The 288,358-nt window shown below is 40.7% G+C and overlaps 1 protein-coding gene and 1 non-coding gene across 3 annotated transcripts; one reads left to right on the top strand and one right to left on the bottom strand.

Moving 5' to 3' along the window:
- Positions 1-16,925: 16,925 nt before the first annotated feature.
- PIP4K2A (phosphatidylinositol-5-phosphate 4-kinase type 2 alpha) lies at positions 16,926-207,085 on the bottom strand. Of its 2 annotated transcripts, XM_036880919.2 has the most exons (10): positions 206,684-207,084; positions 81,418-81,515; positions 80,071-80,167; positions 58,478-58,630; positions 47,578-47,724; positions 42,317-42,355; positions 32,373-32,486; positions 23,105-23,348; positions 21,685-21,788; positions 16,926-19,189 (listed from the first exon to the last, which is right to left on the bottom strand). In XM_036880919.2, exons 1-10 carry the CDS (start codon positions 206,825-206,827, stop codon positions 19,109-19,111), a joined length of 1,221 nt encoding a protein of 406 aa, XP_036736814.1. In that variant the 5' UTR covers positions 206,828-207,084; the 3' UTR covers positions 16,926-19,108. The 2 variants fall into 2 exon arrangements, with proteins under 2 accessions (XP_036736814.1, XP_057354265.1); XM_057498282.1 differs by lacking the exon at positions 47,578-47,724 and having other exon boundaries at positions 206,684-207,085.
- Positions 207,086-265,347: 58,262 nt separating this feature from the next.
- Positions 265,348-265,450, top strand: LOC118910119 (U6 spliceosomal RNA). The gene has a single exon (XR_005023841.1). It is a non-coding gene; the product is annotated as a U6 spliceosomal RNA (small nuclear RNA).
- Positions 265,451-288,358: the final 22,908 nt, after the last annotated feature.

Raw genomic sequence — 288,358 nt, forward strand, 5'->3', positions numbered from 1 at the left:
CTCTGATGACTAGTGAGGTGGAGCATCTTTTCATATGTCTGTTGACCATCTGAATTTCTTATTTGGAGAACTGTCTGTTCAGCTTCTCTGACCATTTTTTAATTGAATTATTTCCTTTTTGTTTTTTGAAATGTGTGAGCTCTTTATATATTTTGGATGTCAACCCTTTATCCGATCTGTCATTTATGAATATATTCTCCCATACTGTAGGATGCCTTTTTTGTTCTATTGGTGGTGTCCTTTGCTGTACAGAAACTTTTCAGTTTGATGTAGTCACACTTGTTCATTTTTGCTTTTGTTTTCCTTGCCCAGGGAGATATGTTCATGAAGAAGTCGCTCGTGTTTATGTCCAAGAGATTTTTGCCTATGTTTTTTTCTAAGAGTTTTATGGTTTCATGACTTACATTCAGGTCTTTGATCCATTTTGAATTTACTTTTGTGTATGGGGTTACAGAATAATCCAGTTTCATTCTCTTACATTTAGCTGTCCAGTTTTGCCAGCACCATCTGTTGAAGAGACTGTCATTTCCCCATTGTATGTCCATGGCTCCTTTATCATATATTAATTGACCATATATGTTTGGGTTAATACCTGGACTCTCTATTCTATTCTGGTCTGTGGGTCTGTTCTTGTGCCAGTACCAAATTGTCTGGATTACTGTGGCTTTGTAGTAGAGCTTAAAGTTGGGAAGCGAGATTCCCCCCTGTTTTATTCTTCCTTCTCAGGATTGCTTTGGCTATTCAGGGTCTTTTGTGGTTCCATATGAATTTTAAAACTATTTGTTCCAGTTCATTGAAGAATGCTATTGGTATTTTGATAGGCACTGCATTGAATCTGTAGATTGCTTTAGACAGGATGGCCATTTTGACAATATTAATTCTTATTAGACAAGAGCATGGGATGAGTTTCCATTTGTTAGTGTTCTCTTTAATTTCTCTTAAGAGGGTCTTGTAGTTTTGAGGGTATAGGTCTTTCACTTCCTTGGTTAGGTTTATTCCTAGGTATTTTATTCTTTTTGATGCAATTGTGAATGGAATTGTTTTCCTGATTTCTCTATTAGTTCATCGTTGGTGTATAGGAAAGCAACAGATTTCTGTGTACTAATTTTGTATCCTGCAACTTTGCTGAATTCAGATATTAGATCTAGTAGTTTTGGAGTGGAGTCTTTAGGGTTTTTTATGTATAATATCATATCATCTGCAAATAGTGACAGTTTGACTTCTTCTTTACCAATCTGGATGCCTTGTATTTCTTTGTTTTGTCTGATTGCCGTGGCTAGGACCTCCAGTACTATGTTGAATAACAGTGGGGAGAGTGGGCATCCCTGTCTTGTTCCCAATCTTAGAGGAAAAGCTTTCAGCTTCTCGCTGTTAAGTATGATGTTGGTTGTGGGTTTGTCATATATGGCCTTTATTATGTTGAGTTACTTGCCCTGTATACCCATTTTGTTAAGAGTTTTTATTATGAATGGATGTTGAATTTTGTTGAATGCTTTTTCAGCACCTATGGAGATGATTATGTGGTTTTTGTCCTTCTTTTTGTTAATGTGGTGGATGATGTTGATGGATTTTTGGATGTTGTACCATCCTTGCATCCCTGGGATGAATCCTACTTGATCATGATGGATGATCTTTTTGATGTTGAGTGTTTTTGCATCTATATTTATCAGGGATACTGGTCTATAATTTTCTTTTTTTGTGGTTTCTTAGCTTGACTTTGGTATTAGAGTGATGCGAGCCTCATTGAATGAGTTTGGAAGTATTCCCTCCTCTTCTATTTTTTCAAAAACTTTAAGGAGAATGGGTATTATGTCTTCTCTATATGTCTGATAAAATTCAGCGGTGAATCTGTCTTGCCCAGGGGTTTTGTTTTTGGGTAGTTTTTTGATTACCAATTCAATTTTGTTGCTGGTAATTGGTCTGTTTAGATTTTCTGTTTCTTCCTTGGTCAGTCTTGGAAGGTTGTATGTTTTCTAGGAAGTTGTCAATTTCTTCTAGGTTTTCCAGCTTGTTAGCATATAGATTTTCATAGTATTCTCTAATAATTCTTTGTATTTCTGTGGGTCCATCGTGATTTTTCCTTTCTCATTTCTGATCCTGTTGATGTGTGTAGATTCTCTTTTTCTCTTAATAAGTCTGGCTAGGGGCTTATCTATTTTGTTTATTTTTCAAGGAACTAGTTCTTGGTTTCATTGATTTTTTTTCTATTCTTTTATTCTTCTGAATTTTATTTATTTCTTCTCTGATCTTTATTATGTCCCTCCTTCTGCTGACTTTGGGCCTCATTTGTTCTTCTTTTTCCAGTTTCAATAATTGTGACTTTAGGCTATTCATTTGGGATTGTTCTTCCTTCTTTAAATAGGCCTGGATTGCTATATACTTTCCTCTTAGAACTGCCTTTGCTGCATCCCACAGAAGTTGGGGCTTTGTGCTGTTGTTGTCATTTGTCTCCATATATTGCTTGATCTCTGTTTTAATTTGGTCATTGATCCATTGATTATTTAGGAGCATGTTGTTAAGCCTCCATGTGTTTGTGAGCCTATTTGTTTCCTTTGTACAATGTATTTCTAGTTTTATGGCTTCGTGGTCTGAGAAGTTGGTTGAAGGAATTTCAATCTTTTTGAATTTACTGAGGCTCTTTTTGTGGCCTCCGGATTAATCCCCTAAGCTGCCTGGGCAGGGTTGCCGTCAGGGTAGCCCAGAGCCCTGCAGGGAGTGGCAGTGCACCGGGTGTGCCCTCTTACAAGAGAGGTGCCCGTTTGCGCCTTGCCCCAGTTTCCTCTGCCTGTGCTGGGCAGCTGCACGTTGGTGTCTGCCTCTGGGTCTGGCCTGGGCGGCTGTGTGCCGGGAGGAGATTCTGGGCAGTTGCTGTGGGCGCGGCTGCTCCCCAGCTGCTCCGCTGCTGTGGTGGGCCTGCGCCGGAGGGGGAATGACTGGCAGGCTATTTATCGCCGTGAGGGGCTTCGGTGCTGCACTGCCTCCCAAGGATCTGGGACACCTGAAGTTTCCCGGGTTTCCCAGCTGCTGGGCCGAGTGTGCCGGGACGCTTCTGTCCAGTTGTGAGACCCCTGTCCCTTTAAGACTTTCAAAAAACACTTGCTTTTCTTTTGTCCCAGGGAAGCTGGCTGCAGGGACCCACTTGTAGATTTTACTTTTCCATTTCTCTAATATCCAGCACACCATGCAATATGTGTCTGCACTCCCAGTGCAGATTACTAGAGCTGGTTATTCAGCAGTCCTGGGCTCCCTCTCCCTCCCCGCTCTGACTCCTTTCCTCCAGCTGGGGAGCTGGGGTTGGGGGGGCTCAGGTCCTGCCAGGCCATGGCTTGTATCTTACCCCCTTTGTGAGATACTGGGTTCTCGCAGATGTAGATGTAGCCTGGCTGTTGTACTGTATCCTCTGGTTTCTCTTTTAGGAATAGCTATATTTGTTGTATTTTCAAAAATATATATGGTTTTGGGAAATTTGCACTGCCCTACTCACACCGTCATCTTGGCTCCTCTCGTGTTTGCCTTTTTAAAAGAATTTCATATAAAAAGAATCAAGGAAGATGTGGTATTTTGTATCTGTCTTCTTTTCTTTTGTCATAATGCTCTTTGTATTTGTCCAGGATGTTGTGTGTGTCAGCTGTTTTTTCTCGTTCATGGTTAACTAGTATTCCATTGCATGGGCATATCACAGTTAGTTCACCATTCAACAGGTAATGGGCTTTTGGCTAATTTCCAGTTTTCCGCTATTCTGAATCACTCGGATGGAACACTGTGTCCATGCCTTTGTGTGATCTTCCAGAGGGGATGCACTTCTCTGTGCCCTTGCCCCAACACCAATTGATGAAAGGCATTGTGTAACAAGTCTAGTTTTATTCTACTATACTAATAATTCATTAGATAAGAATTAACATTGGCACAGTGCTTTAAAGTTTCCTGGACACCAGGAGTTCCTCGGTATCTGGGAAACACAACTCTCAGTGGGCATCTTGTGAAATCATGAGCATGATCTCCCAGCACTCTTTCCTCTGTAGGCTGGTCACCAGACCCTTGAGGGGAGGACTTGTGCCAAGTTCTGCTCAGCTCTCACAGACACCTTCCAAAATTGGGGCGAGCCCCCTGGGGCTAGGCATGGGACTAGGGCAAGCATCATTTCAACTGAGAAGCCAAACAGTGTCCTCAGCACCACTGCATTTTTAATCTGTCCCTGAGGGCACAGGCTTCCTCTCCAAACCTATCATATTTGCAGGAAATAGCCATCTTCACATATCACTATAGGAAGTCCCCACTGGATGGTCCCTATATTGTGCAGAATATTCTGTGAAGACCCCCCCTTAAGACCATGTGAACTTTACTGCTGGTTCAGACAGCTGGACACAGCCTGCCACTGGGGTGAGTGGGGGACGCCAAGGAGGCACCATGCTTCTCTTATTCTGAAGGTCAGCGTCATTGTCTTTTATTTACAAACTGGAAGCTAACAAAGCACCGTAAATTCAAACACTTGGAGAGGATGCCAGTCCATGCAGGGGTTCAGAGTCCCTGTACAGACCCCTGCGGCTGGAGGGGCTTCAGCTCGTCCTTCTGATGGGGCCTGGTTAGTCTCCTGGGAGATGCTGCCGCTTCAGGCCTGGGCCTGTGTTTCCTGGCATGTCTGTCTCCTCTCTCTACCTCACCTCAGCTTATTTCTTTCTCTTCTGGCCTCATGCGGAATGGAAAACAGCTGGGCCACCGCCTTCCTCCTCGGAGGTGATTATTGAGCTCCGTCCTTTTGCATTTTCCCTCTGTAGCTTGTAGCCCATTGTCACTCCCTGGGCATCCTAGGGGCCGCATCAGCATGAAAACTCATTACTTGCCTGCCTGGTTCTGCTGCCTCAGCTCCTTCCTGGAAGCAGGTGGCCTCTCCATGATTAATACATTAAAAAAAGAAAGAAACAAACAAACATTCTTGGTTTGTTGTTAGACCAGCTTATAAGAGACACAGTCCTCATTCTAGTTAAGTGTATTCTAAACCACACGAAGAAGCTTCATGTGTGGAAAGTAATTTTTCCTCAGTAGTTGTCAAAGGCAGTGACTGAAAAAGCATAAGATGCCAGGTAAAGGAATTAGCTGATGAAGGGAAATATAAATATTGCTTAGTTAGGCATATGCAAATGTGTTTCCTCTCCCCAGAGGGGAAGATGCCCTGATGGTGGAGGTAGGGGTGCAAAGAGCTGCATTTAAGAGACCTGACCCTCCCACTGGGGCAGAGGTGAGCTGACCCGGGCAGGGCCGGTGGTGGGATCATGGCAACCACTGAACTCAGGAAGAAAGCAGCAGCACTAGTGGTACTGATGGACAGCACTGGGCCCGGCAGAGGCGTCTGAGGGCTTGACAGCCAAGTAAGAGCATTTCTGAGTCTGGTCTCCAAATTACACATTACTTGCACTGACTTTGGTTTAATTACTATCACTTCCTTTGGGTCCCTGCCAAGTTTGGACCGAAAGAATATAGAAGCAGAGTGACAGGAGAGAGGAAAAGTGAGCAGACGTGAGGAGAGGGACAAAAGGACTCAGACATTTGTAAAGTCAATGAAAAATTACTTGTTGAAATTAGACCAGGCCTGCAAGGGGCCTTAGGCCTCTGGGAAATGCCGATTTGTACCAGGTCATTTAGGTTGTTAAACCAACTGTCATTGGATAGTAAAGAAAGAACTGTTTAAATTGTGGCAGCTTGATAGAATTTTTAAAAACCTCTTTTGCAAGATTGATTTTAACATAAATCTTGAGCAAGCATAACATGTAAAACACCACTCAGGGCCATTACAGTTATGTTACGGTTATATTTTCTCTCGCCAGAGGGATTGCTCTCTTTGCTGGTGTTACATGTGCCTGCCAAAACCATATAAAAAGAGGTCATGGAGGAAAGTTTCCAGTGCCAGCAGCCAATCCAGTTCTTTCTCCAATCTGAAGGCTGACACGGGGCCCAGAGAACAGTAGGAAACCCACATCAGAGGACGCTGAGGACGCTTGCAGGGAAATGAATTCATTCAGCACCAGCAGCCCCAGGCTTGTGGGAAGGGCGCGGAGACACCAATTCATCACAGCCAAAGCTGAATTTGTAGTGTTTTTTTCAGTGATGTTTACCTTCTCATCTGTCAGGAGTTGTCTTTTGTCCACAGGAAAAAAAGCTGCTAAGAAACCAAACTGAAGCAAACCATGCAGTTCACGATAATCAATAAGTACATGTGCGCTTTTCACACACATTGGTTCCAACACATCATCCTGTTTTCCTTTTAAAATGAGGAATTATAAAAAGGTCCATAGGAAAAACGATTGTCTTTAGTAACAGCTTTGATGAAACCACATACAGTCGCACACACACTCATGCACAGACCCTTCCTGTGGCATTTATAGTAACACAAACCTGTCTGGAGCTGACAGTCATATTTTTATACTGTGACATGGGCCATATATTCAGGACAATCGAGATAGATAAGGATTCTGAAGTTCCCCGTGATTATAGCACATAAGGAAGGTTTTGTTTAGCTTGTGGCAGTGTTCACAGGACAATGGACTACGAGTGATATATGCAAATGTGTCCTTTTCCCATTACTGAAAGTGACCTTTATGATTAGATTGGAATAGCAACATCAATTCCTGGGTTAATATGACTTATTGGCCTAAAGGGAGGGAGCATGTTCTCCATGCAAGATTTAAAAACTAGGAATTAGACACATTGGATTCTAACCCCCACCATAGCCACCCAATTTTGTGTGATGCTGAGAAATCTTCCGCCTTCACTGGCTTTGCCTGCTCTCTCTGGAAGTCAGTGGAAACCACCTTCTCAGGGAGGTTATGAGCTTTATTAAGGGTTCACACATAAAAGAAGACATGGTTTAAATATTATCACGACATACCAGGTGCCCATGTCAGACCCTTTTGGATTATTCTAAGCCCCAGTACTTTGGGTGGATTCAGATTCAGCGACATGCATGACAACAACAATATTTCTTAAATAGAGTTAAGGGTTATTTATTTATTTATTTAGCAATTTTCTTTTTTATTTTATTAAAGTGTCATTGATATACAATCTTATGATGGTTTCACATACATAACCCATATTATCAAGTCCTCACCCCCTCCATTGCAGTCACTGTCTATCAATGTAGTAAGATGCTATAGAGTCATTACTTGTCTTCTCCATGCTATATTACCTTCCCTGTGACCCACCTATATTATGATTGTAAATTATGGTGCCTCTTAACCCCCTTCTCCCTCCTCACCCACTTCCCTTTGGTAATCAATAGTCCCTTCTTGGTGTCTGTGAGTCTACTGCTATTCTATTCCTTCTGTTTTGCTTTGTTGTTATACTCCACAAATGAGTGAAATAATTTGGTACTTGTCTTTTTCCACCTGGCTTATTTCACTGAGCATAGTACCCTCTAACTCCATCCATGTTGTTGCAAATGGCAGGATTTCTTTTCTTTTTCTGGCTGAATAATATTCCATTGTGTATATGTACCACATCTTCTTTATTCATTCATCTACTGATGGGCAGTTAGGTTGTTTCCATATCTTGGCTATTGTAAATAGTGCTGCAATAAACATAGGGGTGCATCTGTTTTTTTGAATCAGGGATTCTGTTTTCTTCAGGTAAATTCCTAGGAGTGGAATTCCTGGGTCAAATTGTATCTCCATTTTTAGTTTTTTGAGGAACCCCCATATTGCTTTTCACAATGGTTGAACCAATTTACATTCCCACTAACAGTGTAGGAGGGTTCCCCTTTCCCCACATGCATCCTCATCAGCATTTGTTGTTGTTTGTCTTTTGGATGTTGTCCCTCTTAACTGGTGTGAGGTGATATCTCATTGTGGTTTTAATTTGCATTTCTAAGGGTTATTTATTGGCAAAACAGTCCTGTTGCCGCTAAAGACAGAAAACACACTGAGAGGGTGGTTTTTCTGCAGGGGTGGTATGGTCTTGCCAAGCAAACGGCTCCCTCCTACCACCCCCTCCCCACCCCACCCTGGCATGTGAGGTCAAGCTCTTCCTCTTATCCTTGGGGCAGAATTGTAGCTCTAATTTAATTGCTCTTCCATACTCATCATGGTTATTTATTTGCCCTGTGATAACACTGTTCATCTTTTAAATGCCTTAACATAACATGACCAGCTTCTCCAAGTCACCATGTATTAAGAACCAGGGGAGAAAGACAGACTAACTGTAAGACAGATCTCCAAGCGAGCATGTGCTGACAAGCGCCTGGGAGTCACTGACAGAGCAAGCGGAGATGAATGTGGATACGTTTTTTTAGTGCAGCTAGGGTTTCAAAGGAAAAAAGAAGTAGTGGTATCGTATAAAGGAAAGAAGCCTGGCTGCTTGTAGAAAGAAGAGACTCCAGACACTTTTCCTTAATTCAAAAAAAAATTGTAAAGACAGGGCATGCTATGGCATGAACATTTATACAGGTTACAATTCCTCTTTGCAAATTAAGAGCCACTTTAAAGCTCTACTCAAGTGTAGCCACCACAGAAGTTGACATTCATCTTGTTAAAATATTGCTTTATGTGGAAGAGGCATTTGGCTAGGTTTCCTACCCATAAAGTTCAAATAGTTAAGTATTTAATTGCTTAGAAAGTAATTCTGTTATTTCAGATTTCATGCATAATGCATTCTTTTTCTTAATTTAAGGAATTATGGAGGGAAAGTGAGATCTGCTGGTAAGTTTATGTTTGCAAAAACCTTGACAAATTTAACATCTGAGTTGCTGTGGTCAGAAAGAGGTTCTTAGCAGCAGATTGAGGCAAGTACCAGAGGGTGAAAATGTGAACCCCATGTGACAAATGAGGCGATGTCTGCCTTTGGTTCTGGGCATGAAATCACCAATAAAAACATGGCTTTTTAGAAGTAGGGCATAAATGAATACTCTGTTTCATTGACTCCTCTAATATTTCTCATAGAAAGTTGTACATTTGAGGAAATGTGTCGGTTCTAAGTATTTAGTAATAAATTTGCACACCTGTGAGAAGTCTGGGGGAGACAGGGCATGCCTTTATTTCAGAATTTCTGTCACAGGTGACTAGCCAAGAAGGTGAGGGAGAAAAGGACAGTTGGATCAGAGGAGGCATTGGGTAAGAGACAAATTACAGGCACCACAGAGCTTCCAGAATGTAATGCAGGTGTCAATAAAGATTTGTTTGGATGGATGACGGGGATAGACCAAGTGAAGGGTTTTGTGGCCACAGGGAAAGGTCAGTCACTGCTTTTTCTTGCAGAATCCCCCTGCCTCGGTGTGAAATGGGGACTTCTGATAAGATTGATTAATATGCCTTCAATGAGCCACTTAATTTCAAAAAAGTGTTCAAAGGCCTTAATAACATTCACACCACATAGACTAATCCAAGCATGATTTATGTTATTCTTGGGTGAGTCCTAACACCCTTTAGCATATTGCAGTGCCTGGGCCTCATTTATCATTTCATAGTTCAGCAAAAGCATTCTGTGATTTTTTTGATTTTCAGATTATTTTGATTCTTGATAAATAGGAATTTATTTTACTTACACTTTTATTCATGCTTCTAGATCATGAGACATGCTATTATCTCATCGAGGCTTGAAATTTTGACAAGAGGATTTTGCAGTAGGGGCCATCAGCACTGACCTTTGTTGATGGGTTGACCTTTGCTATGAGGGATTCTCCTCGTGAGCTGCTGGCAGCTCTGAGAAAGGGACCCTCAGGAAGTGAGAAGAATCCATTGATTTAAGCTGCAAGCAAAAAAAACAGAGGTTTTGAAATTTGTGTGGTTGAGTTTTTTTGTGACCTTGACTATATTTACAGTTTAATGGGATTGACATCTTTTTATCTTATGCTTTTTAAACTTCTTCACTGCTCTTAAAAATATTTTTAGGAATTTTTCATTTTCCCATTTTAAAAAAATTTAGTAAAAGATCTAAGGATCACCTATTCACAACATCCAAGAAGTTGGGAATTGCTCCATAGGTCTCCCAAAGACACAGAGCACAGCAATCCACGTGCTTTTCCTGAACGCCCATTCCAATAAAGCCGATTTTTCTGAGTTGCACAATAGATCCTCTAAAAAATACTTCAATAGGTGGTCTGCATGTATTTTGCCTGTAGAGAAAAATCAGGATGGAAGTCATCTGACAGAGAGAAAGCTTTCAGTAAGATGGTGAGTAAGTAGCATGATGAGGCGGCAAGGTGAAGGTGAAGACCCTCAGATACAATTCTGGTTCCAACATAAAACTGAGCAGAGCTGTGTGTACGACAGGTACTGCAAAGCTGTTCCCTGTCACTGGAGGTGAGAGTCAGCAGTATCATCTGTCTGGGAGAACATTCTCACGGAAGGTTGGTGTGTGGGGTGAGCACTCAGCTAAAGCTCCTTACTCACTGTTTCCTTGGCCTTTCCCCCAGAGCCTGGGCTCCTGAAGAGAAGGAGGTCCAGTTCTATCAAGTTTTAAGCTTCTCCTCACTGCATTGATTTCTGTGACTGCCTGAAAAGACACCACTTTACAGGGCACGGTCTGATCCTGGTCGGTGGCCCATTTGTCCCCGTCACCTTGGAGCCTGCCTTGTTGTCCCTACAAAACAAACATGGTCCCTGACCAAGGTTAAGATGCTGACCCAGCAGATGGGGCCGACGTTCTCTGAGACATGGTATGAACATATAAGAAGGCAAGTTTGAAGGGAAGAATGAACAAGAGGAAAGGACATTTTCTGATAATTTGGTGCACAAATAGGAAGGGATGGAAACTGTGGACGAAGATAGGACTTTGCTGTATCTCTTAACACCTCTACAGCCTCTGTGATATGGTATTCATCTCTCATGTTAGATGATTATATGGAAATAGATTCAGTTATTCCTTCTAATTAATAAATTAGGAATATCTGATGAATGCCCACAATCTTGAGTGATTTGGGGACATAAGTACCTACCATATGCGAGTCCTAAACTAGTGCAGAACATATGTTATCTCAGTTCACCACTGAAACAACTCTGTGAACTGCATATTTTATCTCCTTCCTATGGGGGGGGGAAGCGGAAACTCAGAAGCCTGCCCAGGGGTCATGCTGCAGGGCTGGGATTCAGCCTCAGATCCGAATGATTTTAAAGTCTGTGCTCTTCTGATGGGATAGGAAAGAATGTCCTGGTTTACCACTTAGAAGTGTAGCATGTGAGGAAGACACACATCTACCCACAGGCAGCAAGCAGAGACCAGGCGCCCAGACCCTTCGTGTGGTGGCCCCCAGGGGATGGTGACGCCTTCTCGGTACCCTTTGTCCTGCAGCTGTGGCATGCTGCTACATCTCTCTCTCAGGCCAGCCCATAAGATCCTATAGTTCATTTATGTGCACATCATCCATAGCTCACACAAAGCTTAGCACGTGGTAGGAGCCCAATACAATTTGTTAAATAAGAGATTATGAGGTAAATTCTGTGAACTGAAATCCTAGAGGTCTGCCTTTTCCATTCATCTGGAGACCTTGCTTCCTGGCAGGCTTTTCTCTGTCTCAGAGCTGGTTTACAGACGTCTGGGATGCCTGCTCTAACTGCCAGGCCCAGCCCGCCCACCAGCCTCTGTCTTCCTTGGCAGACTGTTGAGGCTGCTCCTACAAAAACATCAGGGCTTTTTTATGCTGGCTTGTGGCTGCTGCTGATTCACACACTTCAATTGTTTTTATCCCTATGAGAATTCCAGGGAATAACAAATAAATGACAATAAGTGAGAAAATACACATGAGAAAGGAGGTGGAAAAACATTCTGTATTTTAAAAGTAAATTTATACATGCTGAATGGGCATTCAAAGAATGAGGAAGTGATACCACATCTGGTCCCATCACTGACCCTTGAGATTCAATTCAGCCTCCAGAAGCCCAGCCCATCAGCACATAGATGTTACCAGACTCACACAATCTGCTCAGGGGTGTTGAGAAGGTAGAGGTGAGGATTTAACTCAAGGTGAACCGAAAACTTTCCCTGTCAACACAAGGGCTTTGAAGCTACTATGCATTACCCGATCTGCTTAACACTCAGGCAGCAGTATCTGGCCACACAGCCCCCATGAGGAAGCACAATGAACCGGGCCTGGGCAGCCCCATGGACTTCTCCATCCCACTGTTTTCTGTGAGCGCCCTTTGAAGCTGAAACCCCCAGCCCCTCCACTGCTCCAGAGGCGGCTCAGAGGCATCAAACCTCTGACCAGTCTGAGAATTTGAGTGCCTGTCTCTGCTTGGAGGAGGTTGCAGTGGGTGCAGGTAGAAATGGCCAATTCAGGTAGCTTCCCAGCTCCCCTGCCTGGAGCCTCACTCTGGCTTCTTTATTTTAATGGCAAGGAATTCCCAGACCAAGAGTGATATTGGGTGTCCCAGATGATGACAAAAAAAAGACAGAAGCCTTTCCGGATCTTGATACCATCACTCTGACCATGAGTTATGGTTTAATTTTTTCTTTCTTTTTTTTGTATTTGCAAAAGGTACAAAAATGTAAAGGAAGTCTCTTTCCCATCTCTGTCTCCAAGTCATATACTTCCCTACCCAGGGGCAACCACTGCGCTGGTTTGTGTTTTTCCCAGAGATAGTCTATCTATAATCTAAGTGTGTGTGTGTATAATATATGTAGTAAAAAATATATATCTATATATCTATAATCTACAAGTGTGTGTGTGTGTGTGTGTCTATATATATATAATTTAAGACATAAATAGAATTATACTCTATAAACTTTTGGGGACCATATTTTGTTTTTTGGTTTTCATTTGTTAGTTTATCTTGGACAGATCATTTCAGAATCAGCACATTGAAGGCTTCCTCATTCTTTCTAAGTATCCTGTTCTTTGGCTAAACTCTCATTTATTTAGTGGTCCCCTTCTACCAGACATTTAAGCTGCTTTTCATTTTTGCCAGTGCAAACAGTGCTTCTACAAATGTGCAGACATTATTTCCCAGGTCTGAGTATTTATGCAGGATAAATTCCTGTCTGAGGGGCTGGTGGGTCAAAGTTCTCTACCACCACTCACAAACGTATAGGAACAGTGTGTGCTACCTTTCTCTTGCCCCTCCTGTCTACTCTGGGCCCTAACTGTAACCCAGCCACATGAAAACACTCGGAAGGGCTGTGCTACCTCAGTCCCCTCTATCTACTGTGACTGAACAGCATGGCTGTGTTTCAATAAACTTCATTTATAAAATTCACGTGGTGCTGGATTCTGTGTTTGCTGACCCCTGCCCTAATCAACAAGAAGCAACCTTGTTCTTATATTACAAGCACAGAAAATGGGCAGGGAGCAGGGAGAAAGAAAAGTGTATTATAAAAAGTATTTTAAAAGGACACCATCAGAAGAACAAAAAGGCATCCTACAGTATGGGAGAATATATTCATAAATTATATATTCGATAAGGGGTTGACATCCAAAATATATAAAGGGCTCACATGCCTCAACAACCAAAAAGCAAATAATCCAATTAAAAAATGGGCAGAGGATATGAACAGACACTTCTCCAAAGAAGAAATTCAGATGGCTAATAGGCACACGAAAAGATGCTCCACATCACTAATCATCAGGGAAATGCAAATTAAAACCACAATGAGATATCACTTCATACCAGTGAGGATTGTCAACATCCAAAAGACAAGGAACAGCAAATGTTGACCAGGATGTGGAGAAAGGGGAACCCTCCTACACTGCTGGTGGGAGTGTAAATTCATTCAACCATTGTGGAAAGCAGTATGGAGGTTCCTCAAAAACTAAAAATAGAAATACCATTTGACCCAGGAATTCCACTGCTAGGAATTTGCCCTAAAAATGCAGGAGCCCAGATTCAAAAAGACATATGCACCCCTATGTTTATTGCAGCACTATTTACAATAGCCAAGAAATGGAAGCAACCTAAGTGTCCATCAGGTGAATGGATAAAGATGTGGTACATATACACAATGGAATATTATTTAGCCCTTAGAAGAAAACAAATCTTACCATTTGCAACAACATGGATGGAGCTAGAGGGTATTATGCTCAGTGAAATAAGCCAGTCGGAGAAAGACAAGTACCAAATGATTTCACTCATCTGTGGAGTATAACAACAAAGCAAAAACTGAAGGAACAAAACAGCAGCAGACTCATAGAACCCAAGAATGGACTAACAGTTACCAAAGGGAAAAAGACTGGGGAGGGTGGGATAAGGGAAATAGGGGCATTATGATTAGCACACCTAAAGTATGTGGGGGGCACGGGGAAGGCAGTATAGCACAAAGACAAATAGTGACTCTATAGCATATTACTACACTGATGGACAGTGACTGTAATGGGGTATGTGGGGGGGACTTGATAATGGGGCGAATCTAGTAACTACAATGTTGCTCATGTGATTGTATATTAATGATACCATAATAAAAAACAAATATATAAATAAAAAATAAAAAGTATTTAAAATTAGTTATCAGTGTAGTGGGGGGGGGATGGTGGTTAACCACTTAAGACAGTGTTTTCAACCTGGCCCTTCATTAGAAGCACCTGGGAAACATTAAAATATAGATTTCCTTTCCAAGTTCCTCCTCGAGAGACTGCTACTCAGTAGGTCCAGGAATATTTTACATTCCCCAGTGGGGCTCCTTTATTTAAAAAGTCAAGTGACCACAATAAAAAGCTGATGGAATAGGAGAAAATGATAGGAAAACAGAATAACACAGACTCCCATTAAGTGAACAGTGAGTAGAGCACCTGTTATAAATCCAGGGTGCTGCATGCCAGGCAGAGGGTTGCACAGCTGAAGGGAGCTGAGAGAGAGATTTGACAAAGGAAGTGGGTGGTGAGGTCTTGGAGTTGCCGGAGTGTACTATCCATTGCTCATGCGTTCAACTTTCAACCAGGCGCTGCTGCAGAGAGCGGGGGTCCAGCCCTGGCCTTGCCGCGAACTATCACGTGGCCTCAGACAAGCTGCTCACCTCCGCTGGGCCAAGGCTTCCTCCTCAGTGGCCTCTTCCAGCTACGAGCATGGGAGTAAACACAGATGTATCGTAGTGGATTCTGAGAAATCCTAATCTTTTGTCCCTTCTCGTAAGATTAAACTGAACACAGGCATTGAAGAGTGAAAGAAAATTATGACAGTGGTATTTAACAGCCCTTTGGCAGGATTTTCAGAGAATCGCAAAAACAGGACAAAAACGAACTTCTGAAAGGCATCCAGTTTAGATGAAGAAGAGTCCACTCTACTCTTCAGGTCTTCTTTTATGAAGGAACTTCAGACAATCTTTTTTGGTAACTTCCAGACACTTCCCAGGTCCTCCGGGCCACTTCAGCACACTCGCCTCTTCAAAAATGCCAACCATTCAAAGATCCTGTCCCGGCAGCGCGAGAAGGGGCTGCGCGAGGCTGGCCGGGGGCCGAACAAGGCCGGGAGCTCCTGGGCCGAGGACGTCCCCTCCGGCCCTTCCCTTCACGGTCTCCACATAATGTGACTGGAGCTGAGCAAAATGCTACTTAAGAAGATGGGAAGAGAGGAAGAGACAGGGTGTTATTTTTGGAACTGGAAGAAAGCTTTTTATGTGCAGACACTAGGAACACCGATTTCATGCTAATTAAATATTTCAAGAAAAGCCGTGTGGGGGGGTACCTGGGCCTTTCAGAGTCCACGGATGTTAAAAACTCGAGTTTAATTCCTGTTCAACCTCCTGGCCTGGCCTTCTCTTCACCATCCCCCTTCGTTACATGCATTTACACATTGTGTACATCGCCATGTCATTATACACAGCTCCTGATCTCTTGCATTTGACTTTCACCACTATTTCCAAAAGGGCTGCCTTAAAGATTGATGCTTCATACCAACTTTGTCCTATGAATTAGCAATAACCAGCTTTCTGGGACCAATGTGAGTTCAATCCAGGAAATTAAATAACCAAAATGAAAAACAGCTGTCCACAAAGTAAACTGTATTAATGCTCTCTGTTGACCAGTCAGTTCTTCTGTAATGTGACATACATGTTCCTAAAAAATCACTGCTCTGTGCAAAATTGCACAATAAAACCCAGTTTATGGGAATTTTGAGACTAGGGGAACAACCTCCCCACAAAACTTCATCAGTGATACATTAAAAAAACAATAGTAATCTAACAAAAACAGTAGCACAGTTTTAAACATGTTAAATGGTCAGGAAATACATAAATACCACAATAAATGTGGCAGGTCTTAAGATCTGATGGGTGCCTGTGGTAGTGGGCATCAGAAGGGCTGCCTCCTCAGATTATTGTAAGTGGAGGAAGGAGAGGGATTTGAAGTCAGATGGAGGGTTGTTAACTCCAGGTATGGACCAGTGTGACGCCTAACACATGCTGATCTGAGGAATGAGGTAGCTTGTAGATGCTTAAGGGGAGTGCATCTTGTGAATTCCTAGGTAGCATGGCTCAGCTGGGTGCAGTTTTCTGTGTGTATCTAATGTTCTTTGCAGACTGAAGTGCACACAGTAAATGGGAAAAGTGCAGTATGATAAAATCATTCCCTTGTATATTGATTGCATTAGAATATGCATTTTTTCAAAACAAGTGATATGGCTGAACTGACTGTGTTTGTCAACCTGGCATCTACAGCAAGGGATTGCTATAAAAAAAGTCTACCCATCAACAGTATCCCAATAAATTTCCAAAAACGCTTACACAGAACTGTGGTTGGTGAAAATTAAAAACTAAATGATACACTTTATAGGGTGTTGCTTGAAGAGATTCACTTCCTCTGCCTGTCCATCTTGCAGTAAGCCAGTTTTGTTGTGGAAGTTTCTATTATTTACTAATAAAATAATTCACAGATTGAAGGTAAAGATGTACTTACTGAAAAGATTCAATTTCACTTTTACCTCAAGTATCAGCTAAAGGTACTCTTGGTACCGGTATTTAAAATTCATTTGCAACAGAGAGAAACACATTCCAGAGAAAGAGAGGAAACACGGATCCACCTTGTGAGTCATCAAAGTGCTTTATTTTGTAAAGCCTGGTTCATGGCTGGAGTGTGCTGTTAGCACTAGGACAAGGAGGCAAACTTCCTCACTCTGTCCAAATAGTTTTTCGACAGAAATGAACAACAGAGACTGTTTAAAGACAAAAATAAAGCATTTTGTAAACGTCTAAAAGCATACACAGATTGGCCACAAAGGGAATAGTTACTCAAATAATCTATATGTACCTTCTCTTTAGTACACGTCTCACTTTTGTAGTTGTGGGTCAAAGCAACCCAAGTATAACTTCAGAACACTGAAAACGGGACTCAATGCCAGAATGAAGAGGGTGGAGGAAACCCAGTTATAGTCTCGATTGATTTAAATGCATCAAATGCAGATTTGGACAACCATGTCACAGTGGTGGTAGATTACCTGCTTGGGATTACAATCTATGTGAAGTCAGTGGATGGTAGCAGAAAGGCATTGCTGCTGGCTTCCAAAGATCCTGATTTGCTATCACCCGTGTTTCTGAAGTAAGCCCATGTACACTGGGCACAGTGTCAGTCTTGGTAAGCCCTGAAGTTACCAGAAGAGGCAGTATTCAGGGGGTATTTGTTGCATTATGAGTAATTATTGAAGGGTGGATTTTTTCTTTCCTGAAATTGCCTACAAAAATCATCCCATTTTTGACAAAGAATTTCAAAGGCACAGCTTTAGCACAGTGTGTAAATTGTTAACATACTCTAAGCAAGTCTAATATTTTAGCATGACGCCTCTCAGAAAATGCTGGGAAGTTGGTAAATACATGATCAATGTTGGAAATTTACAACGTGATTAAACACAATCAGCACAGTTTAGGGCAATGACCTTACATAAGCCAAATTTCAGTGAAGTATTTAAAAAACTGACCATTAGGTTGATAAATGTGCATCTGGAGGAAAAAAAACAATCCTTTTCCTTTTATTGTATAAGACTGCCTACACTGTACTTTGAATAAAACATTCACCCAAAAAACATGACTGCAGGATACACTTCAAAACAGGACAGACATTATTTCACCTACACTGTAAAATGACTTTACATGTAAACTTCAAAAATCACATGCTGTACATTAAATTTTTAGATTCAAAAATGTCCCTGTTTTCCTAATAATGTAAACAGTGAAATAGAGGGTTTCAGTTAAAGGGATAATTCATAACAAAATACCACTGTTTAAACAGCAGTCAAACAGAAACACCTTCTAATTCAGATTTGCCCTCTGTAACGGGAGAATTGAGTTCTAATGCCGGCTCACCTGCCCACGGCGGGAGGTGCAGCTACCATTGCCCCAAACTATGCACTTTTCAGGTAGGCTTTATTTTTGTTTTGTAGCATTAAGTCCTACATTGCAACATAAGAGCGTAACAGTGAAGAAACTTCAGGCAAGAAAAGAGAAGTAAGCGGCTTTCCTGGACATATTTACTGAGGTGAAGGTAAGAGTCACCAGGGGCATCAGCTTTTTGCTGGAGGGGGGCCCTTTGTCCCTGGACACCAGAGTACTGACACCGTGTGGGGGCAGGATCCTGGACCAGGACCCCAGGGAAATGCCAGCACTCCTCCGACCAGGGCCAGGGCTCGCGGTACAACTATTCAGGAGTGTCAGCGTGCATGGCAGATGTGTAGCGTTCGCAGTTTTCTTTTAATCACCATCATTATTATTATTATCATCATTATTATTATCTTCATTATTATTATGAATACTGTCACATCTTTCAACTCCAAAAAATAAACTGATCCACAGTTTATTGTGTGATGCCAACATGGTTGGTCTGACATGCATTTCCTTCTCCCCTCCCCCCTGCATGGGCTCATTCATCCATCTATCCGCCCATAGCAGGAATGAGGGCTGATGCCCAAACACACTCTGACCGAAGCTGGTCGGTTTTCATTGTTTAATTAATTAATAATTTGTTAAGATGCACACACATGTGCCCTCTTTCTCTCTCTGACACAAACACACACATATACATGTCAGAAATAGCTAGAATGATGCTGGGAAATATCAGGTAGCTGTTAAAGCAAGTAGCTCCAAATCAGTCGTCTTGGCCTGAAGGTGTAAATGGGGAGGTGTGCTCCACTGAGTTTCGTTTTTGTTTTTCCTACATGGAAGCCACCTCTGTCCTTCCCATGCTCATGTCCATCCAAGGCTGCGTGGGAGGTTACGTCAAGATGTGGCCAATAAAGTCCAAAAAGCGCTTTGAATACTGTTCTGGGTTCACTGTTGAGATCTCCGCACCGGCCTGGGCAGATTTAAAGGAGAGGAACAATGATTTAATTGTTACCTAACAATTTTCAAATCTGTGCAGCCTCTGCTCCTGAAACATAACTAAACATATCTTGGATATTGCATCTGAATAACTGGGAACCTGTGAAAATGAAGCAGGGTATAGGAAAACAGATGCTGTTACCACATACGGTGATGGCTGCACCTTAAAAACAAGAAAAATCAAACTAGGCATGTTTGCCCCAAATCTGTGTGGCCTACATTTGGAAGCCATGGGGACAATGCTGCTGTGTTTCAGGGGAGCAGACTGGAGGAGCCACCTTGAGATCGATTCAAATAGCAGCACTGGCTAAACGGACCTCCCACAACAATGACGTCAGGATGGTGCTTGTTCCAGGACTGACGTAAGCAGCTGATGCTCCAAGATGAGGGGGACAGCAGCAGCAAGGTCCCCAACAGCTGGCCCAGCCTCTCTCCTGGCACTGCAAGCAGGTGGGACATCACGCGGCTGACCGCATCCCCCCAGAGAGGCAGGGCTGGCTTTCCTCAGCACTGTGCACAGGGGTGCCTTTATTCCCCTCACAGAGACCTGCTTGGAGCAAGGAAGCCAGGCCCCTCGCAGTGGCTCAACGGGGGAGTTCCTAGTATGAGAGGCACAGTGCAGGCAAGCAGGCATGGGGTAGTTCCTGGCCAGCCTCCCGAGCTGCAGAGGGAAGACCAGAACTGTACCAAGTCACTGGTGCTATTTTTAGACACCCTTGCTCACTGGGGAACCATACATGCCCTGTCTGGCTGGGCCACTGGGATCTCCAGAGGAACCCAGCCCTTGATATCAGAGGTGGTTCCCGGCAGTGGCTCGACACAACTTTGCTTTGCTAAGGGTTATGGCTTGTTCCTGCAAAGGACTCTTGGGCTTGTGGTGTATTACAGAGCTGAGCTGGTGACTTACAGGGAGAGCAAGGCAGAGCAGAGCTGCTGAGGCAATCCCCCATTTCACCTGGTATATGATGTCACAGCAGGTTACGGAGGACGGGAGAGGCCAGAGCTTCTCTCCAGTATTCAGCCTGTTCACCTCATGTGTCCCCCAGAAGTCCCCACCAGCAAGCCCTCAGCTGGGGATACAGATGCTCCTGTGTTTTCTCAAGGCCACCCAACTGAGAAGGTGAGACACGGATTCCCTCCTGCTCTGTCTTTGCAACACGCCCATGGCTCTCACCCAGGGGTGAGCATCAGAGCTGCCCAGGGGCCCTTTGGAGACCCCTTCCCCAACCCCCCGAACAGAATGAGAATCAGGGAAGGGTATGTGCATCCCATAAGCCCTTTACAAAAGGTCCTCAGAAGGTGGCGGTCCCAGCCGCTGGGTGAGGGCTATTGGGTGCCCTTATACTCATTTGGGATTCCTAACGCCAGCAGTGGGCTGGGTGAGGTTTTGCTCAGTGCTCTGAACACAGCAGGAATCCCACAAACAGTTGCTGATGATGTAACTGAAATATTTCTATGGCAAATGGAGTATGGTTTAGGCTGGTTCCATTGCTAGGACGACAGCCTGTTTGATTTTTAAATAGAGAAAAAGAACCTTTATTAATAGAGGTTGATGTTCTGGTGTCTTGGTTTGCTCTACACACTCTGCAGGGAAGGCATCTCTTCTTCCAGTATGAATAAGCCACAGGTTCTTCTCTGTGGGATGGGTTCTGTAGCTTTTTTAGCACACCCAGAAAGCCAGAATGGATCCCTATGACACAAGCACAGTGGACACTCCCAACTTGTGAAGTTCACCCAAGCAGGTGAAGTCACTGGGAGGGCAGGGGATGGTTTGGCACAAAGCAGGGGGCCGGGCTAGGTCCTGGGGAGCAATCCCATCTCCACCACTTCCCAGTGATGTGACCTGGCAAGTCACCGTGTAAGCCCTTTTCCTCAGTTTCTTCAACTGATAAACAGGGCTATGCTAGTATCCCTCACAGGCGTGTCACAAGGATCCAACATGTTGACCTTATGTCTAGAATAGTGATAATTCAGAGTAAGCACAATAAAGGTGAGGAATTTATATCATTACACTTTGATTTTGTACTCAACAGAGCTCTGGAATAGAAAATACAAGTCACTGTGCAAAATGAAATATAACTATATTGGGAGAGTCTGAAGCAGAGAATCATGCTTCAGTTCAGAACATTTTGTATTAAAACTGTCTCCACTACTTTTATTTCGAAACATTTTTCAAACAAAAAAGAATTTGTATACTATTCTACTGACGCGTACATCTATTAATATCCCCGGGTGTGAAGAGAAGGGCTGAGGCTGAGCGTAAGCAATCTGCCCAGAGTCCTGAGATTCTCAGTCAGAGCAGGCCCAAGAGGCCGGCATCTGCGGGTTCTGCGTCTTGAATCGGAATGTGCACAGACAAGAACTGGAGTGTGCAAAGAGCTCAGTGGGAAGGAGCAGACCTGAGCTGGGCCTGGCCCTGTGAACAGCATCAACCCAGGAGGAGAGACAGAAACAAAGGGAGATACTCACGCCATGTTTAACGGTTTTTGCGGCGTGGGCAGCTTTCTTTTTTGCATCGTAATGAGTCAGGATGTCAATGATCGCCATGAAGTACACCTCCTTCCTAGGAGAGTCTGCAAAGGCATGAGAGCAGTGACTGTGACACCAATGACAGTACCTGTAACAGCACAGGCCCAATGGAGGAAGACGCGCTAGGAGGTGAGAGATTCATCAGGACGTGGATTCCAGGAGAATGAAAAGGCACTGAAGTTACCCCTGAACTCCTGCACATCTCTGTCAAACAGCTGAACTCTCTGTCCCCAATTCTCTCAATTTACAAAGTAAAAAAAGAAAAAAAAAAAGAATACAACCCCAGGATACTACCAGTGGATATCCAAGGGCGAGATTGAGTGTTTTTATTTTTTGTTAATCTGCATTTTCTTTCATGACTCTGAACTGCTTTGATGTAAAGAAAAATGCCATTTTAAAAATACTCTATAAAACAAGTAGAAGCAATTATGCTCTTTAATTCTTTTCTACCATTACATACAACTGCTCATAATTCTTATTGGATCTAGTGTCAGAACTGGATGAAGGTATGTATCATCTGCAATATCTATCTTCTACATATTTGTACAAATATGATGCTGTTTCAGTTATGAACAATGAGAAAGTACTTTTGATGATCTAATTTTCTGTGTTAAACAATTCTGGTGAACGAAATAAAAAACACAATTCAAACTCTCTTGGCTAATATCCACAGGTTGTTTTTAAGAAGAATAATGATGAACTATAATTTTATTACTCAAAAAATAAGAGGCCTGCTTTTACTATATCTCTATTTTTTTTAAATGTATAAGTAGCTAAATTAGAATGTACTATTCCTTCAAATATCCCATCACCCAGATTTTGAGGATTCAGATTGATATCACTTCAGAGAATAGGGTCACAGACCCCTTAACAGGGGGAGCAGCAAATCAGAGAACTCACCCCACACCTTGGGCCAGCTTCAGCGCTCGTGAGAAGGTGGGCGCTGGGGGTGATGAGATGCCTGCCTGATAGAATATTCACATGAGGTCCAGAGTGGACTACGGATGTACCTAGCTCAAGATAGATTTGTGACGCTTTAGATCCACATAAAAGAGAGATAGCTGAGAAAAAATTTTTTTACGAAACATTTCTTATATATGTTACCTGTATTTATATATGTGTACTGTATGTATAAAATAAAATAGCATGTCGTTTCATGCTTTTCTCCCAACATTATAAACTCTTGTCCCCACATCAGTTTATTGGAACTCTGGAGAATGAGTCTTGTGGGGCAGCCTACTTTTCACTGGGATTTTGGGGTTAACAGTGCAAAAAACCAAACCACTCTGAAAGAAAAAGAAAAAAATTAAACCATCTCGGAAAAAAAAAATAGGTAAGAAGAGATAGTAACTCAGCTTACTTTCATGGCATTTAATTCCATAGACATCAATGTTTGGATCAAACTCCCCGGGAGCCAGGGGCGGCGAGCTGTTCAGCGTGTCTCCGGGACTGTCTGGGGGTGTCCCCACAGGGTGTGTGCCGTCACTCTCGCCTTCCTCTTCCCCATCATTTGCCTCCCACTCCACCTCTTCCTGTTCGGCTCTCTCCACGTCATGGATCCCCACCAGCAGGCTGTAGTCCATGAGCTTCAGCTGGGCAAGGAACTGGAGCATGGAGGCAACAGGGTTAGTTATGCCTTAAACAAAACCCCAAAGAAAACAAGCTTGAAAAATGCACACAGGAGGCTCAACTGACACTGCAGTGGTGGCAGAAGTGCGAAGAGGCTCTCCCTAAAAGGCGGCCACCAGCCTCCTTTATGACGTACCCACAGTCCCAGGAAGTTTTTCTGGCCATACTGCATTATTTTCAGTGGCTCAGGGTCAGCATTATTTTCCCTCAAATGTGGAGCTGCATGATGAGAGGCAGGAATTTATCACCCCGAGGCGGGACTTCACCAAAGAGCAAAGAGCACGCCTGGCAAGGAGGCACTGAAGGAGGGGAGAGAAGGTTTCTACCAACAATTAAGTCTGGCTGATGGGAAACACAGGGACCTCCCAAGTAGCTTCTGGCACAGCCTCTCAGAATGGTTGAAGGAAGCACTTTGAAATTCAGCACACTGGGCTGAGGAGATCATTATGCTGTCTATTACAAAGAAGCAAAGGCCCAAACGGCCCAACCACCCGGCAAGTGCCTGCGCCAACACTCTGGCGAGTAACGTAGTCCCTCTGTCCCACGCAGATGGCCTCCTGAAGGAAATGCGGAGACCCCGGATGCGGAAGTGGCTCAATCCCCACAAGGCAGGGCAGCCCAGGCTCCCTGCTCTCCCTGTCTCTCCTGTTCCTGCCACAGCGGTCGCGTGGGGTAGGACCTGCCTAGGGCTTTGCCTACTCCTGCCTGCCAAGTTCTTGGACTTTTCATGCTGCGATTTTTCTTTTCTTCTTTTTCAGTAGGTACACCCAAGACACATGATCTTCAACACAATATTCTAATTGTCTATCAGACCAAGGACGGCATTACTGAAAGTAAATGAGGCAGCCCATCTGCTGGCTGGAACTAACCGGCTCCCTAAGCCCCCGCTGCCGCCTACACACAGGCTCCGAACCTGCTCTGACCTGAGCCGCGGTCTGAGACGGCACGGGACCCTGACTCTTGGAGGACTGGGTGCCACCCTTAGTGATGCACAGCAGCTGGCAGGCCTCAGGGCCACTCTTATGGGATTTAGGAAATGCCCTTACACAAAGGGCAGTCTTGAAGTTCTGGCTGAAAATGGAATGAAATCACTCCATGGGGCCACTGAGCCATTTCTCCTCCAGAGCCCGTCAGGAAGTGGCCTGGTCTCCGAGCCAGAGAGAAGCCATGCTCCCTTCTGGACACGGAGGGGAGGACCTCACCGGCTGTTCCCAAGGGCCTTCGGCCCCTCACCAACCAGGCCCCCTCCTGCCTGTTTCCCCCTTCCTTCAGGCCCATTTCCAGGTGGGCCCACCATGAGTCCCCAGAGGCCAGGCTTAATCTTCCCCATTTGTTGTGTGCTCAGAAAAAAGAAATCACACAAATCTTTATTCTTAGATACTTACGCAAGGTAGGAGAAAGCTCATACTTAAAAACTGAGAGATGCAAACCCTTTAACAAAAAAGAGTACTGCATTGTCAACAGGTACACTAAAAAGTACTTACTATTACCAATCATCTGGGAAATGCAAATCAAAACCACAATGAGGTCCCACCTCTGACCTCTAGAATGGCTAGTATCACAAAAACAGGAGATAACGGTGGGAGAGGATGTGGAGAAAAGGGAACCCTCCTCACACGGTTGGTGGGAATGTAAACTGGTGCAACCACTATGGAAAACTGGAATTTCCTCAAGAAATCAAAAATAGAACTTCCATATGATCCAGCCATCTCACTTCTGGGAATTTAGCTAAGGGAAACAAAAATCTTTTATCTTGAAGAGTTATCTGCACCTCCCATATTCACGGAAGAATTAATCACAAGAGCCAAGGTGTGAACTCACTGAAACAGAAAGTAGAGAAAAGGTTGCCAGGGACTGGGGGCGGGGGTGAAGGAAACAGGGAGAAGCTGGCCAAAGGATACAAACTTCCAGTTATAAGGTAAATAAGGTCTGAGGATCTTGTAACATGGTGACTATCCTGACAACACCGTGTTGTCTAAAGCGAATTTACTAAGTGTAGAACTTAAACGTTCTCACACACAGAAAGGGCAAGTATGTGAGGGGACGGCTGTGTTAACTCACTCAAGGGGGCATCCTTTCACGATGGATATGCATATCAGATCATCACGATGTACATTTAAAAATCTTATAATTTTGTCAATTGTGCCTCAATAAAGTTGGGGGAAAAAATAAAGGTGTTTTCTACTTTTTTAAGAAACCAACCAGAGTGCTGATTCTTGTGCCTTGACAGTTCTCTGAGCCCCAGGGAGGGGCGGAGGCTGCCCCCAGTGCCTTTCTCAGACTCCCCCTGTAAAGGGAACCACAGAACCAGCTTTCCACTTTCAGACTTTCTCTCTGGTGGCCAAAGACCGCTCATCCTGGCAGCTGCGGGCTCAGGGTGCCTCTGGCCAGCAACATGTTTGCGGGGTGTCTTCAGAGAGTAACACCCTAAAACCTCACACCCTGTATCGACGCAGAGCCAGTCACCGGCCTGGTCACCAGATCTCAGATACCTGCTCTGCTCCACACAGGCCCAGGGACAGCTGAGCGCACCGAGGGACAGAGACAGCAGGCCTGGCACGAGGCAGGCATTTGGATTCCCGAGCGAGACAGTAGAAAAGCTCTGAAAGACGGAAAGAACTTGCTCCAGGATTCAAGGCTAAAATGTCATGAATTCAGGATCCCGTGTTCTTTATACTGTATCATGCTGCCCCTGGAAGCTGCCTTAAGGCGTCTTTCCCCAAATCTTGTTCTTTACACACTAGTAAGGAAATGACTTAAACAAAATGGTTTCTGAGGAGGACTTCCCCAAGTTACTAAGTACTGTGAGTCTCACAGAGAGGTATCGCTGGCAGTATGCCGGGCACCCATCTGATCCCAAAGACCCATCACGTCCTCCTACCCTCAGGGGGTCTGAGCAGGATGCCCACTAGTGGCCCCACTGTGTCTCACCTGTGGTTCAAGGCTGCCTGAGGCCACCTCAGCCTCACTCCCAGAGAACAGGCTCAGTGCCTACCTCCTTCTTGCCCCCTCCAACACCCAGTACAAGGCCTGCCCCCATCCTTTATCTGCGGTCTCTCTCTGGCTGCTTCCTCCACACCCAGTGCCCATCCTGGTCACCCTCCAGAGGTCTGGGCACAGCTGGGGACACTGGACTGGCAGGTGCAACATCTCCTGCCAGAGTCCACATACATGTGGTGAAGGGTGGGTGTGCTCAGCCAGGCTGGGTCCCACTCAGCTTGTATGGTGGCAGGGCCACGGCCCCGTTCTCCCCATCTCTGCTCCCTCTGGGCCCTTGGAAGTCCCTGGGTACAGGCAAAGGTTGGACACCACCAAAACTTCCCACTCTGTTCCTCTGGGAAGGGAAGGTCTTTTCAAAACACAAATCTGACCTTGTCACTTCCCTGCTTAAGACTTTTTCAGTGGTGTCCCATTTCTTGCAGGGCCAAAACACATTGCTAACGTGGCCCAGGGGACCTGGACAGCCTGGCCTGCCACCTCTCAGGCACCTGGACAATGTTCCTGCCTGCCTCTCACCTGCACCCAGTTACCCCCCACTTGGCCATCAGAGCTCAGCTGCAGGGCCCTTGCTCACAGAAGCCTTTTCTGACTCCTGGCCAGGCCACATCCCCAGAGGATGGGCATACATGGCAATCACGCTTTTCCCTAATGACACCTGACTTAGTTGCACATTCATCTTGTCAGACTGTCTGAGTCCCTTCTGTGTTCCCCACACACAGCAGCCCCTGAGGACAGGCTCCAGCTGTTTCTGCCTCCTCCCAGGGTGCTTTCCCGACTACGAGGAAGTATGGAGGTGCCAGGTATCCACTGAACAAGTGAGTGGGGTGCCGGCTTCTTCCTCAGTCCCCCTTACCTAACTTCCCCTAACCCCCTCCTCCAAGAAATAACCACCCAAACCAAATAAAAACAAAGAACAGAGCAACAATAAAAACCTTTGAGACTTCAAGAGACATACCTTTCAGAAGCAAGAGGCGTTTACAATAATCAATGGCTCTGCCGAACACAATCTCTTCAATGTGTAGGTCTACTGTTTGACCTTCAGATGGCTGACTTTCAAGTACACTTTCAAGTGTACTTTATGTAGAGGTAAGGGGCTGCTTGTAATTAATGTGCAAGGTCAGAGGGCAAAGGGTGCCAAGTGAGCGCTGCTGCTCAGGAGGTGGAGCCTCCCTTCTACCTGCGCTGCTCACAGTGCCCGGCCTGCAGCACCTCTCGTAGGCCTGGGCCTCTGCTCTGTGGTCAGATCACTGCTCAAGCTTCTGTTCCACTAAGAAAACATTTGTTACCAGTAAACAAACATCAAGTTAGCTCCTGGCACTGCCCACTAAACCATCTGTGAAATGAAAACTCCATCTCTAGGTCCGAAGCTATCCTGACATAACCTAGTAAGATCAAGGAAACCAACAGCGGTCCCCAGTGGGTATCTTATAGACACTGGGTCTATGAGACTAAGGCAGGAATGGAAAAGAACAAGGACAGCACAGTGGTTCAGAGTATAGGCTTTGCTGAGAAGGGTGACCCTTTTTCTTCCTTAAAGTATCAAATAATCTTATTTAACTGAAGTATCATTGATATACAATTATCTTACATTGGTTTCAAGTACACAACACAGTGGTTCAACAGTTAACTGTATTATTAAATCCTCACCCCCTCTAGTGTGGTTACTACCGTCGAAAGATGCTACAGAACCACTGACTATACTCTCCATGCTGTACTACCATCCCTGTGACCAACTTATATTGTGATTGAGAATTTTTGTGCCCCTTTATACCACTCACCCTCCCCACCCTGACCCAACCCCTCCCTGATGGTAACCACCAATCACTTCTCATTGTCTATGAGTCTACTGCTATTTTGTTCATTTTGTTTTTATATTCCACAAATAAGTGAAATCATATAGTATTTGTCTTTGACTGGCTTATTTCACTTAGCATAATATCCTTTAGGTCCATCCATGTCATTACAAGTGGCAGGATTTCTTTTTTTTAATGGTTGAATAATATTCCACTGTGTGTATGTACCACATCTTTATCTATTCTATTGATGGACACTTAGGTTGCTCCCATATCTTGGCTATTGTAAATATTACAGCAGTAGACATAGGAGTGCATATATCTTTTTGAATCAGGATTTTTTTTTCTTCGGGTAAATTCCAGAAGTGGAATTACTAGGTCATATGGTAGTTCTATTTTTAGTTTTTGGAGGACCCTCCATACTGCTTTCCACAGAGGCTGCACCAATTTACATTCCTACCAACAGTGCAGGAGAGTTCCTATTTCTCCACATCCTTGCCAACACTTGTTATTTCTTGTCTTTTGGATAGTGGTCATTCTGACTGGTGTGAGGTGGTGTCTCATTGTTGTTTTGATTTTTCCTGATGATTAATATCAGATAATATTAAACAAAAAAAAGAGTATAGATTTTGGAGTCAGATGGGAGATCGAGTCTTACTTTTCTTGCTTACTAGCCCTGTAACAAGTAAGTCCACCTCTCCAAGCCTTGACAAGGAGTTCACCTCTCCAAGCCTCAGTTGTTCCAACTACAAAATGGAACAATACCACTCAACTCACAGGGGTGTGGGAAAGGATCGCGAAGATAACGTAGCTGAGGCAAGGAAAACAGCATCTTGCATGTAACCCTGGAAGTTGTTCTTCAGACTGCCCATGCTGTTATCATTATGGCAGAACTTTTTTCATCAAGTGTGCAACTGAAACACAGGAGCTGGGTTTAGGTCAGGTGGGCCAAGGGAGAACCCTGTGGAGAAGCCATTGATTCACTAGCTCTTATCTCCACAAATCCTATTATAAATCTCTTCTGAAGTAGAGTGAAATGACATGTGGCAATAAGTTGGAGATTCCTGTTAGAATTCCTGTGGGTGTCCCAGAACTCCTGTGGGCTGGACACGCACGGGGCAGAGGCAAGAAAAGGGTCCCGGGAAATGCTGGGGAGTCTGTGCATATCTGCTCTGTTTTCTGCCCATCCTATTAAACTTTCAACTTGAATTATTGAATTCTTTTTAAAGTACTAAGATTTCAAAGCATAAGGATTTAAAAATCTTTATAATTTTTAGGTACCCTGCTTTTCCTTCTTTCCAACTTCCTACTAATTACCTGCCAGACTTCTGATCAGACTGTTTTTCCCTCAGGATGCCCCACTGAACCTTATTCTTTCATCATTAACTCCTCATTATGCCAAATCTTTGAGCTAGTATCTTCCTTAATATCTTTATTGGACCTGTCACCAACCCTTCCAGAAAATTCTATAAAACTCTGTGGTGAAACAGATTTGAATTTGCTTTGTAAACTTTCTTAACACATTTTTTCTACTGAATCACCTCCTCCTAACATGTCTGTGACATAGAATTAAAATTCCAACCAGCCCTATTTAACAGTTTATCACTCGTTGGAAGTTGTAACAACCCGCCTTTGGAGCATTTATCAGAAAATAAAGTCTCAACTGTGCTCTCCCAGACATTTTCCATTTGCTCTTTGTTTCAGGGCAGTTTAGGAGTATGGCCACTGATAGCCTCAAATCCCAGTCTGAATTTAATAGCTGGTCTTGAGCAAATGACATAGTGTCTGTGGACTCAGTTTTCTCATCCATAAACTGGGATAATAACAGCACTCATTTTCAAGTAGTTGTAATAATGGGAAGATGTGACAGCATGGCCTCTCTCTGCTCTGGAAATGCTGGATGCCAACCATCCTCACACCTCCTGCCACCTTCTTCCTTCCCACCCATTTTCAAGGTTGTGGGGCCATAAATGTGAGAACTGGGATGCTCTGTGATAGGGTGGCTCCCAGACACCAGAGGGACTGAGCAGGCTCCCATTACGTGTCCTTCAGATCCCAGTGTGAGTCCGTGACAGGGAGCTTAGCGCCTGGCCTCCAGTCAGGACCAGAGTTGTTAAGAAGGTCAGGGGGCAAAAGTGTGTTTCACTCTCCACAGAGGGCCTTCTTTTGGAGAAAAAGGTGCACACATATTTAGTTATGTGCAAAGCTACCCTAACTAAAGTACTTTTTGTGGCATATAAATGGAACATGATTTCAACTGTAGAAAAAAAAAAAGCAGCTAGATTCTCAAATGACAATTCTTTTATTTACAAAAATAGATTTACTGAGCTGTAATAAGCTCATCTTTTACTTTAAGCATTAAGTAAAAAACACTCCCTGCCCCCTCTGCCATTAAAAAACCCTGGACTCAAACAGGCCAACTTAGAAAGCACGGAGCTAATGAAGAAACTAAACTAGTTTGGATTATAGCCTCATTATCAAGATCAGATATCAAGCTACTTCACCATAATTACCTGCTTAAAAATTTAATGATGTTTCTACATGAATTTCAAAACTAAAGACACTTTTGTCAGTCACTAAGAAATTTTTTTAAGAACACTTTATGCCCTGCCTCCATTTCAACAAAACAGCTACTTGCAAGAGCTGTGCATGGGATTAAACCATCCACTCTAATCAATGACATTATTAGAGACAACAAAAGGGCTATGGGGATCCTTATGTAATTCAACTGTAAATTTGAACTGCTTCAGCTACATTACTTCTGGAGTCTAAATATGGCAGTGATATACAGCCAACAGAAGAAAAGATGAACACAAATTTTTTTTTGGCAGATCACAGATAACCCCAAGGGCTGTTTAACATAATTGCTCAAACAACATTATTCTCAGGATCAAATATCTGTTGATTAATGAATAAAAATCCAAAGAGAGTTTGTGTACCTATGGTACTTAGTTATGTTACATCAAGTTGACCCCAAAGTATGGGGGAAATGCTTAACTAATACGCGTTTGAATAATAGCCAGTGGCAACTGAAAAAAAATAAATTCTTGCTAATGAAAGACTGCTTTCATCATGTACCATATTTTCTCCAAACACCTACCTACTTTTTTATAAAAGCAGACATTTGTATCCTTCACAAATAACCAATATTTAGGTTAAATTGAAGCATGTACACTACGTGGATTAAAATAATGTAAAACATATTCTATTAAAATAATTTATGACCTAAAAATGATTATGAACTAACTTGGTCAGTCTAAGTGTCTTGCAATGAAAGAGATGTTAGAAGATTAAAAAGGGAATTGCAACACTGCTTCTGCCCTCATGGGGATATGGTCTAATACATGACATTCATCCTGAGGCTCAAGCCATTTAAGTTGTTTTTCACGACATTCCCACAAAGCCTCTCTCTAAGTGGCAGATGTGTACTGGTGTGTGGGGAACTTTCTTTCAAAGTTAAAAAAAATGTACACATGCATACATTTGAATGAAAGTAATGCTCTGAAAAACTTAATTTAGTGCCAGTCTAAATTGGAATTCTCTTTGCACTATTTTCTAACCTAAGGAATTTCAAGAAATAGCTTTTTCCCCGAATTTATTTCTGACAGGATTATACAAGAAAGTCCAATAGGAGAGTTGCAATGCCTTTACAATAAACGAAAGGATAGAAAAAGGTCTATTTTTAATTTTAAACAATATTTAACAAGAAAGCTCTTTCACTGTAGACTAAAACCCCCTTTCCACACAGTATTTTGTTTCTCACAACCATCCCCATGACCCTGGAGTCCCAACCCGCCTTCGTGCTGTCCCCATGACATGTAAGGCCCGCCCCACAGGTCTAACGACACTAGTTCTAGAGAGGCCGTTAGGAATTTATTTCCCTTCACCCCAACTCTGGCTGCTGTAGGCAGTCATTCCGAATGGGCTTTAGTTATACAGTCTATCCACACCTAGGACACGGGAACCGGAGGGCTGGGGACCCCGCAGAAGACAGCAGGCACTTTCTTTGGTTTGTCATCTGAAGTGGCACACTTCCTTTTTAAAACTATATCATACGAGATTCACCTGTTCTTACCTGAGTCTGATAATGTACAAGATCTATTTTGCCTTGGGTGTGGATTTAAATAGATGGTTTCAAAGGCTCCTAAAAACCAACTGAGCTGCCACTTGTACAGTGGGGCTGTCCTCTATATTGGTTTTTCTTACCTCAACATCCTTTTTCAGTTTTTCCAGGAACACCTTTTTGTTGTTGTCATCAATATAAATCTTTTGGCCCTCATTAATGAAATCGTTATCTTTCAAGGTTGGCAGTTCTTTGGCCTAAAACAAATGAGAGGAATGAGAAAGAAGCTTGAAAGAAGTCTAAAAAACACATATGCCCCCCAGTCCTGCAGAGAGGTTAAGCTCCCACTCCTGGAACCTGAGTTTGCCAGTTCCCTGCAGAGATCTTACCCGGGGCAATGGAATGTGAGGTGCCTTAACTACCGCGAGGGGGCACCAGGGAGCCATGGCCGCTGGAAGCAGTCCCACCAGGAATGGAGGGTCAGACAGACTCCACATGAGGAGGCTTTTCCAACAGACCTGATGGTTTTCATAAGAAGGAACTGGACTGCATTCTCAGAATCACTTCCTTACAATAAGTCTTCTAAGTATAGAATTCGTACTCTTGGACTTCTCTGTCAGAAACCCTCAATTTTCTTACTGGTACAACCCAACTCCACACCCCGCACACTTTTTGGGTAGACTTTGCTGGGTTCAGGTTACAAATAACATGTTATCTTGTCTCAGAAAAGCGCCATCCATAATCATACCTAGTTTCTGAGTCAGGGAGAATATGTAGCCAGAGGTGAGCCACCTGCCTGCCCTTCCAAGCCTTCCTGCTCACCACCGCACCAGAAAGGAAACTGTTCTCATTTCAGCAATGTCAAAGGAAAATGTCTTCTTTCAACATAAAACATATTAACACAAGGAGTTCTGTCCTTTACAAGTGAACAAGAGTGTGGTGAGCCGGCACCTAAACTGTACTCTGGTGACTACCAAAACATGGACCTCAAGAAGGAAAAAAGCCTATGCAACCTGATAATATAGGTAAAAAATTTTAAGTAGTGTGGAGTCCTCTACTTAGCCTCATGCAACCTGCACTCTGGGAGAGTTCAAGGCAATTAAACACCCCCAGGCCACCCCTTCAGGTAACCATAGCTTATTTCTTCCAGTTGAAAGGAATCCAAAATAATTTATTGCCTTTCTTAGTATACTAGTGAATGCTTGAATGGTTCCCTTTTCCCCAAATGTGAGCTAAGTGAAAAAAAAAATCCAAGGGAAGAACATATTCTCCTTCCTGATCCCCACATTGCCTCCTCTCTTATTCAAAGTGATTGAAACAACTCAGTGGGTGTATCTACTAAACCATCTTTTAAATTCCTAAGCTGCCCTTTTTCTTATTTTATGATACACATGCGTAAACTACGCACATCTCTCTGTACATACACATACATGCACATGTATTAAGGATTCCAAGTGAGTAGTGCCTTGCCACTCATTTGAACTTTGAGAAAATGAACAATTTTGCAATTCTGAATTGATATAACTACTGCCAAAATAATTACCCTTACAAAGCAAGTCATAGCATAGCTCAGAAACCCAAAGGTTTAATTCAGTAAGCAGGTACAGGATGACTGTCACGTGTAGAAATGCAAAAGGCAGTCAGTTAATATTTCTATTCTGAAGGAGTTTATAATTTAGTATCAGAGAAAGACTTGAAAACAACTAGGCAGAAACAGGCAGCAGGAATATGTAAGTGTACAGATGAACAATCTGATTCTTTGGGGGAAACTGATCCACTTTTGAACATTTTTATGTTCAGCCATAGTCTTGAGGAAATAAAGACACAATGCCATTCTTCACAAAAACTAAGGAGGGGGCTGGTAGAATAATCTCCTAAATTTGTCACTAATAATTGAAATAATGAAATAAATGTAAAAGAAAATGCTGAATGTGAAGATAGCACATTAATGTGCAATGTTTGCATCGATGACACTAGACTCTTAGTTCTTCTTCTATTAAACTATACACAAGTTTCACAGTAAATGAAGTGCAAGGATCTGAAGCTTTACAGACTCATACCGAAGGTGCTAAGCAGCGCTGCCCACACTCCCAACTGGAAGCACCTTAGAACAAAGGATTGAAGCCAGATGTACCCACAGAAACAAAGATGGCGAGGGATGGTGATTCCCGAGTAGGCGTGCTGGGCGTTTCTGTCCAAGTATGTTTTGGGGATGGTGGTGTGTGCGGGTGGGAGTGACAGGATTAAAATACATCTCTCAACTCCACAACTCATTTTATATGTGTTAAGAAAAGGACAGAGGGACTTTTTGCTTTTGTGTGAGTGAGAGAAATCTGATGGCAGGGATGACAGACCACAGACAAGGCCGTAAACGACACATGAAACGTGTAATACGAGTCACATTAGTGAAGATGATGCCATTTCAGGTCACCCAGCAGAACGACCTCATGTGACAGCAAAGCATAGTCCTACCTCATACATCCCAGGCCTCCTGGGACTATGCTACTAAGCTTACTTGTGAATTTCATAGGCACTAGGGATGTATTTAGATTGGGTCAAGTTTAAAAGGGGGCAACCAGATTGGTTAAAAGACTCAAGGGCTTAGTCAAAGTTTCAAGAGGCGAGGCGGCTCCTCCGCAGGGAGGCTGCTGGGGCCCAACCCTGGAGCACAGACCCCTGCCAAGCCTGTGGTACGGCGGGTTGCTGACAGCACCAGGCTTTGGGGGATGTGGATCCTGAGGTTCCCTCCTGGCTCCACCCCTGGCCCAGAGCCCAGTTTCTGGACGCCTCCAGGCTGTTACCTCATGTGCTGACCGGCATGGCAGCAGCTGTAGCCACTGTGTTAGTGAGCACTTTCTGGGCCTGAATTTATGTAATGCATCACTTCACTTACTCTTTGTAACAACCTTAAGCATTACTCTCATTTGACAGACAAGGAAACTGAGTTGAGAGAGATTTTGCAACCTGCCAGCATGGTAAGCAAGGCTGGTAAGTGGAACTGGCAAGCCAGGCCTCACGCTGAGATGGGAACTCAGGCTGCCTGCCTCTTAGTCATTCAATCAAGGTAGAGTTTTTCTGAGAATTTGACCATAATCCGTGTGACACATTTAAACAGTGATGGGCACCTGTTGTCTGGTCATCATCACTGCGAGCATTCAGTAAATTGTATGGATTTAAAATTGGCACCACAGGTTCAGAGACTGTATACAAAATATTTTCTTAAAACAAAAAAAGGAACTCGAATTGTTCTTTTCTACTAAGACCTAAACAACAAAGATGAAGTCACCTCACAATGATGACAATGATTCACTCAACAAAACCCTGCTGCTCAGTTTTTTACACAATTTCAATATATCTCTCTGATAATGAGCAACATTACAAACACACCATTTCTTCTTAAGAGAGAAAAACTATTATGCTATGAATTAATGAACTTAATAAACTCTGGGCATAACACTGCCCACAAAGGGGAGGTCTGCACAGCAGCATGGAAGTGACTGTGGGCAGCGATGCATTCCACCCTTCGCTTTGCTACCCTGGAGTACTGCGCTTGGAGAGGTTTGAGAGCCTCAAAGTTGCTGGGTCTGATTCTTTGACGGAGGTCTTTCATACTCTTTCTAGTTCAATGCAGGACCAGCCAGAGGGTGTAGGAAACCACCAGAGCCAAAGACAGCCGTTCAGAAATGCTTCTTAACCGTGGACTCTCTGAGGCTGGCTTCCAGCCAGCGGTCAGCCACCTTTCTGAAGTGGTAGTAGGTTAAGTCTTTATTTATTCGCTCTGAATTAAGTGCTCCTGGCCAGCGTTGTGTGGATTGGGAGCCTCCAAGTGTGATGGGGGAACTGACAGTCCTTGCTGGGAGGCGAAGCCAGAAGGATGAGGCGGCAACCACAGAGCACTGAGCTCAGCCCCGCCCAAGGTTACCGAGGCCCGGGAACATTCCCTCCCGCATGAGTGATTCTACTGGGGTGGGTTGAACCCCCAAATGGCATTCATCTCTACTAATGTGTGAATGCATAAACACAGCTAAAGGCATAAGCAGAGGGACACTATTCCCCCTGCAGGCCAGCTATCCAGCTTCTACTGTTTGGATAATATTAGCAGGATAAATATCCCTCACACTTTCCAGCTGGAAGATGCCAGACCGACCCCAGGTAGATTCAGGATGGCTCACCTTTCTACTTAGGAAACAGACTGAAACATGAGGTTATGAGCAGAGATGGGATCCTGGCTGTCTGGGTTAAATCTCAGCACTTCCAATTATTAGCTGTGTGACTTTGAGCAAGTTACTTAACCTCTCTGTGACCTGGTTTATCATCTTTAAATGGGGATTAGCAAACAGCATTGGTGTGAGGATTACAGAGTTCATACATGTAAAAAGCTTAGGGCAGTGCCTGCCACATGGAGGGTTACATACAAACATTGCTATTCTTATTTGCTGGTCATGTTCTCAAGTACGGCTTGTGTTACCTAGAGACAAGCTCATCAGGGATCAATCCAGAGCAAGAGCTAAAAAAATATGTTGGCATATTTAACATTTTTATGCTAGCTGTGATGTTCTGAACTAGCTGCTTAATCTGTCCCTGAGTAAGTCTGTATTTTTCAATCGTAAGAAGCTCACTATGTAATAATATTGGTCATGGTAAAAATGGTTTATGTGTAACTAAGACACCAATGAACATGGACATGAGCATCAACATAGACATGAAACTGCAGCAGAGTCTGAAAGTAACCAAAAATGTGGATAGTATTTTGAATTTATAAATGTTTCTGAATATAGATAATTACTTATTATTCCCTAGGGATCAATAAAAGATGTAAGTTATCTCTAAGGTCAGATATGGCTGGGGATTTGAGACAAAAAAGGGAAAAAATGCAGAACTAACAGCTACAAAGCTTAGAGATCTCATTTTTCGAAATAAACATGTGGGCAGCTTAACAGACAAAGACCTGGGAGCAAAAGCAGCGGTGAGAGAAAAATTACGGATCCCAGGAGGGCAGAGGAGGCCCAGGGTTCTGCTTCTTACCACGAAAATGGTTGAAAGATAAAAAACACAGGCAGCAGAATTTCCCTTCTAATATAAGAATATTTAGCACTTTCTATAGACTCTAAAATTCCAAATTACTAAATATTCTGCAGATTCTGTGAAAACAAAACCAAAAAATAAATCTTTGCCAAAGGGATTTAAGTTTTCTATTAGTTTCAAATGGAAGTTAACCTATTTGTAATATATACATATATAGTTACTCATTTCACTGGACTTTGTGATTTGATGTATGACTGCTGTCATTTGCATGGAGTTAAGTAATAATGGGCATTTTAAAGGTTAGGAAAGCCAGAAATTATATGGAAATCTTATTTAAGTGAAATTTTAAAAATCGAATTATCTTTTAGATGACTCAAAAAACACTGACCATGACTATTTTAAATCTGTATGCATAGTCAAAAACATAAATTCAGATACACAGACTCCAAACTAAAATGATACTGGATTTTATCACTATTCTACAATTAAATTATACAGTCTGTTGTATTTTAATTTTCCACTAATAAAAGGGAAATAGAAAATACATAAACTTCAAATGCACAGAGACAAAATTTATATAATACAGAGTCACATTTTTTTATTTCGGCCTGGATGGAAACCTTAAAAGGAAGATGAGATGTACTCCGGTTACACTTGAATTGTACAATGCAAAAAGGATTTTGGCACCAAAAAGGTTCGATGCAGAGGATAATACATAGCATAGTGCTCTGTAATTACAGGACTTGTATTTCAGAAAGAAATGAATTTTTGTATGATGTGCTCACTTGGCAACCCATTTTTAAAAAGTCTAACTGTAAGCCTTGATGTCAAAGATGGCTGCCTGGTGTCCCTTTGATGGGCCCCATCATGACACATGGAGCTGAATACACAACATAAGAAATATGTACTAATTGTTATTGCATGTTAGGGGCTGCTTATGATCCTGATTTACTTTTAATTCCAAGCTCACCTAAATGAAAATAAATTTGCCAGAAAAGAATAAGCCCCTTTTCACCAGACTTCATAAAAATCAGGAGCCTGTGGAGCTGAAAATATACTCCAGAAATATTTTTGTAAAGGAGAGAATTTTAGGTAAACCACCTATTGGAGCTAGGATACAGATAATTCGATGGAGTAACATCCTATATGTGGTATCAATTTTGGTGTAATAAGAGATGCTAGAGATTTACAATAAAATCAGTTCTGCTTCTCAAAACATCCAAGCCACAAATCTGATACATGAGAAGGCGAATTAATGAATATGGGTGAAGTTCACACAGAAGTAGCAAAGATAACAGGTGTTTTCTCGCAAAAAGGACATTTAACAACATAAGTGGACTGTCTATACAAGTTCAGGACATGAGAAACGATCCAACAGGTCGTCAGTAACTTGTATGTATACATCCTCATTGGGAAAAGTACATTTGTGACCTGCATCTGGATGTGGAAGCTTCCTAATTTTTATTTTGAACCTGTTTGTCTAAGTGTAAATGCAGAAAAACAAAACACCTCAACATGTTTGTAAATCAGGGTTGCAATTAAGAAGTACAAAACTGGATAAGCCCTGTCATAATTTTGCTATTCAGAACTGTAAAAGCTGGTAGAACCTAGCTGGTGGTGGTTTATTTTCCCTAAAATTTTGAAGCTAATATTGAAAAAGTGAAATTTATTCCTTTTCTATTTTTCCCTGAATTTTTCACAATGTTAAGCTCCAAGTGACAACGTCTGTGGTGACAGTTTGGTTTTCCTCCATTGGCTGTGAAAGAGAGTGAAGCTGCATGCTTTGTTCTGACTGGAAGATGCTGTTGTATGGATAAGCTAAGAAATGCCAAAGTCTGAACGCTCAAGCAGGTTGCCAAGCCCTTTGGTTTCTGGTTTAATAGCGACCTAGTGAACATCATAATTTGATCATTTTAGTAATTACACATCTGTAGCAGCTTGGCTTAAATTCAGGCCACATGATAAATCTGAAGTCTTCTCTCCATCCCAACTCTTTCTGGAGCTAAGAGTTGTCAGCTTCAGCAAAAATTCCCACATTCCCACACTGCTCCTGTGTGCTTGGAGCACCCCAAGCTGAGTTTGCTGCAGTGAAATAACACTTAATCTAAGGCAACTGAGAGTTTACACACCACCATAGCCAGGCTGGCTTGAGGATCTAATGCTGTCACCTGGGAGAGGCTCCCAAGAGTCATTGCATGTTACCTTTTCTCTTTTTCACATGCCACTCCTACCAAATTCCAAATGAATCTTAAAAACTCACTTCCCAGGATAACCCCAATGGTTTACATTATAGGGTCTTTAAGGCTTGCTTAGACATCTGCTGATATACTGTGATTATTCAGAACATTTTTTCCATTAATAATAGTAATCCCCTTAACCCAGATCTGGAACAGACAGGATTTTAGTGATTGTCAAGTCCAAGTTAAGTCTGCTGCTGAATTGCACCTCTGCAGGAAGAGAAGACTTCATTTGAAACCAGAGAGTCTCATAAACACTAAAGTGTGAGAACCAATGATACAATCAAATATTTTAATTTTGCAAATAAGAACAAAGTGAAATGATTTATCTATAAACCCCGAACTTCTATTAATGCCAGGGCAGGAGTTGGGTATCAGATTCCCTAATGCCCTCCCTGCAAGGCCCTTACATAAAACATCTCTGGGCCACGAGGCACATGTTCCTGGTGCTGCCTTTAATTTAAGCCTGATGAGAAACTATTTCCTGCACTTGGGGGCTGGGATAGGTGTTTCTAACACTGGCTGGCAAAGGGAAATGCTTTACTTCCATTTGGGGAGAAAAATTATCTTACAGAAGAAGGTTAAAGCATTAGCTGAGTATAGGGCCTAAAAACCTTGGCAATCTCCCTTTAACTGATCATCAGCTGACAGTGGAAAATGAAGTGCTTTTTAAACTAATCCTAAGAAAGATTCCCAAGACATGCCCCTGTGCTTCTGTGCCTTATGTGCTGAGCCTGCCATCTTGGTTACCTTGCCTTTAGCCACACCCCCAAGAACCTGATAGAGGTAGTAATCAATTGTAATTTGTTACAGTTTAAAGACCACAAAAGAAAAGCTGAAAACTGGTTCAGGAAAGCAATTTTTGATGTGAGGGTATTAATGATTAATTCTCCTGAACCTTCAGTAATAGGTAAAATGTCAGAGTTGGTGACAGTCACTTAATTGCTAGTGCAATTCACAATGCCTAAGAATCGACAAGGTGGCTTTTTGTAGCCCATTATCAAAGTGTCAACAATGATTACTGCCAATAGAGTTACACAAATGCCAATTGTGGGGCAGCTGTTTTCTTTCAAATAGGTTCCAGGGAGGAGGTTATATGTTAAAAGGAATTTTCTTATTGTGACCCTATAACTCCATTACACAGGCTTTCCTTTACCTAATAAAATCAGACATGAATTTCGAGAAGGACTGTGCAGAACGATGAACAAAATGCATATTTGTGTAAATCCCCAGGACTCTCTCTCTCAAGAACATGGGCTTTTTAGAGTCAGGTCAAATCTCCCAGAAATCAAGTGAGTCCAGTTGTTTTCTTTTACTTCCTTGGCTTCCCTGCTGAGTAGCTTGCTTGCTGGCAGCATGCTAAGACTGTCATTTGTAAAAAGCAGGCTGCTCAGCTATAATTACTAATTTGATGTCACACTGGAATTGCAGCGCAGCTGTGAAAAGATCGACCACCAGGGAGATTCGCATTTCTCTGTCTCATTTAGAGGCGGCTAAACTGCTGGAGCCATGAATGGAAGATGCCCTTCCATTAAAAAGGAAAGAATTAAAGAATAAAACAAGTCATAGCAGCTGTCAGAATCTGACAACGGTTTAAAAAAAAAATCCACTGTTCTGCTCTTTTTTAAAAATATAAGACATCTGTAGCTGCGTGTTCTGATACTTGTTGCCATGAAAGTGATTCCATTATTGTTGCAATATAACTTTATTTCCTTCAGTTCTATCTGCATTATTATGCTAATACGAATCACATTAATTATGTGCCAAGCTGAAATGGAAGGGATGGAACTTGTCTGTACCCATGTCACTAAATATTTGACAATTTTAAAACTTGTCATCAACAAGTTAGAAGTATAGGAAATTAAAACAATTATGACTCAAATGAAAGGAGAACCAACAATTTCGATTACTAATTAAGCCAGGTCAATGGAGATTCTCTATGAAAACTGTACTCTGCACCATGACAATTATGTTGCAGAGAATATGGTCACACAATGACAGCAAGGAAAATAATATTCCTGCAAATCATTGATTTCACTTGTAAAAAGCTACAATGTAGAATATAAGTATTTTTAGCCTTTCTCAAATACTTCTTAGCTGAGGTTCATTTTAGCAGTGGTTGTTTTGACAATATTTACGGTTTTATTTGTGAAGACAGAGAATAGAGACTGCCTTTTGGAATAAGGTAAAAACTAAGGAACCAAAGTGGAGTAGTGGGTGTCATCATGGCCACAATTCTTACTCAGGGGTTGGCTTCTCATTATGATCCTAAAAAGTTAACATGGATCTTTAAACAGTCCAGGTATTTCTCCTAGAAACAATCCCAATAAAACTAAACCTCAGAGTTTCTCATGGACTAACACTTAAATACCTATTTGAGTCTTGGGTACCTGGAATTGAAGCTCAACACCCTCATGTTATGGTGAGAAAACTGGGGCTCAGAGAGGCAAAGAAACTACACGAGGTCATACCTGGCTAGGCAGTGGTAGAGTGGGGTTAGGACGCTGCTGTGCAGCTGCCCCTTCCAGCCTGCACTGTATGTTACCGCACAGAGGGCTGTGTGCCAAGACTGTGATGCACCTGAAACATTTCTTTCAACCACACTTAGAACTAGAAACTGCTTTATTATTCAGTGAGACATAGGGATCACTGACCTGAGTTAGAGAACTGCAGCTGAACACTGCTCAGTTCCATGTGCTTCCCACTGGTGCACAGGGGGAAGGGGAAGAACCAGTGGTGGGGAACAAGAAAGAAGGTGTGACAATAAGAGGTACTCTTGCAGCCTGCTTGCAGCACTGTGGGCAGGCGTGTATCAGGGTACTCACCTTTTCTTTGTCACTAGCTTCTCTGGCCACTGTGGAGCCCTGCAACACAGATGTAATGAAATCATGCACATGAGCAGCATCTGGTTTCACATGTTTAAAATATGCAAACGTTCCAGGGAACACGCAGAACTAAACAAGCACCAACTTCACTGCGCAGCCTCACCCCAACCAAGCTCTGTCCCCGCCCTGATCACTCTTTGCCAGCCGTGAGCTGCTCCCTCTGCAGCCCCTCCTGTTGACCCATCCCCAATCCTTTCCCTGCTGTGTCACCTCTGCTGTCTTTTCCCTGGTTCTTGTCCCGCCACCGGGAATTTGAAAAACTACCATCCCTTGAATGATGACTTACTAAAACTCAGGATCAAAACCATGCTCTCCTTCCTGCCTCAACTGCCAGGAATGGTTGGTCACATGATCTTCAAAGGTGAAGTGGGTCTTCAGCTGGCCACTGGGACACTAAATGCCTCTTTTCCCACATTATGTCTTCCAGATGTGGACATGTCCTAGCTCGGACTGCCTTCTTCACATCTGAGAGTATGGGGAATACTGTTTCCCTCACTGATTGACTAAGACCCTGTAGGTGCTTTGACCCTTCACTTTGGAGAGCTTGTAGGCAAGCACACATATATTTGCATCCCTTTCCCCAGGCCCTAGGCTGAGAACAGGGGTGTAAAGTGGAAGAAAACACAGTTCTTGATCTCAGCCATTTCTACTCTACTGCACTGGATTTCAAAATTCAGAGCCCTGGGGTTGTCTGAGATGACCCAAGTCCCCCTCGAATGCCAACAGGGGGGCCTTGGGGTAGAGTTCAAGAAAAGAAACCTTCCTTTGTTTGTAGAAGATTTTAATGCAAAAGAAAAGTTGAGAAACAAATGGTTAGTGATTCTGAACTATGTCAATACAATGACTATTTATTCTTTGTGCTCCTCAGTGACCACCAGTGTCTCACACAGCACTGCTCAGCACTGGCTGAATAAATGGCTGGACAAAGGCCACAACCAATCCACTGCTCTCCCGTCCTCTCTCGCAATGGACAGCCAGACCACGACTGGGTCAGTGGCGCCATGTGTTTACCTGACCACCTCTTAATAGATATTTATTGCCCTGGAATACTAGCATTAGCCAATCATTAAGAGCGCTTATATGTGACTCAGGAAAAGTTAAAGGAGCTTTTAGATAGTCTCTTCTTAAATAAATCAAAATTCTTACTCTATGACCATCTTTCATTTAAGCAGCTCAGGCATTGATCAGGATGTGTGTAGCCTGTAACTCACAGAGGAGACTAAGACGAGGAGATGCCTCACCTCCTTAGGGAAGGAGCCACATCAGGCTAGAGTTTCCTCCACTCAAATCTCATCTGCCTGGTGCTCAGCATTCCCAGGTCTAGATTCAAGAGGCCCTGCTGCCAGCCCAGGGAAAATGCTCAACCTTTCTTGAGGATGTGTCAGAGAGCACGCAGGTGATCCACTAAATGAAGATGGGACTGTTCACAAAGGAAAACCTGTGGTCGTGGGTCCAGCACCACAGCGCGTACCCTCTGCACACTGAACCCAGCAGCTATCACTTGCAATGGTCTATTTTCCTTCCTTTAGGGATTCTTGACTATGGACCACAAATACCTGTCTTTGGACACTGATCTCTAACAAAAAAATGCTCCTAAATTAAAAAAAAAAAAAAAGGTGGGGGGTGGTATTTGTAACATGTCAGCATTGCCCATGATGCTGGGCAGAGTAAGAAACTATTTATTCTGCTTTGCATCTTTAACCAAGTTTTGGGTCTGTGGGTTTTCCCTCCTATAATAAATATCATTTGCCCTGCTTCTGATTCTCCCTAGGAGAGAAGCTTCATCTATATGTAAATGAAGGTCATTAGCTAGAAAAATCTCATCCAAGCTTAAATTAATTCAGAATAAAACAAAAATAGAAAAGTAAGGTTTATAAGTCAAGGCCAAGACTTTGACTCATGACATGATGCCAGATGTCCTGGTTTCGTCATGACACAAAGTATTGTCACGAAATGAATTTATTTATTCTATGAGCTAAAAAAGGGAGATGAAATTATGAAGCCCAAGGCAAATTAAAATCATAATATCCAGTCTATAATTTCCATCAAGGTTGGTCTACTAGGTGCCCACCTGAATGAAGCACTACATTAGGCATGTCAGGGGGATAAAAAATAGGGAGGGCGAGACACTTGCCTTTCAGATTCTTACTTACTCACTGATGGAATGGGTGAGACAACCAAACTTCATTGGTTTATTCCCTTACTCTGTGCATTATGCTAGACACAACGTATGTTATCTCATTCAATCCTCACAACAATCCAGCAATTGTAGGTAAAATAACCCTGTTTCACAGGTGAAGAAACTGGGTCTCATAAAGGTTCAGCAACTTGCACACAGCTAACAAGTGATACACCAGGACATGCAGCTTCAGAGGTCACTCTGGCTTCTGACATGGGACAGTCAGACCAGGGAAGAGCCCTGCGTTACTCCATAGGGTACGCTAAGTAGCACTGGAAAGGCTTCTTGGCAGAGATGGAGCCCAAGAGCCCTGTAAAGGGGCTGGATTTCCAGCAGGGGCAACTGCAGGGAAAAAAATGGCTATGAGTTGGAGGCAGGATAGGGCAAGGCTGTACTGCCGACTCTTCAACAACATGGGTTTGAACTGCGGTGGTCTACCTATTTTTTTTTTCAGTAAATGTATTGGAAAAGTTTCTAGAGATCTGATAATTTGAATAAAACATTTTCTTTTCTCTAGCTTACTTTATTGTAAGAATACAGTATATAATACATATATAAAATATGTGTGAATTGATTGTATTATCAGTAAGGCTTCCAGTCAACAGTAAGTTATCAGTAAAGTTTTTAGGGAGTCAAAAGTTAAAGATTTTTTTTGTGTGTGTGGGATCTGGACTATATGTGTGTGGGGGGGATCTGGCACCTTTAACCCTTATGTTTTTCGGGGGGCAGCTGTATTTGGGAAGTTTAATAGTTCATCTAAACTCCAGAGGACAGGAGCTAAGCCTAGACCATTCTTCCTCCCTTAGACAAGCAGTTCTCGAAGCATGGTTGGTACCCTGGGGTCCCAAGGTCCCTTCAGAGGTCTGCAAGATCAAAACTATCTTTACAATAGTACTGAGCTATTATTTATTTGCTTTTTACACTGTCTTGATATTTGCATGGATATGGCAAAAACGATGGTGGGTAAAAAATGTTGGCAGCTTACCATAATCCCAGGAGCAACACCAAATGGTACTAGTAGAGTTTGTCATAAAACAGGAAAAAAATATATAAATGTCCTTGATGAAGCAATGAAATTACTTTTATTGAATCTTGGTCATGGCACACACTTTTCAATATTTTATGTGGAACTATGCATACAACACTTCTGTTTATAGAGAAGGGATGGTTTAAGAACAGTCATTTTTGTAATGGTTTGAGTTATGAGCTAAACTAGTCCCTTTTTTTTTCCTTTTTGAAAGAACTGGCAATCTATGTGAATTCAGATCTGGGCATTTGGCAGGTGTCTGTTAGAAGATGAACGTGGTGGCTGCTGTCAGTGTGTGTGCTGGATGCGCTGTGGGCTGTCACTTCAGGGAAAAAAACTGACAGGACTTGTTGCCAATGGTAAAATTTGAGCTTCCAAGTAGAAATTAGAATTTTTGAAAACTTGTATCCACCACATTGAGCTTGGCAGCTTCTCAATACTTGACGGCTTTTCTGATGAGACTGGTGGTAATATTAATGTAACTTTTTAATGTTATGTAATGAAATGTGTCAATATTTATAAGAGCAGCAACTCAGTGAACACTCCTCCCAAACGGCCAAAACATGATGTGTTCAGATCAGTGCATGGGGACAGAACAATGGATTTTAATAAAAGAACACAAAAAGTTCACTGATATGATTTCAGATTCCACATTCTAGCTAAGCTTTGAGAAATTACCACCTATCGGGTTTTGGTGTAGTATCAAAGAAGAATATCCACACATTTCTGAAAAGTTATTAAAACACCCTCCCCCTTTCCCAACTACATATTTGTGTGAAGTCCGATTTTCTTCATACACTTTAGTCAAATAACATCTCAACAGACAAACAGCAGAATCAGATAGGACATCCCAATGGTCTCACATTAATTCAGACATTAAGCAGATTTGCAAAATTATAAAAAAATGCCACCTAGTTCACAACTTTTTTTGATTTGGTAGACAGTTATTTTTTATAAACATATACCAACATGTGATGGTTTTATTATTTTAAATGAATTAAATAAACATTAAAAATTTTCTCATTTTAATGTCTAACATTGTAAATTCAGTAATCATAACCTACATAAGCAAAAGCTTTTGGTCCTCTTTGAGAGTGTGAATGAGTCTAAGATCAAAAAATCTGAGATCCACTGATGAAGAACAAAGGAACATTTTTCAGATCCTTTTCCTGAAAAGGGTCAGTTGGTAAATTTTTAGGCTTTGTGGTCCAAACAGTCTATGTGGTTTACTCGACTGACATTATAGTGCAAAAGCAACTGCACGTGGTACAGAAACAACAGGAACAGTGGTATGCCAATAAAACTTTATTTACAAAAAGGACAAAATTGGATTTGCCATGGAGGCAGGTCCCAGTCTGCCACTTCCTAACATGGACATTCTCCCTCTAAATCAGTGATCATAGAAGTAGGATCACCTCACTCCACTCTCGATTTCCAGTGGCCGCCTCTCACCCACTGTCTTTCAAGTGATCTCTCAGGGTCTGTTCCCTCTGCCAGGAATGTCAGCTCATTTCCCGACCTCCTTCAGGTCTTCATCAATGTCATCTCCTCAGTGAAACTTTCCCTGATATCCTATGTAAAGCTGTAAAATTGTATTCCTTCCCATTCTTTCCCATCTTTATTTCTATCCATAGCACTTATACTTCCCAATATACTATATGATTTATTTACTACTTTAACTATCTGTCTTTACCCACCAAAATATCAGCTCCTGAAAGTAAGTTTGTTCTGTCAGTTCATCACATTACTCCCAGTGTCTAAAAACTTTCTCTGGTACATAGCTGACATTAATAAATACCTGTTGAATAAAATTAGCCATGACACCTCTAATATGTAAAAGGTAAAGCCAGCAAGAGAGCCTTACTTAAAATAAGTAAGTGCACTGCTAATGGCTTGGTGGCTTTATGCTCTGAACACCTCCCAAGCATTTAGCATGATCAACTATAACATTCATAATGTGGATGAGGAAGCTTAAGTATTTAAAATTAATCTCACCTTTAAGTCGTATTTCCTATATACAGATAAGCGGTGGCTGAACACATTTCTTGTAACAATCACATATATTTCAACTCCATCAACATTAAGCCGGTACATGCCCAAGAATTGGGGAAGAAGGGTGATCCCATGACATTCCACTATATACTGCGTAGGAGAAAAAAAAGTAAAAAATATTCAATGAGAAGATCTTCACATCTGATCTAATGAAATAAAAAGGGTTGCTCTGCCTTGCCTCTGAAGGATGGTTGGATGGTCTTAGGCATATGAAGACTATAGGGATCCACACTGCATGAGCACAGAACAAAGAACATAATAGCACTGTGAGCCAGAAAGATGTGTGCATATACATCCTGGCACCTCTGCTAACCAGCTGTGGGATCTTGGGCAACTTACTGAACCATTCTCATTTTAGTTTCATTTTCTGGAAAATGAGCACCAAATTCCTACCATAAAGGAAGGTTATTATGAGAATTACAGATAATAGTATTTCAAAATACTTCAGTTGATGCCCATGTATAGGCACACCTTAGAGATACTGTGTGAGTTTGGTTTCAGACCACCACAATAAAGCAAATATCACAATAGAGTGAGATAGTTTTTTGGTTTCCAAGTGTATATAAAAGTTATGCTTAGATTAAACAAGATGGTGGCATGAGAAGTGAGGCAGAAACCTCTTCCCCAAACTACATATAACATGAAAATACAGCAAATACAACTAATCCTGAAAGAGCGACCAGAAAGAAGATTGCAACAGTCGGCCTACACCTGGGGAAGAGAGAAGACCTCATGAAAAAGGGTAAAATAGCAAAGCCATGATCTGGCAGGACCCAAGCCCTCCCCGCACCCCAGCTCACTGGTGGGAGGAAGAGAAATGGAGTGGGGAGGGAGTAGAAGCCCCAGGACTGCTAAATACCCACCCCTGGAGATCTACTCTGGGAACATGAACCCATATTACATGGTGCTACAGAGATTAGAAGGGTTGGAAGGCAAAGACAGGTGGAATACTCAGAGAGACTGCGATTCCAGCCGCTTGTGGAGAACAGGTACCACAACCAGCTGCTTTGGGACAAAAGAAAGGCAGGCACATTGAAAGACTTCCCAACAGCAAGAAGTGTCCTAAAGAGGCAGGGATTACACAGAGCTTGCTGCTGAGGAGAAAGGACAGGTAGACAGAATTGTCCTGGCACACTCAGCCCAGCAGGTTGGGAGCTTTCAGGAGCTTTATGTGCTCCATCCCCCTGGCTGGCAACTCAGCGCTGAGGCCCCCCACTGCAATACGCAGCCTGCTGTCCCTTCCTCCTGGCCAGAACCAGTTTGCAAACCTGCTGCCACAGCCATTGTGCCAGGACAGCAAGAGGATGGCCCCGCCTAAGGCGGCTACAAGTACAAAGCACAGAGGCTCCTCCTGGTGCGCTTGGCCCACTGGCTGTGGCAGTGGAGGCAGGCACTACAGCCGGGAAGCAGGAAAGAGTGCCCTTTCCTTCTGGCAGGCACTGGAGCTGCACACGTGCAACCCCCGCCATCACTCCAGGGGATGGGGGGCTCCAGAGAGTAGAGCTTCTGGGCACTAGAGGTGCTGCTGACACAAAGTTATTATTCAATAGTAATCATTCAGAATATGAATGGTAAAAGAACCTGGTACAACCCAAAATCCCTGAAGCACCAGTTGTCATTTCATTATAATCTTCACAGCAACTTCACCAGGAGTAGATTCGATGTCAAGGAACCACATTTTGCTCATACAACTCCTTATCCATAAAGTCTTCTCAGGAGACTGCAGCAATTCAGTCACATCTTCAGGCTCCATTTCTAATTCCAGTTCTCTTGCTGTTTCCACCACATCTGCAGTTACTTCCTCCACTCAAGTCTTGAACCTCTCAGAGTCCATGAGGTCTGGAACCCCCTTCTTTCAAACTCCTGTTAATGTTGATATTTTGACCTCTTCCCATGTTCGAATGTTCTTAATGGCACCTGAAATGTTGAATTCTTTCTGGGCGTTTTCAATATACTCTGCTGAGATCTATCTGAGGAATCACTATCTATGGCAGCTATAGATTCAGCATAACTCTAAGTAAGGATCCTAGGCTTTTCAAAATGGTGAATGAGCACTAGCTTCAGCTTAAAGTCACCAGCTATATTAGCCTCTAACAAAAGAGTCAGTATGCTTTGAAGCCAGGTATTGACTTCTCTTCTCTAGCTATCAAAGATGCCTACATGGCATCTTCTTCTAATGGAAGGCTGGTTCATTTGCACTGAAATGTGCTGGTGCAGCCACTTTCATGAATTCTCTGAGCTGGACCTTCTGGATAACGTGCTGTAGCTTCTATGTCAGCACTTGCTGTTTCATTTTGCACTTTTATGCTACGGAGGTGGCTTCCTTCCTTAAACCTCATGAACCAACCTCTGCTAGCTTCCAACTTTTCTTCTGTAGCCTCCCTACCTCTCTCAGCCTTCACAGAATTGAAGAGAGTTAGGGCCTTGCTCTGGATTAGGTTTTGGCTTAAGGGAATGTTGTGGCTGGTTTAGTGTTCTATCCAGATGACTAAAATTTTTGTCCATATCAGCAATAAGGCTGTTTTACTTTCTTGTCATTCACATACTCATTGGAGTAACATAATAAATTTCCTTCAAACAGTTTTCCTTTGTATTTCCAGCCTAGTTGTTTGGTGTACGAGGCCTAGCTCTCTGCCCACCTATGCTTTCAGTGTGCTGTCCTCACTGAGCTTAGTCATCTCTAGCTTTTGACTCAAGTGAGAGGTGTGATTCTTCTTTCCCTTTGAACACTCAGAAGCCACTGTAGGGTTATTAATTGGCCTAATTTCAACATTTCTGTATCTCAGGGAATAGGGAGGCCCAGGAAAGGGAGAGAGATGGGGAGCAGCCAGTCAGCAGCACACTAGAAACACACACTGCCTTTACTGATAAAGTTCACCATCATATAGGTGGTGTTCATAGTGCCCCAAAACAATTGCAATAGTAACATCAAAGATTATTGCTTGCAGATCACCCTAACAAATATAATAATAATAATGGAAAAGTTTGAAATGCCGCAAAATTACCAAATTATGACACAGAGACAGGAACTGAGCAAATGCTGTTGGAAAAATGGCACCAATAAAGCCTTGCTTGACCCAGGTGGCCACAAACCTTCAATTTCTAAAACATGCAATTGTCTGTGCAGGGCAATAAAGCAAAGCACAATAAAGCAAAGTATGCCTGTACTGTGCTATACTCTTCACCCTTTCGCAAGGGACAGTAATAGCAACAGCAATTATTTTCACTCAAAACTCTGATAAGAAACTTTACTGTTTTGTGCTCCAAAAGCATACTGTTGTGTGCTTTGTGCTCCAAAGGGACTCAAAGACATGCCCTGGCATCTACTCTGAGGCAGGCTCTGCAGAGGTATTTTAGAGGCCCACAGGACATGTACCCTGTCCTGAGGGGCAAACACCAGTTTCAGTTTGGCTGCTCAACCCCACTTTGTCCTGTTCTGCTCAGATTATTCTCATTATGCTCCGTCTTTTAAAACTTTTGCCAGTAGAAGTCTCTTTGATCAACATCTCCATACGGAGCCACAGAGCGCCACAGAACAGAGCAGATGCTAACCATTATTCATGTTGATGAATGTGTTAAAGAAACCTTTCGAATACTATACAGGAAATCATTGACAAGCTTTTCTTTTACCTCCAGGGAAAAACACCCATACAGATTACATTCTACAGCAACTCTACCTTTCTTTAAGATTAATACATTACTATATATTAAAAAATACATCAAATTTGATCTACTTCATCAGCAAGTTTCTACATGCACTTGTTCTCAAAGGCATGGCCCACCTGTGAGGCTCTTTTGACGAAGACCTTGAAAAATATAGATTTAATAAACTTAAAACTCCTGAGTGCATAAATACACACAAACCCACAAACCATAGTGAAGTCTATCATTTTAGATTCCAGTTTTGACAAGCAGCAGTTGGTGCCAAAGGTTTAGAAAGCATTCATGGGTTAAAACTGCAGAACAGAAAATCCTACCCATTAACTGAATTTCTGGGTAAGGGCACCTGGAAAAAAGCACATGGTTTCACGTCTCTCCAGAAACATCTCACTGGGTCTCTGAACTCCAGGGTTGTGGGGGACCCGTACTCTAGCATGATGTGTCACTTCAGGTGGGAGTTACCCAGAAAGGCCTGAATGCTAATCCTCTCAGATTCTTCACCACCTGACCCAGGAATTGCTGTGCCTGAACTCTAACACTGTGGGCACATCTATGAGGATTCCCTGTACCCCCACTGCTGGAGGTAATCCCACATTCAGGACTCTGGGGATTCACAGCCACAGCTTTAGCTGGCCTCTTAGCAGGACTCAGCCACAGCATGCTGTCTGCAGTTCTCCTGGTCCAGCCCTACACTCACTAGCTGCATGACTTTGGGCGAATTATTCACCGTCTCTGCATTTGGGGAAAGGAGGTAATGATAGTACTTAGCACACAGGGTTTTTGTTTAGAATGTAAAGACCAGGAAACTGGGACTGGAGGGCCTGCTGATGACTCAACCAGCAGTAAGACAAAACCCAGACAGTGGGGCATAGGTGGGAAAGGAAGGAAGAAAGAGGCAGAGGAGGGGGACTTCCAAGAGTACCCAGTTATTCCTAAAGCGCTCTCTGAGAAATGAGTTCTGTTCTCAGTGCATGATGGGAACTTCCAATTTCAAAGAATCTCCATAGAACACTGACTTTCCAAAAAGAAGTAACACTGCATTTGGGTGTATCTGTGTGTGTGTGGCCACAAGGCAGTCCTGCCCCACTGGAAGAGGACATACTGGACAAGGGGGCTCCCTCCCTGCCATATTAGTATTTCCACGGCTCAGCAGGTATAGTGCCCTGTGCAGCCTGGTAGACACGCCTTTTGAGAAGCCAGGTGAGTCGGTAGACTTCTGTCCTCTGCCACACTGAGGTCCCAAGGGAGAAAGGCCACAACGGACCAAACACTTGGTGATGCTGGCCATCTGTGCGTGGATCAGAGATTCAGAGCACACACCACACAAGAGAGATGATTTATGAAAGCATGGGCCATGTATGCACTGTCCTGAAGAGCATTCCTTTGGGTCACCCCTCAGTGCCCTTTCCCAGAGGCACTCCTGCCTGCACCACAGTGCCAGCGGCTGAGCCTGCAATGCCCACCGGCCGGACTCTCTTGGTCACCTGAGCCAGCCCTTTCTCTCCCATCAGAGAAGCTTGGTCTGACACCAGGAGTGGCCACTTTCAATGTCTTCAGTTCCAAAATGACACTGAGCTCTCATTTGAGTAGGCACTGAATATTAACTCCCAAATTTTTAAGAAGTGAACTTGATCATCTTCAATTCTTACTGTGCTTACTACACAGAGCTAAAATAATCACAATTATTCTTTGGGTTGGTGTCCATATACTCAGTGTTAAACTCTATGCATTATCTCTGCACTTAAGAACATTGTTTTTATTAAGTATTTTTCACTTTTGTGTTTTTTCACCTTGTACTGTTGTTTATCATGCAGTGGTGTCTGGTTTTTTCTAGAGCATCATCAGAAACTTGTATTTGCTGGCAATGTTTTGTCTTTAACCTGCATTTCCAACACAAACAGTTTCTTTTAAAAAATCAACTTGTAAATGATTTCATGGTATCATCAATAAAACCAAATTTGACCTTTTCATCATCTCCCTTAGAAATCTCCCTTTTTCCTGTATAACCATGGGCTTATTAGAACCACAATAACATGAGATTGATATGGTGCAATCAAAATTTTAAAAACAAAATAAAACAGCCACAAGATCTGTTTCCTTTGCTCTTAGGTGCTCGAAAAGAATAACAAGTATTATGAATCCTCAATTTGTTGCTCCGCTCATGCAAAATAAAATGCCACTAAAAGAGTCACAGCTGACTGAAGGTTTAAGCAGAGAGGATTCTCAGTGATGCACTACATTGGATAAATATTTATATCTCCGCATGGTAGTTTGAACCTGGACTCTGGCTTTTGGAAATTGCTGTTATTATCATGTTTCACTCATTTTTTTTAGAAGCTTGAAGTGACAATTTAATACAGAATCAGATTAATACTTCAATGTAAAGTCTTGTTTCATTTAATATTTTTGAAGGTTAAATGATCTGTAATCATTGTTGTGCCTCTGGCTATATTTATAGATCATTCCAGTAATATACTTTACATGGAAGAAAAGAAAGGAGAAAGCCTTAAATTGAGGGTTGCTTTGTTTTAAAGTGATTAATAAACAAAATATCTAAACTTGAATTGATGTTTTTGGAAAATAGTCTACATGTTAGTTAATATAATTTATTTTGGTTTTAAATAGTTTTGAAGCCAAAAAAGAATGTATGGATGACATCATTTAAGCGAATATATGTGTGTGTGTGCGTATATCACACACACACAAACTTCACTGCTTTTCTTAAACTTAATAAAATCAGGCTTAAAAGGAACAGACATTTCTTTATAGTGTTTACAAACATCCCTAGTATTAATATTGAGATAATGTAGAAATACTGGAATGAAAATTCTGTTTGCTGATCTGTAATAAAGATCCATATGTAACATCATCATTAAAGATGAAATGGCCTTGTATACTTTTATAAGTACAGATGGCATTTATTCACTGACTACAATTAAAAAGCAGAATGGCTACTCCAACGTGGCCCTGAGGAGCTCTGGGAGGTCCGGGGCCTGTGTGAGAAAAACACCCCACACCTCCAGGCAGCGTAGCTGGTATCCTAAAGGTGGGTTCCACACCACTCCCCTGTCCTCCAAACAATCAGGAGCTGGGCCCTGAGTGGCCCATGACGGGAGCTGGGAGGCCAAATGTTGAAGCAGGTGTGCTGGGAGCCAGGCCAGGAGCAGGTGAGGGGCCAGTGGAGCTGGGCAGGGGAGCAGAGAAGCCGGGAGGTGCCTGAGTCCAACAGAAACATGCTGTGCTCCCTGTTAGTCTTCTTTGGCAGAGACAAAACTCTCTGGAAAACATCTTCCCTAAGCTGGGCTCTTAGGCCTTCCAGAGACTAGGAGTAAGCAGTGACTCACCAGACTATCGGACATGAGGGAAGGCAGCTGGGGCTGTGTGGAGACAGGCTGCTCAGATTCCCTTCTGGGACGGCCTTGCTGCCCAGCTGTGGAGCAGGGTTAACAGCATTCAGTCAGCAGCTCCTTCCGGCTCCTCCTTCCCGTCACTTTGACCCAACAAGGGAGCTTCTGAGAGGAGGACAGCAGAGTGCCCCCCACTGGCTGGGCTGGGTGGGCCTGCCTGGCAGTTTGACTTCTCCCTCTATCCAACCCTAGTTTTGAATGCTCTACTGACATTGTTTAGCTAATTAGTTAATACTCATCATTTGTAAGACCCGAGTTTGTTGTAGCCTGACAGAAATTTGAAGGAAATGGTATTTACACCAGAACACTAAGTTATTTCCCAACTATAAGAAAGAGAAAACCAAATAAAGGAAAAGAGAGACTTATAAAAGCTTGCCCTGGTTAATATAAATTTTCCATTGGTCCAGGAGCTGATGTGTCCTTTCTTAGCACAGAGTGGAAATCTGGGTAGAATCTGGGCAGCAAATAAAGATTAAGGCAAGATGTTGGAGCTTGGGGGAAAACACTCACTCCTTATGGTTTCAGTCTTCTTAACTCTGCAAGAGTGCCATGCTCTACCAGAAACCAGGCCCTTACTGGAGTGAAAGAGTTAAAGATTTCAACACTGGGATGTAGGAAATGGAGCATAAGAATGATACTGAAGTGTCTTATTCAAGTATTATTTACATAATACTTATTATGTACTTAGGCACTGTTCTGAGCAGGTTATAAATATCAGTTTCCCTAATCAGCACATCATCAAATGAATGGCTTAGGATTATCCCAATTCTATGGATGGAGAAGCAGGTGTAGAGAGTCTAGCAGCTGGTCAAGGACAGAGCTGAGATCTGAAGGCAACAGCCAGCTCTGGAGTCCAAGCTCTAAACCACCTACCACACTGCACTGCTGCTCAGGTCAGCTCATCAGAAGTCAATTCCAGGAAGAATTTATTCAAATATTCAGCAGTACTTCACTTCTCCAGAGCCTGGCTTTGTGGTGACCAACCTGCCAGACTATAGCTGCAACTCTGGATATACTTCATTAAAACAACAACAAATGATGAAAGAAAAGAGAGGAAAACTGAGAAGTCAAAGGGCCCCTGAGTAGCCAAAGCTGTCAAGAAGCCCATCCACCTCACTCCACAGGAGATGCCCTCTGTGAAAGCCAGTCATAGATGATGTGACCATGCCTCATGCCTTGTCCAAACTGGGCAGTTCAGAAGCACAGGCAATGAGGAGGTAAAAGCAACAAAGAGCAAGAAAGAAAAGTTGACAGTCACACTGAAGCAGGAGACAGAAATGTGCAAGACTAGACATAAATCCTAAAAGCAGTCTAGGCCTCCTTAAAGTAGACAGCAAAGGTCTGACATCCATCTCAAGCACTTGTGAGGGCCATCACTGAGTAGAGAAGAGAGGAAAGCTTGGGAGGACCTCTTCTGGATTACGGATGGTGAGGTGTCCACATCTGATCATGTGGAATAGCTACAGCTGAGGATGTACAAGGCTGAGCTCCACATCATGTAATATTCATCAATGCCTTTATTGAAAGTGACCTATAAGAAGAGCAGCTTGAAGAACATTCAAATCCTGCCTGGAGGAAGCCAGCAGGCACAGCACTGGGGAGCCTGTGTGCACTGCACCCTCCCTCTGCACATTCGTGTGGACTACATGTCAATTACATGTTAGAAAGGCTTCAGCAGCTTATACTGACGATTTTCTTTTCAAGTTCTATGAAATTGTTTGTGTTGGCTGCAAGGGTGATGTTTATCATTTCATGTGTGCTCTCCTTAGAGACAACCCTGTCTTATCTGAGCACTGTGAACTCTTATATTCCTCCTGAACAACTGGTTCATTTGTTATCTTCAGGTACAGTGGCTGTGTAAGTGACTAACTCCTATTTCCCTTTTCATTTTGGCTGCTAGAAAGCTAGGATCAAATTAGTGGCACTCAATGTAGCAAGCATGAAGTTTTAGGCTCACTCCAGATTCCATCTTGTGTCTTCACCGTTTCCTTCCCTTTTCTATCTTCCCTTTATTTTCCACTTGGTCTGTCTTATATTTCAAGCTTTCTTGGAGGCCAGTTTTTCTTTGAATTAGGTGAAGAATAAATAAATGAACAAATGAATGAATGAATGAATGAAATGTAGATAAGAAAACTGAGGTTCAGAGATTGCCTACTAACCAGTTCATAACAGCTAAGCTCTGTCTCCTGTATTTCAACTCGGTGTCCTTTAAATAAATTGTATTAATAATGCCAATTCTCAATTATTAAGACCCTTTAAATTATATTTAAAATACTATTTCTAAGAAGAAAAAGAAATATAGATCTTGGATAAATGAGACTTCTCTGGATAAAGAACAAATAAAATAACTATTTTGTACGAGTGGAATGAAAGGAAATCTTTAGCACCATGAAAGCCCATGCAGCATGTCAATATACTTATTTTGATCCCCAATGTATTTTATGTAATATTGATGATATGTCAACTCTGCAGGCTAGGTTACAGTAACTACCCCAGAGAAAAGTTTAAACTGTGATACCTATTAAGTTAAAAAATTCTGAACTCAAAATTGTCATCAAGAAGTTGATATCTGAAATGGGTGTCACATTTTATTAGAATGGTATCATAGCCATGTATCAAAATATAACATGTTTTCATCAGCCACTGAGGTATTACTTTCCTCTGAATGTTCTGAGACCATTTAAAGAAAGAATAAAAAGAATGATTAAGTATAGCAATAAGTTCCAGAGGGGAAAAAAAAACAACAGTAGACAGTTTAAAAGGTACACAGTTAAAAGCTGCATCCTGTAATTTAGTTCATCAGAAGCCATGCCTTAATGGGTTTTCACTATCAGGGACCTATTCTGGCACTTTAAAATGTCCTTTGTAATAGGGCAATAGCACAAGCACTGAAGAACAAATTTTAAGAAGAATAGATGGTATAAAAGATTTATTAGATGTTGAATGAATTTAAAGGCTAACGTTTTTAGAAAACAAATCAGGAGCAGTCCCAAGTTTCCAGAAACAGAATATAGCTCCAAGATTTTTTATATACTTCACTGCAAGCAAAATGCAACTAATCACATTTACAAAGATTGAAAGAATAAGTAACTGCCAAGAAATAATCCATGATGTTAAGAGCATAAAGCGTGACCAAAAAGTAGGGAAGCTGACTTTTCAACAGACATCTCAGAGCTCACAAATCTAAAGGAGAGCTGCCTTCAAATTAGTCACTTTTGAGAGGCTGATATTTAATAATACAATTGTTTCAACCATTTGAGAATCCTTTTTAAAGGGCCCAGGCATAAAGTAGAGAGTACACAAATATCCATTCCCTAAAAACAGAGAATTTTCTCAGCAGTGGAATGTCAGTAGGGGGTGGGCCAGGACAGGAGAAGACCAGAGAAAGCAGGATAGGAGCTGGAGGTATAAACAGATAAATACTCAGAGGTCAATACCAAACTTGTGGCATGGGCAAAAACCTGAAATGTTGTCAAATCTTAAATTGAGTGATTTAAATTCAGAAAGGTAATCATTGAAATTATCATACAGAAGAGTATTTAGATGAAAGGTGTTATATAAATAAATAATGATCTTCACAGTATAAGCATTCCTAAATGTTAACTGTTGGTAACCTTGCTGCAGTAACTTTAGAAAAACCCAGCTAGAGGGGTTCTCTTTTTTTTTGGTCAAATGTGTTCTTATCATTTCCTAACTACATATTTATCTTTGGCCTTGATGATTTGTCACAAATGTTAACCTTCTCAGAGTTTCAAGTGGAGATAGAGAGAAATTACCTGGTGGTATTTCTTCAGGATGTTGTGCATTTCAGCTACATCTTCACTTGTGATCGTCTTGATGATGTATCTTTTGTCGTAGGAAGTGTGGAAGCGCGCTCCGCTGCGAGCCTGGGAGTCATTGGGGACGGGTGCGCTCCTTGTCAGGGAATTCTTCCGGTTGGGATAAGGCAGTTGGAGGAAAGAGAACCAGTTAAAGATGTGGCTTGGTGATTTCTGGATAATTTGTCGTCATCACAGGTTTTCAAAACCATTTGTGTTTGTAAGAGATTGGTCAATCAGATGAGAACATTTTATATTCACTGTAACTCAAATCATTAATCTTTCAAATGAAATTAAAACAGCTTGGGTATACACTGTGATTCTAATGTCCTTAAAGCCTATGTTGGACAAGAACGCAAATCTTCTGAATGAAGTGTGGTTCCAGTCATCAAAGAAAATTTTACACTTACTGAGTGTTTCCTTACACTCTGCCAAGAGTGAGGCACACAGTATTTCTTCCAGTTCTGATAATAGCCCCAGAAGTTACTATTATTAATACCATCATCATTTGACAGATGTGGAGATGAGGAGCAGAAAGGTTTAATAATTGCGCAAAGGTCACACAGCTAGGAATGGCAAGAGCTACAATTCCATGAACAGTGTTGCTGGCTCAGAACCCAAGTTCCCAACTGCAAACTACTCAAGTAGTAAATGATGCCGTCTGCGGTGTGCCTTGGGATCTGTGTGGGCAGGTGTATTCTAAAACAGCTCCTCGGAAGATTCTGATTTAGTTCATCCTCTACCCCGCTTCAGCCGTGTTTGGGAACGACCACTCTCCTGGAGGGCAGACAGGCAGTGCTGAGCAGGGGCTTTTCTAGCACCATTTCATTCCAACACCCGGCCCATGCCACTAACACCCTAGCTAGGTCAGTATACTGTTTCCCACATGTGGCTCTTCTGTTTGAATGCCCTATTTTCTTAGTGCCTGGAGGAAGCCCTCCCTCCTCACCAACCATCTTATGCTGGTCATGCAGACACTGAGATGAGCCAGCCCTGAGCTCTGGGAAGTCTGGTCTTCACTCTGCTAACTGACGTCTTCCCTGCCTGGCCCCACTGGGTTGTGTCTGAGGGTTTCAAAGGCAAAGAGGACACTTTCCCTTGCAACTTTCTCTACAAGTAGGCATTTAAAGGCTCCAGTGAACCCAACACTGTCTAGTAAGGGGACACAGATGTCTTTAGGGAGGCAGGTGATATCCCTGCCTCGTGGATTTTCAATAAGAGAGTTCCCTTTCTGTCTAGTATATTCAAGTCTCTTGATCTTTTCATTCCTTTCTAGATGAACTCCAACAGGACTCAGCCATGTGAAGTGTAACCACACTGTAGGCACAGTAGCTGTGCAGGTCCTCTGTGTGGTGAGGGGAGTGGCCCGTGAACGCATTCTCACCACAGAGGATGGGCCCTGGCACCACCGCATGGTGCAGACAGCACATCTTGATCTGAATGCAAGCAGGCACACCTGTCAAGTGCAGAGCCAATACTGCCAATTAACTGAATTCGCTTTCCTTAGCTTATTAAAAACTGGAGAGAAGGGGAAAAAAATCAGTGTAACTCCCACTGACTGTGGATTTGGCACTGTTACATTCTTCTTTTTTTTTTTCTGCCAATCATTTTATTTATTTATTTTTTTTAGATAATTATTTTTTATTGAAGGGTAGTTGACGCACAGTATTACATTACATTAGTTGCAAGTGTACAACACAGTGATAAAACATTTATATACATAATTCTAGGTTCCAGCTATCACCCTACCAAGCTGTTGCAATATCTTGACTATATTCCTTATGCTATACATTACATCCCGGTTACTTATTTATTTTACCATTGGAAGTCTGTCCTTTTTTTTTTTTTTTTTTTTTTTTGTGAGGGCATCTCTCATATTTATTGATCAAATGGTTGTTAACGACAATAAAATTCTGTATAGGGGAGTCAATGCTCAATGCACAATCATTAATCCACCCCAAGCCTAATTTTCGTCAGTCTCCAATCTTCTGAGGCATAACAAACTAGTTCTTACATGGAGAACAAATTCTTACATAATGAATAAGTTACATAGTGAACAGTACAAGGGCTGTCATCACAGAAACTTTCGGTTTTGCTCATGCATTATGAACTATAAACAGTCAGTTCAAATATGAATACTCATTTGGTTTTTATACTTGATTTATATGTGGATACCACATTTCTCTCTTTATTATTATTATTTTAATAAAATGCTGAAGTGGTAGGTAGATACGAGATAAAGGTAGAAAACATAGTTTAGTGTTGTAAGAGAGCAAATGTAGATGATCAGGTGTGTGCCTGTAGACTATGTGTTAATCCAAGCTAGACCAGGGCAATAAAACATCCACGTATGCAGAAGATTTCTCTCAGAACGGGGGGGTGAGGTTCTAAGCCTCACCTCTGTTGATCCCCAATTTCTCACCTGATGACCCCCCTGCGACTGTGCCTGTCTTAGGTTGTTCCTCCCTTGAGGAATCTTACCCGTCTCTGGCTAACTAGTCATCTTCCGGGGCCATACAGGGAAATGTAAAGTTGGTAAGTGAGAGAGAAGCCTTATTGTTTGAAAAGGTTAGCTTTTTACTTCTTTGCATATTTATGCCCTGTGGCTTCTATGCCCAGCATTTGTCTTGAGGTATCTTTATCACTTGGAAGAATTATGATACTCGGTAAATTTGATATGAGGCACGAATTCTATTTAAGGGTTGTAATTAGGTAGGAAGAAGAAAAGCTACAGAAGTAGCAGGCGGAAGACAACATGGGAAGATTGATTATTTCTTTGACATATCTTCTTGTAGAGTAACTTCAGCATGTATAGGTTTTAAGCTACTACTTAAATTGCGCACACACATTAACATAATAGGAGTATAGTTACATAACCAAAGCATACCTGTAATTACCAGCCATCTCCAGTGAAACCAAGAAAACCAGTTAGGCACCTTAGGCATTTGTGAAAACTTATCTATGATATGGTGGATATTGTCCAACTGAACTTGAACAGTCTGAGAGAAATCAGACAAATTAAAACAACCCATTCCTGGGGACTGTTCACATGCCATATGTTCTTTTAACAGTAAATAGTCTGTAGTTGTAAGACTTTGGAGTGCTACAATTTGTACTTCTCCTAATTCTTGGTTGAGTTCCAACAGTATAGATCCAGTCAACTTTGTTGTTTTACTGTATGCACAGGCCAGCTTAGATATCTCCTTCATTCCCATGGCAAGTCCAGGAACCGGTGGGATGAGTGCATCTACAGCTGTAGCAGTGCGTGGATCTTTGTTGGGGTTTTTGATGATCATCTTCTGGCATGAGTCTTCCAGAGAGTGCTGCTGTTGGAAGTTCTCTTTCATATCGTATCTTAGTTCATTTTTGGGGTAGCCCAATTAGGCTTTGATCCTCTGTATAAACACAAACAGACCCTTTGCCTACACTTTTATATGCCCTTTATACCCTTGTGTAGAACTCATTGGAGGTTACCACACAGGAACTGCCCTTTTTTGTTTGTTTGTTTTGTTTTGTTTTGTTTTTGGTATCACTAATCTACACTTACATGACGAATATTATGTTTACTAGGCTCTCCCCTATACCAGGTCTCCCCTATAAACCCCTTTACAGTCACTGTCCATCAGCATAGCAAAGTGTTGTAGAATCACTACTTGCCTTCTCTGTGTTGTACAGCCCTCCCTTTTCTCCTACCCCCCCATGCATGTTAATACATTCTTCTTAAGACAACTGAAATTCATTAGATAGACTGAGAATGATAAAAATGATTTTCAGGATGAAAATGGCTATATTAGCAAGAGTTCAATTCTCAATTACATTTCTTTTTTCTTCTCAAAAACAAACAAACAAACAAACGAACGAACAAGCAAACTCCTTTTCACTACCTCCAACCAAGAATAAAAAGAAAACCAAAGCAAATGCCCCTGGTTTTAGAGTTTTAAACACTAGCAAAAAAAAGCAATCCTTGCTATTGGCTAATAGTCTCACCTTTTCCTCCCAAACATTAATCTGAAACAAGTTACTGCAAATGAAAAATCTTTCTTTTCTTGGGGGGAGGGTGGGTATAATTAAAGACACCTGTATTCAGCAAAGGCCAGAATTACAACATCATATTCACAGATCACTTTCTTAGGCATATTGGGTATAAAAGTGTAATGTTCCATCCTGGACCAATGGGATAAAATAAAATTGAAAACTACAAAGCCAGCGCTTCTCAAACTTTAATGAGCAACTGAATCACCTGAGGATCATGTCAAAATGCAGATTATGATCCTGCAGGTGTGGGTGGGCCACTTGAAGAGGCAGGTGCTGCCTATACAGTGGGTCTGCGGACCGCATGTGAGGATCTGAGCCTACTGAACTGAGGCTCCGATGTGCTCTGTCTGGCGCAGTGTGTGGGGCCTCGTCCATTTAGTGTGTCATGATTCCTCACTTGTCTACATGGACACCTTTTCATTATCCTACGTCCAACTCTGGTTTGGTTAAAATGGGAAACTTTATAGTAAACAACAAGAATTAACTGCATTCACTGTATTAGTTCATTAAAGAAATGTTTAGTAATACTATGCATAAAGCAACGAATAGGTTTATAAAGGGCTAGAAATGCATAGTCAAATAATGCAGTTTAACTCCATAGCTCGGACACTACCTCCTGTCAAATTCTTTGCCTTTCCCTTTACTTTCAAAGAAATTGATAATAATTTCCTACAGATTTTGCTTTAGGATATTGGTCATGTCTTAATCCTGGGATAAACCACCTTATAAATTCTAATCTTGATTGTTTCTCAACTCAATTGTTCAATGATGACACGAGCAGTCCTGACAATATCTATTTCCAGTGTGTGTAGGGACATTTTTTTTAAGGTTCTTAGTTTGCACTTAGTGAAGTTAGGGACAGACACTGCCAAAATTTAGAATGTACCTTTTATGGTTATTATAACATTAAAATAATATGAATCAAATTTATTGAAAGCCTTAGATCAGCAGGAAATCAGAAGAGTAAACACAATTTTACATGTAAAACACGATCCTTTGGGACAATCTTGAGGCCTGGAAAAATCCAACTCATTATTTCATATTTATTTTCACAGCAATCCTGAGAGGCAGGAAAAGCCAGGTGCATTTTCCCACTTGAAAATAATGAAACAGTACAATGGAGTTGAGTAATATGCCTAAGGCTCCTACCTGAAGCTTCCTCTGAAGTAACCAAAAAGAGCAATTTACAAAGATAAGACTAAACTTTTGCCCTTACTGAACTTCATAATCAAAGACTTTTTTGTAGCCTGTGAAACAAGGTGAAAGTGTGTGTGCATGTGTGTGTGTGTGTGTGTAAAGGCAGCACCATGTGATAGCAGCGTGCTGGTCTGGGATCTAGAACATGCTCTGCCACTCATCAACCCTTGCATATGTCATTTAGCCTCTCTGGGCCTCAAGTTTCTGGGTCTGTAAAGTGATGGAGAATAAGGAGAGAGAGTAAACAGAGTTAGATCTCTTCCTGAAACCTTTTATAACTCTAAATGTGTATTTGCTCTAAGAGGCGGCACACCCCGCTAGGATGTGCTGGGGTCAGGCCTTGGAGGGTGCGTCGGTGTGCCCCGCTCCAGCAGTGCAGTCAGAGGAGGGGACAGCCATTACTGCAGCAGGGGCCAAATGATCTCGGACACCTGGGCCAAGATTAAAGAGAAGATGATAGTAATTCCTAGCACAGCATGAAAATAACACTTTGCAGACTCCAGATGTATGCAGGACAACTTAGGCAAGAACCAGAAAACATGCTAAGGGAAGCAGGTCATGGCTCGGTACTGAAAGTAGTCACTGAGCAGCCTAAAAACAGCCTGCCGTCTAGCCCAACAGAGTACTGACACTCCTCAGTGTGCCATGCTGTCACAGAGAAAAATGAACCAGAGTACCATACAGGTTCTCAGACAGATCAGGGAGGCCAAGAGAAGGGCCTGAGAGAAACACATCTTGGGACTGACCTTCAGGAGCCTCCAAAGGGTCCCTCTATGAATAAATAAATCTCATAATCAACCATCAAATCTTCCAACCATCTAATTTTCCAACTACTCAATTTTACAGAGAAGAAAGCAGAGACCCACAGAGCAGAAATGACTTGTGTGTTTCAGTTCTTTAACATCTGGAGGGACTCACAGGGGCCTTGCCCACAGCGGTCAGCCTCCATCCCTCCCACCATTGCTGCCTCCCTTGGTTCAAGGGTCTGGTGGGCATTGCAAGGGGATCACTGCTACAGATTTTTCCATGGTGACAGATACCTTCTCAGCCCAATTTAAAGCGTGCATGAGCTGGCACAAACCCAAACCCATCTTTATAGCTTCAGTTTGCCATGCAAAATTAAATCACCAGTTAACAGCCTCAGTGCTAATGCAGCCCAGAGTCCTTAATTTATGCTTTTATTCATATGTGTACAAATCTATCTTGACTCATTTGAGGACTGTCCATTACTGCACTTTAACTGAGGGGGTAAGAGTAGGAGCCATCCTCTCAAGAGGCTGGAGCTGAGACGGATGTGAGTTTGAGGCGCTAGGCTGTAGGAGAGGAAAACTGTGTGGTAGAACCCTGGGCTGAGAGTCAGACCATTTGCGTGATACAAAGACAGGGCAGAAAGATGCCTAGCACTTAGGGTTCCCCACTGGACCGTGTTGACAATGTCAATCCTAAGACTTCATCACATTCTGAACACACGGCACAGTTAAGCACGTCTGTTTTAATTAATTCATGTGTTCTGAGAATTGCAGGGGGTTTTCATTCTCTTTTGATGATGGGTTTTCTTGAGAAGACTGTCCCATCCTCTGCCTTTCCCAGCTTAAAACTGAATGGGCTTTTGTGGCAAAGAATGACAAGGCTGAAAGGCATAGTCTTTTACACTGAGAATGCTGAGTTTGTGGTTACTCTCCACAATACTAAACTGGAAAGAAAAAAACAAAAAGAAAATGGAGTTAAGACAGAATTTATAAGTTAGGACAAGATATGCATGGAAAAAAGGTCTAGCTGAAGGCATATTTTTAAAAAATTATTTCTTATCTTAATCACCAAAATTAAAAGACCCAGTCTGAGATGAAGATCTGATTCACAGAAAGGCCCCAAAAACCACACCTTCAGAGTTGGTTTAGTTATCACTGTCAAGATAATTCCCATTTTCAAAGTAAAATTTTCACTCAGGAACCTTTACCTATTTGTCCTTTTGAGAAAGCTACCAGATAAAATCACCCAATAAATCTACCCAGAGTTTTGGAGAGATCTACTCTCATTGGAGAACAAATTCTTTGTCATGGACAAAGCTTAGACTTATGTGTTATGTGTTCCATAACAAAGGGACATTTTTTTAAATTGAAAATCTGGGATTCTGAACCTCTCAGTTCAACTGTGCAAATGTGCAAAACCAAGTGTTCTGTGGATACTTGGGGTCAAAGTCACAAAACAATAGAAAAGCAATCCAGGGCATTCAGTGCAACAAATCTTCCACTGATCTTTTGAAAGGTCCTAGTTAGACCACCCAAGTCCAGAAACCATGAGAGGAGAATACATCCATAAACCCACTAAGTACATACCTACCAGAAGGCTCTGGACATCAAAACATCTGTTTAGTTCATTCACATTTTATTTAGTTCATTCATATTTTCTCAGGCTCACTTTGCCATAAGCAGAGGCCTGATGGTCTTTCATTCCAAATAATACTAAGGTGAAGCCAGAAGACACACAGTGAAACATGGTATCCGACATGGAGCTTTAGAAGACACTGGGACTTTGGGCAAGTTATTTAAGTTTTTTGTATCTCATTCTACGTTTGCAGACAGTTAATGATGATGATGCTTGCTTGGGAGTTGGATACTAGGAAATTTTTATAATAGTGCCTGGAATATAGCAGCATTCAATAAATGGTACCGATTATTATAAACAGCAAATTTCACCTTAGAAGATATTTAGAGATGCAGATCAGTATTAACAAATTATTCTGTAAGTTGATAAGTTAAAAAGTTCTTCCCATTTGTACTTGATTCCCTTTTTTCCAACCTTGGCCAAGCCTCTGGTTTGTACCCAGTGAAAATTGAGAGCCACATACTTGCCATACACTTTCACAGGTTATTTTTGACAGCACTCAGTAATGAAGGGCCCCCACCCATAAGATGGCGAACTTCCTGCTTCTCTTCTGGGTCCTCAGTTCCCGCCGGTGCCACCTGAAGCCCAATCACCCCTCGTCCCCCTAATCCCAGCACCTAGCCAATAGCCACCAGCCCCGTAGAAGTGACACCACAATCACCCCATGCCCCTTCCTATATAACCCAGCACCTTTCCCTAATAAAGCGGAATTCTCCGGTGAATTGCTGCTGTGTGTCGCTCCTTTCCTTTCATTGGTGCCGAAACCCGGGAGACGGGACACCCCAACTGGGCCCCGTCTTCCCCCCGACACCAGCAGCAGCTTGCCCTCATCCTCTTTTTCTGGCGCTGGCTCCTCACACTCACCACTCCTCTTTGGCCTTTGGGTAAGTTTTCCCCTGGAGCGGGCCGCTCTTCCCCGAGCTATCGCAGCGCCATTGACCGTGATCGTCCGGCAAGGCCCTGATGCTCGGGGACGAGGAGAGAACTCTCCCCGCCTCAGGCCTTCACGGCTGCGGTGGACCCTCAGGCCCCTCCTCCAACAGCCATAAACGAGGTGACTCCTTTGCCGATGAGAACGCTCCCTTCCCCCACCCCCCCTTCTGTTCCTTCCGCCGAAAATTCCTAGTACTAGGTACCTCGGACTCTGGCACTCTGCCTTCTTAGAGAAGTCTGGGTGACGACCCACACTTCCTAAGAAATTCCGACTCGTATACGAGTTTCCGCAGACCACCAAGGATCATCGGGGACGCCCTTTGTCTCCTTGCGGTCTGCTCCCAGTCCGAGGGTCTCCGTTCATCTTCCCGTTTGTCTCCTTCTCTGTCCTTTAGCCATGGGAGCCTCCTCATCCCTCCCTGAAAGCTCACCTCTTGAATGCCTGCTCAAGTATCTAGCCACCCTCTCCCTGACGCCTGATATAAAACCAAAACTTCTCCGTAAATACTGCCCCCAAGATTGGCCGACATACACCCTAGACAATGACAACCAATGGCCCGCAGGGGGAGCTCTTGATCCTAACATCACTCGCGATCTCTTTAACTACTGCCAGCGCCTGAAAAAAATGGAAGATTTCCTATACCGAAGCTTTCCGCCTCCTCCTCCTGCCCCCCTCGCCGCCGCCGCCTCCTCCCCCCCTGCCTCCCCCCAAGTTCTCCTAGCCTGCAAGCCGTCTCTCCCCCGCAGAAGCCTCCCGCCCACTCCCTTCCCCCTCCTCTCCTACAACCCCTCCCCCTTCCTCCACCACCATCTCCTCCCCCACCTCACCCCCTGCAGATCAAGCCTGAGCCTTTCAGCCCCCCTCTAACTAAGTCTCAGGAGCCTCCTCCGCCTTTGCCCCCATCACCTGTTTCTCCCCCACAGACTGAGCCAGAACCCTTCAGTCCCCCAACCGCCGTGGGTCTCCACTCTCAAGTTATCTTCGCCTGCTGCTTAATAGCAGGTCTGAAAAACGCAGCTCGTAAAGTAGTCAATTTTCAAAAGCTCCCTCCGAGTTCTTAGACAGACTCACTCAAGCCCTATTACAGTACACCAGCCTGGACCCAGAAACGCCTGACGGGAGACATGTCCTTATGACATACTTCCTAGCTCAAAGCTACCCCGACATTAAAGCTAAACTCAAAAAGTTAGAACAGGGCCCCGCTACCCCACAGACTGAGATCCTAACAGTGGCCTTTAAAGTCTTCCATAACCGGGAGGAGGAGAAAGAACGCCGTAAACAAAAGGCTGATCAGGCCAATTTCCAAATGTTGGCCCAGCTGATAAAACCACAACCTGGGCACTCTTCTACAAACAAGCCCCCCCCAGGAGCTTGTTTCAAGTGTGGACAAGAAGGACATAGGTCAAGGGCGTGCCCCTCCCCCAGATCTCCTACCACCCCATGCCCCAGATGCCACAAAAAGGGCCACTGGGGGTCTGATTGCCCAACCACCCGAAGGGGAGGCTGGACGAACAACCCCCATCCTAAGCCTGCCACAGTGGGGCTGACAGAAGAAGATTGACGGGGCCCAGGGGCTTCTCGCCCGACCATTTCCATCACCAAACAGGAGCCCAGGGTTACTTTAATAGTAGACGGTCGCCCCATCTCCTTCCTCCTAGATACAGGAGCCACCTTCTCAGTCTTGCAGGAATACCGGGGCCCTACCACGCCTGCCATTACTCCTATAGTCAGGGTAGGAGGTAGACAGATTTTCCCATTAACCGCCCCCCCCCTTTTATGCACAATCCAAGACAATCCCATACCTTTCTCCCACTCCTTCCTGGTTATGCCCCAGTGTCCCCTCCCTTTACTAGGACGGGACATCCTTTCTCTCCTCCATGTTTCCATGACTATATCCACTCCCACAGCCCCCAGTACTCCCTTTCTAATGGCCCTCATAGCTGACGACGCCCCTCTACCCAATGAAAGCTCCAGTTCCGCCCTCATACACCCTGTAAATCCCAGAGTTTGGGACATTACAAGCCCCTCCGTGGCTCTATGTCCTCCTGCCTCTATCAAATTACGTGACCCCTCTCAGTATATCTGCCAGGCCCAATACCCCCTAACCACTTCAGCCCTCATAAACCTTCAACCCATCATTCAAGATCTTTTAAACAAAAATTACCTCAGACCCACTCACTCCCCATTTAATACCCCCATATTAGCTGTTAAAAAAACCAACGGATCTTTCCGCCTTGTCCAAGACCTTCGCCTCATCAACATGGCCATCATCCCTATCCATTCCTTAGTTCCAAATCCATACACCCTTTTCTCACAGATCCCTGCCTCAGCCTCCCACTTCTCAGTCCTAGATCTCAAGGACGCTTTTTTTTTTTTCTATCACTCTGGACCCCTCCTCCCAAGATTTTTTACAGAAAACGGCTCCTATCTGACCTGCCAGTTATCAAAACCAAGACAGAAATCCTTTCCTTTCTGGGCCTGGCTGGGTATTTTAGAGCGTGGATCCCTAACTTCTCCCTGTTGGCAAGACCCCTATACGACCTCAGCAAGGGCCCCCCTGAAGAACCATTATCCTCCTCACCCCGACACTCCTTCATTAAGCTCCGTCAAGCCCTTGTGGAAGCCCCAGCTCTCCATCTTCCTGATTTGTTGAAGCCCTTCTCATTATACATTCATGAGAGGTCCAGTCAAGCTCTAGGAGTCCTAGGCCAACATTATGGCCCATCCTTTGCCCCAGTAGCTTATCTTTCCAAGCAATTAGACCCCACAGTTCGGGGATGGGCAACCTGCCTACGGGCATTAGCCACTGGACAGCTCTTGCAGAAAGAAGCTCATAAACTGACATTCGGGGCGCCCCTTACCATTCTGTCCCCACATCACCTAAAGGATCTCTTAACCTACAAAAGTTTACAGACTCTCCCTCCCTCCAGACTCCTGACCTTACTGTCCTCTTTCCTCCAAAATCCCGTTCACCCCCTTTGCCATCCACACCCGAATCATGACTTTTTCCTCCTTTACTGCTCCCTCGCTCTCTCTCGCTTTTTTTCCTCATTCCTATTGTCTTCCCCGCCACCCCAGCCTCCTTTGTATGGCGATTCAAAGTCAGACAGACTTACACACAGCATCAAACAAAAATTACTGCCCTCATTGCCACATCAGACTGCCCTCTGAAAGGCTGCTCCGAGCCTTTATACCTCCACTTCCTCCCTCCACCGAAGTGTTCACTAGCAGCTACCTTTATTCTCCCTACCTCTGCTTCCTCTATGACCAAAAACAAGCCTGTTGCAGGCGATGGCCAGACACCTACGGGGATGTCCCTACTGGTCTTGCACCATTCACTACATGGGTAACTCCCGGTACCCACAGTATTACTCCTCCAACACATTCTCTTCAATACTAACAAACCCCTTCCTTACCTGGCTTTGGCCCATTGCAGGCCCTATAATAATCATTCTCCTCGCCTGTCTCTTCTTGCCTTGTAAAGTTTATCAAATCCCAAGTTGGTAAAATCTCTAATCAAACTTTCAACCAGCTTTTACTCAGGAACTACCAGCTTTTAGCCACAGAAGATCCCTCACCCTCACGTAACCTCCTCACCACACGCTGAGATGGACCCCTCTCTCCGCTGGAAACTGTTCCTGGAAACAATGGCCGCAGACGCCTGGCTTCTGGCACCCGTATCCTCCTGGCACCATTAGAATCAACAAGTCCTCAACCTATAGTTACAGGGAACCTTCATTGATTTCCAACCTGAAGAAGTCCACATCTACTCGTCCTTACTGTGGGGAGTCCTATCAACCCTTTCCTCCCAGTCCTCAAGCCCTCACTCCCTTCTCCACCCCCGTTCAGCAGGAAGCTGTCAGAGAGAAAGCAACGTCCACAACCCCATAGAGGAGAAAGGGGGGAATGAAGGGCCCCCACCCATAAGATGGTGAAATTCCTGCTTCTCTTCCGGGTCCTTGGTTCCCGCCGGCACCACCTGAAGCCCAATCACCCCTCACCCCCCTAATCCCAGCACCTAGCCAATAGCCACCAGCCCCGTAGAAGTGACACCTCAATCAGCTCATGCCCCTTCCTATATAACCCAGCACCTTTCCCTAATAAAGCGGAATTCTCTGGTGAATTGCTGCTGTGTGTCGCTCCTTTCCTTTCAAGTAATAACCACCTATATTTTAATAAGAGAATTTCAAAAATTTCACAAAAAAGTTTCAAGTTGAAAATTCCTAACCCATGAGGGTCTGGGTCTCCCTTTTATACTTGGCCCCTGCTCACCATCCTCCAGCCAAAAGGGAAAGGGATGATAGAGGGCGGCGCAATTCTCTAAAGGAAGCAGAAAGCACAGGGGAGGTGGTCCAGAGAGGCGAGTGATCCTTCCGGGGAAGGAGCAGGGAAGTAGGCTGACTGCAGATGCCAACAAATTTGAAGGCATAGGACAGGGACCGTCAGGGGAGCCTGAGAGGCAGGCCTCTGTTACCTTAAGGGTGAGCAGGTGTGGGCTGGAAACAAGGCCTTGTGGAGAGAGATGGAGGTCTAGAAACCGTGGCACTGGGCCTGGGAATTCATCTGTGTAACCCAGTGGGCTACCACAAAACCCATAATCCCATTCAACGCAGAACCTTAGAAAACTGAATTCAACATTTACAACATACACTGTGTCTTGTTACCCCACTGCTCACGACACTCACTCACACGGCCTTTCTTTACCACTTTCCTTTTCATGGCTTTGGGTCTCAGCATGTATGGCAGAAACAGAACAAGGCAGAAGAAGTCAAGTGCAATGAGACCCCAAATAAACACCCCCCCGACCTCTTACTCTTGTTATCTGAGTATCTGCAAAGTAAGGTCAACTTAACCATCTCTGGGTTTCTTTCTTGCTCTACTAATCAGTGTTCAGTAATGAGTAGTTGTTGCTGTCCTTAGTTTGCAGAGACTTAGGAAATGGACAATGATTTGCTATTAGTTTAGGGGGGTTTCTAATGTGAACAAACTGAAAATACACGCTGTATCATTGGCTACCCTTTCTTCTACACATTTGATGGTATTACAAGTACTTAAATTCACGTGCTCTAAATGGAAATACTGTTATTGTAATTTCTTACCGTACAGAAACAGGCAACCACAAATCAATGGTGGAGGAGGGAAAAAAGGCTCATACTGAATATAAACTAATCTTTAACTCCAAACTTTCTTCCTTTAACGGCTTTACTGACATGGTAATTCACATGCCATACAATTTACCTGTTTAAAGAGCACAGTTAACAGGTTTTTAGTACACTTACAGTGTTAAAGTAACCATTACTGCAATGACTTCCACCACCACAGAAAGAAACCCGTGCCCACAGCAGTATCCCCACTGAGGGACCACAAATTGACTTTTGTCTTATAGATCTGCCTACTGTGGGCATTTCATAGAAATACAATCACACACAAATGGGCATCTGTGACTGGCCCAAACATCCTTCCTGCAAGTCTCCTGAGCACATGCGTCACCCTGGGGTGACTCCCTGTGCTGGCTGTGGACCCTGGGCTGTCTCTGGGCAAGTGAGGTGACACTGTGGGTGGGGTCTACTCAGCCCAGTGCTGTGCACGTTCCAGCCAGCAAACATCGCTTCTCAGGATCATCCTAGGCTTGCTGGGGAGTTGGAGATAAAATGAACTGCTTGACAAAAATTGAAGTTCCAAGGCAAAACTATTAGATAAGAGTGCAGGTAAAACAATGACAATTTAGTCCATTTTTGCTTGGCAAACGATCTTTCACCACTTCCACTTTCCATAGCCAAACCATAATAATCTCACAATACCCTGTATCTCAAACTTCAAGAGCTGTGTTTGAAGCTCTGGTGCCAGTCAGGCCTCAACAGGAAATGAAGGAAGATAAGGAGAGATGAAGCTTACCCCTCAATGGCTTTCTTACATTTATAATTGGAAATTTATTGTCATTTCCCTTAAAGGGATTAATCATACTATCCTTCCTTCCCACGCCCCTGAATGTCTTCGCTGAAGATGTTTACTTCCGCAGCGGGAAGTCTAGGATTAGCAGGGCCTCCAGAAGGGTAGAGAAAATGTAAAGGTCAATTTAATTAGCTCAGTCTTACCACCAATCTTCTACACCTCTCATAAGAAGGTCATGATTTAGTAACCATTATGGTCCCCTGAATTTCTTAACTACCCAAGCATTTTGAACATTTAATTCTCTGGAACTACCCATGTAGTCTTAAATACATTTTCAGGTTTTCTTCCCTGAGTTTGTATTTCTGCTAAAAATCACATATTGAAGTTTTTGTCTTTAGTCAACAGAAAGGTCACTTAAAATCAATCCTGCCATGCTCAGATGTGTTAAAGCCACTACCTTTCAAAGGGAACGTGTCAATAGTGTATACAAAAATCTCAGTGACAGTCATCTACTCATGTTGACATAGTAATAGATTCAGAGATCAGATGGGTAGAAGAGCCTCAGAGAATGTTTTTGTCCTTCTTTCTAATTTCATAGATGAGAAAATCTGAGACCCTCCAGGGGTAAGGGACGGATGAAATTACAGCACCAGTCACTGAAGACCCAAGACTCAAACCAGCCTCAACCCAGGAAAACGTTCTTTTCCCTAACCCAGACTACCTGTTCCATGGACGTGAAACCTGGAAGCCAACCCCTGCCCTGCTGACAGCTCAGGATCATGATTACATGCCTCAAATCACACAGCCCGGGAGCCTGGAGCGACTGTGTATAAGAGGCCGCTTTCCGGTTTGCGTTTGACACATCTGAGAGAGCACAGATGGTTCTCTGACCTCGTCAGAGGTAAAGACCAACATGCTAACTCTAACATCATCATCAAGGGTTTACTAAATGCCCACTGTGTTCAAAGCCCTGTGTTAGCTCTTGGGGAATTTCAAAGAAAGTCTGAGCTGTGATCCCAGATGTAGAATCGCTTCCATTAAGCACAGGCACAAGCCACAGTGCAATTTAACACTTATCAATAATGAAAGAACTTTTCAGAAAAGAAGAACACAAAAATGGTAATGACCAGCAGGGAAAGCAGCAGAGTTGCAGCAACTTCACAGAGCTCCAGGAGATTGCCTTTAAAAATCTCAGGTTGGTACTTGAGGGCAATTAAAATGCACAGACCTGTGCCTGAGGCTCATAATAAACAAGCAAATATCCAGGAAGGGAGCTCCTGGGGCCGGGACTTCTAACTGTGAGCTCTTGGTTAAAATCACAAGTCAAAACCCAAAGTGGGTTCAGGTGCAGGAAACGCAGGCAAATAGGGAGTTGCATTCTCAGGTGGGGACAGTGTGGTAGGGGCAGTAGTTGGTTCAGCTCAGAGAAAGAAACAGAGAAAGCACAAGAGATCTCTGATGATGCCAGTGGGTGGTGAGGGAGCTTTCCAAAGTCAATCAAAAGACTTGTCCAATCTGGTAGGTGCTCCTTTGGTTTTCAGCCCAGGTGGAGTTTCTGACCCATGTTCATTGTGAGGCTGACCAGTGAGGCCAAGGACGGTGAGGAGAGACTGACTGGGTGAGCTGAGCAAATCTAGGGAGCAGCAACCAGTTACAAAAGAACACAAGAGCTCAGAAGGCTCAAGGCATATGCTAATTCAGGACAGGGACACTGCCGGAGGGCTGTCAAGAGACAAGCTCCTGAACACCATGCAGGACCCCCAGCTGCACGACCACTGGCATATCAAGGTCACCTCCACATTCTGTAAGCTAAAAGCTCACCTCTGTCTTCCTCTCTCTGCTCCCCTGGGACAGGCTCCCCCCACCTCCCCTGTCTCAGGCCCCAGCCCCTCTGCCCCTGCCCTCTGCTCCTGCGGGCCATCAGCCGCTGATCCTGTCAGTTTTCTCTTTCTCTGTCTTGTGAAGCTGTTCTCTGCTTGACCCCATTGGTACCAAGCACCCTGCTTCATCCTCTTCTTCCCTTGTTGGGATATTTCAGAGCCTCCTAATTTCTTTACCTCCCATGTAAGCATTCTATGCACAACCACCTCAATTACCTTTAGAAAATCCAGATGGCACCACATCAGTCCCTGGGACAACACCCACAGGGCTGCTGTCAGGCTGAAGAATCCAGTATCCTCAGGCCAGTTTCCAGCTTCCCCCCTTTCCCATCTTTGTCTCCACAAGCCCACTGCAGCCCAGTGGCTTCATGTTTGCTGAGCTCTCAGGCCCCGAAGGCTCCTCCCTCTTGGTGTGCCCCCAGCCCAACCTCTCTTCCACAAATATTTCTTAAGTTCCTGCCCAGAGCCAGGCTGGGGCTGAACTCTGAGCCTGCAGCCCAATAAACAAGCCGAACTCAGTCCCGGCCCTCGGACAGTTTAAATTATATTTGAGAAATCTACGTTTGAAAACATGGTGACAGACTTTATATTCTAGAGTCAAGACTAGAATTTTTTCCCTAAGTTTGGTATACTCTGAAGGTCTTAACACTTCAGAATTTTATTTTTAAACTTCAAGCAAGAACATTAAAAGTTTAAAACATTAGCTTTTAAAATTATTTTAAAATTAGAATTCTCTGTTTCAAACACAAAGAAGAAAATACATCAAATGTGAATAATGAGGGATTCTAATTCAGGAGACGCGATAGGGGAAAAGTAAACCTGGTATTATCTTCCACAAAGAACAAGAAGGCTCCACTTCAATTACGTGCTGTGTTTAGGCTTAATTGCTTCATCTCCATCCTGCACAACCTTTCAGTGTCTGGTGGGCAGGCCTCTCCCACAGCTCATAAACTTTAACTGAAGCCTCCGGCTGACTTCCCAGGCCTGTCATAAGAGATCCTGGTACTCTGAGGAATCAAACTGTCAATGTTTCTGTAAATCTCAATAGCATCTAATACCTAACCTGGCATGCAACAATTTAAAAAAAAGGAACTCATTCACCCTTTCTTCTTTTCTGCATTCCCTCCAATGTCTACAGAGCCTGGCATGCAGTAGGTATAGGAAGCACACACTAGATTGATAATTGCATGAAATCAGTGACCTGAGGGGGATCAGGGCTCAAGGTGGCAGTGGCAAAGGCAGAAACAGAATTGCAGCAATAGTAATGGGGCGCCTCACAGAACCATTCATCTTAAAAGACATCTTATCTTAGAAGTATGGTAATGGGGAGTTCCACTGGCCAACACTGATCAGAAGAACACGATTCAATTCTGAGCATATTACAAACCAATGAAGTAACTTTAAGAAGCACTAATAAATTGGACAAAGTTCTGAATCTAGAAGCCCTGGCCATATACACACATGGAGATTTATATATGTATGTTAGGTGATACTGTTATTAATGATGAATATTCTAGAACTGTTGCTTGAGTGTCTTTAACAGTAAGAAAAAGAAACTTTATTTTCAAAAGATATTCAAGAAGTCAAATATTTAGAGCAGGAATGCTTTTCAGTTCCTTCCAAGAAGTTTAGTTTGCTGATAGAGGTTAACTATGCTGGCTAATTACTATGTGTTACTTTTATCAGATTGATCAATATTGACTCTTGGGTGCAGCAAAAAGGCAGGTTGAGCCCATTTGTCCATTTGATCTAACGTGAATATTTGAACAGCAAATGACCCAGACAGTGGCGCTCCTCCTCCACCTTGATTCAAGGCTGCTCACTGGCTGATGGAGGCCTTGGGAAGAACACACCTGGCTAAGGCAAAGCAGAGCGGCCTCCATGAGGCCTGGTCCCCGGGAGCGAACCAGTGTCTCCAGGTGAGACCCCAGGACATGGATCCTACTTTTCAAACCCAGATTGAAAAAGAGTATTCAGTTTGCTTCTGCATGTGTCAACGAACCCTTGTGATTTGGTCTGGCTGTGACCGAGTGAAATGTCTGGGCAGTGGCGAGCCAATGTGCCCCCCAGCCGCCATCACGGCCCCTTGGGCCTGGCCTGCTCCCACTACCGGCTGTCACGGGGGCCCAGAGCCGCTGCACCATGCAGGAGGCCTCAAGGCAAGACCCTACAGCCAGAGTTGGCACAACTTCCTTTTTTCCAAACCAAATAGCCAACAAAGCAGGTTGAGCCCCAAATTTACAATCTTGTCTTCAGTTGAAACTCAGGGGCTCTACCCCTGCTGACAGTTTTTTAAGAGGTACAGACACTGGGAAAGGAACATAGGATTGGTGAAGGAAACAGTGGATCTCTGGTTTGCTAAAGATACTTTGAACACCCACTTTTTTTTTTAATAGAAATTCAGTTGCCAAAGAGAAAGCAGCAATTTAAATGCCAAAAGCACCAGGCATAGCTAAGAAAAGAGTGGTGTTCAAATGATTAATTATACTCATACTGGCTCTCCTCTATCTTGATCTCATGCTCAGAGCTTAACAGACTTGCCAATTAGGTGTGAATCATCCCCCACTTGCCTAATCTGCCTTCAAAGTTGGTACTCGGCAATTTGCACCTACTTAAGTATCAACTTACATGGTTTGGTTTTTAGGGGGGAAAAGGCTCATGTCTTAGTATTTTAGTGAGTAAACTGGTCATTTTGGGACATTTAAAAACCTCTTATCTGCTACAGCACAGAATTCAGGAGGTAACAGGTCCATTTTAGATGTCATTTAACCAGGCCAATTAGGAGAACTACAAGGACTTCATTTTGGTAATGAATTGAAGAATCTAACAAGATCCTGTAGCACAGGCCCTCAAAAGTCAGTCTCTGTGAAGAACAATATACCTGTTTAAAAAAAAGGGGAAGGGGGACAACTAGAGGACACTTGAGTTCATCATGAGAGAGGCAGGCAGAGGAGATTTTCTTACGACATCCAAGTTTTCAGTTGTTCATTCCTTTAAAGTACTGAGTTTATTTTCACATGGCCTCTTTCAATGTAATACACAGTTCTTAAATGATGGAGAATGCTTCCTTTTTACACAAACTATTTTTACTATTTCAAAATTTACACTTTAAAAGTGACTTTCCCCTCAAGACAAATGTTGGGCATAAAACCCACAGGGCATAAATCCACAAAGAAGTAAAAAGCCAACCTTTTCAAACAATATTGCTTCTCTCTCACTTACCAACTTTACATTCCCTGTATGGCCCTGGAAGATGACTGGTTAGCCAGAGACGGGTAAGATTCCTCAAGGGAGGAACAACCTAAGACAGGCACAGTCGCAGGGGGGTCATCAGGTGAGAAATTGGGGATCAACAGAGGTGAGGCTTAGAACCTCACCCCCCTGTTTTGAGAGAAATCATCTGCATCCGTGGATGTTTTGTTGCCCTTGTCTAGCTTGGATTAATACTTAGCCTATAGGCACACACCTGATCATCTACATTTGCTTTCTTACAGCACTAAACTATGTTTTCTACCTTTATCTTGCATCTACCTACCACCTCAGCATTTTAATAATAATGATAATAATAATAATAATAATAATAATAAGGGAGAAATGTGGGATTTACATATAAATCAAGTATAAAAATCAAACGAATATTCATATTTGACCTGATTGTTTATAGTTCATAATGCGTGATCAAAACCAAAAGTTTCTGTGATGACTGCCCTTGTACTGTTCACCATGTAAGAACTTATTCACTATGTAAGAATTTGTTCACCATGTAAGAACTTGTTCGTTGTGCTTCAGAAGATCGGAGACTGATGAGAATTAGGCTTGGGGTGGATTAATGATTGTGCATCGAGTCCCCTGTACAGAATTTTATTGTTGTTAACTGTTAACAACCATCTGATCAATAAATATGAGATGCCGTCTCAAAAAAAAAAAAAAGTGACTTTCCAGCGGTCAATTCCAAGTTTAACTTTGATCTCATGAAGCCCAAGTCTGAGCACTGCCCCCACTGCAGTTTTTAAAAGCAAACTGGGTGTCTCCCCACCCTGTACTACTGCTCCCCAGCCCTCTGTGGAAACCCCGGCCCCAGTCCACAGTGGAGGGAATGTCCAGCAGTGTCACTAACATTGCTTTTTCAAAACATGGTAGTTTAGAGGCTTCCCAGGCCTGAGTGAGCATGTGAGAAATTCCTGGAAACTTTCAACAATGGGGCAGAGCAGGGTGGGAAGGCCCACAAAACTTTAGGACAGTACTAAGTAAGCTCCCAGGGTGGCAATATGGCACTTAAGGTAGGGCAAATTAAGATTTCTGATTTGGGGCAAATGAGAAAGAATGTTTCCTAAATTTGAAAAGATTTAAAATAAGTCAGTGAGCTCACAGTAAAATGAACAGACCGTTGTCCATGGCCTTAAAGAGGCCCTTGCATCTCCTATCTTAGATCTCTGCCCTTAAAAAAATCCTTGGCTTTTATGAATCGGCCTGTGTATGTGAAAATCAGATGGCCCATGTCAAGTCCTTTCTTAGGAGACATGGCTGTGGGTCAGCAGCTATGACAGCACCATAACATCAACTTTAAGTCAAAATGGAGAAGCAGGGGAGAAAAGCACGGGAGCACACCACCACACAGTGAGTACCAACAGCAGAGGAAGGCGCGCCAGGGCTGGCTACTGGTGGCAACACAGGGTCGCTGTACCCATGCTGTGCCATGGTGCACAAGGTGGCCATTGACAAAAATGCAGTGGGCCACAGTCCGGTTGGCTGATTTGAAAAGCAGCAAATCAGCAAAAACAAAAATAAATTTGAGACTCTTAAATACCCTCTGCAAACATAGGAAATGCAAATTTAACACACACAAACACTCTTGCACAGGCTGGTGACACAGTCAGTGGCAGACTTCAAAAGGAGGCTCTGCCAGCAGACTCTTTACCTCGAGATGAGAGTATTACCTAAAACCCTCACCTGCTTGCTGTCTTCCCAAAGAATAATGTCTCTTCCTACCGACCACTGAAATCCTATTGTGTAGAGGTCCCTAACTGAAAGAATTCTTTATTTCAGTAAGAACACTGAAAAATTCTTACATAAAATGAAAATTACTATTATATAATTACTTATAATGACAAAAATGTAAATCCCACTTTACAGAGAAAAAAACTATCTTAAAATAGGACCGTGTAAATCCTCTTTTACACAAACAGTGCTGAAACGCATCTGAAGCAAATGTTACGAGAGCAACTCACCTGGAAATCTTGATCGTCAATCCCAAACCTCTCCCGCAGGTTCCGGAAGACCATCGGGCAGTATTCCTTAAACTTGAAATGGCTCGGCATGTTTTCTCTGAAATAGTCATATTGCAGAATAAAGCTCAGATGCACGAAGAGGAATCCAGCCTTGTGTCTGCCACCACCTAGTTCTACATGTAGCCAGAGAAGCGCTCAGAAGGAGCTCCCAAACCCCCATGGCACAGACCTACTTCCCAGAACTGCCTGCAGCCCACAGAAGGCCTGGGACAGACTGAGGTCCTCGGTCTCCTCTCACCACCTCGAGGCACTGGGGCTATGCCATCTGTCGGATCCTGAACGCTCATTACAGCCGCTTCCCCGGGGAAGAAGAGGTGAAAAGGGAAGGGGCCACACAGAGGGAAGGGGTGACAGGAGAGCAAAGGATGTGCAGGGTCAGGAGGGCAGCAGAGGCTCCCACACTTGTCCTCAATTACTTGCTGATTAAAGTCACAAAATGACTGTCTCTCATTCCTTGAACAGACCTATTTTATGTTTTATATAAATACCACATTCTAAATTCACATAGAAAAGGGCCCCTCAAAAGGTCAACCTCTAAACAGTATTATGAGAAGAATCAACACACCAGTTTCACATTAGAACAACAGCCCCCCCATTAAGAAATTTTGTAATTGATCCTTATGTGGGAGAGTTTTCTTTGAGGCTCATTCTACTCATTCAGAATGGCTTTCTCCTTTGTGTATGTGTACACACGCACACACACACACACAATGTCTACTCCGGTACTCCGTGTATGTATCAGTTTTCAGTCACCTGCCTATGAGCCGCCTGAGAGCAGGGCCATTAGGAAGGACTGCCTAATACCTAAGGTGCTTCATGATGATGTCTAAAATGACACTCAAATGAAGGAGAAATATTTTCAATGCCCAACATGGCATTCAATTACATGTCATAAAAAAGCACCTTAATTCTTTATTATTCTATGAAGCAGTCATTTCTGTTCATAAAGTAATCAAGATCAGAATTACATGTGAGATAGCTGAGCTCCATAGCTGCTAAAAAATCCAAACAATTTACAGCTTCAAATATTTAAATTGTAATGAGAATATCACTCTTAACATGTAAGATATTCGTACAGAACAATATACCATATGGCAGAAGGATATCAACCAAGAGGGCCTGCTGCTGCTTTTCTGAAAATGACAGATGGTTATGTTTATCACAGGATTAACTTCATCAGCAAAACTTTACTCCCACCCATTGGAAAATAATATGACTATAGAAATTCACAAAAATTATACTCCTGGCAGCCACATCAGTTCTATAAAAGGTTGTACTTGGACTTACTTGTTAAAAAGGTGATTGTCCACCTTTATCTTTGAATAGGCTTTGAAGTCATCTGGCATCAACATAACAGGGATTTGAACATGGCTCAATTCATTGATCTAGAAAAATATGAAATAAACAGCACAGGTTATTACTATAGAGGTGTGAAGTGCTTGATCTGAACATGTGTCTCATGCAGAAAACCCAGTGGACACGAGAACGTCCGGCTCACCTTCCTCCCCACTCCTATCCTGAATCATCTCCCTTGTCAGACGTCACCGCTGCCTCCCAGCTCGCATCCAGCTCCAACTCCAGCCACTTATCTCTGCTGCAAGGCCTGGGGGGCCCCGCGACTGTGGTGGCACAGGAGGATTCTGGGCGGTGACCCCTCATGGCCAACCCCCCCATCTATCTTCCCACTCCTGTCCTCAACCCTCGGATGACATATCTAGGACAACCTCCCTCTGTAAAGAAAATATTGTCTGAGAAAGAAGGCTTTTTAATTTTTGATATACATATTTGTTGAATTAATGGATATGACTATTTCTTTACAGTTTTGGCAACACTGCCACTCACGTAGTCTTTACCTTTCTTATAAGAACTAAATTCAAAACTAAATATTGGGGTAGGGCATGAGTTTGCCGAAAGAGGAACCTTCACGAAGTAAAAGGGGGAGGTACAGGGTCCTGGGACTAAATGAGAGGGAGATGAGTTGGGAAGGTGTCCAGAACTAAAGCAGATATGGTTACAGAGAAGGATGGGGCTGAATCAAGTTCTGTTTACATTCCAGCGAATGGTAGGGACAGCTTTCAGCACATGACTTTGAACTTTCTCTTGGTTAATTATTTTTGTATCTCAGTTCCCAGACCATACCTCTCTTGTTACTAATAACAAAAACTACTTTAAAGATTTATACTTCCTGCAAATGCAAGATACTTGGAAGGGTTCTCAGTTACAAAAACAAAACAGAAAACCAAAACATTAGGTCCTTAATAATGCAAGAGTTGTTAACACTTGGCTGGTTAGAGGTGAAGGTAGAGGAAATCTTCAAGATGCCTTCCTTGCCCTGTAGGGCACAAAGTGACCATCAAGCAAGCATCAGTGGAAGAGTGGCTTTGAAGATGGATACCAATTTCAACACTTTGTTGGGTCAGAGGAAGGCTGGGGAGCTCAACTACAGATTCAGCATTAAACTAGAACCCTTGAGTGAAGCAAAACTGGTCTCACTACCTGGTGGAAGTAATGCAAATGGTATCTGCAGGAAAGCATCCCCATCCCAGCCCTCTAGGATTCCCACAGATCAGGTTCAACCAGGTATGAGCTCACAAAGATAGCCAGGGTGGGAGTCAGCAGGAACAAGAATCTATTATTTCAAAACTTCAGCTGTTAAAACGATCAGCTACAGAACAGAAAACAAAAATGATATGTAAAATGTACGAAGTAAAAGATGAACCAGAAAAATGAGTAAACTATGAGACTTACGAAAATGACCGTCAGATTTTTAAGAGTCGAACAGAATTTTCAAAAAAGGAACTAAAAACAAAAAAGGAGCTAAAAACAAAAAAGATTCCATGGGGACAGAATCTCCACACTCAGGACCCTTCTGGGCCGTGCCCTATGTACCTCTTCACCTGGCTGTTCAGCTCTAACCTTTACAAAATTCTTTATAAAGACTCTTGATTTTTACTCTGAGTGATGCGGGAGCTGTTGCAGGGTTCTGGATGGTGGAGTGATGATATCACTTAAATTAGGGTTTAAAAAGATTATTGGGTTTAGGGGTGGGCACAAGTACACAAGTAGGGAGCCAAGTTGTGAGGATTTGCAGGGACAGCTGTTCTGATGGGGAGGACAGCAGCGTCGCTAGGGAAAAGGTGTCAGATTCTGGGTGTATCTTGAAAGTAGAGTCAATGTGATTTCCTCAAGTCTGCAGGTTGGGTATGAAACAAAAGCCCAGATGGACTCTGAGGCCTTGGCCTGAGCAATTAGGAGGACAGAGATGCCATCAACGACAGTGCAGGAGACTCCTCACTGGGTCCCTGTCTATGATTTTTGGTTCTGAATCGTGTCAAAGAATTGCCTGTCACAAAAATTAAGTGCTTTAATAATTTTTTTTAAACTATGGCGAAATGAAAATCGTATGTGCAAACTATCATATTTATTTATAAATTGTGGGCATGTATGTTGGGCACTGCACAAATTCTCAAGCCTTACAATCAGATTGGATACCACCACCTTTATTTCCTGATCTACTTTGACTTTCACTTAGTACTGCTCTTTTTTTTCACAGTTGCTGAGAACCTAGCTTCCCAAAGATATGTCATTGAAAGGAATGCAGTAGTATAGTCTAAGTTGAAATTGTGAACTCCCTCAAGCTACTGGTTTGCGTGGTGTCTTACAAATGTTGAGTATTGCCATGTTTCCCTTGAAAATTTAAAATACCCTGTGGCACTCCTAGTTAACTACTGCAATGTCTTGGGGCACCCTGGCACAGTTTGGGAAGTACAGATAAGAACAGCAGCAGATGTTTAAGATAGCAAATGATATAATCTAATTATAGAATAGGATAATCAGAATAATCCCTTCAAATGCATTGTTATGGATTATAACCTACAAAAGCACTTTGCATTCATCCCTAACAGTCTTAATCAGAGCCACTAGTTAACCCTTAACCTGTAAAAACTGATGCTCTCTATCACCTTTCCATGCAAATAGTTTTTTGGGGATTACTTGATATCAACTGCATTTGTATGAGGCCAAATAAAAATTCTGTTCCTTATCAAAGTACTGCAGTAAGATAGTCAGACATCACTTTTAGCCTGTTCTGTATCAGTAACTCTCCATCATGTTATGGCCCATAAAAAAATGTATGAAAATTGCCATTTAATAAAAACACTCGACTGATTTAAAATCATATGGTCTGCCATTCAGTTTACCCAGGTACCTTACAATATTAAATAATTTGTACAGTATGTTTGTGAAAAAAATCAGTGCAGAAACCGAGGGGGTCCATGATGGGATGGGGCTGCACACAGGTCGAGGAGGACTGGACTAGGCTACTGTGGATTCCGTGACAGGATGGAAGCCTGGCAAAGGGAGGAGGGAGCAGAGATGAAGGGTGGAGATTCCGGTGATACTAAGGTGGCAAAGACACGGGCTTGCACGGCAGGCCAGACCATGATGCCATTCACTGAGACAGCATATTTTAAGAGAAGAGTTCAGTTTTGAACTTGTCAGATTTGACATGCTCTTGAGACATCTGAAGTGTTATGTCAGCTAGGCAGGTGGGCACTGGATCTGGAGTTCTCGGAGGAGGCAGAAGCAGCAGACAGAAACACATGTGTCTGCGTGTAAGGCACTGACTCTTCCTTGGGAGTGAATGGGATGCCCTCAAGATGGGACAGGAAGAGAAGGCGGGACAGCCTAGAAGCAGTCTAAAATATCAGCAGCCGAGGGCCTGCAGAGGAGAAGAAAACTTCAAGGTAGGAAATGACACACAAATTTACTTCATGGACATGAAGGGGGGTGAGTCCAGGACAAAATGGGACATACAGTGCCGAACACTTTGGAGTAGTCAAGTGGGGTGACAACTGGGAAGTATCACTGGATCGAGCAACACGGAGGCCTCTGATGACAGTAGCAGGAGGGGCTTTGATGGAATGCAGTGATGGAAACCAGACTGGAGCAAGCTGAGGACAGAGGGCGAGGTGAGGGAACGCAGGTACCGAGTTTGGCGAGTTTCTAGTAAGTGTGAAAGTGAGGGAGGAGAGTGATAGAGGAGGAGGAGGGATGGAGGAAGGGACATTCTTTCCATAGCAGGAGAAGGTGGGAAGGGATGGTTGTGGAAATGGTACTGGGGGGGGCAGCTCCTCTAACAACAGGAGGCAAAAGGGACAGGAGCTATGCAGAAGTGGCAGCATCTGCCTCAGGGAAGACAGCGGTTTCTGTCCTCTGTCCCCTGGCTCCTGTTTTCTCTGGGAGGGAGGAATGGTGGCCATATGCTGGGAGTTGAGAGGCAGGCTGAGGGGTGCAGAGGCTTAGAACACAGAGAACTTGAAAAAAATGGCTGTAGAATGTAGGAAAACAAGTTTGAGGGGAGAAATATGCCTAGGAGTCCATTTCCTGTCCATTGTGATTAACTTGCAGAGAACCAAGCAAGGTCCAGGAGGGACACGCACCAGAGCTCAACCCTGGGTGCAGATGCAGAGACAGAGGATGGCTTGGGTCCTTCAGGTTTGAAGTGCTTGCTAGTCAAGTGTGACATAAAACACCATGTGTGATATAAAGAGCAGTGGAGTTCCAGGATAATCACTTGGAAATAGAAAGTAGGAACAAAACATTCTCCCTGACCACAAAGAGTTTTGCTGTGTCTTTGTAGGGGCAGCACACACACATACAGTCAGCACAGGGTGCCCACTGTAACAGGTCTTCCGGGAGGGAGTGAAGCCTACATGGCTCTTGACAGAGAGACGTGACTAGTGTTTCATTTAAATGTCTGGAAAATGCATACATTTAGTTATTTCGACAAGTCCCAAATTTACAAATTAGCATGCCCCAGTAAGTAGGGAGTGTTTGGTTCTTGTTATTATAGAAGAAAAGAGATGAGAAATCAGAGATGATTGCACTTACACCTCACTTTACACAGACACATCAAATGATGAAATCAAAAGAGAACCTTAGAGATCCTACCACCTAATCTCTCATTTTGCAGATTACGATATATTCCGGTATAACTACACCTCTATAGTCCAGCAGTAGTTTGATACAAAGTCATCAGACAGGTACTTCACAGCATTCTCTCTCTCTTCTGGACGGCCTTTCATTTACGATGGCTTCACAATTCCTCTTCCCAAAAAACTCCCTCCCCACAAACGTCTTGGTCAGGTGAGTAGCTAGATGTAAAGGCCTGTGAACAAACACTTCATGACCCAAAGGATCTACCATTTAACAACAGCTTTCAGTCAGTAAACAATCTTTTCAGTGGTGTGCCCATGAGCCCCTTTTAGTTTTTTCTCTAAGCACGTTTTATTCTGTTGTATATGGGGGCTCACCCACATGCAACATTCATCACTCATTCATCAGTTTTACAAAATGTATTCATTCGAAGGCTGCCTGAGAACCAAAAGACTGTTTATTGTCCTGGATAACTCTCTCTTTTAGCCTATTACCCTAACATCACACAAACCAAAATAAATCCTTGTCTCTAGTTATCTTATTGAGTTAATGCAGGTACTGACAATGAGCCATCATCTTCAATAGGTTGTATTAATCCTATTTTTTAATTTCTGTATTCCATGTATGGCTATTGGTTGTGAACTTTCAGATTTCAGGATAAAATTCTTGGGTTTCAAAGTCTTCAGTCTGAGGAAACTTGAATTTACTCATTTGTCATTCTCCCTGGACCAACCACTATATATGTCCCACCCTGAAACTGGTAGCAAAACCATTAGTGGTTATCACCATTGGTTTACATCTGCTATTACCAGTATTTTAACAAAGAATTTATACTTTTTTTTTCTTTCTTTATAGATACTTACATAGGAAATATATATGTTATAGTTATATATGCTATATATGTCTTACATGTATTTTAAATAGTATATGTATTAAATATACATATATGTACATATGTATCATGTATATATATGTAATATATATGTATATTTGTACATATATATGCTACCTACATTATATATGCTACATAATATCCACAAAAGGAAATAAAACAATTTGTGTTAATTATTACTATTTTGAAGGAAAGAGTAACACACACATTACAGGAATAAGCACACATTATGAAATCAAAAAGTTTTTAATTTATGGAGATTAAAAGGTTTTGAAGTTTACTAAAATTAGGTTAGCTAAACAATTCACTGAAGGCACTAGTTATATCACTAAGGCTATGTTTAAGGTTCCTTCAGGTTGCAAATACTTAAACTCTAACAACAAAAGTGCAATACCCCATTATACTTGTTGAGTACTCACTAGTTGTCAAACCACTTTGGGAAACATGTTTTCATTGTCTATTTGCGTTGACAGTCCTATTCATGCTCCTATAAAGCTCATGAGCATCAAAGCTTATTATAAACAGCCCTGTGCAGAGGCTGTAGATTGGGTCTCCCGGTGTCTTGGGAAGGGCCTCTCATTTCTGCTTATGCTGTCCCAGTCACCCCCAAAACAGACAGGTGTGGACCAGCTCTGCATTTCTGCTTTGACATTGGGCCAGTGTGGACAACACAGGGCCTAACATAACACATGAAATAAAGAAGCCTTGCTGTCAGCATCAACAGAAGCTAGGGCAAAAGGGGCTCAAGAGGATTAGGATGAAGCGCCCAAATGTTCTTGCTTGTGTTGTAATTCAAGAGTCTGGGAGGGTATTAGCTGACAGGGTTGGGGCGCAGAGATGGGGGCGGGGAGTGCTGCAAGGTCTAGGCTCTCCTTTGCCTTAACTCACTTCAATACTAGACATTAACCTTGCTCCTAATACTTGGTGGACACCTGGCTTCATCACAAACAACACTGGGCACAGTATCTGACTTTCAAGTCAGACACGGTATGTCTGACTTTACAACAGAATGAAGTAGGTACTATTATTATCCCCATTTTCCAGAGAAGGAAATTGAGGCTTAGTGAGATTAGATAAACTAACTCACATTAAGTCTTCCTTAAACAGACAACTCACTTGAGTTATTTCAAATTTAATATTCAGGGAGAGGGGCCTGGCTGACCCTAAGATCCTCTAGAGCCCCTGACGGCCTATCAAGTAAGATTCACAGCAGTTTCTTAAGACTCACCTGAAATTTAAGTCTTCATGTTAAAAACTTCTAAAGGATTCCCCCCACCGTTTTTTTAAGGGAGCAATTAAACAGATATTTAGGATAAAAGACTGAATACATGTTTAATTGAATATGCACCGTGATCTACTACAATTACATTTGCTCTGACTTCAGTAAGTATAATCTAAATTTGGGAAGATCTATCTCACTGAAAAGTTATTGTTTCTCTGGCACGCTTTGTCATTTGAAAAAACAGAAAATAAATAGTCCTCAAAGCACCATTAAATCTTAGTGAATCATAAACAATAACCTTGAAGGATACAAAATAGATTTCCAAAGCAATTATTTATTAAAGCAAATTGTTGAGTTTTCCTTTATGACAAAGATTAACACACAGTACAGTAAAACTGATGTGAACTTCTCCTTTTAAAATAGTGTACGATCCAACTTAATAAAGGTATTTTGATTCCTATCAGCAAAACATTCAAATTTCTATCCCATTCAAGTTAACACCAACAACCTAAGAACAGGTTTGTTTTTTGTGGGTTAGATCTGATTACAAAGAGTGTAGCACTGAATTCACACTGGCAAGAAAACAAGAGTTTGCAATTAAGCTGCAAAAATAAATAGCTACTGGCCAAGGAATAAAGAAGTAAGACCCAGCTGGTAATGGTTCTGAAATTAAGGCATACAGAGGCGTCCCCACAAAGCCATTTCACACTGCAACATTTACAAAATAAATTTCACTCACTTATATAATTTTTGAGCCAAGCAAAGAATATGTTCATAAATTGTGGGGCATTATTAATGACACTTAATTCAGATGTATTCATCCTAAATACTATGTTCCCAGGCTAGTATATAATTAGTAATTGGTTTTCATTCCATCAGAATACACAAAAAGGAACAAAAAAAGACAACCTCTCACATGTAGACACTAGGGCATTTAATCTGATTATAATAGACAATTCCTACAAATGATGCCATGCTGCGATGAGATTGGAGGCCTCCCCAGGTGACACTGCAGGGTTTAAGGCCTGCCGCTGGGAGCTGGCAGGGACTTTTCACGGCAGCAGGTCCATCTGACACTGGGGCAAAACCAGAGATGGCAAGAGTCGGAATTACCATATAAAAGGCGTTGTCCGGAGGGGGGGCGGAAGATGGCGGCGTGAGTAGAGCAGCGGAAATCTCCTCCCAAAACAACATATATCTATGAAAATATAACAAAGACAACCCTTCCTAGAATAAAGACCAGAGGACACAGGACAATATCCAGACCACATCCGCACCTGAGAGAACCCAGCGCCTCGCGAAGGGGGTAAGATACAAGCCCCGGCCCCGCGGGAGCCGAGCGCCCCTCCCCCCAGCTCCCGGCGGGAGAAGAGCAGGCAGAGCGGGAGGGAGACGGAGCCCAGGGCTTCCGAACACCCAGCCCCAGCCATCCGGGCCAGAGTGCAGGGCCCTCAATACTGGGAAAACAGGGCAGCAAGAACAGTGAGCAGGCACTGGAGGCTGGGCGACAGAGGACATAAGAAAAGCGCGCGACCATTTTTTTTTTTTGCTTTTTTGCTGCTTTGTTTTGGCGAGCGCTGTTTGGAAGTCTTAAAGGGACAGGGACCCCAATATTAGGGAAACAAGGCAGAAAGACCGGTGAGCAGAGGCCTGAGGCTGGCACCGGAGAATAAAGAAAAACGAACGACCACCTTTTTTTTAAAAAAAAAAAAATTTTTTTTTTTAATTAAAAAAATTTTTTTTCTTGTTTTTTTTTGTGGTCGTTGTTTTGTTTTGGCGGGTGCTTTTTGGAAGTCTTAAAGGGGCAGGGCGGGACACTTAATCCAGAGGTAGGGAATCCGGGACCTCTGGGCACCCTAACCCCTGGGCTGCAGGGAGCAGGGAGGCCCCTTACGGAGATAAATAGCCTCCCAGCAGCTCCTGCTCCAACGCGACTCCACCATTTTGGAGTAGCTGCCCGAGCCAGGCCACGCCCACAGCAACAGCGGAGATTAACTCCATAGCAGCCGGGCAGGAAGCAGAAACCCTGTCTGCGCGCAGCTGCGCAGCACAAGCCACTAGAGGCCGCTGTTCTCCCAGGAGAGGAGGGCCACAAACCAACAAGAAAGGAAGTCCTTCCAGCCGTCACTCGTCCCAGTTCTGCAGACTATTCCTATCACCATGAAAAGGCAAAGCTACAGGCAGACAAAGATCACAGAGACAACACCAGAGAAGGAGACAGACCTAACCAGTCTTCCTGACAAAGAATTCAAAGTAAGAATCATAAACATGCTGACAGAGATGCAGAGAAATACGCAAGAAAAATGGGATGAAGTCCGGAAAGAGATCACAGATGCCAGAAAGGAGATCGCAGAAATGAAACAAACTCTGGAAGGGTTTATAAGCAGAATGGATAGAATGCAAGAGGCCATTGATGGAATTGAAATCAGAGAACAGGAACGCATGGAAGCTGACATAGAGAGAGACAAAAGGATCTCCAGGAATGAAACAATATTAAGAGAACTGTGTGACCAATCTAAAAGGAGCAATATCCGTATTATAGGGGTCCCAGAAGAAGAAGAGAGAGGCAAAGAGATGGAAAGTATCTTAGAAGAAATAATTGCTGAAAACTTCCCCACACTGGGGGAGGAAGTAATCAAACAGACCACGGAAATACACAGAACCCCCAACAGAAAGGATCCAAGAAGGGCAACACCAAGACACATAATAATTAAAATGGCAAAGATCAAGGACAAGGAAAGAGTGTTAAAGGCAGCTAGAGAGAAAAAGGTCACCTATAAAGGGAAACCCATCAGGCTAACGTCAGATTTCTCAACAGAAACCCTACAGGCCAGAAGAGAATGGCATGATATATTTAATACAATGAAACAGAAGGGCCTTGAACCAAGGATACTGTATCCAGCACGACTATCATTCAAATATGACGGTGGGATTAAACAATTCCCAGACAAACAAAAGCTGAGGGAATTTGCTTTCCACAAACCACCTCTACAGAACATCTTACAGGGACTGCTCTAGATGGGAGCACTCCTAGAAAGAGCACAGCACAAAACACCCAACATATGAAGAATCGAGGAGGAGGAACAAGAAGGGAGAGAAGAAAAGAATCTCCAGACAGTGTATATAACAGCTCAATAAGCGAGCTAAGTTAGGCAGTAAGATACTAAAGAGGCTAACCTTGAACCTTTGGTAACCACGAATTTAAAGCCTGCAATGGCAATAAGTACATATCTTTCAATAGTCACCCTAAATGTTAATGGGTTGAATGCACCAATCAAAAGACACAGAGTAACAGAATGGATAAAAAAGCAAGACCCATCTATATGCTGCTTACAAGAAACTCACCTCAAACCCAAAGACATGTACAGACTAAAAGTCAAGGGATGGAAAAACATATTTCAAGCAAACAACAGTGAGAAGAAAGCAGGGGTTGCAGTACTAATATCAGACAAAATAGACTTCAAAACAAAGAAAGTAACAAGAGATAAAGAAGGACACTACATAATGATAAAGGGCTCAGTCAAACAAGAGGATATAACCATTCTAAATATATATGCACCCAACACAGGAGCACCAGCATATGTGAAACAAATACTAACAGAACTAAAGGGGGATATAGACTGCAATGCATTCATTCTAGGAGACTTCAACACACCACTCACCCCAAAGGATAGATCCACTGGGCAGAAAATAAGTAAGGACACGGAAGCACTGAACAACACAGTAGAGCAGATGGACCTAATAGACATCTATAGAACTCTACATCCAAAAGCAGCGGGATATACATTCTTCTCAAGTGCACATGGAACATTCTCCAGAATAGACCACATACTAGGCCACAAAAAGAGCCTCAGAAAATTCCAAAAGATTGAAATCCTACCAACCAACTTTTCAGACCACAAAGGCATAAAACTAGAAATAAACTGTACAAAGAAAGCAAAGAGGCTCACGAACACATGGAGGCTTAACAACACGCTCCTAAATAATCAATGGATCAATGACCAAATCAAAATGGAGATCCAGCAATATATGGAAACAAATGACAACAACAACACTAAGCCCCAACTTCTGTGGGACACAGCAAAAGCAGTCTTAAGAGGAAAGTATATAGCAATCCAAGCATATTTAAAAAAGGAAGAGCAATCCCAAATGAATGGTCTAATGTCACAATTATCGAAATTCGAAAAAGAAGAACAGATGAGGCCTAAGGTCAGCAGAAGGAGGGACATAATAAAGATCAGAGAAGAAATAAATAAAATTGAGAAGAATAAAACAATAGCAAAAATCAATGAAACCAAGAGCTGGTTCTTCGAGAAAATAAACAAAATAGATAAGCCTCTAGCCAGACTTATTAAGAAGAAAAGAGAGTCAACACAAATCAACAGTATCAGAAACGAGAAAGGAAAAATCACGACGGACCCCACGGAAATGCAAAGAATTATTGGAGAATACTATGAAAACCTATATGCTAACAAGCTGGGAAACCTAGGAGAAATGGACAACTTCCTAGAAAAATATAACCTTCCAAGATTGACCCAGGAAGAAACAGAAAATCTAAACAGACCAATTACCAGCAATGAAATTGAAGAGGTAATCAAAAAACTACCAAAGAACAAAACCCCCGGGCCAGATGGATTTTCCTCGGAATTTTATCAGACATACAGGGAAGACATAATACCCATTCTCCTTAAAGTCTTCCAAAAAATAGAGGAGGAGGGGATACTCCCAAACTCATTCTATGAAGCTAACATCACCCTAATACCAAAACCAGGCAAAGACCCCACCAAAAAAGAAAACTACAGACCAATATCCCTGATGAACGTAGATGCAAAAATACTCAACAAAATATTAGCAAACCGAATTCAAAAATACATCAAAAGGATCATACACCATGACCAAGTGGGATTCATTCCAGGGATGCAAGGATGGTACAACATTCGAAAGTCCATCAACATCATCCACCACATCAACAAAAAGAAAGACAAAAACCACATGATCATCTCCATAGATGCTGAAAAAGCATTTGACAAAGTTCAACATCCATTCATGTTAAAAACTCTCAGCAAAATGGGAATAGAGGGCAAGTACCTCAACATAATAAAGGCCATCTATGATAAACCCACAGCCAACATTATATTGAACAGCGAGAAGCTGAAAGCATTTCCTCTGAGATCGGGAACTAGACAGGGATGCCCACTCTCTCCACTGTTATTTAACATAGTACTGGAGGTCCTAGCCACGGCAATCAGACAAAATAAAGAAATACAAGGAATCCAGATTGGTAAAGAAGAAGTTAAACTGTCACTATTTGCAGATGACATGATACTGTACATAAAAAACCCTAAAGACTCCACCCCAAAACTACTAGAACTGATATCGGAATACAGCAAAGTTGCAGGATACAAAATCAACACACAGAAATCTGTGGCTTTCCTATATACTAACAATGAACCAACAGAGAGAGAAATCAGGAAAACAACTCCATTCACAATTGCATCAAAAAAAATAAAATACCTAGGAATAAACCTAACCAAAGAAGTGAAAGACTTATACTCTGAAAACTACAAGTCACTCTTAAGAGAAATTAAAGGGGACACTAACAGATGGAAACTCATCCCATGCTCGTGGCTAGGAAGAATTAATATCGTTAAAATGGCCATCCTGCCCAAAGCAATATACAGATTTGATGCAATCCCTATGAAACTACCAGCAACATTCTTCAATGAACTGGAACAAATAATTCAAAAATTCATATGGAAACACCAAAGACCCCGAATAGCCAAAGCAATCCTGAGAAAGAAGAATAAAGTAGGGGGGATCTCACTCCCCAACTTCAAGCTCTACTATAAAGCCATAGTAATCAAGACAATTTGGTACTGGCACAAGAGCAGAGCCACAGACCAATGGAACAGACTAGAGAATCCAGACATTAACCCAGACATATATGGTCAATTAATATTTGATAAAGGAGCCATGGATATACAATGGCGAAATGACAGTCTCTTCAACAGGTGGTGCTGGCAAAACTGGACAGCTACATGTAGGAGAATGAAACTGGACCATTGTCTAACCCCATATACAAAAGTAAACTCAAAATGGATCAAAGACCTGAATGTAAGCCATGAAACCATTAAACTCCTGGAAGAAAACATAGGCGAAAACCTCTTAGACATAAACATGAGTGACCTCTTCTTGAACATATCTCCCCGGGCAAGGAAAACAACAGCAAAAATGAGTAAGTGGGACTATATTAAGCTGAAAAGCTTCTGTACAGCAAAAGACACCATCAATAGAACAAGAAGGATCCCTACAGTATGGGAGAATATATTTGAAAATGACACATCCGATAAAGGCTTGACGTCCAGAATATATAAGGAGCTCTCACGCCTCAACAAACAAAAAACAAATAACCCAATTAAAAAATGGGCAGAGGAACTGAACAGACAGTTCTCCAAAACAGAAATACAGATGGCCAACAGACACATGAAAAGATGCTCCACATCGCTAATTATCAGAGAAATGCAAATTAAAACTACAATGAGGTATCACCTCACACCAGTAAGGATGGCTGCCATCCAAAAGACAAACAACAACAAATGTTGGCGAGGCTGTGGAGAAAGGGGAACCCTCCTACACTGCTGGTGGGAATGTAAGTTAGTTCAACCATTGTGGAAAGCAGTATGGAGGTACATCAAAATGCTCAAAACAGACTTACCATTTGACCCAGGAATTCCACTCCTAGGAATTTACCCTAAGAATGCAGCAATCAAGTTTGAGAAAGACAGATGCACCCCTATGTTTATTGCAGCACTATTTACAATAGCCAAGAATTGGAAGCAACCTAAATGTCCATCAATAGATGAATGGATAAAGAAGATGTGGTACATATACACAATGGAATACTACTCAGCTATAAGAAAAGGGCAAATCCAATCATTTGCAGCAACATGGATGGAGCTGGAGGGTATTATGCTCAGTGAAACAAGCCAAGCGGAGAAAGAGAAATACCAAATGATTTCACTTATCTGTGGAATATAAGAACAAAGGAAAAACTGAAGGAACAAAACAGCAGCAGAATCACAGAACTCAAGAATGGACTAACAGGTACCAAAGGGAAAGGGACTGGGGAGGATGGGTGGGTAGGGAGGGATAAGGGGGGGAGAAGTAGGGGGGTATTAAGATTAACATGCATGGGGGGGTAGGAGAAAAGGGAGGGCTGTACAACACAGAGAAGGCAAGTAGTGATTCTACAACATTTTGTTATGCTGATGGACAGTGACTGTAAAGGGGTTTATAGGGGAGACCTGGTATAGGGGAGAGCCTAGTAAACATAATATTCGTCATGTAAGTGTAGATTAGTGATAGCAAAAAAAAAAAAAAAAAAAAAAAAGGGCAGTTCCTGTGTGGTAACCTCCAACGAGTTCTACACAAGGGTATAAAGGGCATATAAAAGTGTAGGCAAAGGGTCTGTTTGTGTTTATACAGAGGATCAAAGCCTAATTGGGCTACCCCGAAAATGAACTAAGATACGATATGAAAAAGAACTTCCAACATCTGCACCCTCTGGAAGACTCATGCCAGAAGATGATCATCAAAAAACCCCAACAAAGATCCACGCACTGCTACAGCTGTAGATGCACTCATCCCACCAGTTCCTGGACTTGCCATGGGAATGAGGAAGGAGATATCTAAGCTGGCCTGTGCATACAGTAAAACAACAAAATTGGACTGGATCTATACTGTTGGAACTCAACCAAGAATTTGGAGAAGTGCAAATTGTAGCGCTCCAAAGTTTTACAACTACAAACTATTTATTGTTAAAAGAACATATGGCATGTGAACAGTCCCCAGGAATGGGTTGTTTTAATTTGTCTGATTTCTCTCAGACTGTTCAAGTTCATTTGGACAATATCCACCATATCATAGATAAGTTTTCACAAATGCCTAAGGTGCCTAACTGGTTTTCTTGGTTTCACTGCAGATGGCTGGTAATTACAGATATGCTTTGGTTATGTAACTATACTCCTATTATGTTAATGTGTGTGTGCAATTTAAGTAGTAGCTTAAAACCTATACATGCTGAAGTTACTCTACAAGAAGATATATCAAAGAAATAATCAATCTTCCCATGTTTTCTTCCGCCTGCTACCTTTATAGCTTTTCTTCTTCCTTCCTAATTACAACCCTTAAATAGAATTCGTGCCTCATATCAAATTTACCGAGTATCATAATTCCTCCAAGTGCTAAAGATACCTCAAGACAAATGCTGGGCATAGAAACCACAGGGCATAAATCTGCAAAGAAGTAGAAAGCTAACCTTTTCAAACAATATGGCTTTTCTCTCACTTACCAACTTTACATCTCCCTGTATGGCCCCGGAAGATGACTGGTTAGCCAGAGACGGGTAAGATTCCTCAAGGGAGGAACAACCTAAGACAGGCACAGTCGCAGGGGGGCCATCAGGTGAGAAATTGGGGATCAACAGAGGTGAGGCTTAGAACCTCACCCCCCCGTTCTGAGAGAAATCTTCTGCATACGTGGATGTTTTATTGCCCTGGTCTAGCTTGGATTAACACATAGTCTACAGGCACACACCTGATCATCTACATGTGCTCTCTTACAACACTAAACTATGTTTTCTACCTTTATCTTGTATCTACCTACCACTTCAGCATTTTATTAAAAATAATAATAATAAAGAGAGAAATGTGGTATCCACATATAAATCAAGTATAAAAACCAAATGAGTATTCATATTTGAACTGACTGTTTAGAGTTCATAATGCATGAGCAAAACCGAAAGTTTCTGTGATGACTGCCCTTGTACTGTTCACTATGTAACTTATTCATTATGTAAGAATTTGTTCTACATGTAAAAACTTGTTTGTTATGCCTCAGAAGATTGGAGACTGACAAAAATTAGGCTTGGGGTGGAATAATGATTGTGCATTGAGCATTGACTCCCCTATACAGAATTTTATTGTCGTTAACAACCATTTGATCAATAAATATGAGAGATGCCCTCACAAAAAAAAAAAAAAAAAAAAAAGGACAGACTTCCAATGGTAAAATAAATTAGTAACCGGGATGTAATGTATAGCATAAGGAATATAGTCAAGATATTGTAACAGCCTGGTAGGGTGATAGCTGGAACCTAGAATTATGTATATAAATGTTCTACCACTGTGTTGTACACTTGAAACTCATGTAATGTAATACTGTGTGTCAACTACCCTTCAATAAAAAATAATTATTATAAAAAAAAAAAAAAATGGGCAGAGGAACTGAACAGACAGTTCTCCAAAAAAGAAATACAGATGGCCAACAGACACATGAAAAGATGCTCCACATCGCTAATTATCAGAGAAATGCAAATTAAAACTACAATGAGGTATCACCTCACACCAGTAAGGATGGCTGCCATCCAAAAGACAAACAACAACAAATGTTGGCGAGGCTGTGGAGAAAGGGGAACCCTCCTACACTGCTGGTGGGAATGTAAGTTAGTTCAACCATTGTGGAAAGCAGTATGGAGGTACATCAAAATGCTCAAAACAGACTTACCATTTGACCCAGGAATTCCACTCCTAGGAATTTACCCTAAGAATGCAGCAATCAAGTTTGAGAAAGACAGATGCACCCCTATGTTTATTGCAGCACTATTTACAATAGCCAAGAATTGGAAGCAACCTAAATGTCCATCAATAGATGAATGGATAAAGAAGATGTGGTACATATACACAATGGAATACTACTCAGCTATAAGAAAAGGGCAAATCCAATCATTTGCAGCAACATGGATGGAGCTGGAGGGTATTATGCTCAGTGAAACAAGCCAAGCGGAGAAAGAGAAATACCAAATGATTTCACTTATCTGTGGAATATAAGAACAAAGGAAAAACTGAAGGAACAAAACAGCAGCAGAATCACAGAACTCAAGAATGGACTAACAGGTACCAAAGGGAAAGGGACTGGGGAGGATGGGTGGGTAGGGAGGGAGAAGGGGGGAGAAGTAGGGGGGTATTAAGATTAGCATGCATGGGGGGGTAGGAGAAAAGGGAGGGCTGTACAACACAGAGAAGGCAAGTAGTGATTCTACAACATTTTGCTATGCTGATGGACAGTGACTGTAAAGGGGTTTATAGGGGAGACCTGATATAGGGGAGAGCCTAGTAAACATACTATTCGTCAGGTAAGTGTAGATTAGTGATAGCAAAAAAAAAAAAAAGGGCAGTTCCTGTGTGGTAACCTCCAACGAGTTCTACACAAGGGTATAAAGGGCATATAAAAGTGTAGGCAAAGGGTCTGTTTGTGTTTATACAGAGGATCAAAGCCTAATTGGGCTACCCCGAAAATGAACTAAGATACGATATGAAAAAGAACTTCCAACATCTGCACCCTCTGGAAGACTCATGCCAGAAGATGATCATCAAAAAACCCCAACAAAGATCCACGCACTGCTACAGCTGTAGATGCACTCATCCCACCAGTTCCTGGACTTGCCATGGGAATGAGGAAGGAGATATCTAAGCTGGCCTGTGCATACAGTAAAACAACAAATTTGACTGGATCTATACTGTTGGAACTCAACCAAGAATTTGGAGAAGTGCAAATTGTAGCGCTCCAAAGTCTTACAACTACAAACTATTTATTGTTAAAAGAACATATGGCATGTGAACAGTCCCCAGGAATGGGTTGTTTTAATTTGTCTGATTTCTCTCAGACTGTTCAAGTTCATTTGGACAATATCCACCATATCATAGATAAGTTTTCACAAATGCCTAAGGTGCCTAACTGGTTTTCTTGGTTTCACTGCAGATGGCTGGTAATTACAGATATGCTTTGGTTATGTAACTATACTCCTATTATGTTAATGTGTGTGTGCAATTTAAGTAGTAGCTTAAAACCTATACATGCTGAAGTTACTCTACAAGAAGATATATCAAAGAAATAATCAATCTTCCCATGTTTTCTTCCGCCTGCTACTTCTATAGCTTTTCTTCTTCCTTCCTAATTACAACCCTTAAATAGAATTCGTGCCTCATATCAAATTTACCGAGTATCATAATTCTTCCAAGTGGTAAAGATACCTCAAGACAAATGCTGGGCATAGAAGCCACAGGGCATAAATATGCAAAGAAGTAAAAAGCTAACTTTTTCAAACAATAAGGCTTCTCTCTCACTTACCAACTTCACATTTCCCTGTATGGCCCCGGAAGATGACTGGTTAGCCAGAGACGGGTAAGATTCCTCAAGGGAGGAACAACCTAAGACAGGCACAGTCGCAGGGGGGCCATCAGGTGAGAAATTGGGGATCAACAGAGGTGAGGCTTAGAACCTCACCCCCCCGTTCTGAGAGAAATCTTCTGCATACGTGGATGTTTTATTGCCCTGGTCTAGCTTGGATTAACACATAGTCTACAGGCACACACCTGATCATCTACATGTGCTCTCTTACAACACTAAACTATGTTTTCTACCTTTATCTTGTATCTACCTACCACTTCAGCATTTTATTAAAAATAATAATAATAAAGAGAGAAATGTGGTATCCACATATAAATCAAGTATAAAAACCAAATGAGTATTCATATTTGAACTGACTGTTTAGAGTTCATAATGCATGAGCAAAACCGAAAGTTTCTGTGATGACTGCCCTTGTACTGTTCACTATGTAACTTATTCATTATGTAAGAATTTGTTCTACATGTAAAAACTTGTTTGTTATGCCTCAGAAGATTGGAGACTGACAAAAATTAGGCTTGGGGTGGAATAATGATTGTGCATTGAGCATTGACTCCCCTATACAGAATTTTATTGTCATTAACAACCATTTGATCAATAAATATGAGAGATGCCCTCACAAAAAAAAAAAAAAAAAAAAAAGGACAGACTTCCAATGGTAAAATAAATTAGTAACCGGGATGTAATGTATAGCATAAGGAATATAGTCAAGATATTGTAACAGCCTGGTAGGGTGATAGCTGGAACCTAGAATTATGTATATAAATGTTCTACCACTGTGTTGTACACTTGAAACTCATGTAATGTAATACTGTGTGTCAACTACCCTTCAATAAAAAATAATTATTTAAAAAAAAAAAAAAAAGGCGTTGTCCCTCCTCAAAATCTCAAGACACAGACTGAAAAGGACTTACTTTATCTCCTGAACAACATCCTGGCCACTTATATAAAATATGAGTGCACATTTTAAAACATAATTCGATAATACAAATAAAGTGGGTAGGCTGCAAGGTGATAAACCTGAGCAAGACATGCACAAAGGATTCCAGACTATTAAGGACCCAGCAGGAAAAAGAACTGTATGTGCACCTTGATGGGACTATTGTTTGGGATACTATCTGAACTTGGATTAATTTCTTAGGGAAATCAAACAACAAATGTCAAACCAGATTCCCAGGCTTTACAAGTTTGTCAACAGCTTCTGGCTTCCACAATGAAAAAAAGTGAAACAAACTCACGATTAACATTGACAATCTCCTTTCCCCCTCCTCTGTATCCCTTCATATCAATGTCTGAAAATAGAGACTTTCCACTTACTGGACTCATTCCTAAAAGAGCAAAATTCTTTTGTGGCTCTATGGGTGATAAGCAGAGGATCCTTCTACCAAATAATTTACTTTGAACATTTCCGCCGTTGGGTTCACTGGCCTTAGGAAGTGAATGGGCAGAAAACTAAAATTACAGCTCCCAGGATGTCAGAGTTGAGGGTACTCCCAGAGCTACCGCAGCTGAAAGCTCTGTCACCTTCTGTCCCTGTTTTCACCAACAGCACAGTCATTTAAGTGTGAATTAGAACTTTCTGGTCCTCCCCCCAAAGGTACACAATATGACTTCAGGCATATTTCTACAAAAATATTTTCCTGAAAGGTCACCAAGCTTGTACATGTCCCTCCCCTTGCTCCACTCCAGAACCATCTGGGCTCACTCTTTCCAGAGGGTGGGCAGCAGGAGCTTGAGGAGGAGCAGGGAAGCTAAGAGACTAAGAACTTTGAGGGTTATGATAATAAACATTAACAGATTCGATAGACTGACTACTTTACATAGAACTGTCCAAATTAGGTGGGTATAGTACCTCTGACCACCCCTTCCAAATACCTGGGGGTAGACGTTCTAAAAAAATTCTGTTACATTTATTTATTTGTAAAATGTAAATACCACCATCGATTTATATACTACAGTTCATACTTTAAGATTACAGTAGCAATCATAACATTCTTAGAATGAAGAATATCATAAAGGCACCATTTTCCCTTACTTTCCTTTATTAACTTATCTTAGTAAGTTTGAGTAGGGTCGGCGGGGTGAGGTGGGGATTACTTAAAATTTTTAAACCTGATTTTTACTACCTACTTGTAATTTCTTATTCCATATTTTTAAAAACCCATTGTCTAGAGCATCAGTTCTCATTTGGAAATAATTTTAATGAATATACATTGACATAATTAAGAATTTTAAAAATCAAAGTCCCAATATGACTCAAGCACACAGCCCACACTTGGAGTGGTATACGGCAGAGCTCTCATTAAATTTACACTGCAAACTGAATAGCAATTACAAAGTTCTGAAGTTTCCAAGGGGCAGGCAGAACAAATTATAGTCAATTGTAGAGGCAGGAAAAAATGGGCAGCTGAAAATATTGGTTAAATGTATTTTTATTTATCTTGAGGCAAGAGGTCAATTTTCTATAGCTGCTCCATCACTGTTCATGAAAACAATTTTGAAAAATTAATGTATTTGTATTTGCAGAAAACAAAATAAAATCCAAGTATATTTTAATTAAAGCCTTCTTTTGAAATGTGATCTCCTTCAAATGCCTAGAAAATAAATGCTTTATTTTGACGAGCCAAATAAAACTGTCCTGACAGCAAAGCTGAGTAGAGATGTGAATCGAAACACAAAGGTCTGCCATTCCAGCATCTATAAGCTCAAAAGCCCAAATTAATACACTTAAGGGGATTTTTCTGTTGAACAAGGATCATTAAGTCAATCTTTTGATTAATGGATACTTGACTAAAATTAAAATGTCATCAGAGATATTTAAACTCTTGCTTAGAATCTTACTTTAATTTATAACACAGATACACACTCTACTGTACACCATCTGTCAACTTGCTATCACAAGCTCAGTCAGACTTCTGATGAGTGTTGCTCACTGGCTGGCCCACTGCCAACTTATCCAAAAGGATAAAGTCATGTTAAAAGTTTACCTCTCATGAACCAAAGAATCTGATAAAAAAAACAACTGAAAATTAAGGCCAAACACTTACAGGCCTTCACAGAGGTAGCACTGGCATTTAAAATGTCAGGAAAATTTTTGCCAATGAAACCAAGATCTTACAACGTAAATGTGGTCCATTCAAAAAGGACCCAGAAGTGAGCAAATTGCTTCAGCTCTCTCGACCTCGCTTTATACTTTTAAAAATACATTTGAGAAGATAAGAGACTGCAAATGATATGTCGGTTGGCCTAGATAGTAATTTAGAAAATGCTGGAATTAATTACCAATTATTTTCAGACTCAAGGTAATTTACATACAGATTTGGATTTCTGGCTTCTTTGAAAGCGGGGAGCTCTGGCATGCTGCCCCGCATCACTCATCTAGCGCTGAGTACCAATGGGCATGCAAACTCTAGCTGGGCACTGGTCCCACAACTCCCCATAGGCTTCAGTCTAGATGACTTTGCTCATTCCAGGGGTTCAGCCACCACCAATGGGCTCCAGTACGTGCTAGAGGGAAACAGTCCCCAAAAATAAAAATGAATCACAACTTTCCACCGAGCTTCTCTTAATTCATACAAGAAACAGATGACCTCATGAAGTGTTTGTTTATTTGTGTGTAGGGGGCAGGGACAAAGGCAGAAGAGAGGACACAGCTCCAATATTATAATCAAGGACACTGCATGATCTTGGTCCTTCACTGAAATTGACATCCAGACATGACTGGGATGCTACACTGAGCCGATATGCCTGCAGCTGCCACTCAACCTGTCTCCAGAAGGGCATCAAGGCTGACACACAGGAAAGTGGGATGAGAGACACAAGAACCATATGGAGATGACATTATCTGAATCCCTGGACCCAGTGGATCTGAAGGCCAGCCCATCCCAGACTCACAAATCAGTCAACTCTTTAAGTTGGTGGAAATTAGGTCTCTGCCACTTGAGGTTGAAGACATCGAAACACAATGTTCAAATACTTAGCGGCGGTGACACCAATCAGAACTTCACTTATCCAGGAGCATGAATACTAGCAATGACACAGCAATCCAAGAAACTGACCTTGAAAGTTTCCAATGAACGTTTTTATTTTTTATAGTCAGGTATCTCACATGCCAAAATAATTTACTATTTCCTGGTATCTTTCTAAATATTCATCCTGCACTGAGGGCACCCTAAAAGCATGTCCCCTAAGTGGACTGGGAAAGAGAAGTTCCCACAAGGCATTGGAAGATGCAATGCTGATGCAATTTCGGCATAAGGCCCTAGCTCTCACCCGCCTCGGGGAGAGATGAGTTTGCTCTGTGAGATGGGTCCCGCAGCACACCCAGAGAGGACCACATCAGCTGATAAAGTAAGCAATGAGAGAGACAGCCAGGCATTTCCAAAACCAGTCATACACACATGATCAATGAACCCAACAGAACGACAGAGAAGGGGATGGGCATGTATAGTTCAGCATTTTTTTTAAATAGATGGGATTTCTACAGCAGACTTCATAGTTGGAACCTATAATAAGATTCCAAAAGGGAAGCACTCAATTCCTGATTCTGTCAGGGTTGGACTTTTGTTTTTCTTTCCGTGAACAGAAAAGAGGGCAGCTTGTTTTACTGCAGCAGGAAGAACAATATGAGGAAGGTTACCATTACACAGTTTATATAGCTTTCCCGGATTCCCGTCTTAGGTGATGAATTGCCCGTGCATTTTTATCTCCTTCCCTTCCAGAAACCCTGCTAAAATGATAATAAAGGAAGTTAGAGATGGAAAAAACAACTGTGACAAAGAAAACTGGAGAGCAGACAACAGAAGAGAAGAAATTTCAAAGAATTTTTAAAAGACAACAGAGGGTGGCTAATAAAAAAGGAGAGAAAGCTGCTGCCTAAAACGCCTGTGGCCACTTTGTCCTCCCAGACAGAGAGGCCAGGCGCCAGAGGTCAGGCAGCAGAAAGTGTGGTGTCTGTTGCCAACCACTGCACCCCACGGCAGGCAGGGGATTGACTCCTTGGAGAAGGGCACCCATGAGGCCTCAGAACTGAGAACACCAGGCACAGAGCAGTGCAGGCTGGGCAGAGGATGAGTGGAAATCTCCATGCTCACCCCTGGGGCCCAGCCGCCACACTTGGCTCAGCAGCTATCACACTTGCAGCCGTGGCCACTCCTGAGGGAACTGTACGACTCCTCTTGGCAGAAGAAACTCCACCAGTGGATAGAAAGGCTGGTCTGTTCCCAACCACCTTCCCCTGAAAAGCCCCCCAAACAGCAAGCATTGTCACTCGTGTACCCAGAACTTGGGATCTGTTTTCTAGTGTTTCAATTTGAAATTTGAATGGAGAGCAATGAACCACCAGATGTGCGATGAAAGCCTCTAACATGAGAAGAAAGGCTGAAATAAATCTGTAATTTTTTCAGTGACATTTAACATCACACTACTGAATAACACACTATTGAGTACTATTTACAAAGTACGCAAAATAACTGAGACATCATGAGGTAAATACTATTATTTCAACCAAAAGTTGTGTATATTTTTAACCAATGAGGATGAGAGGAGAAAATAAAAGGCATGGGAGAGCTATGAGCATCATCTACCATGGCCAAAGGTCAACAGGTAAGATCTACAACTGAGAAACTCATAAACAAAATATAAGTGTATTACCTAGAGACACAGAGATTAAAATACCAGGGTTATTGTTATGTATATCTGAATGCTAACATGGAAAGTAAGAAATTGTATGAAGAGAAAAAAGCAAGATATTTTTACTATGCGCCCATTTGTGTTTTTGAAAAGGGTTACATATTCATATATTTGAATATTAAACTTACAGAAAGCACATAAAAGCTGGAGGAGCAGATCTGGGGTGGGGGGGTAAAGTCTTTACACATTATTTTCATAATAACAATGGAGAGAAAAACACAGCATTCATGAACCATCTCACTCAGCTGCACAGCATACAACCCTAACTCAATGGACCCCAACCAGAGGGTGTGTGCTACCCAGCAAGGAGGTAGAATTTCTATTTATTTTATATTTAAGAAAAGGAACCCTTGCAAAATGTATTCTACATATGGCCTCATCATTCATGAGCTGTCTGCTGTAAGGAAGACAACCTGAAGAAAAAGTGGGAACCCCACAACAGGAGGGGCTGACAGTGGGATATGCCCTGGAACCCACGATGATGGATTGCAGTTTGCGCGGGCCCGGCAGCGGGGACTTATACAGCCTACCGCCTAGTTTTAACAAAGTTAATTACCCCTCACAAAACAAACACGTGCTTAAAAGGACGCCTGAAAAGAAACGAACTAAAGCTAATACAGAAAACACAAGCACCAGTTAACAAGAATACGGCAGAGCTAACAAAGGGCTGAGCATCTCTCCAACGCTTTATGAGATCAAAGCGTTGAAGATTTAATTGGATATGACAAGAATAGCCCTAAACAATTGGGATTATTGAGAAAACTACTGAAGATGTGCACTCCCATCCACTTTGGTTAAGTGATAGATGTGTACTTCCCTAAGCATACATCGTGCCTTTGCGATATTAGCTGAAGACAGTGTAGGGCAATCAGAAAGGGCAAGTCACTCAGAAGCTAAGCACTCAAACTGAACACAAACATCTATAGTTTTTCCAGTCATGTCGAACTCATGTAACACAAAACTACCAAATTAAGTACTCCAAAAAAGTTTACTAATTTAATGATTAATATACAGAAGCTTTTTTCTAGGTTCCTTTAATAGCAAGACACTAAAAGCCACATTCCACTCTTTGTTCCTACCAAGGTGGGGGAAAAAAAGGCCAAAAGTACATGAAAACCACTATGGTGCCAAATTCAAATACATTCCTTGTCAGCAAACACTGTTAGCAAATACAAAGAAAATAATGGCCAATACTTGAAGACTGAAGGATTAGAATAAATTGCACAGCCTAGGAGATATGCTCCAGTTGGATCAAAGTGAGGATATTTCTAAGAAATTTTCTGCTTCTGGTATTTGCTAAGTTATTCCATATAGTCAAAGAACTCCTGTGTGTGGTTGAGAGGGAAGTGGAGCCCAAGTACTTTAAGAAGACGTGGAATTTCAGGATGAATCTCAAACTGTTCCTTTACAAAAAGAAGAGTGCCCCCCAATTTGTGGACCTTTGCGGGTGTCAGAGGTGCCTGTCAGGAGTGTGCTTCCTAGCAGCAAAGAAATAAACATACTTTAAGCTTCCTTTCAAAGTAAAAGTGAGACTCAACATGGAGTAAGAAAATAACTGCTTTTCAAGAGAAACTGATGCTTTGAAAAGAGAGGATTCTAAAAACAGATGTTTGGGAATGTTTTCACCGTTTTGTGATCTTGTTGCCAAAAACAATGTAACTGTGTCACCTATGAAAACCATTAGATCAGCACACTCAAAAACTTGGAAATTGACTATTCTTGCCTATTCGAAATCCTGCCAGAGAGTTTCAGCCCATTTGTTAAAACTTTAAGAACATAATACCTCTAATATGTTTTGAAGTTTTTAAGAAAAAGGAAATTTAACATCTGGAAGTCAATTAAAACCTTTGTCAACTAAAACTGGTAGGACGGGCTGAAACAAGGAGTCCAGCAATTTACTAAAACTGGCCAGTGATACACTCCTTCCATTTGTATTTATAAATCCTTGCGAGTACATTTTTCAGCAATGAAAGCTATTAAAACCAAGAATCAAAATACACAGAACCTCAGATTTAGATGCAGGCTTTAAAAAATCAATTATCAAAACAAAATGTTAAAAAAGTACACAAATTAATTGTACTGCTCTCACTAAAAAATTATTTTTAATGAGGGCAAAGATTTTTCACACTATTAAAATTACTTAAGTTTAGTCCTACCCTCTTTAGTTTTTAGATAAGCTGTAAAATGTATGATACATTAATATTTGCACATGAATCTAAGGTATAAATAAGTACATGTGTTAACATCCTTAAGATTTCACACACATGATGCATGAACAAGAGTATCTGCGGTCTATTGTTCTATGGGAGATTTTTCAAAACAACATCTTTACCCATCCTGTGGGTAACAGGATTATTTGGCTGTGTTTTTTTGGAGAATAAAAAGTTCCCCGATATTTCTGGCACAATCCTCTCCTCCTTTTGTCCACCTTTCACCACACACACCCAGACCAGCAGGCTCAGCCTGCCCTGAGCATTTACTAAAAGCACTACTGAGAAAGAAATGTGATCCCATTACATTCTTGCTGGCCAGAGGCAGCATACACATGACATCCACACTTAGCCAAAGCAACGTCACATTTTTAAAACTGTCAGAAAAATGTTCACATACACCTGATTTTTCCTTCATAATAATGAGGTAGGATTATTCTCACTGAAAGTCAGAAATAAAGTCTCATAATTCAGCAGAGGGGATAAACAGCCTGCCCTAGATCTTGGAGGACAAGGTAGAGTTAGATTCTGTACTGCTAAGCTCTCTGCTTGTGCCCTTATCATACACATTTCTGACACTGGACCCTTGGGCCCTGAAGGGGATGCCCCATGGAAGGGGATGGCACTGCAGCCACTGCTCAGGCCCAGCAGTTTAGAAGGAAGCAGAGGTCCGGCTGAGTGGCCGTCCAGGCTTGTGAGAGGCTGCACTCTGTAACCACAAGCAGGAGAGGTAGCATGCAAGGAATCTGCGAAAACCTTGAAAGTTTGATGAAAATTTGCATCACATGACTGAAAAGGATTAACAGTACTTTTGGTATCTAAATCTCAGTCTTCTAGGTTAATTTCTCCTCCCCTCATTTCTAAAATACATTCTGTTCAAAAACTTGAGAATAAGGTGCTTCTGAGCTCACAGCTTTTCTATCTGATATGCTGAATTAGTCATGTTTTTCTCCCAAGTTACATTCTTTAGCCTAAAAGACTATTTCAAGCATGTGTGATGCATTTTTCTAAAAAATGAAAGCCAATAGGCAGCTCAAGTTTTGTCTAAAAAAGAAATAACTGTTTAGCAAACAATAGTCCAAAGTTATTTTATTCAGAACAAGATGATATTTTTTCTAAGGCATACTGGACTGCATTTCTTACATAATTTTCTTTTGTCACTGAAAATGTTTCTGAAAGTTGAGAATAAGCTCAACTTAGGTTTCAGTTTAGGTTTTATCGTACTTACACTTCCATCACACTGAACTGCAGAAAATCACTTTTTCATACAGATAATAATTTACATTTTGATGTAAAGCACAGGGGTGTGGCTTAAAAATAATCATTAGTTCAGTTAATTTCTTTTTCAGGGCTGAAAAATAGGATACTTTTAACCCTTTACTTAGATGCATATATACTCACAAGTAAATGTCCTAAAGTGTTTTGAAAATAATAAAATTAACAAGCACTTTTTAAAATCTGGTTTAAAAAAAGTCACCATTTCATAATTCATTAATTTTCAAAAACATGTCATGCTAATTAATATCTATCTCCTATCCCCAAATACTCCTAATTCACAAACTGTCAAAAGAATAAAAATGCTACTGTTTTCATTATTTTAGGAAAAAGAGCACTTGCCATCACATGAGTTCTGCAAAAATAATTCTATTCTCTCCTTTCTTTACCTCCTCCCACTACATTCTGTATATTCTACCAACTATAAAAATAGATAACCAAAAAAAAAAAAACATGCAGGGAATTAGATGACAGAGAATCTTAATTTCTAATTAGATAAACTGACATTAACTTCTTAGTCTCCATATGCCATGAACATGAATTAAGGATGCAATACACCAGCTTCAATCCAGGCAGTTCTCACTGGACTTTAAACCTGGAAACTTCTAGAAGGTTAGAAAGAGGACTGTTTTTTTAGCTGTTACAAAAGATCCAATTTCAGTCATCTTTTTTCTGAATCATTTGAGGCTGACAGTTTCATTAAGAAAAAATAGACTGCAGTTGGACACTTAAACTAGTCCCTGCCCGAGCACTACAAATACATTCCTCAGAATAACACAGGACTGTGGTCTCTCCGAGGTAAGGCATGAGGTATTAGGGTGCACATCTTATTATGAGGTGAGTGATACTGATCTTAACTAGTGCATTAGTTTCTTTAATATTTTCTCATTAGTGTCTTTCTTACATTAACTCCAAAAGTCAACTTCTGCCTTCAGATGTATTTGCCTCTTTGATCCTGAAAGCTAACGGGTCATATGCTTGCCTTTGGAAGACATGATTTATGAATCAACTCTCAGATGCATACTTGTGAAGGAGAAATATGATTTAGATGACTCCAAATTCATGCTTGTCAATTGAATAAGTCAATTACTGGTAATTAAATTTTCTCTCTCTAAACCTATTCAAGTTAAAATCAAGGGAATGTACCATGAAGTTCTACGGAAATCATGAATTTTTTAAACTCTAGCAGAGGAAAATAAAAACTGTCTCATTAATAATGATCTTTTTCCCATGCTCTCTTTATTCCCCCCCTTTTGTTATATGTTATCACATGTACCTTAGGAGACGCCAAAGGACTGGAATGTATCTATGTCCCTCAGGGGTGGGAAGCACACTTTTGGCCATGGTTAAGCCATTGCTGCCTGACTGAAATGTTCAATGACAAGAAGCAGGGACCAGTTATACCTTGGAAAGTGAAAGACAGCTTTATGGATGCTCACTGGTACCAATTGAAAATAAAATCAAAAGTAAAAACAAAAACAAAACTCTCCATGGTAGGACTTTAATATGAAGGCAATCGAAAGCTATTGCAATACTTCTTCCTACTCATCAAGGATGTGAAATCGAAGAAATATTTGAAATATTTCTGCATTTGTTAAACCAAAATCTAATGTTAAGAAAGATAAGGGAAGCCACTGAAAACCTTGCTATGATAATGTGGCAAAGTTTGCTTTTTGTTGATGTCATCTAATGATTCAAGAGCTTTGCCTAAGTGTAAGGCCTTTTGTACTTGAATTTAAGAAACCCTGTGATATTAAGTGATAGCAATTACTTGAGAAGCCTACTGATTCCTTATCTAAAAACAATCAAGTAGAAATGAGAATTTAAGCATTTGCTGTAACAACAGGATCAAACAAAATTTCTCATGAGAAAAACTGCCCTATACTCATCTTCTTCCCCTACTAGATTATAAGCTCTTTAAGGGTGAGAAATAGATTTTACTCAACTTTGTGTACCCCTGTACATCTCAATGACTAACTACAAGAAACAGCTGTTGAACAAATTTTAAACTGAATCCTCACTTACAAACTTAAAACTAACTTTACCATTGAGATAGAGACTAAAGATGACAGCGCGAGAGGTGAGACAGCGAACTCCTCCCAAAACCACATATAACATGAAAATATAGTTAATACAACTAATCCTAAAAGAGCAACAGGAAAGAAGACTGCATGAGACTGAATGCACCTAGGGAAAAGAGCAGACCTCACGAACAGGGGAACAAACCAAAGCCGTGATCTGGCAGGACCCAAGCCCTTCGTCCACCCCAGCTCATCGGCGGGAGGAAGAGAAACAGAGCAGGCAGTGGGTGGAACCCTGGACTGCTGAACACCCAGCCCTGGAGATCTGCTTTGGGAGCCCTAACATACATTGCATGGTGCTCTGGAGATTAGTGGGGCTGAAAAGCTAAGACAGGCAGAACACTTGGAGAGACTGAGAATCCAGACGTCTGTGGAGGACAGGGTCACATCCAGCTACTGTGGGACAAAGGAAAGGCAGATGGTCTGAGAGGCTTCCTAACAGTGAGAGGGCTGCTGAAGGGGTGGGGTTTGCATGGAGCTTAGTCAGCAGGAGAAGGGATAAGTGGACAAGGCTGTCTGAGAGCACTCTGCCCAGCAGGTTAGGAACTTTCAGGAGCTGAAGGTGCTCCATCCCCCTGGCTGACTACTCAGCTCCGAGGCCCCCCACTGTGATACACAGCCTGCTGCGCTTTCTTCCTGGTCTGCCAGCACTGGCTCGCAAACCAGCAGTCCCTGCCCTGGTGTCAGGCCAGCCAGAGGGAGGCCCACCTACGGCAGCTACAAACACAGATCAGAGGGGCTTACACCTGTGTGCTCGACCCACTAGTTCTCACAGTGGAGAAAGGCACTGCAACTGGGAAGCAGGAAGAGCTCTTTCCTCACCCCAGGCACCAGCACCGCTACCCTGTGACCCCCAAACTCACTCCAGCGGCTGAGCAGCTCCAGAGACTAGAGCTTCTGGGCACTACAGGGTGCCACATACAAATACGAATTGTCAGAGTAACTGAGTTCAGGTCACAATCTCACAAACACCAGAAAAAGGCCCAAATGAGACTGAACTCACCAATCTTCCTGAGAGTTCAAAATAAAAATCATAAACATGCTCATGGAGGTACAGAAAAATATTCAAGAACTAAGGGACAAATTTAGGATGGAGATTCAATCATAAAGAAATTCCATATCTGAAATGAAACATACAATGGAGGGATTTAAAAACAGATTAGATGAAGTACAAGAGACAGTAAATGGATTAGAAACTACAGAAGAGGAATACAAAGAAGCTGATGCACAGAGAGAAAAAAGGATCTCTAAGAATGAAAAAATATTGAGAGAACCGTGTGACCAACCCAAACAGAACAATATTTGCGTTATAGGGGTACCAGAAGAAGAGGACAGAGGAAAAGGGATAGAAGGTGTCTTTGAGGAGCTAATTGCTGAAAACTTCCCCAATCTGGGGAAGGAGATAGTCCCTCAGTCCATTGAAGTGCACAGATCTCCCAACACAAGGGACCCAAGGAAGACAGCACCAAGACATATAATAATAAAAATGGCAAAGATCAAGGGTAAGGACAGATTTTTAAAAGCAGCTGTAGAGAGAGAAAAAAGATCACATACAAAGGAAAACCCATCAGGCTATCGTCAGACTTCTTAGCAGAAACCTTACAGGCCAGAAGAGAGTGGTAATGATATATTCAATGCAATGAAACAGAAGGGCCTACAACCAAGAATACGCTACCCAACAAGACTATCATTTAAATTTGAAGGAGAGATTAAACAATTTCCATATAAACAAAAGCTGAAAGAATTTACCACCCATAAATCACCTCTATAGTGTATTTTGGAGGGACTGCTATAGATGGAAGTGTTACTAAGGGAAATAGCTACCGCCAGGGGAAATAAAACCACAGTAAAGAAAGTAGAATAATTACTTACTAAGCAGATGCAAAATCAAATCAACTACACCAAAGTCAATCAAGGGATAGACAAAGAGTACAGAATATGATACTTAATATATAAAGAATGGAGGAGGAAGAAAAAGGAGGAGGAAAAAAAACCTTTAGGTTGTGTTTGTAATAGCACATTAAGTGAGGTAAGTGAGTTAAATTAGACTGTTAGATAGTAAGGAAATTATCCTTGAACCTTTGGTAACCATGGATCTAAAGCCTGCAACATACCTATCAATAATCATCCTAAATGTAAATGGTCTGACTGCCCCAATCAAAAGACACAGCATCACTGGATAAAAAAACAAGACCTATGTATATGCTGTCTACAAGAGACTCACTTCAAACCCAAAGACATACACAGACCGAATGTAAAGGGATGGAAAAAGATATTTTATGCAACTAATAGGGAGAAAAAAAAGCACGAGTTGCAGTACTTGTATCACACAAAATAGACTTCAAAACAAAGAAAGTCACAAGAGGCAAAAAAGGACATTACATAATGATAAAGGGGTCAATCCAACAAGAAGATATAACTATTATAAATATCTATGCACCCAACACAGGATCACCTACATATGTGAAACAAATACTAACAGAATTAAAGGGGAAAACAGAATGTTAATGCATTCATTTTACAAGACTTCAACACACCACTCACTCCAAAGGACAGATCAACCAGACAGAAAATAAGTAAGGAGACAGAGGCACTGAACAACGTATTAGAACAGATGAACCTAACAGACATCTACAGAACACTCCATCCAAAACAAGATACACATGCTTCTCAAGTGCACATGGAACATTTTGAAAAATAGATCATCTAGGCTACAAAAAGAGCCTCAGTGAATTCAGAAAGCTTGAAACTGTACCAACCAGCTTCTTAGACCACAAAGGTATGAAACTAGAAATAAATTATACAAAGAAAACAAAAAAGACCACAAACACATGGAGGCTTAATAACATGCTCATAAATAATCAATGGATCAATGACCAAATAAAAACAGAAATCAAGCAATATATGGAGACAAATGACAACAATGATTCAACACTGCAAAAATCTGTGGGATGCAGTGAAGGCCATGCTAAGAGGGAAGTCAGCATATATTACAATACAGGCCTATCTAAGGAAAAAGGAACAAACCCATATGAACAGTCTAAACTCACAATTAATGAAACTAGAAAAAGAAGAAATGAGGCCAAAAGTCAGTAGAAGGAGGGACATAATAAAGATTAGAGCAGAAATAAATAAAATCAAGAAGAATAAAACAACAGAAAGAAATCAATGAAAGCAAGAGCTGGTTCTTTGAGAAAATAAACAAAATAGATAAACCCTTAGCCAGATTTATCAAGAAAAAAAGAGTCTACACACATAAACAGAATCAGAAATGAGAAAGGAAAAATCACCAAAGACACCGCAGAAATACAAAGATTATGAGAGAAAGAATATTATGAAAAATTGTATGCTAACAAACCTAGAAGAAATGGACAACTTTCTGGAAAAATATAACCTCCCAAGACTGACCCAGGAAGAAACAAAATCTGAACAGACCAATTACCAGCAATGAAATTGAACTGGTAATCAAAAGACTACCTAAGAACAAAATGCCTGGACCAGATGGCTTCACCACTGAATTTTATCAAACATTTAGTGAAGAGCTAATACCCATCCTCCTTAATGTTTTCCAAAAAATTGAAAGGAGGGAATACTCCCAAACTCATTCCATGAGGCCAACATCACTCTAATACCAAAACCAAGCAAAGACACTACAAAAAAAAGAAAATTACAGACCAATATCCCTGATGAACATAGATGCAAAAATGCTCAACAAAATATTAGCAAACCGAAGTCAAAAATACATCAAAAAGATCATACATCATGATCAAGTAGTATTTATTACAGGGATGAAAGGGTGGTACAACATTGAAAATCAATCAACATTATCTACCACATCAACAAAAAGAAGGACAAAAACCACATGATCATCTCCATAGATGCTGAAAAAGCATTTGACAAAATTCAACATCCATTCATGATAAAAACTCTCAACAAAATGGGTATAGAGGGCAAGTACTTCAACATAATAAAGACCATATATGACAAAACGACAGCCAATATCATATTTAGCAGCAAAAAGCTGAAAGCTATTTCTCTAAGATCAGGAACAACACAAGGATGCCCACTCTGACCACTTTTATTCAACATAGTTCTGGAGGTCCTAGTCATGGCAATCAGACAACACAAAGAAATAAAAGGTATGCAGATTGGCAAGGAAGAAGTGAAAGTGCTCCTGTTTGCAGATGACATGATATTGTAAATAAAAACCCTAAAGAATCCACCCCAAAACTACTAGATCTAATATCTGAATTCAGGAAAGTTGCAGGATATAAAATTAAAACACAGAAATCTGTTGCATTCCTTTACATTAACGATGAACTAGCAGAAAGAAAAATCAGGAAAACAATTCCATTCACAATTGCATCAAAAAGAATGAAATACCTAGGAATAAACCTAACCAAGGAGGTGAAAGACCTATTCCCTGAAAACTACAAGACACTCATGAGGGCAATTAAAGAAGATACTGATCATTGGAAACACATCCTGTGCTCATGGATAGGAAGAATTAATTGTTAAAATGGCCATCCTGCCTAAAGCAATCTACAGATTCAATGCAATCCCTATCAAAATACCAACAGCATTCTACAACGAACTAGAGCAAATAGTTCTAAATTCATATGGAACCACAAAAGACCCCAAGCAGCCAAAGCAATCCTGAGAAGGAAGAATAAAGGGGGGGGGATTAGGTTCCCCGACTTCAAGCTCTACTACAAAGCCACAGTAATTAACCAAGACAATTTGGTGCTGGCACAAGAACAGACCCATCGACCAATGGAACAGACTAGAGAGTCCAGATATAAACCCAAGCGTATACGGTCAATTAATATATGATAAAGGAGCCATGGATATACAGTGAGGAAATGATAGCCTCTTCAACAAGTGTTGGCAAAACTGGACAACTACATCCAAGAGAATGAAACTGGATTATTGTCTAACCCCATACACAAAAGTAAACTCAAAATGGATCAAGGACCTGAATGTAACTTATGAAACCATAAAACTCTTAGAAGAAAACATAGGCAAAAATATCTTGAATATAAACAACTTTTTCCTGAATGCATCTCCTCAGGCAAGGGAAACAAAATAAAAATTAAACAAATGGGACTACATCAAGCTAAAAAGCCTCTGTACAGCAAAGGACACCATTAGCAGAACAAGAAGGCATCCTACAGTATGGGAGAATATATTTGTAAATGACATATCCGACAAGGGGTTAACATCCAAAACACATAAAGAAGTCACACGCCTCAACACCCAAAAAGCAAATAACCCTATTAAAAAATGAGCGGAGGATATGAACAGACATGTCTCCAAGAAGATATTCAGATGGCCAACAGGTACATGAAAAGATGCTCCACATCGTTAATTATCAGGGAAATACAAATTAAAACCACAATGAGCTATCACCTCACAACAGTTAGGATGGCCAACATAGAAAAGACTAGGAACAAATGCTGGTGAGGATGCAGAGAAAGGGGAACCCTTCTACATTGCTGGTGGGAATGTAAACTAGCATTGTGGAAAGCAATATGGAGTTTCCTCAAAAAACTATAAATAGAAATACCATTTGACCCAGGAACTCCAGTCCTAGGAACTTACCCAAGGAAAACAACTTCTCAGATTAAAAAAGACATATGCACCCCTATGTTTATTGCAGCACTATTTACAATAGCCAAGATATGGAAGCAACCTAAGTGTCCATAAGTAGATGAATGGATAAAGAAGATGTGGTACATATACACAATGGAATACTATTCAGCCATAAGAAAGAAAGAAATCCTACCATTTGCAACAACATGGATGGAGCTAGAGGGTATTATGCTCAATGAAATAAGTCAGGCAGAGAAAGACAAATACCAAATGATTTCCCTCATTTGTGGCGTATCACAACAAAGCAAAACTGAAGGAGCAAGATAGCAGCAGACTCAAAGACTCCAAGAAGGGACTAGTGGTTACCAAAGGGGTGGGGTGGCAGAGGGTGGGTGGGGAGGGAGGGAGAAGGGGATTGTGGGCTATCAATTGGTGCACATGGTGTGTGTGGTATCACGGGGAAGACAGTGTAGCTCAGAGAAGACAAGTAGTGACTCTGTGGCATCTTCCTACACTGATGGACAGGGACTGCAATGGGGTATGGGGAAGGACTCGATAATAAGGGTGAATGTAATAACCACATTATTTTTCTTGTGAAACCTTCATAACAGTGTATATCAATGATACCTTAATAAAAAAAAAAGCTTAAAAAATACTTTCAAAAAAGGAAGTTACAAGTTAAAAAACTGACTTTACCATTATATCTAGTAAAGATACATCCTGACATTCATTTTAATTTCTCAGAAACCAGAAGCTACAATGCCAATAATGAAATTCCTATTCACCAAGTTAGCAAAGTTGGGACTAATAGAATTCAAGATGATATATTGAAAGATTATTTTACTGACATTAAATAAATGAAATAAAGTACTCTCCAAACACCATCTAGTTCTACCAGCTGAGCAATTCTTGAGGAAGATGTTTGCTTTTGTACAGTTGCACAGATTTTAGATTTACAAAGAACGTTCATATCCATTATTTGAATCATCTTTATATGTGAACCTCTGTCATCATCCAAAGGCTGAGAAATCACAGAAAATATGGTACCCTAAATGCTTCAAAGGGTTGCTGTATACTAAGGAAACAGTAATTGTTCATGCTAAAAAAAACAATGAACAACTTCTCTTCCATACAATCTACTGACACCAAAAAAACCAGAACAGACTATTTATCAGAGACTCAGGTCAGGAATGCTTCAAGATGTATTCAGTTTTAATACACAGCATGATTAAACTCACCATCTCTAAATATGCACTACTGAAAGCCTGAAAAGTGAAAGAAAAAGAAAAAGAAGCCATTTGTCACAAGTATGCTTTGATTTACTTGCATGCAGTTAAAATGCATTCTTCAAAAATGTGGATGCAAAAAGTGCGCCCTAGACCAGCAACCACTCTAGGAGCAGGCCAGAAATATCTCAACCTGCACAGTAAGGTGTGGAGGATGACAATTTTTCTTTCAAGGAAAGCAATCTATTGGTTGAGATTTTATTTATCTGTCTGTATATTTGTGTCCCCCAAAATCCCTATTTTGAAATCTTAACAGTGAAAGATGATGGTAGTAGGTGATGGGGCCTTAGGGAGGTGACTAGGCTCTAAGAGGGAGCCCTCAGGAATGGCATAGTGCCCTGGTAAGAGAGCCTGTTGAGATCCTAAAAGGTGATTGTGGTGGTGTCGTAATCTTGAACTTGCCAGCCCCTAGATCTGTGAAAAATAAATTTGTTGTATATAAACTACATCCTCTGTGGTATTGATACAGCATCCTGAATGGACTAAGAGAGATGTTTTCCCCCAAAGTCTGACCCTTCAGTTTAGACCACAGATATGATACACTCAACTTAGTAAGCAGGGTCCACCTGACTTAAAAAAAAGCTTATCCACTAGAGTAGGTTTCCAACCACAGACCACAAATTTAAGATAGACAGCCTTCTTGTTTGACATGAAGCTGTTAACCATGCCATTTCTTCTAACCCAATTTCTTATTTTAATAATGACTAACATTGCCCCTGATTACCACAGTAACAGTTTAATTATGTGGTTTTTATTCTTTCCTCTAACTCTATGGCACAGGAACACTAAAACTGAGAGTCCAGCCAGCATTTGTTGTATATTGTGATGTTAAAAAGAATGTTTAAAATCAAAGCTTTTCGGCATTCAGAATATATTACATGTAGCTCCTTAGATGTTAAAATACAGAATTACTAAATGACTGGATAGAAATGGTCTGTCTTTATACCAGGAAATGGAGATCTGACAATGAAAAGTGCTTTCCCTTGTAAATGTTGAGACCACCAAGTCAGCAGCTTCTGGAACTGCTTGCTGTATTTGTTCACTCTGCAGCCATGACTCTAGTGCTGTTTTTAAGAATTAGCAAATGTATGATTATCAGCAAAACATCAGAATGAGCTACAGAGGATAGCAAAATCTCAGAAGCTACGACAATAAATTCATGTTCTACAAGCCTTGGTTTCAGGAACCATGACTCCGACCTCATGCTCAGGCAGGATGTGCAAATTTGACGCATCCTCGATCACTTACTGCAGGGTACCGCACCTTCCCTTGTGTCCAGTTCACCCAGCAGACCCAGGAAAAGTTAACTTTACAGAGAGAGCTGTAAAGTGGAGAGAGCTGGTATCACTAAAACCAAGAGATCAGTTATCGTCAGTAATGGGATAAATCAACATCGTATGTCTTCTGATATGACACACCAAGATGGACAGAGCATCAATAATCTGGTTTTCTGATGTAAAATGTATAATTAGAATCTGATCATTAGCAAACAAACCCTAATTGAGAACCACTCCACAAAATAACCAGTTGGTATTCTTCATCAAAAGTGTAAAGATCCACAGAGATATATGAAGACTGAGAAATTGTCCACATTAAAGGAGACTTAAAGAGACATGGCAACCAAATACAACATGTGATCCTTGACCAGAAGCACAACGAAATTGGGACGAGAGAAATGTGATAAACTCATAGATTACATAAGGACATTGTATCAGGGTTAATTTTTGAGTACTGTACTGTTGGTTATGTAAGATGTACTGTTGGTTATGTAAGATGCTAACATCTAGGTGAAGGGCATATGAGAACTCTTCCTGCAACACTTTCACATGTCTGAAATTATTTCGAAATGAAAATAAAATAACTCAATCAGTAAGAATTGTGTTTTTAAACAGCACATACATCCTGCTTCTCTCCCTAATAATCTGCACCCACCAAGTTAACTACTTGGTTTTACCTGCGATTCAAACACCATATGTGTATCTTATATGTTGATTAACTGGAATTATGTCTGTCATGTCTGTTTGGATAAGCTGTATCATCTCTTCTATTTTGCAACCAAGAAACACGTACATCAGGGGTAAGACGACACCTCTCTTAGCACCTAGCTCAGTGTTGAATGAATGAATGATCCCTAAGGCTTATTTGAAAATAAAAATTATGGAGGAAAAGACAAGGGGAACAGGAAATATTCTTGACTGTAAAATTATCAAGTTCTATGAATAATTCTCCGTCAAGGGAAAAAATATATAAGCCTTCCTTTTAGAAAGTAGTTGAGTTTGTTTTTTGCTTTGTAGTCTTTGGTTTTTCCATTTGTACAGTACCCTTTCATCCTCAGTCTTCATGATTTCTAAACATTAACAATAACATCCTCAAGGCTAACAATTATTTAGGACTTACTATGTGAGGTATCTGCTAATTGCTTTACAGTCTTTCTTACGGAATCATCTTTGCCAACCCTGGACAAGACTATGACACTCCCCACTTCTTTACAGATAAGGAAACTGAGGCTCACAGCAGCTAAGAGACTGGCTCAAGGCCATAAGACCTCTACACAGTGTAGTCTTGGTTCTGTCCACCTGGGGTGCAGCTCAAACAGAACAGGGCTCTCAGCCATGGTGCTCAGCTGCCTCTTGTCTTATGTACACATAAGTAAACGAAAAGGACATAAATTTTAAAAAGGAAAAAAAAAACCAAAAAACCTGTTCAACTACTTAAAGTAACCAGAGGAAAACTGCTTGAGGGGCAGATGGCAACTATTCACTTTCTTAGTGTATGCAATTTAGTGCTCTTTTTATTTTACCCAGTCTCCCAAAGTAAAAAGTCTTCATGAAAAAATCCCAGCTTTGCCTCATCTACTAGCAAGAGGGAAAAAACAGTGTTAACTTCATCATTCAGTGTAGGCTGGGGCTTCTAAGTGCTCCTTGGAGCCTGGAGCAGAGGGTGCAGGGGAAAGGCACCAGGAGCGGTGGAGAGGGGAGAGGGACTCTGGGTGAGAACCTGACAAGGGGAGGGGTCAGAGACACAGTGGGGCTGCTTCCTTCTCAACCGGGCTGTCATTCTTTGATACCACACCCAAAGCTGTTTATAATTTTATACTCCAAAAACACTTTATAGAGCTGGTAACCAAAGAAACGGGACAACAAATACCAAACACATTAGTGTAATTTTGTTTTCTCAAATCCTTGCCCCAGTAAGGGGGCAAGTGGGCATAAAGAAGTGAGAGTCCACACGTAGATGAAAGTAGTGTAAGTCTTCTATGTCATCTCAGAAGCAGTGTGAGGAGAGTGATTTCAAGTCAAGTCCACGAGCCTGAAGGAGCAGTGAGAACACGCGGAATCTAAACAGTGCTGGGCACTTGGTGAGGACGCCTTCCTGCCATTGCTATCAATATCTTCTGAGTGCCGCTCCAGAGCTGGCCCTCAGTAAATCTTTGCTTTCATTTAAAACAAAATATGATTAAGTCAAAATATGGCTATCTGGCTCAGAGTCCTGATGAGCCTGCGACCCAAGTGAGAAACTGCAGCTGACATTCCACAAAGCAGACGCAGTACAGCTGATGGAAGGCAACCCTAAGTACCTGTGAGACGTCCGTCCACAAACTACAGCACAGACAGAAGAACTCCACCAAAGATGATAGGAAGCCATGCCCGACCAGGACAGGATTTTGTTCCAGAAGTGGTGTTACCCATTTTCCTTTATTACCATGAAAAAATAAGACAACTCTATATCACACCTCTTTGTTATGAGAAACTGTTACATCTTTCTCCATATGTCACCTTCCTTTCCTATAGTACTTCTTGTTTACTGCTCATGATGATTTCCTTAGCGGGTGCAGATTTGGGGCACATTTAGACATTTGCTGACAATACTGTTCAAACCTGTAGAGCTCTGTATACTTTTTTGTTTAGCTCTTCACAGCAGTATCATGTTCCGCATACATTACTGCTAACTTGTTTGACATTTACTCACTTGTTTCTTAGAAATAAATCACATCTGTAAAAGTCTGAATTGAGAAAACTAAGAGATGGTTATTCACATTATAAAAGGAGGCTGCTTTAAAGGACTCACTGGAGTATTTTTTCTAAAGCCCAATTTTCTCTGTCTCTGCATCTCAATTTAGTAGAGTGCAAAGATTTTTAGAAAGTATAGATTTTTTCTTAATCTATGGAGAAACCATTTAGGAAACAGCACACACAACTATTATATAAAGCAAAAATCATCTCTAATTTCACTCAATACTTACTGGCCTGCACTAAGCTGCCTCTCTTAACTGTCTAGTCTTTGTTCTCTTTCAAAAGCCACCTCCAAAGCTGCCCCACCCTAAAATTTCCAATTTGTGTAAAATCTAAGCCTTCCATAGAAGATAACCGCTACTTTTAATTGAGATTTTAAGAAATATATGCAATATATATTCCATATTTACATACGTAAATTCCATATTACACATGTAATATACGTATCCATATTTTGAGAGATCTATGTAGTGAAGGGAGACTAAGATGAGGGTAGTTCAAAACCACTTGACGGAAACAGACATGGGTAAGATGAGTGAGAAGTGCCAGCAGCCTGGGGGGCAGGAGGGATGAGTAAGTGGCCTAGGGGATTTTCAGGGTAGTGAGAATACTTTGTGTGACACTATAATGGTGGATACATGTCATTATGCCTTTGTTAAAGCCCATGGAATGTACAACACAGAGTGAACCCCAATGTAAACTATGGGCTCTGGGTGGTAATAGGGTGTCAATGTAGGTGTATCCATTGTAACAAATGTCCCACCTGGGGCAGGGGGTTAATGGGGAAGGGAGGGGAGGTGGCATGTGGGAACTCTGTATTTTCTCACAGTATTATTCTGAACCTCAAACGTCTCTGAAATATAACGTCTATTAATTTTAAAAGTGCTAGCAGCATGAACTGCAACGATAATAATGAGAAGAGACTGTTAATCATTGAGTTGGTCTGAAGAGATAACTGGAGCCAGACCCCAACAGGTTTGGGAAACTACTTGGATTTGGATTAGAGCATACGCCATTAACATGGGAAATGACAGTGACCTAGGACTTCAAGGGACCAAGCCAACAGGGCGTAGGTGCCAGGCTGAGAAGGCTGGTTTCTGTTCTGTGGGCAGGGAGGAGTCACGGAAGGTTCCGAGCCTGGGGGCTATAAGATGAGCACCAGCTACAGCTACAGATTCAGCTTCTCACAGGGTGTAGTGTAATCTGAAGCCAGGGTGAAGCCCTGAGGCCGAGGGGAGCCTGGAGCACTGTGCTGGGGGGCAGGACGTGGTGGCTGGGACACAAGGGGGAGGGGCAAGGGAGGAGCTAAAGATGTTTCAAAGGTGTTGAGCCTTTGAGACTAGAATAGTGCCACCATAACTGAACACAGGAAATATGGAAAGAGAACTAAATTTAGGGTACATACAAGATGAATTATTTTGGGTGTGCACAGATTACTCATGCGGAGGTGTCTAACATGTAGTTAACAAATGTGCTTCTGAAACCAAAAAATATTTAGAAGCAATCTGCAAAGAGATCTTAAAGCTTTAGGAAGAGCTGTAGCTATAAGAATTGATAACCTTGCAAAGGGATTCATGCAGAGTGAAAAAAGAAAAGAGCCAGAATCTTCAGAAAGAAGACCCAGCAAGGGAGTTTGAAAAGGAGTATTTAGAGACAGAAGAACCAATAGGGAATCGGCAATGTTCCCTAGGGACATGCTCAGGAAAGCAGAGGTTCACCTCCATCCTGGTAAAGGATTTAATTATGCCCCTTCCCTTTTCACTGTGAGGAACTGATACTGTGAAGTAAAAACAACAGTTACTTTCAGAAAGTTTACAATCTAGGAGAGGGAATACAGATGTGTGCTTTCAATCTGAAGTACAGACTTCCAAAAATACAAATTCAGGATATAACTGTGTGGTAGACTCATTCAGTGGTCCCAGTGAATCACATCTCTCCTATACTGCCTGCTCCCTCACTGACTCTGAACGTGACGCTGAGGCTTGGCCAGTGAGACATCAGCAGATGAGACCAGACACAAAAGCCTGACAAGTGCCTTGGCCCTGGGCTGGTCCTTCCAGGGCACTGCTGCAGGCTCAGCCTCAGCAGACCCCCAGACCTGTGGGACGGGCCTTCGGGGGCCACTGGGTCCCAGTGGATTCCCCAGGTGGCTGTGGCCATGAGTGGGACCAGAACTGCCCAGCAGAGCCTAGCTCAAATTTTATAATCATGAGCAAATTGTTTTTAAGTCACTAAGTTTTGGGGAAAAATAGCTGCTGCAGAACATTTTAAAGATGGGGGCAAAGTGCATATATATGGGGAGTCAAGGAAGAGCAAATGCAGTTTTAGGTTCAGAATGGAAGGGTATCTATGTGTCTGCCTATCCACAGCCCAATCTAGCCACAGAACCTTGAAAATAGCCTCATTATTTGAAACCTGGGTTGGTTCCTCTGGCACTAACCATCTTTTCCAGATGGCTGTTTTTAAATTGTTATAGTCTCACCTGCCAAGTTCATCCATAATAGTCTACAGATACGGATTTCAGAATTTAAGAGCAGAAAAGACCTAGAGATGACCAAAAGATGAGGAAATTAAAATTAAAGAAGTGACTTATTCCTACAGCACCACCAGCTAAGTACCTTTAGCATCAAAACCAGGATCCTGAGCTGCTACCATGCAGCCAGATGTGCTCCAGGCTATCCAAACCTGCCAGGTCACCACATGCTCTGCATAATCTAGCCTTTATGGGCTCTACTCACAGATTCAATGGCCTAGAGAAAGCCAGCCTTTCTCGTGTCCCAGGACACATGGGGCACATTGCTTTTCCTTCTTTGTGCAGTCTGGTGGTGCTGGATGAAGCAACACAGAGCACAGCAAGGGGCGTGCAGCCTGGGGGCTAAAAGGCTGGGACAACCACGCTGCCAAGAGCCAAGACCAGACTTCAGGCTGTCACCACCCAGCCTACCACAAGAACAGGCTGGCCACGGTAACACCCACGACATGCATTCCTTCAACATGCAGCCTCGACGTACACCCAGTCCCAGGATGGACAGTACAGTACTGGTTTACTGGGAGCATCCCAATACACTGGGAAAGAGACATTTCTGATTCAAAGAATGCCTGGAATGGATAATTTGAAAATAAGAGCGAACACAGTTCTGTAATGGTCTGTAAATGAACATCATCATGGAAAATTTGACCTCTGGAGATCCAGCACCCTGCAATTTGGCTGGCTTAGTCTCTCATCACCTCTTCCCAAACAGTCCTGGGGACCAGAGCCTACAGCGGAACCTGCACTAATGTTCCCCAGTGGGGCTCCAGGAGGGCTGCGTTTTGGATAATGATCTGCATTTTGAGGCAGGTTTCATCTTCCTGGTTTGACTGTCCTTGCTAAGAAAAAATTAATATAATAATAATTGAAAGCATTAGGTTCTGATTTTAAAAAACACCCCTATATGATACAAAATTAGGAAAAGGGACTTTAAAAGTACATATCAAGTGAATCCATTTGTGTCTACCACACTGTCCCTTTCCTTTGAATAACCTCTTCTTTCCATCTCCCTATTAAATTTCTATATGCATAGGGCCATGTGCTTTGGTTCATTTGACTGAAACTTCTAGCCTTTCGATAGCTCCTCTCCTTCCCTCTCCATAGAACCCGTGTTACTGAGTACCTGTCTTCAGTTACCCTTCCGGTATGTCTGAAAAGTACTTCATACCAATTATGAGTTGGAAAGAATGGGCAGGAAGAGTCCAACGCAACTCCTGGTGTTCTTCCTTTCCTTTTCTTTGTTCTACTTTCTCTTGATCCCATCTAAATATTTTTAAAAATAAACATTTTAAATAGAAATCCCATAGGATCTTAAAGTTTAGTGAAGAGGGTCTAAAAACAACATTGAGCCTTGGAATTTTTATTACACTTTTTTCTAACAGATGACAAGTAGTATGCTGAAGTAAGACTCTTTCTTGTAAATATCCACTTTTTAATTCTTCACATATTTCCCACACTATGTTTTTTAAAATATTTAAAAAAAAATTAAAGTCTGATCACTAACACACACACCCCGAGGTGTGCTGTGACTAGCAAGGTATGTAAGTTGGAAGGTATATTCTCAAGGCCAGAGTCAGAAGCACTAGCCTAGTTGAACCAGTAGCACAAAATCAAATTAGTTTGATTCTACTGACAGGGAAAAACATTACTCATGGTCAAAGACATGGTTGGGGGCAGAGTGGGCAGGACACAACAAACACCCTCAATACAGGGCATCCACCAACTTGAAGACATCAGAGAAAAAATATAAATTAGTTCATAAAATATGAGCACTAAAAATCTAATGAGCAAAGAACCCCGGAAGCACATTAAAGTAACTGTTAACTGTTAACATCAAGTACGCTAAGCAAAAAGTGCTCAGAGAAACCATACTCGGCTTGGCAAAAACACCCTCCATGGCTCCCTGTTCACTTTATACTTAAGAGAAAAGCAAAGGGAGTTTAAAATGAATTAACATTTTAATTAACTGAATGACACAAAACAAGTGTATTTCTCTTAATTTCTTCGTTTAAGACTCAGGATTAAGAGCTTTAAAAAAAAAAAGTTATGTATAGCCCCAACTTTTATCTGATGCAAACTGATGTGGAAGTGAGCAGGAAAAAACGTGGGTAATACACCCACGAACTTAAGTTGGTGAAAACAGAGAGCTTACACAATCACAGGAGAATACCCTACTCTAAAAGTTCTTTAAAATTAGGACACATTTTTCACAACCGAAAGATGTCTCTAATTGTCCTAATTAAGCCACCTGAATGGACTATTTGTTATAGCTAATCAAAAGTAGTAGTCACAGCTGAAAACTACACATCTTTTTAAGTGATCTCTTCTATAAGGATGAAGGACTTTTATGAAGACTAACAAAACTGAAAAGTTGTATTTAATTCATAAAAGCAGGAACAATAGTCATGTAATGTTTTTATCTGCACAAATCCACAGTCCCTTCCTAAGAACACATAGAACTCTTGAAGGAAATTACTATGCTGAATTTCGTCTGACTTCCAGCTGTATTTCTACTTTCAAACTTAATTAAAACTGGCACTTTTACTAAGAAGAATCAAATTTCAATCAAATGAGTGTCTGAGTGTCGTCTTTTTTTTTTTTTAAGACAAGCAAAAGTCAGGATGTCCCAAGCAAAGGATTAACGGGGCTTTGATTAAAATTGAAAATCATGCGTTAAACAGGTGTTTTGAATTACCACTTTTATTAAAACACAATCCTTTACATGAAGCTCACTGGATTTTTTATTAGTTCTAGAATATTGAAAGAAAATGTTTGTTTGTCTTAACATAATAGGGACTCATAAGTCATGGAAGAGTAGTGATGGTATTACATCTGGGAAATTCACTCCTTCAGCATCTCCTTTGGGGAACCAGGTATTTCAAAACCAAAAAGAAGGTTGGCAGCACCCTTTCTACAGACAGAAGAGCCCTCCCCGTTATAGGATGGGGCAAAATGAATAAGGAGATTCATCCCCTAGAACTGTCACTTTGTTTACCAACACAAGGTATTTTTCATGGGAATGAGGCATTTGATGAAAAGGATTAAGGAGCAGCAAAATCGATGGGAAGGACAGCAGCTGTGGCAGTTAAGTCTGGGGAAAGGAAATCCTGGGGCAAAATACCTCTAAAAGCTGAAATCAGTCAAAGGGAGAAATAAAGTTTAAAACCCATTTATTTGCTTACAAAACTGCAGTCCAGCCCATCTCTCTCTTGCTGCAGCAGCAGCAAAACTGGCCTCCCCCTTCACCACTCAGGTACAGATAAGCCCTCCTTGCCCAGGTAATTTACCCACTGATATGGAAATGAACTTCTTCTCTTCACCCCCAGGGATGATGCAAATGCACTAAAACCGTACATCTTTCCACCTCTGAACGCCTATTGATATGCAGATGTACTAAAGCCAGGCAAGATATTCTGGAAAGATTACAATTTTAACCACAGGCAGGAAGGCTGGCCAAGACCAGTCACTGCTCCACAGAGGACCCGGGATGGATTAGGTTTATGCTCTATAATAGGCAGCGCTCCCACTGACCTGGCCACCACCCTGGGTATTTGCCTGTCCTCTTCATGGATTGTGCTGAGAGATAATTATGGGCACCTCGGAATATCTGGGCTTCTTGGTAGATCCAATTTATTTACCCTCTTATCCTGTGGGAAAAAGGAATCTAGACTCTCCACTAAGTTGCTTAAATATGGCTCAGTATTGTATTCCCTAATGCAAAGTGTAAATAAACTGCAGATGAAACAGAAGCAGTTGTACTTAAATGAAAGAGAACAATATTAAATATTCTAGAAAAACATAGAGCAAAGATGTGGAGCCTAATGTGATCTAAGGGAAAACTATCAAGCAAAAAAGCAACCCACATTCCCAAAACCCAAGAGAAGGATTTGGGAAAAAATACATAATTTTAACACCTCTGTCTTATATGATCAAGTCATATCATGTAGACAAATGCAATATATGCTTGTAGTGCAGCAGTATTTCAAAAATTTACCATAAATCTAATTGTACATTGATTATATTTGATGATAATGCTTCAGACAGAAACAGCATTTTATATTTGGAGGCAGACCCCTTCATTTTATAGATGAAGAAATTGAAGCTCAAGGGCATTCATGGAAAAGTTTGGCAAAACCTGACTGCCCAGCCAGGGGGGTCTCTGCTTTTATTCACAGCTCGGGTGGTATGGATAAAATGAAAGTTCCTGTGGCCAGGATTCTCACCTGGCCCTGGTTGGCTCGCTCACTACACATGTGTGGGCAATATGTTGCTATTTATTGCTATAAAGAGCTCCACCCAGTGCTCTTGGGTGACACGGTGGCACAGCCGCAAGGCTGCAGGAGAGCACAGCAGAGGCTGGAGTGGTGGCAGCGCCGAGGACAGGCCCAGAGGATGGCTGTGCGGGCAGAGGGACCCAGAGGATGGCTGTGAGAGGCCCAGAAGCAGAGACTGGCTTGCCCCATGCAGACTTGCTCTGAGTGGACAGAATTCTAGTGACTGACCTGCCACCATGGAAATAAAGTTTGTATAACCCTTTCACCCCAAGAACATTCCACTGTCATTTTCTTTGGTCACACTGAATCCACAGTGAACTTGCCCAGAGCTGAAACCCATTGGCAAGACATGTGGAAATGGCCCTGAGCTTACTGGAACCACTGTCACCACAAACACAGTCTGTCTCAGAAAATGGGTCCTCAGGAGATCACTTTAAGATGCTGCTAACTTTGACGTAGGAAGCGAGTTTTTGTTTCTTTCAAGACACCTTGTATTTCTTTAACATATACTCAACCTTCTCTTTTGAATGCTGCCTTGCTCACTTCCCACATCCCCTCCTGACTCCACCTGGCTTTCACAGGAGTAAGGATTCCATATACAGTGACCCTCTTCCCTGACCATCAGATGTCCACAAATGTAGCTGCAGAAAGAGCCACAAGAGAGAGAAGGAAAGGGGAGATGAAAATCTCCTTGGACTTTTGACTCTATTTTTATTTTAAAAAATAATTCAGATCATCTGACACTAAGTGTTTTTTCTTCTTTCATAGCATACAAAAGAACTTAGATCAGTGCTACCAACTTGCATTTTGCTTCCAGGTACCCCATAGGTGGCAGTTTTAAGTACACATATTTTTCTTACAAACAGCCTTGAGCTCTGAGGGACAGGAAGTGGATTAGTCTGGATGGCAAAAAATCAATACCATCCTACCCATGTTGTGAGTAATTGTTTGGAATGCCATCTATTTATCAGAGTAAATGCTACAATATATAATACACCGATTTTCTAACTTATGAGGGGCACTTTTTCTTTGCCTTTTGAATACAAGCAGAGGTTGGGAGCCAGGGTGGCTCTCCTGGGACCTCGATTGAGGCACGCTCCTTACGCCTGCCTGCAGAGTGAGCACTGACCCAAACTGTTAAGCAAGCTTATCTGTTAGGTCACTCTCTGAGATAAGCCAGCTGTTACATTCTTTTCTTTAATTACTGTTTTCTATTTATGTAGATTGAGTGGAGCTTCCACTCTTCTTACAGAGAACCAGGGAAAAAAAGACAAAACCACAATAAAAGCTGACTAGGCTATAACCCAAGGATGTTTACGCTCCTTAAATAAACAATATTGTTGACTTAAACTACACAGTTTTTTTCCAACAAGGATTGCAACCCTCTTTCTGAGAGGCTTTACTGCTCTCTGGCAAAAGCAGAAGAGGAAATACAAGGCCTCATAACTCCAATTACTCTCTTCTCAGTGTCTCCTGAAATCCAAGAAGCCCATACTGAGGGCATATGCTTGTCCACAGGCCATTCAGGAGCACGTCACAGGGAAGGAAAATCCCGTTCTAGGTCTTTCCAGATAATTTGGTATCTAAATACTCTGTGTGTGTGTTTCCTGCTTTGTCTTAAAGGAGATGTGGCATAATTTTTTAAAGGGTTTTGGGCTATAGGTAAAGGCAGGGAGCAGATGAGAAAATGAAAGAAGCATTAAAAGGCATGAGTGAGAGATCGGATGGTGGAGGCATCGCATCTTAAACCCCATCTGAGACCCATCTGATCTACACAATGTGAAAGATAACAATAGAAACAAAAAAGACAATAATTCAGAATGTGCCCTCAACTACATGGAAAAAACCAGAGCAGAGTGATGGCTGACAAGGACCGCTCCTCCCCACGACCAGCCATCTCATCTTCATTCAAGCAGCAGGGAAATTGCCTCCAAAAGGACACGGAGAACAGAACTGTGGAGACTTTCAGCACATTGGGTCCACTGAGGAGGCTGGCAAATGAAGCTACAGTAAATGACCCAGTGAAAATATGCTACCAACAAGTATATGTTAAGTGACTCTTTGTGATTTTATGTAATAAAATCTCCAGTTGTGTAGCAGGAGAATTCAGCCTTAGCCCTGGAAGCAGACGGCTGAGAACAAAACAAAAAACAATGTGTGAACAGAAATAGGAATTACGTTCCAAGAAAATCATTTAGAAGACAAAAATAACAAGAACATCTCAGCCATATCTTCACTCACAATCCTCATCTAAAAACTCTCCTGAATCCTTTCCTACATTTACTCATCCTTCAAGGCTGTTCAAATTTCATTTGATCTCTTTCCTCCTAAAAGGCATCCTCTGATATTCCAGCTTGTCGGACCTTCCTTCCAGTCTCTGGGCCTCCGGAGAACACTTAACAGATCATTCAGTGTGTTTATATGTATGGTTTTCTCTTTTATGCAAAGTTTTTATCTTAAACTATATTGAGTAAAGCAGAAAGAAAAAAATGAAGTACCAAATAATGAGTGATATTATGTATAGAAAATACTCAGACAACAAAAAACAAGCCCTCATTTAAAATGAAGGCGAATCTCTATAATACATTCTGTTAACAGTCTGTTAGCTAATATTAAATGGCTCTTGCTTCACTACTCTGTCAAAGAAGAGGACAAGTAATGTCAAGGAAATTGCTTCCATGGAACAGTTTCTTTTCTTTATCACTCTTATTCAAATTTTTATGAGTATCCTTGAAAATCTTTAACCACTTGTTCCAGACAATGAACTCTTTCCCTCTTCTAAGTGTTTTCCCTGAGACTAAAAAACACATTAATATTTGTCTCTTTCCCGTCGTTTCATACATGTCGCTGATTTTATGGGAGGGGACCATGAAACACTTTACTTTTTTTTAATGTAGTTTATCTCCATGAAGAACAGAAAATTGATTCACCAAAATCAACATTAAAAAATTCCCTTGCTCTTGTGGTTTGAAACAAGCACATCTTCTTCACATGCTTCACAGAACAAATATAATTGAATGTAACTATTTAAAACACATCCCAAGCCACATGAACAAGAAGTGGCTTTGCCAAACCACAATGTCTTTGAGAGATCAATTTCGCCAATCTAAAGACTGGAGACTATATAAATTTCTGAAATAAGAAAGAAGAGAGATGTTTGTGATCATAAGAATGCTGCCCAAAGCATGGGAGCAGTAAGCATGTTGTTGATAGCAGTAACTTACCATCAAGAATTACTCATCTGACTTCACTCAAAATCCTGTTTTTTGTCAGAAAGCTCAAATAAAAATCATTTGCTGGGAGGAGGAGCCAAGATGGCAGCGAGAGTAGGGCAGCAGAAATATCTTCCCAAAACCATATATATTTTTGAAAATACAACAAATACAACTTTTCCTAAAAGAGAAACGAGTGGATACAGTACAACAGCCAGGATAACTCTACATCTGCGAGAACCTAGCGCCTCGCGACGGGGGTAAGATACAAGCTGCGGCCCAGTGGGACCCGAGCATATCCCCAACCCCAGCTCACCGGTGGGGGGAAAGGAGTCAGAGCAGGGAGAGAGTGGGAGCCCAGAACTGCTAAACAACCAGCCCTAGTAATCCACACTGGAAACGCAGACACACATTGCATGGTGTGCTGGATATTAGAGAAACGGAAAAGCAAAATCTGTGAGCAGATCCCCGCAACTGGCTACCCTGGGACAAAGGAAAAGTGAGTGCTTTTTACAAGTCTTAAAGGGACAAGGGCCTCACAGTTGGAGGCAAGCACCCGGGCACACTCAGCCCAGCAGGCTGGGAATCCTGAGAAAATTCAGGTGCCCCACCCCCCTGAGTGGCAACGCAGTCCTGACCCCCCTCACGATGATAAGCAGCCTGACAGTCATTCCCCCAGCTGGCGCAGACCACGACACAGTGGCCCAATACGTAGAGAGTGGCTGCACGGGGCCACGGTGGCGGCGGCAGAGAAGCCGGGGAGTGGCTGTGCACAACTGTGGTGGCGGCAGAACTGCTGGGGAGCGGCCGCGACCCCAGCAGCCACCCAGAATCTTCCTCCAGTGCGCAGCTGCCTGGGCCAGACCCAAAGGCTGCCGCTGGCATGCAGCTGCCCAGCACAGGCAGAGGATATCACGGCAAGGCACGAAGGGGCGCCGCTCTCACAGGAGAGCACACCCAGTGTACTGCCACCCACTGCAGGGCTCTGGGCTACCCTGACGGCAAAACCGCCTATGGCAGCTTAGGGGATTAACCCGGAGGCTGCTCCAGGAGTGCAGGTAACCAACAGAGGCAGCAGAGAAGGGCAAGGCAACCAGCAAACAGGAAAGGACTTTGTTCTCCCAGCTGACACACGCACTACCTACAGCTACCTCTATATCCATGAAAAGGCAGAAGAATTTGCTCCAAGCCAAAATTACCCAGACAACCCCTGAGAGAGGGCCTGGGGAGATAGATTTAACCAAACTTCCTGTAAAAGAATTCAAAATAAAGGCCATAACCATGCTGATGGACCTGCAGAGAAATATGCAAGAGCTAAAGCAGCAAGTAGGGAGGGAAAATACAGAAATAAAACAATCTCTGGAAGGACTTAAGAGCAGAATGGACAAGATGCAAGAGGCCGTTAATGGAATAGAAACAAGAGAACAGGAATACAGAGAAGTCGACACAGAGAGAGATAAAACGATCTCCAGAAATGAAACAATATTAAGAGAACTTTGTGACCAATCCAAACGTAACACTATTCGCATTATAGGAGTACGAGAAGAAGAAGAGAGAGAAAAAGGGATACAAAGTGTCTCTGAAGAAATAATTGCTGAAAACTTCCCCAAACTACAGGAACAAATAGTCTCTCAGACCGTGGAAGCCCACAGAACTCCCAACACAAGGGACGCAAAGAGTACAACACCAAGACATATAATAATTAAAATGGCAAAGATCAAAGACAAAGACAGAGTATTAACGGGAGCCAGAGAGAGAAAAAAGGTCACCTACAAAGGAGAACTCATCAGACTTCTCAACAGAAACCTTACAGGCCAGAAGAGAATGGCATGATATATTTAACGCAATGAAACAGAAGGGCCTTGAACCAAGAATACTGTACACAGCACGATTATCATTTAAATATGAAGGAGGGAATAAACAATTCCCAGACAAGCAAAACTTGAGGGCAAAAGTTGAGGGAATTTGCCTCCCAAAAACCACCTCTACAGGATATTTTAAAGGGACTGCTCTAAATGGAAGCGCTCCTAAGGCTAAATAGATATCACCAGAGAAAATAAAATCACAGCAAAGAAAGCAGACCAACCAAATACTAACTAAAGGCAAAAAATAAAATCAACTACCCACAGAAACAGTCAAAGGAAACACAAAAGAGTACAGAATAAAACACCTAACATATAAAGAATGGAGGAGGAGGAATAAGAAGGGAGAGAAATAAAGAATCATCAGACTGAGTTTATAATAGCTTAATAAGAGAGTTAAGTTAGACGGTTAGATAGTAAAGAAGCTACCACTGAACCTTTGGTAATGATGAATCTAAAGCCGGCAATGGCAATAAGTACATATCTTTCAATAATCACCCTAAATGTAAATGGACTGAATGCACCAATCAAAAGACACAGAGTGACAGAATGGATAAAAAAGCAAGACCCATTTATATGCTGCTTACAAGAGACTCACCTCAAACCCAAAGACATGCACAGACTAAAAGTGAAGGGATGGAAAAAGATATTTCATGCAAACAATAGCGAGAAAAAAACAGGTGTTGCAGTACTTGTATCAGACAAAATAGACTTCAAAACAAAGAAAGTAACAAGGGACAAAGAAGGACATTACATAATGATAAAGGAGTCAGTCCAACGAGAGGATATAACCATTATAAATATATATGCACCCAATACAGGAGCACCAACATATGTGAAACAAATACTAACAGAATTAAAGGAGGAAATAGAATGCAATGCATTTGTTCTAGGAGACTTCAACACACCACTCACTCCAAAGGACAGACCCACCAGACAGAAAATAAGTAAGGACACAGAGGCACTGAATAACACACTAGAACACATGGACTTAACAGACATCGACAGAACTCTACACCCAAAAGCAACAGGATACACATTCATTAGTGCACATGGAACATTTTCCAAAATAGACTACATACTAGGACACCAAAAGAGCCTCAGTAAATTAAAAAAGATTGAAATTCTACCAACCAACTTCTCAGACCACAAAGCTATAAAACTAGAAATACATTGGACAAAGAAAACAAAAAGGCTCATGAATACATGTACGCTTAACAACATGCTCCTAAATAATCAATGGATCAATGACCAAATTAAAACAGAGATCAAGCAATATATGGAGACATGACAACAACAGCGCAAAGCCCCAACTTCTGTGGGACGCAGCAAAAGCAGTCTTAAGAGGAGAGTATATAGCAATCCAGGCATATTTAGAGAAGGAAGAACAATCCCAAATGAAAAGTCTAAAGTCACAATTATTAAAATTGGAAAAAGAAGAATAAATGAGGCCCAAAGTCAGCAGAAGGTGCAACATAATAAAGATCAAAGAAATAAATAACATTGAGAAGAATAAAACAATAGAAAAAAATCAATGAAACTAAGAGCTAGTTCTCTGAAACAATAAACAAAATAGATAAGCCCCTAGCCAGACTTATTAAGCCAAAAAGAACATCTACACACAACAACAGAATCAGAAATGAGAAAGGAAAAATCACAACGGACCCAACAGAAATACAAAAAATTATTAGAGAATACTATGAAAATCTATATGCCAACAAACTGGAAAACCTTGAAGAAATGAACAACTTCCTAGAAAAATGCAACCTTCCAAGACTGACCAAGGAAGAAACAGAAAATCTAAACAGACCAATTACCAGCAAAAAAATTGAAGCAGTAATCAAAGAACTACCCAAGAACAATATCCCTGGACCAGATGGATTCACCGCTGAATTTTATCAGACATATAGAGAAGATATAATAGCCATTCTCCTTAAAGTTTTCCAAAAAATAGAAGAGGAGGGAATACTTTCAAACTCATTCTATGAAGCCAGCATCACTCTAATACCAAAACCATACAAAGACCCCACCAAAAAAGAAAACTACAGATCAATATCCCTGATGAGCATAGATGCAAATACTCAACAAAATATTAGCAAACCAGATTCAAAAATACATCAAGAGGATCAAACACCATGGTCAAGTGAGATTCATCATCTCAGGGTCGCAAGGATGGTACAACATTTGAAAATCCATCAATATCACCCACCACATCAACAAAAAGAAGGGCAAAACCACATGATCATCTCCATAGATGCTGAAAAAGCATTCAACAAAATTCAACATCCATTCATGATAAAAACTCTCAACAAAATGGATATACAGGGCAAGTACCTCAACATAATAAAAGCCACGTACGACAAACTCACAGCCAACATCATACTGAACAGCGAGAAGCAGAAAGCTTTTCCTCTAAGATCAGAAACAAGACAGAGATGCCTACTCTTCCCACTGTTACTCAACATAGTACTGGAGGTCCTAGCCACGGCAATCAGACAAAACAAAGAAATACAAGGAATCCAGATTGGTAAAGAAGAAGTCAAACTGTCACTATTTGCAGATGACATAATATTGTACATAAAAAAACCCTAAAGACTCCATTCCAAAACTACTAGAACTAATATTGGAATTCAGCAAAGTTGCAGGATACAAAATTAATACACAGAAATCTGTTGAATTCCTACATACTAACAATGAACTAATAGAAAGAGAAATCAGGAAAACAATTCCATTCACAACGGCATCAAAAAGAATAAAATACCTGGGAATAAAGCTAACCAAAGAAGTGAAAGACCTATGCCCTCAAAACTACAAGACACTCCTGAGAGAAATTAAAGAGGACAGTAACAAATGGAAAATCATCCTATCCTCTTGGCTAGGAAGAATTAATATTGTCAAAATGTCCACCTTGCCTAACACAATCTATAAATTCAACACAATGCCTATCAAAATACCAATAGCATTCCTTCAACGAATTGTAACAAATAGTTCAAAAATTCATATGGAACCACAAAAGACCCCGAATAGCCAAAGCAATCCTGAGAAGGAAGAATAAAGCAGGGAGCATCTTGCTTCCCAAGTTCAATGTCTACTACAAAGCCACAGTAATCAAGACAATTTGGTACTGGCACAAGAACAGACCCACAGACCAGTGGAACAGAGTAGAGACTCCAGATATTAACCCAAACATATATGGTCAATTAATATACAATAAAGGAGCCATGGACATACAATGGGGAAATGACAGCCTCTTCAACAGCTTGTGTTGGCAAAACTGGACAGCTACATGTAAGAGAATGAAACTGGATTATTCTGTAACCTGATACACAAAAGTATATTCAAAATGGATCAAAGACCTGAATGTAAGCCATGAAACCATAAAACTCTTAGAAAAAAACATAAGGCAAAAATCTCTTGGACATAAACATGAGCAACTTCTTCATGAACGTATCTCCCTGGACAAGGGAAACAAAAGCAAAAATGAACAAGTGAGACTACATCAAACTGAAAAGCTTCTGTACAGCAAAGGACACCACCAGTAGAACAAAAAGGCATCCTACAATATGGGAGCATATATTCATAAGTGACAGATCCGATAAAGGGTTGATATTCAAAATATATAAAGAGCTCATGAACCTTAACAAACAAAAAGCAAATAATCCAATCAACAAATGGTCAGAGGAAGTGAACCAACAGTTTTCCAAAGAAGAAATTCAGATGGCCAACAGACACATGAAAAGATGCTCCACATCACTAGTCATCAGAGAAATGCAAATTAAAACCACAATGAGATATCACTTCACACCAGTAAGGATGGCCACCACCCAAAAGATAAACAAGAACAAATGTTGGCGAGGATGTGGAGAAAGGGGAAGCCTCCTACACTGCTGGTGGGAATGTAAATTAGTTCAACCACTGTGGAAAGCAGTTTGGAGATTCCTCAAAGAACTCAAAATAGAAATACCATTTGACCCAGGAATTCCACTCCTAGGAATTTACCCTAAGAGTGCATCATCCAGTTTGAAAATGACATATACACTCCTATGTTTATCGCAGCACTATTTACAATAGCCAAGAAATGGAAGCAACCTAAGTGTCCATCAGTAGATGAATGGATAAAGAAGATGTGGTACATATACACAATGGAATATTATTCAGCCATAAGAAGAAAACAAATCCTACCATTTGCAACAACATGGATGGAGCTAGAGAGTATTATGCTCAGTGAAATAAGCCAGGCAAAGAAAGACAAGTATCACATGATTTCACTCTTCTGTGGTGTATAAGAACAAAGAAAAAACTGAAGGAACAAAACAGCAGCAGACTCACAGAACCCAGGAATGGACTAACAATTACCAAAGGGAAAGGGATCGGGGAGGATGGGTGGGAAGGGAGGAATAAGTGTGGGGGGAAAGAAAGTGGGCATTATGAATAGCATGCATAATGTGGGGGGGAGGGGCACAGGGAGGGCTGTACAACACAGAGAAGACAAGTAGTGATTCTACAGCATCTTACTATGCTGATGGACAGTGACTGCAGTGGGGTATGTGGGGGAAACTTGGTGATGGGGGGAGTTTAGTAAACATAATGTTCCTCATGTAACTGTAGATTAGTGATACCAAAAAAAAAAAAGTTTGCCAACAATACACATCAGAACACATTCACTCATGGTTGTAACTGGAGTTTAGCTATAGGCCATTCCACTTTTCAGAATAAAAACTTCTCCAGAAGTTCCTGCAGATATAAGACTGAGCATGCATTTATTTAATGGATTCTCTAGAAGGCTTTGCCAAATTCGAAATGTTCCATCATGCATTTATTCACCAGTTATCAAGAAACTTATGAATAATTTAACATTTTCCCGTATTCCACTATCAGATGGGTCTGTAAATTTTCTTCTTTGACTACAATTTTCCTGTTCAAAAAAAAGTTTCTTTAAGTGAGTTCACATTTTAAAAATATTCACTTGGCTATCAAATGAATCATCTTCTACACAAAGAGGGCATAGTGGCAGGAGCCACTACTGAATATGAGAATACCTGGAGCCAAAATACATGCCAAGTTGCCACTTCTCTTCTATGTAAGTGCCATGTCACATTGGGTACAGCTGAACACAGGTGGCCACGGTATCATTAGTAAAAAATTTACAAAGTGGCTCAACATAGCACTCTTTCATGAGGAAGTGAGCCATTTGAAAGCATGGGGAATGGAGCATAAAGACCGTACAGGGGTGAATGGCCAGTTTGCCTGAACTCACTGCCCTCCTTGCCTCTGGGGTGTGACCAGGCCTATGGCTACTAACACAACAGGCAGGACAGACAAACAGAAAAATCCGTCCTGCAACCTCAAAGCCCTGCCTGAACCGACCCAACCCAACTCTGCAGCCATGTTACCCTCTCACCCCTCACCCTCGCCTTCTCTCCTCTCCAGGGAGTCTCCAGAGTGTGCTTCCCCCACCTGGAATTCTCTGGCCCACCCCTGACCTGCTTCTCCAGGCAGACTCAACTCCACCTACAAGACGAGGCTGAAATGCATCTTCCTTGAGAGGGCTTTGTGGCCCCCCAACCCCGTCTCCAGTTGAGAGGAAATCCCCTTATTACTACTTGCCAGCAGCGTGTACATGTCTTTCTCAGCCTCATCACAGTCCTCACTGAGATCTGTGCCATGTGTTTAGTGCCTGTCCCCCCTTGACAGCAGACAGCAAACCCAGGGGGGGAGCGTGACCCCAGGAGCAGCTCGACGGCAGCACTCACTCCCCACTGTCGCCAACACGCATGCCTCCCTGCGCTGCTCAAGTGGCGAGGCTAAAAATTACATTTCTCAAACCCCCTTTCTGGTGGCCATCTGGATATAAAATCACAACCCCACCCTGTCATTCAACTACAGCTTTCTTAAGTGGTCACAAAGATTCTTTAAGCTGCTATTAATACCATGAATACATTTAATTCCTTATTATCTAAATGCACTTTGGTAGGTTCAGTTTTCTGTACCTGGACCCTGACTCACACGGCACTTGATATGAGTTGACTGACCACTTAATATTCATGAGCAAATTTATAACTGACACACATGTCAATTTTTAACTATCTACTCCGGCAACTGCCTAATAGACCACTGAACTGTGAGATCTCATGGGCTGATTCCTTGTGCAAAGCAATGTCCTGGAGTGATCAACACTGTGATTCTATTTCATGTACAAAATAACTAAAATCAGAAAGCTGAAACAACTGTGATAGAAGTCATCAAGCATATGGGTCAAAGGTTACATTTGCTTTTAAGATAGTCAAATGTGTATCAAAACTAAAACTTGAAAAACTATTGCTATGTGATAAACTGTCTTATACATCAGTCTATACTTAATATGTGTAACATCAGGAAATGGAAAAAGACATTTGTTCAGTGTACAATACACAAATAATTCTCAGTTGAAAATGCTGCTCCTCACTACTTCAATACTGTGCTGCAATGTTTATGAGAAAGGGCCACCCTGGGGGTATGACTCATATTGTAAATGAGTGAAGTTTGGGGCCATTCCAAGGACAACTCTGAGAAGGGAAGTACTATTTAAAGAACAGAAAGAACAGATAAGGAAGAATGTATGGAAACAGAGGAAAATCCCACCCAGCATTGCCTCAGATATGGGGGGCATGAGATAAGGAAATGAAGGCAGGCAGAACAAGTTCTGCAAGGCCAAGCCACAACCTATTCTGTTCTACCCACCCAGTCATGTAAGGGAGCTCCAAAGACCCTGAGCTTTGCTGATGGAAAAAATTTCAGCTCAAACTTCCGAACACTTCCGGCTTCTCTACATGGGCCAGCTGCACAGGGTAAGTGAACTGTTTGCATCAACAGGCTAATAACAAGTTCTATGCACCCATCTTCATCTTTCTCTTAATGACTCAATTCTGCAGAAACACACGGTGTATGATGGCCTTGCGACAAACAGAAGAGGAAGCCAGCTCCTGCCCATAAATAGCTTATAATTTGGTTGTTACAGAACTGCTGGGGTAAATTTGCACAGAACAGCAGATGCCCCTCTGGTCAGCTTAAAGAATCAGGTCGTGACATGGTGAGTTCCCTGATGGCTCTATCAACCCAACACTCAGGAAGTTAGTGAAGACTTTGTTGAAGGTCTGCAATCTGAATAACAATCTGTAGGTCGTATTAACACCAAGATGAAACAGCTAGCCTCCAAAGTGACCAGAGATTTTGTAGATGCAAGTTTGGGCGAGTGCAGCAGCCCTTGTGTGCTCCAGGGCACAGATTTAATAATAATGTGTAAGATAAAGGCACCCCCCAGCTAGGGCTTCTGGACAGTAAATGACTTTCTGCTGGAAAAGGTCATTTATATTTCCAATTTAATTTTGGAAAGCAGATGTTTCAGTAAATTTTTCAGTAAATTTTAATCTCATAATTATTTTCAGAAATGCTATGGGAATGTTCCCGAAGGATGAATTGTATTTCCTCAAGGACAGCCAGTCACTCATTCAGCACTTACTGAACTTTCCCCTAGGAGAAAAATTGACTCTTAAGGAAATGGAAAACGTTTTCCAAGAATTTACAGTGTGAGGAGGGAAAACAGTATAGGAAAACAGATACTTTAGTGGACAAAATATTGAAATCATAGAGTATAAAAAATTGCAAATTAGAGAATCCTATTACCAACTATACCTGTGAAAGGCATTCTTGACATGATCTAAGAGTTCAGAATTTTAAAAAGTGGTGGGAGGAAAGGTGGCTAACCAGACGGGAATTACTAATTTAGTTGTCTCTGAGAAGCAAACTTCAAAGATAAGGTAAGTGTTAGAGAAGGGTGTTATCCCTATAATTCCCAAGAAAGAATCTGGTCCTCATGCTAAGAAGGGTCAAGTATGACTAAGAGACATGTGCCATAGGAAGTAAAATGGTCTGGGGCCGTGCGGCCTGGTTATGGAATTCCAGGCGAGTCAAAACCTCTGAGCCCTCTCCTTGCACTCTGGCTTATACCATCCAGCTGTACGACAAGGTATCAAACGAGATACACAGAAGGCTTTGGCATGAAAGGTTATGCCTGTGAATTTCAAATAAAAGGCAAAGGGGAAGGCCATGCCAGAGTGGACCTGAAGCTTCCAGAGCTTCAACCAAGGAGGGATGGGGCATCACAGAAAACAGGTCAATGGAGGTTCTGGAGTACCACCAAGTGGAAAAATAACGATGTTGCCCAACTCCTAGTAGGCAGAGTTCTGTAGGTTTGCAAGGAAAAATGAGTTCTCCAACCAATGCAACAGGCACTGATGAGAGTTCCAGTATTGCTGCTCCTGTGTCCATAGACTGGGATGCGACTTCTGGGCTGGAGCCTTTTGCAGGAGTTGAAGGCCTTTGTGACTTTCTGAACCATGGTAATTCATGCTCTGCCTATGCAGAAGCCTGAAGCCCCTGGTTTCAAATGCTGTCTCTTGATTTAGTTCACAGCTGTGTGGTCTTGTTTTGAAAATACAGGTTGAGTCTAAAGAACAAAGGCAACCACATATCATTTTGATGTATTTCCTTCTAGGCTTTTGGGCTCTTTAGTCTGCAGGCAGCTGAGCTCAGATAGTAAACTATTCTGCAGCCTCGTTTTCCTCATTTAAAAATTCTCCAAACTGTTTCAGAGTAGGTGCTCAATAAATATTTACTGAACTATAAATGTGACTAAACGGCTGGGAAATAGTCTAACATGCATCTGTATTATAATTGACTTTTTTTAATGCTGTTGAACCCACTCCCCATTATTTCATCATATCCATGGTTCGTCCAGGTCAAGAGTTTTGTTTCTCGGCTCCTGTACCAGGCTGCAGGTTGGGTCCACTATGTCAGGCTGTCTGGTTCCACAGGAGCCTCACCAAGGGCTGGGATGGACACCACTGATTCTCACATTAGCATCCCTGCTGTCAGCCTCATTAGCACCTTGGGAGAGTCACACCAGGAATCCTACCCATCCTTATGGGCCAAGTGCACATCCATCTGCTCTATGATACTTTAATGTGCCAATCCCTCCAGCCTGGCTTATGGCCTTCTATCAACTCTTATAGGACACTTAATGAAGTAATTATATAATCATCCCCTCACTGTTTAAAGTCATGTCATTTTTTTTCCCCTCAGGTGAGTCCTCTCTCCCTATGATGGGCACCTGCTGTTCATGCATCTATATTCACTTCCTTCTGCTGATAGTGTCCCATGTTCTTACCTGGGGTGTCAACCCTCTCACACTCCCAGTTCAGCTCCAGAAGTGGAACAGGTGAGCTGCACCTAAGAAATCAGCACCACTTCTTCCCCTGATACAGTGACTGCCTCAGGGACAAACACATGACCCAGTTTGGACCAGTGAGTCAGACCTAAGACTTACATTCGTTAATGGAAGACACTTTTCTGCTGGATTCAATGAGGAAAAATGTAGAGCTGGGGCGCTGAGGCCATCTTGCTGCTCCAAGAGTGAAGAAAGCCAACAAAAAGAAAGTGGAGTTGAGATAAAAGCTCCAGTGTAGCAGTAAGTGCTGGGGGCCTCAAGACCGAACAGCTGGATTTTTGTATACATGAGTAAGTCCCCTTCTTGATTAGGCCATTGAGTTATTTTCTGTCACTTAAAAAAAATCAGTATAAAAAATTAAGTTCTAAGTGATTTGACACTTAGATCTTAAATTTCCTGAGCCTGACTAAGTGCCCTCTGGGTCCCAGTAGTACGGAGAACAGTGTTCAATGATTAGCGTACACCTTGGGTCCAGGGCCAGGTTTTATGTTGCTGTGTATCTGTCCCAACACCCTACACTGTGACAGATACATCACACATCTATTCGTTGCTTCTCAGAACTTAGGCCTCCCAATGAGACACTCTCATAAGCATCAACCCCATTACAGCTACTGGTTGGGCAGTGCAGTGTTTACTGTCCTCTGCATCCACCAGATGTCCAGGGAGAATAGCTGGGAATAACCTCAAATCTAATTTAGGGCAATGAGTGATATTTTTGTAATAAAGCACCAGTCTTCTGTCAAAACCTCCAAATTTCAAGGAACTAATATTTGCCTTTTCAAGGAACTTCTTAAATTTTACTTAATATTTTACTTTTGTGGGTCTATAACAATTCCTCCAAGAGGAACTTCAGATTTTTCTCTTCACCTGAAGGATTTCCAAAAGGATGTCTTTAATCTCTACACTCCAAAGCAAAGAAAAAGAACATGTGTCATTGAAAGAAAGACTATGTTGAGCAAGAAACAAAACTAAACTAAAACTAATTTAAATTCTACAGTGGAAAATGTTAAGCACTCTTATTCTATCTTTTTAAAATTGTGGTACGAATACTTAACATAAGATCCACCCTCAACAATTCTTACAATAGTGTCATGAACATGTAAAATGTTGTACAGCAGCTACCTAGCACTTAAATCACCTTGCTATATGTTCCTAATATAAGTTCTAAACAAGTAAGCCCACTAAAGAAAACAAGGACCTGATGACACAGCTTGAATTTTGGAAATGTGTTCTCTATTATATGAGACTTTTTGAAAAGCTTAAAGCCCAGGCATAGGGTGAGAGAGAGGAAATGAGAATATTGTTGTTAATACTATTACTTTTAAAATGGGTGCAATCATGTTACATTTTTAGATCCAGTATTTTTTTTTAGATGGATATAAGCTAGTATTATTGCAAAATCATTTTCAAATGGACTTATAAATGGGATCTACCTATTTTTGCGGGGAGGGAGCTACAAACCCTACTGAGGTCACTCCTACAGAAATATGTGGCGCCAGAAGTTCAGACAGAAGAAATTTAATTTCTTCTGAGCAATCTGCTGTGAATAAAATACAAAAATACTTGACTCACCTCAATGGAAAATTGTTTTTCTTTTTTTTTTTAACTTGTTAATATCTTTATTAATTCCTTAATCTTTTTCTTCTCTTCACAGTCAAGTTTCTTCAAAGTGAATTCTTACTGCTCCATCAAGGAAAATTATTTTCTGTAAACTTCTTTTGTTGATCTTTACAGAATCAGACTTTCAAGGGTTTGGTCTACTTTGAATATGTGGCAACAAAATGTCATGTCACAATGTAAACCATTTTAGAAAAATATTATCAATTAGAAAATGTAACAATTATTAAAAAAAAAAGACTCAAAAGTGTTAAATGGTACATAAACTGCAGTGGAAGAGGTTTAGTCCTGGAAAGAACTGCTACACTTTGCAACATAGTACCATCTTTAACACTTGACCTACCTAGCACCAGAAGAGAAATATCCAATGGTACATTAATATTTTACATACACATTGGAATCTGAGAACTTTTAAAAAGTTCTTTAAAAAAGAACTTTAAAAAAAGTTAAAAAAACACATTAAAAAAAACAAGAAGGATAATAGGTTTAAACTACCAAAAGATCAAAATATAGTGACAGTAAAAATAACTCAAATTCAAAGAACCACAATTAGAAAAAATTCCATACTTGTTTTACCAAAAACTTACATAGATGAGCAGCTTCTTTGACTAGAATTTTTTACAAAATCTCTATCTCATCAACTGACTGGGATTATACAGTTGCTATGTAGCAAAAGATCCCATATGAATGAGAATGAGGATGTCCCCCTTTTTAATTAACTCTAAGCCTCTATCCTAAACCCAGCAATATCCTAGGTCCCTTAATTACATTATCTCATGAAGTCTGCAGAACAATTCCATTAGATCTAAATTTTTATCTCCATTTTAAAGAAGAGAAAACTAAGTTCAGAGAAAGGTTAAATCGTAAAACAAGTTCTGAAAAGTTAAATCACTCACCCCAAATCACAAACGAAATCCTTTACTTTGGGCATCCTTCTGATAAGGGCTCCATAATGCCCCTAAGCAGATGTCCAGGCTCCCAGAGGCTGCCGGGAGCAGCTCCCCGCTGTGGAATGTGCACCAACCAGAATCAAAGAGATCTCCTCTGCTGGCCAGACCAACCGCCACCCCTCTGGCCTCAGCTCCTAAGGAGGTTGGACTGGATGGGTCCTGGTTCCAACAGCTGAATTCAATTTAGAGATCCAGCTTTAACCAGGCTTCCATGAGTTTCTTTTTCTTTTCCTAAGCACCCAATATAGTCATAATACATGTTATAAAACAACTCAATTACCATAAGGACTATCTGGACAAAAGGCTTTGTCTAATAGCCGTAAAGGGCACATCTATTTGGGATCTCTTTCTAGAGACTGTTCTCAGGGGATGAGACTGTGGTACAGTTGGTTCAGTGTAGTGTCACACATCTGGAGCATCTTTCCCTGCCAGCCCTTAGAACCCTTGGTCCCTCCCAGCTACAAGCTACATACATTGTGTCCTCAACCTATCATGCAAGCATTGATGACTGGTTCTATACCTGACCTTCTGCTTTTGCTAGATGTGATCTCATTGAGGGCATGAATATCATCTTAACCTATCCCTATATTCCCATCTCCTACTCCTTGCTACAATGCTGGGCATGTAATTAGTGTTCAAGAACTGTTGACTTGAATATTGAATTCTTTTTTAAAGGCAGGCAGGAAAGCAGATGAGAAAAAAGAATCTAGGTGACCTATGTGCTTTATGACTCATAGGATCCTGTTTAACACACACTGGTACATTTTGCACAAATACACTGTCTCATTTTGCAGAAAAGACCTGTTCCTGAAAGGTAAGGAGATTTAGAAATTGATTTATCTTGCTAATAATTTCCAAGAATCTTAACCTTGATTTCAAATGTAGCATTTCCTTACAGTTTGCTTTAATAATCTGTACATTCCGCATCTCCTAACAATAATCAATGCTTAAATACCCTAGAGAGTGCCTCTGTAACTCAAGAAAACTTGCAAGATTTTTTTTAAAAGCAAAATATGTGCCATGGAACCTGAACGCAACCTCAGTTCATCCACATGTTAAAGACTTGAGTGTTTAACCTACAACATTTATTTATCCTTACAGTTGCAAACCACACGACAAAAACATGTTATCTGCAAACACCTAAAATGAATCAGTTGTCCCATAAAAGATAGGTATTTATCACTAGATAATATGGGTGAATGTAATAACCACATTGTTTTTCATGTGAAACCTTCATAAGTGTGTATCAATGATACCTTAATAAAAAAAAAGAGAAAGGGATCCAGTAATAATAAAAAAAAAAGATAGGTATTTATCCTCCAAATTCATCTTGTTTTTAATTCAGACCTGTGTATTAGGCTCTATCTGTATGAACGTTTTTAAGAACAAAGATAGGAAACGTCATGTATTCTGAAATCAGGCATTGGAACCCTGTCAGTCAAGTACACCCTCCTCCCTCCAAGCCCTAGCCCCAAAGTGGGCCAATCAAGGCTTCAAAGGAGGGGGCCATTTTAAGCGGAGTTAAAGGCAAAGGAAAGAGGGAGCAGATTGTGGAAGCAATGTTTTCTAATAATGCAAGAGCAAGGCTGACAATTTAAAGGAGGAAGCAGAAAAGCAGTGTGTCTGGACAGCAAAGGGATTCCGTGCCAGGCAAGGGAAATCCTACCGACAGAGTAATGAGATCATTGTTGGACAGAAGCTCCAGGCTCACGGAATGCCCTTGAGACACTCAGCCATTCCCTCTCCTAGCTGCTCCCCTGATGGGTTGCAAGCCGCGAGCCTATTGCCCTTCCTATTCTCAGCACTTCTTCTGTACCTCATTCTAAGTCAATGTTTTTTTATGTTTAAATAAAAGCATAAGCTCCTTGAGGGCAAGGAACTTGCTTTTTAACGATGTTCCTCCCCTTCACCGGATACCTGGTCCATGTAGTAGGTACCCAGCAATACTCTTTGAATAAATGAGTCAGTCAATGACCGGTTATTTTCAGTTTTCAGAGCAGGGAGTTACAGATACTGGATGCAAACTCTAGGGTTGAAGACCAAGAGAAAAGAGGCTGAAAATGAGAAAACTAGTCACAGGAGGAAAAGCATAGACAAACAGTGGGGGAAATCAGGAAAGGGAATGGGATGCGGCAGGAATCCTGTGAGATTCAGTCAGACACCAAAGTGGATCTCGTAATTTGCGAAAATAAAAATTCCTTAAGCAGTAGATATGACAACCTAGTTTATTACAGATCCAACTCTGAAAAGCTGGGTGCAAGGAATGGTAAGAGGAAAACACAGGTAAGTACCCACCACTTATGTTCGAAAGGGCAAGGACATGCTCTCTAATCTCTACCTTCAATTTGGGGTTTGTTTTACACCACTTCTTATTTATTACATTCTCTCCTTTCCTATTCCACTACATTTTCATTTTAAAAAATAGATTAAAATAATTTAATCTAGGCATCTTCATTTTTCTATCAGAGTGCATTTTTCTCTCAGTTATATCTCCCACCTTCTTACACTCCAATCCTTTCCTGTTCCCCTTCCCTAAATATAATTCAAGGAATTAAGAGCCTTTTGTAATATCAGAAGAGTTTTCTCTTTGGTTTGGGTCCAGTCCAACATTTCAGTGAAATTGTGCTGAAGGCTGAAGAGGATTTCTGAAATGTTCTGCTGGGAGGTTTCAAAAAGACCCCTCAATCTGATATTTGTGAGCATGCCAACAGATGTGACTGAAAACATTTTGCACATAATTAAGGGCTCTGGTTTTCAGTGTTCAGCTTTGCCCTTTAATGTACAGGGCACATCATTGTTCATCTGGGGGAAGATACATTCCTGAGCTAGATTAAAAACTCATTTGACAAGATGTGAAGTCAAGTAATGTAACAGGAACCTTTAGCCTGATGGTCACTTCAATGGCTTAGAAAAGCACAGCCCCATATAGGAAATGGAGGGATTAAACTAACTATATCTAGACACAGGGAGGTGGGGAAATAGCTAAAAACCAATGGTGGGACATCTAAAGATAAACTGTCCCCATCGAATCTGACCACCTGACCAAGCTAGGCATCTGAAAAGCCTGGGCTGAGGGAGGAATGCACACATCTAGGTGGGTCTGGGACAAAGCAGCCCACGTGCAATTCTGCAACATCCAGAATGTGCTGAGGATGAGGTGAGAGGGGAGGCAGCTAGTAAACTCAAAACTTCTGGGATCAGTCTGGAACTACGAAGTATATTTTGCTAATCCTACCAACAGTCTGGTGACCACTAGTAGATCAATTCTTTGAGCTTCATGTCAGCAATAAATTGAGAGGATCCTGGAACTTGTTCGTTATGCTTCAGAAGATTGGAGACTGACGAAAATTAGGCTTGGGGTGGATTAATGATTGTGCGTTGAGCATTGACTCCCCTATACAGAATTTTATTGTTGTTAACAACCATTTGATCAATAAATATGAGAGATGCCCTCTCAAAAAAAAAGTACAGACTTCCAATTGTAAAATAAATAAGTAACCGGGATGTAATGTATAGCATAAGGAATATAGTCAAAATATTGTAACAACTTGGTATGGTGATAGCTGGTAGCTAGAATTATCATGTATATAAATGTTGAATCACTGTGTTGTACACCTGAAACTAATGTAATACTGTGTGTCAACTACCCTTCAATAAAAAATAATTATCTACAAAAAAAAAAAAATTGAGAGGATCCTGACAACTCTAGCTGGGTTTAAATCCTTGGCTTTCCAACTAACTAGCTGTGTGATCTCAAAGGACATATTCCTGAGCCTATATTCCTTTTTGTGAAAGGGTCTGTTTATTATGACTGTAACATAATAGTAGGTGTTTAGTATATATTTATTAAATTTAGTAAATAAATAATTAATTGACATAATGTATACAAAGAACTAGCACACAATTGAAACTGACTAAATGTTCACTACTTTGACCCTCCTTTTCCCCTGTAACTTTGAAGAAACCCTTTGTGTGTATGTTCTATGTGGTTGTCTGTTTGGCTTTTTTTAATGTATCATATGAACAAGGTAATTTTTTTCTAATTATAAAAGCAATACTTATTCATTGTAGAAAATGAATATATTACATATTACATCTGTAAATTGAGAAGTGTACCTGTATGTCAACAACATACTTCATTAAAGGCTTGAGGTTTATATCAGAATGCTAAAAAAAAAGCAAATAAAATAAAACAAACAAAAATCACTCCATCATCCAGGTTATCACTGTTTTGATATATATGCCTCCATATTTTCTTCCATGCAATGCTCTATATTCTTTTACAAAAAATGGAATTCATACTACATATACTATTTCAAATTAATTCTTTACCAATTTTCCATATAAAATTACATAACTAGTATTAATAGGACTCAACTGTACAGCCAAACTATAATTTAACAACCCTCTTACTGTTGTGTATTTATAATCTTCCCTTTTTTAGCCATTTATAAACAAAACTTCATAATAAACATCACTATAAATATATTTTTTTAAAGACATTCCTATGCAATTAGCTAAATCATGATAAATTCCTAGGAATGAAATTACTGAGTCAAAGGTATGCATATTTTAAGGCATTGAATATATATATATACTAAACTGTTAAGAAAGACCTTATATTCTTGTCAACAATGTATATTTGTTTTAATTTTACATGGATTATTACTGTGGTTGAACATTTTCATGTTCACTGGTTATTTATATTTCTTTATTTGTGATTTTTCTTGTTCATATTTTTCACCCATTTTCTACTGAATTTTTTCTTGATTATACACAAAACAGTATGATTTTATGCAAATTTTTTTCTCTTGATTTTACTTATGATAACCATTGATGAGAAGTTTTCATTATTATGTGGTTAAATCTGTCAATCCTTCCTTTTATGTTTTCAAGTTTGGTGGCCACGTGTTTTTAAGCAAACATTCTACAATTCTGAAATGTTTTATTTTTTAATTTTTAACACTAATGAATGTTTTACAGATTTACCACAAAAATAACTGTTAGCTTCATGACACTAATACAAAATACTATCCCAGGGCCACAAATATTTTCATTCATAAATTAAGAAATGTATTTTCTATGTAGGCAGCACAATTCATTAAACGTTTGGGGAAGCATCAGAATGCTAAAAACACAAAACTGAGTATTGGACATCATTGTTCTTTTGTTCCCCACTTTACTGAGTTTTATTTTTGTTCACATTATATAAGCATGGGATTCTTGGGGTAAAAAATCAAATAGAGAAAAATTAGGAAAAAGCTTGAAAAACATTACTGTAATACCAATACCTAAGATAACCACCATTAATACTATGAAAATTTATATGCACATCTTTATGCATATCTCAATAGTCACATACATGCACATGCACACACACAGTTTTAAACTTTCACATTACAATTGGCTTTATATCTGTATTATCATTTCAGTTTTTTCCCCTAACTTCCCTGCCATTCCCAAACCTCAAAGCCATCATTGACAGGTTGGCTGGTATGTGTGATGATAAAAGCAACACAAAGAAACATTTTGTGTTTTTAAAATATGGAATCCTATTACACATGCTTCTCTCAACCTTCCTTTCCCTAAATTACAACCTAGGTTTTACTCAATTGGTCTGACTCCTACTCAATTGGCCTGACTCATTTTTAATAACTACTTAATATTCTAGAGTATGAATAGGCTATAATTTCTTTGGCCATTCCACTACTGAAGGTCATTCACTTTGTTTCCACTGTTGACACAATGCATAATGGTGCAATAAATGTATTTGTACACATATATAATCTTACTAATTAGTGTTTTTATTTCTAGGAGATAAGAGATTCAGGAGTGGACTATGGGATTAATAACTGTATGTATATTTAAATTTGACAGCTATTTCCAGGTGGCTCTCCAGAAAGACTATAAGCCTGTAACATTCTCTACAATGTTTGAGACAGTTTTCTAATAAACTTGACCAAGTATGGGTTGACTTATCACCTTTATATTGAGGAAAAAAATTGAACACCCATTTTAATTATTGTCCCCAAATCCCAACAATATTTATGCTTTTATTACCCTCTTTGCTTCCCAATAATCTCCTTATCTAATTATTAATGCTTCATAAGGAAACACAGACAATATACTTTACAAATTTTTCACCATGAATTTCAAAATAAATATCTGAGAAATATCAAGAGCTATGATGACTTAAAATATACTGAATAGCTTACTGATTCTCAACCACAGTTTTTATGTTGGCTATGTAAACCACAGAGGGAAAAAGCTGTGTATGTACAAAAGTCACAAGAGAAACCAGGACATTCAAGGCCTCTGTCCCTGATTTACCAGCGAATAGCTTTTATGCAGCCGGAAGGCATGGTTTAGGAAGTTTATTTTGAAAATTTATCAATCTGAAACGATACAATCAATACTTAAGGAGAACCAAGCAGCCGTTCTAAAATTCTACTCCAAAAGCAACTTCAAACCCAAAGGTGAACACAGCCATGCTGTCAACACCTTGTAGCTGGCCTGTCATCAAACGCTTGCTTGAGCCTGCAGGAACCCCAGCTGCGGTTCTTCTCAAGTCTCGAAGCACCTACTTTTCTACAGCCCCTATAGAAACACAGCTTTTCAAGCAGTCACTTGCATGTGATAAAACTCTACCCCTCTGCTCCTAAAATACACGTTTTCATTACATTTGTAAGAAGTTCTTACTAGTTCTCTGCTGATAAGAGCAATATGCCTAGTCACCTAAATAACCAACACTTGTACCTCTGCAAGAATATGTATTATTGACTGATGGCATTCTATGAGCTGTATGTGAAATGGGCAGGTGAACTTCTCTACTTGCTTTAGCAAAACTTATTTTTAAGTAAAATACAATGAAAATATTAACAATTATACCAAAGAAAAAGAAAAAATACTCATGTTTAACCCATATCTTTGTAAAAATAATAATGTGTTAACTGGCACAGAAACCCATCAGATTCAGAATAATATTTTCCACATCATGTAAATCACCTTATTTTACCATATAAGAGTGGGTACTAATTTTACATGATGCTTAAAAGAGCAATATCTTGATCAAGTAGCAAGGAAATTAAAATAACTAGTGTTCAATTACATTCCACTAAGTAGCCTTCAATTAATTTAATTTCTCATATAGGAAAAAGAAAGCAACCAGCAAATTTTAATGTGTGCATTCAAATATAGCATACTACTCGAACTACTGCATGAGTATTTCACAGAATACCAAAGTACAATTATGATAGCAATACATTAAGATCCCACCATAAACTCCTTGGCTTAGAATATGTTGGCTTTCATCCAAAGGATTAAAGTGGCAAAGTCACATCTATGTGGTTTTAATCATTCTTCAACAAACAAAGAATCATTTATAAAACTAATGGTCATAAAAACAATTAACACCTAACAAATGAAATACTTCTCATGATACATTCCATAGACACACATTTTCACACCAAAATATTAATATGGGAGTAATTCTCTGTGAAAGTGAGTGCTTTACTTGTATTTCTTAAACTAGAAAATATGTGTGGCTTTCAAACAGCTTTCCCCAAAGACTGTTAATACCTGTAATAAAGAATATTTGAAAAAAGACTTTGGACAGCAATTTAAAAACCCCTGCAAAAGTAGGCAGTGCTTTCATGATTGATATGACTCTTCATGGAAAATCCTGAGGTGGTCAGTTAACTTTAAGTAGTACTTTTTCACCTGTCTTTAAAAATCTCTGCATAAAGATTCTCTAAAAGTGTCCCAGTGGGTGTTTTCATAACCACTATCACTAACTAAAGGACAATGGATTGATTTCAGAGTAAAAATAAGGCCTTTACTGGCTTTTCTTTTTTTACTGTATGCCAGATGAACTAGATGCTTCTGGGTAGATTTCAATACAGTACACAGTAAACGTCCTTTGTTAGCTTACAAATTAGGCAGCTCCCAACTCAGAATGCATTTCCCTAATATTCAGTGTTATAAGTAGAAGTTGGTTTTCTAAGCTAGTCCACAAAATTCTATGACCCATATATAAATGAAATACTATCACATGTATTTCAATGCAGAAACTACCAGAAAACAATTTCCTCTGCAATATCCATTCTATCATCAACAATAGACATTAAACAGAAACTAAACACTAATGGAAATTATATTAAGAAATACTTAGTTCTCTTGAAATATGGTACTTGAAGCCAAGCCCAGTTGGGGCTCATTTTGTGAAAAACACACAATAAGCTCATTTAATAGCAAACTTCAGAGATGAATCTTCAGGTCTGGCTTCTGTTAACTCTGTATCTGTTTTGTATGTTTCATTTTTAATAAAACACTCCTGGTTTCAATACCCAATTCTTTTGTTGCTAGCTAATAATAATACACTATTATTATATAGAAAATTATCAGTTTAAATTTGTTTAGGAAAAGCATGTGTGACTACAAAGAGCATTTGAACATTTCTATGGAGCTTTCAAGAGCTCTAGAGACTGTGGACACTTTACTTAGCCCTCACTTCAAAATTTATGGTTTGAAAATTCTTCATTAGGTGTTCCAAGTGCAAGCCATATGTTTTTCAAATAAATTCAGGAGGGATTTTTTGGCATACAAAGAGAAAGAGTAAAAAGGAAAGTAGGAGAGGCTGAAGATCAAAAAAGAAGGAAAGATACGTATGTACAAATATAAAAAAAAAACAGCTGTCCAAGGTGGAAACCAAGCTATGAAATAAAAGACGGAGGAGGAAGAAGGACAACTCTGGCTGCTGCACAATTCATCTCCACTGAGTTAAGGGAAAGCAAGGCTTGTGAAAAAAGACCAAAACTGTCGACACAGCAGCTCAGACCTGGTATAACCTCCTGGAATGGCGGCTTGCATTCAGAGGGTACCAGGGTTACAAGATGGGTTTCAGCTCACAAAGTTCAGGTGCAGGTTCTGGGGCAGTGTGGGCTTGGAACACTAGGCACATTTGCTTTTAATATTTTTACCAAATAATCATCAATAGCAAAAAACATGAATGTTTTTCTAATTTCTAATCTGCATATTTGTTCATCTGTAGAAGCACAGTGTAAATGAATGAATGTGATCCGTTAGAGAAAGGGAGGTAGCACTAGCTACTACGAGAAGCAGAGCGTTTCATCTCAGTGTGATTTACTGGGGTCTCAGCAGTTAGCACATACAAATTACTGTCCAACATTACAATGACCTTCACTGCTTCTTAGTGCTGCCCTCAATGGCAGTCTGGTAACAGAGTAATCATTGCACCTAATTTAAAACTCATTTTGACAACTAAAAAGTTAAGATTGCACACCCATTCTTCAGATTCTACCTGATTAATTTCTCTCAGATGTAAACATCTGTGCCCTGACCTCTTCTGCTGGGTGGCCTCTATAAAGTCCACGGGGTCACCTATTCATCCTCTCATTCAACAATTATTTATTGCATATGTGCTGTGCATCAGGATCTATTCTAGGGACTAAATAATACAATTAACAATGTCATTTCTGTATTTTTTGCTCATTCATTATTTTCTTTTTCCATAATGAGAATATATTGTTTATATATTTTTAAAGCTAAATTAGTTAAGAATTCACTGTTGTACTTCTCCATGGTAGCTAAAAACAGTTCACTTCACACCATGGACCTCTTTAAAAATACTTAAAAAAAAAATACCTGGTATAACAAACTGGCATTTGTCATTAATCCTCAAAATGCTTGGCTATCTTTCTCCACTAAGAATTCTCACTAGGATAATAACATTATTCTAACCTTTAATTTAAAAAATTAATTTAAAATTTAATCTTAAAAAAAGGCAAAACAGTCCATTAGTTTTGCTTCTAATGTAAGTGTGACCCTGGAACTATTACTTGATTGTAATTATGGTCAGAGCTGCAGTGAGCACAAAGTTCCTGACATGAATGAACTCGGAGTGAGGAGAGCAGAGGGGAAAACATCATCCTGGCATCATCATACTGGGCACCCAATAACTGATGGCAGTCATGAGAATGCCTATTACATGAAGCCCTTTGCTGAGTGGCCCACCAGGCACTGTGGTGCATACTGGTGTTTATAGCAATTTCTTAGAGAAGAGTTGGGGAAAACGTTTTATATGTACATGTGTATGTATATATATAATACATGTATCTGTATATTTATAGATATACATATGAAATAAAAATATTTGTTTATATTATGAAAATAGCTCATACTATTTTTTAATATCTTTGGCAGTAAACAATTGTAGAAAGAAATATGAATAAATAAAAATGCAAAGAAAGAAGGGAGAAGGTCTAGTGAACCTGAACTATTGGTCTTTTCTGGATGGAGACAATGCACTGATTAATTTTTAATGAGAGCCGACACACACTGGCTACTTACTATGGTAAGCCACTATTCTAAGGCATTTTACCTAAGCCACCCCACTCAATCCTCCTGATCATGAGATTAGGGCATGCAGCTGGAAGGTGGCAGACTGAATGTCGGGCACTACTAAAGATAAGCAGTGAACAAGACTGCCAAGGGCCTGCCATGTGGAGTTTTGACACTGTAATTATAGGTGTGATGTAAGGAGTTTCACATAGGGTACAGGGTAGGGGGTGGGAGCAAATGGGTGCAACCAGATCTAAAAGGCCAGGCAGGCCTTGAGGAAATGTTACTTGAGACTTGAAAAAAAGGTAAATATGAAGAAACAATTCTCACCTTTAATAGTCTTAGTTTCCAGATTTAGTTAGAATCTACACAGCTACTCATGTACACACAAATGTACACAGCAATTGGCAGTCTAGGATTTCTCTCCAAGCACATTTTTCTAGCTAACTGTAAAGAAGCTATTGCTGTCTCATGAAGTAGGCAGGCCCATCACTATTAAGAAATATAAAAATGTTTAGACTAGCACCCACTGGGAAGACTAAATTATCAAAATAACTAATAACATGTTAATATGAAATAATTTCTTTAGGCAACCAAGGTTTCAATGTATGTTAAAATTATTATAAAGTATGCAGCTATACTTTACATATATTCTCTAACAAACAAAAACCATCTTAGGTGTATCTCAATTTAGAGCAAAGGTTCTTCCTCCAAAAAGACTCCTTGTAATTCTTATTCTTTTAAGGGTAAAGACCAAAAATAGCCATTATTGTTAAAGAAGAAAAAGGTGCTTAACCACCTAATGCCCTTAAATCCACTACACCATAATAAATCAGTACCAGCACCAGAGATAAAGCTCCCCAAAAGCTCTGCAGGGAAGGATGGGGATAAAAAACACAGACTTCAATGGTGTGCCCCCTGAGCAGAGCATCGACTTACATCTGCCTCTGGGAATTACAAAATGGATGAAGAGAGGGAGCCAAGATGGTGGCGTGAGTAGGACAGTGGGCATCTCCTCCCCAAAACATATATTTTTGAAAATACAACTATCCCTAAAAGAGAGACCAGAAGACACAGGACAACAGCCAGACTACATCCACACCTGCGAGAACCCAGCACCTCGCAAAGGGGGTAAGATACAAGCTCTGGCCCAGTGGGACCCTAGCGCCCCTCTCCCCAGCTCCCGGCGGGAAGAGAGTAGTTGGAGCGGAGAGGGAGAGGGAGCCCAGGACTGCTAAACACCCAGCCCTAGCCATCCGCACCCAGAGCGCAGACACACAGTGCGAGGAGTGCGGAAAACTAGCGAAATAGGACAGTAAAACCTGCGAGCGGGTCCCTGCAGCTGGCGCCCCTGGGACAAAGAAAAGCGAGTGCTTTTTGAAAGTCTTAAAGGGACAGGGACCCCACAGCTGGACAGAAGCATCCCAGGACACTTAGCCCAGCCGCAGAGAATCCCAGGGAACTCTGGGCACCCTAAACCCCTGGGCAGCAGCGCGGCTCTGAGATCCCTCACGGTGATAAACAGCCCCCCGCCCGTTCCCCCTCCGGCGCCCTGCCATGGCAGACCAGCAGCCTGAGGCTGGCCACGCCCACAGCAAGGGAGCTTCCTCTATAGCCGCCGGGCAAGAAACAGAGACGCAGCCTACGCGCAACTGCCCAACACAAGCTGCTAGGGGTCGCCGTTGTCCCAGTAAAGAAAAGCCAGGAGCAAGTGGAAAGGGTCTTGGTTCTTCCAGCTGACAGACGAGTGAACAGCATACCACTGCATCTATCAACATGAAAAGGCAGAAAAATTTGATCCAGACCAGACTAACTCAGACATCTTCCACATCTTCCCCTGAGAAGGAATCTGGGGAGATAGATTTAACCAATCTTCCTGAAAAAGAATTCAAAATAAAAGTCATAACCATGCTGATGGACTTGGAGATAAATATGCAAGAGCTAAGGAGGGAGAATACAGAAATAAAACAATCTTTGGAAGGACTTCAAAGCAGAATGGACGAGATGCAAAACACCATTAATGGACTAGAAATCAGAGAACAGGAATGCCGAGAAGCTGATACAGAGAGAGATAAAAGGATCTCCAGGAATGAAAGAATATTAAGAGAACTGTGTGACAAACCGAAACAGAACAATATTTGCATCACAGGAGTACCAGAAGAAGAAGAGAGAGAAAAAGGGATAGAAAGTGTCTTTGAAGAAATAATTGCTGAAAACTTTACCAAACTGGGAGAGGAAATAGTTGCTCACACCACGGAAACACACAGAACTCCCAACAGAAGGGACCCAAAGAGGACAACACCAAGACACATAATAATTAAAACGGCAAAAGCGCTCCAAAGTCTTACAACTACAGACTATTTACTGTTAAAAGAACATATGGCATGTGAACAGTCCCCAGGAATGGGTTGTTTTAATTTGTCTGATTTCTCTCAGACTGTTCAAGTTCAGTTGGACAATATCCACCATGTCATAGATAAGTTTTCACAAATGCCTAAGGTGCCTAACTGGTTTACTTGGTTTCACTGGAGATGGCTGGTAATTACAGATATGCTTTGGTTATGTAACTATACTCCTATTATGTTAATGCGTGTGCACAATTTAAGTAGTAGCTTAAAACCTATTCATGCTGAAGTACTCTACAAGAAGATATGCCAAAGAAATAATCAATCTTCCCATGTTTTCTTCCGCCTGCTACTTCTATAGCTTTTCTTCTTCCTTCCTAATTACAACCCTTAAATAGAATTCGTGCCTCATATCAAATTTACCGAGTATCATAATTCTTCCAAGTGGTAAAGATACCTCAAGACAAATGCTGGGCATAGAAGCCACAGGGCATAAATATGCAAAGAAGTAAAAAGCTAACCTTTTCAAACAATAAGGCTTCCCTCTCACTTACCAACTTCACATTTCCCTGTATGGCCCCGGAAGATGACTGGTTAGCCAGAGACGGGTAAGATTCCTCAAGGGAGGAACAACCTAAGACAGGTACAGTCGCAGGGGGGCCATCAGGTGAGAAATTGGGGATCAACAGAGGTGAGGCTTAGAACCTCACCCCCCCTGTTCTGAGAGAAATCTTCTGCATACGTGGATGTTTTATTGCCCTGGTCTAGCTTGGATTAACACATAGTCTACAGGCACACACCTGATCATCTACATTTGCTCTCTTACAACACTAAACTATGTTTTCTACCTTTATCTTGTATCTACCTACCACTTCAGCATTTTATTAAAAATAATAATAATAAAGAGAGAAATGTGGTATCCACATATAAATCAAGTATAAAAACCAAATGAGTATTCATATTTGATCTGTTTATAGTTCATAATGCATGAGCAAAACCGAAAGTTTCTGTGATGACTGCCCTTGTACTGTTCACTATGTAACTTATTCATTATGTAAGAATTTGTTCTCCATGTAAGAACTTGTTTGTTATGCCTCAGAAGATTGGAGACTGATGAAAATTAGGCTTGGGGTGGATTAATGATTGTGCATTGAGTATTGACCCCCCTATACAGAATTTTATTGTTGTTAACAACCATTTGATCAATAAATATGAGAGATGCCCTCACAAAAAAAAAAAAAAAAAGGACAGACTTCCAATGGTAAAATAAATAAGTAACCGGGATGTAAAGTATAGCATAAGGAATATAGTCAAGATATTGTAACAGCTTGGTAGGGTGATAGCTGGAACCTCGAATTATGTATATAAATGTTCTACCACTGTGTTGTACACTTGAAACTAATGTAATGTAATACTGTGCATCAACTACCCTTCAATAAAAAATAATTATTTAAAAAAAAAAAAAAAAACGGCAAAGATCAAGGACAAGGACAGAGTATTAAAGGTAGCCAGAGAGTGAAAAAAGGTCACCTACAAAGGAAAACCCATCAGGCTATCATCAGACTTCTCAAAAGAAACCTTACAGGCCAGAACAGAATGGCATGATATATTTAATGCAATGAAACAGAAGGGCCTTGAACCAAGCATACTATATATATCCAGCATGATTATCATTTAAATATGAAGGAGGGATTAAACAATTCCCAGACAAGCAAAACTTGAGGGCAAAAGTTGAGGGAATTTGCCACCCAAAAACCACCTCTACAGGGTATCTTAAAGGGACTGCTGTAGATGGGAGCACTCCTAAAAAGAGCACAGAACAAAACACCCAACATACAAAGAATAAAGGAGGAGGAATAAGAAGGGAGAGAAATAAAGAATCATCAGACTGTGTTTATAATAGCTCAGTAAGTGAGTTAAGTTAGACAGTAAGATAGTAAAGAAGCTAACCTTGAACCTTTGGTAACCACAAATTTAAGGCCTGCAATGGCAATAAGTACATATCTTTCAATAATCACCCTAAATGTAAATGGAACTGAATGCACCAATCAAAAGACACAGAGTAATAGAATGGATAAAAAAGCAAGACCCATCCATGTGCTGCTTACAAGAGACTCACCTCAAACCCAAAGACATGCACAGATTAAAAGTCAAGGGATGGAAAAACATATTTCATGCAAACAACAGGGAGAAAAAGGCAGGTGTTGGAATACTAGTATCAGACAAAATAGACTTCAAAACAAAGAAAGTAACAAGAGATAAAGAAGGACATTACATAAAGATACAGGGCTCAGTCCAACAAGAGGATATAACCACTATAAATATATATGCACCCAATACAGGAGCACCAACATATGTGAAACAAATACTAACAGAATTAAAGGAGGAAATAGAATGCAATGCATTCATTTTGGGAGGCTTCAACACACCACTCACTCCAAAGGACAAATTCACCAAACAGAAAATAAGTAAGGACACAGAGGCACTGAACAACACACTTGAACAGATGGACCTAATAGACATCTATAAAACTCTACATCCAAAAGCAACAACATGCACATTCTTCTCAAGTGCACATGGAACATTCTCCAGAATAGACCACATACTAGGCCACAAAAAGAGCCTCAGTAAATTCAAAAAGACTGAAATCCTACCAACTAACTTTTCAGACCACAAAGGTATAAAACTAGAAATAAATTGTACAAAGAAAGCAAAAAGGCTCACAAACACATGGAGGCTTAACAACATGCTCCTAAATAATCAATGGATCAATGACCAAATTAAAATGGAGATCCAGCAATATATAGAAACAAATGACAACAACAACACAAAGCCCCAACTTCTGTGGGATGCAGCAAAAGCAGTCTTAAGAGGAAAGTATACAGCAATCCAGGCATATTTAAAGAAGGAGGAACTATCCCAAATGAATAGTCTAATGTCACAATTATCAAAATTGGAAAAAGAAGAACAAATGAGGCCTAAGGTCAGCAGAAGGAGGGACATAATAAAGATCAGAGAAGAAATAAATAAAATTGAGAAGAATAAAACAATAGAAAAAAATCAATGAAACCAAGAGCTAGTTCTTCGAGAGAATAAACAAAATAGATAAGCCTCTAGCCAGACTTATTAAGAGAAAAAGATAATCAACACACATCAACAGATAAGAAATGAGAAAGGAAAAATCAGGACGGACCCCACAGAAATACGAAGAATTATTAGAGAATACTATGAAAACCTATATGCTAACAAGCTGGAAAACCTAGGAAAAATGAACAACTTCCTAGAAAAATACAACCTTCCAAGACTGACCCAGAAAGAAACAGAAAATCTAAACAGTCCAATTGCCAGCAACAAAATTGAAGCGGTAATATAAAAATTACCCAAGAAAAAAAACCCCAGGCCAGATGGATTTACCTCGGAATTTTATCAGACATACAGAGAAGACATAATACCCATTCTCCTTAAAGTTTTCCAAAAAATAGAAGAGGAGGGAATACGCCCAAACCCATTCTATGAAGCCAACATCAACCTAATACCAAAACCAGGCAAAGACCCCACCAAAAAAGAAAACTACAGACCAATATCCCTGATGAACGTAGATGCAAAAATACTCAACAAAATATTAGCAAACCGAACTCAAAAATACATCAAAAGGATCATACACCATGATCAAGTGGGATTCATCCCAGGGATGCAAGGATGGTACAACATCCGAAAATCCATCAACATCATCCAGCACATCAACAAAAACAAGGGCAAAACCACATGATCATCTCCATAGACGCTGAAAAAGCATTCGACAAAATTCAACATACATTCACGATAAAAACTCTCAACAAAATGGGTATAGAGGGCAGGTACCTCAACATAATAAAGGCCATATATGATAAAACCACAGCACATCATACTGAACAGTGAGAAGCTGAAAGCATTTCCTCTGAGATCGGGAACAAGACAGGGATGCCCACTATCCCCACTGTTATTCAACATAGTACTGGAGGTCCTAGCCACGGCAATTAGACAAAACAAAGAAATACAAGGAATCCAGATTGGTAAAGAAGAAGTTAAACTGTCACTATCTGCAGATGACATGATATTGTACATAAAAAACCCTAAAGACTCCACTCCAAAACTACTAGAACTAATATCGGAATTCAGCAAAGTTGCAGGATACAAAATTAACACACAGAAATCTGTGGCTTTTCTATACACTAACAAAATGGATGAAGAGACTCATTATCCATAATGTTTAACCTTAAAAATATGCCCACTTCAGTTTCTTATATTTCACACCAACACAAGTGCTTGAAAATACAAAGCCTATGTGCCAAATGTGCGCCTGGGATGTGCAGGGACAGATCTAAGCTAAATGTGGGGGACAGATGCACATAAAGGGGATGGGACCTTGGGAGGGGCCAGAGAAGACAGAGATGAGCATCGAAGTCCACAGGAGGTGGACGCAGAGATAACTCCCAGGACAGATTAAGAAGGGCAGAAAGAGAACAGAGGCTTACACACCTAGGGGGACATGGAGATAAAGACCAAGAGAGGCAGAAAGAGAAGCATAGGAAGAATCTGGTAACTCTAACATGAGTCATACCAACCTTGATTTAGGACGTCCTTGTTTAAAATGTTGCCAAACTCCAGACAGTTATCTGGCCCTCAGTGTCCTAAATAGGTGGGCTGGCAGGTTAATATGTCAATTAACCAAGAAGCAGTGATGGAGATCAGGATATCCCCCCAGAATATGCCACTTTGACAGAAGAATATTTGTGTGCTGAAGGCATTTGAACTCCTGAAATCCCTGCCTATGAGTAGAACCTGCCGGAAAAACTCAACTGTCACAAACCTGGGAGCAACTATGATCTTCAATTCCTGGAGAGAAGTCACCACCACACCCACAAGTTGTCACCAACTATCTTACCTCCCAGCTACAACTCCTAAGGGCCCATACATAAACCTTTCCAGTCATTTGCTTTTCCAAAAGCACCCTCTCTCCTTCCCTTTCCCCTCCAAAATTAGGTATACAGATCCCAAATTCTCACCACTCCTTCCAGTTACTCATCACTGGGTATACCCCTGTGTCCACACACTGAACGTTAATAAGCCTGCCTTTGTTTTTCTCTCATTAATCTGTCTTTTGTCAGCCTATTTACAGGGCCCCAGCCAATGAACCCAAGAAGGGTACAGATAAAAAGAAGTTAAACTTTTCTTCCCCTAAAGCAGCAGTTTCAAAGTTTTCACGAAAATGAGCAAGCTCCTTAGGAGTCTTCCAGTGTTGAGACAGCTTCACCTTTAGGTGCAGAAATGAAGATGGAGCGCCCTTGCTCCTGCCAGCCCATCTCCTGCTTCCTTCTGCAGCTGCCTCCTGAACCAGAGTCCTCTGAACACTCTGGGTCCTCTCCGACCTGCTGTGTGCACGCCTCTGGCCTGAACACCGCAATGCCCCTGGTCCCCCAGGTGGCTTCTTCCCCACTGCTTGCCACCAAGGATGCTTTGTGTTCCTTCCCTTATGACCCCAATAGTCCATACTCATTATCCTTCTGCTTATGTGGATGACCCTTCAACTAAACTGATTTCTTAAGGACAGGGAGGAGATTTTATGCCTTTTTATTTGTCTGGAACTTAATGCAGGGCAATGCAATTAGTGTCTATTAATTAATTAAAATAGCCACAGCAGTCAAAGGTGAACCCAGCACTGGAAGCAGGCATCCTAGCTCTGCTCTGGAGTCTGGTGTCAAGGCAAAGTGGCATCCAATATGCAGAAAGAGGCTTCAAAAGGTGTAATAATTATTCTAACAGCATTTAAATGTATCACAAACACAATTCCAAAATTACCAGAACTACATATTCGGTTCCTATGGCACCTTACAGCAGACCCTTCTAAGGAAAAAAATCCCACCGTTCATCTAATTGTGAACTATTATGTAGTAGGGAGATAGAAAGCACTGTTCCCCACCACTAACAAACTAGACCCTTAAGCAGGATGACTGACAGTCTTTGTAATTTCATCCAAGGGAGAACAATAATAGAGACTATTTTTATTCATACCAGTATTTAATTCTTTTTCCTCAGTAATATAGTGGATGGCACTAATTTCTTTGGGTTAATTATATATTCCCTCAAACAGAAGAGGATTTTCTTTAGCTTTGTTTTATTGAACTCACAGAGCCATCCCAGAGGAGTATTATAGCCAAATGAAAAGTCATTTCACCAACTGAAAGATCAACTTATTTTCTGCAGAAATGTGCAGCACAAGGAAGGCTTCCTTACCCCACCCTCTTGGTTAGACACAGAACCTTTGCTTTTCTTCTGCTTTTTCCTGTTTCTAATATGGTGTCATATCTACGTAGTGCATGCTGGCAACCTGACACTTAGCCAGGGACAGTGACTCTCACTTTCCTTAACAACTTAAACGGACACTGGCTTGCACATGGCCAGGATTTACAAAACATTAAGCAGCCTTGACATATGTATCAACACTATTCTCAAATAATGTTTCGTCTTGTATTACTTTTTTTTTGGTAAATCTTCCCTTCCAAAGCACTGTTTACATGCTTATCAGATACCTCCCACGCTACAGTAGTCAGAGAGAAAGAAGAGACTTGGGAGCAGAAGAGGGGAGACTACTTGGGTTTACCGCTCACAGCTTGTTCCTTCAGCCGTCTAGTTATGCATTCAACAAATATTTCTTGTGCATCTACTTTATGCCAGTCACTATGTAAGGTACAGTTCTTTTCTCTCAGCCTCAGCCAACAATAGATGGAAATAGCTTCTGATATGCAATTTCAGTTACAGATTCCTTATAGCATCAAAAACATTTACTTACTAACCAGCTTTGTTTTATTAAGAAATTTCCAACTATACTTTTCATGGGCAGCTAAAAGATAGCCAAGATAACCATTAATCAAAGGGAACTTATTTAATCACCTTTAAGAGACACAGCTCAGGACTGTCATCACTGATATGTAATGTCTTTCTGGTCCTTTATTCTTATAATTTGCATTGTTTATTATTCACACAATGTTGATTGGTACATCAACTGAGTATTGGAAACAACATTAATACAAGAGTGGAGAAAGTGGTGAGCGAAATTCTTCTATCATGGTTACCATTACAATGAATATTACCTGACATCTTTGCTTTAACTCTTAGAAAGCGGTTGAGAAAAAAACAGTAGTAACAAAGGCTGATAAATAAGGCATTATATGTAAGGGAAAGGGTCTTCTTAACAAGCAAGATGGTTTCCTTAAATGATCACTGCAGTACATTTCTTTTGACACTTGCACAAAGGGAGGTCATGTCCACTCTTCACAGTGTTCAGAGGAGAGAAACAAGGCCGGAAAGTGTTACAGGCTTACTATAAACCTTGGTCATCATCTTTGGATGCTACTCATTTGACATTTCCTGACTTGGAAGAAGGAAACTGATTTACATTTTGATAAAATAATATCATCTACTGTACACGATCTATTATTTAAATATTTTGGTGACACTGGTTAATATTTATCAAGCACTATTGACAGGCAAATTACTGCCACCTCACAGCCACCACTCTGTCTCCATGGGAGCTCAGTTGGGCTTCTCTTCCTCATGTCTCTCCTGTTTTGCTCTCCACATGTAGAGGATTTTCCAAATGGACTATTCCATTGACAGCACAGGCTCAAAGACTATGGTCCAAATTGTGTGTTTTCCTTTCACGAAAGTTTCTTCTACTTCATAAAACTCTCTACCAAGTTGCATTAAATAGCAAATAAAGTTCAGCATGCACCTAAATTAACCAAAACATATTCCCTTCTTTTAAGAACTAGCTCCAACTTTCTGCTAATGGTAAAAACAGAATTTTCCATGACTCCTTGCTCCCAACTGGCAGTGTGACCATCCCAAGATGTCAAGTACCAGTCAGTCCAGAATCAGAATCTACAGTCAACCTTCAAACTGATCACCTCGCAGCCCTCTGCCTCACTACCTTAACAAAACAGCATTTAAGATACATATTGCCAGATCAAGAGGGGCATTCTACAAATCTGCAGGTGACAGGCAGGAGTTACATGGGATGCATCTCTGCACCTCATCCATCATTTTACATGCCCCATTGTGGAGCAACATGGGTAGGTGACTAACCACAGCAAATGTTCGGACTCGGTGATGGGCTCAGGCAGAAGACTTTTTTGACAGTTGCCTACAATCCAGCTATTCACTGGCCCTTCTTGCTGAAGAATCATACAGCAAGAGAGAGCAAGAACTTAAAGGATTCATTTGTTCAATGAAAACTTACTTAACACCTACTTCACTACAGATACTGTTCTAGGAGCTGAGGACAAAGTGAACAAAGCAGAAAAATCTCCTGCCCTTAAGGAGCTTTTTAATGGGAGGAGACAGACAATGAAAAATACCCAGAGAAAGTCAAACAGTACTAAGTGCTCTTGGGGGAAAAGGCTGAGCTAAGAGGGATGGGAAGTGCTGGGTGTTACCAGGTTGCTGTTTTGTATAAGAGACTCAGGCAGGACAGGCATCTCTGGGGAGACCTGAAGTAACCAAGATACCAAGCAGGTCAAGACTGTTATTGCCATGTACGTGGTAAAGACCAGAGTCCTTAACCAGAGTTTAGGACTGTACCTGGCAGAGGGTTAGTCTGACACAGGCCACACTGCCAATACTAGAAACAATTTTCTTGCAAATTTCTTGTATTTCTTTTTGATACTACGGTAGAGTATTAGAGTCATTTTATAATCTATGAGTTTCACATCAAAATAGTTAAGGGGATTACAATATACATGTCTCAGGAAAGGGGAGGGGTTGGGTTTGCCTGGGTTGAGCATTTCCGCTGCAGTGTGTCTGGGGAGTCACCAGGGAGTTGCTGATTCCATGCTGGGCCCTATCCCTCCAGATGTTACACTACTGTGGGCAGTCTGATCAAAACCTACCAGGAACTCAATAGTAACTACAAGTTGTAAAAGTGTTATAAAGGAAACAAATAAGGAGAAGGGGGGTGCACTTTACACTTGCATGAGCCACATCTCAATTCAGACTAGCCACAGTTCAAGGAGGCTGGTGGCTGCCAATGGGACTGCACAGAGTGAGGAGACAGAATTGGCCCTAGATGATACATGTCGAAGATGAGTCATAGGTTCATGGGGGTTCAGTACACTCTTCGCTTCAATTCTGAAATGTTTAAAGTTTCCATTAATAAAAAGTTAAAAAAACCTAAAAAGCATCTAGCTGTCAGTTTCCCATAATTATTTACTTAGCTTAACTCATACTAAGCAATAATAGAGCCTAAAACCATGAAAAAAAAAATGTTTTAAATGAAGCTAAAACATAACTCAGAATCTTACTCAGTCACTAAGGTAGTAAAGTAACCTCTACCCAAGTCTAAATAATGACAACAATTTGAAGGTTGTTAAAAGGAGGCAAAGGGTGTGCCAATGAAGAGTCAACAGTCACTAGGACTCTTAAAGGAATCCAAAAATACTAAAACACCCCCTGCCACTCTGGCTCTTGTAAACGAAAAGCTGACCATTAACTGTTAGGGGCCAGGATATCAGTTAAAGTGCCTATCAGTTTTTCATTCCTTTTAACCAGTGCAAATAAAGTTATTAAAATTATAGTCAATTTTAATTGTTTGACTTTTATTTTTTAAATGTCTTTATTTTGTCATGACTGCTTGAAAAATATCAGATGCACGAGGTTTAGGGCTGCCAATCCCTTTTGAACCAATACATGAGATGACATGTTAGTTGTAGACCCTCAGCATAGAGCCAGCACAGGCTCCCTTTTCCCCGAGTGATCCCTTCAGTTTATACAGCAGCATCCTCTGGGTGTGTGTGGATCTTTATGTGGCGCCTTCTGTTTCAGCAATGCATGGCAAAAAAACGCAAACAATAAATCCAAACGGCAGGCAGGGCACACTGGCATACTTTTCCTAGTGGCTATTTTCCAAGCATTTCTGCATTTTGTTTACTCTGTTGCTCTATGGAAAGCAGTCTGTTCTCCCACCTTAAAGAAGGTAAAGAAAGCAAGCTGCAGAAGGAACAGCAGATCATGAGGGCAATCCGGTGCTCTGAGATGAATTTGCTGTGACGAGAAGCTCTCTTACAGCAGATTCATCATCTTTTTCCTAATCATCCGATTAGAGTGTTCAAATTCCAATGTAGGATAAATCTTTGCAGCTTAGAATTTGAAGGAATCATCCCATTCTATCCTAGGTAATCCTGCAGGATAAAGGCACCAGAACAACATAATAAATGTACAAAGACTTCTGCATTTGGTTGTGGCAGAAACAAAAAAACTGGAAATAAGACTTTATTCCCATTAACAGATAATAGTTAACTACATTAATGTGTATTTATACCACAGAACATTATGCAGCTATTTAAAAGAATATGCTCCATATGTATTGCCCTGGAAGGGCCTGCATTTAAAAAAAAAAAAAAAACACACAAAACTGGCAGTATTAGCTAGAGAATTAAAAAGAAATGAATAAAATAACATATTTTAAAATTCTCTAAAATCTTTGTGACCTTGTTTTCGGCAACCACATCTTAGATACGACGCCAAAGGCAGAAGCAACAACAGAAACAGGTACACCAGGACTGCATCTAAACCGAAACGTTAATGCTGTGAATGACATGTTAGGAAAGTGAAAAAGCCCAGAAAACAGAAGACAAGATTTGCAAATTATATCTCTGATAAGGGACTTGTATCCAGAAGTATACTTGCAACACAATAAAAAGACAAACTAATTAAAAAATGGGGAAAATGTAAAATGAAAATAAAATGGCCAAAGAAGATATAAAAATGGGCAATAAGCATATGAAAAGATGCTCAACATCATTAGCTGTCAGGGCAATGTGAACCAAACCACAGTGACATACTGCTGCACATCTATAAGAGCTATAATCTAAAGACAACAGCAAGTGTTAACAAGGATACAGAGAAATTAGATACCTCATACACTGGTGGTAGGAATGCAAAATGGAACAACTGCTTTGGAAAACAGTTGGACAATTCTTTAGAAAGTTGGACAGATAGTTCCCATATGACCCAAGAATTTCACTTCTAGGTATATTCCCAAGAAAAATGAAAACATATGCCCACACAAAAACTTGTGTGCAAATGTTCATAGCAGCATTATCTACAATAAGCAAAAAGTGGAAACAACCCAAATATCCATCAATTTATTTATGAATGGATAAATATAATGTGGTCTATCTATCCATACACTGGACTATTGACCGTAAAAAGAAATGAAGTACTGCTACACGACAAAGCATAGATAAGTCTTACAAACATTATGCTAAGTGGAAGAAGCCAGTCACAAAACACTATATATAAATCTACAGAGACAGGAAGTAGATTTGTGGTTGTTTGAGGGTGAGCATAAGGGTTGGGAGGGAAATGAGGTTGGTTTCTTTCAGAGGACAAGAAAATTTTCTAAAGTTAGATTGGGTAATAGTTATAGAATCCAGTGAATATTCTAAAAAAAACCTTATATTGTGCATTTTAAATGACATTTAAACTGTACGTTTCTTTGTTATGTGAATTATAGCTCAATAAAACTGTTTAAAAAAAAAAGCTTCACTTGAAAATCTCTACCAAGCAAACCTGGAAATAGAAAATGAAGACCATGTCATAACTGAATTATGTGAATTTTTTATAATCTACTTAAATAGGCAGCTAATTGTTAAAAATTATGTCTTTGAAATACATTTTGTTAAAAACTACATCTTTGCTAATAGTTACCAAAGGGAAAGGGACTGGGGAGGATGGGTGGGAAGGGAGGGACAAGGGCAGGGAAAAAGAAAGCGGGCATTACAATTAGCACGATAGGGTGGTGGGGGCAAGGGGAGGGCTGTACAACACAGAGAAGACAAGTAGTGATTTTACAGCATCTTACTACGCTGATGGACAGTGACTATGAAGGGGTATGTGGGGGGGACTTGGTGAAGGGGGGAGCCTAGTAAACATAATGTTCTTCATGTAATTGTAGATTAATGATACCAAAAAAAAAGTCAAAAAAAAATTATGTCTTTGAAATATATTTAATGATGTAATATTATACAAGTAGAGCAGAATACAAAATTTTATAATATATATAATTTTATAAAATGTAAAGAAAAGGCTGGAACAGTGATTCTCTCTAGATGGCAGAATTATGAGTAATTTAAATACTGTGTAGAATTTTCTATCCTTTTCTAAATTATCTCCAATAAACATGTATTACTTCTATAACATATACATAACTATTTAATTTTTCAGATGAACTGCATGTACCAGGAACTCAGGCATACAACTGAAGTATTATTTAACTACAGTGGTTTATTAACATCCTATATTAGAGAATATTTTTCTCTTTCATCTTTCATAGTGAAATGTCACATATATATCCAAACTTTTTCAGTTTAGATTAAACTGCCTACCAAAACACAGTACTCCCAAAGCTTTGCAGCTTAAAACCACCATTATAACCTATTTTATTGGCTTATAATCATGAGGGTCAAGAATTCAAGTAGGGCTCAGCCATGCACCAGCATTCCTGGGTCAGCTCAGCTATTCAAGATGACCCCACTTCTAGGTTTTAGTGTTGGCTGTCAGCTGGAGTGCCTGCGTTCTCTGCCACGTTGCTTCTCCTAGTCCAAGTTCAAGCTTCCTTTACATGGCTGGCTGGCTGGCTATCAAGAGGGTGAGACAGAAGCTGCAAGGTGTCCACAGACCTAGACCTGGAAGTGCCACAACACGACAACACCCATATTCTATTGGTCAAAGTAAGTCAGAGGGCCAGATCAGATTCCAGGGTAAGAGAAGATGACCCTACCTAGGAGATGCGCCATGTACATACAAGAATGTATGTACTGTTAGTGAACCTATTTGCTGACAGTTTGGAGACATAACCAAAAGAAAATAATTTCCAATAGAGTGAGCCCTTGGCTGTTGAGATAGATACATTATAAAAAAGTTTGTGTTTGGTGAAAGGCTGCTGTGTGGCCCCCATTTTCTACTGTCTTTATAAAATAAGAGATACATTCTACTGAGAAAAATATTGGCCCTTTCATTGGATAAAAATCACATTCCATTTGCCAAAACTTTACTACCTAAAAAAAAAAATCACAGAAAACGGGGGAAACCCTAATTTCAGGTATTAGTACTATTTTGCTATCACAGGCACAGACAGTAAATATTCTAGGCTTTGTGGGGCCATACAGTCTCTGTCTCAACCAGTCAGTTCTGCTTGGCCATAGCACAAAAGCGGCTATAGGCAATATGCAAACAAATGAGTATGGGTGGGTTCCAATAAAACTTATTTATCGATGCTGAAATTTGAATTTTATATAACCTTCACAAGTCATGAAATAGTCTCCTGTTAATTTTTTTTAAACCATTCTCATGCATGTATGCAAGAACCATTCTTAGCTTGAGGGCCATAAAAAACAGGCAGTGAGCCAGATCTGGCAAACCGGCCAAAGTTTGCCAATTCCTGTGCTATCGCTAATTCAAAAGATATTTTTAAAATACCAAAAGAGGAAATACTCTGCTGAGTACCTTATACATACATACACGCATATTCCCTATGTAAAATACTAAACCTTTGGCTCTTAAATTTTTCACTGTCTTCAAACTGCTCTACTTAAAAGCCAATTTTACATTTATTTAACCTCTTTTTACTACCTCAACTATTAGTTTCTTAATTTTAACTTGTTCTGTTACTGAGAACTGTCAGGACATGTTCATTTCCTTTGCCAAGAGGCAATAACAACCTTCAAACCTCAATTATGCACACTTTGCCTTTATTTACTAGAAAATACCAGCAACCTTAAAAATTAGGGAACTCTTCTATTCTGATGGCTTTACTCCTAATGAAGGATTTTATTTAACTGGTAAGACAAATTACTAGTGACCCCATTATTAACAGTGCCCACAAACCTAAAAAACATGCTGTCAACTAGACACTTGTCAGTTTAGCTAAACACATACAAACAACACTATCAGGTGTGGCGGCAACAGAAGGAACAAGATAAGCATCTACAATAGGACCTCTGAAATACTGAGTATCTGTTCTACATTCAACCTGCCTAATTTGTGAATTCCTCCAGACTGGAACTTGGGAAGGATAACTATAGCCTGACATCAGTTAGGATTAACATACCACACTGACCCTTGTTTGGAACACTTGGGATTCTCACGCATCTGAAGAGACACAGATGGTCCAATCATCTTTAAATATGTATCATCTGCATCTGAGAATTCTCACATTGCTGATGACCCAGAAAACAGACAATGAGCAATCACCTACCACATTACCTGCAGCCCTTTTTCACACAAGACTGATCTTTTGGATCCTTTTCCTTTTTGCCTAGCAGAGTCATCTCTGACACTGAAACAAAACAAAAAGCTTTTTTTTTTTTTACATTATAGTACGGTACAAATAAAGATGAGGAAACTTTATATTGGATCAAGGGAATAAACCTACACTATTTAACCCTCCATCTCTGACAAGGGGAGGATGTGATGACAGATTGCTCTCTACGATCTCAACTCTTCTGAGTTATGCTCATGTCGCTGAGTCCTAGGCTTTCCTTTAACATCTTAATAGCATTCAAATTTTGCATTTGTTAAGTCACTACTACAGTTTGCCATCATATTGTGAATGGCCAGAGACTGACTAGAAACACGGTCCATAGTGATCCTGAGTTTTATAATCATGGGAGTGGGACAAGAACCTGGGCCCTAAGTCTCAGCTGGCCTGAAATACTGACCCACCCACCCCACATGGTGTCAAGGTGGCTGTGGACAAAATGAAAGCTCCTGTGGCCAGGATTCTCACCTGGCCCTGCTTGGCTTTAGCTAGCTCACTCACTACACACGTGTGGGCAATACGTTGCTATTGACTCTATATAAAGAGCTCCACCCAGTGCTCTTGGTGACAAGGTGGCACAGCTGCAAGGCTGCAGGAGAGCAGAGCAGAGGCTGGAGTGGTGGCAGCACCAAGGATAGAAGCCCAGAGGCAGAGATTGGCTTGCTGTGTGCAGACTTCCTCTGAGTGGATGGGATTTTAGTGATTGACCTGCCACCATGGAAATAAAGTTGGGTATAATCCTTTCACTCCAAGAACGTTCTACCGTCATTTCTTTGGTCACACTGAATCCGTAGTAAACTTGCCCGGGGGCTGAAACCCATTGGCAAGACAGTGGCCCTGTCACTTACTTTCTCTGAGCTGTTTCTTCACCTGTTGAATGTGAGCAAGACCGTAGCCCTTCTCTCAGTGCTGTGGGAGGTCAAGTCAATGACAAAGATGCCAACTGCTTCATATAGGTGAGACAGAAGTTACTTTCTTCTCCTCAAGCATTAGCAGCCCTCCTTCATTCAGTTCTGCAAGGGCTGATAAAGAAGGGGGTTTAGCTTGTTTTGTTTTGTAATCACAGCTTCACTTCTGAAAACTGAAGTCCTTTTTGATTTGAATTTCTTCTCCTGGTTTGGGGTCTTGTTAACTGTCCCTCAACACCTCCCAGCTCTCCCACAGCTTTCTGGCCAAACAGCCAATGAACACGCACGCCGCACACATGCACGACTCACAAGAGTAAGCGCTCGACAGAACTTCATTACACCTGTCCTGAAACTGCCTGGCATTTCCTTGCCCTGCTGGGAAGAGTCTGACTGATCCTGTTCTACAATAATAACAGCTTTGGAGCCCGGTATATTTTACTCACAGTGTAGACTTTTGTTGTTCTAAATGCTTCCCCTCACATTTTTCTGCCCGCGATTTAGTAGGCTGCCTCCCCACTCCGGTAGTTTCAGACAGGAGGCAAATCACCTTTCAGCTTATTTTCCCCATTGGTTTGCTGTTTTACTATCTATAAATGCTTGATATCAAACTGTAAATGTAGGCCATTTCAAAGGTATTACGGACTGGGCCTTGTTTTATTAAAGACTAGGATCAACACCTGCAGCATTAACAGTGACTCAAAGCTTTTAAAGCTGATTTAAAAAAATTTTTTTTCTTAAGTTTATTTTTCTGTGCCCCCTGAAAAAGTCTACATCCAATGTGTTTTAGCATTATTCTTTGAACTGTACTTGTGTCATTGTACTCTTGTGTACTGTGGATGAAATGAAAGTTCCTGCGGCCAGGATTCTCACCTGGCCCTGGTTGGCTAGCTCCCTACACACGTGTGGGCAATATGTTGCTATTGACTCTATATGAGGAGCTCCGCCCAGTGCTCTAGGCAACATGGTGGCCCGGCTGCAAGGCTACAGGAGAGCAGAGCAGGGGCTGGAGTGGTAGCAGCACCGAGGACAGAGGCCCAGAGGACGGCTGTGCAGGTAGAGAGCCTCAGAGGCAGAGATCGGCTTGCTGCAGGCTTGCTGCATGCAGACTCGCTCTGAGTGGACGGGATTCTGGTGATAGAGCTGCCACCGTGCAGATAAAGTTGGGTATAACTCTTTCACTCCAAGAACATTCTACTGTCATTTCTTTGGTCACACTGAATCTATAGTGAAGCTGCCTGGGGCTGAAAAAAATTGGCAAGACTTCTACATACAGCATAGTAAAAATAAAAAAAAATTTCACCTACTGGCTCTCCCTGTCCTCTTAAATTTCCTATCTCAAAAAAGCTGTTTCAATGAAACATAATTTATGTCTACCAGAAAACCTGAAGTCCCTCTGTCTTGGATAAATGAAAATTCATTCATCCAAGACAGAGGCTGTGACACTCCTATTCCCATTAAGTTCCTTATATATATGCATTCCCAGAACCAGGAGCAGGACATCAGAATCAAAGTCTCTCCGTCTCTGAACCATAATTATCAACTGTAATTAAATTTCAGAAGACAGACAAATCATTAAGAAGAAAATTTTCCTTGTGAGATTTTGGTCAGGACACAAAATCAAATTCTCAGGGTTAAGAAAGTTAAAAATTGCCTGACCCTATCAGCCACCTGGGTGCTGATGCCCCTGGAACCAGCAGTTGACACCTCCAGTCACTTACGTTGGCAACTGAGCAATACTCAGTTACCAACTGTGTTCTTGGTCAGTAGATACCAGGAATAATCATAGTACCTGTGCTATAGTTTTTTCCCTAAGAACTTACTTTTTACATACGAATGTTAGTAAATTCAGTGCTGCCGTACCCCCCTTTCTCTCTCATTTCAATACTCATTCTTATGTTGGGGGGTGGGCTTACAGCTGGTGCGTCAGGAATGCTGCCCAAGCCCTACTCTGCTTGTGACTGTTTATCCGTCTTGTCTACCACTGTGGAAAAAAAAACTTTGAAACATGCTGACTTAGCACATACTAGGATAACTTCAGTAACAGGAAACTCATTATTCCCAAAGGCAGCTGCCTGCATCCTTGGACAACTTAAACTCCTAGATAGTTGTTCTTATCTACTTACTGAGGGAAATACAATCTTCCAATGGCTGACACATATTACATCTTAATTAAACCTCAGAAATGAATTGAGAGGAAGGACTCTGAACCCCTGGGTTCCTTTCAGAGTCCTGAAAAGTGCTATCAGTAGGTGTCAAAACACCTATTTAATCCCTGTCAATTAGTCTAGATTGAGGAGCCAATCAATAATTGAAGAAAGCAAGCTCTCCTTACTGTTTTAATCAGTGAATAAAGGATAGTACCAAGTAAGTTAGTAACATTTCGATATTTTAAATTTGAAAATGAACACAGTTCATATTTTATTAGAGATGAGTAAAGGGCCCACCAAAAGGAAAATGAGTTATTTTAAATGAAGAAAATTTTCCAAATATATTAAGAATGCATTATGAATAGAAAAATTTGAAATTGAGAACATAACACAATAGTTAAAATTCAGTATCAATAGAAAACAGAATACCATACAGACTTCAAATAAGGATTATATCTAATAAACCTGTACCTAGTCTCAGATATCAAGCTCAAAGTTGAGAACCACCTTACAGAATTCACTTGTATATTCATCAAACAATCTTGAAATGTAAACAACAAATACAGATGATGTACAGTGGGGAAACTGTAGTCTCTGAAAGCATGAAATGTTTTCTTCTCTGAAGGCTGCGGCATTCCTTTCCCATTAAGTTCCTTACATATATGCATTTATGAGCTAGATGCTGATACTATCTCCACTGTACATATGAGAAAATTGAGGCACAGAGAGGTTAACTTGCCCAAGGTCACACAGCTAAGAAAAGAGTAGGGGGATCTGAACCTGGTCAGTCAGGCTCCTAAGTCTGACTGAAATCAGGTACATGCTGGACCACCTCCCCTAAGTCTGCAATACAGCATCAGGTCACATTTAAATCACTAGGGTTCCCCCTCCTTGGAAATCATTCAATTCCACTGATTTCTTTAAGACTATTTACCATTTAAATAGCTTTTCCATGAATTGGCAGATTTAAGGAGAATTCTGAAGATTTTTCATTTTTCCCCTTGTGGAAGAGAGTGATTTAAAAAAAACTAAAGTGTCTCCTCTTTCAAGAGAATTTTTCTTCAGAGAGGACAAATATGGAATAAGTGAGTGGAGGGAACCCTAACATTTATTCAGTATACTATGCCTATCAATACTGTCAGATGCATCTATATTCCTTATCTCATTTTGTCCACATGGCAAGAAGTATCAACCCTATTTGATGAGATTATATGAGAAAACTGAGCTTGAAAAGATATACAGCTTATCCAAGACAAATGCAAGGGCTAGAATTTGAAACAGCCTGGCTCCAACACCAACCCTTTAAAAAAATTTTGCAGTGCTACCTTGCTTATATGTTATAGATACATTTCCTCTAAAACAAGAAAAAAATTAACAAAGGGATTCAATGCAACAGAAGAGTAGTGGGGTATAAATTGTTTGAGGGGCACTAGAGCCACTATATCTACCACCCCCTTGGTCCAGCACTTGCTCCAGGCTAGACTATGGATGAAAACATCTTATTTATCCTCAAGCACACATTTTATGTGGTCCCCACCTAACACCCCGAGGGAGGATCCAGCACCTTAAGGGAGGCAGAAGAGGTGGTGGGTACCCACTTGACAAACAAGAAAACCTAATAGTTTCGGTAAAGCCTGAAGGAATGCCAGAAGCTCAACCAACACTGCTGTTGAGTATCTGTGCCAAGTGACAGCAACTGTGTACATGGGGTGCCTGCTCCACTGGGCTCTGACAGCACTCAAGATGGTGGCCGGGAGCGAGCTGAGCCCAGAGCTCTTTGCTCCCCCAGCGGACCTGCCCTCCGCCCACCTACATCAGGTCTGTGCCTTCCTTTGTCCTTGTTACCCTACCTCCTGAGCACCTGCACTGTTTCCCAGGACCTTACAGGTAACAGACCCGCTTTCCCAGGTACCGGTTCTTTTCTCTTCGTGTTGTGTATGATGGGGCCCCAGATTTACTTGTACTCTCTTTCTCCTTCTCCTCTCAGGGTTCTTGATTCCCATCCCAGTATATTTCTTTGTATATGGATCACCATACAAGAAGACAGTAGAGATTTTTTTCCTCTCTCCAGAAGTTCTTATGAAACTTTGATTATAAGTTTTTAAAATTTTACTTCTCCCTTGTCATAATAAAAGCACCACTTGTGTAAAACAGAAAAAATTTAACACTTGAGGGCATTCATTATTATGTATCCCTACCTGATTAGTGCTGGTCCATTTGGATGTCATTTCACACATTTCCTTGGTAAGCTCCTAACAAGGGACACCTGCCTGAAGAAAATGCTGGGCCCACAGAGCTTCAGTAAGTGACCCTCAAGAACACCCTTCAAAGCAACACAAATCTAGCTTTTCAAAAAAGAGCTTTCTTAATAACATGTCTAATAATGACAGGATAGGAAGAGCTGCTCAAGGCATTAGAACCAGGATTGTAGATTGCTGAGTACAGTCAATCTGGACCATCATCAGAAACCTATCAGTGTCTCAGACAGAGAAATGGTCTAAAATCTACACCAGATGATTTGAGGAATAGGATGGAGTAGGATATGCCTCTAAATAAACATATTACAGAAGCTGTAATAAGATTCTTCTATTGTAAGGGTGGGTGCTCACTATGTCTTACCCTAAACATTGTCTTCCCTGCTGTACAGCTCAGAATTTGGGGGCTTCACCTGAATACTGTTGCTGAATGCTTCTGAGAAATATCCAGGTCCTGCCTGGGACCTTCACCTAGACTAGTCCACAAGTCAGGCTCTCATTTTACCTAATAAAACATGGTCTTCACTACTTACATATCAAGGTACCTGCAGCATGTCAACAATGTATAAAACATGTCCTTTGCATTCAATAATGACCTCCATTATTGTCACCAACCCAGAATGGAAAAATTGATTCTTGAAACAATCATTTATTCAAGCTTTATCTTGGTATAAAGCCAGATTAGAAGGCCATACACCTGAGCCATATCACTTTGAGTCCCCAACCTGTGTGGTATTTTGCCCTTGGCTGCCATAGAACTCAATGGTAAACAGTTACACATATCCAATAATTTTAATTTTCTTTTAGCTGTTAGGGTCATTCATTTTGTTTTTAGTCCCTGTGATACAATGAATTATAAGAAATACTTATTTGGTCATTCATATGACCAAATAGATATTCCCCAGATATACTTGGTCCTCATCCACAGTCCTGAAGACACATCAGAGTCTTAAAGGTGAAATCGCATCTTGTCATATTAATGAGACTTTTGGACCTCACTCAAGGGCAGGGGCTTGAGGCTGAACCAGCCAATGGCCAGTAATTTAGTCAATCATGACTATGCAATGAAGCCCTCACAAAAACCCCCAAGAAGAGCTCATCTCTCTCTGGGATCCTGCTTCTCTGTCGGTGAAAGCTTCCATGCTTGGGGAACTGGAACATTCCCATGTACAACCAAGGCAGGCCCTAAGCACCACAGGATAGAAGCTGCTTTATTTGGGACCTTGCCCTATGTCTCTCATCATCTGGCTCTTAACTGGTATCCTTCACAGTATCCTAAGTATTTTCCTGAGTTCTGTGAGCTGCTCTAGCAAATTAATCAAACCTAAGGGGGAGGTCATAGGCACCTCCAATCTGCAGCCAGTAGGTCAGAAGCACAGGGAACTGGCTGAGGCTTGTGACCAGCAGGCCTCTGAAGTGGCAGGTGGAGGGCAGTCTCATAGGATGGAGCCCTTAACCTGGGGAATCTGGTGCTGTCTCCAGGCAGACAGAATCAGAGTTGAGTTCTCAGACCCCATCCCTACACCTACACCTACACCTACACCTACACACACACACACAGCAGAACTGAGTCCAGAAACCTGAAAGGAGTTAACATTGTTATGCTGCTATATACTATTACTGTTGTGTGTAATAATATTATTGTTTTTGTCCTTATATATATTAAATAAACAAATAAATAAATAAATGACAATCCCCTTCACAGCAAATTTCCCTCAGAACCAGGAAGTGAAAATAAACCAGTATTTCCCTCCCATGAGACAAGGAGAGTACTAACAGAGCTGGCAAAGAAATTCAGACCGATGTTTTAAGCTCATATGTCATAGTGTCTGTCCTTACAGGACTTTGCAAAATTTTATGGTAAATATATATTTCCCTCTCTTTTACTACTTTATATTTTTACCCTATTTGGTTTTTGTCTTATTTCATCTATCCTTCTTTCATTGTTAAACGTCTCAAAGGCTTTTGAAGAGTAGACCGGTTAGAGAGATTTCATCGTCATCCTTAAAGAGTCAAGAGAGATTCTACATTACATCTTGATTCACTTAGAAGGCTACTTCTCAGGAACTGAGATTTTATTTATGAGTATTCTTCATGTTTCAGGAATACCTAGATGAAGCTTGTGTCTGTGATAAAAGGAAGGAAAAAAAAGAAAAATCAAGATGATTTCAAGGCCATATGCTTGGGAAACCAGAGGACAGAGGAGAGAGATTTTGAAAGAAATAAGTCTTCAGGAAGTCAGCTACCAACAGATCTCTGCTCATTGGCATCTGGGCAGCTGCTGCTCATCTACACGCTACCCAGAGATGAACTTGACATGGACAATAAGCCTAATACTGAGCAGGGTAACGTAATTCTAGTCCTGACTCTGCCCTGGAGTGCTATTTCTGTCTGTTTTCTCATCTAAATGAAGGGATTGGGGGAAAAAAATCACAGGTACCATCTAGTTCTAACATTTTATAATTTTCAAGAAGGAATCTAAGAAATGAAGGGAACCTGATAAAGAGGTGTAAATCTGGAGTTGCTCCTTCATATACATACCATCTGTAGAAGCTTCTAGGGAGTGTGTGTATGGGGGACGAGCAATCAAGACAATCTGCTGGATGCAAGAAAAGCTATCAGGGCATCTATTTATAATTATTTTTACCTTAAAAGTAAAATATGCAGCTCATGTCAACACCAGCACCTTCACTTAGGTTCAAATGTTAATGGCCCTGTTGCCCATTCAGTTTATTTATGGTAGGATGTCATCTATGTGGTTTTAAAAAGACAAAACCTTTAAGCAATGACATGAGGAGTGACCACAAAAATACTCTGCACCACATAGAGGTGTTATAGTTATCTCATGGCAAAGTACACAGAAGAATTAATTGCCTTAGGAATGATTACAATTTTTTTAACTAAATACAATTAGTTCTACATTTACTGACCTACTCTATGATCATAAGTGGTTGGCAGGAATATGTTACCTGGAAGATTTTTTTCTTTTTAATGAGTTTACTTAATACCTTCAAGGTAAAGAGGATTTCTTACACTTAACAAGTGCAAGAAAATATCTTTTTGGAAAGAAACTTGTGGAGAAAGCAATGTGTATTTACAGAGAACTTAGAACTTTTCTAATCTATTTAAAAATTTTTCTATGAATGTGAAAATTTCATATTTCAAACTCCCCCATCCTTACTAATATAAACTGCAACACAGTTTGTGAGAACTTAAGGGTATCAGGAAAAAAGGAAATTTACCCAATTTTAACCAAAACTTGTGCATAACTGATTGATGGTTTGAAAGTGAGCACTGCTAGCTAATAAATTTAGTCAATAATGCACTTTGTCCACCAGGAGTCATGTATCTTTGTGAGGTAACTTTTCAAAGCTACTACCAGAGTTTTAAAACCAAATAGCAAAGTAAATTGAATGGAGGGCCAGACTTCCAAATTGTTTTATCACAAAGTGTTCACCAAGATTTTTAAAAACAATGACACAAATTCATCCACACAGCCTTCATTAAAAAAGAAAAAAAAAACACATTATCAATGATAATTCTTAATGGGAGCAAGTTTTCTGCTATCAATATTTATCATTTGTGCAGACTTTTAAAACTCTGTGTATCATGAAACAAACAAAATAATGCAGTAGTGCACACATGAAATATATAAATAAAAATTAATACATTGAGGGCATATGCTCAAATTTTTCATGATGAGACACACAATGGAAACTTGGACACCTATAGGGAAATTGGTAGTAATCACTCCAGTTTCTCTTTGTTTTTCCCAAGCTCACAAAAACTAACCATTTTTTAGAATCAATTTATTACTTCAACGTTTCTCCCCATACAATCAATAATGCTCTTTATTCAAAGGATTTCCTTGATGATGGCTACCTGGAGAAAAAAGTCCTTTATATCAAGCAAATCTCTCTCTTTCACAAACAGAAATACACAAGTTATTTCTATCTCATCAAATTCAAAATGTGAAAGATTTCTTCTCACTCATCAAAACATTGTTTTCCTAATAATAATGGTACTACATGCTCACTATCAAAAAAAACAAATCAAACTGTAAACAGATGCAAGTGGAAAGTGAAAAAGCATCACTAATCCCTCCCCTACTCACAGAGACATGTGAAATGTTTAAACTACACCAGCTATGTCCTCATCCAGCATATCACAGCCACTTCTCCATGGCAGGTCACTGACCTCCATAAACATGTCTATCGGCTGCAAAGTATTTCATATACAGATACATCCTATTTTATTTAGCCCAATTATCCCATTAATGAATATTTCTGTTATTTCCAAGTTGTTTACCATTATAAAAGATCCATGTTTTGTTTTTGTTTTTTAAGGAAACAGGATAAAAGGTTCTCTCCAGAGTTGGTGTATCCAACATAAGTAAATGTTATGATTTAACTCATTATTTAGGACTATTCCACATGCCATCAGAATAGTCTGTCTTCTTATAAATAACCAAACTGAAATGGATTCTTAAATGGACTCTTGTTCTGGAGACTCAGGTGTGGGTATATATTTGTTTCAAAATAGTATTTGGCCACTCTGGAGAACAGCCAATTCCATTCAAAATAGTACTCTGTACTGAAGGTTTTTTTATTTTTGCAGAAATTTTTCACACATGGAAACAAAACACTTTCATAAAAATAGGAAGAATGTGTAAGGTTTATATTCATAATTCTGAAAATTCTTATTTTGAAATTAAAGAAAAAACTGCGTTTAGTTTATTAATACTGGCTATGTTTTCACTTAACATACTTTCTCTGACTTAACAAAATTTGAAGTGGTTTCTTTAAAAGTACAATGTTTTCTGCTTTTTGTAGCAAACATTTAATATTTTAAAATAATAGGAGTAATTCTCTATTAAGTAGTCATCCAAGTTAAATAAATATTACCATCTTTTATAAAAACCCTTGATTTTCTACTTAATTCAAGCTTTAAAAAGTAAAAAATCAATTGAAGGTCAATTTTAAAAGAAATATTTATCCAGGGGCTAATTTTAAAGCTTGCATCCATCTGAAATAGTAATTTAGGCCTCCTGAAAATTGGCAACTGTAGTTACCACTGTCACAATAAAACACATCCACAGGAAGTGGAAATGACAGTTTATCTGGATGGCTTTGATATATAAGCATGACCTTTCCTTTCTTTCTAAGAGAGCTCTGCCTTTGTTCCTTCAATTTGCTTCAATGTTCTCAGGAGTTCTTTTTCCTTGGCAAAACAAAAGTGTTACTTTTTATATTATGTTACTATATTTATTATAGTTATTACATGTTATTATATTATAGTTTATACATATAGTTATTATATATTACTTGTATATGTTATAGTTTTATATAACATATATAGTTACTATGTTATTACATTACAGTTTTTATATTATGTTAAAGAGTTAAATATTAAAATAGGGAACTTTTTTATATTCTGAAAATACACAATATACTCACTCCCTTCTGTAGAAAGCAAAAATTAACATTGCTTTCTCCTTTCTGAATACTGGTAATCTAAATAGAAATGAGCCTGGCACTCAGTTATCTTGCGAAGCTTCAACCTCCCTTACCTCGCCTTGCCAGGCTGCAGAATGTTTGTAAAGTCAGCACAGGTGACTAACATATTTACATCAGATAATGCTGAGCAGAGGCGATAGCACACAGAATCAAGCTCCAAGCCAGCGACAGCGCTACAGAGGGGTGATAACGCTCAACCTTTAAAAAGAAACACACACAACTCTTAATTATGGACTCCAGTGGATGTCACATTACATTTTCTGAACAGTTTCCTCTGCACCATTCTTAGGTCAAGTCTAATGTGAAGTGACAGGGCTGGATAAGCACCTACAAATTCCTCTATTTGAAGAATTTTGCCTGCCAGTAAATGTTGCCAGGTTGGGCATATTAAAGGCTCCAGAGGCAGGGCCATTTGCAGTCTGCCATAAACAGTGGACACCCAACTAACTGCTTCTGAGAACCAAGGACTCTGACAAATCACCAACTTCCAGGGGACCCGTACCACCACTGTCCTGCTTTATTATCTCAACCCCAACTTAGCCTCTGGACTTGTAGGAAAAGACAAGAGTTTTTCTTGCAGCTTTTATTTTTTAAAAAGGAAATTACCAAGGTGTATGTTTCAGAGAACTTGAGGATTCTAAAGCAGAATGAAGAAGAAAATTGTGATAAGTGGGTTAGTTGAAAACAGCTCTCCCTAGAGGACAGAAAGCCCATGTGGCAGCTCTTCTGCCATTCCCCAGACTTGACCCTCTATGCTGCCCACATGTGTACCTCATATTGATCTGCCTAAAATTCCTCTGAACAGAGTTTTAAATGGGTTAAAAGCATCTCTTTAAAACAAATGTAAAGAAAAGCATTTCTTTTTATTCCAATCCTTTCTGTTCGACTTAGAAATATTCACAGCAGGAGCTGTAGTAAAGAAGCTCTCACCCTCACTGCTGGGACTATAAACTGATACAGGCCCTTTCTGGAAGCAACTTGGCAACAGGTACCAAGAACCTTAACACATTCCTACTCTCTGACCAAATATTCCCCAAAAGGGAATCTGTTCTAAGGAAATCATCCAAAGTAGGAAAATGTTTTACCTAGGGAGATGTTGACTGCAGCATCATTTATGGTAGCCAAAAATTAGAAACAATGTATAGACTATTAAAACTTCGTTAGACTTTTAAGCAGTCATTAAAAATTACTGTGAATACATAATAATATGAGGAAACATAGAGCATAAACTCAATTAGATTTTAAAAAAAAGATACTGGAGAAATACACACCAAAACATTAACACTGCTTCTGGATAGAAAGATTATAATAGTTCTTCACTGTATTTGTCTATAGTTTTCAAGTTTTTCATCAGATTTTCACAGAAAATATGCCATCTACATATTATTATATAAGTATAGGGGAGAAAGATAGATAGACCTCCCTCTGTACTTACTAGAACTGAAATTCCACTGAAGCCATGAATGTATCTAGTTCACCCAAATAAATGTAATAAGTTTCAGAGAATACAAAATAAAAATATTCACTATGGTCTATTTGCTGGATCAAATCTGCATTGGCATGTGTGAAGTCTGTGAATTTCTGATGCCAAAACTGCAAGAGGAAAGTAAGACAAAGGGATATGACAATTTCTCCTCATCTTTTTCTTTTTTTTTTTTTCATTTAAACTTAAATTTGCTCCTGTCCTCTACTTTGGCTCAACATGCAAAAAAACAGCCAAAGCATTTGAACTTTTCATCTACGTGCAGGCAGGATCTAATTTACAAATGGGTTGTGTTCCAAACGTTCATTTGTAAGCTAGCTGGCTGTTTCTAGGTGAAAGCATATTCCAAGTCCTGATGTAGTAAAAGCCTGAGATCTTGGGGCTCCGAGGGAGGGGGGTCAGTTGAAAAGAAAGTTTCTTCTTAGGTTTCTGGGCACAGAAGAAAGCTAGAACACATTTTTCAAAAAGATAAAGTTGATGAGTAAGGCAGTGAGACAGGTAATTTTGGAGCATGGAAACAGGCAGACTTTGTCAAAGATACATAAACACACCAGACACCAGGCGTGGGAGAGAGTGGAGAGCAGTGTGGCCAGGCAGGAGTTGGATTACTAAGGAAACTCAACAGGGCCCATAAAGAAATTAAATTTCTGCTTGTTTAGATCAGTGTCTTCAAACTTTTCGAGGCTACAGATGACTCAGTCAACAAGGTTTCTCTCACATTTATACCCAGCTATCCCTGGGAACAAAACAAAACAATGACAATGATTGTGTATTTGTTTGGGAGTGGGGAGATTTCAGCCTGGGACTCTAGTAGTGTGAAAAAAATTGTCAATACAAATGTTTGTACTATAAGTCAAGATATGAAAATATTTTAAATCTCTAAAATCTTTGAAATATTTTAAATTTTTGTGAATATCTGATATTTTGGCTTCTATGTCTAACATGTAGTATACTGAAAAACTTTAAGTATACACACTAAAAACAGATTTTAGGCAGCCTGCTCAAAACCCACAGAGTTCTTATCACCAGACACTTAAAAAAATGAAATGCTAAAAAACATACATGTGTCAGTCTTCAAAATTGTTAAATTCCAATCAAATGAAGAGTAATTTCAGCTTTAAAAATACAATTGTGACAATCACTGGATGGAAAGAATATAAGGAAGACCAAGCTTCCAAGTTAAATAGATTAGGACAAAATGAACGACGACTGGAGAGAACCATGAAATTAGTATTTCCAAGACTGAGTACCTGGTCACTTGAGCCAAGAGGAAGAACAAGGATGAAGGAGCAAGGCGCCCAGCCCTGTTGTCCCGCCAGGTCTGCTGGCTCCAGCCAAGTTACGGTACTTGCATCCAGCTGCTGCCAGTTGGAGGCACTGGGCAGTGATGTGCTCCACGAAAATTGTGTACAATCAATGTCTGCATCAAATGCCATCAGTCCCAACTTACCAATCTTGTGTAAACTAATTTGCATTATAGAAAGCAATGTAGCAGAAAAGGCAGTGTAATTATGCATTTTCTAAAGCAGATGGAAATCTGTAACAGAACTTTATAAACCCCGTATTCTTTCTTTTGTCCAGCCTTACTACCACATGAAAGCTTCCTTAAGGATACTGTAGAACCTGAAGAATCAAAAGTTAGCATAAGCACAGCCATCTTAAAAGCTCCAACACCATTTTCTAACCTAGAAGGAGAAAAATTACTAGAATTTTGAAAAACAAGTTAGTCAGCCAGTGTTAATTGTAGTGACCTTTAGTTAGCCAACCTCAATCAGTTAAGCTTATCTTGCTAGAACCACCCTAAACATTCCGAAAGTGATTTTATTTAACCAGACCCCCAGGATGAGGCGTCAGCCGAAAATTTATGTGTCTATGAAAAAAAAACACTGTATTGTGACTGTAGAAAATACTGCCCCTTTAAAAATGCTATAAAAACTTCTGGCTTTGTGTGTTCGGGGTCCTCGTTGAGACCCGCTGCGTCGGGCTAACGCATGGACCCCAGCTAGCTGGCCTCTGAATAAATTCCTCTTGCTTGTTGCATCAAGAGACGCCTTCCGTGAGTGATTTGGGGCGGCGTCCTCCTCTGGGAGAATCCAACATTTGGGGGCTCGTCCGGGATCGTGCACTCACCCCGCTTCACTCCCGAAGCCGTTCTTGGAGGAAGAGGTAAGATTAGTGGCGCCTTGAGTTGTCTGTGTTCTGTGTTCTGCTTTTCAGTGAGACTGGTCGGAGTTCTGAAAAGGGTACCCTCTGTCTGGCAGCCGTCCTGGTCACGTAAGGGGTCGCGACTGCGGTCGGTAGACGTACTTGGAGCACCGCAGGCTGCAACCCTGGGGGACGCCCCGGGGAGTTTGGAGGGCCAGGGACGCCTGGTGGCCTCCCACCTGTTTTTCCGCAAAAGTGAACCGGATGAGATAGGGTTGGTTTTTGGGCGCCGAGAGTATCAGCCCTCTGATTCCTTCCGGTTCTTGGTCAGAAATCTGAGGAAGACAAAAAGCGGCCGCTGTGTGTCTAATCTCTGTGTGTCTCTGTTTTATGTGTCCTTTACGTGTCTAATAATTGTTATACTGGCAATGGGGCAGACCGTGACGACCCCCCTTAGCCTGACGTTAGGTCATTGGACAGAAGTGAGAGCAAGGGCACATGACTTGTCGGTAGAAGTTAAAAAAGGGCTGTGGCAGACTTTCTGTACCTCCAAGTGGCCCACTTTTAACGTTGGATGGCCCCCGGAGGGGACTTTTGACCTCTCCACTCTGCTTGCAGTAAAAGCTGTTGTTTTCCAGAATTCAACTCGGGGACATCCGGATCAGCAGCCCTACATTGTGGTCTGGCAAGAATTGGTGGAAAATCCACCGCCCTGGGTAAAGCCCTGGGTGCGAAAGAAAGAGAACTCTCGAGTCTTATTGGCTCAGGCTCAACCTCGAGGAAAAGGGAAAGAGACCACCAAAATACACCCTGACACTCAAGACTTGCTCATGGTTGATGATCCCCCTCCTTACCCTCCTGCCTCTGCCCCGGCGCCCGAGGCCCCGGCGCCCGAGGCCCCAGTGCCTCCGGCCCCGGCACCTCCGATGCCTCTAGCCTCTAGTACCGAGGCATCGGGGCCAGCTCCGGGACCGGCCCAGGGAACTCGGCGGCGCCGAGGGGCCGCATTAGACCCATCAGGTATTTTTCCCCTCAGGTCTTATGGGGCCCCCATTCTCGGGGAGGAAGGAGACCCGCCTTTCCAACCTCTGCAATACTGGCCATTTTCCTCTGCCGATTTATATAATTAGAAAGCTAACCACCCTCCTTTTTCAGAGGAACCGCAGAGACTAATGGGACTGATAGAGTCCCTGATGTTCTCTCACCAGCCCACTTGGGATGACTGTCAGCAGCTCTTACAGGTACTCTTCACCACGGAAGAAAGAGAAAGGATCCTCCTGGAAGCGCGAAAGAACGTGCCTGGAGCTGACGGACGACCGTCGCAACTCCCTCATGATATAGAAAGGGGGTTCCCACTGACCAGACCCAACTGGGACTTTAATTCTCCAGAAGGTAGGGAGCGACTAACCATCTATTGCCAGGCTCTGGTGGCAGGTCTTCGCGGGGCTGCAAGGCGCCCCACCAATTTGGCCAAGGTAAGAGAGGTTAGTCAGGGAGCCGCTGAGGCACCCGCAGTGTTCTTAGAACGCCTGATGGAAGCCTTCAGGCCGTATACTCCTTTTGACCCCACTTCTGAGGAACACAGTGCTTCAGTGGCTCTTGCCTTTATTGGGTGGGGGGATCAGCGCCTGATATTAGAAAGAAGCTTCAGAGACTAGAAGGCTTACAGGATTTGTCGTTGAGAGATTTAGTGAAAGAAGCTGAGAAAGTTTATCATAAGAGAGAGACTGAAGAAGAGAAAGAATTAAAGAAGGAAAAAGAAAAAGAAAGTAAAGAAGAAAAGAAAGATAAGAAGCATGAGAGAAATTTAACAAAAATCTTGGCTGCAGTAGTAGAAGGTAAGAGACGCCCGCCCTCTAGTAGTAGAACTAGTAAGGCAGGGCACCTGGGCAACCGGCCTCCTTTGGATAAAGATCAATGTGCATACTGCAAAGAGAAAGGACATTGGGTGAAAGAATGCCCTAAAAAGCCACTGCAGAAGCCTCCAAAAAAAGTGTTGTCTCTGCTGGAAGACGAAGATTAGAGAGGACGGGGCTCGGAACCCCTCCCCGAGCCCAGGGTAACTCTGAAAGTGGAAGGGCAACCCGTTGAGTTCCTAGTAGACACCGGTGCTCAATATTCTGTATTAACTAAAGACAAGGGCCCTCTCTCTGGCAAAAAGTCTTGGGTGATTAGAGCTACAGGCCAGAAACAATATGCATGGACCACCCGAAGGGCAGTAGACTTAGGAGTAGGACGAGTAAGTCACTCGTTCCTCATTATACCGGAATGCCCTACGCCCCTGTTAGGAAGGGACATCTTGACCAAAGTAAGAGCCCAAATACCTTTTAAAGCTGAGAAACCTCTGGTGACTAATCAGGAAAATAAGCCTTTGAACTTGAGTATTCTGACCATAAGATTGGAAGACGAATACTGTCTTTTTATAAAACCAGAGCCCTCCCGAATTAGTCAGGAGTGGCTCGACCGATTCCCAGGAGCCTGGGCGGAGACGGCGGGCATAGGGCTCGCCAAGAACCAGCCCCCTGTAATCATAGAACTAAAAGCTTCAGCCTTGCCAGTGACTGTGATGCAATATCCAATAAGTAAAGAAGCCAGAGATAGAATTAGGCCACATATCCAGAAGCTTATAGAACAGGGAATATTAGTAAAATGTCAATCCCCATGGAACACCCCCTTGCTGCCTGTAAAAAAGGCAGGAACGGGAGATTACCGACCAGTACAAGATTTAAGAGAAGTTAACAAAAGGACACAGGACATTCACCCCACCGTGCCAAATCCCTATAACCTACTAAGCTCCCTGGCCCCAAAAAACATCTGGTATTCAGTTTTAGATCTAAAAGATGCTTTCTTTTGTCTGCGCTTGCACCAGAACAGCCAACCGCTGTTTGCCTTTGAGTGGAAAGATCCCACCACAGGAACTACTGGGCAATTGACCTGGACTCGTTTGCCACAAAGATTCAAGAACTCGCCCACCCTCTTCGATGAGGCTTTACATCAGGACTTAGCTTTCTACCAAGCTTCAAACCCACAGGTAACTTTGCTGCAATATGTTGATGACTTATTGATAGCCGCTCCCACCCGGAAGACCTGCCAAGAGGCCACTGAAGCCCTTTTGACTGAACTTGCCAAATTAGAGTATAGAGCATCTGCTAAGAAAGCACAGATCTGCCAACAACAAGTGATTTATTTGAGATATTCCCTGAGAAAAGAGAAAAGGTGGCTTACTGAAGCCCGGAAGCAGACTGTGACGCAGATTCCGGTCCCCACTACAGCACGCCAGGTTCGCGAGTTTCTGGGGACAGCGGGGTTTTGTAGATTGTGGATACCCGGATATGCTTCCTTAGCCGCCCCTCTGTACCCCCTTACCAAGGGGACAGCCCTGTTTGTTTAGAGATCTGAGCAACAACAGGCCTTTGATGATATCAAGAAAGCCCTCCTCTCAGCACCCGCTCTAGCATTGCCAGACGTAACTAAGCCATTTGTCCTTTTCGTGGACGAATGGAGCGGAGTAGCTCGAGGAGTGTTGACCCAACAATGAAGACCTTGGAAGAGACCTGTCGCCTATCTGTCAAAAAAATTAGACCCCGTGAGTAGTGGGTGGCCTGCCTGCCTGAGAGTAGTAGCAGCCGTGGCCCTCCTAGTTAAAGATTCTGACAAACTAACACTGGGACAAAAACTCACTGTAGTTGCTTCACATGCGTTGGAGAGCATAATCCGGCAACCACCCGAAAGATGGATGTCAAATGCCAGAATGACTCACTACCAGACCTTACTCCTGAATCGTGATCGTGTAGAATTTGCCCCACCCGCCATCCTAAACCCAGCTACTCTGCTCCCCGATTTAGAAAAAGAAGTACTTCGTACCTGCCAGGAAATCCTGGCTGAGGAGGCGGGGACCCGCCAGGACTTACAAGATCAGCCTTTAGAAGGGCCAAGACTCCTGACTTGGTATACAGACGGGAGCAGTTACATTATGGATAGTAAGAGAATGGCGGGAGCTGCAGTAGTGGATGATAACCGAATCGTGTGGGCCAGTAGACTTCCAACGGGCACTTCTGCACAGCGAGCAGAGCTCGTCGCCCTGACTCAGGCTCTAAAGATGGCAGAAGGTAAGAGACTTAACATCTATACCGACAGCCGATACGCTTTTGCCACCGCTCACATACACGGGGCTATTTATAGACAGAGAGAGTTATTGACTTCTGCCGAGAGAGATGTTAAAAACAAACAAGAAATTTTAAATTTGTTAGAAGCCATCCATAGACCTAGAGAAGTGGCAATAATACATTGCCCTGGGCATCAAAAAAGTGACTCTCTAATAGCTCAAGAAAACAGAAAGGCGGACCAAGCTGCAAAACAAGCAGCCCAGGGAATGAATATCTTACCCCTCCAAGTGTACCCGGAGGTCACTTGTATTAAGAGCTTCCAGTATACACCCGAAGACCTCGCTTGTATAAACAAATTAGAGTTTAAAAATTCCTCACCCCACGAGATATACAAGTCTGAAAAAGGGAGAGTTGTCCTGCCTAAGAGAGAGGCAGAAGAATACTTAAGGCAATTGCATCAATTGACACATTTGAGAGCAAAAAACCTAGAGACCTTGGTTCAAGACTCCCCTTATCATGTTATTAGAGTAAGAAAACTGGCTGACGAGGTTGTAAGAAATTGTGTTCCCTGCCAATTAGTAAATGTGAGTAAAAATCCAGTAACATCCGGGAAAAGACTTCGAGGAGATCGCCCAGGAGCTTACTAGGAAGTTGACTTCACTGAGATCAAGCCTGCTAAGTATAGATATAAGTACCTTCTAGTTTTCCTAGACACATTTTCAGGATGGACAGAGGCGTTCCCCACCAAAACTGAGACAGCTCAGACGGTGTCTAAAAAAATCCTTGAGGAAATATTTCCCAGGTTTAGAATCCCAAAAGTAATCGGCTCCGACAACGGCCCTGCCTTTGTTGCCCAGGTAAGTCAGGGATTGGCCAAGATTTTGAAGACGGATTAGAAATTGCATTGTGCATACAGGCCCCAGAGCTCAGGACAGGTAAAAAAGATGAATAGAACTCTAAAAGAGACCCTGACTAAATTATCCATAGAGACTGGTTTATATGATTGGTTGGTCCTCCTTCCCTTCGCCTTATTCCGAGTTAGAAACACCCCCAGCCGTTTTAGACTAACACCCTTTGAAATAATGTTTGGAGCCCCGGCTCCACTAAATGCAGCTCACCTCCACGTATCCCCTGAATCTGTGACTAATAAGTTTCTGCTTGAAAAGTTACGGGCTCTGGAAGTTGTGCAGAAAGAAGTGTGGGCCTCTATCCGAGAAGCGACACTTCAGTACCTCACCCGTTCCAAGTGGGAGACTCTGTCTACGTAAGGCGACATCGAACGAAAAATCTTGAGCCTCAGTGGAAAAGACCCTTCATCGTCCTTTTGACCACACCTACAGCTGTGAAAGTAGATGGCATCTCTTCCTGGATACATGCTTCACATCTGAAGAATGCGCCTCAACCAGACCCGGACTGGCGAGTAATTCGAACTGATAACCCTCTTAAATTTCGCTTGTGTAAAAATGATTGTGTCACTAACAATTCTAATTCTAATGACCCAGTTACTTCCCACCTTCCAGAACCCTAACCCCCATGAACCCAGGTTACTCACATGGCAAATCATTACCCCGGCTTCCCAACAAGTAGTAGTCCAGTTAACAGGACAACACCCTAGGAGAACTTAGTGGCCTACCCTCACTGTAGATTTGTGCACTCTCTTCAAACAAGACCCATGGTATGAAGATAAAGTTAAGGTACCCGGATTTAGTACTCGAGATTATACAGTGCATTGGGGCTCTGGGACCATGAAAGAGCTCCAGAATACCTGCTTCTATGTATGCCCAGCCCCCTCAGCCGATAGTGCCAAGGCCTCACAGTGTGGTGAGAAGACAGATTTTTTCTGCAAAAATTAGAGTTGTGAACAAACAGGGACATGCCATTGGCTGACAGGAAGCGCAGGGAGATCTCCTCTAGGCCTCATAAAAATCCAGTAGAATACCGCTCGTGCCCAATGCACGACTAATCCCACCTGCAACCCTATTGACATCTCTTTCACAGATGCAGGAAAAAGGGCAACAAACTGGGAAAAAAGGCTTATGTAGAGACTAAGACTCTACCAGAGTGGCTATGATAATAGAGTCTTGTTTATGCTCAGGCTTAAAGTAGAGACTCTTCCGGCTGTCCCAGTAGGACCCAACGCTGTCTTGCGGGATCGCGTCTCCCAGCCCCAGCCCCAAAACAGGCCCTAGCCCCACCTATGGACTCTGCCACCACTCCCTCCGCCTCCACTCTTGGCCGAGTCACCTCCTTTCCCCGGACAACGCCTTCTCAACCTCCTTGAAGGGGCTTTTCAGGTCTTAAATACCACCAACCCTAACACTACTGAATCCTGTTAGTTGTGTTTCTCTTCTGGGCCGCCTTATTATGAAAGATTGAGATTGTTAGGCAGTTTTAACAGGACAACCCGTCACGAGATCTGTAGCTGGGGAAGCCACAAGAAGCTAACTCTGACTGAAGTAACTGGAAGAGGAAAATGTTTAGGTTCAGTCCCTCCCACCCATAAAGCTTTGTGTAATGAAACCATAGCTGTGACCTCCTCAGGTGAAAATGAGTATCTAGTCCCTCCTCCCGAAGGGTGGTGGGCTTGTAACACTGGAGTGACCCCATGTGTCTCTACTTCTGCCTTCAACTCCTCCCGCGATTTCTGTATCATGGTTCAGCTGGTGCCCAGGTTGATGTATCATGATGACCTCTCATTCGTAGCTGAATTTGAACCTAGGCATAGATATAGGAGGGAGCCGGTCTCGCTGACCTTAGCTGTGTTGTTAGGGATAAGAGTCGCAGCCGGAGTAAGAACAGGGACAGCCGCTATTATCCAAGAGAACCAACATTATGAAAGACTAAAGACAGCTATTAATGAAGACCTAAAAACCATAGAGCAATCCATTACTGAACTTGAAGAATCTCTAACTTCCCTCTCTGAAGTAGTCTTGCAGAACAGATGAGGGCTGGATCTGCTGTTTCTAAAAGAAAGAAGATTGTGTGCAGCTTTAAAAGAAGAATGCTGCTTTTATGCAGACCATTCCGGAATAGTAAGAGATTCAATGTCAAAGCTTAGGGAGAGGCTAGACCAGAGAAAGAGAGAACGAGAAGCCGGCCAAGGGCTATTTGAATCTTGGTTCACTAGGTCCCCGTAGTTTACGACCTTGATATCCACTCTGGCTGGGCCCTTACTCATCCTTGTGTTGCTCCTCACTTTAAGACCCTGCATATTGAATCGGCTGATAACTTTTGTTAGAGAAAGAGTGAGTGCCGTTCATGTACTAATGTTGAAGCAACAATATTATTCACTCACCCAACAAGAAGATACAAACATTCCATGATTAGAATGCCCTTAAAGAGAAGTGGGGAAATGTAGAACCTGAAGAATCAAAAGTTAGCATAAGCACAGCCATCTTAAAAGCTCAAACACCATTTTCTAACCTAGAAGGAGAAAAATTACTAGAACTTTGAAAAACAAGTTAGTCAGCCAGTGTTAATTGTAGTGACCTTTAGTTAGCCAACCTCAATCAGTTAAGCTTATCTTGCTAGAACCACCCTAAACATTCCGAAAGTGATTTTATTTAACCAGACCCCCAGGATGAGGCGTCAGCCGAAAATTTATGTGTCTATGAAAAAAAACACTGTATTGTGACTGTAGAAAATACTGCCCCTTTAAAAATGCTATAAAAACTTCTGGCTTTGTGTGTTCGGGGTCCTCGTTGAGACCCGCTGCGTCGGGCTAACGCATGGACCCCAGCTAGCTGGCCTCTGAATAAATTCCTCTTGCTTGTTGCATCAAGAGACGCCTTCCGTGAGTGATTTGGGGCGGCGTCCTCCTCTGGGAGAATCCAACAATACCAACACAAATTCTCAGACAGGAATGAGCCCTGAGAAATTCTGGATGCATGACCAAGAAAAGCAGGGCAGCTGCTGGCGCACAAGGCATCTCTGTGGCACATCAGAAAATGAGCTTCCTCTGTGTAGGCCAATTACAAAAAGGGTGCCTGTCTCTGGCTAATGCATCCCCTTGCCATGGTGTGCAGTCGGCAGTACTGACTTGAGCCCCCACCTGCCCCTTCCACCTAGGCACCTTTGTGCAGGTTATGTGGTATGCCATGCCACAGAGGGCATTCTTGGATTGATTTATATGGAATACCCTCCTCAAAGTGCAGGGTAGGGAAACAACACTGAAACATACTTATTATAATTACAAACAACACTAAGCTCTGAATGTTAGGGTATCTAGCAAATTGCAGGTAATATTTTAATCCTAAATAACCAAGCCTAAGGAAATTAATGCATAATTTCAATTAATGGAAATTTCAATAGGAATGTGTGCAGAAGAATGAAAATGAATAAAACTGTAAAAATAGAAGATGGGGGGTACACTGACACCTGAAAAAAGATTCAGCTGCTCCCTGAAAATGACATGGGCCCTTTCTGCTTTGGGACAGGCTACGTACTCTGCCTACAACCCCTTTTCTCCAGTCGGTTCGTCCCCAGGTTAATTACAATTCATTCTTCAAGATCCAGCTCAAATAGCACTACCCGTCCCCAGCAGGCTATTAATGCTTTGTTATCTGTAGCATCTGTGCTACAGATACCTGTGGGGAGAGGTACCCACCCGTGCAGATTCCAAGGCTTGAGAGCTGTCACTGCCCCTCCACTCAGGTGCCACCCAGGAGCCCCTGCACTACAGGAGCCCCTGTTCCCACAGCCACAGCAGGCTGGAGCTGACGGTCCACGACTCTTCTTTGGCTCCCCCTTTCTCTCACTCTTAATCTGAAATTAGGGTGCAGAGTGGCTAACTGACATCTGAATATACCTGGATCTGGGGGCAAGTAAGCTTAGGAGCCTTGTAGGTCCACTTGTCCACTTGCACAGAGCAGCCAAGAAAAGGCAATATCCTTAGAGAAAAAGTTCATGAGAAGTGATGCAGACTGGAGAGAAAGTGAGGACACAACTGCTGTGGCTCCTGGTCCATCTGAGGTTCAGCTGAAGGTTCTGTGTTTTGTAAATTACCCAATAACCCTCATGGTTTTTTACTTTAGCTAATCTGACTTCTGTGACTGTTATTTACAACCAAATGAACTGTAAATGAGTCACTTTTGTTAATTCACCACCTTGTTTACATAATTACATGCCTATCTTCCCTGTAAGACTGACCTCCTTACAAGCAAAAACTGTCTTTTTCATACTTCTTTTCTAAGGCCTTAGAGAAAATACCTCATAAAACCCAAACCAATTATAGGTTATCTGTAGTAGAACTTCAGATATGAAGATGACACTTTTTACAAAATGAAATACTAGCTAAAGCTGGACCATTAAATCACATCCCAGGATTCTACTTAGATCAGTGACATCAAATGCTGAATTACCTATCAAATGCTGGATTTATTGATAAACTATAATAATTGTGCAAACTTCAATGTTGGAAATATAATCATTTCCACATATTAGTATCCTAAGTGCAGATAATACAGACTCCTTTCGGCTAATAGTCCAAAAAATAAAAATACTGCAGTGCAAAGTCTGAATGGTAAGAAAACTACTTGGGTACACAAACTGGAAAACCCAGAGTCACCCTCCACTCCTTCCTATCCATTCCCTCGTGTAGTTACCAAATCCAGCTGATTCTACTCCCTCTCTATCTGCAGGGCACCCTCTCTCTTTACCCTGACTTCATGGCCCTAGTTCAGGGCCCTGTCGCCTCTTACCCAGGACACAGCCATGTCTTCCTTAGACTCTCCACCCATCACACCAGGTGCCCCCAGCAGTCCCTCCTGGTGACTGTCACAGCACCACCAGCCACCAAGGGCTTGACTGGCCACTCCCTGGCTCATTACCTTCCATTCCCTCTCTTAAGAAAGTGGTGTGGATGTCCATTTCCCCTAATAGGGTAGAGCTAGGCTACTCAGATCAACTCTGCCACTGCAAACAACAAAACATCCTGAACAAAAAAAAACAAAATGTTAAACTTCTTAAAGGCATCAAAGCACTGAGGAGGCAAGAGTTAGGCTGCCAAAATCTAAGTGAAAGCTGGATGCAAGAGCAGTCAGCAAGTCACAGAAGCCATGTGGGTTCTGAGGGCTTTCACAGCCTCCTGGGCTGAGATAAACACAAGTCAGAGCCTGGAGCCCACCCAAGGTGGGGGGTCTAACAGGAAACCCTTTCTCCATAAGGGTTACAACCCTAAGTGTCTAAGGCCAAACCAAAAGGGCATCCCACCTCCCAGGGAACAGGAGTAGTCTAAATTTCTATCTCCATGAGGTTCAAAAACTTCAAATTATCTAGAATTGGTTTAAAATGGTCTTGGCCTGTAGCACTTCTAGACACCTGGCAAAAAAACAAACAATCCTCTCTGGAGGGACACACTTTCACCCTAAGACTCAAAGAATCCTCCCCAAATGATTGTCCAAGGGAAATGAGCAATTCAAAGCCAAAATCACCAAGCAGAATGGGAATGAGGCAGCAGGAGTAAGAACTCGCAGAGACAGAACACGGCAGAAAGATATCCACAGAGACATGACATGCTGGGATACTCGTTATTCTTACAATGTTTAAAGAATCTTAACTGTAACTTACAGCACACTTCTGAATACTAGAACTTTCATCAAAGGCATACGTGAAGCCATTAAAAGACCCTAACTACATGGAATAATCAGTAACATGGCAGGGCACTTTTCCACATACTTATGTCTCAGATTATTTGGAAATGCACTCAAAGCCTTCATACAATTCATTTGGTGGTTCTTCAGCCCTCTGACATTCTATGAAAGAAAGGTTTACTCTCTGAACCTCCTCTGCTATGTTCACAAGGCAAAGTTCTTACATGCTATCATGAACGTCAGGCTCTTTTCTCTGGCATCAGTTGAGGTTACCCCACACCTCTTATCACTAACTTGCAGCAAATTTCCTCCCCATCCCCTGCCACTTCTAATGCACTGCACAACCTGCTCAGCAAAATGCTCTAAATACTGTGCTCAATCATAGGGAAAATGAAGTTTACATGTTATAAAAATTTAATGTGGGTGGGCTCACTGTACACCAGCTGAGCACTAATGGCCTACAGTTTACAGAGTCACAGCTCCACTCATTCATAATGTTTACTGGATGCCTAGTACACATACACACTGTTCTGGGATGGGGACACAGCAGTAAGAAAGACAGTCTCAGCTGCTGTGGAACTTAACATCCTAGTTGGGGAGGTAAAAAAACAAACATGTAAAAAACTCAGTTTCTGATAGTGCAAAGTATCGCAGAGAAAATAAAATGTGAGAGTGGAGGGTCTAATTTTACATGAGGAGGTCAGAGAGGCCCTTGAATGAGGCAACTGGTTAGTTGAGAGACCAAAATGGGAGCCAGCTTTGCAAAGACCTGAGGGAAAAACATTCTAGACAAAGAAGAAAGTAAATGCAGAAGCTCTGTGGCTGCTCTGAGCTGGGTTGGCTCAGTTAAGGAACAAAGACCAGGGTGGCTTTAACAAAGTCACAGAGAGTGGTAAAGGGATGAGGGCAAGGAGGGAAACAGGCCATGCCAGTAAGACTGTGCAAGCCAGAGAAAAGACTTCGGGGTTTATTCACAATGCAATGGGAAGCCTCTGCAAGGTTTCCACTGAAAAAGTGACATGATATCATTTATGTTTCAGAAAAATCGTTTTGCCAGTGCTGTACAGAATTTGAGCTGAAACAGGGAAAGGTGAATACAGCTGACCTGCAGACTACCACACTGTCCTAGAGTAGGAGGATCTCTATGGGAAGACAGAAATAGCAGGTTCCGCACTCCTGAATGGGAGTGTCATGACAAGAGGAATCAAGGCTGCTTTCTGCCCCTGGGCAAATGGTGGCCGCTGACTGAGCAGGGAGAATGGTTCCAGGCTTAACAGAAGGTGAGGTAGATGGGGGAGGAAATCAAGAGTCCGTATCTGAGATGGCCTACTCCGTATTCAAGTGAAGGTATCTGGTAAGAAACTGAACATGGAGCCTGGGAGGGAAGTGAGAGCTGAAGATGTAGAATTCTCAGTTATCACATGGAATGGCACCAAAAGCCACAACACTGAAAGAGATCACACAGAGACAAAATATATGTAGTTGTAGAAAAAGATAAGGAACAGAGCATGAGGTCCTTCCAACATTTAGAGATTAGATACTGGAGAGGAACCTCAGAAGGAGTGGCTGGTGAGGCAGAAGGAAAACAAGACAAAACAAAAAACGGTGAACCTGCCTTTGAAAACATGAGCCTTGCTGGTGCTGCAGACAGAGCAGGATCTTCAGGGTGGAAAGGAGGAAGGGAGCTGGAGTCAGCGGAGACAGGGACAGCTGAAGAGGCAGACAGCAGAGTTAGGGCTTTCAACTGTCACTATAAAAAGGAAAAGAGAAACAGAGTGGACACCCCAGTGAGAGATGTGATGTCAAAGGAGAGGTTTTGTTATGCTGCTGTGTTTTGTTTTCAAGTTGGGAGGTGCCAGAGCCGCGAACGCTGTCCAGTGGGAAGTGCTGCCATAAGGACACAGGCTGCATCCACACCATGTGGCCCAGCAGCCACTACCCACAGGTGGCCACAGAGCACTGGGCATGAGAAACTGAATCTTTAGATTTAGTTTGAATTAAATGAAATGTAAAGAGCCACATGTGACTGACAGCTTCCAGCCCAGACAGTGCATGTTAGTGGGCAGCTAGTCAGGCAGGTAGCACGATGCTGGGGAGGGGCGGGGGCACAGGTAAGAGTGGAAGCTGATGGCTTCTATTTGTTCAGGGGCAATTGTAAAAATTCAGGATTGAGTGCCACTTAAGATGTATGGTAAATTTTAAAGTGGCCCTTGTAGAATACTTGTATGTTTTTCTCCGGTAAACATCAGCTAATCAACCCTTTAAAATCTGGTTTCAAACAAGTGTTTCAACCATCTCCTGACTTTCCCCATCATTTGCCACTGTGTTTTCAATCTTCTTGATTGCAAAACCTTTTTCCCCTGTACATATTTTCCCTTGTATATATACAGTGCCCGCCCTACCCCATCCAAAAAAAAAAAGATGATGAGGAGGACAAAAACAAGCTGCTCTGGATTAAGCTGAGGTAGGGGCTAAATCCTCCCATCAGCATCTGGGGCATCTCCAAGGAAGCCCAGGGTTTGAAACCAAAGATTTACCCCAGCTAGTGCTTCTCAAACCAGAATGTGCTTAGAAATACCTGTCTTGTTAAAATGCACATCTGCTCTGACATTCCACAGAGAAGCCTACAATTCTGCATGTCTAATGGGCTCCTGGGTGATGGTACTCAAATAATTTTTCATGTTTTATCATTTAAAAATATTTTCTAAAAGACAGTAATGATAGCTAAGATTTATTAATAATTTAACATGTGCCGGCAACTCTTTAGGAATCTTACAAGTACCAACTTGTTTAATTCATCTAATTCATATAATTATTCGACTTATTTAATTTATATAAAAAAGCTCTGTAATAGGTGCTATTATTATCTCCATTTATAAGAACTGAGAGCAAGTCTAAAGGACTTGCTCCAAGTCACACAACCAACCCAGTGCAGACAGGTGGAACTAGGGAGACTACCTTTGAATGTAAAGGCTTATCTTTAGGTACGTTACTCTTTTAAAACTCCCTCACTTGTCTGTCATGAATAAACTACATCTATGCTCTCTTCCTACATGCTTTGAATATAAGCAATGATTTTCTTGCTGTAAAGGAAAAACTATTTTCGGTTTTCTTCTATATTTAATACTACTACTCTGTCAAAGTACAGCTTTTAAGAATAAGGAAAGGAAAGAAATGAATTAATTCCCAAGACCACTCCCACCTGATTCTTGTGAGAGTTCTTAACTAGGTGCCACAAACTCCCAAGTGGTCCATGGATAGAATTCAGGGGATCCAAGAACTTGGTAGGATGTACCCTGTGTATTTTCATTTATTCATTCAAAAGCATTTTCCTTCACTGGACTGTCAAAGGGGTCTGTGGCACAGAAAAGGAAATGTGGATAAAAGTAGACAGAGGTAAATAAACTAGGAGGCATTTTAACAGTTCAAGACAGGCAATAAATCTGATTAGGTTGGTAATGGTGAGAATGGGGAGAGAGGAAGTCAAGTGAAACACCTAGGTATTCCTAAATAAAATGGCATTTTCACCTTTCTTTTGCCTCTAACCTTCTAATAAGGGAGGCTGCCTCTATTTCCACTCATTTGCTTCTTAAATCTTTAAGCTTGCACACAACATGTGCACACCAGTCAACCACTGTCTAGAAAGTACATCCCTGAACATCATACTCTTCGGAGCATCTAATTTGCTGGCCTTCCTGCTGAGTTTTCTCTTGCCTCCTTCCCTCAAATCCAAGTGTCCCCTCAGATCTACTTTATCCTCATTACTTCAACTACCAAGGCTGCATGGACAATTCTCAATTCTCCATCCCAGCCCTAACCTTGCTCCTGAGCTCTAATCCCACCTTCCAACAAGAGTGGGCATTGTCATGAAAGTATCTACTCACCATCACCTGCAAGTCAACACTTTTTAAGTAAAAAAAAATTGTTTCCTTTTCAACACATGATCCCTTCTAACTTTTCTAACTCTACCCTCGGGTCACCATTCTTCCATGTATTCCTCACATGCAGTCAGGGGGCAAATCCTGAACATTTCTCCTTATTTCTAAAAATCCCTTCTACTGTCTTGCTACGCAGAGTGCAGCCCATGGACCACTGGCATCACCACCACCTCACAGTGTGATAAACACAGAATCTCAGGACTCACCATAGACCTGATGAGTCAGAATCTGCATTTTTTAAATGTCTCCAAGTGATTCATACATACATTAAACTTTGAGAAGAACCTGAGTGCTTATTAATACACTACCAGCCTAAGTGCATCGGAATTTGATCATTTTCAGGTATCAATTACTGGATCTTTATTGTGTGCTGATTATAGCACAAGGCTTAAAATACATTATGTTGCTTAACCCTCAAAATACTCCTGTGAGATTATCATCATCATCATCATCATCTCCATTTTAGGAATGAGTAGATTGAAACTCAAAGGGATGAATCATCTGCTCAAAGAGCCCATAAATGATGGAGACAGGATTTGAACCTAATCTGACCACAAACCATTTTGCCAAATTGCACCAGTTCCTTTAAATTCAAAAATTTGTATTTCAAAGGGTATATTGGAAGAGTTCATTACTCTGGTTGACTGTACTTTCCAATCAGCTACAGGTAGATTTTGTTTATGACAATTCTTGCTGAAAAATCTTCCTAAAGACACAGCAGACACTCCTGCAGTAGAAAGATATTTAAAATCCCTGTCTTGCCATGGGCACCGTTCTGAATATATAAGTTCACTGTAAGGTATCTGATAAATGGAGAAGGGAATGTATTCTGTTCTCAGGATACAGTCCCAAATTTTAGGGGGTATAAAACTATTTCCCTAATAATAAACTTGTCTTTGTCTGCTTGGCATATTCTTTCCCTCTAAAGTGAAGGAGAGGGAAAAAAATAGTGTGATATTAGTTCTTGAAAGAACAGTTATTTGGGTTCCATTCAATGAGCTGCATCTAATGTCTGGCTCATTATTATTTTAATAATCCTCACTATATCCTATTCAGTCAATATTTCAGTCACCCATTTCCTTTTAAACCTAGTTTCCTTCTCTTATCCTTTTCAGTGCTCAGATATAAACCCACGAACCTAAAAGACATCACTATTTCTCCAATACAGTATTTACCTACTTCAAGTCCCAGATATTGCAAGAATGTTAACAAAATCTATGGTACTCTATCCAGAAAGCCACATGTTTGCCAAAACACACAAGCACCAAGATCAACCCCCAGCTCTATCACTAGGAGGCTGCCTCCCTTCTGGGCTCCCCAACTCCAAAGGCAAGAGCTGCCAACTTTTCATCCATGATGGACAGCAGCCAAACCAGTCAGGATCCTTCCATGAGATTTTTATCAATGAATGGGAGACACAGAGTCCCTCTATGGGGGCACCAAGTACAAAATCTGAAATTCAGGACCTAGTAGCTTCCTGACCTGTGGAGGAAACCAGGCAGCTAGGAGCAAGAAGCAAGCCAAAATGGACAGAAATGTCCCCAAAGCACTGGAGCACCTAATTCCAATTTTTCCTGAAGCCCAGTCCTATTCCTGTTCTTCTGGATCACCCTTCCACAGGGACAGACCTCCAAAACCCTCCTAACATTATAAAGTTTTTGCCTAGGCTCATTTGCATTTCTACGGCTTGCAACCAAAAAACCTTAACATTAATACTAGCTAATTCTAAATAGTGTATCTGTTTTAAACAAGTTTTATGTCCTTACAATCTTTTCTCTACAGGACATCTTCCCTTAGATATTTAAATAGGTTTTTAAACACTAATTTCTGAAGGGCCCGCATTTCACTGAGCATAAAAATCTTTTGGAATATCTATTTAAAACAAGTCTTGGCTCATATCATTCTACATGCTCCACACACTATTAAAATACAATCTTAAGAAGCTAACTGCCTGATCATTTTTAGTTTAATTCCAAATGTAACAAGACAAAATTGCCTTCTTAAGTCATCTTTTCCTTTATGTATTCAATTATATTCTCTGCTTAAAATAAAAACTGGCAGTGATCCATTCACTGATGGGTACTCTAAGTTAGAAAGCAGTAACATATCAAATTAACCATAAAAAGTCAGGCTTATTCTTATTATTGAGAATTACCACCATCACGGACTTGAAAATTTTTACTTAATTGCAAGTTTTTACATTTCAATCAAATAGACTTTGACCCAGTAGACTGCAAGGTCCAAGTACAATCAATCCAACAAACTCCTAGTTCACACACCTCTTACAATCACCCGATTTCCTTCCCTCTAGGCATGGCCTTGAAAATTCCCTGAATGCCGCTGCAATTACAAAGTTATTACAGTAATACAACATGATTATTCACAGTACATTAATTCTGTTATACACTATTTCTATTCCTATTATAATGCTAGGAACCTGGTAGACTGTAAAAATAGTTAAATCTTTAAGTTAGGGAAAAAAATCTTAGAAATCATGCAGTCCAATCACCTTACTTCACAGATGCAAACATGGATGCAAAAACTAGTTAATATGCACAAGGTCAACAGAATGAGTGAAATTTGAAGACAGATCCAATGGACTTTTTTTGCTACAGAATGTAGTTTGTCAATCCCCTTGTAAGACACCTACAAGATAAAATCAATATAGTTCCCTTTTAATGTTCCAAATGTATGGTTATTTCTAAATGTCCTTAAGAGAAATTCAAATGAATTTTAAAAGCATGAAATTGCTATATCCATGCCAAATCTTTTCCCACAAATTCTGGTCACATTATAAATGTAAGGAAAGATTCTTGATTTGAATGATCTGTTCTTCTCTGCTATGCTTTCTCAAATGTCCCCATTCATATACAACACTATGCTTGTTCCTTCTTAATAATGCTGACATATTTATTCTTATACTACAGATTTTGGTGCGCACAAGATCACAGAAAAACACTAATCAAATATTAGAGTTTAGCACCTAAAATCAAACCAACCAGAAACACATGGCATCTAAGTGCTTAGATTTCATCTTTATTTATAAACACTTCCTTTTTTCCCAAAAATAATAAAGAAAATAGACATTTTGTGAAAGAAGTCTGGTTAAAAGACCTTTCTTATGTCAGCTCAGAGCCCTCAAAATAAAGATATTTGGACAAAAGTATCAGGTGTATTTTTAGCAATCCTTTACACAGTGGCTGGCACTGCCTATATGCCTAACATATATATTGAATGAATAACATGGTTACATTATATACTATGGAAACTTGACTCCTCTGGATGACTACACTTAGAGTTGCTAACTTTTATTGAAGGCAAAAGAAAATAACATGAAATGCACTATCTACAAGTCACACATTTATTTTTATAAGCCTTAAATAGTTTCAGTATTTCCAATTAGCAAGAAACTATAAAACAAATGTAGCAATACAAAAATATAAGGTAGCAACATAAGTGGTTACAGTAAAACATTGCACAGTTACAAATTTTCTAAAGTAAACTGGAATTCAAACTAATTCCCCAAAAGTACTCTTTTTCAGCAGCATATTTTTGACCCTACTAAGTTATCCACTCAGACATATTCTTCTGACCAAAACACCAAAACTCCAAAGGCACCCAAAAATAGAGACCAACACTAGAGAGAGAGAGAGAGAGAGAGAGAAAGTAACCAGCAACATGAATATTTTTAAAAGTTTAACAAAAGTAGACATGAGTCTAAACTGTAGACATATTACACAGGAAAAAATTGTCTTTATTTACTGTAATAAAATTTAGAGGAGAGTTTTAGTGTAGTAATGTATGCTGTTGTAAAAGCTTACATTCCCAATTGCTGAAGCTGTCAGCGAGTTAAACTTCAACGGATAGGTCCTTTGGCTGATAGAAATACTCATTTCCCAACTTTCCTAAAAACAGTCACTTCTTGTAAACAATCAATCCTGATACTGTTTCACCTTTTCTCCAGCTCAGCATGGGAAATAAAAATACAAATATGATGCCTTTGGGACATTTTAAGCAACTTCATTAAGTTGAGAATGTTCTTTAAAAAAACCAACACGGTTTTCTGTCACGCCTAGCATGCTGAAAGGGCACACAGACATCCTTGGAACCACAAGTAAGGAAAGCAAGCTTACACTTCTCAGATGCTAAGTGGCTGCAGTGGGCTAAGGAATTCGCAGGCTCATTTAAACTTTCATGGCTCAACCAACAGCTCCTGTCGTGTTTCCCGATCCTAAAGGGATTAAAACTGCAGGAATTTCTAGCCGTACGATCAGCAGGACCTATTTTCAGACCCTCAAACCGCAGTCCGCATAGCCCGCAGCGACGCACCCTCCACCGTCTCTGGCTGTGTTAGGCTAACCTTTCCAAGCGTTCTCCCGCAACCGTTTAAACAAATCCCCAAGACCGGTGCTGTCAACTCGACACCGCCTTCCGAGCCCGCCGAGACCCCTCCTGCTTTCACACCGGGGCCGCCCTTCCGCAGTCGGTGACTTCGGCCCGCTTTCCCGCGGTGGGGGAGGAGGTGTGGGGAGGAAGACGCCCCGAGCGGCTCCCCAGCCCGCGGAGCGGCAGGGCGGCTGGAAGAGGGTTAGACGAAGATGCTCGGCACCACTGCCGTATTTACATTTGCATTTTCTTTGCCAAAAAGATTCCTTGTGTCCGACAATGTCGCCTTTAAAGGAAAAAAGGACCTAAGCACGAAAGCCGCTGCCCGAATCTCCCCGATCTCCACTATTTTTACCCCTGTTCCCCGTGAGGAGGCTAAGGGTGCTCCTAGCCTCGGACAGGTACACCTGCCGGCCGGCGGGGAACCCGGCAGCCCCCGCCGCCCCCCGCAGAAGAGAGCGATCACCAGGGCTCCAGCCCCCGCCGCCCCAGCCGGGGCTCACAGCCCAGGCAGCGCTGTGCCCCGCACAAACTTCCCGGCCCCCGGGCTGCGGTGCCAGATGGGTGGCCCGGCGGGAGGGCGGGGGCACACTGGTATGGGTCGTGGGGCTCAAATGCAGGTAGGACCAAGGAGCGCCCCAGGTCCAGAGTGGATCCAAGGGGCACCCGGGCGGCGCGGAAAGGCTGGCGCGCGCCGCGGGGCTGGGGGGCACCAAGGCGCCGCAGCCGGCGGGCAGCCCCGGAGGGCGAGTAGCCAAAGGGCCGGGGTCCCGCTGGGGCTCCCCGCCCTGCAGCAGCTGCAGCAGAAGAGCGAGGAGGAAGAGGAGGAGGAAAGGGACCGCGCGCCGCAGCTCGAGAGCCCTTACCGAGTGGTTTACCCCCCACATCAGGACGCTGAGCAGCGGATCGCTGGACCGAAAGAGCTTCACTTTCTGCGCTACGAAGTGCTTCTTCTTGGTCTTGGTCTTGCTTGCCAGGACAGAGGACCCCAGGTTGCCGGGGGTCGCCATGGCCGCCGCCTCCGTCCCCTCCACCGTCGCGCTCCGGAGGCCGGGGACCCGCCCTCTCTACACGCCGGTCCGGGAAAGCAGCCGCATCCCCCCGGCGGCGGCCCGGCGCGCCGTGCCTGCTCCGCCCGCTCGGCCCGCTCGGCCCGCTCGGCCCGGAGGGGAGGGAGGCTGCGCTCGGCTTGCACCCGGCCGGATCCCGTGCCCGCCGCGGCTCCGCGCTCAGCCCGCGGCTGGACCCGGCGCCCGCGAGCGGCTTCCGCGTTGGGCGCTGGCGTCATGACGCAGGGGGCGGGCGGGCAGCTGCGGCGCCGCCAGGCGGGGCGCGGCCGCGGGACCGTTAAGCTGAGCCGCGCGCGCCGGGGATCCGGCTGCGGCAGGGGCGCGGACTCTGCTGGGCCAGCCGCCCCACGCGCGCAGGCGAGCTCGGAGTGGCGGCTGCCGGAGGCTGAGGAGGCCTCGGGGCGGGCGGCGCGGAGAGCGGGAGGACCCCGCACGGATTCCCTGTCCTCCCCAGAGAGAAAGAGGGAAGGGTGGGAGCGTGGGGAGAGCAGAGGAGGGGGTCCCCCAGAGGCGGTGGTCGGGCCAAGAAAGGAGGCCTAGGAGACCGCCACTTAACCATTGCCGGGAGTCAGGAGAGTTCGTGAGACCTGACATACTGCCTGCTGTCCAGAGCTTGCCTAGCACCCAGGCAAGGGACCTAGGCAGTGTCGGCCGCCTCTCAAAGTGGCCCTGAAATTAATTTATTAATCCCTTTGTGCTTTTTAATCATTGGGCCTTTCGGACCCCGCACTTGGGCCTTACAAGTCATGCAGAAGGGAGACTCCCACCTCACACCCTGGTCTGTTATTTCCACATCTAACCCACCTAGAAGAGCCTTTGGTTTTGACAAGAATCATGCCCCAAATTGCACCCTCCAGTTCAATCCTGCACAGTGTTAGTTACATCCCTTCCTTTTATTCATTCCACTCACCTTCGTCGACGGACATTGTGTCTCTTGTCTTATCCATACACACCTTGTTCGTACTGGGGGGTACTTGACCCACTGCAGAAAGCTGCCATTTCCGAGTATGTCTAACAATGCACTGTCCTTAATATCTTACCCAATAACCATCATCCTGCTCTGTGTACTTACCCTGACTCAGCCCACTGGGCAAGCCATGTGTTATCTGTTGCAGTGGTTACTCCACTCAAATATAGTGGCTACCTACTGTGTGCTGGGTAATCTACATGGTTCTGTGAGGGAGACAAAGCCGAACAGACCTTCTACCTTGAGGATCTTGAGTCTCATGAATGACAGGTCATGTGGTCACCTTCATTCCTTTTTTTCTTTTGTTCTTTAAACATAGGGGTTACCCCAAAGTCCTCTGTTCTTTCCCTTTTCATAATATTGTCCAAAATTGTATCTGCTTTCCCAGCATCAACCATCATCACTCTTAGTGGCTTAAAAAAAAACTAAATTTGTAGTGAGAACATAGTAGGTGGTTACACAGTTCTCCCACTGATTTGAGAAAATCAGTTATCCTCTCTGAGCCTCAGGTTCTTTGTATTAACAGGGTAATCAGACACAAATGTCACTTCAGGCACCACTATAGGCCTGGACAAACATTCTACATTAGTTAGCAACAGGCACTTTAAAAAAAAGTATCTACAACTGAAATGCATTTCTAAGGAGGAACAACATCTAAAACGAAGTTCAATATCTTTCCTCCATTTTTCCTATTATTTCTATTATTTCCTTGTTCTATTATATTGAAACTGGCATTCATACCAGTCAGTCATCCCAGCTAGAAGTGAACATTTAAAATCTACTGTCTTAGTAACTCTTAAGTATATAATACAGTCTTTTTAAGGGACAGAATTGTTCGTGATTTAACTTCCTTTGAGTGATATTTAATATAATGCTGTTCATGAACAGGTCATTAAATGATTTTCCCAATGAATTTTCACATTAACTTTATACTCAGGAGAGAGGGTGTGTGATGCAGAAATTCTAGAGTCACAGAAATGTCCTCAGAAAGTACTAATTTAGTTCTCAAATTAAATGAATTAAACAACTGACACTAGAGATATTTAAGTGATTTCCTGACTTGTTAGGAGACAATAAACTCTCTGAAGGCAGGGTCCATCTTGTATTCACTCTATATCCTCCTCCCAAGGAACCTAACATATGTCCTTTCCCATACACCTATGGCAAAATTTTGGTGAATAAATAAAAAGTAATTTCATCTCTACCAACAAAGTTACACATAAAGATTTCACAGCCAGGAAATGCTTGTGCAAGGTTCCATACAGAAATACTTTATTGGGAAGTTAGGCTAGGTTAGACATAATATTTCAACTTGAGGGTTAGCTACTATGTGGATTTAGGAGCCTGGGAATCTTAACAGTTTTCCTTTAGAGTTTATGTGATAATGAAACAATAGATACATCCTTGGTTACTAAGTCAGGCTACTTACGTTGTGAAGGGTTGAAGCCCCAAATACCAACATGCTACAGTAGTCTTGACCGGTGTCATGGCTAGAGAAAAGCAAGGGAGTTCTATCTCAGGAGGGACATGTTGTTGTGTCAGTCAAACACTGCTCCCACCCATTTGCATTTGACCTGTTGGGCTGTTCTCCAGGCTCCAAGGCCATCACAACTGTAAGAAATGCTGCAGCAGCCAAGGTCACCAAGAAGAAGGAAGGCAATGTCCAGATGATTGAAAGGCTCCTGAGACTGACTTGTCTCTGCTTGTTGTTACTGTGGTTTTTTTTTACTTTCTTTTACTATAACCAACATTATTCACCATCCATGGAGAAAGTGTTGGATTGGCAAAGGCATACAGTACTGGAAATAGAGGCTGAAAGAGGGTGGATACTCTGATTTTTAATTTCATTACCCTTTTCATCAAAAAACACTTCCTCAATTGAAAAATTCCAATTGGAATCAGTAACTTCCTTAGTGCTATTTGAAAGCTTTTATTCTTTTCATTGCTCTGTGAGATCAGAGCAAGATGTGGGACAAGTCCATTCAATCTGATGTAGTATCATCTAGAGCCTTGCAATCCTAAATGGTATTATTTTGGAAAAACATTGTGAAAGTACATATACACTCGACACCACCCAAAATGCCATAAATGAGATCCAAGAATTCAACTGTGACATGTGAGTTATTTTGGGTAAGTGGGGAGTGTTGATGTGCCGCCCAGCTTGCCAACAGGGAGTTCTGAAGGTTTCGCTGTGCTCTCCCAAACCCTCCTGGGCTGGCTGTGGTTTGACGCCAGCTGGAAGGACTTGTTCGCCCAACTAAATATTGATGGTGCTTCTTCTGGCTTCTGCAGCAAGAGGGGACTTCCAGGACAGTGGCAGCAGTTCCAGGAATCTTAGTGGGCAGCTGTTTTCTTGGCCTGACTCGGGAGATTGGACTGGATGAAGTCTGGATATGGAGGAGTCAGCATGTAGGGTGACCACTTCCCAGCCTCCCTCACCTTCCCCTCCCCGCCCCAAGCAGAGGATGAGAACTTTAGCAGCCCCTTTGGAAACTGTGTGGAGGACAAGGGTCAATCTTCAATGGCACTCTATCTATATTACACATACCTTTATAATAGAAATAGAAATTTCCAACATTGGGAGAGCAACTAACTGAATTACAATGAATCCAAATGACATACTATAATGTGATCAATAAAAATGGTGTTTTCACAGAAAATGTAAAGACATAAAATAATCGTGATGTTAAAAGAAGTGAAAAAAATAGGATTCAAAATTATATATAGGTATGGTTTTAATAATAAAATGTGTATACATGCAAAAGACAAAAAATACATCATAGTGTGATGCAGCAGGGGTGCATTTTATCATACAGTGATACAGCAGGGTGCAGTTTGAATAATGGATGATTTAAAAAATGTATTTCTGCAATTTATAAACTTCCTAAAATTTACATATATTATGCTCATAATTTTTTAAAAAATGCAACCATCTTCTCTAGTTGAATAAATAGCATAGTAATAGAATTTAACATACCATCCCAGTTCCTATAAAAGAACAGCCTTTTATGTTACTCCATGATATTTATAGTTATTGTATAATTTAGGCAGTGTGAACTAAGACTGTGGTGGAACAGGCCATTTTCTTTTACATAGGGGGTGGAGAAGTGCCCCTGAGTTCACAAAGAATCCTTAAGAAAAAGGACTGCTACAAATATGAGGAAAGTAGAAATAGTGTTGTTTTATATATTAGGCACCATACTCCTAATGCTTAGGGCTATGACTTTTCTTTCTTTCCTTTAGAAAAAGTATGAGATGAGAAAAGAAACTGACTCTAAAAGAACACTATAAAATTAATGTTAATAATAAACATTTTATTAACCATCTATAAAATATAATACAGTCAAATATATTCAATTGGTGTAAAATGTCACTACACTCCCAATTAGTACGTTAGCTTTTACTGTACAAGTATACATAAAAATTGATAAAGAAGATAACAGCCAGTCAAAAACTAAATGGTAGTCATAGCCAAAAATTCCAAGAGCAGAATTATAAAACTCTTTTCTAATATGTATTTCAGCAAGAGTATTGTATTAAATGTTGCATATTAATTCATTTTAATATATTCCATATGATGAGGTTGCAAAGCCTGCAAAAATAAGAAGGCCCAGTACTTAAAGGAGCCTTTCAAATGCTTTCAAAATTCTTTGTTGATCAACAATGTCTGAACAAATCCTTGTGACCTTCCAAAGTCAGGGTTGAATGAAAAGACAGGAATCAGGAGATTTTAGCCTGAGCCTTTGTCCTGGTTAAGGGAAAAATCCACAATGTCCAGAAGCAGGAAGCAAGGGGACCCCAGCTGTGTGGAGGCTGGTGAGCACCCTACTAAGGAAGAGAAAGCCCTACAAGGTGCCTGTGAATCTGTCCGGACTACTTTTTTATGGCTATGGCACTTAGTGGTTATTAAAGTGATTGGTATTTTCCTCAATTATTTATTTTTTCACTGACAGTCCAGAAAAATGCATTCATGCAAGCAACTAATATTTCTTGACGGCACCTACTAAGTGCCCAGTACCATGCTAGATACTGTATATGATTTCTTTCCTCAAAGCATGTATGGTGTGTGAAGACACAGGGAAGAGAAGTAAGTAAGCAGATAATCCTATAATTAAAGGTTGTGCTAAGGGTTCTGCAGTAATAGAAAAGAAAAGAGGCAGAATGCCAGGGAAAACCTCTCAAAGGAAGAGGCACATAAGCCTGAAAGATGAGAAGCAGTCAACCATATAAAGAACGGGGCAAAGAGTAGCCAGGACAGAGGCACCATCCTGAATGAGAATTGTTGTTCTAGAGCCCAAAGGAAGCCTGTGTTGGCAAGGCAAGCTGGGGTCAGGTCATGGAGACCCTGGCAAGGATTTTAATTTTATTCTAAGTGCAGTGGGAGCCCTTGGGAACTCAGGATTTGGTTATAAAAAGATCTCGGTAGCTCCTTTAAGGAGAACAATTTAAAGAAACATAAATGTCAAAGTAGGGAGACAAATAAGAAATTTATCTATATTGTCAAATATATTTGTCTATATTGTCAAATAAGCTATTACAGGAGTCCAGGAAGAGATGATGGTGACTTAGACTAAAGTCTTGACAGTAAAGATAAGGGGAAAAAATGGATAGCTTCATCTTTAAAGGGCAGTAGTGTTTTAATGTAGATGGAAGTGGAGAAAGTGCAAACTAGGCCTCACTGCTGGACTGGCTGGTTAGTGTAAGGTTTCAGTCACTGATTTTAACGTTCCCGCTATCAGGGCCCCTGGCTTAAGTGCCTGTTGCTCTTAACGAGAAGGCACCTAAACAAAAATCTCACCCAAAGTGTGCTTTAATGGAGGTGTTTGTAATTCTAAAATTACACCATATTAATGTTACACTAAGAAAACCTGAAGAAAATAATTGATGAGTATATTTGAAACACATCCAAAGAAACTAACTTGAGATCAGCATAAGGTAAAAGATCATACTAGTCTTCATGCTGATGTATCCAATAGTCAGAGATGGGATGTTTCCCATGGTCTTTGCTGCCCTTAGAACCAGATGGAAGATAGAAAACAATAGCCTCGAGACTTAACGCACAAAAGCCTTCCTATCCTGTTAGTACCAAGTGTCTGAATTGGTTAACTCCGGTCCATTCCATCACCCCAGGGGAAAAATTAAAGTGGGAAAGGGGAACAAGGGGGCCAGAGAAATTCCCATTCCTGCCCAGGCTGTTTCCACTTCCCCCTTACTGCTCTCAGTTCCTGAAATTAGCTGTTTCCACAACCTGCAGAAGCAGAACCAACCCCAGAGCGATTGGGCAGGAGGTGTACTGTGACAGCCTCCCTTGGACGCGTCTGTGTTCCTCACTCCCCTTCTCCCAAACCTAGAGAGCCTCATTTAACACCCCAGTGTTAGCACACAGATGTACATAGAAGTCTGCAAATCCATGAAATACTCTTCTGTCACCTGTACCAAGACCTCGGGATTTTATGATTGAGTTTTCTCACGGTTTGGGGTTGGGTGCCCAGCCTGTGACATGCTGGTTACTTGCAGCCACATTTATCTGGTGTCCATTTGTCACCCCCTGTAAGTCCGGGGAGAGGAAATCCCAGGGCAAAATACCTCTAAAACCGAAATCAATCAAAGGGAGAAATGAAGTTTAAAATCCGTTTATTGCTTACAAACTGCAGTCAGGCCCTTCTCTCTTTCCTGCTCCAACAGAAGCAAAACCCGCCTTCCCCTCATCTCTCAGGGTACAGATAAGCCCTTTGTTGCCCAGGTAATTACCCATTGATATGGAGATGAACTTCTCTCAACCCCTGGGGAAAGATGCAAATACACTAAAGCCGTAGTTCTCTCCACCTCTGAACGCCTATTGATATGCAGATGTACTAAAGCCAGGCGAGATATTCTGGAAATGTTACAACTTTACCCACACCCCCAGACATGCCTTACTCACTTTTTCAATCTCCTAAAATCTTGAAAGGGGTGGAGTTGAACTTCAGCAGTGGGTTAGACTCAGAGCACCGTTTAATTCCCTTATATATTCTTAGTGCCAGCTAACACGCAAACTTCATACTAAAAGGAAGTGATAGATGAAATCATTGTTACATGAAATTCTAGGCCTAAATTTTAAAGATAGAAGACTGTGGATCAGTCATAATATTTATGCTCTTTTTATGAGCTTTCATCTTAAATATGACATAGTTCTTCTTTAGAAAGTTGGTAAAAAACTAACTTTCAATAAAGAATCCTGCTGCTCTGTTAATCTGGGCTTTTTCTGCTTTGGCTCTCCTCTTCAAATTTTAAGTAGGTCATAATGGTGGTATTTTAAAACTTGATAAAATGGAACTCAGGGGCTAATCTGAAATCAGTAATAGGTTTATTATCATTTTTTCCTCATTCACTCATCACATATGTGTTGAGGCTCTAGAAGATTCTGGGCACAAAGATAAGTAAGACACATTCCTTGCCCCCGAGGAGCCCATCATTTAGTGGAGAAGGCAAACCCCTGAGTCAGTCATTTTCGATACTACATTGTACATATGCTACAGCAAGACTACAGGGCCACATGGAAGAAGACCATTCCATCAGCCTGTGGATGTGGAGAGGGAAGGGAAAGTGGGTGGTCAGAGCCCAAGGAGACAGTGGTGAGATGATAGTGCTTGAGTTAAAAAAAGTTTATTCAGCATAATCGTAGCATCTTTTAATTTCACTGTTGTACTTACACAAAAAGTAGCTAACTCCATTCCTGTAAAAAGTTCAAACAGTAAGAAAGGCCTGGACTGAAAAGGAAAAATCCATACCACACTTCTCTGCTCTTTCCATTTGCATAAATGGGAATATGCTGTGCATACATTTTTTTCTTTTTTTTTTTTTAGGAGAGCAAGTGAGAGGCTTTTATTTAGAGATGAAGTGAGAGGACAGAGCTCCTGGTTCATGCCAGGAAGGGACAAGAGAGCCCATAGTGGTACGTTGTCTAGGGATTTTACAGGCAGTTGAGGATTTGGGGGAACATGATAGAAGGCATAGGAGTGTGGACTTGTTAAGTGGCCCCTGAATATTTAGAATTAACACAAGGAACTTCCTGCTCTGATTTCTCCCTGGGATACTGGCGTCTTAGTCTGGGAGCATATCAAACAAGACCACCTGCCTAGCCCCCAAGGTGGGCTGAGGTATTGTCTGTTTGCTAAAGAGTAAGTTAAGAATCTTATTTAACTTCCTAGGTATTAAAATGAAATCTTATTTTTAAGATTGAATCCTTCCTGCCTTTTACTATGTTGTTTATGGCTGGGCTTGCTTGCCATTATTAATTGCCCAGATTACAAAATCACCTCATCTGGTCTGAAGGAGGAAACATAGCACATAGGCCTGGGTCTTTTAGCATGCTAAAATGAATCTTACACATGATTACAAATGATTAGAATAATAAAAACATGTGCTACTTTTCTTTATCTGGGGAATATTAACTGATCTCACTGATGAATGACTCTAGAGCTTAATGTTTAACACAGAATTTTGGTAGGGGGTTTCCTTGGATGTAGTTACATTGCTCTGACTGTAATTATCCTGCCTTGCTTTTTCTGGAGTCCCTCACCCTACTCTGCCTACACCCATGGTCCTTCTCTCATTCCCCCCTCTACAGATAGAGATCCTAGCTGCTGCTAGGGAAAGGGGGTGACAACCACTCTGGCTGCTTCATGCTGAGAAGGGGGTGCAGTAAAGGGTACAGTTAGGTCTCCATCACTGGTCAGTAGAGAGGGCCTCGGAAGATGGGCACTTCCATTTCGGCTTCCATTACTATTTGCAGTTTTATGGCTTCTAGGCAAGATAGAACAAATCATGTTATTAGGTTAAGCAGCAAACATTTGGAGTTGGATTTTCCATTTTGGAGGAATAAACTTGATGAGATTAAGAATGCATGGCTGAATATGAGGACTAGAAATAGTAAGATTCTAATTGAAATGATGGGAGAAAACACATCTGGAAAATCATAGCCAGATATTTTGGGGAAACTAGAATTCTGGATTTAGTCAATGTCCCAATGACTAGTGTACTATAAATTTTAGCTGAAATAAGCAGGCAAAGAGAGGCAACAAAGGGCCAGGTAGTTTATTTGAATGCCACTCCTGGATGATGTTCCGCGTGGTCTGAAACACAGGCCAGTGAAGTCACACCCGGTCAGGGAGGTGGGGGCTTATAAGGGGTTAGGAGGGGGAGGAGTGGGCAAGCTATCCTAGGGGGCGTGGAGAGGTATGATTGGCTAAAGGTGACATAATAGACAACTAGAAACTTTTTTCCTTCCAAGAGGGAGGAGGCTGACATTCGGGTCGGGTCTTAGTTGGCACATCAGGATGGAATTCAGGGAGAGCTGTCCCCTTTCCATATAAGGCATGGACCTTGGGGTCTGGTCTGTTCTCCCCCTATGGCATCTCTCTGTTCTGTTTGCATGTCCTTGTTTTTCCTTCCTCCAGCCTAACAACTAGTATTAGGGTTTAGTATAGATAAGGCTGCATTATTGAAACAACACTTGGCTTGATTATTTACCTAAGTGCAGCAAGAAGAGCAATTTGATTACATAGGCTCTTTTAAATGTGCTTTGCTGGAACCTTTTTTTTTGAACTCACTCATTTTATTGAAATTATATTCAATATATAGATATATCATAATTTAATCTTTACAACAAGCTTTAAAGGAGTATCATAATTATCCCCATCCTATGGATAGGGACATGGACAGGACAGAGATGTAAGTAACATAAAGCAAAAATCATACATCTAGTAAATGACAAATTAAGGTTTTAAATCTATACAGTCTGGTGACAGACTCTGTTTTTGTTTTTTTTGTGTGTTTTTTTTTTTAATGGGTCAAATGCTTCTTTTATTTTATTTTGATATCGTTAATGTACAGTTACTTGAACAACATTATGGTTACTAGACTCCCCCTATTATCAAGTCCCCCCCACATACCCCATTACAGTCACTATCCATCAGCGTAGTAAGATGCTATAGAATCATTACTTGTCTTCTCTCTATATATTGCCTTTCCTGTGTCTCCCCGCCACCCCTGCTACATTATGTGTGCTAATCGTAATGCCCCTTTTCCCCCCTTATCTCTCCCTTCCCACCCACCCTCCCCAGTCCCTTTCCCTTTGGTAACTATTAGTCCATTCTTGGGTTCTGTGAGTCTGCTGCTGTTTTGTTGCTGAAACTTTTTATAAGGAATTTCAGATTGGACTTTTAAAGGCCTCGAGGCCAAAAAGCCAAGCCACACTTGCCATCAGGTTTTGCCTTCGGTACCTATAGATTTGGGTGAATTCCTCTCTTCTTGAGGTCCCCAAGGCATTCTGAGTTTCCTCACCTGGTAAGGCTGCTGGGAACCCTGTAACAAAGTTACCAGGCCAGTTCTTCCAAGGGGCTTTGTTGGGTCTATATAGTCAACCTTAGTTCCTTAAAGCTGTCTCTTCATATCTGAGTTTATGCATGTGTCTCTCAGGTATGATATTCCTGTCAAAGCCTTGGTAATACAACCAGTGTTTTTAATTGGTCGTGTTACAAGGAAAGTAGATTCTTATTGAGCTTATGCAAATAAACATACTGCCATAAAATATAAAAATATTCACTGAGAGTTTAAAATTTTGAGGGATTAGGTAGAGAGAAAGAAAAATGTTTCAATTCTGCCTATAAAGGTATTGTCATTTACTAAACTGTTGTACGTCAGCTTAAGAGAAAAAGTTTAAAACACTTTTTTCAGCAACATTTGAAACAAAAAGTCATAAAATTATTTTCCTTAGTTTACTTAATCTTATGTAACTAATACTTGCTCTGCTGAAATCTAGTTCTTCACTAGTTTAGGAGTAATAAAACAGTGAGTATAGATGACAAAAGACTTTCAAATGACAATGGTTAAAGATCTGATGAGAACTTACTGTAAGACAGTTGACATAAGGAAATTTGGATATTTCTGTAACATAAAACATTCAATAAAGTTTAGCATCATTCCTTTAACAGTGCTTTCCAGGTAAATATATATAAGATAAATAGGCCAAATTAGCCAAATATTTTCCCCAATGAGGAGAAAAAATTCCTCTGACATGTCCCAGGGGCCCTCTGGAAAATATCAGAGTTAACTAGAGGTAAAAGCGCCTTTTTGAACTTGATTTTGGGAAGCTGTCAGAAGAAAGGTTTTAAGGCACTTGCCTAAATAGAATAATAGATTACTATGAAATAATGCATATCTATTTAACCATAATGACAGTAAAAGATTTTAAAGGCAAATACAGAAGGTTACACAGCTGTTAGCAAAACTTAGCTTTTAGTCCTTTTAATATTAAGATCTTATTTTCTTAAGTACTCAGATAACTCATTGAGATTTTAAGCATGAGAAACTGCTTTAATAAAACAATTAGAAAACCCTTTGCAATCTTTTAACATTAACAGTAGACTAATACACCTTTGTCCTTTCAACAAACAGAAAAAAATTCTAGTTTTCTGTGTACTTTATATCAAAACTCATTTGCTTTAATTTCACATAGCATGACCATATCAATAATTCTTCCATAAGGTCTCTACAGCTTTCTTTTTACATTTAGAGTTCCCCCTCTTTAAATAAACAGCTGTACTTTAAAACAAAATACCTTCTTTTATCAAAAGACACATTCTTTAGCATGCAGAAATGTTTTCCTTATTATTTTAAGTAGTTTTAATTAGAACTTAAAACCATTAGGAACTTAATTTTCAGTGAACATTGAGAAGTAGGCTATTGTAAACTGTTACACTAGCATTCTTTAGATTGACAAGTTTATGAACACATTTTATAATTTCTGGAACCATGTGCTTTACAGCACAATCTTTCACTAAGCACAAAATATGTCTACTTAACTTAATAAAACTTTAAGATTTTTAGGTTAGCACAAAGATTCTCAGGCTGTTTGTAGGTATACACACTGTAATACACTGTAACACACTATTAAGATATTCATTTGCTACACTTACTCAGTTTACTCCTTCCTAACAACCATTCTAAATTATACACAAAATTTTTACCAAACATTAGACAAAGTCAAACCTCTTTTCAAGCATTTTTTTCTTGAAAGATTATTAACAGATAACATCAACTTAAATGACCTTAGTAAACTTAGGCAGTTGATAACCATAAGGACATGTGCATTCCAGTTCAACTTAAATTAGCATTAATGCTTAATATTTTCTAACAGATTTTTCTGGAAGTTTTAGAATGCCCAATTTTTACAGCGCTTGTCTTTAAATCTATTTGTAGTAATACCATTGGAGGTAGAAAAATATCTTTCATTTACACATTTAGGCACACATACAGATTGAGACATAATGACTGCAGTTAGTAATACTGTTCATAAAAGAACATATACACAGATAAACTGAATCAAAGATTTTAGTTACTAATATCCAATTGCCTTCTTTCTTTTTAGTTTATTTGATTAAAAGTAACTCAGTTTTCAAGAATACACTCTAAGGGAGAGCAGTTTACATAACTGGGTTAAGGTCTAGATGGCCCCAGACTAACAGGACCAGTGAAGGCTCTGAACTGATAGGGACTGTGTGTCCAGGAGGCTGGAAATGAAATGCAAGTACAATTCTACCACCAGATATTTAAAGCTAGGCTGTATTGCAGAAGATAATCTTTTTCTGTCTTAAGGAGTCTAATTTAAAAACCTCCCAATTTTGAGGATAATGATGAACCCAAAAAGTAGAATAGGTTTCCAATGAAAGGAATTAGAAAACCAGTTTTATTCTGTAGTAATCCACAGGACTCTTGACTATTTTATTTCCTTATATCAAAATTAATTTAGCTGCATAACCTTATTATATTGTATACTTCTCTCAGGGGCCAAGCCTCTCCATTAGAGAGTTTATTGAGGTCATGCTTGTGTGCAGAAGATAAGGCACTTCTTTTTCTGGGTCTGGGGAACAAATTGCTCCCAGTTTTTTAGAATGCAACCCAGGATGCCTGCCTTTAAGGAAGAGAGGTCAATAGAAAAGAGTCATTTACATGTTGGGCTCAGGTTTCAGTTTAACTACTTCACAGACTTCATTTACACTACACAGGAGAAAGTGGCGCAGCCCTAGAGGACAACTTTGAATGAGGAGCAGGGGAACAATTCTAAGACCAGAGAAATTAAGACAGAGGCTGCCATGGACAGTTATGGGGGGTCTATACTCTTTAAACACCAGTTTCTGCCACTTCCTGGGAATTACCCTGCTAGTCACCCATTGTAAGAAATTTAATCTGTAAGACAAGAGGTCAGGGGTCATCTGCTACTCTCGCATACGCAGCAGCCTAGCCCGAGGTTCACTCAGCACCATTGGATCAATCGGCCGGAGCCAAGATACAAGGACCACAGTCTACTAGTCCAGTCTGCCCTGGGAGTCTGCAGATTAGGGTAGGAAAGTAGGAAATTGGCCCAGCCGCTACCCGACATTCCCTTCTGTCTGGAGGTGGGGGATCAAGGAGTGGCAACATTGGGAAACCTTTCACCAGAGACTTAAGACTGGTAGCTGATGCTAATCATCTTTTAAGTGGCTAACGGGTGCCCAGACACATCTTTATGAGATAAAGAGTACAGCATTTAGTCAGGAATAAGAGCGAAGCGTGGATCTCGTACTTTGTGGTGGCAAGCATCGGTTCCATGAAACTGATGAAGTTAGAAGAGAGTTGGGAACGCCCCATGCCTCCCTCTGAGGCCAGGGTGACCTGAAAAAGCAGGCTGGGAGTCAGAGAGATAGAGACACCCTCCTCAAGGATCCCCAGTCAGGTGGTCGCATCCAAGGAGGTGGCTCTGAAAGGGAATCCTGGCCTCCACTCAGGTGACTTTCCAGGTTCCTAAGGGAGACGTGGTGATGCCAGGGTTCTGTTCACAGAGTCGAAGAATGATCTTCACAAACACTCAAAGTAGGAGTGCAAGTGAAAAGCTTTTATTTAGAGATTAAGTGAGAGGACAGAGCTCCTGGCTGATGCCAGGAAGGGACAAAAGAGTGCATACATTTTTATGACTTGTTTCTTGTCTAGTGGAGAGCTTTCCATACTGGGGAAGAGAGACTGATCTCACTATTACAAATCTCATGTTTACAAACTATAATTTTCTTAATCCATCCTGTATTTCACTTAGCTCTTAGCTCAGTTCTTAGCTGAAGAGCAGGGAACTTGATTGAGTCCCTTCTGAGTAAACACAGTCAATTCTAAGTTTGTCACAGCCTCTCTTAGGTAAATACTCTGTGAAAGTCAACTCCCTTCTCCCTTGGAGGGACCTCCGATGGCTTATGAGTTGTGGCTTGGGGATGGAGAACACTAACGGACTGTGGGCATCCTTATCTCCTGGGATCCACCAAGATGGCCTCCACCACACGGTTTCTTCTATTCAGGTGCCGGGGGTTTTAGAAACTTCTCAGCCACATCTGCCTTCCACCTGGAACCTCGATCCGTCAGCCCTAACGAACATCCTGGTCCTTCCCTGGTTCCTCTCTAGAAGCTTTCAGCCTCCTGGGACACACCCAATTGTCAAGGCCTAGATCTTTCTGCTGTAGGATCCCTCTAGACCCACATCAAGTGCCCATTCTGCTGCTCTCCTACTCTGCGAATATCTCCCAGCTACACCAAGTGTTTATCCTTTGGGTGCTTGGCTTTGGTTACACAAAAACCTTAGATTTTTTTTTATTTTTAAATTTCATCTCTTGCAAGCAAATGCCTTGGCTTTCAAGAATATTTTGGAAGGAAAAGCCAAGGATTTAGGCTTTGTATTTTCTGCTCTTTGGCCTTTCTCTGCAGCAGTGGGTGTCAGTATTCTCACTGACCAGATACATATCAAATAGATGTAATAGTGGTACCCACTGTAAATGCTTGTTGGGAGGATTAATATAAACTAAACAACATAGTAACATATGTTAATTGTATTAAATTATAAGTAAATAAAACATGTTAATTGTATAATATTAACATATGACTGCTATTTTAATATAAACTAAAAATTTTAAATAATTACTTACATCAAATAATTTGATATAAATTGAATAGCTAAACATAAAGCACTTTTGAGTGCCTGGCACATAGTAAGTGCTCAATAAATGTTACTGTTATTAGTTATTTATTTAACACATAATCATTGAGCATCTACTATATGCCAGCTCCTATTATAAGCACTGGAACAGAGAATCATGCAGATTAAAATACATGTCCACATGTCCTCATGAAGCTTTCAAAGCAGAAAAATACAGAGTATGCAGATGGGGAAAATAACAAGGGGCAAAACAAAGTGGGGTTAGAAGAAAGGTAATGCTAAAGAGGGCCTGAAATTTTAGATAGCACTGCCAGGGAAAACTCAGTGAGGAGACATTTGTGCAATGACCTGAAGGAGGGGAGCAGGTTAGGCAGTTCCTTGAAACAGTATTCCAGGCAGAACACCTGCAAATGCAAAGGCTCTGATGCAAAATGTTTAAAAAAACTGAGAATGAAAAACATGGGTTAATGTTGAAAATATTCTCCTACTACATTAGTACTACAGAAGAACATCACTTTTTAACTACGATATGGTTCCACGGTATAACAGGGGCTGGAATTTTGGGTCACCTAAAAAGAATGACAGCTAAACTGATAGTATGTCTGCCATTTGCTACATTGGATGTCATATGACAAAGGATTGCTGAGGCAAAGTAACTGCCAACCTAGGAATCTATTCTGAACTAAGCTATACCATATCTCTTGGCACAGATTTTTAAATATCTAGCTATACAAAGTATTGGTCAAGATGTAGGGAAATCAAAAAACTCAGCCACTGCTAGTGGAATATATATTAGTGCAAATCCTTAGCACAATTTGGTAATATCTAGTGAAATAGAAGATGAATATCCCCTGTGACTAATCAGTCCCACTTCTCTGGGAAATGCTTTAAATATAAAGTATCTACAAAAGTGTATACAATGATGTACACTGCAGAATTATTGCAATTACAAAACATTAGAAGCAACCTAAATATTCATCAGTAGGAAATCATCACTGAATTGAAGACATTACAGCTAAAATGAATGAACTTGATGTTATATATTTAAATTTGTATGTCAACAGATCTCAAAGCTGGAAAAAAATGGATACAATTGGCTATTTAAATTTTTTTTATCAGAAAAAGATATATGTTTATAGAAATTAAGAAACAGCAGGCACAAGAGAAATAGCTCTCTGTCCTCCCCCCGATCTGGCTAAAAGCAGGGAACACATTCCTATTTGTGAAGTTGTCTCTCTCTTCAGCACCAGGTAGAGAATTCCTTTGTTGTTGTTGTTGGTTTATTATTAAAAATACTTTCCTGCTTTTATTGGGATATAATTGACATATAAAATTGTTTTAATTTAAGATGTACATCATAACAATTTTATACAGGTACATAAAGTGAAATGATTACCACAAATTTAATTAATGTCCATCACTTCACATAGTTACAATTTTTTTTTGTTGTGATGAGAACTTTTAAGATTTACTCTCTTAGCAACTTTCAAGTACATAATACAGTAGCATTACATTAGACAATAACTCCTAATCACCTAATTGCTGACACTCTTCATCATCAAAGATGATTAAACTCTTATCAGGCCAGAGAGGATTCTGTATGACAAATCTCAGTAAACAGCCCTTCTCTTCTATTATTTTCCCCATATTTACCTTCCCTTCAGTTTTCCACCCTAAAAGCCTAAACCTCCTTTCCTTTGTTTTATCACTTCTCTGTACTTTTATTGTTCTTAGTTAAGATGCTATATAGACCCAATTTCAACAAGCATATATAGACCTAATTTCTAATTTTCTTTTCCCCTACCCTGAAAAGATTTTTTTTTCTCCTCTACAACTTATATACTAGAATACATAAAAATGCCATCTGTATATGGAGACATATATACATATAAAAGTATAGAAACAGAGTGGGAAATTCACCACTTTAATAAGGATAGTTGTTACCTCCAGGGAGGGAGAGAGGTAAGTGGAATAAGAAAGGATTTTGTACCTGTAGCATTTTATTTCTCATAAACAAAAAAATCCAAATATTTAAAAAGTTAACTTTCAAGCAATCTAATTAGCATGCATATGCTATTATACACTATGCTTTTTATGTAGGAAATAATAATGATACATACAAGTGAGTATAAATAAGAATATTTAATGCATTTTTCTACGTTTGGTTCAGATTTTGTTAAAATAGAGCTTTTCAATTAAGTTTATTGATTACATAAGTTTAATACTCTACATTTTTGCTAATTTTTAACTCTACTTCTAAGGTGTTTTGTCAAGTTTCCTTTTATATTAAAGTAGTTCTTATATGTTTTGAAGTTATGACATTAGGTGTTTATACATTAGGTTCATGACTTTTGCATATTTTTGGCTGTATTACATTATCACTATGAAATATCCTTCTTCATTTTTTAAACTACTTCTTACCTTTTTTATTTTTTCTAATCTTAGTATTACCTTTTTGATTAACATACTGTTTCTTGCCCCTTTATTTTCCAACTATCTGTGTCATTTTGTTTTTTGTAACCCTTGCCAACACTAATGCTGGATTTGTTATCTGCTTCCCATTCAATTGTACTTTCCTTTTATTCATTAGTTATATATTGCTATGTAGAAACCATTCAAAAACTCATCAACTACTGTTTTATTTGCTTATTATTTCAGCAGGTCAGCACTCTGGGCTGGACTTAGCTGGCGGGGTCTTCTGCTGTCCTGCCTGGGACCACTCAGGTAGGTGCAATTATCTGGTGGTTTGACTGGAACCTCGGTCACATCTGGCTGTCAGTGGTGGCTTCCAGCTGTGGCTTAATAGATGTATGGCTCTCAGTGGTAAATAGAGGATGAGAGCTTGATATGTAAACTCATTCCAAATGAAAGATGTGATTGCTGCCAATGTAGATGGATATCCTACAATTAAACTCTTGCTAATTTACAGTTTTCACTCACTTGATAACGTTTATTCTGCTTGAAAGAACCGAAAACCAGTGACATTTAGTCTTTCATGGGTTTGTCAAAAGTAAGCCTCTGAAATAATAAGAAATATATATATATATAAATGTATAGTTCTCTGACTCCAGTTTCTAACACAGGGCTACTGAGACCCTTGTAAGCAGGGATACTGCAAGAATCTTTTGTTCTAATACTTAGTCTTTCGCCCCAGTTTCTGGCACAGAGCTCCAAAAAATCTTGTAACTTGCTAAGTGATAAGAGCACTAGGAACATCTTTTGTTCTAATATTTGGCCTTTGACTCTGGTTCCTGACACAAGGCTCTAAATCCCTTGCAATTTCCTGGGTGAGAACAGTGTCTTTTGTTCTAATGAGATGACTCTGGGCAGGTCCTTAGATGGGGGCTGGTTACCAGAAAGACAAATTCATGATTAGGAGATTGGAATTTTGGGGTCCTCCTTACTCTCTACCCCCTTTCCCCCCATTCTCTAGACAGGGAAGAGGGGATGAGAATGTAGTTAATAATTGATAGTTCCTATGTGATGACACTTCCATTACAAATTCCAGTAATAGGAGGCTTGGTGAAATTCCAGGTTAGTGAGCACATACCTATACTGAGACAGTGATGCACCCTTACTGCACAGGAACAGAAGCTCTTACTTTTGGGATCCTCCTAGACATCACCTTATGTATCTCTGCCTGTTTATCTGTATCTTTATCATATCCTTTAATCAATTGGTAAATGTGTGAGAGTGTTCTTGAGTTTTGTGAGCTGTTCTAGCAAATAACTGAATCCAAGTGGGAGGAGGTTCATGGGAACCTCCAATTTGTAGCCAAGTCAGACAGAGATTGTGGGTAACCTTGGGACCTGCTACTTGCAATTGGCAAATACAGTTGGGGACAGTCTTGTGGGACTGAGGCCTTCATCTGTGAAATCTAATGTTATCTTCAAGTAGATAGTGTCAGAATAAAATTAAATTGTAGGACACCCAGCTGGTGTCACAGAATTGCTTGATGTAGGGGAAAAAAAAAAACCACCCCACATCTGGTGTCAGAAGCATTGTGAGTGTGGGATAATGAGTCAGTAAAAGAGACCAATAGGAGGAAGACTGGGTTTTTCCTGAATAAAGCCCCATAAAAAGACAAATCATAGATTGATATATAGATAGATCTGTGGATCAACAATTTGGACTGAGCTCAGCTCAGGCAGTTCTACCCTTCCTGCATCCACTTCCTTCCTGGTGAAGTGGGTCATCCCCTAGTCGAAACTGCTGATCCACAGATTTGGAGCTAAATAAACAATTGGTTTTTGAAACCACTAAGTTGTGGGGTAGTTTGTTTTGGCTGGACTCACTCATGGGTCTGGTCAGCAGGGAGCTAGTTAGTCTTGGAGACTCAGCTGAGATGGCTCATCTCTTTGCTGGGACCACTTCATCTAGTCTCGTTATTCAGTGGAATGTTACAGGCTTTTTCATATGGTGGTAGAAGGGTCCCCAGGAACTGCAAGAGCACAAGTCTCCATTTGTGTCATGTTTGCTAAAGTTACACTGGCCAAAGCAAGTCACAAGGCCAACCCCAGATCCAGGGAGTGGAAAACAAGACTCCACCGCCCAATGGGAAATCTGCAAAGCCACTTCACCAGGAAGGAAGTGGATGCGGGAAGGGAAAGAATCTGTGGCTATTTTCACAATCTGTCCATTCCTAAAAGACTAACATTACGTTGATATGAAGCATTGTTTACCGTAATGTAACATCAAGTTTCCCTTAACATTCTCATTGTTAAATTATGTCATCAGAATCTCTAGTTGAGTGTAAATATTGAAATGTTTCTGATGCACTCCTCTGAAATACAAATACTATGTAGTCTTGTACTGACGTGTCCTTTTAAAAGAAATAAACCACCTCAAAATGACATACAAATATCTACATTGTAAAACGTGCCCTTGTTAGAAAATTAGTCTTCTTAGATAATGTTATCCTATTAGATTAAAATGACATTCAACTTATTTAATTAATTCATATATTACTGTAAATATGTGGTATGGTGGGGAAAGCAGAAGGTAGAAGACTTGGGGGCTAGTCTTCCTCTTGTCTCTAATCCTTTGCAATCTTAGGCAAATCACTTAATCTCTTGAAGGCTCAGTTTCTTATAGAAACCTATATAATAGGTGGTCTGGAGAACAAAATCTCTACTTCTTTTCAGCAGTAAAATTATGGATTCTCTTTTCAGGAACACATCTATGGCAAAATAAAACAAAACAAAACCCAGGTATATATAAGAATAGAAATATCAGAGTCTTTAGCTAGAGTGTCAATTATTGGTGATTATTGGATAAATTACCTAAGTAACTGCCTGGTTATAGGTTGAAGTGAGATTATTTCTCTTTCACTACATATCCCATTTTGTTATTGTTCAGTTCTATTAAAAAATATAATACAATGAAATAATGGATATGAAAGCCTTTTAATAAAACCATTTTTAAAAAGCCCTTTGAAAAAAATTGCTGGACAATTATGCTTATGATTAGCTCAACATTAGAAAACTATCTATAAAGAAAGACATGGGCATGCTTCACATTTGGTGCAGTCAGTATTTCTTGTTTAATATTTCCTCTTTTCACTGTTTCTATAATTTGATTGTACTATAATTCTCCAAAAAGATAGAACCCAGAGAACATTCTATCCATTTTTCAGTTGATAGCTCAGTAGTCAACATTTAACAAATAAGTGAATTTGTATCAGGTTTGGTAGGAACATTCTCACTTGGTGATGGAAATCTAACCTGTCCTATTCGCTTTGTTAGATAGTCTTGTTTTGTTAATTGTTCTTCATGATATTTTGATACAATGACATTTAATTGAAGTTAAGAGAAATATGGGAATAAATTATACTTAAGCTTTACTAGTATTTTTACTGATATGAGTGGCAGTGAAAATTACCAAAATAACTAATTTTACATATACATATAAATGAGAGGCCAAATAGCATGGGAGGAGGGGACAGGAATCTTAAGAGGGTTCATATAATCATTTAAGTAGAAGTTCATCCCCCAAAATGGACAGTAGGTAGATTTCAGTGCTTGTAAGTTGACTTCTTATACCTTACACACTATTAAATTTGAGACTTTTAGAACATACACACCAGTAGAAATAATCCTTTGAGGAAAAAGAATTCATAATATTAACAGCACATGTCATTTGAAATGAGTATTTCTTCTGCCTTATCTTCTTGACCTGCATTTGGTCTAGTGGCCACTTCCTCCTTCTAGAAGCTCTTTCCTCCTTTAACTTCTAAGACTGGCTGTTTCTTACTTCTGCTTTCATTTCTCTGAGCATTCTTCACTGTTCCTCACCTTGCTTGTTCCTCTTGCCTCTTAAATATGACTGTTCTTCCGGTTCCATCCTCAGCCTTCTCTTCTTTCCCTCCCCTTTTCTCATCTACTTACAGTGCTGAAATGACTACCAGAGCTACATTGTTAACTCCCAAATCTCCTTCTGTCGGCTTGAGCTCTCTCCCAAGTGTTAGGTTCATGGGTGTTCTCTGGGCACCTTGCATGCGACAAGTCTACAAGGGAAACCATGATCTTTTCCCAATAACCTGCTGTTTTTCATGTGTGTGTGTATGTATGTGTATGTGTGTGTGTATGTGTTTTACCTCAATTAATGAGAAGACCCACGTGAGTCTTTTTACATTTAGTTCTAAGCTACTTTCCAGCCCTGGTGGCAAAACAATTCTCTCTCTGCCACATGTCCCAAGGAGGTGATAATATCCCCTCTATCACTTGCGGTTTTGCCATGAGTAGGACTGAGTATCCTCTGGCTGCCTCTCCCAAATAAGCAAAAGGTCACTTTTTTAAAGCATTTTATTAGGAGACAGGGAGTATATCCAGAAAATAACACAATGGAAAGTAAAAGAATTCTTTAAACAAATATTCATTGAGTATCTACTCTGTGCCAGGTGAGTATATCCTGGTGAGCACAAATTGACATTGGCCCTTTATCGACTTCTAGGTCTGGGAAGAAGGGATTGGTGGAGGGGGAGAAAGAGACCAGCAATAGAGTCACACAAATACATGTGAAATTCCAACTGTGACAAGTGCAATAAAGTGATTCCTAGAGTGAGTCTGTAATAGTGTGATTTAATTGAGGCGGGGAGCCTGTGAAAGGCTTCCCCTGAGGAAGCTTATCTGGAGCCAGTATCTACAAGATAATGTGGTAGATTGATTGTAAAATTGTCCCAGTTATTTCTGTCCCTTTACAAGGTGACTTTGTAACTCCTCCCATCAAGAGAATCTATTTCGTAACTCTTTTCATCTGGGCTGCCTTTGTAACTTACCTGGGCCAACACAATAGAGAAGAAGTGATGTTGAGTTGACTCTGAACTTAGGCCTTAAGAGGCTTTGTGCATAACCATTCACCCTCTGAAATTCTGACCCTGCTATGTGAATAAGCTAAGTTAGGCTGCTGGATGGTAAGGGACATGCAGCCCAGTTTCCCCTGATACCTTAACAACCAGCTAACTACTAGACACGTGAGTGAGCCATCCAAGATCGGCCAGGCCCGGCTGACCCAGTAGGTAAGCATACATCCATAAGTGAGCCAGCCAAGCCAAGCCTGGCCCAGAGCAGCTAAACCAGCCAGCCAGCCCAGGGATCTCTATACATGATCAGTGTTTGTTTTAAGAGTCTGAGTTTTGAAATATTTATTATCCATAAATAATTAATGATACAGGTGAGCAGCGATCAACTAGGCAAAGAGCTTTATATATAGAAGACTGTGTGTACAGATCACTGTGTGAGGAGGGAACATGGCAAGTTCTCAGGACTAAAAGAAGGGCCATGTGGATGGACCACAAACAACTTTAGGAAATAATGGGAGGCTGGTCTGAGTGCACAGGGGCAGGGCTTTCCAGAGCCTGGTCTACCAAGTTAAAGACTTGAGTCCTGATTCTAAGAGCAATGGGGGATCACACAGGGTTTTAAGCAGGAGGGATGCACAGCCAAATGTGGGGTTTGAAATTTGTCTGAAATAGGAAGACTAGATTCTGTGGGGCCAGAACAGAATCAGAGGAAGTGAGGCAGTAGTCAGGCAAGAGACCATCAGAGTGTACACCAGGCTGGTGATGGTGACAGGGCCATACCCTTGACCACTGCCAGGAGGTATCACTCTTTACTCTGTGGGTTGTGATAATGTCTGCCTTTGGGTTCATGCGGTGCATCCCTTGGGAGCTAGGAGTGGACAGAATTGGTTGGATCAAGAGATTGTTAGGAAGTAAGGTAACAGGTACTGGTGATTGATAGGATATTGGAACTGTCAGGTTTCTAGGAACATACCAAGGGGGACTGCTGCTTGCTTCGTTGGTGGATGATACTAATCATTGAGACAAAAAACAGTGAAAGATCAGATGTGGAGAGAATGATTGTAAGTTTGGATTCACAGTTACATATCTTGAAATGCCTCTAAGATTCCTGAGAAGATACCTCAGTAGGCAGTTGGTTCAATGGGGCTAGAGCCCAGATGAGAGGACTGGTTGGAACTGTACTTTTGAGTCAATTGTGCAAATGGTGTCCAAAGGCTTGGAAGATGTGTTTTAAAGAGAGACTCTCACTAGGAATGGGGTTACCGGTTCAAAGTTCCTAATGCCCTTCAGAGGTGGTCACTGAGTTCTTGGGACTTTTGTCCCCAGAAATTATTTCCAGATGTGAGGCTCAAACATCATCTCTTCTTTCTTGACCAAGGGTGGGCCACTATCGCCTTTACTTATTATTTAATCCCAAAGAAACAATGAAGACAGGTGCTGTGTTTTGAAACCACTGGACTGAATACCATTCATCTAAAGGGAATTCTGGGGGACACCAAAGTGGTCACTTTTGTGCTTTTCCTTACAAAGATACACCTAACAACTCAGGAATTATTTCTTCAGGTTCTGTCTCCAATCCAGTGTGTAACAAATCCTAACAGTTGCACACCTCTTGCAAATATCCTGCTCCCCCATCATATTTTCTTGGTCTATTTCTAGTCTCTTCATTTGCCTCTTTACCTCTGGTTTTATTTCTACCCCCAGTATATTTTTTTAGACAGCTGCCAGAGTGCTTTTTCTAAAATGGTAATCAGACCATATCACTTTCTTGAAATACTCTCAGGATTAAGTGCAAACTCCTGGGGACCACTTCCAAAAGCTTTCTGGCCTAGAGCTATGGACTGTTCCAATCTTATGTCTTGCCACTGACTTCCCCACCCCATCTGCTTCTAACCTTGTAGAACTGCTTTCATTGCCTTGACTATATGGTGATGCTTTAAAAGAGGGTTTTAGGAAGAAAAGCATATACAACTGACTGCACCTTCTTTAGTAATCAGCAAATCAAGCAGAAAGTAACAGCTCTGAGCAGAAGCACTATTAGAAAAGTCATGTTAAATAAATAGCCAGGGTCTCTTAGGTGACATAACAGTAGCTGAAATCAAGCTTTTGGTACCTGCATTCAAATTGAAGTTCTAGGATCACATTTTCATGCTTATAAAATTGTTATACACATTTGGTTATTGCTGTATTTCATGGCTCATTCCATTTAAATAATGAAACCAGAATTTATTTCATGTTGCTATAATTGCTTTCTAAAATAATTAAATTCCAGACTATAGTAATCAGTTCTTAGTAATGACTATAAATTTTATTCCATTCTTCTTATAAAGTGGAGAAAATGTTTTATACATATAGTCATTATCTATTTTTCCTTGAAATGTTTCTTTTCCTTAGAAAGGATTTTTTTACTTTGAAATTCTTTGAGATTATTTTGGCATTATTCATCTGTTCTGTTCTTAGATGGTTTAAAAATATTTGTCATTTCTCTCAGATGGTGAACAAGTACTGCTTTAGGTTTAGAAGACAAAAAAAATGTCTTTGGTTTCATTTTGAAGTTCTAAAGAAGGAATTCTTAATGTGAGCACATAATAAAAGTTTGGAAATAAAGGCTAAATCCAAATCTGGAGGGCAATTACCAGCAAACCACTGGACTTGCTGCACACCTGTGTGAAGAACTGCATGACACATTGCCAGTGTTGTAATAATCTCCATAAACTTCTCAATCACAGCTAATAAAACTTAATGGTGCAGTGTCCAGTGTTTTTACTAAAGTGTATGGCATCTTATACCTATAGGCTACATATAATTTCCTTAAAAACTTGGTAATTTCTTTGCAGATGGGCAAATATTGCTGTATATAGAATTGGAAATATTGAAACTAATTTTAAGCTTTAAAATATGCTCCCAAATCAATCCGTGTCATCATTAGATCTAAAGTATGTGCTTGACAATGTTCACTTAAATTCTTGGGTCTTCTTCCTTACACTTAATTCTTAAAATGTTCCCTCCTGTTAGTGTTGCCTACATTAGGCTGGCCATCTTTTGCAATTCAAATCAAGTCTGATTTGCTATAGTTGAGTTAAAGGCAGCCACACTGTGATGCACTTAAGGGCCAAGCTCCATTACATGTGGCCCGGGATATTTTCTGGGTGTGGATTACACATACTGACATCTGTCCTTCCATCTAACCATTCATTGTCTCTTCATTTTTCTTTGAATAAGCTCAGAAACATTGAGTTCATCAACAATACCTTGCAATATTTCTCTATTATTCCAAATATCTTGTTTCAAAAATTCATACATTTCAATAGGCAAATATTTTTTGCTTTTTGCTTATTTTTGAACCTCTAACTAATTACTTTTATTTATAGTAAAACACCTAAAATATAAAAACTTTAAACTCCGGATTTCAGATCCTCAAATTTCCAAATTTATCGGTCACGTCTCATCACACCTCTTCCGGCTAACACTGCAGTAATTCCAAATAAAATTTACTTCTTACATGGTGTCTTGCCAATGGGTTTCAGCCCCAGGCAAGTTCACTATGGATTCAATTGACCAAAGAAATTGACAGCAAAACATTCTTGGGGTGAAAGGGTTATACCCAACTTTATTTCCAGGTGGCAGGTCAGTCACTAAAATCCTGTTCACTCAGAGCAAGTCTGCATGCAGCAAGCCCGTCTCTGCCTCTGGGCCTCTCTGCCTGCACAGCTGTCCTCTGGGCCCCTCTGCACAGTCGTCCTGCACAGCTGTCCTCTGGGCCTCTGTCCTCGGTACTGCCACCACTCCAGCCTATGCTCTGCTCTGCTCCAGCCTTGCAGCCCTGCCACTCTGTTGCACCCAGAGCACTTTATATAGAGTCAACAGCCATGCATTGCCCACAGGTGTGTAGTGAGCTAGTCAACCAGGGCCAGGTGAGAATCCTGGCCACGGGAACTCTCATTTTATCCACACATGGTCTCTGAAGTTTTCTGTATTTTCAAGTGGGTATTAGTTAAGTGCATGAAGCTGGACACAGGGTGCCTACTTTCGAACCCAGATCTGTGTTTACAGTCTGTGTGCCCTTGGGCAGGTCATTTAACCTCTCTGTGCTTTCATTTCCTCAACTGTGAAATGGAGGTAATAATAGTATATGCATCTTAACATTCATCTTGAGAATTCAATGAGGAAGCACTTAGAATGTTCATGGCACATAGTAAACACTTCATAAGCATTGACTTTATTTATAATATTGTATTTCAAACAGAAAAACGTAAATACTAAAGCTTTCAAAAACTTCTTGAGTTGCACATACCCTTTTAGACTTTGAAGGTAATTTTTGTTGGATATTATCCATCACTTACATTAATGAATTCCAAACCATGGGCAGGATCCTGGCTTTCAATTGCACAATTCTCTCACATACTGATACTAGATGTACAATGATTAGTTGCTGAAGAAAGTGAACTGATAGATTATTCTATACTACTACTATTTGGAACTCCAAACAGATGGACAGTGGGGTGAGATAGAAAAAAAACGTTTGGGATTTTTTGTGGAAAATGAGAATGATGTGTTTTAAAAGAGTTTTCAGAAATTAGAGTTACTAATACAGAAACCATAAGAACAGCTGAAGAAGAGTAAGAAACTTGTGAGCCGAATAGCACCAGCCCTGCGCGAGCCAACCTGAGGGAACAGGTACACGTCAGGTGCACACCCACTGGACAGGCCGGCGCAGTGCCCGCGCCAGCAGCGGCTGAGTCCCGGCACCCGCATCCAAGGCCTTGCTTACTTTGTTTTCTATCTGGATAAAAATGAACAATGTAAATCATCACAGAAAATGTAGAAGCATGCTTCATTTTCACATATAAGTGATTTCCCATATACTCTCTGTTTCTTTCTGTCATTTTTTTTTCCGTTTGGGAAACAGGAGCGACTTCTGCCCCATGGTCTGGGGCTCCCATGTTTCTGTATAATCTGTGTGTATAATCCTGTGGAGTGTGTGTGTGTGTGTGTGTGTGTGTGTGTGTGTGTGTGTGTGTGTTTACATGGACTCTTTAAAAGAAAGGGAATAGTAGCCAAGTTTACGATAAAAAGTTAGATCTCTTAGAGAATGTAATGACTTAAAGTGATGCATTACAATTAGATTTTAATTTATTTATTCACCCAGTTTAAAAATTTTTTCAACTGCCTGTGAGGTGAGAAGTGCCAGGTGGTGGGAAAAAAAAAACAAAGAAACAAAACAAAGTCTCTTATCCAAGAGAGTTACACTGGCGGAGACACAGGTGTCAAGAAACTGTTACAAAACAAAGACCTCAGGCTGCATAGGGTGAGGCACAGGAGAGTGCTGGGAGGGAGCGACTGTAGGCTTCTTTCTAATTAGGAAAAAAAGGTCTCTTTTAGCATGACATAATAAGGGTCTAAGCATGCTGTCAAAATATTTTTAAAGGCAATCACAATTTTGGTAATATAAGCATTCTAGCAAAGCCAAGAAAAATTCCCAAGGAGGAATAATAAGGCAGAAAGTGCCGTGCTCCCTTAGGCAACGTTCTTATGAAGCTAAAGTAATTTAGCCAGTACCACGGCGGTACCGGTACAGTACTAGCAGGAAAGCTAAATGAAACAGAGTAAGACTGCGTAAAAGTCCAAGGGAAATGAAAATCTTCACATCGACCGTGAAAGGATAATTTTTTTAAAAATCAGTGCATTATAGCAATTGGCTAGCTATTTGAAAGAGAAAGGATTCTCAGCCTCCCACTGGAGGCCAAATTGATTCTAGGTGGATTAAGGAGCTAACTATGAAAAGAAAATAACAAAAGAGAAAATTTTATCAGATATGGAAGGCCTTTTCAAGCATGACACAAAAGGTAAAAGTCTAAAAGGGTAGATTTGAGTAAGGAAATAAAAACTTTATGTACATCAAAATACACTATGAGCAAAAGTTGAAGGATTAAAAAACAGGAAAAGATTTGCAACATGTTTTTCATAAAAGGGCTCTTTTGAATTAATAAGAAAAATAAATACACCAAAGGATTAAAAAGAAACACAATGTATGCATTAAAATATAAATGTAAATATTTTTAAAGACTGAAGAGAGATACAGCAAAGTGTTAACAAAGGTTAATCATGTAGGGAGATATGGGAATTTTAATTTTCTTCTGTTTGCTTATGTTTTCTAGGCATTCTTCAATGGATATGGGATAAATGTACAATAATAGTTAAAAACAAGATAATAAGAAGAACTAGGCATTGTATTAAAACAGTAATGTAAGCATCAATTAGGCATATCACTTCTGAAGGAGAACTTAGAAATACTTATTGTAACTATATTATTTCACAAGTCCTTTTGAGTAGTTCTTTTTCTAGCAATCTAGTCTAAGGAAGTAATCAGGAATATCTAAAAAAATAAACATTCTTGCAGAATGTTTATGACATTGCCATTTAAAGCAGAAAGAAATAGAGACAAACAAAACATCTCACAGTAAAGGCTAGGCTGAATAAACATGGGAAATGTCCTCAATGGAATATTACTAAACCATTAAAAAGTTATTGCAATGGCATGGAAATAATTGGGATGTATTATTGAATGAAAAGTTATTAGGAAACAAACTTCAGATAACATTTTTTTGATATCATTAATGTACAATTACTTGAACAACATTATGGTTACTAGACTCCCCCCATTATCAAGTCCCCCCCACATACTCCATTACAGTCACTGTCTATCAGCATAGTAAGATGCTATAGAATCACTACTTGTCTTCTCTGTATATACTGCCTTTCCCATGTCCCCCCACCTACATTATGTGTGCTAATCGTAATGCCCCATTTTCCCCCTTATCCCTCCCTTCCCACCCATCCTCCCTAGTCCCTTTCCCCTTGGTAACTGTTAGTCCATTCTTGGGTTCTGTGGGTTTCCTACTGTTTTGTTCCTTCAGTTTTTTCTTTGTTCTTCTACTCCACAGATAAGTGAAATCATTTGCTACTTGTCTTTCTCCACCTGGCTTATTTCACTGAGCATAATACCCTCTAGCTCCATCCATATTGTTGCAAATGGTAGGATTTGTTTTCTTCTTATGGCTGAATAATATTCCATTGTGTATATGTACCACATCTTCTTTATCCATTCATCTACTGATGGACACTTAGGTTGCTTCCATATCTCATCTATTGTGAATACTGCTGCGATAAACATAGGGGTGCATATGTCTTTTTCAAACTGAGCTGCTGCATTCTTAGGGTAAATTCCTAGGAGTGGAATCAGATAACATTTTTATAAACTCTATAGTTGATATCTATATTTTTATGTTTCTCTCCATGTATTTATGTATATTAAAAAGACCAGAAAGCTGTAACTTAAAATAATAATGGTTATCTCTGAGTAGTAAAATTCTGGGTGATTTTATTTTATTTTTGCTTATTTGTATTTTCTAAGGTTTCTTCCCTAACCTTATGTATTATATGTACACATATACATGTATGTATATATGTATGTGTATATATATATATATTTCTATCCATTATTGGGTACCTATATTTCTATCTTTATACTTACATACTAAAAAGCTTTGTCTTTTTAAACTTTTTTTCTTAAGTTTCTTCCATAAACAAATGTTTGCATATGTATTTATATCTATCTATCTATCTATATATATGCACATTCACACATACATACATTTTTTAAATAAGAGAAAAGCATTTTTAGAAAGGCAATTATTTTAGCTAATGTACTCAGTGAATAATAATATGTATTCACTGAGTACATTATTGGGTTTGTATTAACTATTTTTAAAGTACAAATATGAAAGACTTCTGTCACATGGCATGGTAAATAAGAAAGCTGGAGCCTTAATGTACTATGATCCTTATCCATATTTCACATCCCCTTACAATGAAGTCAATGAGATATTGCTTTACATAAATTACCTTTACTGAGCTCTGAGAAAGATCTGGCTTACATTAAAAAGAAAAAAAAGGAAAAAATGGAATTCTTAAAAAAATAAAAGTAAAATCAATTCATTAAAAGAAAGTTCTGGCTTATATTAAATTCTATGATTAGGGAGTAATTTTATAGCAAGTTTGAATATCATTGCTGAAAGACTAATTTTTGTAACAAATATAATCATATTTGTCTACAATTGTACAGTTCACAAATCTCTTTTATATACATGCTCTTATTTTAATACACATAACAGCCTTGAAATTTGAGTAAGATGTTCTTACATATGAGGAAACTGAATTTTTAAAATGTAAATGAAGTTGTTCAGGGTCATCCAGTCAATAGTTGGTGTTGCTGGCCTTAAACCCAGGTTTTCTAATGGGAGACCATCAAGAGGGAACAAATTCCATACTCCCTGCTATTTAAAAATGTCAACTTATTAAATAAAAGTTCAAACTTAATATTATATCACCCCATTCTTATTCATAATGCTACTTGTTTTAAGAGCCTATAAAGGGCACCTCAATTATTCTAGCCTATGACACTTTACCTGAGAGAATAGTCCTGTGCACAAAAGCCATGAAACCCTCACAGATTATAAACAGTAGAATAGGTAGATTAGGGATCACGTATCATTATATGATGGCCATTCTAAGATCCACAGCCATCTCTACTGCTGTACATGATAGATGCATCACATACATGAACACATCAACCCCCTGAGAGATAGGCTATATTATCCCATTATGCAGATGAGAAAACTGAGATTCAGAAATGTGCCCTTGGTCACATAGCTAATGAGTGGCAAAAGTGAGATTGGAATTCAGCTATGTCTGACTCCAGACTCTCTACTACGTAATTTTGCCTTCCATGACTCAATCTGCATTTGGCTTGTGCAGAAAAAACATATGTCTTCCTGGTACTGACAGTGTGAATTTCAGAGCATGTGGTTCTGTTGCAGAGAAGACCACGTGTTTCACTAAATGGTGATCTAGCCTGATGCCAGGGGGAAGGTTACATCACCAGAGAAAAATAGCTTTTCAGAGACAAAGGGAAGCCTTAGGACCTTTTCTATTTTCCTTTTCCCCTTTTGTACATTCTGCCTTCCTATTAATAATCTCCTAAATCTCCTTAATGTGGCTTCTGTCATTGAGGATGAGGTCTTCCCCCAGAAATAAATAAAAGACAAGCAGGGAAAATCTGTATTATCTTCTCTCAAGTCTTTGATGAGGTCTCTACCACCTAAACAATTCCCTGTCTAGCAACTTGACCTTTGCCAACCCAGTAGAGAAGGACACTTTAATAGTTCAGATTAGAATGATTCCAAATATTTGGAAACACAATGTATGTTCTCAGTATTCTGTTTATTGCTTCTATGGCCTATAATAGAAATAACCTTTGTTAGACCTCAGATTGAGTCGGTTCTCAAATCAGGTCATGAGAAATAGCAATTGCATATTTATTTCTGTTGACATTTACATAACAGTTTAAAAGGCCTGGTGTTAATAGAACTGTATGGTACAAGATGAAAACTGTAACTTTCAGTTCAGAGCTGCGTTAACCATATTTGCTGTTTTTTGATCTTCTGTGACCAATAGTATAAAAGTGTTAGTATTTCCAGTACAAAGGATTGCAAAATGATCTTAGCAATCAGTGTAAGAGTCAGGTAAGTTGGATGATTAATGTGTATGAATTTAGAATAAAATACAGCTATACATATATATATCTATATAGGTGCATATATTCATACATGTGTATGCATACATACATACATGTATGTATTCACACATCTCTACTTTCCATATATATGCATGTGCATATAAATTATTTTTTCCCCAATATTAAGGAACTTTTAGAAAATTGCAGATCCTGTTTTCATCAATTACAAATCACTTTTAAAAAGCTCAAATATTGCCATATAGAAACAATGCCATTTGAGTGAGCTCCCAAATAGCGTGCTTGTCAATTCTTAACAAATGAGGCATCAGGAATCTCTTTTAATTTTTGTGTTTCCTCCTCCTGCACTGTTGAATTTTTTAGAAGAGCAGGGACAGTGTGAGAGCAAAAGTTTCCAAAGAGGGATGCTTTCCATTTGTTGATTTGCTTTTAAAACATTAACTTGCTATTTGAGAAAGGAATTATTAATCACAATTTTAGAAGTGGAATTTTAGAACTCTTACAAATATAAACAGCTGCTGGCTTATAAGTAACAATCACAAATGTTAATCCCTTATCTCCACTGCTGGAGCCTCAGTCATTCGCATAAAAGTGTCATGCTGGTGGGGAGGAGATCAGGAGGAGCATTTAGAGCTTCTCCAAAATGGAAAAAAGAGGAAGGAAAGAGATTGGACAAAACAGGTAAGGCAGTCTGATTTGAGCAGACTTGGTGCATCCTTGGGCTCAGATAGCTCTCAAACTAAAGGCTGTTTTCTGTCTTTTTAAATATCACGTTACTTCCCCCAACCCTCTATCAGTTAAAAAGCTCTCTCCCTCCTCTCTCTTTCTGCAGGATGTTGTTGAAAAATGCAAATACCTTTGGGATGTTAAAAGATTCTTAGTCATTCATATCTTAGTATGAATGGCTCAAAAAGTTTGCTTTTTTAAAGAGCCTAAAAGAAATTAACAATACCAAATTTGCTGGGATTATGGAAGAATTTAGAGATGTGAAGCAGTTCAGAGTGTAGGGGATGCTGAGCCTGCAAATGCTTTCATGGTGGGGTTGGGGGAGGTTGCGGAATTGTTGCAACCCTAAGACCCCAAAGTTGGGTCAGAAAGTGAACGGAGTGGTGCCAAGAATAAATTACCCACTTTCAGAATTTATCTATATCTGGCCATGTGTCAAGGCTTTAATTTTTAGTTTAGAAGGGAAAATAATATCCATTCAAACATCCAATTATTTTCCCCCAGCAGACAAGCTTCTAGTGATCCCCTTACTCCAGGAAGCGAGGAGGGAAGAATAACCCTCGTCTGAATTGGTGCAGCAGTTTCTTATCTCCTGCACCACTGGAGAATGTTCCCTATGTATCTGCAGTGCATCCCAGGCTCTTAGAAAAGCAGAAAAACTGGAGGAGTCCTGGTAGGTCCCTTCATAGGAAGGCCATACCCCAGAGAGAAGTTCTAGAGTTTTCAGAGCAAACTGGTGGCAGAGCCAAGGAATAACCACAAAGGATAAATGCTTTGTATGAAAATAGGGAAAGCTGAGTAATAACAATGGGAAAAAGTAAACAAACTTAACTCACCAGTTTCACCTTCCTAAAGTGTGTGCTTTTAAAAACCACCTTGTGCAGTTTTCCTAACCTGAGAAGTGAGCGAACAGTGCCCATGGAGCTGGCTAGTGGCCCCTTCATATTCACTGCCACTGCTTTTATTTATTCCTGTGGCTGCTGTCTTGCTGTTAGTTTGCTGCCCCACTTTTCTCATGTGCTTTCTGTGGCTGCTTCTCCTTTTTCAGGAAAGACAGTTAGTGGTGGGTGGTGTGGTTCCTATTCCTCTTGCAATTTCCTCCTCCTTTAGGAGAGAGGAGCTGAGGCATTCAGTGAGGGGGTTGGTGGCTGTCAGGCTTTGGACCCAGGGACCAGGTCTGCCCTGTCATGAGCCAATTTACATGAAATCATTAGGATGCCATTTCATTTAACAGGTGAAAATGAAATCAAGAATTGAATTTGCAATCACCCCAGGGCATGTTCCCCCAAATTTTGAGGGGTGTGATACTGTTACTCTTTTTACATGCCAACAACAGCCTTCTTCTACGGCCCCCTTTCAGTGTGATTTCCTTAAGCTGGATGGATGTATGGTCCAAGGCCCCAGGTAACCTTTGACATGGATGGGTCAAAAATTATGCAAATCACCAATGGTCCATTCAGAAGTTACACAAATCACCAGGTGTCAAGCTTTTAAATGTATTTTACTCTCTAACTAATATAGAATAGAGTTTATTAACTCAAACTTAAGTGGTGGTCCTTGAGTCCTCTGAGAGGCTGTGTGAACATTCAGCTTCACAGCTGTCATCCAATCTCCAAGGATCTATGATGGCAAAGATAAAGAACCAATAATTCACATGATAAATGAATCATTTAAACCATCTCACCAAATTTACTAATTTTTGTCTCTGTCCCATTTGGATTCATTTCCTCATTGATTTTCTTTTATTTACAGCTCAGAAGACCTCCAATCACAAGACTTGCTTACATCAGGTTCCTTTATCTGTTGTTGATTAATTTGGGACCATAATTGAGTAAAAGGCAGGCCATAGAGTGTAGAGGACTTTGGTGACACAGCAAGATGATTTCTGTTATGGGAAATTCATGAGCTTTAGGATTAAGCGGCTGTAGTTCAACTGTGCCACGAAGACCACTTAAAATCTATTTTATAATTTTTTTGAGTCTCAGTCTCTCTGTATATTGGGAAAGGAGCATCTATTTCATGAGGTTGTCATGATAATGATCTCCGATAAATATGTAAAGAACCTACCCAACACTAGACATTATGACACCCAGAAACACCCAATAATATGACTTCTCCATTCTCTAGTATAAAACAGATTGTTGGATATGGTTTGATTTCATGGAGTTACTCTAGATGCAAAGACCATACTCCCACTGGTATTTGTAATATTTACCTGTGGGTTGACCTATTTTTAGGCCCAGAAGGCAAATCCTTTAAACTATAGCTATCAAATTAGCAAATCTTTACCTTTCTCTGTCCCCATTCTTGGTCTCCTCTGTTGCATTTCTGTCACCTCACTTTCTGCTAATACTTCCCCCTTTCCCCAAGATCCACAGGAAGAGTCAATTCATTGTGATCTCCATGTTTCCAAGAACCACAGAGAAAAAAATGGTATCAAAGGGCAGAATAAATATAATATGTTTCAAGCCTGACAATAAATTACACAACTTCATCTCAAATTCTGCTTTGGGGAAAGGTTGGCATGAACCGTTTGAAGAAACATGAAACAGATCCCAAAGACAGACAATTTTTCACAGTAAAAGGCAATTTTTTTCCAAGCTTCAAAGCAAGGGTTCCCTTTGTCATCTGCTTGATAGGTTATTTTTGACAGGATTTAACTTACGAAATTGTTCCAATGCCTTTTAAAAGGTTCGACACATGAGTGTGCTAGTGAAAATGATGAATGTTAGTTCTTAAATGAAACTTTTAAGGTGGCATGTGGCAAAGCATAGTGAATTCATTTGCTCTTTTGTAAAAGTTTCAAAATGGGCATCTTCCATTCTGCCATATTTACACTCAATAATCAATAATAGGGTGACCTGAGCAATAAGCCAGAGAAGAATATGCTTTCTGGATCAATGTTCTTCTTAGTGTCCCTTGCAGCTTTGATTCATCAAACTCTTCAAAGAGTTTTTTCTCTAATTTAGACATAATTCTTTATGATTTCATTAAGAACCTTAACATGTTATACTAATAAAAGGGTGAATATACTTGTGAAAACTATTTGTAATTATTTATAGCAAGAGTGAAAAGTAAGGTTTTTGGGGGGAGCTACAGAAAAGTGGCTGAATTTTCAGCATCATTTACATCTCAAAAGCATTCCACAAAATTGTATTAAATTAAGAAGACATTTAAACAACGTTATTGTGATACAGTCTGAAGGATTTTGCAAGTGTGATATAATGAGCTAAACTTTGTTTGCATAAACATTCATTCATGAAATACAGTTATTATAAACATTTTAATGAAAAAGGACTCTGAAAGGATTGAGCATTCCTAAAAAATTTAGTTTCTGAACAACACTGCTTGTGGGTAAAATTGTAGTATTTCCAGAACATCTCACTTGGCTTTGGTACATCTGCATATCAATAGGCGTTCAGAGGTGGAAAGAAGTATGGCTTTAGTGCATTTGCATCATTCCTCAGGGGTGTAGAGAAGTTCATCTCTGTATCAATGGATAATTACCTGGTCAACCAAGGGTGTGTCTGAACTTGAGAGTTTAAAGGGAGGTGCTGGCTTCCTTCCTTGCTTGCTTCTCCTGGAGCAGGAAAGAGAGAAACAGCTCCAGACTGCAGTTAGTAAGCAATAAACAGATTTTAAACTTTATTTCTCCCATTGACTGATTTCGGTTTTTAGAGGTATTTTGCCCCAGGATTTCCTCTCCCTGGACTTACATCTGGTGCAGTCGGTAGGATTCCTCTGAACCCGAAATCTGTCATAATGGGTGCAGCCTTTGGGAGGGCCGCCCCTAGAAATGATGGGGAAAAGTGGCACTTGCACCAAGGGATGTGTGTGTGTACACTCGTGCGGTCGTGGAGGAGCCACCACCACTGCTGGCTGCACTGACCCCAGCCCATGGCCCGAGTCTAAGGCTACTACTTCTGCTGCTGCTTTTGCTTCTGCTGCCAGCTGGAGCCTGGTCACAACTATGGAAAGGAGCAGAGGTCCAGTACATCTTGATAGAGAAGCAACTGTGCTGTGTACCATGCCTTACTGACTATGGAGCCCATTGCCGGAACAGCTCCAACCAAGGTAATAACCACCTATCCCATTGTCAGGTGAGTGAGAGAATGGACCCAAAGGCCACAGAGTGGTGTGGCACAGACACCTACCATATATCATGTGACTGGCCACTTGCCTTTGGCATCCACAGGGAATGATGAAGCAGACACATGGGCCCAGGTGCACTGGCTAGAAGGAAAACATGCCTCTGATGTGGCCCAAAGGCTATATCAGCATTTGTGGCTTGTGAGGCAAAAGACAATGTGGGCCTATTGATGGGACTTGCCATTGGCCTTTGAAGAAGTCAGCTGAGCCTGGAAGGAGTGCCCTGAATGTTGTGCAGATCAGCAAACTACCAAGAGTGGCCTAGAGTGTCTCTTTGCAGCCTATGGCTGGTGGTTGGGGGCAATCAAGGCACCCACTTTATTGGATATGCATTGCAAGGATGGGTGCAGCAATTAGGAATAAAATGGACATGACCCTGGACTTTTTGACACATGGACCAGTGATGGCTGGCTCTTCTGGCACCTTGGGGAAAAGGCCTGGAAGCTGGCCTCTTGTGTATTCCTGGAATAACAGCAAAGTGGCCCCCCAAAATCACGGTTATTTGCTTCTATAGTCCTTGTGTCCTGGATGCGCCCTCTAGCTACAGCTCCCTTGTGACGGTTAGAATGGACAAGTTTAGGACTTAATCTGCATGGGACTTTGAACCTAGCTGAATCCACTGGCTTGAGAATTACCATGATTGTGTTGCTGTTGTCAAGAAAAAAACACTTAAAGAGAGGCTTGACTTTGTGTACTGTTTGGTGAAAGTTTTGTGAGCAATCTATCATGGTTGTTAGGAATGAGTAAACAAGTGTAGAAAAGTATTTTGTGCCTAGTGAGCAATTGTGCTGTAAAGTACATTTACTTAATCTGCATAAACTGAATTCTCTGGCCTGAGGATTATCAAGATTTTATTGCTATTGTTATTGTATGTTATTAGATTGGTTGGAAGAGGAGGAACAAGTAACTTGTAAGGCGAGATTTCTGGAGGGGTGGCCTGTGGGTAAAATTGTAATATTTCCAGAATATCTTGCCTGGCTTTAATATATCTGTATATCAATAGGTGTTCAGAGGTGGAAAGAAGTATGGCTTTAGTGCATTTGCATCATTCCTCAGGGATGGAGAGAAGTTCATCTCCATATCAGTGGGTAATTACCTGGGCAAGGAAGGCTTATCTGTACCTGAGAGGTGAGTGGAGGGCCGTTTTGCTTCTGCTGGAGCAAGAAAGAGAGAAATGGCCCCACACTGCAGTTTGTAAGCGATAAATGGATTTTTAACTTTATTTCTCCCTTCAATTGATTTAGGTTTTTAGAGGAATTTTGCCCCAGGATTTCCTCCCCCGGACTTACACTGCTATAACCATCATGTCAAGTGACAATCATTTCCTGTTCCAACAATATCTTACTTCACACAAATGATGTTTCTGAAAAGTTGTCTTTATGTGTTGTTATTGTAAACTGAATCATAGCTGTACTAGAGAAGTTTGCTGTTTTTAGGACTCCATAGCATCTCATTTGGTAAAATGTGAATGGCTACTCCCTAAATAATCATAAAATGATTCTGAAATTGTTTATAGCATGAGGAAAGGGGGAGCAAAACTGGAAGGAAAGGCACTAACATTGATCAAACACCTCTTTGGGGCCAGGCATCTCATTTGATTCCCCCAAGCAACCTGCAAATTAGATATTCTCACCTCATTTTTATAGAAGAGGAAAGTGCTAAAATCCACATAGTTAATAATGGAACCACGTATCAGCACTTAAAGACCAGATTTGAATATGATGTATGATTATATACATCTTTATTATAAAAATTTTCAAATAATTACAAATGTAGTATATCCATCTCTTCATTCCTCAGATTAAAAAATCATCAAGACTAATATGTCTGCTTCACTTCTCCTTTTTTCTTTTAGTTTTTCAATTTGCTGAAGTTTTAGGAAGCAACTCTCCCCAGCCCTCATTTTATCACTACGTTTATCAGTATCTTTCTCTAAAAAATACAGACATTAAACAATAAGGATACTATCATCAAACCTTATAAAGTATTAATAATTCCTTGGTATCAGATGAGTCAGACCATAATTTCCCTAATTGCCTTAAAAATATCTTTTTTTCATTTGGTTTGTTCAAATCAAATGAAGAACATGCATTTTAGCAAGAAGGCTGAGTAAATTCTTGTGATTCCAGAAAATAGAGCAGTGATAGAGAGATGAGGTCTTCAGTGTAGTTAGGAAGATTCTGCAAATTATGCTGCCATGTTCTTAGTTTGAATTTCATAGTCTATTAATTAAAAGTAATAATTGGCAAGACCCATACAAGGTTACTTTTTGGGTTTTGTTTAGCTTTTAAAAAAATAAAGAATATTTACCATCTACTAACGCTATTGACTGAATGTTTATCTCCTCTTGATGTTCATTCATTGATACCTAACCCCCAAGGTGATGGTATTAGGAGGTGGGTTCTTTTAAAAAGGGCACTAATCCCATTCAAGAGGGCTCCACCCTCATGACCTAGTCGCTTCTGTAAGACCCCATCTCCTAATACCACCACCTTGGGAGGTAGGATTTCAACGTTTGAATTTTAGGAGGACACATTCAGACTATAACAGCCTGAGACCATTATTTCATTTTCCAGAGGGCATTTAATCCACAAAAAAGTAAGAAAGATCTCATCTCAGAATGACAGGCCTTCCCAGGAAAGGACATTTAGTAAATCTGTAAATGTTTCTTAGAATGTGGATTTTACAACTGAAAAGTATTTTAAAATTTGTAATATCAAATCTTGCCCTTATGTGGTGTAAAATAACACCCATTATACTTAGGTTTAGAAGAGGCAGAATGTGCAGTGGTTGAACCAACAGGGTCTGGAGTCAGACAGACCTGACCTTTTATTCAACCATTCTACACTTTTACCTCATCTGTAAAATGGGGTAGCAATGTTCATAAAGTACCTGTCAGTAAGCATGTAGTTTAGTGACTACATTATCTGGCACATACCATATACTTAAAAATTCTAGCTAGTCATTAACTTCTAAATTTTCAGGCAGCATGCCCCGAAGAACATAAATTTAGCCTCTCAACTTAACTTAGTTTTCATGAGAACTTGGAGGGTTGGTGTGGGAACTTTAGTTTTATCTCCTCCAGGCAGATGGCCTTTTTCTCTCTGCGTGCTGACGTTTAGAGCAGAATCAATGATATGTCTAGGGAGATGCATTTGAAAGAAATAAGATTAAGTGTGGACAGGGTTATTTCTCATTTGTTAAATGTTTGGGTGACTACGAAGTCTTTCTAAGTATGTCTCCCAAGTTGACATGCTAGTTCATATTCTCTAAACTTTTTCATAAAATCCTAATTATTCTAATGACCAGTAAAAACAAACCCAAGTTTACGGATTGACAAACCAAGGCACAAAATAAATAATTGCTTAACATAATAATAGCTCACATTTATTGAGACTTAATCTTCTGAATGCTTTGTATCTAGTTTCAAAGGATCCCCTGAGCAATCCTGGGAGGGTGGTGTGATTTCATGTCCATTTTAAAGACAGGCAAACTGAGGCATAGAGAGGTTAAGAAACCTACCCAGGATCATTTAGCCCATGGGTGGAGGTGCCAGAATCCATACTGGGCAGTCTGGCTCCAGAGTGCTTGTCAATATCACTAGAAGATTCTTTAAACTGAATACTCATGTGTTTAAAGAGCAGCCCATTCCTAGGGGCTGGAGTTAAGGGATGCTGGGGGCGGTAGTTCACCCTCCTCCCACACCTGCGAGCTGCCACATCTCCTCCTTTCCTGCTCTGGAGCCAGGAATGCAAGCCAGAGGCAGCCTCCACCCCCTGCCTATCACCCAGTACCCCTCTGTACCTCTTTGTTGTTTCACAAAGATCTACTTGTTTGATCTTTCTATCTCCTCATTGTTTTCAGTCTACATTGAGAGCCCAGGATGAGGGCAGAGGAGGAGGAGAAATCAAACTCTTCCTAGGGTGAGATGAAAATGCCAAGGTATCTGTCTGACTTCCCTATGCTTGTCAAATAGACATTTCCTCAAAATGCCTCCAAACTTCACACCTTTTTTTTTCTCCTCATGCCCTTTAATCTGATTGAGTTTATGGATATCAATTGCTTGTGTATCGATTCTGCCGTATATATAAAAGCTGTGATCATGGCCTAGCTGTGTACAGAAAGCTCAGGTGGACTGAGGATGGGGTAAAAAAGTTCTTACACGTTGTTATCTTGTGGTCATCAGGGGCTTAGAGAGGTGTCTTCAGGAGAGAGAAATAGCCAGAAAGATATTATATCCATCATTTGGGCAGAAAAATGATTCTTGAGGCTGGAATTCAAAAGTTCCTGTTCCTTGAAAACCTTAATTTTATTCTTTTACTTGCTTTAAACAGTAACAGCATCTCTTTCAGATCAGCTTTTGATGTTGGCAGGTGTGTTTTCCTCAGAATTTCTGACAGTTCTATCAGCTAAGCACAGAGGCCCAGTTTTGCCATTTCTCAATTACTGCACATGTAACACACTAGCCAAGGGAGGGTGAGGCCTGGGAGGCTCCCTGAGGAGGCCAGCTGACTGGGCGAAGGGGAGAGAGGTCCCAGGGCACAGGGAATGCTGAGGGCAAACAAGTCAGTGCCTGAAGAACAGGCAGATTAGAGCCCAGAGGGCAGGGGCCTAGGGTTGTGCAGCGGGCAACTGGGCAGGGTACTGGGAGGAGGCTTTTATGCACAACAGGCTGCTTCAACTTCCTTCCCAATGCTCTGGGGAACCCAGGAAGCCTTCTGTCCTCTCCAGGGGCATAGCAGTGACTGCAGTCCTGTTGTAGAGCATTCCCCTCAACAATCTGGGGAGATGGGGCTGGAGGGGGAGCAGAACCAGAGAAGGCCAGAGGGAACTCTATTGTATTCCCAGGGGAGGGGTTGTGAGGTCCTAAAGGGTGCTGGTGAACTTGGACCCAGAGGGCAGACCCCACATGCTCTAAGGAAATTTGATGAAGACATGCTGACAAATTGGATGTGACAGGCAGGGAAAAAAAGAGGTCTAGGATCATCTGCATGATTAAGTTTTGGTATTTAGGATTCCCTCGGTTACTACCAGTTTTAACTTGCTTAGAAAATCAAAATAATAGGATGGACAAATAAGCCTGAAGAAGTGCAAGGTGAGGCATGCAGTCAATGATCCAGGACAAGCCAGAGGTGGGTTCTGAGGGTCAGGAATCAAGAAAAACAACCAGAGCACCAGGAACAGGGACTCAGGTGTCCAAGACTGGGATTCTGACCAATTCTGCCACCAGTGCCTAACTTGCCTTTTACTGTTTTTAAGATGTCTATATGCTCATCAGTGTGTAAGCCCTCTGCACACTTCAGGGTGCTGCCCAAATGTGAGCTGAGAAGCGAGAAGGGAGAGCCTGTGGGGGAGGAAACTAGCATCATTCAACCCCTCTGAAGGACAAGCTGCCAACACACACACTCACACACACACTCACATACACACACACACACACACATGCATACCTATCTCTCTTTCTCTGAAAGGTGTGTCATTTGAAGTGAACTGGTAGAAAGCTGATCACACTCAGGGGGTTTTTCATGCTCAAGGATGCTCCTTTCTCTGATATGTACATTTGAGTTCTAACATGTTTTCCATGTGCTCCACATGGAATGGGAAGCGTAAAACTATTTTTTTCCAAAGGGATCATTTTTCTTCTGGGTCCTGTTTTCCTCCTGGTTCGGTGTAATGGAGAGACAGTAAATGTCCATTCATATTTCTCCAGAGACTGCCTTGCTCTCACTTCAGCACGTAAGATTCTTCAACTCTAGCAATCCAATAAAGACATGATTTATTTCCTTTACACAGCCCTGTAAAAGAACTAACTAGAACTGCTACCAATCGATGAGAGTGTAAACATAATGTTCAAAAAAATAAACTGATGCCAGTTGCATGATGCGTCCTAAATGCAAATGCCTTCCAGACCAAAATTACTAGTGTCTCTAGTGCAATGCTATAAATAACCTGTGCTTACTTTTCAACTCATGAAAGAGATGTCAAAAGTAATGAGTTTTTAATAGCTTCATAAATACTATGTCTGAAAGGAGTTCATGAAAATTTGGGACTCATTTATGGAATGCCTACATAGTATTTCAGTAAAGTACACATTTTGTCATAGTTTAGTAGCTTGCAAAGAATCAAATCAGTGACAAGGTTAAGAAGTGTGCACTTTTAATAGGCATGAACTGAGAGATGAGAGAATTCTCCTTGCATGTAAAATCTCGGTAGCTCTGACATCTTACTAGCTTTTGCATGAAGGTCACTGAGGAGCAAAAAAGCAAAAAGCAACATATTGTGTAAAATACAAGACCCCTTCAAATTCCCATTTTAGTTACACACAGATCGTTGCTACATCTGAAAATGAAGTTGTCTTCCCTTTTCTCTTGTTGCCAATCCTCTAAAGCCAGACTAAATGTGCAGCCCATGTAGTCAAGAGGGAGTACATATTTACAGCCCAGGCCACTGTAGTCACTGTGTTCAATAGTAAACACTCTTTTGTCCAATGGTATGAGAGTTACAAACCTATATATTCTATGTAGGATGCCAAGGAGGAAGTAATAATAAATTTTAATGCTGTGACTCTTCTTTTAGGTCGGTATCAGTGTGGGGTGAGGTACTTTGCAGCTGTTAAAATGTATGTCACAGAAGACATTTTAGCTCCTGCAAAAATCCATCCTTTTTTTCTCAGTTGACTATTGTTCTCAGTTCTGATTCTAGGCAGCTGCTGCATTTGCTAAAATAAGTAGAATCAATGTTTCAGTAACTTTAGACTGTATTTATAATACACTGGATGTTTTAAAATACTCAGAAAGTTACTAGGATCCCTGACTTTTCAGTCTAACTTAATGTTTCCTGGAAGGTCAGCCAAAAACTGTGGAGAAGACATGACAATTTTAAGGGGGGTGAGGAGATGTTTTCATCTTTCTGTGTGAGATTAGGGTGTGTAATCAGTCAACTTCATTCTTGGCTCTCGTTCACTAACAGCTGACAGCTTGGGAAACTCATGGCTTCAGTGGAGGGACTTGAAATCCAAGAACCTGCCCCTCCAGTGGGTGAGAATGGGGGACCTTAAAAAGATTTCAACCGACAAACTGGCAGGCTTCTCTGCATGCATCTCCTGGGGTGGAACGCCTGCTCACAGAGCTGGCTTCACAAGGAGATAACAACTGGAAGTGTTTGTAAAAAATGACTTCCTTTCCAGTCTGCTGAAGACATTTTTAATACTGTTGCTCTGAGGCAAATGGTGGAAGTATCAGTACAATCGGTTCTCCAGAAGCCAGCCCTCCCTCCGATCCTGCTCTCTAGTCTCTGGCCTGGGCTGCCCTGAAAGCATCCTTTTCCTGGGGGCTGTATAAGTAGTGGTCATTCCATTTGTGCAGTATACAGCATATGCTAACTGGTGGTACTAAGTATTTGTAGGCTCCTGTTCCATCTCCATAACTGAGATGTAAGTTGAGAGCCAGGTGGTCAAAAGAGTGGTGGCTCTAATCCCATTGCCTGGGTTTAATACTGGGCTTTGTCACTGTGCAACCACGTGATTCAATTTCTCTAAGCCTTAGTTTCCCCATCTGTAAAATGGGGCTCATAGCTTCCTCACAGGGCTGTTGAAGGTCCAATGAGATGGCATATAAAGTCCTGGGCAGGCCAGCCAGGCTCATTGGAAACACTTGGCAAAGGCTGGCTATTATTAGTAAATGTCTCCTTTCACTAAGTAATGTGTTTTCACTCCATCAAGAGGCAAAATACCTATAAAATCAGATTATACCATACCGCTGACCATCTTCCTTTTGGTAACTCAAGCTGACAGAGCGTTTAGGAGAAGATAGCAGTGCTGGTTTGAAGCTGTTTTCTCCCCTTCATCTTTAAAGGGAGCATAGAAGAAAGAAGTGTGGTCTGGTTTTGAAGAAAACCAGGGCGAGCTTTGTTTCCCATTTAGAAGTCCTGTGTGTAAATGCACATAGTGGTTGCCAGAATTCCTTCATGACAGCTCCCTTAGTTAGTGGGCAAGGAGGGCTTTCTCAGGCCAGGCTCACACAGATCTGTCTCAGAAGAGAAAGCCAAAAAGTTCCTATTTTTGGCCTGGTGCTTAGAAAAAGGGGACAAACTGCTTGTTTCAGAAAACTTTCTGGGACATTAAACAAAGGTTCTTTTTTTTTTTTTTTTTGTAAAGGGGAGGAGACCATTTAAAAAGGAAACAACCTAGGAGACTCCAATTCCACTCTTTTAGGATAAAAAACTTTTTTCTCTTGTGCTTATTCTTGGGTATTCTAGTTGGTCTTCCAGAATATATAAGAAGCACAGATTACTGACAGAAGAGTGCTGAATCTTTCCATTTAGCTTCTCTGCTATAATCTGGAGGACTGGAGACACTACTGTGGCTGGTGTTTCCCTCAGCAGTTCAGCAGGGTGCGTGTGTCTGTATGTCCGTGTGTCTGTGTGTGCCCATGTGGGGGTGAGTCCCAGGGGACAGACCTGGCTGGAGCAGGGGTGGAAGCCAGGCCCCTGCTTCCTGGGGGAGGGACAGGCCAGCAAAAAGCACACTTTTAGACTCTGTTATGGTCTGTGTTGCTGTCTCACCTCTTCCTCGACCCCTTCTCATCACACTGTTCACTGTCAAGCCCACGTACTGCCGTAAGAGTTGCTGGATGGCAGCGTCCCTTCTGAGAATGAGCTCAGTCAGAGAAGGCATCTGCTCCCCACTCTGCTCCCTCTTGGCCACAGCCGGCACCCTTTTGTCTGTAGGGCATCTTTCCAGTCTCACCTTCTTCCTATCCTCAACTTCCCCCTTTAAATGAAGGAAAAAGCTTTATATTTTCCATCTCACAAACTGAATCTTTTCCCTTATCTCTGATTTTTTCTTCACTTATTTTGAGAAATTTCAAACTTTCTACCGGAGTTCTTACCTTCATTTTCCTTTCTTCCTCAGTCATACCTGCTGCCCCGGCCTTTCTTCCTACTCCAAGGGCTCCTGATACAGGAAGAAAACACCTCTACCTCTAGAGTCTCATCAAGAAAGGAAGAAGCAGTTTTGATTAAAACAAGTCTCTTCCCCTAAGCAAACAAACAGAAACAATAGCGAGAGCTGCACACACAGACTCATGAAGAATCAACTCCATCTTTTTTATGCATTTTCAAATATCAAATAACATTCCAAGAATACAAAGCTGAAAGAACTTGGACATGGACACATTCCATTTTTAAGTGGTCACATTTTTACATATGAATAAAGGAAACTCATAAAGGGAAAACATATCTATCAAAAAAACACATTGAAATATATGCCCCAGTGTGAATATTCTTGTGTTCTCTCATTCTATCTTCAGAATTATCTAATATAAAAGTATCTTCCTGGAATATTTAACTACACATAGGCAGGCCATAGAGCATTGTATTGGAGGGTAGCTTTGGGGAGCAGACCCTATCTTGGTTTAACTCCTGCCTTTTCTACTTGTAACATAAATTTGAACAAGCCACTTAACCTTTCCAAGCCTTAACATTCTTACCCCTAAAATGAGTCTCTCTCTCTTTTTTTTTTTTTTTGGTGAGCGTGATTTATAATAAAATATGTAAGTATTTGGTCTGCACTCAGTTCCTGGCACAGAGCTCCTAAAACCCTTCTCCCGGAGGGGAGTTTTACAGTTTACAGTGTTATCAGCCTCCAATCTTGTTTATCTAAGTTATCTTACTAAAGACGACTTATTGAGCACCTAAGAAAAAGGCAGTGAAAGAGAAGGGGTCTGATCAGGTCTGCGTAGGAAACCATGGAGAGGGGGTGGGATACCTGGTCATATGGATGTTAAGCTCAAGAGAAATATCCGGGCTGGACATAAATAACAGGGAGCGGATGAGTCCGCCAAGGGACAGAAGAATGCTAGGAATTGAACTGAGGGCGGTGGGGTGGGGGGGCAGGGGGGGCAGGGAGGAAAATTTAAGGGTAGGCAGACAAAGAGGAAACTAAAGAGCAGTCCACAGTGTAGCCAGAGAAACAGAAAGGGAGGATGTCAGGGAAACCAAAGGAAGAGATTATTTCCAAGAGGAGTGAGGGGTCGCAACGTTCCTGAGAAAATCGAGAATCAGGTAAAGACAGAAGGGTCCCCCTGAGTCAAGAACCTTCAGATCTCTGGTGACCGTTATGGGTTTCACTGGTGGCGGGGGCAGAAGCCAGATCCTAACTGGATGAACAGGAGACGAGTGGAGAAAGCTAGAACGGGCAATGCTTCCTTAGCAAGAAGGGAGAGAGATTAACAATGTAAGCGACCAATACTAAGATTCGCACATTTTATTGTATGTGCCTCAATCTAAAAAAATTTGAAAAAATAAAAATAACCTAGCACAGTGACAGGCACTTGGCAAAGGCTAAATAAATGGTATATATATATAAAAAAAGAATGTAAACTGAACAGCATGCACACCAAGCGATAACAGGCAGTGCCTAAGAGGCAGGAAGTGCATCAGTTCCGCTGTGGGCTCTGAGTCAGGCTTTGTGTCTGTGAAAGCTGACTCTGCCGCTTGCTCTGTGTGTGATTTGGAGCAGAAATTACACCTTCAGTACTTCCAATTCCTTCACCTGTAAAATGGGGATACTAGTGGTATCTCACCACGTTGTTGTAATGATGAAAGGTGAAGAGCCTGGTGCACGGTAACTAGTCAGCACGAGCCTTTGTCACTCCTTTCAGAATAAGAATACTTTCTGTGGGAACACAGCATGGGACAGGATTGATTCTGTTATTTGAGCAGACTTAGAGAAAAACTTGTGGAGGAGTCTTAGAAGCTGGATCATTAAGGGTTAGTAAGATTTGTTTTCAGGTGGAGGAAAAAAAAATCAAAAAGCATATTTGAGAAATAAACACAAATTAGACAAAACAAAGGCGAGGAAATGTGAAATCAAAGGGTGAGTTTGCTCAGCAGCCACATCAGGAATTTGGGAAGATCCATGTCTAAGTATAAACCATTTTTTTGTCTTAAAAATGTTCATTTTGAGGTAACTGTAGATTCCCCCAGCCCTGTGAAATTCATCATCACAGCAATTGTAAGAAGTAATGCGCAGATCTCCTGTATCTGTTGTCCAGTTTCCCCAGCCGTATGACCTTGCGTGACTTACTGCAACGTCCCAACCACAGAATTGACATTAGTACACTCCATCCACCATATTCAGATTTCACCTGAATTTTACATGCACTCAAGTGTGTGTGTGTGTGTGTGTGTGTGTGTGAGTTTTATGCTATTTTGTTACATATATACTTCGGTATGAATAAGTCAAAGATCATTAACTCAGCCAGAAAAAGCTGCAGTTTTAAAAAGAGGATGCTTGCTAGCCGCAAACCATTTCTTCTGGGTGTTTTTTGCAGTCTAACCAAGTGAAATGAAACAATTCAGATATGTATGGCAGGAAAATCTGGGGGCAAAGATTATTTTAAAAGGTCAGCCAAATTTGAAATCTGACCTTAGAATATGGTCCTGTGAGCAGATACTGATGTTTATACTTCTTTTGTGTGTCTATTTTGTACCTTTAGATTTTCTAGAAGCTCCACATGTTTTTCCACAATATTCTTTCCACGGTAGCATGGAAGAGATGAAAAAAGGGAAAGGGGGAATGTGCAGCAGCAGATGTGAAAACCGGGTGTTTCTAAGGCACTGGTATCTATAAAGGTGACCACATGTTATTCTAATTCCCTCTTACTTGCTATATAAACTCTTGAGGTAAAATTCTCTTTCCTTATTTTCACTTCTTGACAAATACTGTACATATGTCATGACTACAGACATAAGTCAGTTATCTCTAGTGAGGGAAAACTATCTATTAAAGTTATTACTTGTGTTTTGATTTAGCTTTCTATTTCAAAATCAAATTGCTGGACTTCAGAAATGCCTTTGGGCTTACTTAGGGCCCCTGTAATACCCGGGCCATGCTGTGGGGGCCTTCTGGAGGATCGCTCTAACTGAGCTGTGCTGTTTGCCTGTGTTGGCAGGTTAGTAAGAAACAACCCTGTGAAATTCATCATCACATTTACTGTGAAGATGTTGAAAATGGGCTTAATTTCATTGCATGGTATTCTAAGGAGGATGTCTTTATAGTCTTATTATAAAGAAGAGTTGTGCTTCTCTTGGTCACATGGTTTGGTTTTATAATACAGACACCAAGTTGTGTTTGGTTTTTGCAAAGACTCCTAGAAAACTTTCAGTAAATCTGTGGTTCATCCTAAGAAATGTACGTACTGTGCATTTCAGGTACTGGTCTAATTCCTGGCCCATTTACATTCCTATTCTCTTTCTCCTGTACTCCTATTAATGTTGTTGTAATATATAATGTGTATCTTTCAAAGCAAGCTCAAATTCTTTTTGAGGTAGTAGTTTAAGAGCTTGATATCTGGAGTCGAAATATCTCATTTCAATTCTTTGCTTCATCACTTCCAGACTATACAATCTTAGGCAAGTTATTTAAATTCATCAAACCTCAGATTATTCATCTGCAAAATGGGGATAAGGGTTTTTACTTCATAGAGTTCTGTGAGGATTAAAGGAGATAAGTCATGAAAAATACTGAGCCCAGTGCCTGGCACATAGGGCATTCACCAAGTGCATGTCATTATTACCATTACTAACTTTGTTATGCTAATATTAAAAAACATGATATACAAATATTTGAAAAAATCTAATTATAACTCTTAGGAAATTAAAATAGATCTGCTTCCATGTTTCTTTGAAATTCACATGACTTGATATTCATAACAAGAAGCCAATTTCAGGAAATAGATTTTCAAGTGTTAACAGCTCAAATCAAGGCAAAAGATTATACATGATAATTAGCATCAGCCTTAGATGGCATACAGAAATATTGTACTTTTTCTATTTGTGTGTCTTACTACACATATAGGCTAGTGTTCTGTTTTTAGGATGATGTATCTATTTACACAGTAGTTCTAGAAGTGTTAGTGAAATGAAGAAGATTATCTTATGTTGCAATTTAAATGAAATATTGCACATATAATTTCAGAAAGGAATTTTCCAGACAGCAAGAAATAGTTCTTAACAACATGAAAAGCCAGAAACAATGCTAGATCTAATTCTGCAAGAGCACAGCCATGTGCTGAGTACACCATTTCATTTTTAAGGATATAGATTTAATTTCATGTGACAATCTGGCATCAAAGTTTTCCTCTGGCCTTCTTTTTTCCAAATAGCCCTGTAAATATGAAAATGCAATCTAATAGGAAAAGATTAAATTTGTGGGACTCTATACACAGGGCACCGTGGTTATTACAAAGGCAGTAAATGAACAAAATAGATTAAGGGAAATGCCAATGGTATTTGTATGATATAAACACATCTAACAGAAAACTAATGAGAATCCTATGTGCACTAAATGTCACCCTGTATATCTAGCTTATTGTTTCCTATACTGTTTCCATCTATCATATTTATCAAAGAAATGTAATAACTCTTCAGGGTATCATAGTAATTTATGCAATGTTCTTGCTCTCTTTACCCAAGCAAGGAAGGGAATTTTGCATTGGTAATAGGGTTTTATTCTCTTTAATACTGTCTAACAAATCTCTTGCAACATTATTTAAAATAGTTAATTATTTTACTTTCAAAGGAATATGGTTATAATTTTTAGTGACTTATACCTAAATATTTAAAAATCCTTTTGTTGTTTATAAGAAAATAACACATTGCAATTTACTATGCAAAAAAACTTAATTTGAAGGTTTATCTCACTCATATTCCAAATCAATTCATTTATTTGCATTACATAGTTCATTTTATGTTTCATTGTGATTTTTAAAAAATAGAATTTAAAAAAAATGTATCCATTTTAATGGCACATGATAAATGAATTCCATTTAAATTTAAATTTCCTGTGATGATACGGAATTCCACACTGTGACCTAAAAAACAAAAGTCCTAGATTCGAAGTCCAGTGGCAGTTTCTTCCTTTCCTTTCTTCAGTCTTTTGTGCAATAATTTTAAAAAGGGGGTCTTTGTAGGTTTTTTTCAGAGTCCAAGGTATCATCCTAACATTGGCCTAGGATAATAACTTCATAGATTTCCTGGTCTGTATAATGTGTAGAAGTCAACAAGGACATTAACATTCTTATGTTGGCCAGCTTGTGGCTATCACATTATCTTGGACAATTCTGCACACCTCTTTGGAAAATAAATAGTATTCAGGAGAAAAACAATTCTCATTCTAACAGAATGGTGCTCATCAAACTTCCAAAATGCATTTGGAAAACCATGATCAAGAATGGTACATGGAGCAACCACTGATATATGTGTAAAATGTCTTTCTTTCATCTCATTGGTTTCCACAAGAAGTCAGTATTACTATTGCAATTTTTGGATGGTAAGACCTCAGCATACAAAGAATGAATGAATTTCTAAAGTCAGCTGGAGAGTTGAAAGTGAGATGAAGATGCAGAATCTTCATCATCTATTTTAAACTTTAAGTATTTTGACTCTCAGATAATTGTATGAAGAATTCTGTCTTGATTTAGAAGGCTGCTTTTTTTCTTTGTATTCATCTAAATTGCACTGAAATGCAACTATGGTAAAGAAACAAATTTTTATGGAGTACCCATTATTGTCTAATATATTATGTACATTAGTTTAGTCCTTATAATATCCTTTTGTGGCAACTGTTGCTATCCCCATTTAACAGATTAAAAACTAAAACAGAGATTTAAAGGGATCGAGGATGAATCCCAGCCTTCTGGTTTAGATTTGGGATCACTATCCCAAAGTGAGGAAACCATCATTAAGCATTGTGGGTATTTCCAAATTTTACTATAAATTTTATGTATTTAATGGTGGTTTTTATGGTAAGAAATAACAAAAAAATAGGGCAATGTGTAATGAAAGAAAATGAAAGGGATTTTCTTTCTCTGGGGTATGCAGCCTGCTCATTTTCCTGGAGCATTGAGTACTCAAAGATTTGGAGGTAATGTGTACTGTTTTCATATTAAAATAATCTCTGATGTATTATAGAGTCAATGCAAAATTCATTAATGATCATATAACGTTTTAAAACAAAACAAAATACTTCAAAGGAATTGGAAAGCTCTGTGGTGTTTCAAGCTTCTGAGAGGCAGGGTTGTACTCCCCCCTCTCGCTGAGACGTGTGATGAAAAGTTGGGGAAGTCCCGAGGTGCTCTCTTTAATTACTGCAATTTTTCCCCGGGTGTTACCAGGTCACTTCATGGTAGTCTTTCAAAGTCTACGAGAATTTACTTCTTAGAAAAATCAGCTTTGGAAAATGAATTACTCTCCCTGGGAGGATGGCAGATCCAATATACGAAAACAAAATTATATTTGGAAAAAAAAGAAACTTCTTTGAGCAATGGCTGGATGTAATCAAGCTTCTATAGATCAAAGCCAGTTAGCAGTGCGGTCGACGTTGGCAATAAGAATAGGAAACGTTTTGGCTCTGCGTGCCGACCAGCAGAAACGCCAGAACTCTGAAACGCCCCAGTGTCTTTTGCTCTGGGAGTGTCCCAGCAAGCTCACCCTGCTTCTCAGAGGGTCCCTTAATATGCCCTGGGATAGCTATAGACGAGGCTGTCCTCACCCGCCTGCGGCCCTATTCTACCTCTCTCACTGTTGGGCGGATTCTGGTGTTTGCCGCAGCACCTCTCCATGGCTTCAACCTTGTCGTTACTTCTCAGAGGGAGACAGTGCCTCCCAGGGCCCCACACTGCCCTCACACCCAGCACATTCTGTAGCAACCTTCTTCTGGCTTTACTGTAACTGCTCATTTAATTGCTGTCTTTTGTCCAGACTGTAAGGTCCATGAAGGCAGGGGTTGTTGCTGCCTTTCCACCCCCAGAAAGGGAGCTTAGAAATGTTCGATGAACGAATAGAAGAATGATTCCTCCCACACCTTTCTCAGAAGTGGCTGAGGACTCTTCCCATCAGTGTTATAGTTCTTCATAGGCTTTTAGAAAATCACTATCCCCTTTCCACCCTGGGAACCTTGGTCAAGTTCCTGTGGGTCTAGGTGAGGTGATTTTTGAGAATCACCAACCAGTCACTTCTGCAAAATATTAACCAGTGCTGTCAGTCAAGAGTCTAGATACTTTTGGTGGCGGGTTCTTGTTCACAAAGCCGAAGAATGAGCTTCACAAACACTCAAGGTAGGAGAGCAAGGTACAGGCTTTTTATTTAGAAATAAAGTGAAAGGACAGAGCTCCCCGCTCACGCCAGGAGGGGCAAGAGAGTCCGTAGTGGTGCGTTGTCTAGGGGTTTTATAGGCAGATGTGGATTTTTCGAGAACATGGAAAAAAAGCTTAGGGGTGTGGACCTACTAAGTGGTCCTAGGATATTTAGAAGTAACTTGATACAAGTAACCTCCTGCTCTGTGTATTTCTCCTGGAGATACCAGCATCTTAGTCTGGGGGCATATGAAACAAGGCCACCTGCTCAGCCTGACCCCAAGGTGGGCTGAGGCATTGTTTGCTAAAGAGTAAGTTAAGTGCAATCTTATCTTTAAGGTGGAATCCTTCTTACCTTTTACTGTGTTATGGCTTGCATGCTAAATTAGTTTGCCCGGTTTGCAAAATCACCTCATTAGATCTAAAGGAGGAAAGACAGCACATAGTCCTGGGCCTTTAAGCATGTTAAAATGAATCTTATACATGATTATAAATAATTAGCATAAAATAAACATGTGCTACTCTTCTTTATCTGGGGTATATTAACTGATCTCACTGAAGAATGACTCTAGAGCTGAAGATTTAACAGTTTTAGTAGGGGGGTTTCCTTGCATGTAATTACATTGTTCTGACTACAGATATCCTGCCTTGCTTTTTCTGGAGGCCCTCACCCTATTCTGACTACACCCATGGTCCCTGTCTCATTTTGGTCCTTACCTTTGAGCAGTTCACACCCATTTACGCCAACACTATGAAAGTAGACTTGGCTGTTGGCTGCCCTCTTTATTTGATGGTTTTATTGCAAGGGCCAGCTCATCAATCTCAATACTTAAGATACAAAAAGCATAGTTCGGAAGTCAGGTGGCTAAGGCTGCAAACCAGCTCCATCACTTCTAGAGGTGTGACTTTGGGCAAATTACCTCACCTTGATAAACCTCAGTACCTCAGCTGTGAAGTGCAACTAACGCTAGCCTACTCCACATAGTCATCATCAAAGATTAAGGGAGATAAACTTTGAAAAGTATACAACACAGTGCCCAGCACATGGTATATACTATAAGTATGAATGTAAACATCCCAGAATTATTATTTTACTATAGCTAACGGGGCCCTCATATGCTGGAACTCCCTGAAAGTGTGGCATTTATAGTTTAGGCCTCTATAGTGTTTGTGTGATGCATGAACATTCACGTACCAGTTAATGAAATAAAACAAAGAGCTAGAGTGCTTTTTCTGGAAAATGGAGTCATTGAATTAAGGAAAGCAAAGACATGCTTGGATTATGAGTCCATGACCTAATGGGATAAGAAAAGGCAGAAATGGTACTCCATTCCAAGAAAAAACAATCTCCTTGGCCGCTGGCCCATGGAACTGCTGCAGCCTCTGCCCCCGTGCACAGGACTCTCTGCTCCAGTGCTCCTTTTCAGCTGCTGAGGGATGCTGGACCTGGGAACACATTTTTAACTGGACAAGAAATACATCAAGGTTTCCAAGAGGTGTGAACTTAGTCAGTGTCTTCCAGGGTGGTACAGGCTTCTCGGTACTCACCTCTGGAGGTACCTAAAGCTCCAGGATGAAAGATCTGTTCCTTCTGGAAGGTAACTTGTGGAATTCCTCTAGAAGCATCTGGGCTGTTCTCAGACAGCAGCCTTGCAGATGCCACACTCAGCCCAGAAAAGGGCCCTTTGCCACCACCCAGGCTCCCTGGTGAGCTGAGCCTCCTCTTTGCAAGCTCATGAATATCAATGAGCCCAAACCACAGGCGAAAGAGCCAGAACATATTGCAACAGCCAAACTGCAAGTTGGCTCCGAGAGCTTGGCCAAAGGAGCATATAATTCAAACACTGGGGTTTAGGCTGGGGCTGAGGCTGGTGCTGTGCCTGAGCCAAAAAGGAGGGATGGAAGAAACTTCGGCTCAAACCTCCCTTGGATCAAGAGGAAGAAGGGTGAATTACTGCCTTGTAATTCTGCCGTCCCTCCATCCTGAAGTCAAAATGAAAGGTGCTCCTCACCAAAACAGAGTGCATGAGACAAGAACCCAATGCCTCTGAAAATGTAAGCTGACTTGGCATAAATAAGCACTTCATGGACTTTGCAAAGCAATAAAATTCTTTCATTTAAGAAGTACTTGGCAGTCACTATATGTCAGGCTCTGTGCTAGGCACCGGGACCATGCTGGAGATCAGGAAACTTCCTTATCTCAAGGAGTTTATATTGGCAAAGGGGTGTGGAGGGATAGGGGGCCAAAGGGGAGCAAAAGAGCAAGAACAAGCAACATACAATTACAGTGCGGTGCGTTGTTATATGTCTCAGGAGTTCATTCCTTTATAGTGCCAGGAGGTGCTCCATAACTTGCTTCTCTGTTCTCCTGTTGATGATGTTTGGTGCATTCCCAGTTTTGGTCTATTATAAAGAATCTGTCATGGGCATCCACGTCTTCATGTGGATGTACATTTCCATTTCTCTTGGGTTAACATCTAGACATGGAGTTTGGGGTCAGATGCTTAAGAGTATATTTAACTGTATGAGAAACTGCCAAACTGTTTGCCAAAGTGGCTGTACCTTGGGCATTCCTATCAAATGTCAATAGGATACCAACTTGCTTGGCTATCGACATTTGATATTGCCAGTTAAAAAAATTTCAGTAATTATGGCATGTGTATAGGAGTAGGTCATTGTGGTTCCCTAATGATTAATGATGTTGAGTATTTCTGGTTTTCATTTGCTTATTTGCCATTAGTATATCTTCTCTGGTGAAGTGTTATGTTCAAATCTTTTGCTCATTAAAAAACATCAGGTTGTTTGTCTTCTTATTGTTTATGAATTCTTTACAAATTCTGGATACAAGTCCTTTATCAGATATATATTTTGCAAATTTTCCTCCAATCCATGGCTTGGCTTTTCACTCTTTTAACTACATTTTGACGAGCAAAAGTTTAAAATTTTGGTATCTCTTCAACTTATTAATTTTCATGGTTGTGCCTTCTGTCTTAAGACATTTTGTCTAACCCCAAATTGCAAAGATTTTCTCCTGTTTTGTTCTAGTAGTTTTATGGTTTTAGATTTTCCACTTAAGTCTAGAATACATTTTGAGTTAATTTTCTTGTGTGATGTGAGATAAGAGTTGAAGTTCTTTATTTTTTATATGAAATTTCAATTTTTTTTCAGAATCATTTGTTTAACAGACAGTCTTTTCCAAATGGAGATCAACCATATGTTAAAAAGATCATCTTTTCCTCATTGGTATCTTCACACCTTCATTGAAAATGAATTGACCATTTACGTGTGGGCTTCTTTCTGGTCTATAGAGTCAGGTGGACATATTTGTATGTCTGTCATGCTAACACCACACTGTCTTGATCATTTTAGCTTTATACTAAGTCTGGAAATCAAATAGTGATTGCTCTTCTTTTCCAAAATTGTTTTGTCTATTCTAGGTTTTTTGCATTTCTATATAAACTTCTACAAAGTTGATTTTGATTGGTATTGTATTGAATCAATAGATCAATTTAGGGAAAGCTGACACCTTTACAATAATGAGTTAATTGAACTATAAACAAAGTTTGTCTCCCTATTTATTTAAATCTTCTTTAATTTTTCTCAACTTAGTCTTGGAATTTTCAGTGTATATATCATCACATACTTTGCTAAATTTATCCCTAAATATGTCATGCTTTGTGATGTCATTGTAAATTATATTATTTTAAAAGTTTCAATTTCCAAATGTTTGTTGCTAGCATATAGAAATACAATTTGCATGTTGACCTTGTATACTGTGACTTGTTAAATTTACTTCTTAGTTGTAGTTGCTTTTTGGTAGATTCCTTAGGACTTTTTACATATATAACCACACATGCAGTGGATAATGACAGTTTGATTTCTTGTTTTCCAAACGAAATGGCTTTTACTTTGGTTTCCTGCCTTATATCATCGAATAGGAACTCTTGTTGGAGAGAAATGGGGAGGAGGATTTCTTGCCTTCTTCCTAGTTTTAGGGAAATTAATTCAGTTTTAAATTATTAAGTATGGTGTTAGTTGTAGGTTTTTGGTAGATTTCCTCTATCAGATTGAGAGAATTTCCTTCTATTTCTGGTTTTTTGAGAGTTTGTTTGATTTTTAAATCATGAATGGGTGTGGAAATGTGTCAAATGGTTTTTAACTTTTAGAAGTATGTTGTTTAACTTCCAGACATGTTTCCAGATATCTTTCTATTATTGATTTCTAATTAATCTCATTGCAGTCACAGAATATACTCTTAGTGATTTCAATAATTTAAAATGTATTGAGACCTGTTCTATGGCCCCAAATATGGTTTATTTTGATAAACAGTCCACATACACTTGAATATAGTGTTTATTCTGCTGTTGTTAGGTGCAGTGTTTTATAAATGCCAATTAATTCAATTTGGTTGAAATGTTATTCGAGATTTTTACATCCTTACTGATTTTCTGCCCAAATATTTTAATAATTATTGAGAAAGGAATGTTGAAATCTACAATTATACTTTTGTCTATTTCTTCTTTTACTTCTATTAGTTTTTACTTTGTGTATTTTGAAATTCTTTTGAATTTCTTCTTGAAGAATTAACCCCTTTATTTTTAAGATTCCTTGGTCTGAAACCTACTTTGTCTAATAGAAATACAACTAATTATTTTTACTTTTTATTGTAAGTTTTTAAATCATTTTTATTGCCCTTTTATTTTTAACCTGCCCTGTCTTCATATTTAAGTTAGTTTCTTGTAGACAGCATATAGTTGGGGCTTGCTTTTCCTTGTCCAATCTGATAGTCTTTGCCTTTCAGTGGACTTTTTTTTTTTTAATTGAGTTAACTTGATATATAACATTGTAATAGTTTTAGGTATACAACATAATGACTTGATATATATGTAATAACAGGGTATTTAGACCATTTACACTCAATGCAATTATTGACATGACTGGGTTTAAATTTACCATTTTGATATGTGTTTTCCATTGGTTCCAATCTATTCTTTGTTCTCTTTTTCCTGTGCTTCTTTATTCATTTGGAGTAATCTAATGTTTTTATGATTCCATTTTATCTCCACTATTGGCTCACTAGCTCTATCTCCTTTAAAATTTTTTTGACAGAATTTATGACATTTAACTAATCTAATTACAGTCTACCTTTAAATAATATCATTTTATATGATATGTAAGAACCTTACAACAGACTTCCATTTTCTTCCTCTTGTCTTTTGTGTGATTGTTGTCATACATTTTGCTTCTACATGTTACAAACCCCACTCACTTTATTATGTTAGCTTTAAATAGTCAAATGTCTTCTAAAAAGATTAAATAGGAGAAAGAATGTTTTTGTATTAACCCACTCAATTTACCATTTCTGGCATTCTTTATTCCTTTCTGGGGATTAACATTTCCATCTGTTATCATTTTCCTTCTGCTTGAAGAGTTTTTTTTAACATTCCTGCAGTTCTGCTGGTCACAAATTTTTTGTTTTTTATTAGGAAAATCTGCCTTTTACCTTCAATTTTTCTTCTTATTAGTCTGCCTTTGTACTTCCTTTGTGATTATATTTATATGTTGGCACGTGTATGTTTAAAAATGCCTGGAGTGCTAGCTTCAGCAGCCATATTCTAAAAGTAAAATGATATAAAGAAAATCAGCTTGGCCCCTGAACAAGGAAGACACACAAATTCAGAAGTATTCTACTTTTCAGTACTTAATGCACTGAACTGTACACTTAAAATGGTTAACACTGTACACTTTTTGTTACATATGTATTTTTTTTAAGTGTGTTAAAATGGACCTAGAAATATACATACAAAAGTGTTAACATTGGTCAGCTCCTGGGAGAAGGAGTGGGGGTGAAGCATGGCTTTTAGGACTTTTCTTTACCATCAATTTTTAAATGTTTTATTTGGAAATTATTTAAAATATAGGAAAGTTGCATGAGTAAGAATTTTACCAAGAATGTCTTTGTACTGTTTATCCAGATTCACTTCCTATTAACATATTATCCACTCTCTTCATCTCTCTGTCTCTCTGTCTCTCTCTCTCTCTCTCTCTCTATATATATATAGAAAAAATATATATGGAAGAGAGATTGCATGTGTATATATATATATATATATATATACACACACACACATATATATATATATATACATACAATTTGTGGGGAGACACTTTAAGTCCATGCAAATATATCCTGTTCCTCATCAAAATTTCCTTTTGGATTCAGCCTCCACTGATGATTTCTGCTGAACAGATCTCTACCATTATGGTTGCAAAATGTTTATTTCCAATTCCATCACTCCCTCCTCTTATACCACCTGGCACTTAGTATTCTATTTTAGGCAGGAACCTTCCTTATTCCTCCAAGTTACTTACATATTGTCGTAGGTATGAACTCAGAAATACCTGCTTTTTTCAGTGATTTAGAATTCACTACTGTATTTCACTCTTTTGCTGCCCGAATTGTCTCTGACTTGGTCAGTGGAGCCCCTCTGCATGCTGCTCCTAGGTCCCTCTGTCACATGACACCCTCCTGTCCATAATGCTGAGCACTTTCTTAATATCTGGCATAAAAATATTTCTCAGGCTTTACTTGTACCTACCTGCCCATCCCTCAACTCAGCCATTTCTGTGAAGAGCTTTGGTTCTCTTTAGTGGGGAAAGGTATCAGAAACCAAGGTCTGGTGTGAGGGAGGAACGTTGCCTCCTTTCTCATTGAGCTAGGAAAACAATGAATATTTATACACACACACGTATACATGTATATACACACACATAGATAAATACATATACATGCGGATATATATGTGTTTTAGAAATCATGAGTTCACAGCAATAATTTCCATTTCTGTCCATTCCCACAGGGTTTTTTCTCGCCTTCTTCTATTCTGTATTTTTTTTTTTCACTGAGAACCTTGGATACTCTAAACAATACATTTACTTATTGGCTCAATTGCATAATACATCTAAAACAGTTTCAGAATTGCTTCCTCCTTGCCTCTACACAAAACAAACTTACTGAAAAGAGTTCAGGATTTCTTTGTAATTTCCTCTGGGCCCTATTACTCTGCCACAAACTGAGGGTATATGGTCACATGCTGTGTTCATACATGCTGGAGTGGTTGGGTTTTTTTTCTGTTTCCTTCTGTCCTGTTACACTATTCAGTTGAAATCTAACTGGGCTGTTTCACTTTGCTCTCCATTTTATATTTGTACAAAGGCCCATCCCTCCAAATCCCTACTGCCGTGTTCTCTTTATAGGTAACCAACTTCACCCTTTTCCTTTATCCTTCCTGTTTCTTTTTGTGAAGGTAAATTGTCATAGATTTTATCATTCTTCCTGCTACTATATATGCTCTTTGAAAGAAAGCTTTATTGAGGAATAATTTACATGGTATAAAATTCACCCATTGTGAGTGGCACCTAGATGAGATTTGATGAAAGGGTACAGTTGTGCCACCATCATCACTACCCAGTTTTGGGACACTGCCATCATCCCAACTTCTCTTATGCCCATTTGCAGATGATCCTCATGTCCATCTCTGCCCCACTCAAGGGCAGATCTGTGTTCTGTCTCTATAGTTCTGCCCCTCTGTAAGTTTCCTATCAGTGGAATTATTTAGAGTCAGTGGAACTAGGCAATCTCATGTGTCTGGTTTCCCTCACTTAGCATGATGCTTCTGAGGTTTAGTTGTGCTGTTGCATGTATCACTGCTTCTCTTTTTTATTGGCATGCTATATGTATGTATGGTGTCTTGTTTACCCACTCACCAGCTGATGGGCTTTTGGAGGATTTCCAGCTTTTGCATCTCATGAGTAATGCTGCGATGAACACTGGTGTGCAAGTGTTTGGACAGACATCAGTTTTCATTTCTCTTGGGCAGATACCTAGGAGTGAAATTACTGGGCCATAGGGTAAGTGTATGCTTAATTTAAGAAACTGTCAAACTGCTTTCCGAAGTGCCTGTATCATTTTACCTTCCCATCAGAGATGTATTTATATTTTTTATATTAATTGTAAGCATATGTATTCTCATAAAGTTGCCAAAGGTTCTTATCTTAGATAGGCCAGTTTTGTACTTGCAAACTTGCTCATATTTTCCTTATCCAGCCCTTTGCTTCAGAGGTAGTTCAAAGGTAAGTCAGATCATTCCTTGTTGAATTGTAATGAATTCAGTAAAAATATGACCGAAAAAAAAAAAAAAGACCCAGTAAGTCATTTCCTCTCTCTTAATAGAGAACAAAATGATATAGATGACATTATTAAGGAAAGGACATTCTAGCCTCAGTCTTTAAAAATAAAGGTCATTTGTATCAGAAACCAGAGTTTACCGGTGTTTCCGAAGGTAGGGCAGGAAGTGAGGTTAGTTTGTGTAAAGAAGTACATCTTTTATATAATAGATACTTGGGAAATTGACAAAAGTTAGGGTAAGATTATTAACTTCACGATTTTGAGAAATCAGAAGAGAATTCAAGGATCTGAAGATTTTTAAGAGGAGAGAACTGAATATAGTTCCGTGGCTGTGACTTTTTTTGAGGGGAGTGCTGCAGCCGCTGCAGAGAGGCAGTGCTGGCACTGGGGGCCGCAGCTGCTGAAGTCCGCGCTTCTACCGAGTGTGGGGTAAACTGCATCTCTTCGCAGGGCCCGAAGGCACAGCTGGCCATAAACCCAATGCCCTTGCAGGGCCTGCAAGCGCAGCTGGACAGCGCTGCAGCCTCTGGAGAACCGAAGCACGCTTTTCGGGCAGTCCTCCTTTAGGATGGCATCCACATGGCAGCTGAGGATGCTGCAGGCTTCAAGTTACACCCCAAGAAAATCCCTATCAGGTATCAGACTGGTCAGTTAATTTTTAAAAGAACTTCAGCTAAGTTTTCAAATAACCAAAAGATACCTTAAAAAAAAAATCTCTTGGGGTCTTTTTTCAAAGTTTTTCTTTCTCCTTCTGAGACTCTTTTTTTTGTTTTTTTGCCCCATCCCAAATGCTTAGCTCATAAAACATTTTGCTGGGCCCAAATTTAGCCAAGATAGATATTAACCAGTAAAACTCTCATTCATAAAGTTTCACTTAAAACAAAAAAGTGGGTGTTCTGTGCTTCAGGGAAGAGAGGGCACATTTGGTCGGTATTTGGGGTTTTCCTGGTACCCTTCAATACATCATATAGAAAAGTAGCTTCCTTTTCATAGGCCCAGCCCTTAGGAGGTACATATGTGCATGAACTAATGGGTCCAGTGGTTTTAAACTTCTAAGAGGAAAATATTGCTTTGGAGCTTGGACTCTATTGGGATAGACTGAGTAAAAATATTTTATATGCCAGGAAAACATCACCCATCCGTCTTTCCATCTATCTATCTATCTATCTATCATCATCTATCCATCCATCTATCTGTCCATACACCCATCCATCTTCCTATCTATCTATCTAGTCAACTGTAGCTTTTCAGAGACATAGTTACATGCTGAGTACTAAAGCAGAAAAATTGAAAGGGAAGTATGTGTCCAGAAGGAATGACTGCTATGTGTAGTTGACAAAATGTGCCTAATTATCTTGTAGTGCCCGTTTTTAATGAACATTCTATGTAGTTTCCTTATTTCTTGAAATTCTAAAACACACACACATACACCTTGTACACACACACATATGAGCACCACATTGATTCTTGTTTTTGGTTTCCTTTTTAAAGTCTACAGCTGTTTCATTACACAGATGGAGGTTACAGGGGAAATGCTCTACAGGAAACATCAAGATATTAGTACTTGTGGCTTGGCTGGGCAGTAGGCTAACTTCAGGAATGGTCCCAAGGTTTTCACATCTCACCTGTGTTCACTCTGGGCTTGGCAGTGTGACTTCTTGTTAAGACCAAGTTGGTCAGTAGCCAACTTGGTGCAGCAGAGGAAAAGCCATTAATGCTACCCTTGGGACACTGGTAACTCACATCTTCCCCTTTTATTCTTTTCAACAAGTAGTTCTCTGAAAAATAAAAAGCCCTGATCTGTAGCATTTGCTGATTTCCAGGGGTGAATATTCCCACCATGGCTGATTTCAAACTACCAACATGACTTTGCTCAATGCAGAGTTGAGAAAAGGTGCACACATTATTATAGCTATTCCCACTTTACAGGTATGACAAATGTAAATAACCACAAATGCATAGGTGAATGTAGAAGGTAGGCAAACAACTAGGAAATGATGAATTTTGAGGAATCCAATTGATTTTAATGTAACTTATTTATTGTACATTTTTTTTTCCTGGATAATTACTTTTTATTGAAGGGTAGTTGACACACAGTATTACATTAGTTTCAGGTGTACAACACAGTGATTCAACATTTATATACATGATAATTCTAGGTACCAGCTATCACCATACCAAGTTGTTACCATATTTTGACTATATTCCTTATGCTATACATTACATCCCGGTTACTTATTTATTTTACAATTGGAAGTGTGTTTATATATATATATATATATATATATATATACACACACACATATATATATATATATTTTGTGTGTGTGTGAGGGCATCCCTCATATTTATTGATCAAATGGTTGTTAACAACAATAAAATTCTGTATAGGGGGGTCAATGCTCAATGCACAATCATTAATCCACCCCAAGCCTAATTTTCATTAGTCTCCAATCTTCTGATGCATAACGAATAAGTTCTTACATGGAGTACAAATTCTTACATAGTGAATAAGTTACATGGTGAACAGTACAAGGGCAGTCATCACAGAAGCTTTCGGTTTTGCTCATGCATTATGAACTATAAACAGTCAGTTCAAATATGAATATTCATTTGATTTTTATACTTGATTTATATGTGGATACCACATTTCTCTCTTTATTATTATTATTTTTAATAAAATGCTGAAGTGGTAGGTAGATACGAGATAAAGGTAGAAAACATAGTTTAGTGTTGTAAGAGAGCAAATGTAGATGATCAGGTGTGTGCCTGTAGACTATGTGTTAATCCGAGCTAGACAAGGGCAGTAAAACATCCACGTATGCAGAAGATTTCTCTCAGAACAGGAGGGGGGAAGTTCTAAGCCTCACCTCTGCTGATCCCCATTTTCTCACCTGATGGCCCCCCTGCGACTGTGCCTGTCTTAGGTTGTTCCTCCCTTGAGGAATCTTACCCATCTCTGGCTAACCAGTCATCTTCCGGGGCCATACAGGGAAATGTTAAGTTGGTAAGTGAGAGAGAAGCCTTATTGTTTGAAAAGGTTAGCTTTTTACTTCTTTGCATATTTATGCCCTGTGGCTTCTATGCCCAGCATTTGTCTTGAGGTGTCTTTACCACTTGAAAGAATTATGATACTCGGTAAATTCGACATGTGGCATGAATTCTATTTAAGGGTTGTAATTAGGTAGGAAGAAGAAAAGCTATAGAAGTAGCAGGCGGAAGAAAACCTGGGAAGATTGATTATTTCTTTGACATATCTTCTTGTAGAGTAACTTCAGCATGGATAGGTTTTAAACTACTAATTAAATTGTGCGCACACATTAACATAATAGGAGTATAGTTACATAACCAAAGCATACCTGTAATTACCAGCCATCTCCAGTGAAACCAAGAAAACCAGTCAGGCACCTTAGGCATTTGTGAAAACTTATCTATGATATGGTGGATATTGTCCAACTGAACTTGAACAGTCTGAGAGAATTCAGATAAATTAAAACAACCCATTCCTGGGGACTGTTCACATCCCATATGTTCTTTTAACAGTAAATAGTCTGTGGTTGTAAGATTTTGGTATTGTACATTTTTATAATTAAAATTTTAATAATGGTTTCCCTGTATGGCCCCGGAAGATGACTGGTTAGCCAGAGATGGGTAAGATTCCTCAAGGGAGGAACAACCTAAGACAGGCACAGTCGCAGGGGGGTCATCAGGTGAGAAATTGGGGATCAACAGAGGTGAGGCTTAGAACCTCACCCCCCCTGTTCTGAGAGAAATCTTCTGCATACGTGGATGTTTTATTGCCCTTGTCTAGCTTGGATTAACACATAGTCTACAGGCACACACCTGATCATCTACATTTGCTCTCTTACAACACTAAAGTATGTTTTCTACCTTTATCTTGTATCTACCTACCACTTCAGCATTTTATTAAAAATAATAATAATAAAGAGAGAAATGTGGTATCCACATATAAATCAAGTATAAAAATCAAATGAGTATTCATATTTGAACTGACTGTATATAGTTCATAATGCATGAGCAAAACCGAAGGTTTCTGTGATGGCTGCCCTTGTACTGTTCACCAGGTAAGAACTTATTCACTATGTAAGAATTTGTTCTCCATGTAAGAACTTGTTTGTTATGCCTCAGAAGATTGGAGACTGACGAAAATTAGGCTTGGGGTGGATTAATGATTGTGCATTGAGCATTGACTCCCCTATACAGAATTTTATTGTTGTTACCAACCATTTGATCAATAAATATGAGAGATGCCCTCACAAAACAAAACAAAACAAAAAAAGTACACACTTCCAATGGTAAAATAGTAAGTAACCGGGATGTAATGAATATAGTCAAGATATTGTAACAGCTTGGTATGGTGATAGCTGGTACCTAGAATTGTCATGTATATAAATGTTGAATCACTATGTTGTACACCTGAAACTAATGTAATGTAATACTGTGTGTCAACTACTCTTCAATAAAAAATAATTATCTACAAAAAAAAAAAATTTTAATAATGGCTGTGTTTACTAACCAGTTTGCAGAATTCCTGCAAATTTAATCCTTGGTTCTCACAAGTCAGTATGAATGGTTTTCAGCACCTTCTGTGCCTCATCCTACCACAGCTGCAGCAATGTCTGCAGAAAGGAGAAACTGTGGATCTGAGCACTGCCCCAGGGAAACAGGTGGAAGTAGGGAAGGAGAATGGGGGAGGACGCCAGGTCAGCTAGAATCACTGTTGCATTTTCAATGAGTTTTCCTATCACTCTTCCGTTGTCTATCCTCAGGATTACGAGAAACGCTGATTGCATGGTATATGGAAACCAGTTTACAGCCATGTTCTTGTTTCCTTGTTTCCCATTAGACTCCAGCTTGATACCCATCCCTCTCTAAAATGAGCCCAGTCTCTAAATACCACATACTCAGTTCTTCTATTTTTCTAGTATTTCTTTCTTTAAAGCAGGGGTGTGAGAACATTGGCCCTCAAGTTGTACCTCAAGTATCCACTCTGAGAGTAAAGTCTCCCAGGATAATTTCTTCCTTTATGCTCTAGGTGTGAAAAAGGAAAAAGGAAAGGCTATTGTTTGCTGTTACTCTTTAAAGCTTATACTCCAAACTCATGTGAGCCTCTCTCTCTCTTGCTTTTCCCTGTAAGTATTTTTTTCCTTCTGTAACTCTGTCTCCACTTGGTCTTCTCTTTTTAATTTTTCTATTTCTATTTTTTCTCCTTTGTTTTCTGGATCTTTTAATTAGTCCATAATATGGAACTAATGTATACATTTTTATTATTTGCTATTTTTATTTAATAGAATGTCATGTTCTTAATTAAATACTATGTGAACACTATGTATTCTCTTTCAAATAAAAAAATAACATGAGTTTTATTTATAAGTCCCTTGATGGATTTTGGGGGGAACTGCCAATTGCCTTTGAGGGAAAAGAAGAATTTTCCTACATCCATCTGAACATTCTGTTAATTCAGTCTGAGAAAACACTACCCAGTAATAAACTAAGAGAAGTAACAAACTGAATTTTTTTTAAAGGCTTCAGGAAGCTGGACCAGGGTGGTATCACAGTGTGCTATCAAACCATTTTTACCAAAAATTGAAAGAAAAAAATCTAGAAATATTGTAATAATCAAAATTCCTTATAGCACTAAGGTTTGAATCAGCCAATGGCATTTAATGTAACTTCTTGAGTAATTTGATTCCCTGACCTGTGTGCTGTTCTTTAATTAAATAGCAAGAAAGGATGGCTGGGGGCTACAATGTGGGCCACATATGTATTTGAATCAGGGAGAGCTGCTCCCTGCTGGATTACACTAGAAGTGTGAGAAGGGCAAGGAGCAAGATGCACTCCTAGAAGCTACGTGAGCAGCCAAAGTGGTGCCCATTGTTTAGACAAAGATGCTATTTTTACAGTTTAGCACAAATGCAAAGCTTTGGCTCTGCAAGGTCAGTAAGTAGTGTTTCATTTTGATGAGAACTTGATAGAATGCTCTGTACACACTCAGGATTACATCCTAGAAACTAGAAATACCCAGAAGGGAAGCTATATAATTATTAATATCTTATAAAACAAACCTAAGGGAAATAAATAGTAAGATCCCTTGAGTCATTCAAACAACAGAGATAAAACTGAAAACTTCTTGAGGCTAGGGACCAGGGCTTGCTTTCTTTGGATCCCTCCATGTGCCTGGCTAATGGTTAGAGATAGCCTTCTTTTGCTTCTAAAACTGTAAGAACAATAAGCTCTCCAAAGAATATACAGATATTACGTGCTAGGGGTCTGTCTTAGTCCATTGGGGCTGCTATAACAAAAATACCACAGATCAAGGGCTGATAAACAGCAGAAATTTATTTCTTGCAGTTGTGGAGGCTGGAAGTCTGCAGTCAGGGTGCAGGCATGGTCAGCTGAGGCCTTGTTACAGGCGGCAGACTTCTCATTGTGGCCTGGCCTGGTGAAGCAGTTGTGGGGTCGCTTACTAATCATATTCGACTCCATGCTCATGACCTAACAAAGACCCCCACGTCCTAAAGCCATCACATTAGGATTTCAACATGTGAGTTTGGTGGGGATGCAAATGTTCAGACCGTAGCAGGGCCCAAGACAGATAGCGCCTCTAACTTCTGGCAGATACACTCAGTTAAGACCTAAATTATAGACATCAACAGGCACATGTTTGAAAGCAGTCAGATCTCCCCTAGTCCCCACCCTAGTTCCTCACTGTTACCACAGCAAACCTTTGTTAGAGAATGTGATTCTGGCCTGGGACCAAACTAAGATTCCTGGCTCCTTTCTTTAAAGATTTTCTGGCACTAGAACACCCTTGGGGACGGGGTTATGGGGTGGATTTTAGTGTGCATTTGGACACCCACGGGACAGGAAGCAGAGGAGAGCACTGGTCCTTCCTACCCATGCAGGAAGGGAGAATTAGGACCATACAACATGTGACCCTTTATGTGGGTGAAATGCGGCCTGATGGGTGCCGAGCTCATCCATGTCCCCCCTGCCCCCCGCATGGGTGGAGGTAGATGCCTCTTCCTTCATAGGCCAAACTGGAATTATGAGCAGGGGGAATAAATATTTCTCCTCATAATAAAATGGGCAAGCATGTTTTTAATTTAGATCAAGGAGACTTAAGTTAGAGCAAGAAAGACTCTTTTCCCAGTAAGAATTATTCAGAATGAAAACAGTTCTCACTGAAATGCTCAAGATGTGGCTTTTAAGCAGATGCCTAATTAAAGTCAGATCTCTATATTGCTTATGTATATACTGTAAGGAATTAAATGGGGCACATGCAATGGAAAACTAGGAGATTCTGGACACAGAAAACATGGAAAAGTATAGCACCGTAATTCACCAAGTTGGACCATAATTATTCCATAATTGATCATAAATGACTTGTTTTCAGAACAAATTAATGAGAGCTTGAGCTGCAATTTATGTTTATAAAGGAAACCAGAAATGTATGGGAAGATGAAACCTCCGCCTGTCACATTGTTGGGAGGGGTCTACTCTGTTTTCAGGGCTTTACGTCGGAACAAAGAAGTTTCACTCTTCTTTGTAAGGGCGCTCAGGCGTGGAAACCAAAAATTGTTCTGTAGAGCCACTCAATTCAAAACCCAGATCATGTTCTCCCCATATCTCCCAGCATGCCTATACCCCCATTCTTGAGCTATCCATTTCTCCTTCTCAGATGAAAACTTTTTCAAATCTCACCTGTTAGAGGAAGTTGCTTTTCCTTTTGCCAAATGATCCAAGTAATGTGTGGTTCAAGGTGATTGTTCTGATCCTCCAGGTGCCTAATCTTATAGGGCATCCAACCTTAGTCCACAGGGCTTTATTCTGAGGAAGATTCTTTAGTGAGTCATGATGTAACTCATGCTCCTTGTGAAACTATGATGCGCCTAATTAGGTGAGCAGACATCAATTGCTTTGGAGCACCAGAGGAGGAAGCCGCTGGGGACGGAATGTGGTGACCTCCCAGGGGTACATTTGCTTCTGCCTGACTCATCTGTGACCCCAGGATCGCTGCTTCACCACAATTCTGAAGATACCATAAAAATTCAAGGAAATATATAATTTATCTCATTTTCATGTTAATTCATCAGCTTCTGAATAATATAAGAAATGGTGGGTAATGTAACTAAAAGTGTCAACAAAATTTTAGAAAATGTGTAGTTCATGGCATTTTGCCAGGAAAACATCAATCATGTATAGGCCTCTGGGTAAATAATGAAATTGTTATGCCTCATTTAGCTCCCTATTGATTTGGGAGACAGAATAAGTTTCAGAGGAAATTTATAAATGAAGTCTTGATATGGATTCTCAGTGAGTACCAAAAGGTTCATACAACCTTTATCACTTAGCAACATACACCATAGATGTATACTTTTAACAACAGGAAATAATGGACCTGGAAAATTGTGTTTTCTTGCAAAACATCTTCAATAGCATGAGAGACAACCATCTGAGACCACTGTCTGCTAACGTGTATTTGTGGGACTCCTTTTCCATCTCCAAATTGCTCCCTGTTTTTTTATGAGGCTGTGTCCCATGAGCCCTGGCAGAGGTTTGGGCTAGGTATTCTATTAGTATGTACTGTACCCAGTGTGTAGAAAACACAGATGACTAAAGTCATTGCTTTTAAAGCCCTTTTCAAAATTGAATTTCCTGTGGAGAAGCAATATCCCAGGAGCATAATAGATCTTTCCCTTTTCTTCCATTTACCCAGATGCTTTCACAGCTAACTAATCAGTTGTCATTCTAATCTATATTTCTGATTTGTTTACATGCATCATGCAGGCTGGCAATGTTTTGAATTTAAATGTGACTTAGAGTGAAATAAAATAAACCACAAGTAAATGACACAGAATTACTAACAGTAGGAACCTTGTTTACATTCCACATTCTGAAAATATTTTGTTCAGCTGGCGAGGGAAGCCACATGGTTGAGACAGACTGGGTGATGACTGGGTTTATTGCCTGGCTGGAGGCAGGATGGAAAAAGGGACGGCACGCGATGTGGCTGTCTGTCACCTCAAACCCAGAGACAGCACACATTCTCAGCACACATGCAATCCATGCTTTAACAGAAGATCTTTGATAATTGCAGTCAGATCATCATGTGTGCCTGGCACTGGGCCAGAACAATATGCTAGTCATTCTGAATCTTCAGATAGTGTTTCTTCTTTTTGTAGTTCATCCGTGTATGCCACTGCTGTCATAAGACTCTCTCTGAGCCTATTTGTTCTTCAAGTCCTTTGTTCCCTCCTACTTCCTGGAATTATCCTCTAGTCCATTCATATTTCTCCCTTTCCATCTACATCTGAAGGCCTATTGAGAGGCTTCTGCATTCTCCTCATCCCACTGCCTTTCCCAAATGGTTATCCTAGTTCAACTAAATGTGACTTAACAGCTCACAAACAGTCACGAAGGGCAAAGCACTCCTAGAGGCCATTGGAAACACAAAGATACTCTTGAATGTGGTTCCTGTTCTGCAGAGAGGGGACATCTCAATGGACAGAACCTTCCTGGGGGACAACAAGTGATTATTTGGTGTAAGAAATGAGAAATGAGGTGGCGGTGAGGGCAGGTGGCAGGGAGGTGGAGTTTAGAAGCAAATTGGATTTTAACAAGCCTTTTGTAATAGCAGTTACTGCTAAGGTGCAACTTTGAAAAATAATTCATTTTCTATCCATTGGGAATATACAGCCCACCTGAAGAGAACCAAAGGCAAATTTTCTTTCAGGACCTAACAAAGCTGTCACCTTTCTTTTTCTTTGAAAAACAAAACTCCTTAAGACGTTTGCCTGGAGAGCTTGCAAGGAACAGAAGGTCCCCAGGGGTTTCAGGAGCCACCACAGGGAGCCCTTAGAGGCTGTGCAGGAGAGTGGGGAGGTCATGGAAGCAGTGGGCCTCTTCTCCCAGCCTCCCATGCTACCATCTATGAAGGAGATAATTTCCAGGAGCTGCTGTGGGCGTCAGAAGAACTGAGACTGGTCCAGATTCTTTAGGCATTTCTCCAATTCTCTGCCCTCACAGGGCAGGCAGAGGCTGGCCTTGCTAACCTCTTCCCACTTGACCTCTGGGCTGAGCTGTCCTCCTGCCTCTGCTAGCTGTGCCTGATAATTGCCCTGCTTTCCTGTTGATGGCCACACTCACAGGCCTGCTCTCTGCACGCAGGGGACTGCTCCAGGCCATTCCTGCTTTCTGCTTTGTGCTCTTGAGATCCCAAGTCCCACACATCCTCTTCTCCATGCACCCTGAGCTTTCCTACACAGTCTTCCAGGCTTGGAAAATAGCTCCCCAACTATTCATTAGAGGCCAACAAATCATACTCTAAAATGAGAAAGTAGAAAACAAATGGAATCGTGAACAAATCCACCAGCAAGTTTATAATTTATAAATGCTTTGAGAAAAACCCTCCCCCTCACCCCCATGAAGTAGATTTGCTCATGAAATAGAAGAAGAATGTAGTTAATAGCTCCTTAGTTCTTAATAAGTAAATGTTTGGAATGAATACACACACACACACACACAAAAAAAAAAAAAAACTGAAATAAAACTTCGATTGAAAGCAGTAACAGGTATTATCCATCTAACATTGTAGAAAATGGAATCAGGTCCAGAGGTGTCTTAGGCAGGCACCTGGAACCCATAAGGCTGGTGGCTTTCCAATAGCTTCACAGGCCAGCCAAGCACAGAGATGGCCACCACCATCCTGTGATGGGTGTTTTTCTGGGGGAAGACTTACGATCTGTAATTCTGGGGCTGCTTCTTGGGTGTGGCCTGTGGTCTGGGAGATGGTAGCAACTAATGGTGGAGTGAGGGGCCCCTGCAGAAAGAGCACCTAACCAGTCACACCATGGGAACCAGCTTAGGAAATGTGTGTCACACACCTGCCATGTCTGTGAACAGGACAGCTCACCGTGCCTCCTCGGGAACAGCCTCTAATATAGGGGGAGAGGCAAACAAACAGGTGATTTCCGTGCATTGGGGTGACTGGCGAATATAAGAGCAGGCACAGTGCCTTGAATACAGAAAGAAGGACAGAGCCTAAGTGGACCATCAGGAAAGGGTTGCTGGAGAAATAATACTTGAATTACAGATGGTCTAGGTGACTGGCAGAGCCTTGACTTCCAGGCTGTGCATTTTGTATATGTGAAGAATTATGACAACCCCAGTTAGACAATAGACTCAAAGCCCTTAAATTTGATACATTTTGTTTTAAAAAATAGGCCTTGTTTCTCAGCTTCATCTGCAGTTCTATATGAAGACTGGTAAATCAGTTTTTAGTTGTTTTGCTAATAAAATGTAATTTGGATATCTTAAGTTAATGGGTTTGTGATTTAGCTGGGTGAACTATCTTTGTAACAGATAAACTATTCATTAAAAATTGAAAAAGATATTTGAATGTGAAAAAAAAAAGATAAGGAGGGATTGAAGGATTGTAGGAATTCGACCTGTGAGGTAAGGGTGACAAATAGGGACATTTGGAAGAGAGAGAGAGAGTGAAAAGTTGGGGAAAAGAAATGAGGCAAGTAAGGGCAAAATGTGTGCAGGGAATGCTGGAGTTCACAGCAGGGTGAAGCCAGAGAGGAGGAGGGACGCCCCGAGGGCCAGGCCATCCTAAGGGCCCTAAGGGCCTGGACCATCTGCTATGGGGCATACGGAACTACGGAAAGGTTTTAGGCGAGAGAATGATATTGTACACCCCACACTCATTCCCAGTCCAATTTGTTGCCATTTTCCTGCCTTGAATGCCCTTTCTTCCACCATTTCTATGTCCTGCCTGTATTTCAAGGTTTATCTCCAGTCCATGGAGCTTTTCTCAGTGGCTTTAAGCCGCACTTATCTCCATCTTCTATGAAATTATGTAACTCAGTTTCTGCATGTCACTCACTTTGACTTTCATTATTTTCAGCCTTTTGTGGTCACTTAGCTATTTTCATGCATACATTTTCACAATCACCTCTATTGACACCTGACTAGAAATTTTGGACATATTGTCTGAAGTATTTTTATTTCTTCCCTGGTAGCTGGGCACATGTAGACACATACCACCTGCCTTTGTTTGTGAACGTCTTTCTGATTTAACTTCAATAAGTGCTTAGCTCTCCACATCCCAGCATGTGTCCATTTGTATGTTAATTGTTTAACTAATTGATTCATTTTAGGTCAATGACTCCAGGCAAGTATTCTACTGGACACTGGGATCCAAGAATGAAAAAAAGGTAATCATTGTTCAGGGGAACTTCACAATTTATGTTGCCTTGGATGAATAGACAATAACAATTTTAATTCAGATTTCAGATAATAGAATTTATGATTCAGACTGAATGAAACTGAATGAAGAACCACAACTATATTGTATTAATTAATTCTCTTAGAAAAAGTTATGAAGGACTTTTAAAATAGTGACCAATGGGTCACTGATATGCCGAGCCAGCATTGGGAAATAATGGCAAAGTTCAAGAGATAAGATAGGAGGCACATTCAGTGCTGGTTTTCTTTTTATCTACTTTGGCCTTTTATTCTAAGCTTGGAGCACTGCCTCAAAAATGTGGCAGGTGAACAGGAAGAAATCCCATGAACTCTGCTTTACTAGCTGCTTTGTTTTATTTATTTAGATTTTATTTAGGAAGATGGGTGAGGAGGAAAATTTATCTTGAATCATGGTCTATCAGAGAATTCCATGGAGGCCAGGTGATAATATGTAGATAAGATCTCTGTCTAAAGTAACAGTTTATATAACTTTGCTGGATTCCAGAATCACCTGGAGATATTTGGAAAAAAACTGCCTGGATCTCAGATCAAAATTCTGATTTAATTGGTTGTGGATGCTACCTGGAAACCTGAATTATTAAAAGTTTTCCAGGTTATTCTAATGTGCAGCCAAATTTCAGAACCACTGAGCTAGAACTAAATCTCTGTGCAAAGCACTGCCCTCTCATAGGAAAGGCCAAATATTTAGAGAGTCTTTCCAGGGAGCTGGAAGATAAAACCAAAAAACTATGTGTGGACTTTTTTGGGAAAAATAAAAAGCACATTTTTGAGGGAGCAATTGAAACGTAAAGTGTAATAGGCATCATTAACTGATTAGGAAAGAAACTACATTGTCAATAGTTAAAAAGTAAGAAAAAAACAAGAAAACGGGTTTGTTAACAAGCAGTGTTGGATAACAGTGACATAGATTAAGAAAACGCAAACGTATATCAAGGTGTATGAGTCTATGCTTTGCTCAAAATATATATTGTTATTCTCAATAGAAACCAGAGCTCAATCAAAATTTTAATGATAATGATATTTATTTTTATTTTCTTATTTTTTTATTTTGGTATCATTAATCTACAATTACATGAGCAACATTATGTTTAATAGACTCCCCCCACCGTCAGGTCCCCCCCACATACCCCATTACAGTAACTGTCCATCAATGTAGTAAGATGCTATAGAATCACTACTTGTCTTCTCTGGATTGTACAGCCCGCCCCATGCCTTCCCCAAATTATGTCTGCTAATAGTAATGCCCCTTTTTTCCCCTTATCCCTCCCTTCCCACCCATCCTCCCCGGTCCGGTCCCTTTCCCTTTGGTAACTGTTAGTCCATTCTTGGGTTCTGTGGGTTTCCTACTGTTTTGTTCCTTCAGTTTTTTTCTTTGTTCTTATACTCCACATATGAGTGAAATCATTTGGTACTTGTCTTTCTCCGCCTGGCTTATTTCACTGAGCATAATACCCTCTAGCTCCACCCATTTTGTTGCAAATGGTAGGCTTTGTTTTCTTCTTATGGCTGAATAATATTCCATTGTGTATATGTACCACATCTTCTTTATCCATTCATCTACTGATGGACACTTAGGTTGCTTCCATTTCTTGGCTACTGCAAGTAGTGCTGCAATAAACATAGGGGTGCATATGGCATTTTCAAACTGGGCTGCTGCATTCTTAGGGTAAATTCCTAGAAGTGGAATTCCTGGGTCAAATAGTATTTCTATTTTGAGTTTTTTGAGGAACCTCCATACTGCTTTCCACAATGGTTGAACTAATTTACATTCCCACCAGCAGTGCAGGAGGGTTCCCCTTTCTCCACATTCTCACCAACATTCATTGTTGTTTGTCTTTTGACTGTTGGCCATCCTAACTGGCATGAGGTGATATCTCAATGTGGTTTTAATTTGCATTTCTCTGATGATTAGTGATGTGGAGATTCTTTTCATGTGTCTGTTGGCCATCTGAATTTCTTCTTTGGAGGAGGGTCTGTTCAAATTCTGTGCCCATTTTTTAATTGGATTATTTGCTTTTTGTTTTTTGAGGTGTGTGAGCTCTTTATATATTTTGGATGTCAACCCTTTATCGGATCTGTCACTTACGAATATATTCTCCCATACTGTAGGATGCCTTTGGTTCTATTGATGGTGTCCTTTGCTGTACAGAAGCTTTTCAGCTTGATATAGTCCCACTTATTCATTTTTGCTTTTGTTTCCCTTACCCAGGGAGATATGTTCATGAAGAAGTCGCTCATGTTTATGTCCAAGAGATTTTTGCCTATGTTTTTTTCTAAGAGTTTTATGGTTTCATGACTTACATTCAGGTCTTTGATCCATTTTGAATTTACTTTTGTGTATGGGGTTAGACAATGATCCAGTTTCATTCTCTTACATGTAGCTGTCCAGTTGTGCCAACACCAGTTGTTGAAGAGGCTGTCATTTCCCCATTGTATATCCATGGCTCCATTATCCTATATTAATTGACCATATATGTTTGGGTTAATATCTGGATTCTCTATTCTGTTCCACTGGTCTGTGGCTCTGTTCTTGTGCCAGTACCAAATTGTCTTGATTACTGTGGCTTTGTAGTAGAGCTTAAAGTTGGGAAGCGAGATCCCCCCTGCTTTATTCTTCCTTCTCGGAATGCCTTGACTATTTGGGGTCTTTTGTGGTTCTATATCAATTTTAGAACTATTTGTTCCAGTTTGTTGAAGAATGCTCTTGGTATTTTGATAGGGATTGCATTGAATCTGTAGATTGCTTTAGGCAGGATTGCCATTTTGACAATATTAGTTCTTCCTACCCGAGAGCATTGAATGAATTCCCATTTATTGGTGTCTTTTTCAATTTCTCTTAAGAGTGTCTTGTAGTTTTCAGGGAATAGGTCTTTCACCTCCTTGGCTAGGTTTATTCCTAGGTATTTTATTCTTTTTGATACAATTGTGAATGGAATTGTTTCCCTGATTTCTTTCTGCTAGTTCATTGCTAGAGTATAGGAAAGCAACAGATTTCTGTGTATTAATTTTGTATCCTGCAACTTTGCTGAATTCCGATATTAGTTCTAGTAGTTTTGGAATGGAGTCTTTAAGGTTTTTTATGTACAATATCATGTCATCTGCAAATAGTGACAGTTTAACTTCTTCTTTACCAATCTGGATGCCTTGTATTTCTTTATTTTGTCTGATTGCCATGGCTAGGACCTCCAGTACTATGTTGAATAACAGTGGAGAGAATGGGCATCCCTGTCTTGTTCCCAATCTTAGAGGAAATGCTTTCAGCTTCTCACTGTTAAGTATGATGTTGGTGGTGGGTTTGTCATATATGGCCTTTATTATGTTGAGGTATTGCCTTCTGTACCCATTTTGTTGAGAGTTTTTCTCATGAATGTATGTTGAATTTTGTCGAATGCTTTTCAACATCTATGGAGATGATCATGTGGTTTTTGTCCTTTTTGTTGATGTGGTGGGATAATGGCATTTATATTAGTAGCTTTCCAATACTTGCATTTGGAAGAGTATCTAAAAGTCATGAAACTTTTTATGCAATGCCATGAAATGTTGATAGAGTAAATATGTAGGAACTAAACACACACTTTTGTGTTAAATCAAGGATTATCTGTTATAGACAAATAATGCCTCTATACAATTTATAGCTAGAGTCAAAGACTGAAAAACAAAAAAACAGCTATCTAAAAGCCAGTAGAAAAAATGCTATCCATTAATCTAAATTTCTCTTTGAGTTGTGAAAAAGTCATCATTGTTTAATTCTCTAGGAGGAGAATATCTTGGTTCTATGCAAGAAAATCAATATTCTTTGAAAGCATAGTTTGAGAATGACTTCTTTTTTACAGTCAACAAAACACATTAGTAAATGCTGTATTCTTGCTTTTCTCAGAAAGCACACAGGGACAGAGCCTAAACTCTGGGACTGTATGCCACAAACAGGCTGGAAAGGAGGTAGCTAACCATGAAACCTACCTTGTAGCCCCAAATACTTTAAGCAGTACTGAATATTAAATGAGAATTTTCTAAGTATAAAACAAATTTCTGTTAACTGCTGCCCTTTAAAACTGACTACAAACTCATTTTAGATGAGTGCTTTATTATAAACTGTCTATATCTCATTACACATTTATTTCTTAAATCAGTGCAATAGGTAAAAATCTTTGGTTTTAGAGGACCTTATTTTGTATTAAATATTTCTCTTGAAACAAAAATATGTCCTCTTGCTGCCAGGCAGCTGCGTCTGGGGAGGCCTCCCCGTGTGTACTAGGTGATACCTTAACCCAGACAGGGGAGGATTCTTGACTGATCAAGAAATAAGTCATGAATAGGTTGGACAAGTGTAGGTAAGGAAGGAATTCATTAAAGTTATTGTGGTAGTGAATGCAGCAGCCATGTAGGCAGTAGAGAGCAAGGAAGAACAGAGGGAGAAAAGAGAAGCTCATTGAACTCCTGCTCGGCATAGAGAAAAATCCCTCGCCCACTCCTGAAGCTGGGGTCACCTGGCGTCCAGTGTCTGCTTGAATCTTCATAGCATGGGAACTAAGCCCCCACCACCTCAGGGTTTGCAGGAACTGAGGATCACTGAATGGAATGAAATTATGTTCTGAGGATTTCCCAAAAGCAAAGAAAGGAGATTTTCAAGCAGGGATTTTCAATCACCTGCATGATTGTACAGCAGCAGTCCTGTCCGGGTCACCCAGGTGAGAGGAATTGGCGAGCCCAAGTCAGAGATATCAGTATCCCTTCCCTACCTGTGTGAGGTAGAACAGAGAGAGAGAAGATCTGTGCGTTAAGTTTATAGAAAATTGAATGAAGTACTGAAGTAAAAAAGATGCTTATCCCCAGAAAAGGGGTTTCTTATTTCCCTCCCAAGGGGCTTGCAAGAGCTCAGAGACAAAGCATGATTTCAGCAACAAGAAGGCTTCTTTAAGGCAAAGTACACACTTGAACAAAAGGGAGTTCAGGCAGCCTCAGAGAGGAGGTATGCTTAAAGGTTTAGGATTTGTGTCTTTTAAGGATTTTAAGAATAGGGTAAGAGGAGATTTTTTTTTTATAGGCTTGACATGTGGTCTCATGATGTCTGTCTATGGTGACAGACATTATATCACCATCCTAGTCAGTCCTCTGGATATTCTGTAAGATACACTTAACATAAGGAATTTATTGATCCTATTACCCAAGATAGTGATTACCCTCAAGCAGTAGGAACAGATCATTTGGGACTGCTTGCCCTGCCTTGAGATAAGGTCGGTTGTTAGCTAATTACCATAAAATATGTTAGGAATATTATCTCCTAACTCCCTGCTTTTTTAAATGAAACCTTAGACTTAAGATGGAGTTCTTCCTGTTCTTACTACTCTATGTATATCTCAGCAGTTTTCATCATAGGCAGGAACAATTATGATCCTCTCCCATATCCCTGCTCTACCTCACTCTCATTTAAACTGCTCAATTATTTTAGTTTTCTATCATGTGGGTTAGAATCCTTTGAAACATATTTTTTTTTAAATCTGAAATTTCCCAAACTGAGAAAAATGAAACTAAAAAAAAACAAAAAACCAACAACCCTGCATATTAGCATGTGGCAAAATGTTGAGATATCTTATTAAAAATACACCAAGAAAAAAATGCTACCCAGATAGATTAAAAAATGTGACAAATGTACCCTTTTCTGCATAAACAATAATGACATAGGGACCAAGGGCAAGCCGACCCAAGATGTGCCACTGTGACATGCAGACTATTTTGAGCTGAAAAACCATCAAGGCCCAAAAGACTCAAATAGATACTTTGACCTCCCATCCCCCAACTGCTTGCAAAGTTTAGATAGAGGAACTACCCCAGGGGAGCTATCACCATAGAGAGCTATATTATAATGTAAACTAGGGGTGACTGACTGGAAGGAATGTGACAAAGTCTGATAAAATTTCTCACTGTGCCCCATTGTCTAATAAAATTTCTCTCTGTGCCCCATTATTTCTGTGCAGCCCATCAAGTATTTTGTTTACCAAACATTTACTTTCTATGTTCCTGTTAATTACTTCCCTTTATCTTTGAAGTCTCAGATCCCTACCCACTTCTTCTTGGACTGGGATAATATATATTCCTCATTTTCCCCAACAGTCTTTGGAATGCATGTCTAAACTTTGTTTTTTTCTCCAGTTAATCTGTCTCATGTCAATTTTATTCAACCAGCTAGAAGAACCTCGAGGGGTAGAGGACATTTCTTCCTCCCCCAAAATGACCTCTGTTCCTTTCTTTAAAAAAAACTACAAGTGACCTCTTACTTATATATGTAAAAAGAAATATATATTTGTGGGTAAAATTGTAATATTTCCAGAATATCTCACCTGGCTTTGGTACATCTGCATATCAATAGGTGTTCAGAGGTAGAAAGAAGTATGGCTTTAGGGCATTTGCATCATTCCTCAGTGGTGGAGAGAAGTTCATCTCCGTATCAATGAGTAATTACCTGGGCAAAGGAGGGCTTATCTGTACCTGAGAGGTGAGGAGGAGGGCCGGTTTTGCTTCTGCTAGAGCAGGAAAGAGAGAAGGGCCTGGACTGCAGTTTGTAAGTGATAAACGGATTTTAAACTTTATTTCTCCCTTCGACTATCGGTTTTTAGAGGTATTTTGCCCCAGGATTTCCTCTCCCTGGACTTACAATGTTAAAATATCTTATAAAAATATTAAAAAAGGTTACAAATATTAAAATATATATAAATAAAAGTGGACTTCTTTAATAAAAGGCCACCTCCATAAGCCAAGTAAAATTCTTATAACCTTTAGCTCTCCACAAAAATCATGTACAAACTGGCTGGTCTTAAACCTAATTGGAAGGGAAAACCTGATACATCATAGCTGTGTCCCTTTGTTGAAATTCATGTATAATAAAAACACCAATTACAGTAAAAATAATAAATTTTTCATGCGTATTTGCTGGAGATCTCAAATCTTTTGTATGCTCTATGGCTTTGCCACTCATTTGGGTATCTGTCTCTTATTTCTGGTTGGTTTTAGGCTCCTCAGATATAATAGCAGATAAATTAATGTTTATTATGTACTTAGGTATTATGCTTATTAGGTTGAGTTGCAGAATGTCTTCTTAGACATAGTATACTTTTGCATATAATATATAAGGACAAATGCCATTTTTTCCTGCTAAATTTACAAGTTCCATTAATAATTTATCATCTCTCAGTATAAGAGAATAATGTGTTCTAGATGAATTTTCCAGGTAGCTCAAACTTACCATTATCATCCAGCTATAAAAATCAAAACAAAACATAACAAAAAGCTTCTTAAAAATGAAAATCCAAGTGGATGCATAAAGTCATGTAATTTAACCTTTCCTCAGTATCTAAGGGTCCTCATTATGGACATCAGGTAAACTGGGATACTGACACAAAATGTCTTCAGAGACCCAGGACATATGTACAATTAGTAAGGCACTAAAAGACCCAGACTGTTCTGGTTGATTCCTGAGCTCTTTTTTTCCCTATAAGCTTCTACTTCCAATTCATTTCCCTAACTTCCTTTGTCAGATGGTCCAGCATTTGTCTTGATCTTTGCTCACTTACGGGTTCATGGCTGTGTTCTGTTTCTTCAGTGGTTGCATTTGGTGAGAAATGGGATATGCAGGGAAGGAGATCTGGTTCCTTCTTCTGTACTGTTTTTACTCACAACACCTCTGACACCAAATGTGTGGGTTTGTTTCCCCACACCCATGATTCTCCAACTATGTGCACATGGACTGGATGTCCTACAATTCAATTCAACTCTGACATGAACTACCCAGAGTTAGGGCAGACCCCACAGGTTATGGACTCGGCCCCACAAGACTGCAACTACTTCAGATACCAGTCACAAGTCTAGGTTGTCACTCCTAGTTCTGACTAATAGATGATAACATGGAGGTTCCCATGACCTCCTCCAATAATTCAGTAATTGCTAGAATGGTTCACAGAAGTCAGGAAAGCACCTTATTTACATTTACTGGTTTATTATAGAGGATGCAGCTCCGGGAGAGCTGCATGGAAATAATGCACAGGGCAAGGTATGGGAGAGGGAAGGGGGACTTCCATTGCCTTCTCTGGGTGTCCTTCCAGGATTTCAATGTCTTCTCTAATCTGAAA

The sequence above is a fragment of the Manis pentadactyla genome, chromosome 3, assembly GCF_030020395.1.
Source record: "Manis pentadactyla isolate mManPen7 chromosome 3, mManPen7.hap1, whole genome shotgun sequence".
Taxonomy (NCBI): domain Eukaryota; kingdom Metazoa; phylum Chordata; class Mammalia; order Pholidota; family Manidae; genus Manis; species Manis pentadactyla.

What these genes read in the sequence shown, in the direction of transcription:
- PIP4K2A (XM_036880919.2), bottom strand. Translation starts at nt 206,827, where the DNA reads ATGGCGACCCCCGGCAACCTGGGGTCCTCTGTCCTGGCAAGCAAGACC. An exon ending in TCCTGAAGAAATACCACCAG is followed by an intron (nt 47,725 to 58,477) that starts GTAATTTCTCTC and finishes TCTCCTACGCAG; the next exon opens with TATATAGTGGAATGTCATGG. An exon ending in AAGCTAGTGACAAAGAAAAG is followed by an intron (nt 32,487 to 42,316) that starts GTGAGTACCCTG and finishes CATTTGTTTTAG; the next exon opens with GCCAAAGAACTGCCAACCTT.